This window comes from Strongylocentrotus purpuratus, unplaced genomic scaffold (genome assembly GCF_000002235.5).
Source record: "Strongylocentrotus purpuratus isolate Spur 01 unplaced genomic scaffold, Spur_5.0 spur5_scaffold_3, whole genome shotgun sequence".
Lineage (NCBI taxonomy): Eukaryota > Metazoa > Echinodermata > Echinoidea > Camarodonta > Strongylocentrotidae > Strongylocentrotus > Strongylocentrotus purpuratus.
The window spans coordinates 24,865,520-25,109,312 of NW_022145609.1; the positions used below are offsets into that span (position 1 = coordinate 24,865,520).

General features: G+C 37.9%; 8 protein-coding genes and 1 non-coding gene across 10 annotated transcripts in view; 5 read left to right on the top strand and 4 right to left on the bottom strand.

Annotated features, from left to right (window-relative positions):
• LOC105444528 (enteropeptidase-like) overlaps window positions 1-2,643 on the bottom strand; it is a 21,481-nt gene extending 18,838 nt beyond the window's left edge. The window contains exon 1 of the mRNA XM_030996868.1: window positions 2,269-2,643. Within this exon, the coding sequence (XP_030852728.1) occupies window positions 2,269-2,362 (94 nt within the window). The 5' untranslated portion in view covers window positions 2,363-2,643. The remainder of the gene's footprint in view (window positions 1-2,268) is intronic.
• Window positions 2,644-35,330: 32,687 nt separating this feature from the next.
• Window positions 35,331-71,506, bottom strand: LOC105442295. The gene is made up of 18 exons (XM_030995842.1): window positions 71,491-71,506; window positions 69,564-69,923; window positions 69,012-69,395; window positions 68,551-68,664; window positions 63,440-63,559; window positions 63,225-63,344; window positions 61,987-62,346; window positions 60,916-61,023; window positions 60,444-60,562; window positions 59,668-59,902; window positions 59,015-59,219; window positions 56,679-56,947; window positions 49,976-50,115; window positions 48,351-48,510; window positions 43,174-43,533; window positions 42,595-42,978; window positions 42,129-42,242; window positions 35,331-35,981 (listed from the first exon to the last, which is right to left on the bottom strand). The coding sequence occupies exons 1-18, from the start codon at window positions 71,504-71,506 to the stop codon at window positions 35,941-35,943; spliced, it is 3,609 nt and encodes a 1,202-aa protein (XP_030851702.1). The 3' UTR covers window positions 35,331-35,940.
• A 9,189-nt stretch (window positions 71,507-80,695) lies between these two features.
• Window positions 80,696-85,270, bottom strand: LOC115928542 (atrial natriuretic peptide-converting enzyme-like). Its single transcript, XM_030995843.1, has 6 exons — window positions 85,255-85,270; window positions 83,906-84,265; window positions 83,403-83,510; window positions 82,919-83,037; window positions 82,171-82,405; window positions 80,696-80,922 (listed from the first exon to the last, which is right to left on the bottom strand). The coding sequence occupies exons 1-6, from the start codon at window positions 85,268-85,270 to the stop codon at window positions 80,720-80,722; spliced, it is 1,041 nt and encodes a 346-aa protein (XP_030851703.1). The 3' UTR covers window positions 80,696-80,719.
• A 22,194-nt stretch (window positions 85,271-107,464) lies between these two features.
• LOC115918964 (KICSTOR complex protein SZT2-like) lies at window positions 107,465-136,623 on the top strand. Its single transcript, XM_030995844.1, has 23 exons — window positions 107,465-107,752; window positions 111,760-111,885; window positions 113,029-113,208; window positions 114,084-114,161; window positions 114,678-114,770; window positions 115,336-115,435; window positions 116,279-116,527; window positions 118,211-118,431; window positions 121,037-121,136; window positions 123,850-123,895; window positions 124,403-124,560; window positions 125,227-125,323; window positions 126,200-126,334; window positions 127,754-127,909; window positions 128,379-128,444; window positions 128,716-128,766; window positions 129,383-129,535; window positions 131,109-131,220; window positions 131,887-132,083; window positions 132,714-132,932; window positions 133,708-133,786; window positions 135,134-135,330; window positions 136,452-136,623. Exons 1-23 carry the CDS (start codon window positions 107,693-107,695, stop codon window positions 136,621-136,623), a joined length of 3,045 nt encoding a protein of 1,014 aa, XP_030851704.1. The 5' UTR covers window positions 107,465-107,692.
• Window positions 136,624-137,484: 861 nt separating this feature from the next.
• Window positions 137,485-141,601, top strand: LOC115928602 (KICSTOR complex protein SZT2-like). The gene is made up of 4 exons (XM_030996021.1): window positions 137,485-137,711; window positions 139,200-139,637; window positions 140,111-140,464; window positions 140,947-141,601. The coding sequence occupies exons 1-4, from the start codon at window positions 137,489-137,491 to the stop codon at window positions 141,222-141,224; spliced, it is 1,293 nt and encodes a 430-aa protein (XP_030851881.1). The 5' UTR covers window positions 137,485-137,488; the 3' UTR covers window positions 141,225-141,601.
• On the top strand, window positions 140,498-140,621 carry LOC115928920. The gene has a single exon (XR_004066291.1). It is a non-coding gene; the product is annotated as a U6atac minor spliceosomal RNA (small nuclear RNA).
• A 991-nt stretch (window positions 141,602-142,592) lies between the features above and the next one.
• LOC115928544 (KICSTOR complex protein SZT2-like) lies at window positions 142,593-168,597 on the top strand. Its single transcript, XM_030995845.1, has 22 exons — window positions 142,593-142,722; window positions 143,428-143,758; window positions 145,106-145,223; window positions 149,572-149,877; window positions 151,174-151,420; window positions 153,211-153,286; window positions 154,505-154,690; window positions 155,247-155,448; window positions 155,979-156,121; window positions 156,405-156,770; window positions 157,142-157,445; window positions 157,723-158,001; window positions 158,778-158,913; window positions 159,440-159,533; window positions 160,259-160,388; window positions 161,141-161,296; window positions 162,443-162,542; window positions 163,422-163,534; window positions 164,370-164,476; window positions 166,420-166,540; window positions 167,052-167,176; window positions 168,232-168,597. The coding sequence occupies exons 1-22, from the start codon at window positions 142,673-142,675 to the stop codon at window positions 168,562-168,564; spliced, it is 4,023 nt and encodes a 1,340-aa protein (XP_030851705.1). The 5' UTR covers window positions 142,593-142,672; the 3' UTR covers window positions 168,565-168,597.
• A 23-nt stretch (window positions 168,598-168,620) lies between these two features.
• LOC115928545 (KICSTOR complex protein SZT2-like) lies at window positions 168,621-194,584 on the top strand. Its single transcript, XM_030995846.1, has 21 exons — window positions 168,621-168,624; window positions 169,032-169,217; window positions 170,228-170,437; window positions 171,260-171,333; window positions 173,122-173,196; window positions 177,103-177,291; window positions 179,830-179,998; window positions 181,439-181,608; window positions 182,069-182,225; window positions 182,703-182,857; window positions 183,154-183,315; window positions 184,033-184,306; window positions 185,515-185,609; window positions 186,385-186,644; window positions 187,359-187,506; window positions 188,305-188,379; window positions 189,555-189,768; window positions 190,994-191,433; window positions 191,816-192,058; window positions 192,803-193,066; window positions 193,970-194,584. Exons 1-21 carry the CDS (start codon window positions 168,621-168,623, stop codon window positions 194,114-194,116), a joined length of 3,711 nt encoding a protein of 1,236 aa, XP_030851706.1. The 3' UTR covers window positions 194,117-194,584.
• A 7,576-nt stretch (window positions 194,585-202,160) lies between these two features.
• On the bottom strand, window positions 202,161-243,347 carry LOC577548 (serine-rich adhesin for platelets). Of its 2 annotated transcripts, XR_004066098.1 has the most exons (6): window positions 243,154-243,347; window positions 210,719-213,613; window positions 208,619-208,784; window positions 207,084-207,322; window positions 205,772-205,830; window positions 203,322-203,379 (listed from the first exon to the last, which is right to left on the bottom strand). XR_004066098.1 is itself a non-coding variant. In XM_794868.5 (5 exons), the coding sequence occupies exons 2-5, from the start codon at window positions 213,530-213,532 to the stop codon at window positions 203,305-203,307; spliced, it is 3,294 nt and encodes a 1,097-aa protein (XP_799961.4). In that variant the 5' UTR covers window positions 213,533-213,613; window positions 243,154-243,346; the 3' UTR covers window positions 202,161-203,304. The 2 variants fall into 2 exon arrangements, 1 of the variants encoding a protein (XP_799961.4); XM_794868.5 differs by lacking the exon at window positions 205,772-205,830 and having other exon boundaries at window positions 202,161-203,379; window positions 243,154-243,346.
• Window positions 243,348-243,793: the final 446 nt, after the last annotated feature.

The window sequence follows — 243,793 nt, forward strand, 5'->3', positions numbered from 1 at the left end:
TTATTATATAAGAAAGGGGATACACAGAGTTTGAACAACTGGAGAATAATATTATTACTGAACACTGAATAAAAGATCTTAGCGAAGGTGTTATGTAAAAGACGCTTTCTGCGTTACTATTCATCCTTGTTGTTGAAGTAATGACCTTAAAAATTATGCAAAATAATGAAATACATGGTATCACGGTCGTCTCTGCAAGGTTTGGACAATTTGCCGGGCCAAGCTTAAAGATAAAGACCAGTATTGGAAACGCCCCAATTTAAAAAAAAATGAAATGGAAGCTCTTATTACCAATCATGTGAAAGAATATGTTTTTAATAATACATGATGATAAAAATGTTGACGGGAAACCGCCAACTAATTGATATATTTGGTAAATTTGTGTATCTCTCGCCTGTTAAGAGATACAAATGCACGTGTCGCGCACATGTGTGTAGTCCCATATACATCTTTCTGTGTACAGTAATTCTAACTTCATGAAGACTTGGCCAAATTTCTCATCATTTTGATGATTCCAGAACCTTGCAGTACATCCAAGCTAGATGATCAACCTTTTCTGATCGATTTCACAATGTTTCTTTCACAATGCAATCGCAAGACCATAACTGGTCTTTAGCTTTAAATGTTATGAAAACAAATTGAAATTCAGATACCGTCCGCCAAATGACTTTTTGGTTTCCTTTCTTTAAATTCATTTTAATCACTCACGCGTGAAATATGCATTATATGAGTTGCATCAAATGGAAGAGGGGGATCTAAGATTTACAAATACGTGTCATTTATCAATTATATTTGTGATTAAGTTATGATAAATCATCGATGATTCTCGGTTTCGTTTTTTTGGGACGCACTGTCTCCAATTGTCCAGGTTCAATAACAACGACACCTCAAATAGAATTTATAAAATAATTAAGAAGGAATTATAATCCACTCAGGTATTTAGGTACATACCTAACTGAAAATTTAAAAAAGAATGTGATCGATTGAACTGGTCAGTGAAACTTCAAAAAAGTTAAATCGATCCTAAATATCTGGAAGATAAGAAATGTAACCATTTATGGTAAAGTTGTTATAATTAAATCACTTATAATTTCACAATTTGTGTATGTTGCTTCATTATTACCCATTTTCTCAAAAAAATATTGTTGACTTGAACAAATTGATTCATAATTTCCTTTGGAATTCAAAAGAGACAAGATAAAGAGATCAGTCTTCATAAATACAACTGAAAATGCAGGCGTAGGTATGAAAGACTTGGGTTCAAAGTTCCAATCCCTGCATTTACCATGGTTATCAATGTTCTTTGAAAATAACCAAAATACACCGTGGGAAATTATGTTTAAATTCTGGATTGAAAAATATGTCCGTTGTCATTGATTTTAAAATCAAACTGTTCTCGCAAAGATATTTTGATTTTATGTTCAAAACACAATCTACCTGAGTTTTATGTTAATTGCCTCGTATGCTGGAGTGAACTTAAATATATTGACATTTTGTATGTCTAGGATGTTAGAAATGAAATGGAAATAATAATAATAAACGAAAAATGCCTGATTGATGGTGCAGATTCTTATTGTTCAAACACTAAAGATATAAACGTAATTATTACATATGCACAATATAAAATGTACTACTTTCAGAAAAAAACTTACAACAGTCTTGCAATATGGCATGTTTTTTTAAATAAACTGTGTTTGGATAACATTTCAGATGTTATATCAAATTCCCTTCAATTTTATACTCCTTGATTTTATCTGATTGTAAAGATTTCAAGATTTGAGGTGTAAAGTAAATGTATATCTTTGTTTGAATTATTTGTTGTTAAATATATTTTATACCCGAATAAATGCCTCTGAAGAGGATTTTTATTTCTTTTTAAAGTATTAGAAGAAAGGTTTTTTAGATAAATCAACTGATTTGTTTATATTCACTTGTAAGTCAAAGACCAAGTTAAGTTAAGGAACCCACAAGAAAAAGCAAAGCTTGTTGGTTCACATGGCTTGAGGCTCCAAGGGCCCTATCCATATTTCAAATGTACATTAAACAGGTTTATTACTCATAATAAAAAATTAAAAAAAGTGGTAAAAAATTAAAAATCATTTTTTTTTTTCTATTTTTTTTTTTTACATCCTTTCAAATTTTTAGCACAAATAAGCCGAAGTTATGGATTTTAGAAAAAAGTGCAATTTTCCAACTTTACAGCCAAACTATACAAGCTTTAGCTTAAAGAAACCCAACTGTATGTCCAAACATGGCTTATTCACTTACCCATGACCAGAAAGGGGTCAGTACAGTCGAGCAAGAGCCTGCGAATACACGGATCTCGATGGGTGCACCAGCAACCGAGGTGGACATCCAACATGCAGAAGGAGAAACCGATCGAGTAAATCAGTTCTGCATAGCCACGACTGACTTCACACGGCTTGACAAACACGATTGGAAAGGACACACGCGCGCTCACACACGCACACACGCACACCACTCTAGTCTGCAAGCACAAACCCTGGTCAGTCGTAAAAGAGAGTCTGCACTATAAGACTACTATAGGCAATGTACTATAGCTGCTTCTAACACAACCAGTAGGTAGCGGGGCTAGGCTTCTCTCAAGGCACAATGATTTTTGATAAAGTGTCAAATTAGGGTCTGTGCTTGCAGACTAACACCACTCCCCCGGCCGCGAATTTTTTTTTCCCAAACAGGTTTACCTATGAGAGTAAAATCCTGCCTCCTGATTGGTTCAGAGGTATACGCGTCATGAATATTCACGAGCTGAGTTCAGCACTGTGGCTGAGCTGCAGTACCTAGTATGTGTATTACGCATGCGCGTGGACTTCAGTTTTGCTGGCCATTTAGGTGTACAAAATGTATGTGAGCTAGCTGTGGTGCGAGGGGATTTTTATTGGGGGAAGGGGGGGGTCTGTTTGTTTGTGAACATTTCTGGTTATTCTGGTGCTTGGTTTATATTGTTTTACACTGCGGATTTTTTTTCTCAAAGAGTTCACTTACAGTACACACACTAATATTCTAATTTCACACATAGGCTATACATACAAACACTATTTTTCTCTCTCTCTCTCTCTTTTCTCTCTCTCTTTCTCTCTCTCTCTCTCTCTCTCTCTCTCTCTATAAACACACACCCACCCACCCTCATGTATTTACAAACACATAAGCAACAAATACACACACTAGCTGTCAAGAAATAGAATACACAATAGACACACACAAGGGGTATGAATTATCTTATCAGGATGGTCCGACATGAGATGGTTGGATGTGGGTCAAAGCCACTGTGTTGCTCTGAGCATGATATCTTGACAAACATTTAATATTATCACCCGTAACTGACACCAACACACAATTAATATCACGGTATTAGTCTCTCTTTTTTTTTAGCTCATGTAAAAGTTATAACTCAGAGCCAATCACTGCGCATGCATATCCATGCATGCAGTGTATAGCCTACGTACTATAGCTGCGCTGCATCAACGAACTCAAACTTGGATTTATATGAGCTGCATGAGCAGCTTCACCTTGTGTCACGCGCATGCGTAATACTACTAGTATCTTTCAGCTCAGTCATGAATATTCATGATGCGTATACCTCTGAACCAATCAGGAGGCAGGATTTTACTCTCATAGGTAAACCTGTTTGGGAAAAAAAAATTCGCCCCCCGGCCCCCTCACACAAACGCACACACACACACACACACACACACGCTCTCTCTCTCTCTCTCTCTCTCTCTCTCACTAAGATTTGTTTCCCTCAATGGAATGAACTACATCAGAGGCAGACCTAGCTGTAAGAGTATATATATATATATATATATATATTTACGGGATTTTCCACGAAGCACGCTGAACAAGGAGCTGAGGTGTGCACTGGTTCCAGTGCTGCATGTCAATGCTTCAAGGCGAGGGGGTGGGGGGTAATTAGGAGCGCGAGCATGCATTTTGAGGGGGTAGGAAATATGAATTATACTCACTAGAAGAAGAAGAAGAAGAAGAAGAAGAAGAAGAAGAAGAAGAAAATAATAATAACGATAATAGTAATAACAGTAATAATATTAATAGTAATGATAATAATAATAATTATAATATTAACAATAATGATGATAATAACAATGATTATAATAATAAGAATACGAATTAGGTATTCCATAAGGAGGAGAAGAAGAAGAAAATATAGGTATGCCATTTCGACGGGGGGGGGGGGCTAATTTCCCCTAGCTGTGCATTGCCCTGAACTGTTTGAGGTTGCGGGGGGGGGGGGGCAATCGCCTATAGTTGGTAGGCCTTTATTGCATGGCGCCGTATACGTTATATCCATAACAAGGGTGGCTTAATTTCTGTCTCAAACATTTTTTCTGGCCCGCATATATTATGTTTTATTTTGTTAGGTGCATTATAATTAGGGTCAATGTCGCAATTCATAAGGACCGCTATTCATAAGGTCCGCTATTCACGAGGTCTGTCATTCATAATTTGTGAAAAGGCTCATTTTTCATAAGGACCGCTATTTATCATCAGACCAGAGGGTCTTTGCCGCTACTATGTGAGCTATTCATAATACTAAATCGGGGTCGTTATTCATAAGGGTTGATATTCATAATAGAGAAGAGGGTCGTTATTCATAAAACGAGATGAGGGTCGCTATTCATATTAGGAGTAGAGGGTCGCTATTCATGACACGAAATGAGGGTCCCTATTCATAATACGAAATGAGGGTCGCTATTCGTCATAGGAGTAGGAGTAGAGAGTCGCTATTCATGATACGAAATGAAGGTCGCTATTCATAATACGAGATGAGGGTCGCTATTCATATTAGCAGTAGAGGGTCGCTATTTATGACACGAAATGAGGGTCGCTATTCATAATGTAGAATCATGAGGGTCGCTATTCATAAGGGTCTTTATTCATAATACGAAATGAGGGTCGCTATTCATAATACGAAATGAGGGTCAAGTTCATATTGTTTTATTTCCATATCTCGTATAAAAATACATTTAACAATACATTATACATATAAGCAAATATATAAATATAAATAATACACATAAAATGGAGGAGCAAGCAGAGGCCATTGGTCTTTCAAAGGCTGGGCTCCAGTGTCCTCAGATAATAATACAAAGTACAGAGAAAAGAAACAATGGGTAGTAAATAAATAAACAAATGAGTACAGGCTAATTAAATTAAACTTACGATAGGAATTCCTTCATTAAATAGTTCTTGTATTTACGTCGCGATTCATATTAGAAGTAGAGGGTCGCTATTCATGACACGTAATGAGGGTCGCTGTTCATAATGTGGAATCGTAAGGGTCGCTATTCATAAGGGTCATTATTCATAATACGAAATGAGGGTCCCTATTCATAATACGAAATGAGGGTCGCTATTATAATACAAAATGAGGGTCGCTATTCAAAATAGGAGTAGGAGTAGGTGGTCGCTTTTCATAATACGAAATGAGGGTCGCTATTCATAATACGAGGTGAGGGTCGCTATTCATATAAGGAGTAGAGGGTCACTATTCATGAAACGAAATGAGGATCGCTATTCATAATGTGGAATCTTGAGGGTCGCTATTCATGAGGGTCATTATTCATAATACGAAATGAGGGTCCCTATTCATAATACGAAATGAGGGTCGCTATTAATAATACGAAATAAGGGTCGCTATTCATGATAGGAGTAGGGGGTCGCTATTCATAATACGAAATGAGGGTCGCTATTCATAATATGAGTAGAGGGTCGCTATTCATAATAGGAGTAGAGGGTCGTTATTCATAATACGATATGAGGGTCGCTATTCATAATAGGAGTAGAAGGTCGCTATTTATAACACGAATTGAGGGTCGCTATTCGTAATACGAAATGAGGGTCGATATTCATAATACAGAGTAAAGGTCTCAGTTCATAATACGGAGTGAGGGTCGCTATTCATAATACGAAATGAGGGCCGCTATTCATAATACCAGATAAGGGTCGTTATTCATAATGTGGAATCGTGAGGGTCGCTATTCATAAGGGTCATTATTCATAATATGAAATGAGGGTCCCTATTCATAATAGGGAATGAGGGTCGATATTAGTAATAGGAGTAGGAGTAGAGGGTCGCTATTCATGACACAAAATGAGGGTTGCCTTTCCTAATGTGGAATCGTAAGGGTCGCTATTCATGAGGGTCATTATTCATAATACGAAATGAGGGTCCCTATTCATAATACGAAATGAGGGTCGCTATTATAATAAGAAATGAGGGTCGCTTTTCAAAAAAGGAGTAGGAGTAGGTGGTCGCTTTTTATAATACGAAATGAGGGTCGCTATTCATAATACGAGATGAGGGTCGCTATTCATATTAGGAGTAGAGGGTCGCTATTCATGACACAAATTAAGGGTCGCTTTTCATAATGTGGAATCATGAGGGTCGTTATTCATAAGGATGATTATTCATAATATGAAATGAGGGTCCCAATTCATGACACGAAATGAGGGTCGCTATTCGTAATAGGAGTAGGAGTAGAGGGTCGCTATTCATGATACAAAATGAGGGTCGCTATTCATAATACGAGATGAGGGTTGCTATTCATATTAGGAGTAGAGGGTCGCTATTCATTACACGAAAGATGGTTTTTATTCATAATGTAGAATCATGCGATTCGATATTCATATTAGGAGTAGGGTCGCTATTCATGACACGAAATGAGGGTTGCCTTTCATAATGTGGAATCGTAAGGGTCGCTATTCATAAGGGTGATTATTCATAATATGAAATGAGGGTCCCAATTCATAATACGAAATGAGGGTCGCTATCATAATACGAAATGAGGGTCGCTATTCAAAAAAGGAGTAGGAGTAGGTGGTCGCTTTTCATAATACGAAATGAGGGTCGCTATTCATAAAACGAAATGAGGGTCGCCATTCATATTAGGAGTTGAGTGTCGCTATTCATGACACGAAATGAGGGTCGCTGTCCATAATTTGGAATCGTAAGGGTCGCTATTCATAAGGGTCATTATTCATAATACGGAATGAGGGTCCCTATTCATAATACGATATGAAGGTCGCTACTCATAATAAGAAATGAGGGTCGCTATTCATAATAGAAGTAGGGGTCGCTATTCATAATACGAAATGAGGGTCGCTATTAATAATGAAATGAGGGTCGCTATTCATAATAGGAGTAGAGGGTCGCTATTCATAACACGAATTGAGGGTTGTATTCGTAATACGAAATGAGGGTCGATATTCATATTATAGAGTTAGGGTCGCTATTCATTACACGGGATGAGGTTCGCTATTCATAATACGGGATTAGGGTTGCTATTTATAAAAAATGAACATGAAATAAGCAATAAACAAAATGTTAATAACAAAGCGAAAAATGGACAGGGGACACCCATGGCTGTGGCGTAGGCGTGAGGGGGGGGGGGAGGGGAAACATTGCCATGAATATTTGTAGATTACATTTATTGAAAAAATATTGAAAACATTTCTGAACCAGAAAAGAGACAGGCGTGTCCACCCCCATCAGTCCGACCATTCGGCCTACCCTCCCGGCACTATTCCCGTGGTGCATGTACATATTTCCGACAATTCACGTCCAAGTAGTTCATAGATGGCGTATCCTGTGTGTGTTTATATGAGGGTGCGGTTGGGGTGTAGCAGTGCCATCAAGGTGTTGATATAATTATCATGTCCCTTACCTTCAGCAAAGGAAGGAAGCGACAAAAAGGGGGGGGGGCTGTAGGGACTAATATACAATATTCAAGCTTTTGATAAATATACAATATTGCACGATATTATTTTCTCCATATAAGTAAAGGAAGTAAGATTTTCAAGATTTTAAATCAAATAAGATACGATTTTGCGACCATACGGCATTATGCAAACGGTGGCGTTTTTAAAAGTAGGCCTATATTTTCTTTTTAGCTTTGATAATTATACAAATACATCCCCATGATCTTGTTATTTTTTTAGTCCATCATCTGCATGTTTACAGAGCTCGCTAAATGTTTGTTCTCAGTTTGGTATAGAAAATTGTGTTAAATGTAATGCGAAAAAGAATCAAGTTATGATTGTGAATTGTAAACAACATTGTAATTTGGTATTTCCAGATTTTTATTTGTGCGGTGCTAAACTTGATGTTTCTAAAAAGGCTATTAAGTACCTAGGTCATTATTTAACGGAGGATCTGAGTGATGATAGAGATATATTTATTGACAGTTTCGTAAATATTAAGCACATGGTAACACATCGTGCAGAAAGTTTCATATGTGATATCTTAAAGTTAAGGTTGAATTAGTTTGAGCTAATTGTACACCGTTATATACTACACATCTTTTAAGTATGTATAAAGCTGGTATAAAAAGAGCAGTAGGCCTATAAAGAAGCTCACGGTAGCCTATAATGATGCTATGAGGATGCTCTTACGAATACCTATATGTGAATATACCTGTATGTCAAGCTGTTGTAAGAAATATAATTTTCAAGTTTATTCAGATAATTGACTGACACTTCAGAAAATATGATTGTTAAAATGTTGGTCAACCCATTGCAAAGCTGTACAAGTTCACCTCAGATTTGTGGAAGTTCAGGGCCCTGTTTCATGAACTTGATATCAATAACAAGTTACAAGCTACTGTTATAAGCTACTGAAATTATGGCCGCATCTGAATGGCTGAGACCAAATTTGTCATAGAAATTTAGCATTTGTTATAGATAACGAGTTGTATGAAACGGGCCCCTGCTGTGGTTCAGTAGCTTGTTGCCCAGGGGTCTCGGTCAAATATAAATACTGTAAGCATGCGTGACCAAGAAAACGCGAATAAAGGGGTGTTTTTATGAGATTGTTAATTGGTTAAAAAACGTCAATTTTCAAGAAAACGGGTAGTTTTCAAAATACTGCTGTACGCGATTAGCGGTATTTTTCTTAATCCCGACTCCGAATTTAAAGCTGGCCTGGAAGCTGGTTATATATAACCTTCGGTAAAGTAAGCTTGCCAATGTCAAGAAACCACTACAATTTCCGTACCCGCATGTGAATAATTGCTTGTTTACGACGACCCCGAATTAATCATTTTTTTTCGAAGCCAAGGAGATATGGTGGCTGTGCATTAAAATCCAATGCCATTTGGAAGTGGAAAGGTAGATGATATTGCTTCTATACTGGAATAGATGTTTACGCTGTGAATTCTACATCTGAAGCGCAATTGAATTTTGTATATTTTGTACATTGTCTACAACTTAAATGGTAATCCCTATCGCGCACTTCAAAATGCTCAAGGCCGGGGTTACACTTTTACAATACTTGTTTAGGAGTACACTTTTGTAAAATACCCGTTTAGGGTGTAAGTTCGGGGGGGGGGACACGTGAAATCCTCATTTAGGGTGTATTTTGGCTTCAGACGAAATCCTCGTATAGAGGGTGTCTGTAAAACATATTTCTATATGACTCAGACCCCCGCACAGTTAAAAATTTTGTGAACAAGTTGTTTAAAAGTTTAAACAACCTCAGATTAACGGGTGGCCTGAACTGAGAGTTGTTGAAACTGTTAAGTATCTCGAGTTGTTTAAAGTTTAAACACTTAGTTGATCAACATTTTGAACATCTTGTTTTAAATCACAATTTAAACAACATGTTGTTTAAAGACGGTTGTTTAAAAAGGAGCTGTTGTTCAGTGGAGGTTGTTTACACCAACTGGGTTGTTTAAAAAGGAGCTGTTATTCATTGGGGATTGTTTACAACAAAAGGGTTGCATAATGGGGTATACTTTTGGGTTTGATACTCTAAATAAGTGCACCGCTACTTCTGGGTCTCTATATAGGTATATGAAGATTATCAATATGGTAGGGTAATTCTGCAATTCATGAATTAGCGCCAAAACAGTGCCCATTTTGCATGAGCGCGCGTGCACGCACGTATAAACTGCATATATAGGGATGCATCCAATCTCTATGGCAAGGAATTAAGCACACGTTATAACCGAGTGCGCAATCAGTGCCGCACTGCATGACGCGACGATTTTATGTCTACCTATATTCTGACATTGTCGTACAATTACTGAAAATTTTAACTGTGAACTTACGCTATAAGTTAAAAACTTCAAATTGGTTATTAGAAAAGAGATTTCAATTAAGCCATTGAATCCCCAGAAACGCGCCGGTAGCTTGGTCGGCCATGATGTGAAATAAAGCTTTTAGCCAACGTGCACCTTACTGGCACGTGACACATGACGTAATATGTAAACAACACTGTCTAAGAGCTCTCGTATAGTAAATATAGCAGTTCTTTAAATTTTAAACAGCGAATGTTTAAAGAATTACTTTCGTTTCGAGCAACATTGTTTACAATTTGTTCAACTGTAGATTAAGATAGTGTATAACTGTAAGTGAATATCACTTTTTTTTAAGCAGCGTTTTCACTGTGTGTGGCTTGTTGTCACAGTCGGCAGAGGTTGTTTAAAGTAGTTTAGTTTTGTTTCTCTTGTATCTGTATGCATGTGTTTCCCTCTTATTTGTGTTCATTGTTTATATCCACACATTTCATTTCATTTCATTTCGTTTTTTCCGTTTCCAACAACATAAATAAAACACAATGGATTCCATTGTACATAGTAAAACAATGAAACTTTACTATATATTTGTAATTGGTCCACATTGTACAACAGACATATAAAACAGGTTGGTCATGAAGGGGACTGCTGAAAAGCTGGGCTTGTAGATTGCAGCCCCCTATAACTTATAGTTGCAAAAATAGTATATAAATATTAAAGGAACGCACAAATACATAAACCAAATAAACATAACAAAGAAGGAGTGAAAGGGACAGAGAAAGAAGAGAGGCAAGGAACGAGAGAGGGCAGTATTCTTACCTATAACACACACAACACAACACGATCCGACTGGAATACGGATGTCAAGTACAAAATGAATAAAAAATTAAAAAAAATTATTGAGTGAAATAAATTTAATAAGGGAGAGCTAACGCTTGATAATCACGCAAAAAGATTTTTTTAATTTGAATTTAAAAGAATTTAAGCTGGGGGCATTCTTGATGCTAACATCAAGAATGGTCCAAAGCTCCGGGCCTGCTTAAGTAAATATGGATTTAGCAAGTAAAGTTCTAGTTAATGGAAGATGGAATTCCTCAGATTGGCGCGTAGGGTATTTGTGTAAAGTTATAATATTGATGAATATTAAATTGAAGACTGAGGGTAGCGTATTATTACTGGTACATAAACTGACCGAGGCTATAACGACATAAATCTTTTTTTTTTCAACACATTATTTTCAACAAATAAAACATTAGTGTGGGATCTCCAGGAAGTGTTACAAATAACACTCGTAGCTTTTTTTTTTGTAGAAGTAGTATTCTATTAAGATAAGAATCGTTTGTATTACCCCCAAACAATAATACCATAATTTAAGTAGGGCAAAGTCAATGTCGAGTAAAGCATTAGCAGGGAGAAGGTTGGCAAAAAACTTAACCCTATTTACTATCACTTAACCTTATTTACAATCATATAGCTGCATTACTATCCTGGCTGTGTATTAATTAATGTGCTATTGATTCTCAACATTTCGAACACCACTGTACAAAACTCAACTGATTTCAATTAAAATCGGTATTTTAGTGACAATTGATGACACTTAAATAGCAGTAAAATACAATTTTTTTCAACTTACCGATGTTCAAAAGAATAATTAAAACATTTATATTGTTAGTCTACTGTCAAACTTGCCGATCAGCCACATCGGCATAATTGTGTGCATTTGTGTATTATAAGTGTATTGACTATTCATGTGTGCAAATGCTGAATATACAATGTGAGTCAAAAAAAAGTTTACACCTAGAAAATTGCGAATTATTTTAAAAATCATCTATGAACAGTAAATTATTATATATCTCATGAAAGAGTGTTCTATCCCAAATCATTAGATATAATTTTTGTGTAGTATGTGTTCACGCTTGGATGAACACATACTACACAAAAATGATATTGGCATTATTTGCGAGAGTGCAAAAATCGACTTGCGCCAAAGTTGCTTATGTGATGTTTAAATAAAACAGTTGGGGTTTGGGTTTCAAGTCGGTTTTTGCTGATCCAAATAAAATCACTTCCAAATGTAATCATGCCACACATATCAAATATCGAATATCAAATATCAACGAACCTGTGTGCGCGCTTGTGTGTGCGTGTGTGACTTTGCTTCTTCAAAAGCATTGGCAATGCATTTCATTTGATACATTCAATTCATTCTGTCACTCCGTTAATCCACACACAACACATGTTGTAGGCATCACTTTCATTGAACAATCCCTCTTGCAAACAAGTATCTATCATATATAGTCTTTCCATTTTACATATATTCCGATTATTAAAAATAATTGGATTAATATAACCCTTCAAATATCTTAAATTACTTATCTCTTGCCATGCTTGCAACATTTCCAAATAGTATGGTGGAATATCTCATTTAACATTTATTCATTATATTCATTTAACTTTGAAATATCATTAAAAAAGAAAGGGTCGTTTCGATTTATATCAGCCCTTAATGAATATTTTAATTTCTTTTTAAGATTTCCTCCTTATCTCTAGTAGTTTCCACATTTTCTTTATTTTCTTTATTTTCTTAATACACCTCCCTAATTACGCTGTTCCTTTCATTCGATATTTACAGCTGTTCAAAATATTGCGTATTATTTTCTCCATCTTCAAACCAAACTGCTCTTGATCTTATTTTGATGCCCTGTCGAGAAAATCGTGCAATTTCTTTAATTCATCCCTTTTATCCACAGTACAATTTACAATATATTTAGTGGGTCCCACTAACAGTTCGCCTTCTAAATCCTTAATTTTTTTCTCTAACACTTCTATTTCAACCCTCCTTACTTTTGCCTTTTTTCCGCGAGTATGTTAAAATGAATTCTCTCATTTTTCATCTTTAAAAAATCTCAAAATACTAATTTATTCAAAATCTGTAATGACCATTCATTTTTTAATTCCTGTATTTCCTTATTCATCCCTTCAACAAAGTCTTTATCCATACATAAACTACCATTACATTTTCAATATGGTTTCCCAAAAACAAACTTATCAACCAAATAATTATATTCTAGCCTAACACCAGAATGATCTGGCGTAATATATATGTCACAATCTCACACGTACCCACCAATTTTTCAACACTACAAGGTATAAACCAATAATCTAAACGACTTTGCATAAACGGCCACTTTTGTCGAAAAGTAAATGCTTTACATTCGGATTTATTTTTCTCCATATATCTTCTTAATCATATTTATTTAAAAATTCCTTAATTAAATCAATAACCCGAGATTTAACATGTGTTTTTGACCCCCCATAATCTAATTTCCATCCAATATACCATTGAAACCACCTCCTAATAAAACTAAATAGTCCCGATCACACTGATCAAAAATACTTTCATCTAACTTCTTCAAAAATTCAATTCGTAGAGTTTCTTTATCCCTAGTTGGAAAATAAACTTTACCCATTATCGTTTTAACCCTTTGTATTTCACCTTTAGAAATAATGTATAATAATAATAATAATAATATGACAAATTTATATAGCGCTTGTGACAAAAGTTTCAAAGCGCTGTACATGTACACAAATCAAAATTACTTAAAACAAAAATCAATATTACTAATGGAATTAACATTACTCAAATTACCAAGAAAACAAAATATTACTAACATAACTTAACAAATTATCATTACTTAAATTAACAAGAATATCAAATATTTCTAACATAACTTAACAACTTAACATTACTTAAATTACCAAGAAGATTAACCATTACTTCAATTTTTTCTTCTTCAAAATATTAATGATTAGAAATTAAAATAAGAACCCCTCTACTATGGTCTGACCCATGACTAAAAAACATTGGCCCTCCCCAATTTTGTTTCCACCGCTCTTTTATCTCTACTGTAATATATGTTTCTTGTAAGAAAATTATACTATTCTTTTTACTTTTGCACCATTCAAAAATATTCAACATTTTTAACCTATATCTTGTTCCTCTAACATTTAATGTCATGAAAGATAATTTCACTGCCATGTTATTGTATGTGTCATTCAGGGGCGTAAATCCGTACCGAGGAGTGGGGGGTGGGGATGATCGGCGATAGCCATCACATACTAGCTATACTCGCTATTCATATTAGGAGTAGAGGGTCGCTATTCATGACACGAAATGAGGGTCGCTATTCATAATGTAGAATCATGAGGGTCGCTATTCATAAGGGTCTTTATTCATAATACGAAATGAGGGTCAAGTTCATATTGTTTTATTTCCATATCTCGTATAAAAATACATTTAACAATACATTATACATATAAGCAAATATATAAATATAAATAATACACATAAAATGGAGGAGCCAGCAGAGGCCATTGGCCTTTCAAAGGCTGGGCTCCAGTGTCCTCAGATAATAATACAAAGTACAGAGAAAAGAAACAATGGGTAGTAAATAAATAAACAAATGCGTACAGGCTAATTAAATCAAATTTACGATAGGAATTCCTTCATTAAATAGTTCTTGTATTTACGTCGCGATTCATATTAGAAGTAGAGGGTCGCTATTCATGACACGTAATGAGGGTCGCTGTTCATAATGTGGAATCGTAAGGGTCGCTATTCATAAGGGTCATTATTCATAATACGAAATGAGGGTCCCTATTCATAATACGAAATGAGGGTCGCTATTATAATACAAAATGAGGGTCGCTATTCAAAATAGGAGTAGGAGTAGGTGGTCACTTTTCATAATACGAAATGAGGGTCGCTATTCATAATACGAGGTGAGGGTCGCTATTCATATAAGGAGTAGAGGGTCACTATTCATGAAACGAAATGAGGGTCGCTATTCATAATGTGGAATCTTGAGGGTCGCTATTCATGAGGGTCATTATTCATAATACGAAATGAGGGTCCCTATTCATAATACGAAATGAGGGTCGCTATTAATAATACGAAATAAGGGTCGCTATTCATGATAGGAGTAGGAGTAGGGGGTCGCTATTCATAATACGAAATGAGGGTCGCTATTCATAATATGAGTAGAGGGTCGCTATTCATAATAGGAGTAGAGGGTCGTTATTCATAATACGATATGAGGGTCGCTATTCATAATAGGAGTAGAAGGTCGCTATTCATAACACGAATTGAGGGTCGCTATTCGTATTACGAAATGAGGGTCGATATTCATAATACAGAGTAAAGGTCTCAGTTCATAATACGGAATGAGGGTCGCTATTCATAATACGAAATGAGGGCCGCTATTCATAATACCAGATAAGGGTCGTTATTCATAATGTGGAATCGTGAGGGTCGCTATTCATAGGGGTCATTATTCATAATATGAAATGAGGGTCCCTATTCATAATAGGGAATGAGGGTCGCTATTCGTAATAGGAGTAGGAGTAGAGGGTCGCTAATCATGACACAAAATGAGGGTTGCCTTTCCTAATGTGGAATCGTAAGGGTCGCTATTCATGAGGGTCATTATTCATAATACGAAATGAGGGTCCCTATTCATAACACGAAATGAGGGTCGCTATTATAATACGAAATGAGGGTCGCGATTCAAAAAAGGAGTAGGAGTAGGTGGTCGCTTTTCATAATACGAAATGAGGGTCGCTATTCATAATACGAGATGAGGGTCGCTATTCATATTAGGAGTAGAGGGTCGCTATTCATGACACAACTTAAGGGTCGCTTTTCATAATGTGGAATCATGAGGGTCGTTATTCATAAGGGTGATTATTCATAATATGAAATGAGGGTCCCAATTCATAACACGAAATGAGGGTCGCTATTCAAAAAAGGAGTAGGAGTAGGTGGTCGCTATTCATTACACGAATGATAGTTTTTATTCATAATGTAGAATCATGAGATTCGATATTCATATTAGGAGTAGGGTCGCTATTCATGACACGAAATGAGGGTTGCCTTTCCTAATGTGGAATCGTAAGGGTCGCTATTCATAAGGGTGATTATTCATAATATGAAATGAGGGTCCCAATTCATAACACGAAATGAGGGTCGCTTTTCGTAATAGGAGTAGGAGTAGAGGGTCGCTATTCATGATACAAAATGAGGGTCGCTATTCATAATACGAGATGAGGGTTGCTATTCATATTAGGAGTAGAGGGTCGCTATTCATTACACGAATAATGTTTTTTATTCATAATGTAGAATCATGAGATTCGATATTCATATTAGGAGTAGGGTCGCTATTCATGACACGAAATGAGGGTTGCCTTTCATAATGTGGAATCGTGAGGGTCGCTATTCATGAGGGTCATTATTCATAATACGAAATGAGGGTCCCTATTCATAATACGAAATGAGGGTCGCTATCATAATACGAAATGAGGGTCGCTATTCAAAAAAGGAGTAGGAGTAGGTGGTCGCTTTTCATAATACGAAATGAGGGTCGCTATTCATAAAACGAAATGAGGGTAGCCATTCATATTAGGAGTTGAGTGTCGCTATTCATGACACGAAATATGGGTCGCTGTCCATAATTTGGAATCGTAAGGGTCGCTATTCATAAGGGTCATTATTCATAATACGGAATGAGGGTCCCTATTCATAATACGATATGAAGGTCGCTACTCATAATAAGAAATGAGGGTCGCTATTCATAATAGAAGTAGGGGTCGCTATTCATAATACGAAATGAGGGTCGCTATTCATAATACGAGATGAGGGTTGCTATTCATATTAGGAGTAGAGGGTCGCTATTCATTACACAAATGATGGTTTTTATTCATAATGTAGAATCATGAGATTCGATATTCATATTAGGAGTAGGGTCGCTATTCATGACACGAAATGAGGGTTGCCTTTCATAATGTGGAATCGTAAGGGTCGCTATTCATGAGGGTCATTATTCATAATACGAAATGAGGGTCCCTATTCATAATACGAAATGAGGGTCGCTATCATAATACGAAATGAGGGTCGCTATTCAAAAAAGGAGTAGGAGTAGGTGGTCGCTTTTCATAATACGAAATGAGGGTCGCTATTCATAAAACGAAATGAGGGTCGCCATTCATATTAGGAGTTGAGTGTCGCTATTCATGACACGAAATGAGGGTCGCTGTCCATAATTTGGAATCGTAAGGGTCGCTATTCATAAGGGTCATTATTCATAATACGGAATGAGGGTCCCTATTCATAATACGATATGAAGGTTGCTACTCATAATAAGAAATGAGGGTCGCTATTCATAATAGAAGTAGGGGTCGCTATTCATAATACGAAATGAGGGTCGCTATTCATAATGAAATGAGGGTCGCTATTCATAATAGGAGTAGAGGGTCGCTATTCATAACACGAATTGAGGGTTGTATTCGTAATACGAAATGAGGGTCGATATTCATATTATAGAGTTAGGGTCGCTATTCATAACACGGAATGAGGTTCGCTATTCATAATACGGGATTAGGGTTGCTATTTATAAAAAATGAACATGAAATAAGCAATAAACAAAATGTTAATAACAAAGCGAAAAATGGACAGGGGACACCATGGCTGTGGCGTAGGCGTGAGGGGGGGGGGAGGGGAAACATTGCCATGAATATTTGTAGATTACATTTATTGAAAAAATATTGAAAACATTTTTGAACCAGAAAAGAGACAGGCGTGCCCACCCCCATCAGTCCGACCATTCGGCCTACCCTCCCGGCACTATTCCCGTGGTGCATGTCCATATTTCCGACAATTCACGTCCAAGTAGTTCATAGATGGCGTATCCTGTGTGTGTTTATATGAGGGTGCGGTTGGGGTGTAGCAGTGCCATCAAGGTGTTGATATAATTATCATGTCCCTTACCTTCAGCAAAGGAAGGAAGCGACAAAGGGGGGGGGGGGGGGCTGTAGGGACTTATATACAATATTCAAGCTTTTGATAAATATACAATATTGCACGATATTATTTTCTCCATATAAGTAAAGGAAGTAAGATTTTCAAGATTTTAAATCAAATAAGATACGATTTTGCGACCATACGGCATTATGCAAACGGTGGCGTTTTTAAAAGTAGGCCTATATTTTCTTTTTAGCTTTGATAATTATACAAATACATCCCCATGATCTTGTTATTTTTTTAGTCCATCATCTGCATGTTTACAGAGCTCGCTAAATGTTTGTTCTCAGTTTGGTATAGAAAATTGTGTTAAATGTAATGCGAAAAAGAATCAAGTTATGATTGTGAATTGTAAAGAACATTGTAAGTTGGTATTTCCAGATTTTTATTTGTGCGGTGCTAAACTTGATGTTTCTAAAAAGGCTATTAAGTACCTAGGTCATTATTTAACGGAGGATCTGAGTGATGATAGAGATATATTTATTGACAGTTTCGTAAATTTTAAGCACAGGGTAACACATCGTGCAGAAAGTTTCATATGTGATATCTTAAAGTTAAGGTTGAATTAGTTTGAGCTAATTGTACACCGTTATATACTACACATCTTTTAAGTAGGTATAAAGCTGGTATAAAAAGAGCAGTAGGCCTATAAAGAAGCTCACGGTAGCCTATAATGATGCTATGAGGATGCTCTTACGAATACCTATATGTGAATATACCTGTATGTCAAGCTGTTGTAAGAAATATAATTTTCAAGTTTATTCAGATAATTGACTGACACTTCAGAAAATATGATTGTTAAAATGTTGGTCAACCCATTGCAAAGCTGTACAAGGTTCACCTCAGATTTGTGGAAGTTCAGGGCCCTGTTTTATGAACTTGATATCAATAACAAGTTACAAGCTACTGTTATAAGCTACTGAAATCATGGCCGCATCTGAATGGCTGAGACCAAATTTGTCATAGAAATTTAGCATTTGTTATAGATAACAAGTTGTATGAAACGGGCCCCTGCTGTGGTTCAGTAGCTTGTTGCCCAGGGGTCTCGGTCAAATATAAATACTGTAAGCATGCGTGACCAAGAAAACGCGAATAAAGGGGTATTTTTATGAGATTGTTAATTGGTTAAAAAACGTCAATTTTCAAGAAAACGGGTAGTTTTCAAAATACTGCTGTACGCGATTAGCGGTATTTTTCTTAATCCCGACTCCGAATTTAAAGCTGGCCTGGAAGCTGGTTATATATAACCTTCGGTAAAGTAAGCTTGCCAATGTCAAGAAACCACTACAATTTCCGTACCCGCATGTGAATAATTGCTTGTTTACGACGACCCCGAATTAATCTTTTTTTTTCGAAGCCAAGGATATATTGTGGCTGTGCATTAAAATCCAATGCCATTTGGAAGTGGAAAGGTAGATGATATTGCTTCTATACTGGAATAGATGTTTACGCTGTGAATTCTACATCTGAAGCGCAATTGAATTTTGTATATTTTGTACATTGTCTACAACTTAAATGGTAATCCCTATCGCGCACTTCAAAATGCTCAAGGCCGGGGTTACACTTTTACAATACTTGTTTAGGAGTACACTTTTGTAAAATACCCGTTTAGGGTGTAAGTTCGGGGGGGGGGGACACGCGAAATCCTCATTTAGGGTGTATTTTGGCTTCAGACGAAATCCTCGTATAGAGGGTGTCTGTAAAACATATTTCTATATGACTCAGACCCCTGCACAGTTAAAAATTTTGTGAACAAGTTGTTTAAAAGTTTAAACAACCTCAGATTAACGGGTGGCCTGAACTGAGAGTTGTTAAAACTGTTAAGCATCTCGAGTTGTTTAAAGTTTAAACACTTAGTTGATCAACATTTTGAACATCTTGTTTAAAATCACAATTTAAACAACATGTTGTTTAAAGACGGTTGTTTAAAAAGGAGCTGTTGTTCAGTGGAGGTTGTTTACAACAACTGGGTTGTTTAAAAAGGAGCTGTTGTTCAGTGGGGATTGTTTACAACAAAAGGGTTGCATAATGGGGTATACTTTTGGGTTTGATACTCTAAATAAGTGCACCACTACTTCTGGGTCTCTATATAGGTATATGAAGACTATCAATATGGTAGGGTAATTCTGCAATTCATGAATTAGCGCCAAAACAGTGCCCATTTTGCATGAGCGCGCGTGCACGCACGTATAAACTGCATATATAGGGATGCATCCAATCTCTATGGCAAGGAATTAAGCACACGTTATAACCTAGTGCGCAATCAGTGCCGCACCGCATGACGCGACGATTTTATGTCTACCTATATTCTGACATTGGCGTACAATTACTGAAAATTTTAACTGTGAACTTACGCTATAAGTTAAAAACTTCAAATTGGTTATTAGAAAAGAGATTTCAATTAAGCCATTGAATCCCCAGAAACGCGCCGGTAGCTTGGTCGGCCATGATGTGAAATAAAGCTTTTAGCCAACGTGCACCTTACTGGCACGTGACACATGACGTAATATGTAAACAATACTGTCTAAAAGCTCTCGTATAGTAAATATAGCAGTTCTTTAAATTTTAAACAGCGAATGTTTAAAAAATTACTTTCGTTTCGAGCAACATTGTTTACAATTTGTTCAACTGTTGATTAAGATAGTGTACAACTGTAAGTGAGTATCACTTTTTTTTAAGCAGCGTTTTTACTGTGTGGGGCTTGTTGTCACAGTCGGCAGAGGTTATTTAAAGTAGTTTAGTTTTGTTTCTCTTGTATCTGTATGCATGTGTTTCCCTCTTATTTGTGTTCATTGTTTATATCCACAAATTTCATTTCATTTCATTTCGTTTTTTCCGTTTCCAACAACATAAATAAAGCACAATGGATTTCATTGTACATAGTAAAACAATGAAACTTTACTATATATTTGTAATTGGTCCACATTGTACAACAGACATATAAAACAGGTTGGTCATGAAGGGGACTGCTGAAAAGCTGGGCTTGTAGATTGCAGCCCCCTATAACTTATAGTTGCAAAAATAGTATCTCAATAATAAAGGAACGCACAAATACATAAACCAAATAAACATAACAAAGAAGGAGTGAAAGGGACATGGAAAGAAGAGAGACAAGGAACGAGAGAGGGCAGTATTCTTACCTATAACACACACAACACAACACGGGCCGACTGGAATACGGATGTCAAGTACAAAATGAATAAAAATTAAAAAAAAAATATTTTATTGAGTGAAATAAATTTAATAAGGGAGAGCTAACGCTTGATAATCACGCAAAAAGATTTTTTAAATTTGAATTTAAAAGAATTTAAGCTGGGGGCATTCTTGATGCTAACATCAAGAATGGTCCAAAGCTCCGGGCCTGCTTAAGTAAATATGGATTTAGCAAGTAAAGTTCTAGTTAATGGAAGATGGAATTCCTCAGATTGGCGCGTAGGGTATTTGTGTAAAGTTATAATATTGATGAATATTAAATTGAAGACTGAGGGTAGCGTATTATTACTGGTACATAAACTGACCGAGGCTATAACGACATAAATCTTTTTTTTTCAACACATTATTTTCAACAAATAAAACATCAGTGTGGGATCTCCAGGAAGTGTTACAAATAACACTCGTAGCTTTTTTTTTTGTAGAAGTAGTATTCTATTAAGATAAGAATCGTATGTATTACCCCCAAACAATAATACCATAATTTAAGTAGGGCAAAGTCAATGTCGAGTAAAGCATTAGCAGGGAGAAGGTTGGCAAAAAACTTAACCCTATTTACTATCACTTAACCTTATTTACAATCAAATAGCTGCATTACTATCCTGGCTGTGTATTAATTAATGTGCTATTGATTCTCAACATTTCGAACACCACTGTACAAAACTCAACTGATTTCAATTAAAATCGGTATTTTAGTGACAATTGATGACACTTAAATAGCAGTAAAATACAATTTTGTTTCAACTTACCGATGTTCAAAAGAATAATTAAAACATTTATATTGTTAGTCTACTGTCAAACTTGCCGATCAGCCACATCGGCATAATTGTGTGCATTTGTGTATTATAAGTGTATTGACTATTCATGTGTGCAAATGCTGAATATACAATGTGAGTCAAAAAAAAGTTTACACCTAGAAAATTGCGAATTATTTTAAAAATCATCTATGAACAGTAAATTATTATATATCTCATGAAAGAGTGTTCTATCCCAAATCATTAGATATCATTTTTGTGTAGTATGTGTTCACGCTTGGATGAACACATACTACACAAAAATGATATTGGCATTATTTGCGAGAGTGCAAAAATCGACTTGCGCCAAAGTTGCTTATGTGATGTTTAAATAAAACAGTTGGGGTTTAGGTTTCAAGTCGGTTTTTGCTGATCCAAATAAAATCACTTCCAAATGTAATCATGCCACACATATCAAATATCGAATATCAAATATCAACGAACCTGTGTGCGCGCTTGTGTGTGCGTGTGTGACTTTGCTTCTTCAAAAGCATTGGCAATGCATTTCATTTGATACATTCAATTCATTCTGTCACTCCGTTAATCCACACACAACACATGTTGTAGGCATCACTTTCATTGAACAATCCCTCTTGCAAACAAGTATCTATCATATATAGTCTTTCCATTTTTACATATATTCCGATTATTAAAAATAATTGGATTAATATAACCCTTCAAATATCTTAAATTACTTATCTCTTGCCATGCTTGCAACATTTCCAAATAGTATGGTGGAATATCTCATTTAACATTTATTCATTATATTCATTTAACTTTGAAATATCATTAAAAAAGAAAGGGTCGTTTTGATTTATATCAGCCCTTAATGAATATTGTAATTTCTTTTTAAGATTTCCTCCTTATCTCTAGTAGTTTCCACATTTTCTTTATTTTCTTTATTTTCTTAATACACCTTCCTAATTACGCTTTTCCTTTCATTCGATATTTACAGCTGTTCAAAATATTGCGTATTATTTTCTCCATCTTCAAACCAAACTGCTCTTGATCTTATTTTGATGCCCTGTCGAGAAAATCGTGCAATTTCTTTAATTCATCCCTTTTATCCACAGTACAATTTACAATATATTTAGTGGGTCCCACTAACAGTTCGCCTTCTAAATCCTTAATTTGTTTCTCTAACACTTCTATTTCAACCCTCCTTACTTTTGCCTTTTTTCCGCGAGTATGTTAAAATGAATTCTCTCATTTTTCATCTTTAAAAAATCTCAAAATACTAATTTATTCAAAATCTGTAATGACCATTCATTTTTTAATTCCTGTATTTCCTTATTCATCCCTTCAACAAAGTCTTTATCCATACATAAACTACCATTACATTTTCAATATGATTTCCCAAAAAAAAACGTATCAACCAAATAATTAAATTCTAGCCTAACACCAGAATGATCTGGCGTAATATATATGTCACAATCTCACACGTACCCACCAATTTTTCAACACTACAAGGTATAAACCAATAATCTAAACGACTTTGCATAAACGGCCACTTTTGTCGAAAAGTAAATGCTTTACATTCGGATTTATTTTCTCCATATATCTTCTTAATCGTATTTATTTAAAAATTCCTTAATTAAATCAATAACCCGAGATTTAACATGTGTTTTTGACCCCACATAATCTAATTTCCATCCAATATACCATTGAAACCACCTCCGAATAAAACTAAATAGTCCCGATCACACTGATCAAAAATACTTTCATCTAACTTCTTCAAAAATTCAATTTGTAGAGTTTCTTTATCCCTAGTTGGAAAATAAACTTTAGCCATTATCGTTTTAACCCTTTGTATTTCACCTTTAGAAATAATGAATCTCCCCTCTTCATCTACTTCAATTTTTTCTTCTTCAAAATATTAATGATTAGAAATTAAAATAAGAACCCCTCTACTATGGTCTGACCCATGACTAAAAAACATTGGCCCTCCCCAATTTTGTTTCCACCGCTCTTTTATCTCTACTGTAATATATGTTTCTTGTAAGAATTTTATTATACTATTCTTTTTACTTTTGCACCATTCAAAATTATTCAACATTTTTAACCTATCTCTTGTTCCTCTAACATTTAATGTCATGAAAGATAATTTCACTGCCATGTTATTGTATGTGTCATTCAGGGGCGTAAATCCGTACCGAGGAGTGGGGGGGGGGGGGGGTGATCGGCGATAGCCATCACATACTAGCAGGAGCACACGCCCACACTAATTTACGCAAGCGCGCGCGATCGCGCACGCACAAACACACAACACACACACACACACACGCACACACAACGCTCGCTCATTAGGGGTGTGTGGGTGATAGGCCTACCGCGCGAAGCTTAGACGTTTCCTTAAATTATTAGTAAAAGAAGACGATTTATTGTACCGTTCTCTACTGTTAACCCTTATCTGAATGAATCCACCCCCTCCCGCGCGAAGCGCGAAAGCTTTGGCGTTTCATTAAATTATTATAAAAAGGAGACGATTTGCTGTACCGTTCTCGACTGTAAATCCTTGTCTGAATTCAGTTCCCCCCTCCCCCTTCCCGCGCGGAAGTTTTGGCGTTTCATTAAATTATTAGAGAAAGCAGACGATTGGGTGTACTGTTCTTGACTCTTAATTCCCGTCTGAATTCTGTTTCCCTTTCCCGCGCGAAGCTTGAAACGCTTAGACGTTTGATTTAATTATTATAGGAAGAAGACGATTCGTTGCACCGTTTTCGACTCTTAATAAGCCCCATTTATCTGAATTCAGTTTCCCCCTCTCGCGCGAAGCACGGAAACCTTGACGTTTCCTTAAACTATTAGAGAAAGCAGACGATTGAGTGTACTGTTTTCGACTGTAAATCCTTGTCTGAATTCAGATCCCCCCCCCCCCCTCCGCCCCCCCCCCCCCTCCCCCCTCCCGCGCGGAAGTTTTGGCGTTTCATTAAATTATAAGAGAAAGTAGACGATTTGTTAAACCGTGCTCGACTCTTAATCTTTGTCTGAATTCGGTTTACCCCTCCCAGGCAAAGCGCGGAAGTTTTGACGTTTTATTAAATTATTAGAGAAAGCAGACGATCCGTTGTACCGTTTTCGACTCTTAATAAGCCCTATTTATCTGAATTCAGTTTCCCCCTCTCGCGCGAAACGCGGAAGCCTTGGCGTTTCCTTAAATTATTAGAGAAAGCAGACGATTGGGTGTACTGTTCTCGACTCTTAATTCTCGTCTGAATTCAGTTTCCCCTTCCCGCGCGAAGCGCGAAAAGCTTAGACGTTTGATTTAATTATTATAGAAAGAAGACGATTCGTTGCACCGTTTTCGACTCTTAATAAGCCATATTTATCTGAATTCAGTTTTCCCCTCTCGCGCGTAGCGCGGAAGCCTTGACGTTTCCTTATCGTGACATACTGTATACGTGTAGGCTATACATAAACAAAATAACTCATTTCTCATGCATTATGCTGCAATTGAAACAATCACATTTTTTTCTTCTTTTTCTTCTTCCTTTTTTTCCCTCTTTTTTTTTTGGTAATATCAGGGGGGGATGATTGTACAGGTCATCCCCCCCTACTTCAAACCAGGGGGATGCAGCCCCCCATCCCCCCGGGATTTACGCCCCTGGTGTCATTGTATCCATAACCTTACATCCATAAACTCTAAAGAAACTTCCACATAATATATTTCCCTCGTGAGATAATGTATAGAGAAAACTATCTGCAGCCAAATATACATGCATAATTATCGTCGAACGAAATTTTAAAAAATGTAAGCAGACTCCACCCCGTACCACACAACCCACCGCATTCATACACCCAAGCATATTCACTACACACACAACATCCCCACACAGAACAACCCAAATCTGCTCTTCGGTATGTAAAACCGAGAGTAAGAGCCTCCCCCTTTCCCTGCCAGTTAGCTAGACCAATGATAGAACTCCTTATCTTAATTCTAAACATTTCTTCTCGCACAAGTCGATGCGAAATAATTTGTATTGTTAAATAACCGTAATATACTTAAAGAAATATAATTACTTTATGCATCTGGCGAAAAGAAAAAAATAATAAGAAAAAAAGACAAACAAAGTTACTTTTTATCCCTTTAGAAATGCCTTAAATTGTGATACGGAACTCTCTGTTGTAACTAAGTTAAATGATTTGCTTAAAATGCATTGCAGTGAATTGACCGGCCCGCGCACCTGATCACAATAATATGCACCTTCTAATTAAAATAAACACACGATCCCAATAAACCAAATTCCCCTAAACACGACACCAGCTCGGCATCGCAATAAACTGTTCGTTCAAACCGAACCTCAAGCACTGTCAACCCCTCACTAAATAATACCCCGCCACCAGGCCTCAAAGACAAGTGTTTTGTTTGGGTGAGCAAAACGGTCAATACTCGAAAGATATTGATCTCATGAGAGAAAAGGCTGTCTCCACTTCATAAATAAATGTACAAATGTATGACAGAGCATGATGTACTTTACTAAGATAGAGTTTGTATAACAATGTTAACTATATGCATATACCTTTGAAAAGAGCTTTTTCGCTCCATATCTGATCTGATTTGAATTTGCATTTGATTCTGCAAAATCTAATTGACCTAAAATATATGGATTTACAACGGTCAAAGAAAAGACTACGTGAAAGAAAAGTCTCTTCTCTCTTCAAGGCGTGCCTTGACATTGTAATAACAATTTGCTATCATTTGCCAAGTTATAATATGCCTCAACAATGAATAAATAGACCGGCTCACGCACCTGATCATAATTTGTATGCACTCCCTACAAACTCCCAAGGGCGTTTCCGACAACTCGAAAGAACACCAAACATCAGTCTGACATAGAGATAGGCAAGCATGCATACTGGATCCCAACACGTTCCTCCCTCTCAAAATATCACACCACCACCTGGCTTTAAAAAAAGTTTTTGCTGGGTGAGCAGTTCGGACCATTATTTAGATACTTGAATTGTTTTCACTTTACAGAAAAAAAAAATTAAACATGTATCAGTAATTTACTAAGATATGTGAATTTTAGATTGCCTTATCGATAGCAATACATGAAAGTAGAGGGCCTTTTCAATTCTGACATGGCTTTGCATTTGCATTTGAATTTGTAATGCAATGTTTACCATGGTATTTCAATAGTACTTTGAAATAAAGCTCATTGTACTATAAATAGCCATCGTTACCCAAATACTATGACATTGTATAAAGGCGTTACAGTAGACATCGTAAAAGAAAGCGGACGTTCAAAATAGCATTCAAACATCTACCAACCTATTTGAATTTACATAGACTGTGTTTAAAAATAATGAAGTAGTCGATATACTGTATAAGCACCTCGTGAAGGAAATGTCTCTTCTCATTTAAGGCGTGCCTAGGATTGTAATACAATCCTGCTACCATATTCTACCATTATACCAAGTTATATAATTTGCATACCATGAGTTACGAGTGATGAACGAACAGGCCCTCTAACCAATCTTAATTGCATACCCTAAAAGAAAGGGCGTTTCCGACACCCGAATTAAAACCATTAACGCCAGTCCGAGAACCCTTTCAATTCAGACGTGGCCTTGCATTTAATTTTGTAATGCTATGTTAACAATGATTTATGAAAAGTACATTGCAATAAAGCTCATTGTAATACCAAGAGCCGTCGTCACCCAGATATTATGTTTTGCATAAATACGCGTTTAATACAACAAAGTACTTAAATATCGTGAAAGAGAACAGATCCCCAACAGACCATTCATACATTTACCCCTCTATCTGAATTTACATAGACTTGCGTTGCAAAATAATGAAATAGTCAATATACTGTATAAGCATGTTTTGAAGGAAATGTTTCTTCTCACTTCAGGCATGCATGCCTAGGGTTGTAACACACGCACGCACACGCACACAAACACAGACACACACGCACACACAAAAAAGCACTGTTTTAATTTTTTTTTTTTTATAGTAATTTGTTTTATTCCTCCAAATGTGTAAACGAAAACATACAATTGAATGAAATAAACGTTTTAATTTTGTTTGTTTATACATAAACATAAATTTTAAAAAATAATAATTTGCAGTATACTTTATATAATTTAGCGCCAGAGTAAACATAATTCATATGTCAATTGTAAATGTTATTCACTTATAATTTTTAAAAAATCTGGAGGTTATTTAAAGCCTACCTGTACTAGTCTCGACTTTGTTTATATAGACAGTGTGTATTTTTATACTGTACATTGTAAACCCAAGCCCGCCCCCGCCCCTCTCCACCTGTCACTTTCACAAATATTAGGGTTAGCGTTAGGGTGAAGAGTATGTCAGAGTACTCTTGATCGTTCTTTGCGTCTAAAACGATGGTATCATCGTTTTACGGGCAATGGCGTCAAGGTGATACTTATGATGTATTTCATCAAGGAGACCGCACAAAAAAAATGGTGTACGTTTACACATAAACAAGTGTTAATGTACTGACAGTATAATGACACACTAAATGAGTAAAATTTACTCATCCAATTTAGTTTTTGTTTTCCCTTGGTACTCACTAAATGAGACTTCATTAACTTATAGTAAACGGAGCAGTGTTAGAATAAGTGCTCACTTAACAATTAGAAGTACGTCTTTTTTCCCCTAAAAAAGCAAACATCAAACAAACTTACGGGTATTCAAATAAAAACGAAACAAACTCTTACTTACGTCTTCGCTCTTCCCACGTCAGCCATAGATTATATAGAGTCTATTCTTCTGTATTGCAGCATATTGCATGTATATTGCATTGCTTGGCGCTAGCATGCGCGAGCTCACGCACGTGGCCGGCGTACTCAGATTCGTGGATAATTTTCTCCGACTCTAGATCCTATACACATTAAATGAGTGAGATCACTCACTTGATAGTATTGGAATTTATCGAAGAACGAGTCAATGAGTAAATATCCCACAGTTTAACCCTATATAGCCCGGGCTATTTTGAAACTGCATAGCCCGGGGGGGGGGGGGCTTCTAAGCCCCCCCCCCCCCCCCCCCATGATCTCAGCCGTGAAACGACCGATCGCCGCGAAAATTTGCATACATGTCAAGTGAAGTGTATAGAATACTATGGTAATTTCAAGTTTTTGACAAATTTACTCATTTGCATATTTATGGCAATTTATGCAAATAAGGTCATCAAATTCACATGTTTGCTCATAAATCAGACACTATTCATACATGTATTTAAGCATTCTTTCTCACTACATATATTTGTTAGACCATTTGGAATAATAATACAACACAAAAAAATGAAAAATCAGGGTTAATCCTTATGTTATCTATTGTTTTGATAATTTCTTTGTTTTTTCAACTCATGTATTTTATTGTTTTTGGTGTTTTATTTAATTTCCAACTTTATTTCAACTATTTTGACCCCAAAATAAACACCTAAACTATAAACAAGACCAAATAACCAATGTTTTATCTCTTTATTTTGAAAAATGAGATTTCCATATGTTTTTTACACAAATCACAAAAATGAGCGATTTTCGGGCTGACATGCCAAGACAAAAGGACACGCGACTTTGTAATGATAGGTCTGATTTTCGAAAAATTTATTTCAAAAGATGCGCAAGACTCGAAAGAAAAAAGTCACAACATTTCAGTGCAAGATTTGCTTGCGTTAAAAAAAATTATCGCGAAAAAAATGTCGAGGGGGGTTCAAAAGCCCCCCCCCCCCCCCCGGGTTAAATAGGGTTAATGAAAACTCAGTGATGCGTTAATGACTTGGTTTACTGACTAGGCAGTAGATCTACTAATTTAACACAATTTTCATCGACAACTGAGAATGTTTACTCGTTTTTTTCTACACCAGTTGAGAATACTCGTTCAAGTGATTTTTGTTTATATATCATCGAGTAAAATTAAACATACCAAGGCGGCAAAAAATGTGATGCTTGGTCATGTAATCCAGTTCAGGTGTAAAAATCATATTTTCGAACTGCAATTCACCCGACTATATGAGTTTGTTAAGGGTTTTACTCGAAACAGGGAGTTCTTGTTTTTTGTGTGTATGGTGTGAAATATAATTTTTACTCTCGTGTTTTATTTGCACTTCTATGCCTCTGTAATATGTTTGTATTATTTCTTGACTTTAATTCCAACAGTGAACCCGTGTAATATATCTGGTCAACCACGCGGCCTTAAAAGTGGTGCTCTTCCCGATTCGGCTTTCTCCGAATCATCCTGCTACTCGGCGGCCTTCTGCAGCCGTTTTGGCCGCCTGAACGATGACACAGCCTGGATCGCATACTCGTCCGACCAAAACCCATTGATGCAGGTCCAATTTGAGTGCAGTTATATTGTAACAGCCGTAACTACTCAGGGTAGAAATAACGTTGGTCAGTGGGTGAAGTCATACACTTTTTCGTCTAGTTTTGACAACATGGCTTGGACTGATTATTTGAACGTTTACTCTGAATCAGTTGAGGTGAATGCAAAACTGCGGTTCCTCATTTAAATGTTTAAAAAAACTTAATCAAATGATAGCCATGTGACTCACACGCTTGCAAGGCCGATAGTTGGACGCTCTTTCCGGGTCCATCCAAAGACCAATCACGGTCTCCTTTCTTGAGGATGGTACTATATGGGTATGGACCTCTAACTGATGTCATATGTAATGCTATGGTCACATTACCCAAAAGTAGACTGCTCGGCGGCCGAGCGGCGAGTTTTTAACCAATTCTGCCCGGCGGCTGCCCAGCCACCGAGCGGCTGCCGTCTAGGCACCGCTCGTTTTTAGGGCATCGCTCGGTCGCCGCTGAAGTTTTAGCGCGGAGTTAAAATTTGGGCGGCGCCTGCTCACTTTTCACTCGCCGCCCAAAATACGCTCGGTGCCTGGGCGGTCGCCGCCCGGGCACCGACCTAATCGCTGGGCGATGCCTAATTCCAGCAGCGACCGAGCAGGCTACTGATCGGTCGGTCGCTGCTCTGATTTGTGACCATAGCTTTAGTGCAGAGTAGGACTGTTAATAAATGAGAAAGTTTACCACTGGTAAAAATAGCAAAAGTGACCTCTAATTGATGCCATAAAGTAGGTGGAACGTAGGACTACTAGTCAAAATCAAAATATACGATAATTGTTATTTCGTTCAGAGGTCTAGGTACCATTTTCAAAAGACAGGAATTAAGGTAAATACACATTTTTAGAGATTGTTTAAAATAATTTCTAACCCTGTTCAAATATCTGACCCCGCCCACTGTTCTCTAACCCACCCCTTCCTATATTCTGACCCTCTTTAATTCTACGATTCTGTTTTTTGGTCTCCGACACTTCTTTCTCTCTCCATGTCTGTGCTTTCCCGTCATGTCTGCAAATTAACACCCACCGCCGCCCTTCCTCTCACTCTTTCTTTCCCCCTCCCATCCCTTTCTATCTTTCAGCCTTTCTCTCTCTCATGCTCTCTCCATTTAACGCCCCCCCCCCTCTCTCTCTCTCTCTCTCTCTCTAACTCTCTGTCCCTCTTCCTCTATTTCAATTTCTCTCTCTCTCTGTCTCCGTCCCTTCTTCCATCTCAATCTCTCTCCATCCCTTTTCTCTCCCCCTATGTCATCCATTTCTACCTTTCCGCCTTTCTCTCCCTCATGCTCTCTCCAGTCAACGCCCCCTCTCTCTCTAACTCTCTGCCCCTCTTCTTCTATTTCAATTTCTCTCTCTCTCTCTCTCTGTCTCCGTCCCTAACTTCCATCTCAATGTGTCACTCTCCGTGCCTTTCCTCTATTTCAATATCTCTCTCTATCTCTCTCTTTCTATCCATCCTTCACCTCTCCCTCTCCCTATCTTCATTTCTCTCTGTGAAGCATACTTTCTCCTTGATTTTAAACGTATAATAAATCACCCATGTACAAATCAAATCTTGTTAAAGCCTCTCTAAAGTGTTGGGAGCCCCCAAAAATTGATGGCAAAAATTATCTTCAATCGTATAATGAAGAAAGTGAAAGAGGATGTCATTTAACACTGACTTCTGCAAGAATTTTCAGGAAATTATCAAAATAGTTCATTACGAGTGATACCCCACCCCTTAAAGCAAAACAAGGCCCTAAAACAGGTGGATTCTTGAAAGTATAAACTTGTGAAATATTGTTTCTCCCGAGGTCAAGGTCTGGACATGCGATCGATAGACAATCCATCTTTTTCTGAATAGTAATTGAATATAAATGCCACTCATTGTTTACTGTACAAAATCACAGTACTGAATAAAGGTGCAGCAACTTAATTTGGGCTAAGTCATAATTATAATAAAGATATCAACTGCCTGTTGCTACGATAAATATATGAGCTACATTTTATTTGTAATGCTGTGTTACAAAATAGATAAACTTATGCATCAAATGAAAAAGTGGGAATCGGACCCATCTTTACATCATCAGTCCAAGACGTATCATCTATTCACAGATCTCACATACATGTAGATCTCTATGTTTATATCAGGTGTCTCAATTTTAAAACAGAGAATTTGATGTAATAAATTTATTATTTGAAAGAAAAGACAAGACACTTTTAGAGCAGAAGTGAGATTTTCAGAAGAAAATAATGAAGAAAAGAAGAAGAAGAGGACGAAAAAAAAAGAAGAAGATGAGGAAGTAGACGAATAAGAAGAAGAAAAGATAGAAGTAAAAGAACAAGAAGAAGAAGAAAGAAAAAAAGTAGGAGGAAAAGAACAAAAACAAGAACAAGCAAGATCAACAATAAAAGCAAGTAGCAGCAACAGCAGCCGCATGTATTAGCAGTATAGTTTTAGTAATAACGCTGATGCAGATAATGCTGATAATGATTAAATGATAATTGCAATAATAATAGTAATAACAATGATACTAATAATAATGATGGTGATGATGATGATAATGATGATGATGATTGGCTTTAGTTTTACTTTAAGTCTTGAGGCTTACCTTAAGGATTTAGGTAGAACTGAGACTTATCGCCTGTAATGTAAACTGTACTTTTGAACGATTTGCATTTCCCCTATCCAACTAATATATTATAATTAAGCACACAAAGAATTATACATGAACATATCATATCGCCACTTCTTTACCCATTAAGTTGCCTCATTCAATATTATTTAAACTGTACAATATATCAAATCATTTCATACCAAAAATTGTGATATTGTAATCATAAAACAATGGACAAAACGCAATCAGCTGTTTATAATTGCTTTATTTTTTTCCCAGAAAAGAAAAACAAGTAGTATTCAACAAGTACAATTGAAAAGGCATAACTATGTGGAATATCAATACAAAGACAATACATTGTTACGTAGTAATAACAACAATGATACCATTCCGTTTTATATGGCGCATATCACATTACAATATTCCGTTTCTATGCGATTCCAAGTGCTAAGAAAATTACCTTGTAAAAGTATCCCGGCATTACCTACGCAACCGTTATAGGCTCACACTTATGTGTTCGAATAAAAGAATTTTACAAGTCAATACCCATTTATCATTTGACAAAATATAATAGAGTATAATCATAACAGTTAAATGTAAAATAACGAAAGACGAGGAGACCTTGGTTGAAGCACAGCTTGTTAATATGTTAAGGCCTCCTCATGTGATGTGACAAAGATAACTGATTCATGAATACAACAACAAATATGGAATATATAAAACTATTTACAAAACACTCTCAGAGAACAACTACCAACTTGCCATGGGTGTAGAGTGGCAAATGTAGACTTTATGTCCTGCCAAAGAGGACACAATGGAAGATACTCAAGTTCAACCACTTAAAAGAATCATGGTTTTCTATGGGGAGAGATGGCGCTCGATTTTCCGACGGCTCATTTTTCTGAAAGTTCGTAATTCCTAAGCTTCATAATTGGGAAATTAAACAAGGTTAATAATTCTGGAAATGAAAAATAAAGCGTTCATGATTCCAAATATTACATGTGGTTCTAAACTTCTATCGCCTTTCAGGAATTATGAACCAGTCCTCCGGAATTGTGTGCCCCCTTTCATTTTTCGGAATTACGAAACTTTGGAGCAACGAACCTTGGGAAAAACGAACCTTCGGAATGAATTTAAGGAATTATGAGAATTCTGAAATATGAACCTTCGTTACAAATATTTAAAAAACGACATGAAATCGTTTTTCTCATACATATACCATGTTCATAGTATCAAGTATCAAGTATCAAATTTATTTGTCTTCCAGAAAAACACATGTGAAAAAATATGATAGAGTATAATCATAACAGTACAATGTAGAATAAAGAAAGACGAGGAGGCCTTGGTTGAAGCACAGCTTGTTAATATGTTAAGGCCCCCTCATGTGATGTGACAAAGATAACTGATTCATGAATACAACAACAAATATGGTATATATAAAACCATTTACAAAATACTCTCAGAGAACAACTACCCAACGATGCATCGACCACAGCATGGATGACTACAACAAGCATACCCGAAGTTGCGCACATCCCCATCACACCGGGTGAGCTAACAAACTCAACGTATGTGCGAAAATATGTATCACTTGAGCAAAAATCAACCCGCCCATGAGAGGGTGATCTAATATGGACTAACCCAAGCTGACAACAAATCGAGACATCAATGAGTTATTGCTCTCTGAGTGCGGAGGTCAAGTAGGAATATATGGTATATGTACAGATTGGAAAGAAAAAGAAAAAAGGAAAAGGGATCAAGGGTATTATGTCAAAGTCAATAAACAACGAAAAATAGATCGAGAGTAGAGTTAAATATGCTACAGTACACACAAAATGAAGCTTGATAACACAATCATGTGTCATCGACATACTTGTGAATATGAGCCTTCGTTAAAAATAAAATAAAAAACGACATAATCGTTTTCCTTATACATGTACTATGTTCATAGTAACGTCGAGAGAGGCAAGTATTGATCAAATGCCTAGTCAAATGCCAGTGTACGCATCCGGCAAAGATTCGAACCCTCAACCTCCCGATTCAAAGTCAAGGACATGAACCATGAACCATACACATTAAAATTGTTAAAGGAGAAAGTGTACATTCACCACACTCTAATTTCAGATTACTCTCTATAAATAAGTTATACAAATCTAATTTTCCCAGTATTGATAAACATCACCTGACTTTAACATAAAAACAAAGCAACGAGTGCAGCACGAATGTATTAGACTACATATAGTAATTTTTTTTTTTTTTTTATATATGTTATAATTATTTTTCTATCACCACAAATATGAAACATTTAAGATATAATTTCTATATTAGAGAATACAAACAAAAAGGAAAGGGGGATTTGACGTGTTTGGAAACCAGCAGACCTACACACAAAAAAACAGTACAGGGGCGTTTAGTAGGCCCCGGAATACATCATTATTTCATCTGATTTATTTCATCTATAAAAATGCACATATACCTTGTAAGGGATATGTAAAAAAAAAAAAAAAAAAAAAACATTTGGACTTTGATAGAAAAAAAATCTGTATTATCTCGTATATTTCGGATTAAATTCCAGATGTTTTGACATATTTACGTACTGTTGAGAGGACCAAACCCCATTACCGTAATAGAAAAAGCAATACGTTGTAATAATGTCAGTATTGAAGGGAAAAACAAACCTGACCAAGTTTCATCATTGTAGCTCATGTGAATTGGGTAAACTAGTTTGATATGTTCTATTCAATGTCTATCGAACAGCGTGAAAAAAAATTATCATTCAAGTTATGGTTCGGTATTTTGAGCCAATTAGAGATCTGCCACATTTTCACGTGGTAAATAGAGAGGTTTAATATACACATGTATCCCGTTTCCCGTATTCAATATCTTTTTCATGACTTTGAAGAACAAATCTCTCCAATGAAGTAGATGCAAGGGGCACGATGTATACAACGAACAAAACGTGCCTCGTTCCCCCTCGTTGGTAGCCTCGACAATTTATACTTCATCCATCTAATAAAATTACTGACAATCCCAGTAATGCCAGAGGCCCCCGCTACACCACTGCCTTACTGAATGATTATATTCTTGTCTAGCTATCTCTTCGTGGTGCTATGTCTTGAGGGTATCGAGTCCATTTGTATTGTCCTGACCTGAACGTTGGAGAAGAGAACAAGATTACATAAATATATGTACAAAGTATAAAACGGTGCTTTCCACGCCTTGGAAATGAGTTGAGTGAATTAGTCATGCTTGCACAGTCGATTTGAGAAAAAATGGAACTTTGTGTAACATTTCTGTACAAAACAATGAGAGTGTAACTCGGAAAACAGCAAATCAAGACGGAAACATTTTTGCGCAGACCAATTTTCACGAGCTTTTCGAAATTAGGCAGTGCTCACTCAGGCATAAAATTGTAGCAATACTTTTAGTGCTATCCGTTTGAAAAGACCCTCACCCATAATTAAGCATACACATCGCACACAAAATCGTATAGTGCTCTTGCAAAAAAAAAGTTGGTCTTAATTTTGAAATAGGTACTTCTGCAAATGATTTATATATATATATATATATATATATATATATATATACATATATATGGGAGTGAATAAAATGGTCTAGGAACGTGAGACGTAGCTGTATTTTACGATTTTATTACGAGTTTTCGGCTTGTGAGGCCTTCTTCAGTACAGCTACGTCTCACGTTCCTAGACCATTTTCTTCACGCCTACATATTCCGGACCACCCGTTGTCATGTCAGAGTTGAGAATGGGAAGGCGTGTCTGTTTTTTTGTTATAAAGGTGAGAAACTCATGAGCCACTGAACACTGGCGTTCTGATGGGGGGGGGGGGGTGTATTTTTTATTTGATACAAGTGATTTACAAATGTTGCTGAAATGACATGATTTTCCGGTACGTTTTTTTTCTCTATTTTTTTGTAAGTCATACCTTTTTATGCGTTTGTAGGAAAATTATAATTCCCAAATTAACAGTCGGGCGAAAAATATGCTTATTTAGAAACCTTTATGTCAGGGTCTGCAAAACGGCCAGGCTCGGGGGCTCGAGCCCCTCTCACTTTTTGAAAAAGTTTGTTACAGAGAAAAAAAAAGAAAGAGAGAGAGAAAAAAATAAGTGACCTGCCAATGTTACAAATGAGGTATCGAAATATGCTCATCTGACCGTAATTAAATGCCTAAAACCCCAGAGCTTACGGGGGCTCCGCCCCGGACCCCACCAAGGGCCCTAAGGCAGTCCCCTGTATGCTCATCTGACCGTTATTAAATACTTATAAACCCCGAGCTTCCGGGGGCTCTGGACCCAACCAAGGGCCCTAAGACTGGACCCTGGATGCTCATCTGACAGTAATTAAATGCCTAAAACCCCAGAGCTTACGGAGGCTTGGCCCCCGGACCCAACAAAAGGCCCAAAGGCGGTCCCCTGTATGCTCATCTGACCGTTATTAAATACCTAAAACCCCTGAGCTTCCGGGGGCTGTGACCGCACCAAGGGCCCTAAGGCGGGGCTCTGGATGTTCATCTGACCGTAATTGAATGCCTAAAACCTCTGAGCTTCCGGGGGCTGTGCTCGCTGGACCACACCAAGGGCCCTAAGGCGGGGCTCTGGATGCTCATCTGACTGTAATTGAATGCCTAAAACCCCAGAGCTTTTAGGGGCTCCGCCCCCCGGACCCCACCAAGGGCCCCTGTATGCTCATCTATATGCCTAAAACCCCTGAGCTTCCGGGGGCTGTGCTCGCTGGACCACACCAAGGGCCCTAAGGCGGGGCTCTGGATGCTTATCTGACTGTAATTGAATGCCTAAAACCCCAGAGCTTATGGGGGCTCCGCCCCAGGACCCCACCAAGGGCCCAAAGGCTGTCCCCTGTATGCTCATCTGACCGTTATTAAATACCTAAATCTCCTGAGCTTCCGGGGCTCTGCCCCCTGGACCCCACCAAGGGCCCTAAGGCGGGGCTCTGGATGCTTATCTGACCGTTATTGAATACCTAAAAAAAAACGAACTTCTGGGGACTCTGTTCCCTGGATTCTTCGCCAATAAGCGGCCTGCCAGTGTCACAAATAAGGTATTTTAATATGCTTCTCTGACCATAATTTTAATGCCTAAAAACCCATGAGCTTCTGAGGGCTCAGCCCCTTGAACCCCTGCCGGGCCGCGACTTTGCGTTTTACACCCTGGCCTGGACCTTTTCCCAATAAATTTCAAGGAACCGACTGGGAAAAGTCTATCCATGACAAGATATTGCGCGCGCACGTAGCTCTTCTGCAATGCTCAACGTACGTCCTATATGTCCAGTGTCGCGGTACGCGGTACATGTACTTTTGTATTGAGACGTACGAGTGAGAGAAAAACAACGAATAACAACAGAAGGAAATAGAGAAAAACAATAAATAATTAAAGAACAGAGAGAAAACAAAGAATGTCATAAGCAGAGAGAGAAAACAAAAACTAACTTGAAAGAAAGAGAGAAATTAGAGAAGGAATTAATCAAAGTAAGGAAAGAGAGAAACCAAATAATATTATGGTTTTTGTGGTTTAATTCCGCCTTCTTCAGGGTTTCAATTTTTGACGTGTAGCCTACTTTCAAACCATTTGCTGATTCGGACCCCCCCCCCTAACACACGTGTACACATATCGACACATACACAGACTACACTCGACATAATATGTGTAATGGTAATGTAATACATAAACTGTGATTTAAATATTGCACTCGTACCATTTTCTATTATTGTGGGATCACGTCTTTCATTTTTTAAATTCATGTCATTTGTTTCTAAGACCTAATTTCTCTAATTCTCTTGACCCCTCTCCCTTCATATTTGTTTTCTAAGACCTCCCCCCCCCCCCCCCCATCTCTATTCATATTTGTTTTCTAAGACCTCTCTCTCTCGACCCACTCTCTCTCTCGTATGTATTTCTCAGACCCCTCTTTCTTTCTCTCTCATTAACCCCCTCTTCATATTTGTTTCTAAGGCCTCTCTCTCTCTCTCCATATTTGTTTCTAAGACCCCCCCCCCCCTCTCTTTCTCATTTCTTGATATTTGTTTCTAAGACCTCTCTCTCTCTAGCTCTCAATTCATGATATTTGTTTCTAAGACCCCCTCTCTTTCTCACTTCTTGAATTCATATTTGTTTCTAAGACCTCTGTCTCTCTCTCCCTTTCTCTCTTTCTCATTTTAAATTCATGATATTTGTTTATAAGACCTCTCTTTCTCTCTTTTTCCATTCATCACTTTGTCTAGTGTAATGTACAGACACATAACATATAAAGGAAATTATACACCAGTTTTACATGAATTCATTTGCACTTTATTTACTGCTTTACATTCATATACTTTTTTTTTCGTGAAGGTAATCTAATCCTTCAATGTCAGAGAAGTAATACAAAAGATACAGGAGTATGCGTATGCATAAATAGTTATATAAAGAAGAAATATGTAGTAAAAGTGAAAGCAAACAATAGTAGAAATTTGAACAGATAATTTGACAGTGTGTTAAGATTTAGATGCAAGAAATGACTATAAGAAATTTTTATTTGAAAATACATGCACATGTAGATAAAAAGAGATCTGAACATAGGCGGATTCATGGGCGCAGAGGCGTGCACCGCACTTTACTTTGGAGATAACGAACTGAATACACATAATAATGGATGATACGTGAAAATATTTTTCTTCAGCGAGTAACAATATTTCACGTATTTCGCGAAAATTGATCATCCAATATTATAATTATTATTTAGATACTCCACAGAGATATTGTGATTTATTCACCATTTTTTATAATATACTAGATCTAGGCCTAGTACATGTACTTGTAAACTGCATCTTGGCAATTGAAGCTTGAAACGAGTGCAAATATGAAATTTCCCAAGCATTTATGTGGTGCTGGTGCACAACTAACATGAAAAGTTAAAAATGTTTGAATTTCAAGAAAACAGTAGGCCTACCGTAACACTAATATAATCATTTACCTGTACAAAGTCGAACATCTAGAATTTACATATCCCAATCCAAGTTGTTACTTGAAGTTATTGTGACGTTACAATTATTGAAAACGAAGTAGTTACTTGGATGGTGCAATTTCATATGGTGACGTCACGTTTAATATTCATACCCGCAAACAAAGGCGTCTGCATTGCCACTCCGTCATCATCCTCGATGAATTCCATCGTGCAGCAAGCTTCTTAACTTGTTGTTCTGAACTTGAAATCCTATATCTTCTCCCTTAATCTTCAGTATTGCAGCTGCGTACGGTGTGTATAAATGCTGCATCGACGTACGTCTGTGCATGTACGATTCGATTTGGAACTGGCGCGCCCGATCGAGGAGCGTAGACTAGACTCATTCAAGCAGTTTCATTGCTATTTACCGGGAAAATGTCCAGGCCAGGGTGTAAAACGCAAAGTCGCTGCCGGGCCAGGCCATGAGCCCAACGCCATTTTACGCTCTACCTAATCGTGAATAATCCACTTTGAAATTCGTTCCGCGGGGCCTGCAGGTAACGTGTAAGAGTGGTGGTGATGCAGATTTTTCTTCTGCCCCTACCCCTTCCAAACGTTTTTGCTCGTTACGTCACTGCCCCTGGAAGGTGAGCCCCCTGGAATGTTTGCCCCCCCCCCCATCCCAAACTGTTTCCGGCGCGCCTGCCCATGCCTAATGGATTCTTCCAATGCCCATCTCAAAGATGCATAATCCACAAACACATAACAAACACTTCCAATTTCAGAAGCACAGTGACTAACCAAGACTACCCCATAACCTCACACATCACATGCAAATCCAGTTGGGTGATATATCTCATCAACTGCACTCAATGCAACAAACAATATGTTGACAAAACAGAAACTACACTATACACACGCTTCAACAACACACGATCCTAAATAAAGAACTCCCATTTGGAAACACAACAAAAAAATACTACCATACACAGTACAATTCTACCTTCCATCCCACTCACTAGACAATGTTCAAATCACCGGAATCGAATTAATCCACAACAAATCACGCCACACAATCCTCCACAGAGAATCTTTTTGGATATCAAAAATGAAAACCCTACACCCAGATGGGATCAATGTTGATCAATAAGTCAATTAACACACCGACATATCAGACGCACGTAAACTTTTGATCACATGATCAAAAAACTGCCTCAACACAGATTTTCGATCTTAATTTTAATTTTATTTTTAGTCTTTGATTCTCACGTTTTATCCTTGCATTTGTTATACAATGTAGAGTCAACATACTGCAACCCATCGGACTGCGTACACTCCAATACATTTGAATGATGCCTTCTATCCTCCTCCCTCTCCCCTCCCTAGACACAGATCATGACACCGGCTGTGTCATAGATCAGTAACATCCGTGTCACATATCAGTACACGTTCACATATATCACATCAACTGAATAAACACATCGACAGCCCAACACGCAAGGTAAACACTTTGAAATTGCATGATCATTTCTAAGTTTATTTCGTAAGTATTTCTCGTACTAATGTTTGCAATGTTCATGATGCTTGACTATGATTGAGTGATATTAAGTTTGTATGCCATGTATATTTGTTCATACAATGTATTTGTTTTTGTATGTGTTTCCACTTCAGAACCTGAAGAAGGCCTCACAAGCCGAAAGCTCGTAAAAAATTGTAAAGTACAGCTACGTCTTACGTTCCGAGACCATTTTATTCACGCCTACATAATTTCTGGAACACCCGCTGTCATGTCAGAGTTGAGAATTCTCGCACTTATATATATATATAGTTTTATCATAACTTAATCACAATTATAATTAATAAATGACACATATTTATAAAGCTTAGATCCTCTTCTTTCATTTCATGGAACATCTTTCACGCATGAGTGATTAAAATCAATTTGAAGAGAGGGAACCGAAAAGTAATTTGGCGGACAGTATCTGAATTTCAGGGAGAAAATCCCATTTTTAGAAAGTTCAATTGCTGCCATTTCATATGACACTTCAATCAGCAAAAATGAACAAGGAATAACAAAGTTCTGTTTGTTTAAAATGATGCTTGCATTTCCATAATTGTATTAAACAAATTCGTTTTCACTGGCTGCCTGCCGTAGCAACAAACGATATTGGCAAAAAACTTAACTCCGTTTCGTTGACGATCAGCCATAGACGAAAGAGGGGTGATAGTATCCAAAGAGTATCCCTTAAGAGCGCACAGGGAGGTTCTATTATTATGTGATACGCGATTTACAAGAACGGAAAATTAATATTGTAAGTATAAGAGGGACACAAACCTGTTTGACAGTAATCCCCTTTGAAGCCTTCGGGACAGAAGCACTGGAAACCTCCATCGATGTCTGAACACGTGCCTCCATTATGACAAGGGTTACTCAGGCACTCGTTGATATCTGGAAAGTAGCATCGTTCATTTAGAGAAAGTAATGAAAATATTGATATTCTTTCACCTCAAAATGGCTATAATATTGTTATTAGTTTTGGGGGATTTGGTGGAGAAAAGCAACAAATTTGCAAAATACCTCGTGGATTTTATAACTTTCATGAAGTGATAAAGATCAATTTTGTTTTAATTGCTTATTTCGTTTGTTAATGAATTAACTCTCGTGCTTTTTCGTCAGAAAACTTCCCTTTTAAAACTATTTCAACGTATTTCGAGGTTAAAAGAGTTTTCCATGTTTGTTTTTATAGATTAATGAATAAGTTTATTGATGTTTTAAAGTTAGAAAAAGATACATATCTCACCTTCAGTCCTTTCTACTGTTAGATTCACCAAGAATCCTCTTCCCATAAACGAACCGACCACTCTTCGTTTCCTTCTACTGGAGTCCCCAGTATCCGACACAAATCTAAACCACAATTTTCGATTGGGGGAAGTAATATCTTCAGGCAATTCACTTCCAGTCAACTCCACTAGGATTGTGGTTATTAAAGGACTCGAGCCGTAGCCCACGGTAAGCGAAGAACCGTTGGTGAGGTTAAAGAAGTCGAAACGCGCCCTCACGCTGTAATCCTGAGGAGCCATTATCCGCCAAATCTCGTGCACGCTGTCGCTTGCATCAAAAGGAAAGTCTGGTGAGCGGAGCTGTTGGACCGTAGACTCGTTCACCAAGATTAGAGGATTGTCATCTGTTACAACAACAAAAAAGGATAACACTAAATGTGGCAGAAATACAGGCTTGTCTTTTTCCTACAAAAAAAGACATACGAGAATATATTAGGAAATTGTTTGTTTGTTGTGAAATAATTTTAAGATCATCTGATCATTCTGAAGATTCTTAAATCCCTAGAATTTCACCATGACACAAAGTTGGTTCTTATTACCTCTCGGATCCACAGCGTTCAGTGTTGCCATGAACCCAACGTCTGTACGTTCGTAATTACTGGAGAATTTTAGCCACATATGGCGGCTATGTGACGTCACAATCGACCTTAACCCATAGCCCGTGAGCCTCGCAAGCTCTGTGTAACTCAGTGGCGTCAGTCCATCGCCCACGAACAAGCAGTCGATGTTCGATTCGATAGCGAAGTCGACGATGCCCAGCCTGACGCTGTGGTTGACAGGGGCTGATACCTTCCAGACGATGTTATCACCGACGTTGTAGTTGGAAGGGTAATTTGGAGAAGTGATGTTCACTGGGACGGCACGCTCAAGGGTGATTTCAGTAACACCCGGTGTTATTGCTGAAAGAAATATAAATGTAACCAGAATACTTGTGATTTTTGTTTTAATCCAATGAATAACGCCAAAACATATGTTTGAGACCACAATTTCAAGACGGAAAATTTAACCTTGAAGTATAACTACTGTGAACTTATAATCTGAAGAATTCAGACTCCTATCGAAGGGCAAGTTGATTTACTAGCCAGAGGGCCACTTCACTTCACAACTGCTGCTCCCAAACTGTCAATACATTCAAAAATTATCTCAAAACTCTTCTTTGCTGTTAGCAATATACGGCACGCTCAAGGGTGATTTCAGTAACACCCTGTGATTTTGCTGAAAGAAATATAAATGTAACCAGAATACTTATGATTTGTTTTTAATGCAATAAATAACGCCAAAACATATTTTTGAGACCACAATTTCAAGACGGAAAATGTAACCTTGAAGTATGTCTAATGTGAACTTTAATCGGAATAATTCAGACTCCTATCGAAGGGCAGGTTGATTTGCTGGCCAGAGGGCCACCTCACTTCACAACTGCTGCTCCTAATCTGTCAATACATTCACAAATTATCTGAAAACTCTCTTTTTCTGTTAGCAATATAACTGTAAAGCGCATTCGAACATGTATATGAAAAATGCGTTATATACTAAATTAATGCTAAATATATTACTCATTGCGGATGTAGTATCGAAAATAATATCGCTAGTGATATTCGTTTGTCTCGCAATGTGGTCAATAAGGAATCTAAAAGATCACGACGTTTCGTGCGCTATCTGCCACAATTCGTTAGGTGATAAAAACTAATGTAAGCAAGGGTCTTTTAGAGGCTGTTCACACCGCAATGAGATAGCGCGGTCTATCGTAGCACCCTTTTTTTCTAGCGCGCGCTAGACCGCGCTATCTCTCGTGGACCACCCCCAAGAGGTGCTCCAGTGGCACGCCGTTTTGGCTCGCCGTGGCTCGCTGTTGGGCGGACCGAAACGACGTTGTACCTTCCAAACCGCAGAGATAGCGCGGTGTAGCTCTGCCGGTGTGAACAGCCTCTTATACTTTAAGGGAGGACCGGCGGAGCGGTCTATAATTCGATCGATAATTGGATAATTTCAACAGAGACAACGGGATCGATATCCCCGAATTTTGGATGCGGACGATACGCCGCCATGACACTCACCGTCCTGCCGGCCAACACCGGTCGATTCCATTCAGCAGACGGGCCGAGCCAGCGGCCCGTTGATTGGTTGAACACCGTATGCGTCGGCCAATAGGCCTGGTGCATTAGCCGAACCAGTGGCCGAACCAGAGGCCTGGTGATTGGTCGATCACCGTGTGCGTCGACCAATAGGCATTGTGCGTTATTGTTCCAATTATCGATCGAATTATAGACCGCTCCGCCGGTCCTCCCGTAAAGTATAAAAGACCCTTGCTTACATTAGTTTTTATCACCTGACGAAGTGTTGCAGATAGCGCACGAAACGTCGTGATCTTTTAGATTCCTTATTGACCACATTGCGAGACAAACGAATATCACTAGCGATATTATTTTCGATATAAATACATTATTAGTATTATTATTATTGTTATTATTATTATTATTTGTATTATTAGTAGTAGTATTATTCACGGTCAAAGGGGCCAGCTGGTTGATCAAATACAATAATGGGAAACAGAAGGCTTCAGAAAGCTACAATTGGCCTGTCGCACATACATTCCTTGGTTTAACCTTTAGCCAAAGTCCTCTCCATACAATCCAAAAATATTTCGAAGAATCAACAATATCATGTAGAAAATCATTTGATTACGTATTAAGTCATTAAAAGGCAAGCACATTTCAGTAGGTGGTGGACAAGGCTTTTGAAATTGCGTGTAATGTTTTGTTTGTTGCAACGACCTTCGTCATTGCCTTGTTTTCGTTCACATTCTGCCCCATTAATTGCAACTATGGCTTGGCAGACCCATACCTTTTTTGGGGGGATTTAGATACTTGAAGATATGCCCTTTCCAGCCATATACAAAATTATATACCCTATCACTGGCCAAATTTGATAAAATTGCCCTCCAAATTCGCCATTTTCAAGAAAATTCTGAAATAACTTCAACACATATATCCATATACGTAACAGCTGTCTACTAAGTTTTTTAAATTTTAATGCCATCTTCGCAAAGTTATCGCCAAAAATGATGAATTTACTATGCATTACGTAATAGCACGTTTCATGCGTGCAATACATTGAACGCAGATGACAATGGTGTCAAACTGACCGCAATGACGTGCCCTTTTGGATGATACCAAGTATGGTATATGTTCACACAGGAAATTGTGAATAAATCGCATTTGAACGATGGTCAATATACCAATTCTGCCGAGTTTCCGCCCGATTATAGCACGTTTCGGCTATGACGCATTTTATTCAGACTGCTTTTGGCCCCCAGAACGTTCTTTATTGCAATAACGAACATGCACCAAATCCCATTGCTTTTTGCACGCAGTGCTTGGGAGCCCTTTCTAGGTTCTTTCCCCTATATCCCAATTTCTTTCAAACTTCGTAGGCGTAGTCTTCCTTCTTCTTCATGTCGTCCGGAATCCTATTCGTTTTGCACGTAGAGCTTGTTATTCCTAGTTAGGTGCTTTCCTCATGTCCCTTTCCTTTCAAATTTCATAGGCATATTACTGTTTTCACACTGGCAATATTTTGCTTAACCCCGTACTATAGGTGGTGGGGGTTAAGGGGGTCTTAGCCCCACCTATAGTACGGGGTTAAGCCTATTCCACTTTCTGTTCAGACTGACTTTTACCAAAGTGGGCTAAAGTTGGCTAACCCCACCTATAGTACGGGGTAAACTAACCCTGCAAAATAGCAGGGCTAACTCCGCAATTGTGGTGCTAACTCCTGCTAACCCCGCAATTGCGGTGCCAAGCAAATGAATGAGAACAGAAACGAAAAATAGTACGGTACTACGCAATGGAGCGTATCGCAGCTGGCCAGATGCGAAGTATGTCCAATCATAACATTCACGATATCCGGGGTTAACGAATAGCAGTGAGAACAGCGCGACTTTTACTATTCCGGATTAGGCGCTAGTACGGGATTAAAAACAGCGTGTGTGAAAAGCCAAAAAAATAGTCCGGGGTTAAGGATAGTACGGGGCTAAGCAAAGTACGGGGTTAAGCAAAACCAGTGTGAAAAGAGTAATAGTCTCTAACATCTCATCAAGTCACTACATTCTTCGATTTCCGAAATCACTCATGCATAACCGTCCAGGCGCCATTTTGTCCGTTTCTGGTCCATTTTAAGGTCTTTCTATCGTCCTTCCTATCTCCACTATCCTAGATCCTACAAGCTTCTAACAAATTTCTCTAGATAGTCTAAGATATGTTCTTTAATCTGCGACGCATAACCTGCCCTGTAAAATGCTATCTTTGTACTCAAAATTCAAATCTGAAACTGACTCCGTCAAAAATCTCTCAAATTCTTGAAAAATTGACCCCTAATTTATCTAAAACTGCCATAACTTTCTCATATAAATTCTGTTTTGTATTTACATCTCACAGTATCTTTATATCATGATTGCACATAGCCACGCCAAATTTCACGCTCCAATGACTTTGCAAAACATAAATAGCGCCCTCTAAAGTTCTGGGAATTGGCTTTATTTCTGTGGCCGTATCTCCATTATGGCTTGGCAGACCCGTACCCTTTTATGGATTTAGATACTTGAAGTTATGCCCTTTCCAGCCAAATGCAAAATTATATACCCTAGCTAACACTGACCGACTTTACGAAAAAAATGCCCTCCAAATATGCAGTTTTCAAGAAAATTGCGAAATAACTTCACCTTGCTCTAAAATTACGATCCTTAGACCTACGTCAATGAAACTTTGCAGATACATGTATCTGTCTGCCAAGTTTGGTAAATTTGAATAACGTCAGCGCAAAGTTATCGCCAAAATTGATGAATTTACTATGCATGACGTAATAGCGCGTTTAATGCGCGCAGATGACAATGGTGTCAAACTGACCGCAATGAAGTGCCTTTTCAAATGATACCAAGAATGGTACATGTTCACACAGAAAATTTTGAGTAAATCGCATTTGAACAAGGGTCGCTGTACGAATTCCGCCAAGTTTCCGCCCGATTATAACATGTATCGGCTATGACGTCATTTTTTTCAGACTGCTTTTCGCCCCCTAAATGTTCTCTGTTTTCCTTGAAATTTTGCAGTGACATTCCGAGTTGCAACACGCAGGACACCGCAAAGCCGGATTTTTAAATTGGTCAAGGGGGCCATTTAAGACGCCATTTTGTCCTATAAATCTATTTTACTTTATGTGTTTCGATAGGATTATCATAGAAAAAAGGGAGAGTGGTTTACTATAACAACCATGAAATTCTCTTTCCAATGATACCAAATACGGCCCATAAAGAGACATAAAGAGAGAGAGAAAAAAAATTATTCAAGTCCGGTCATAATAAAGATCCTTTACGTTTTCCGCCAATGAATTACACGCATTGTCTATAGGGCAAATCGGGTTCACGCTTTTGGCCCCCAGAAGGATCTTTATTTTTCTTGAAATTTTACAAGCACATTCAAAGTGGCCAAGTGCAGAGCATCTCGAAGCCGGATTTTTTTAAATCGGTCAAGCATGACATTAAATGCTATCTCATACTCTGCGTAACAAGTCCGAAAGATGCTCTTTCGTTTGACACGTAGAAACATGGCGTCATTGCACGTATATCGTTCTGACACGATTGCATTTTTAGTTTTATGTTGTTGTTGTTGTTCTTGTTGAAAGTCTTCCCATCATATTTTCCCTGCACAAGGGTACTCACCTCCTGAAACCACAGCTGTAATAAATGACTGGAACTGTGAGATTCGGGTGTAGACGCCGGGCGAGAGTGATTTTGCGCATTCTCCTCCAAAGATTGTTGTTCCGACTAGATGCCACCGACCATCATCACCCTCACAGGTCAAAGGCCCGCCGCTGTCTCCCTGATTTTTGTAATAATAAACACGAGACAGTGAATTTAATTGGATTACTTGCAAACTAAATCAAATATGCTACGTAGGACCACACACATATGCAATTTTCGAAAAATTACATATATTTGAAACCTGGAAGTTTGATATTTTAAAGGGGTAGTTAAAGTGTGCCCAACTTCTGAAACTAGGACAAAAACGTTAAAAAATTGAAAATCACTGAGTGAAAAAGAACACCATTGCAGTCAGTGTCACAGTAATGATGGAAACGGGAGTACAGCCCAAATAATCGTTCTAATGAAAATAAAATATGATGGGAGAGTAGAAAAGCAACTTGGGTAAAAGGTAATGACTCAATCCTATGCACTTATCTCCTTTCATGCTGTCGTAGTAAAGAGGTTTGAGCGCTATACTGGAAATTCAAAGGTCATGGGTTTGGCTCCCGGCACGGCACTGATGTCCTTTGACAAGGCCTTAAAGGAGCTACACAAAGAACATTCACTAACAACTCGTAATTAGAACAAATGACATATGGATGGAAAGATTTTCTCTTGAAAAACACGAACAATTTGCTGAGAAATCATATAGATATCATGGAAAGGCGTAAAATGCAATTTTTCAAGACCCTCCTTAGACCCCCGAACGCCCCTGCAACGTAAGTCAAAAACACACAAGCGTAGCGAGCTCTGAATTGTGACGTCACACAGGACGAACAGCTCAGTGCCGTGTAGCAGTATGCAGCTAGCCAGCCGTGTCCCGTATGTGACGTCACAAATATTGACACTCTACAAAGAACCGCTGAAGGCAGAAAATCTGGATCTCCAAACTAACATTTTTTGAGAGTTGATTACTGCGGGCCCCAAACATATTTTGAAGAGAAGAGTTGTTGTATTTGATCGGCAAGGCTTCCCCTTCGCAATGATATGAGTTTTGCATCAATTCAAAACACTTTTGATTCTTCGTGTGGCTACTTTAATCTACATTTGCCACTCCATACCCAGGATTGAATGGAGACACTGTAGGAGCACGGATCCTGTGTGATAGTTATTGCTTTATGCCCTCACGGTGACCATGTGGTAGGAATACTCACCAGAGAGTGGAGATGCTGCACATTTTGCGTATAGATGAATCCGGTGTCCGGGATAACAATATCTTTAAAGCGCTTAGACACGGTATTTTGTCTTAAACACTATACATGTATAAATCTAGATCTTTTATTATTATTAGTAGTAGTAGTATTAGAAGTGTACGTAGTAGCAGTAGTTGTAGTAGTAGAAGCAGTAGTACATGTAGTAGTAGTAGTAGTAGTAATAGTAGTAGTAGAAGTAGTAGTAGTAGTAGTAGTAGTAGTAGCATTCTCTTTAATTCAAACCTCATAACAGTTGCCTATTGTGTCCGATACCGCCGCCCCATGACACCTGTGCCCCCCCCCCCCCAAACATGGATAAACTCAGGCAACGCCATAGATATCACTTACCTTACAAGCATCAATTCCACCTGGCGCATATCCAGCACATATCATTTCTTCTGCCACAGCCCCGTCGTAGGAAAGATTAGAATTGCACCAGTTTCGATCAAGAAGGTTCACCACTGCTTTTTTCATGCTCACCGTCAACGCTGCGAAAGATTAAGGAAAATCATCGTTTACATCTTCTGTAAGCAAACGAATTTCAAGTCAAATTATCATGAAATGTTTGAAACCATTTAAAGAGTTATGGAAAGGTAGAGTGGTTTCAACACTGCTACATAGCTTGATTTTTCATTTTTAACCATCCAATAAATACAATATTTAATGATATTTGGGTGAATAGGGGTATCAAGTTAGGTGGTTAGGTAGATCTACGTGAAGAAGAACTACTGAAGGGCATCTTCAAAGCTTCCCTATTTGAAAGAGGCCTTGTGGATATCACATTCCTTTCAATCAGATAACCTAGAGAATTGATTGGCTTACCCCTGTAGGAATTGAGAAACCTATATCAGCAACTAAGTAGTGAAGCACAGTAGTGTTGTTGATTCAATTTCAATTCAATTCAATTCAATTCAATGGTTTCATTCATTGTAAGTTAACAAAAATATATATATATATATATTCACAAATAAATACATAAACATACATCATGATTTAACCTGGGTATACGAATAAATACCTTAGACTTAAAAAGAATGAAAAGAATGAATTCATTTTCAATAATGGTTTATTATGTAATTTCAAAATACATGCATCATAATTGTCATTTTACATGAAAAGCAGCAGAAGCTGAATTATTCATGTTTACATGTTGACATAATAAAGTGATAAATCGCATTTTTAAATATTGACACGTTTAAAAGATTGTTAAAATAGATTCAAAATAACATTACACGTTAAGAATGACAAAATAAAGATTTATGCTCTCGTTTAGAATGAATACATTGGATTTTAAGACTAAAGACGACTGAGGTGAAGACTATTACTGTGTTTGAAATTAAACATGTAGTTAAAAAAGCGTTTAATTATGGTTAATTAGATTGAACAAATATGGTAAAGGGCTGTTCTTGAAGGGATTGGTTTTGCATTTGAAATTATGATATGTAGGAACCTGACGTAATGATATTATAATTTTTTTTTTTTTTAAGGTAGCCAGTTCTGGCATGCTGGGTGAATTGCTAAAGATTTTGTAAATTTTCTACAAAGTACTAGTCTTCTTTCCTCAAGTGTACTTAAATTGCATACTTGACATGCATGTGAATATGACATAAATTTAGAGCCTTAAGTAATTTTGCAACCCTCCGTTGCATTCGTTCGAGACTGTTTTTCTGTTCAGATGTAAGACCACTATGAAACACTGGGGCGCAATATTCTAATACTGGTCGTATATAGCCTGTGTAGATTAATACTAAATCCTTTAAAGGTAAATTAATTTTTTTAAGTTTCCTCAATATATAAGTTTTTCGATAACATCTTTTCATTAGCTTATCAATATACAAATTCCACTTTAGATCAGACTGGATGATCACTCCAAGAATTTTAGCACTATGCCTATTACACAACTCGGTCTGGTGGATTTTTCATGAAACTAACTTGGAGGGTAAAACACTTTGAAGGATTTAGTGACATATTATTCACAATAGACCAAGATTGCACAGAAATAAGTACTGATTGTAATTGTGAGACATCTGTAGATTTCCGATATTGTACTAACGAGAGGTCGTCGACATATTTAAAATACGGTATATAAAGTTGCTCACATAAATCGGTCACCATAATGAAAAAGAGAATTGGCCCAAGACGTGTACCATGGGGAACACCTGCATGATTGATTTCAACATTTGATAAAACACCGTTATATTTTATATTTTGTTTACGAAATTCTAAAAAACTGGCAATCCAATCTATTATCCAAGGCCTTATATCCATATGAATCATTTTTCTAATAAGAATATTGTGATCTATGCGATCAAATGCTTTACTAAAATCTGTACAAATAACAGTTGACAGAGATTTACTGTTTTCTGCATTTTTATATGGACTATGTAAAAGACCAACAATATAATGTGTAGTAGACAGACCAGGTCTATTGCCAAATTGGTGAGTGTCAATTTGTTTATCAATATCTTCTAATAACCATTTTTCTATAAAGGATTCTGCTACTTTGGAAATATGAAGTCAATGCAATTGGGCGAAGATCATTAATATGAGGAGGTTGGGATTTTGGAATCGGACATATTTCTGCAGTTTTCCATTGGGTTGGAACTTTTCCTTGTCTAAAAGATTGGTTTAGAATCTTCGTAAATGGTACACTCAATTCACATGCAAATTCCCGTATAATTCGTACTGGTATATCATTACTAACAGATGTTTTTTTTCAATTGTAATTTACGTAATTTACAATACACTTCCCAGTAACTGATTTCTGGGCTATTGCACTTTGAAGGTAAAAAACATGGTAAAGTCTCCCTATCTAAGGGAGAAAGATCAGAGGCAATAGACTCAAACAAATTACCAATTGCATTAGCAGCTTTTTTATAGCATTGAGGTTTTTGTGATTCAATACCAAGAATAGTAATTGGAATGGGGTTACATTTACCGTTTGTAAGTATTTTAAAATGTTTGTACCAAGCTGACGGATTATTCAACTTTTCTCTTTTTATACGAGAATTGTAATAATTCTTTTTAGCAACAGATATAGCTTCAGCAACTTTATTGCGTAAATGTTTCCAAAGATAATTATTTCCTTTCTTAGAATATGGGAAAACTTAAAAGAAAATTCCTAGGTCCTTGTATTAGGCTAGCCCTCCACGAGCATAATTTTCACAAGCTGAATAAATATGAAGGCAAAGAAGATCAAAATAATTAAACATATCAGAATCAACTTGCATACAGGATATCAGTTTAAAACAAAAAAACATACACATCATGTTTGAAAAGAGTGGCCGACAGTTTGAATCTCTTCCCGCTGCTCATATTCTTAGACGAAGTATTTTATTTTCAGTCGCCTCGATCTCTTGGCCCAGGCGTAGTGAATGGGTACTGGTGTAATGGAGTAATATATACTCTGACATGCACTCAGGGGCGTCGCTAGACCTTTTTCAGAAGGGGGGGGGGGGGTGTAGAGGCCAACAATTACCGACAAAACTAGCCACCTATTACCGACAAAATTAAATGTCCAATATCTATAAATTCAACCCTATAAACCTGGGGCCGAAGGCTAAATTGTTTTTCCTATGGACTATCTATAGTACTTGCACATGCGCAAAATGGTCATTTTCCTCGACGACATAAATATACGAATTATTTCTTCAATATAGTCAGCATCATAGCTACATGTATATATTTTAATGCAGGCGCGGAGCTAGGATCTTATTTTAGGGAGGGGAGGTAGTGGGCAAGAGAATCACTTAAAAGCACGCTCATTAGGGGGATGTGGGTGATGGGCCTCCCGCCCGAAGCGCGGAAGCTTAGACGTTTCCTTAAATTATTATGAAAAGAAGACGATTAATTGTACCGTTTTCGACTGTTAATCCTTGGCTGAATTAAGTTTCCTCCCCCCCCCCCCCCTCCCGCGCGGAGCGCGAAAGCTATGACGTTTCATTAAATTATTACTAAAAAAAGACGATTTGCTGTACCGTTCTCGACTGTTTATCCTTGTCTGAATTCAGTTCCCCCCCCTCCCGCGCAAAGCGAGGAAGCTTTGACGTTTCATTAAATTATGAGAAAAAGCAGACGATTCGGTGTACTGTTCTTGACTCTTAATCCTTATCTATATGGAGCTTCCCCCTCCCGCGCGAAGCGCGGAAGTTTTATTAAGTTTCATTAAATTATTAGAGAAAGAAGACGATTCGTCGTACCGTTTTCGACTCTTAAAGAGAAGGTTGAGTTCTGAGAAGAGGTGAACAATAATTTGTGAGCGTTATCATTCTTATTATGCAAGTAAGGAAGAACATCAGGTAAGACCTGTTCCCTGAAAAGCATGGCTCCTCAAATGCCTTCATATGTCATGTAACATCGTAAAACTCGGGGCGTAGGTTTTTTACGCCACGTGTTCGTGTAGTCTCATATACATCTTTTTGTATACAGTGTTTGTAACTTTACCAAGACTTGACCAAATTTCTTATTATTTTGATGATTCCAAAACCTTGCAATACACACAAATTCTTAAGCCCCAGTCCCATATAAAGCCGGACCAGCACGGACGAGCACGGACCACTCCGGACCATCCCGGACCATGGTCTGGGGTGATCCGGGATGGTCCGGGATGTTTTGTTCAAAAAATCGCAACCGCCGACCGTCTCCCCGGACCCAACACGGTACCACTACGGACCGCCCCGGACCGTCCGGGCATAGCCCCGGCAGCAGTACAGATCATTCCAGACCCAGCACGGAGCCGCCACGGACCGTCCCGGACCACCCCGGTGCCAACACGGTGCCAACACGGATGACACCGGACCATCCCGGTGCCAACACGAATCATCCCGGAACGCCCCGGATGGGGTCCGGGATGGTCCGGGATCATCCGTAGGGGCGCCGGGGTGATCCGGGGTCAATAACTCATCCCCGGACTGCCACGGATCAACACGGACCGCCCCGGCGCCACTACGGATGACCCCGGACCCAGCACGGTGGCTACACGGATCACCCCGGATCAAACTATTGTCCCGGACCGTCCCGGACCACCCCGGCAGTTTTTGACCGTCAAAAACATCCGGGGTCGACTCCCGGACCGCCCAGGACCATCCAGGACCATCCAGGACCATCCAGGACCACCCCGGTGCCAACACGGTGTCAACACGGACCGAATCCCGGATCACCCCGGATGGGGTCCGGGATGGTCCGGGACGGTCCGGGACGTATATGGGACTGTAGCTTTATATGCTAGATGATCAACCTTTTCTGGTCGATTCCACACCGTTTCTTTCACAATGCAATCGCATGACCAGAACTCAACTTCATCTTTAATAATAAGCCCTATTCATCTGAATTCAGTTTCCCCCTCTCGCGCGAAGCGCGAAAGCTTTGACGTTTCTTCATATTATTAGAGAAACAACACGATTCGTTGTATCGTTTGCGACTCGAAATGAGCCCTATTAAAATTTGTCTGAATTTGGTTTTCCCCTCTCGCGCGAAGCGCGGAAGCTTTGACGTTTCCTTAAATTATTAGAGCAAGAAGACGATTCGTCGTTGTACCGTTCTCGACTCGTCTAAATGAAATTTCCCCCTTCCGCGCGAAGCGCGGAATTTTTGGCATTTCATTACAATATAGAGAAAGGAAGACGATTCATCGTACCGTTTTCGACTCTTATTAAGCCCTATTCATCTGAATTCAGTTTCCCCCTCTCACACGAAGCGCGAAAGCTTTGACGTTTCCTCAAATTATTAGAGAAAGAACACGATTCGTTGTACCGTTTTCGACTCTAAATAAGTCCTATTAATTTTGTCTGAATTCAGTTTCCCCCCTCGCGCGAAGCGCGGAAGCTTTGACGTTTCCTTTTATTATTAGAGAAGGAAGACGGTTCGTTGTACCGTTCTCGACTCGTCTAAATGAAGTTTCCCCTTCCGCGCGAAACGGGGAATTTTTGGCGTTTCATCACAATATAGAGAAAGGGAGACGATTCGTCGTGCCGTTGTTGACTCTTAATCCTTGTTTGAATTAGTTTCCCCGAAAATTGTAAACCTCTGATTTCTTTAGCTGATATTATAGGAAAGTGAAACTTCGAGAAAATACAAGTATTGTAGTTGTAGTCACTCTCGAAGTCGTCACAGTGGATCAGAAGTCACAGTTCGTAGGGTGAGATGTATATTGTCGGTCGACCGACAATAATCATCTCTGCATTGATATAGTACACGAGGATCGAGCAAGAATACCGACAAAGCTGACCCGACACAGCAACATATTTACCCGTGTCTTTCTTGCTCCCTCGACGAGACGACTCCACCCAACAACCCCCTTCTCTCTTTTACTCCCACTCCTCATCTCTCAGACTCTTACCCCCCCCCCCCTCTCTCTCTCTCTCTTCTCTCTTTCATCCCCCGTTTCTATTGTTTCCATTTCACTCTTTTTTCTTCTCTTTATCTTTTCTTTCTTTTCCTTTCTTTCCTCTCCTCCCTCTTTTTCTTTTTTCTCTTTCTTTCTTCACTTTTCTTTCCTTTCTTTTCCTTTCTTTCTTTCTTCACTTTTCTTTCCTTTTTTTCCTCTCTTTTTTCTCTCTCTTTTTTCCCCTCTTTTTTTCCCCTCTCTTTTTTTCCCTCCCCCTTTTCTCTTTTTCCCGACGGCAGCGCAATTTTACCGACAATATCCTGATAGGTGGAGGGGTGTCGCACCCCCCCTTACACACCCCCTCCCCCCCCCCCCTGCACTGTAAGTTGATACCGGCACCCGTATGAAACTGAAAAAATCGTATTGCATTTAAGGACACACACACCACACACACTTCGTTTCATTCGAGAAATTCGCTTTACAAAATGGGCAATGTTCTTTCCTTATCATTATTATTATCATTATCAAACCCTCATCTGTTTCTGTCTTCAAAGTTTTGTTGAAGATGCACTTGTTTTCAGAATTGAAATGTTTATTCATTATCGTTTGTCTGTATAGTAGCACTTTTAGGAGTTTTGATTTATTACAGAGCAGTAGAGTGGCTGTGCTATATAAATTAATCTAATTATTATCATCATTATCAAATATAAGTAAAACAGTACATACGTGGGCCTTCCAGTGTAGTTCCCCATCCAGCGACGAGGCAGCGACGATAGTCCTTGAGTTCATTCGAGGATTCCGACAGACACGCGGGTGTAACGTAGTCACTGAATGTCACCGGTTCAGCAAGTCGTATCAGAGCGATGTCGTTGATGAGCGTAGAGATGTAGTACTCGGGATGGACAAAAATATCAGCCACCTCAACCGCTACCTCGTTGTCGGAGTCATCCGTCAAATGTGCGTTCCCAAAAACTACACGATCGACGTAGTAATCACTATAAGTGATAGTGGATGTAAAATCAGTGATTTTTACAAGGGCGAAATTTAATCATGTATATCAAAAGGACATCTCAATGGAGCTGCATTTATTTGAGCATGATATATATTAAATATTAACTGTAGTTTCATACATGAACATCAAGATTTCATTATATATTCCAAACGTTGTATTTGCTATGTCTCTCAGGGGTTTCATGAATTAACTAGCTCCTAATACATCGGACGTTATACGGTCTTGTAAATGTAAGTCTCTAAATTAAACATAATTCTGTTACGACATTGAAATGAAAACCCGAAATCTGACAGTTATCCCCTCGCCGACGAAGTCGGAGGGGATATAGTAACGCTGCTGTCCGTCCTTCCATCCTTCCGTAACAAATCTGGTTTCCGATCGATAACATTAGTAATTTTTGACGTATTTTAATGAAATTTGATATGAAGGTACATAATATTAAAACATAGCCTAAGAGTTCGATTACGGAGTATGTAAGTCAAAGGTCATAGCTCATTGAATATGCGAATCTTGTTTCCTTTCGATAACTTTGGTGATGGCCCGGTCACACACATAGACAACGCACGGCCGGTGCATTGAAAATCGGAAAACAAGTTGTGAGCCCGACTTTTGTCACGATTTGGGAGAAGCTAGCAAGCTGACACCGAATGCGTAGCGTTTTGCTAGCGCACTGCGCGTATACAGGGCATGTGCTCCGCGTATTTCACGAAGTGACGGTAGTGAATGATAATCCCATACAATTTGCGTGCGGATTTTCCTCACTACCGTCACTTTGTGAAAACAGGAACGGTATGTCTGGCGTTGGTCTAGCGCGCTCCGTGCATGTCTGGCGTCTTTTGGCGTGTACATTCATGCATCGAGCTCCGCGCACACTTTTGAGCATGCTCAAAAATTCCCGACGCACACAGCAAATGACGACGAATGCATAGCGTTGGTCCAGCGTTGGTCCAGCGCGCTCGACGAACGAGTAACGAATGATGACATAAAACTAGCGAACGACAACGCACTGGCCAAAATTTCTAATTTCCAATGCGCTGGCCGTGCGTCCCCCAAGCGTCCCGTATGTGTGACCGGCCCTAATGTTTGACGGATTTTATCAAATTTGACGTGAATGTTCATGGTACCAAAACACAGCCGAAGAGTTCGATTTCGCAGTATGTAAGTCAAAGGTCATAGCTCATCAAATATGCGAATCAGGTTTCTGTTCGATAACTTTAGTAATGTTTGACGGATTTTAATCAAATTCGATATTCAATTAAATTCAATTTATTTATTCTTCTTCTTTCAATTTTTCATATTAACAATGATGGTACATTTTTACATATCCACATATTAATATACATATACATTTAGATCAATTTGCACAATGCAATACATTTATATTTTAAAAAAACATGAAATTGAAAGGGAAGGAAGGCCGACTAAAAAGCAGAGCTAGGCCTATATGACGGTAGGTGGTATCACAATACGGACTAAGATCGTTTTGGGAGTATGTAGGTCAAAGGTTATAATACTTTAAATATGCGAAAATACCTAATTATGTATGCGAAAATGTGGTTAACATCCTTGCCTAGTAATATAATAGTATAGTCTAATGGCGGTAACTTGTTCTGACGTATTAGGCCATTTATACCCTGCGAGGGAATATGCTACGCTTTAGCGTTGACTTGTTACATTTATTTCATACATACATACAATTGATTCTCATATAGCGCAAAGTTCAATAAAATATTGCTTAATGCCTTTTACATATTGTAATCGGATATATCCATTTAAAAGAACGGATATATAATTGGTTGTACAGATATTGACTACTAGCGATACTTTATATATATATATATATATATATATATATATATATATTCATGAATATGATTATTTAGACGAAAACTCAGTGCATAATTTGTTTAGTTATAGTACATGCAATCTAGAGGTAAACACGTTCGCTACCATATAAATTGGTCTAAGTAAATATCCCTGTGAAGGTAAGGTGTCAATTTGCTTTCATTTCCAAAGAGCATACGAGTCTGATTAGTGGCATCATACTTACACGCAGTGAGCTGCGGTAAGAACCCATTGAGAGTTGATCAGGGTAGACCCACACCAATGTCCTCCAAATCCAAAATCCAATCCTTCGAGGCGGAGTGAACCAATCCAAGGGAATTCCACGGGGCGTGCGTTGATACCACCAACAACCCTGGATTGGTCGGGGGCGTATGCAGGGCGTGTCCCGCATATGTTGGTATCCAAAAGATCTGGGGGAGGGATAAAGTCGCAAGTCAGTGGCACGACGGGAAGGGAAAGGTCATCCACCCAATTTGAAGAGCACCCCTTTGCCTCCCCCCCCCCCCCCAAAGCAAATGAAACAAAACAAAGCATAAATCGAAAATAAAATGAAAAGAGGAGGGAAAAGGATGCCCGAAGAAGATGATAAACCACCTTTGAATACGCTCGAATCCACCTCCTTTTTGGATACTGATTTTCATTTTTCTCTAAAAACCCACTTGGCAGTAAGATGAGCGCCGCCATCCCCATCTCATTAGTTGCACGCCACTGCCACATGTGATGAATTCAATAGAACATGCTGACATCTTTTCTTCGGTTTTATGAACTATCATTTATAAACACTTAGTGCATCTTATTAAGTCCAAGCATATTCTTAACTCAATATCATCTACATGAATATGGCTGCATGGTCTTTACCTCCCGCAGGGCCAAAACAGCTCCCATCTTCCTCCTGTTCATCGGTAAACATGGAACAGTTGACGGGCCAAGGGCGGTCGAGGAGTTGCTCAAAGGATGCCTTGCAGGCATCAGTGACTGCTAAACAGTCGGAGTAGCACACCCGATGGGTGGGGCCGTTATGGGTGCATTCCGGATAGTATACGGTGCACATGAAAGGGAACAGGTGATCATGGCACGATGATATAGTATCTGCCTATGGTAGGTCATTAGAAAGTATAAACTTTGAGGATTTCACGTCAGGATTTTAAAAGGAGGCAATTGCAACGTAGACGTGTATGGTACATCAACAACGTCAGTATAGCCAGCAGCTCTTGCAAGTGGTAGGGTGGGGGGGGGGGGACCACGTGCCGACAAATATAACATAAATAATGTATTTTCAGACAAACAATAAATATTACATCAAAACAGATCTCCAACATATTTTCAGTCGTTACGTCTCTGAAAAATACATCCTTCTGTGTGATTATCCTTACTACCATGCAAATCCCCTCGCAAAGAATCACTTTTACAAAAAAGAATTATTGAATGCGTATAAACAAATACCAAATTCATTGGTTGATATACAGGTCAATAATCGTAGTAAGACAATGTTCTACTAAGGTTAACACTAATTAATTAATCGTTCCTGGCATTATCTATGAAAATCACCAATAATCTGGACAAACCGATCAGTAATAAAGAATCAACTCAACATTCATTTATAAAGCAATTAAAAAGACATTCCGCTGCTTTACCATGTCTTTAAAGCCTCCCGCTGCAGCGTCTGCTGTCTCTGCGTTCCGATTCGGGAAAAAAGTCAAATTGTAGGCCAGGCTCTGTCTACATATATCTAAATGAACTTGTTCGCAGTACGCTGGGTAGTAGAAAAATCGATCAATGAAGGGTCAAAAACAGCGATAACATGTCAGAGAAATCAGGAAAGCAGACAACATATATGACACATTAACAGCAACAAAAAGGGCAATCAAAATAATTCAACCGCTGAAGGTCCTGAAAGGCTTAATGTGTTTGGGGAACTGGTAAACAAAAACTCAGGGGAAAAAAACCTCTCTCTAAAGTAAAAATCCAGAAGTATAGAAACTCCCTCAATATAATCATAGAGATAGATAGGTGTGTAATACAATTGAAGGAAATGTAAATTTTATGTAACATTTATAACGATAGAAATTAATTGAGAAGCGAATGTAAACGTCAATAAAAACTTACGACAGTATTCCTCATCTGAGAAATCGAGACAGTCGTTATTTCCGTCACACCTTGCCGATTCGCTGATACACAGTCCACTCGAACATTGCATTTGACCGCTGCTGCATTCTGTCATGAAGTATTTAAAGCATCGAATTATAGATAGTCTCAATTTTAGTAAACAATACGTTATCGTGTACTTTAACTGATATATTTTGAAAAGCAATATAAGGTCTGGGCCCCGTCTTATAAAGAGTTGATATTAATCGCAACTTAGACGCGATTGATATCAATCGCAAGAATGTACATAAGAGATAGGAGACTCCAAACTTGCGATTGATGCGGATCAATCCCAACTCTTTATAAGACGGAGCCCTTATGGAATATTTTAAGTATAATTGAAATAATCACTCTGGACAATAAATCAAATATTATGAGGCACGACCTCACTTTGATACAACATGCAGTTTTCGTCAGATGTCTTAGGAATATACGTTTAAGCATAACTGGCAAACAAATTATCGTAGGCCTACCTATCTTTAACAACCTCTGTCAGCAGTAGGTAAAAATATCATATGATTGACTTTTTGTGAGTGAGGGAAGTAAAATGTTGATGCGTTAATAATCAGTGATATGGTATTATGTATCCACTTACAGCAGTGGAGAATTTTCTTTCTTTTGACTTTTTAAAATGATGATGAGCCGAATTAAATCGTCTTGCGTGCCCCGTGTGGCCCATGGGATGCTAATATGAAACATAACTAAAAAATAATAAGCAGAGTAATAGCTACATTTATATTGCACACACATTCATCCGAGAGGAAGCTCAAGGCGCCTACAAAGTAATATTATTACCCTGGCTTTAGCCCAGTTGCCCTAAGGCGTTAAAAGGATTCAAGGAATAAATTCCTACCGGGTTGCCATTTACTATATCTGGAAGGATATTAACAAAGGTAGATTAATGTCTTGCCAAAGGAAATTAGTGCCTCGGCGGGACTTGAAACGCAAACCATATAATCCACAGTCCGCTGACGTATCCACAAGACCACGACACCTCTTAAGACGCAGAGCCTATGGCTAATATGATCTTACCAGGGTTTAGTATAGCTGTGGCACGAAGACTGAAGCCAATATCACCCCTTGAGACATCCGTGGTAAACCTGACCCACATAGAGTGACCGGGTGTAGCGAGTGCACTGGAATAGTTATACCCGGTCAGTTTCTGAAGCACCCAAGAACCAGGTTCATTGGGACCAGGCCCAGAACCAATGTACAAGTAATCGTAGTCCGTCTCTAGGGCCAGGTGTAGGATCTGTATCTGGAGGATGTGACCCTCTGGAGCCGTGAGTACCCAAGTAAGGTCGAGGTTCGAGTCGTAGTAGGATGGATAGCCGGGTGAAGATATGACAGTGATTTCGTTCCATTCACTTTCTATCACAGAGATGCTGGTATCTGTGCAATGAATTCATAATAATAATAATCATAATAATAATAATTATAATAACAATGAAAATAATAAAATACTAATGACATGATAATAAAAGTGATTTTTAAAAAAAGTAGTAAAAACTTTTAACCAAGGAAGCCAAGGCATTAACGATGTTCTTCCTGAGAGCCCTGCAATTATTCTTGAAGAAACAAGTTCAGACAAGGTTGTATGACACATGCTCTTGTCCCAACTGCTCCTTGGTAATTTCATTCACTAACCGAGTTCCTTATTTTAACCCTAGAGCAATCACTGTACCTATTAAACCCTGACCCAACACCTCAACGCTTTAGGAAAGAAGCTGATACATTAAGCGTTACGTTAACCTTGGCATAACAAGTCATATGATACCATATTGAATTTCACAGTTCATATAGGGAGCCAGGCGCGTACGCAGGGGGGGGGGGGGTTGACCCCCCCCCCTTTGGGTTTTTTATTATTATTTTTTAAATAAAAAATTGTGGTAATGGGTGACCCAAAAAAAAAATGAGCTCTTACCCCCCCCCCCCCCCCCCCCCCCCCCCCCCCCCCGCTTATTCAAGCGGCTGGCTGAGTCGTTGCGAAATTTTCGGGACCAAAGAAAAATGTCCTCTTACCCCCACCTGGCTGAGTCGTTGCGGAATTTTCAAATTTTAAACTCCCCCTCCCTCGAAAAAATCCTGCGTCCGCGCCTGTAGGGAGCTAGCATAGATTTTCATTCTGTTATATTCGGTGATCAAAGCAGAGAACACCCCCGCTCCCACCCCCCCCCCCCCCCCAAAAAAAAAAAAAAAAAAAAAAAAAATCTGTCGAAATTTAGTACTATCATGCTTACATAATGCATGGAATATGCAAACGTACTTACCTAAGATAGTCTCGCAATACAATCCAGTGAAACCATTGGGGCATCGGCAAGTAAAAGTGTTTATTCCATCTCCGCAGGAGGCATTGTTTTGGCACGGATTGCTCTGACACTCATTCTCCTCTGCAGAAAAGACCGGGAGAAGAGATTGATTAAAAACACGATCACATGAGTTGATTTCAAGAATTAAGTATTTGCGTTTTAACAAACGTACTTACCTAAGATAGTCTCGCAATACAATCCAGTGAAACCATTGGGGCATCGGCAAGTAAAAGTGTTTATTCCATCTTCGCAGGAGGCATTGTTTTGGCACGGATTGCTCTGACACTCATTCTCCTCTGCAGAAAAGACCGGGAGAAGAGATTGATTAAAAACACGATCACATGAGTTGATTTCAAGAATTTAGTATTTACGTTTTAACAAGAAAGTCTTTGTTTGTTTGTTTGTTTTATTTCCGTATAAAAGACATCATGCATTCAGTAATATAATAACAAATAGAATAATGAATAACAAGATAAAATAAACGGCTGGATAGCCCATATTCAGCGGTATCATTATGATACCGCTGGTCTTCCATGGGGACCAGAAATGATACAGTAAAACAATACAATAAATAACAATATACATTAACAAACGACAAAGAAAAACGACAAAGAAAAATGGCAAAACATAAATTCTCAAGCAAAATATAGTAAGAAATTAAATATCCAGGACAGACAGTATAGAGAAAAGAAACTGGTATTTATAGAAAGAGAATTGTGTGAAGTAAACTTATAAACAACTCAAAAGTCTCTTGAATGAAGACAATGTATTACAGTTGCGTAAGGCCAATGGTAATCCGTTATACAATACTGAGCCTCTATATACAAAGGTTCTTTTACAGTAATTTGTCCTAGGTTTAGGAAGGACAAGATTAAATTGACTACGAAGTGAGTATCTAGTAACTCTAAAAGAAACATTTTCATTTATATAATTAGGAGTCCGGCCATGCAGTATTTTAAACATCATAACGTGCATGTGTTTAGTACGCCGTAGGGACAAAGTATCCCATTTTAGGATATCATGCAATTGTTGATTGGATATATATGACTGCCGATTTATCTTCAAAATGATCCTCCCCGCTCTATTCTGTAGTTTCTGTAACCGATCAAGATATTTATCAGAAGATGACGACCACACATTGTCTGCATACTCAAAATGCGGGAGAATAACAGATTGATATATAATTTTCAAATTAGTTTCATTTACATAATGTCTCAATCGACCAAGAAATCCAACCATTTTTCCAATTTTCTTACACATGTTTTCAATATGAATGTTCCATTTCAATTCTGAGTCAATAATTACCCCTAGGTATTTTGTGTTATGCATTTGGATTATATCTCTCCCTCGAACTTTCAAAACTAATTTATCTTGTTTTTTCAGCAAATTTTTTGTTGCAATTAACATACCCACGGTCTTGCTGTAGTTAATCTTCAGTTTATTCCGAGATATCCATGTATCTAATCGAGCTAGTTCCTCGTTGAGAACTGACTGTACAACAGACGGATTCTTATGGGAGTAATATAACACAGTGTCATCAGCATATAGATGTATTTTACATTTTTCAAAAGAATGAGGCATATCATTAATAAATATGACAAACAATAAAGGGCCTAGTAGAGAGCCCTGCGGCACCCCACCAGTCAATGGTAATGCATCAGAAACTACATCATTAATACAAGTCACTATCTTTCGATCAACCAAATAGCTCCTGAACCATTGAAGCGATTCACATGTGACGCCTAATAGTAAGAGCTTTTGTAACAGTATATCAGTATCCACCAAATCAAATGCTTTTTGTAGATCAACAAAGACTGACCCTGTGTATTGTCCCTGGTCCATTGCGTTTAACCAGTCGTCGGTCACCTTGACAAGCGCAGTACACGTTGAATGTTTCTTTCTGAAACCAGATTGGTGAGCAGATATAATATCGTTTACATTTAAGTGTTGAATGAGTTGTTTCTGTATCATTCTTTCAAGAAGCTTTGAGATGCATGGCAATAACGAAATGGGCCTATAATTATCTGGGTTATACTTGTCACCCTTCTTATGCAACGGTATAATTTTTGCTATTTTCCATACGTCAGGCACAACCCCATCTCTGATTGATTTATTTATCAAATATGTTATTGGTTTAATAATTTCATCAGCAGCTAACTTAAGAATAAATTGAGAAATACCATCTACTCCAACCGATTTTTTATTTGGGAATTTCCTTAATTCGTTTAATACCTCATCTTCGGTAACAAAAGAAAGTTTAAAATCTTGTTTTAGATTGGGCGATACTGGATTGTCCAGTCTAGAATTTACATCTTGCTCTGACGAATCGTCATTCAAAGTGTCAACAGCGACATTTGCAAAATGGCTATTAAATTTGTTTGCTGTTTTCAAGACATCTCCTTCAATAATAGGAATAGACGATGAAGAGCGACTGTTAGGGACTATGGATGACAACAACGTCCAAGATTTACTACGATTTTGATTTCCAGTTAAATTTTCACAGTAATATTTACGTTTAGCTTTTCTAATTTCAGCTGTAACTTTATTCTTTAATTTCTTGTAATTTTTCCACAATTCGCCATCTTGTTTTGACTTTGCTTTGTCTTTCGTTTTGTCCCTTTCATCCATAAGACTAAATATAGGTTCATCTATCCATGGCGAATGTTTCTTCCTTACTCGCTTTGTCTTTAACGGCATGTGTTTATCCACAACTTCCAACAGCAGCTCTTCCCATTTACACACAGCTTCATTCAACTCATCAATACGTTCTATAACCTTCCAATTATTATTTTGTAAGTCAGACTTAAATAGTTCATTATCAATCCCTTTTGAAAACCAACAACTAGACCTATAAAACTACCTATAGAATTTTTCAGTTTATCTTTATAGTATGACTATCTTATTCCTAGATGGGTCTTTATTATCCTCTTTTACACCAGAATTCTCGACATGCCCTGAACTCATAAATAATTTAATAGTGTACGAATTAAGCATACACATCTTACAAAAAATCGTATAGTGCTCCTGCCAAAAAATGTTGGTCTCAATTTTGAAATAGGTAATTCTGCAAATTATTTATATATATATATATATATATATATATGGGAGTGAATAAAATGGTCTAGGAACGTGAGACGTAGCTGTATTTTACGATTTTATTACGAGTTTTCGGCTTGTGATGCCTTCTTCAGTACAGCTACGTCTCACGTTCCTAGACCTTTTACTTCACGCCTACATATTCCGGACCACCCGTTGTCATGTCAGAGTTGAGAATTCTCGCACTTTTATAAATATATATATATTGATTTTGTTTGCAGTGGAAAATGTGATTATTCGCCTGTATTTCATTAAAAAGAATCAGAAACTTAAATTTTGTATGAATCATAAGTACACGTGTAATGTCCTTTAACAATGGTATTCAGGGAAAAATTATGAGAGCCCGGAATAGCATAGGTGTTGTTTTGTACTACAATCACCCACCCTGGCAAACTCATGGAAACGGTACATAGACGACATCTTTTTTTTTTTGGACAGGCTCACCCAGAACATTATCCAAACTGCAAGAAAAAATGAACAATATACACCTATCAAATTCACATTCGAATCATCTAATGACAGGACTCACTTTCTCGACGTTTCACTCCAACAATCCAATAACCAAATAGAGACAGAACTATACATCAAACCTAAGGACTCACACACATACCTCCTGCCATCCTCCTGCCACCCTAGCCACTCCCTCAAAAGCATACCACACAGCCAAACACTACGAATTCGAAGAATATGCTCAAAACCTGATCGTGAAGATCACCACCTCAAACAGCTACAACAGAACTTTGAAGACCGAAATTACCGACCAGACATGGTTAGACAACAAATAGAAAGAGCTAAAGAAAAACCCAGAGAGGAACTACTTGAATACAAATCACGCTCTGAAAAACACAAGGACATAAAGAACTTCCATTCGCAACACAACAAAAAAAATACTACCATACACAGTACACTTCAACCTTTCATCTAGATCACTAGACAATGTTCAAATCACCGGAATCGAATTAATCCACAACAAATCACGCCACACAATCCTCCACGGAGAATCTTTTTGGATATGAAAACTTAAAACCCTACACCCAGATGGGATCAATGTTGATCAATAAGTCAATTAACACACCGACATATCAGACGCACGTAAACTTTTGATCACACGATCAAAAAAACTGCCTCAACACAGATTTTCGATCTTAATTTTAATTTTATTTTAAGTCTTTGATTCTCACGTTTTATCCTTGCAATCGTTATACAATGTAGAGTCAATATACCGCAACCAATCGGACTGCGTACACACCAATGCATTTGAATGATGCCTTCTATCCTCCTCCCTTCCCCCCCCCCCCCTAGACACAGGTCATGACACCGGCTGTGTCATAGATCAGTAACATCCGTGCCAAAGGTCAGTAATCCACAATTGACCGCACATCCCTAATTACACGTTCACATATATCACATCAACTGAATAAACACACCGCCAGCCCAAAACACAAGCAAGGTAAAACACTTTGAAATTACATAATCATTTCTAAGTTTATTCCGAAAGTATTTCTCGTACTAATTTTTGCTATGTTCATGATGCTTGACTATGATTGAGTGATATTAAGTTTCTATGACGTATACATTTGTTCATACAATGCATTTGTTTTTGTATGTGTTTGCACTTCAGAACCTGAAGAAGGCCTCACAAGCCGAAAGCTCGTAATAAAATTGTAAAGTACAGCTGCGTCTCACGTTCCTAGACCATTTTCTTTTCACGCCTACATTATTTTAGATCCTCTTTCATTTGATGTAACTCATATAATGCATATTTCACGCATGAGTGATTAAAATCAATTTGAAGAGAGGGAACCAAAAAGTAATTTGGGGGACAGTATCTGAATTTCAGGGAGAAAAATCACATTCCAAGAAAGTTCAATTTCTGCCCTTTCATATGACACTTCAATCAGCAAAAATGAACAAGGAATAACAAAGTTATGTTTGTTTAAAATGATGCTTGCATTTCCATAATTTTATTAAAAGAATTCGTTTTCACTGGCTGCCTGTCGTAGCAACAAAAAGAATTGAAAAAAGACTTAACTTCGTTTCGTTGACGATCAGCCATAGACGAAACACTTCAAAAGGGGTGATAGTATCCAAAGAGTATCCCTTGAGAGCGCACAGGGAGGTTCTATTATTATGTGATACGCTATTTACAAGAACGGAAAATTAAAATTGTAAGTATAAGGGGGAGACAAACCTGTTTGACAGTAATCCCCTTTAAAGCCTTCGAGACAAAAGCACTGGAAACCGCCATCGATGTCTGAACACGTGCCTCCATTATGACAAGGGTTACTCAGGCACTCGTTGATATCTGGAAAGTAGCATTGTTCATTTAGTGAAAGTAATCGAAATATTGATATTGTTTCACCTCAACATGGCTATAATATTGTCATTAGTTTTGGGTGATTTGGTGGAGAAAAGCAACAAATTTGCAAAATACCTCGTGGATTTTATAACTTTCATGAAGTGATTAAGATCAATCGTGTTTTAGTTGTTTATCTTATTTGTTAATCAATTAACTGTCGTGCTTTTTTCGTCAGAAAACTTCCCTTTTAAAACTATTTCAACGTATTTCGAGGTTAAAAGAGTTTTCCATGTTTGTTTTTATATATTAATGAATAAGTTTATTAATGTTTTATTGTTAGAAAAAGAACTCACCTTCAGTCCTGTCTGCTGTTAGATTCACTAAGAATCCACTTCCCATAAGCGAACCGACCGCTCTTCGTTTCCTTCTACTGAAGTCCCCAGTATCCGACACAAATCTAAACCACAATTTTCGAGTGGGTGAGGTAATATCTTCAGGCAATTCACTTCCAGTCAACTCCACTAGAATTGTGGGTACTAAAGGACTCCAGCCGTAGCCCACGGTAAGCGAAGAACCGTCGGTGATGTTAAAGAAGTCGAAACGCGCCCTCACGCTGTAATCCTGAGGAGCCATTATCCGCCAAATCTCGTACACGCTGTCGCTTGCATCATGAGGAAAGTCTGGTGAGCGGAGCTGTTGGAGCGTAGATCCGTTCACCAAGATTAGAGGATTGTCATCTGTTACAACAAAAATAGGATAACACTAAATGTGGCAGAAATACAGGTATGTTTTTTCCTACAAAAAAAGACATACGAGAATATTAAGACATTTTAAGATCATCTGATCATTCTGAAGATTCTTAAATCCCTAGAATTTCACCATGACACAAAATCGAATCTTATTACCTCTCAGATCCACAGCGTTCAGTGTTGCCATGAATCCAACGTTAGTAAGTTCGTAATTACTGGAGAATTTGAGCCACATATGGCGGCCATGTGACGTCACAGTCGACCTTAACCCATAGCCCGTCAGCCTCGCAAGTTCTGTGTAACTCAGTGGCGTCAGTCCATCGCCCACAAACAAGAAGTCGAAGTTCGATTCGGTAGCGAAGTCGACGATGTCCAGCCTGACGCTGTGGTTGACAGGGGCTGATACCTTCCAGACGATGTTATCACCGATGTTGTAGTCGGAAGGGTAATTTGGAGAAGTGATGTTCACTGGGACGGCACGCTCAAGGGTGATTTCAGTAACACCCGGTGTTATTGCTGAAAGAAATATTAATATAACCAGAATACTTATGATTTTTTTGTTTAATCCGATGAATAACACCAAAACATATTTTTGAGGGTCAATATCGCTATTCATAAGGACCGCTATTCATAAGGTTCGCTATTCATAAGGTCCATTATTCATAAGGACCGCTATTCATAAGGTCCGCTTTTCATAATTGGAGAAAAGGGTCATTATTCATAAGGGTCATTGTTCACAAGGACCGCTATTCATAATCAAAGAAGAGGGTCGGTATTCATAATATTAGAAGAGGGTTGCTATTCATAATACGAAATCGGGGTCGTTATTCATAAGGGTCCTTATTCATAATATTACAAAAGGGTCGGTATACATAACACAGAAAGAGGGTCACTATTCATAATAAGAAATGAAGGTCGCTATTCATAATACGAAATGAGGGTTGCTATTCATAATGCAAAATGAGGGTCGCTATTCATAATAGGACAAGAGGGTCGCTATTCATAATAGGAGTAGATGTTCACTATTCATGATACGAAAAAGGTTCACTATGCATAATAAATATAGAGGGTCGCTATTCATAATAAGAAATGAGAAGAGAAACGATTTATTGTATCACTCTCGACTCTTAATCCTTGTCTGAATTCAGTTCCCCCCCCCCCCTCGCTTTCACCTTTCATTAAGTATTAGAGAAAGAAGACGATCCGTTGTACCATTCTCGACCCTTTTTCCTTGTCTGAATTTGGTTCCCCCTCCCCCTCCGGCGCGAAGCGCGGAAGCTTTGATGTTTCATAAAATTATTAGAATAAGAAGAGGATTTGTTGTACCATTCTCGACTATTAATCCTTGTCTGAATTCTACCCCCCCCCCTTACGCAAAGCGCGTAAGCTTTGATCTTTCATTGTTTAATGCAATTATTAGAGAAATAAGATGATTTGTTGTTCCATTCTCGACTTTTAATCCTTGTCTGAATTCAGTTTCCCCACCCCGCGCCTTACGTGGAAGCTTTGGTGTTTCATTAAATTATTAGAGGAAGAAGACGATTCGTTGTTCCATTCTCGACTCTGGCTACGCGCCTGCTTTAAAGGGAAAATGAAACAATCATTATTGTGATAGCACACAATAATGTTAGAAGAAATGAAAAAGAACAACAATTATTGCAACAACCATGGATAAATCACGGCCGGGAGCGTGGGTCGAGTGTCATATCATAGTTTTGTGTTATTGGGCGAGGGGGCGTAACGACCAAGCGAGATTTTGCAATGTTGAATGCTGACATTATGCACTCTAGGAAATCCCTAAGCCCAACATGTACGTTCTTTCCGCTTTAATTATATCTTTCTAGCTATATTTCTAAATTTCCTGGGGGACGTGTCCTCATATCGGGCCCAGGATTGCCGCCCTGTCCATGATTACTACCAACATGAGCTCAAATACAAGCTCAAGCGAGTTTATATGAGCTGAAGCCAAACGAAGGGCAAAATAAGAGTTGTGAAGCGGCCCCCTACCGTTAATTACAAAATTGACTTTGCAGGGCAGGGGCTGTTTTAACGTTTAAATTTGATTCCGTGGCTCGAAAATTACTGTCACTAAGCGCCATTTCCTTGTCTTTCCACCTTTTTTCACCCGACTCCCCACCCCCCCCCCCCCCCCACTCATTGTTATCTAGGGTAAGCGTACGCATTTCCCTCTCTTTGAAAGCACCCCTCTATCTCCGGTGTGTAAAGTCAGTATACGGGCCGGATTTTCTCTTTTCTCTTTTCTTGTCTCTTCTCCTTTCTTTTGTCTTCTCCTTTTTTCTTCTCTTCTTTTTAACCTCTGTTTTTGCGCCGCCAATAAGGGGGGGCGGCCGTTTCGGCACCGAGTATGCCTGTGGTGTCCAGTGGCGTTTCTGGCGTTTGTTCTCGTTTGGGGGGGGGGGTAAGGGGGGCGCAAAAATGTATCTTTTACCCCTCTTTATTTTCTTTCTCTTCTCTTTTTTGCTGAGGGGAGGGGGAGGCAAGGGCATTTCGATCCAAACCTTGTTGGCGGAAAAATCGCAACTGACATCCCGTTTCTTTACTTTTCTTCTTTCTCTTTTTTCTTTCACCTTTTTCTCCTCTTTTTTATGGGGGAGGGGGTGGAGGCAAGCCCCCCCCCCCGATTAGCTTCTTTTCCCCCATTTCTTTTCTTCTTCCTCTTCTTTCTTTCCTTTCTCTCCTCTTTACCTTTGCCTTCTTTTCCTTCTCTCTCTTTCTCTCTCCTTTTTTTTGGGGGGGGGAGGGGGGGCGGGGGGCATTGCATTTGCCACCTCGCCCCCTGGATCCGCGCCTGGATATACGGACGGTAAACGGTACGAAAAATGGCCGGTATAGGCAGGGGCGTCGCTAAAGGGGGGAGGGTGAGGGGTGCGACACCCCCCCCCCCCCACCTGTCGGGATATTGTCGGTAAAATTGCGCTGCTGTCGGGGGAAATGAGAAAAGGGGGAGGGGGAAATGAGGGAAAGGAAAAGATAGAAAACAAGAAAAGGAAAAGATAGGAAAAAAAGGAAAGAGAAAAAAGGGAGAAACCGAGAAAGAGAAAATAAATAAAAGGACAAAAGGACAAAATGAGGAAAAGGAAAGGAAAGAAACGGGGGATGAAAAAGAGGAGAGAGAGAGGGGGGAAAGCCTGAGAGAAGAAGGGTGGGAGTAAGAGAGAGAGAGAGAGAGAGGGGGGCTTGGGGGTAGTTGCCCCCAGATTTGAAACGTGGTTTTTTTTTTAAATCGATACCAGTGATTTACAAATGTTGCTGAAATAAAACGATTTTCCAAGTTTCCGAGATTTTGTTCACTTTTTTGTAAATCATACTTTTATATGCGTTTGTTGAAAAGTGACTAATTCCAAAATTTATACTCGGGCTGATATGCTACTTTAGTAGCTAACGTGTCATGGTGTGAACCCCCCCCCCCCACACACACACACACACACATACACCTTTTTGTAAAGGTATGTTAATGTGGAAATATAAAGAAAGAAAGAAAGGTGACCTGCCGGTTTCACAAATGAGGTATCAAAATATGCTCATCTGACCGTAATTAAATGCCTAAAACCCCCGAGCTTCCGGGGGTATGCAGACCCCACCAAAAGCCCTTTGGCGGGCCCCTGGAACCTCATCTGACCTTATTTTAATGCTTAAAACACCAAAGCTTCCTTGACCCTCACCGGGGCTTTGCCCCCGGACCCCACGCCAATTTAAACAATATTGCCCTACTTTTTCGCAGTGTATATGCTAATGGTCCTGTCAAACTCCGTTTGTTTTCGATGTTAGGAAAGTTTCAGGAGATCAAGTTTTTGGATAAATCAAGTAAGGTTAATTAATATGATTATTAGTATCCTGAGGCATGATAATTCATGGAAAACTGAAATCTTGAAACTCTTCATTGGCTGAAATTGAAAAGCTTCTGTGTGCCTGGATCTGACTAAGGCTATATAATTTGTAGTTCCATAAGTCCTACTAAAAGTTACTTTTTACACAAATATTATTTTCGTATAAACAATTACTAGTTTCTTAAAATAGCAAATTAAGTCATTAAATGGCTATGATAATGAGCATGCTTGTTCTACTTAATGTGCCAGTGGCGTAGCCACGATAAGCTTAGTCGGGGGGCAGTGTGTTGGGGCAAGATTTCCCACGAGCGGGACAAATGACGATAGGATTATGTGTGTTTTCCTACTTGTTTTCACCGCTGTAGCGGGGGAAATATATTAGCTAGATTATGGGGATGTCTATAATTATCAAAGCTAAAAAGTAAAATAATTTTTAAAAATACATAATACAGGGGATGCAACCGTTCGCATAATGTCTTACGGTAAAAAAAAAATCGTATCTGATTCTGAATATCCAACTTCCTTACTTATATGGAAAATATGTCGTGCGACATTGTATATTTACGAAAAGCTTGAATATGGTATATAACTTAAGTCCCTACAACCCTCTCTCTGTCGCTCGAAGGCAACACTGATACAACCCCACGGCCCCCACCCTTAAACACACAGAGGCTACGCCATCTATGAACTACTTGGACGAGAATTGTCGCTAATATGTACATGTACCAAGGGAATACTGCCGGGAGGGTGGGCAGAATGGCGCAGCGGGGTCGGGCTTACTTGGGGGGGGGGGGGGGCTGGTGACCGGAATGTAAGACACGTTCATTATTGGGGCACGCCTTTTTTTCAGAAATGTGAGTTTTCAATAAATATTTTCTTCAAATGTTTGGGACCATGTGGCCTACCCCAACCCCGGCCTACGCCCCAGCCACTGCCTACGCTGTGGGGTGTCCTCTAACCAGCATGTCGCTTTCTTATTAACATTTAGTTTATTGCTTATGTCATGTTGACTTTTTCGGTATTATGAATAGAGACCCTCTCGTAGCATTATGAATAGCGCCCCTCTTCTCCTATGATGAATAGCGAACCTCATTTCGTATTATAAATAGCGACCATCTACTCCTATTATGAATAGCGACCCTCACTTCATATTATGAATAGCGATTCTCTACTTCTTTTATGAATTGCGACCCTCATTTCGTATTATGAATATCGACCTTCATTTCGTATTATGAATAGCAACCCTCTACTCCTTTTATGACTAGCGACCCTCATCTCGTATTATGAATAGCGACCCACATTTCTTATTATGAATAGCGACCCTCATTTCGTATTATGAATAGCAACCATCTACTCCTATTATGAATAGCGACCCTCATTTCTTTTTAGGAATATCGATCTTCATTTCGTATTATGGCAACCCTCTACTCCTATTATGAATAGCGACCCTCATTTCATATGATGAATAGCGACCCTCATTTCGTATTATGAATAGCGACCCTCTTCTCCTATTATGAATAGCGACTCTCTTCTCCTATTTTGAATAGCGACCCTCTTCTCCTATTATGAATAGAGACCCTCTTCTCCTTTTATATATAGCGACCCTCTTCTCCTATTATGAATAGACACCCTCATTTCGTATAATGAAAGCGACCCTCTTCTCCTTTTATGAAGAGCGAACCTCATTCCGTATTATGAATAGCGACCCTCTTCTCCTATTATGAATAGCGACCCTCTTCTCCTATTATGAATAGCGAACTTCATTTCGTATTATGAAGAGTGACCCTCTTCTCCTATTATGAATAGCGACCCTCATTTCTTTTTATGAATAGCGACCCTCTTCTCCTATTATGAATAGCGACCCTCTTCTCCTATTATGAATAGCGACCCTCTTCTCCTATTATGAACAGCGACCCTCTTATCCAATTATGAATAGCGACCCTCTTCTCCTATTATGAATAGCGACCCTCTACTCCTATTATGAATAGCGACCCTCTTTTCCTATTATGAATAGCGACCCTCTTCTCCTATCATGAATAGCGAACCTCTTCTCCTATTATAAATAGCGACCCTCATTTCGTATTATGAATAGCGACCCATATTTCTTATTATGAATAGCGACCCTCATTTTGTATTATGAATAGCAACCCTCTTCTCCTGGACTCCTATTGAAGGGCAGGTAGATGTGCTTGCCAGAGGGCCACCTCACTTCACAACTGCTGCTCACTTACTGTGGAATAATTTAACCCACCGATATCTCTTCGTAACCGCCAATCTGTCAATACCTTCAAAAATTATCTCAAAACTCTCCTTTTCTGTTAGCAATATAACTGTTAAGCGCATTCGAACATTTATATGAAAAATGCGCTATATAAATACATTATTTATATTATTATTATTATTATTATTATTGTTATTATTATTATTATTATTATTATTATTATTATTATTATTATTGTTAGATTTATTAATATTATAATTATTATTATTATTCACGGTCAAAGGGGCCAGCTAGTTGATTATATACAATAATGGGAAACAGAAGGCTTCAGAAAGCTACAATTGGTCGCACATACATTCCTTGTTTTAACCTTTAGACAAAGTCCTTTCCATACAATCCCAAAATATTTCGAAGAAGCAACTCCTCAGCAGTTTCAATAGCATGTAGAAAATCATTGGATTACGTAATAACGTGGTGGACAAGGCTTTTGAAATTGCGTGTAATGTTTTGTTATGTTGTTGCTGTTCTTGTTAAAAGTCTTCCCAACATATTTTCCCTGTACACGGGTACTCGCCTCCTGAAACCACAGCTGTAATAAATGACTGAAACTGTGAGATTCGAGTGAAGACGCCGGGCAAGAGTGATCCTGCGCATCCTCCTTCAAATATTGTTGTTCCGACCAGATGCCATCGACCATCATCACCCTCACAGGTCAAAGGACCGCCCCTGTCTCCCTGATGTTTGTAATGATAAACACGAGACAGTGAATTTAATTGGATGACTTTCAAACTAAATCAAGTATTCTACGTAGGACCACACACATGTGCAGTTTTCGAAAAGGTACATGTATTTGGAACTTAGAAGTTTGATATATAAAGGGGTAGTTAAAGTATGCCCAATTTCTGAAACAAAGACAAAAAAGTTAAAAAATTGAAAATTACTGAGTGAAAAAGAACACCCTTGCAGTCAGTGTCACAGTTATAAGGGAAACGGGAGTAAAGCCCAAATAATAGTTCTAATGAAAATAAAATATGATGGGAGAGCAGAAAAGCAACTTGGGTAAAAGGTAATGACTCAATCCTATGCCCTTATTTCCTTCCATGCCGTCGAGTAGAGAGGTTTGACCGCTATACTGGGAATTCGAAGGTCATGGGTTTGACTCCCGGTACAGTACTGATGTCCTTTGATAAGGCCTTAATCTACATTTGCCACTCCATACCCAGGATTGAATGTGGACACTGTAGAGCACGAAGCCTGTGTGATAGTTAATGTTTAATACCCTCACGGTGACCATGCGGTAGAAATACTCCCCAGAGACTGGAGATGCTGCACATTTTACGTATGAATGAATCCGGTGTCCGGGATAATAATATCTTTAAAGCGCTTAGAAACGGTATTTTGTCTTTAGCACTATACATGTATAAATCTAGATTTGTCATTATTATTAGTAATAGTATTAGAAGTATAAGAAGTAGCAGTAGTTGTAGTAGTAGAAGCAGTAGTACATGTAGTAGTAGTAGTAGTAGAAGTAGAAGTAGTAGTAGCATTCTCTTTAATTAAAACCTCATAACAGTTGCCTTTTGTGTCCGATACCGCCGCCCCACGACACCTGTGCCCCCCCCCCCACATACCCATAGATAGCAGTTACCTGACAAGTATCAATTCCACCTGGTGCATATACAGCACATATCATTTCTTCTGCCAGAACCCCTTTGTAGGAAAGATTAGAATTGCACCAGTTCTGATCAGGAAGGTTCACCACTGCTTTTTTCATACTCAACGTCAACGCTGCGAAAGATTAAAGTAAATCATCGTTTACATCTTCTGTAAGAAAACGAATTTCAAGTAAAATTATCATCAAATTTTTGAAACCATTTAAAGAGTTATGGAAAGGTAGAGTGGTTTCAACACTGCTATTTAGCATGATTTTTCATTTTTTAACCATCCAATAAATACAGTATTTAATGATATTTGGGTAAATAGGGGTATCAAGTTAGGTGGATGAAATCATATTTGTTATGAATTTTGAGATCTACGTGAAGACGAACTACTGAAGGGCATCTTCAAAGCTTCCCTGTTTGAAAGAGGCCTTGTGGATATCACATTCCTTTCAATCAGATAACTTAGAGAATTTATTGGCTTACCCCTGTAGGAATTGAGCAACCTATATCAGCAACTAAATAGCGAAGCACAGTAGTGTTGTTGATTCAATTTCATTTCAATTCAATTGTTTCATTCATTGTAAGTATAAAATATATATATATATATATTCACAAATAAATACATAAAATACATCATGACTTAACCGGAGTAATGATATGAATAATACCTTAGTCTTAAACAGAATGAAAAGAAATGAATATGGGAAAACTTCCTAGGTCCTTGTATTAGGCAAGCCCTCCACGAGCATAATTTTCACAAGACTCGATAAATATGAAGGCAAAGAAGATCAAAATAATTAAACATATCAGAATCAACTTGCATACAGGAATCCAGTTTAAAACCAATAACATACACATCATGTTTGAAAAGACAGTCCGACAGTTTGAATTTCTTCCCGCTGCTCGTATTCTTAGACGAAGTATTTTATTTTCAGTCGCCTCTCTTGACCCAGGCGTGGTGAATGGGTACTGGTGTAATAGAGTAATATATACTCTGACTGACATGTACTGTAAGGTGATACCGGCACCCGTATAAAGCTGAAGAAATCGTATTGCATTTAAGGACACACACACGCACACACACACACTTCCTTTCTTTTGAAAGATTCGCTTTACAAAATGGGCAATGTTCTTTCCTTATCATTATTATAATCATTATCAAAGCCTCATCTGTTTCTGTCTTCAAAGTTTTTTTGAAGATGCACTTGTTTTCAGGATTAAAATGTTTATTTAATATTGTTTGTCTGTATAGTAGCACTGTTGGGAGTTTTGAATTCATTACAGAGCAGTCGAGTGGCTGCACTTTATAAATTAATCTAATTATTATCATCATTATCAAATATAAGTAAAACAGTACATACGTGGGCCTTGCAGTGTAGTTCCCCATCCAGCGACGAGGCAGCGACGATAGTCCTCGAGTTCATCCGGGGATTCCGACAGACACGCGGGTCTGACGTAGTCACTGAATGGCACCGGTTCAGCAAGTCGTATCAGAGCGATGTCGTTGATATACAAATAGGTGTCGTACTCAGGATGTTCGAAAATATCAGCCACCTCAACCGCTACCTCGTTGTCGGAGTCATCCGTCAAATGTGCGTTCCCAAAAACTACACGATCGACGTAGTAAGGACTTTAAATGATAGTAGATGTAAAATCAGTGATTTTCCAAGGGCGAAATATAATCATGTATATCAAAAGGACATCTCAATGGAGCTGCATTATTTGAGCATGATATATATTATATATTAACTGTAGTTTCATACATGTACATCAAGATTTCATTATATATAACAAACGTTGTATTTGCTATGTCTCTCAGGGGTTTCATGAATTAACTAGCTCTAATACATCGGACGTTATACGGTCATGTAAATGTAATTCTCTAAATTAAACATAATTCTGTAAGGACATTGAAATGAAATCCCGTCATCTGACAGTTATTTATTATCCTCTCGCCGACGAAGTCAGAGGGGATATAGTAACGCTGCAGTCCGTCTTTCCATCCTTCCGTAACAAATCTAGTTTACGATCGATAACTTTAGTAACTTTTGACGTATTTTAATGTAATTTGATATGAAGGTACATGGTATCAAAATACAGCCTCAAATCGACTCGGAGTATGTAGGTCAAAGGTCATAGCTCATTAAATATGCGAATCTGGTCTCCGTTCGATAACATTAGTAATGTTTGACGGATTTTAATCAAATTCGATATTCAATTAACTTAAATTCATTTATTTTTCCTCTTTCCATTTTTCATATTTTCAATGATGTTACATTTTTACATATCTACATATTAATATACATCATATAGCTCCGTTTAGTCTCTTTTCACAACGCCCCTATCGTCAGAGTCAGCAGCCTTAGATGTTAGACTATGGAATTTTACCCCCAAAAATCGTTAACAATTCTTTTTTTTTTTTTAAACGAAAAGCACATCCACCCCGACGTACGCTATCACTCGCTCTTTCATTGGAACCTTCATGTCCCATTGATTTTTGAAAGTTCATCCACCGTAATTTGATCAAAATAAGTTGCAAGCTCGTCATTGCCTATAATACACATGTGAAACAAGTCGAACTTTGGACTCAGTTTGCCAAGCGATTTTAAGATTATAGGTCAAGCACACGAATGATAGGAAGCATAAATTATCATAGATCACTTCTACTTGGTTCATTATGTCCATTTCATCCAACCCCTCACCGTCATTTTTTCCAATTTTATTAGTAAAAGCGAACATTTTGCCCAGTTAAGCAAAAACATGAATATTCATGAACGGTCAGACAATACAGCCTTTTAGTACGTAACATATAGTGAATGGGAATGGGCGATGATCCGTCCAGGAGTTAGAGGTCAGTGGTTTGTGCTGGCAATGTTCCAGTGAGCAAAAATGAGACAACCGAAGCAATATGATACATTAAGATCAATTTGCACAATACAATACATTTATTTTAAAAAAACATGATATTGAAAGGGAAGGAGGGCCGACTAAAAAGCAGAGCTAGGCCTATATGAAGGTACGTGATATCAAAATACGGCCTGAGATCGTTTTTGGAGTATTCAGGTAAAAAGTGAAAGGTCATAACTCATAAAATATGCGAAAATGCCTAATTATATATGCGAAAATGTGGTTAACTTCCTTGCCCAGTAATATAATAATATAGTCTAATGGAGGTAACTTGTTCTGACGTATTAGGCCATTTATACCCTGCGAGGGGATATGCTACGTTTTGCGTTGACTCGTTCTACCTATTTCATACATACATACAATTGCTTCTCATATAGCGCAAAGTTCAATAAAATATTGCTTAATGCCTTTTACATGATATTGTAATTGGGTTGATCTGTTCAAAGGAACGGATATATAATTGGGTGTACAGATATTGACTACTAGTGATACTTTATATGTATAATTTCATGACTACGATTATTTAGACGAAAACTCAGTGCATTATTTGTTTAGTTATAGTACATGCAATCTAGAGGTAAACACGTTCGCTTCTATATAAATTGTGAAGGTAAGTTGTCAATTTGCTTTCATTTCCACAGAGCAAACGAGTCTGATTTTATAGTGGCATCATACTTACACGCAGTGAGCGGCGGTAAGAACCCATTGAGAGTTGATCAGGGTAGACCCACACCAATGTCCTCCAAAATCCAATCCTTCGAGGCGGAGTGAACCAATCCAAGGGAATTCCCCTTGGCGTGCGTTGGTACCACCAAGAACCCTGTTTTGGTCTGATGCGTATGCAGGGCGTGTCCCGCATATGTTGGTACCAAAAATATCTGGGGGAGGGATAAAGTTGCAAGTCAGTGGCACAACGACAGGAAGGGAAGGGACATCCACCCAATTCGAATAGCACCCCTTTGCCTCCCCCAAAGCAAATGAAACAAAACAAAGCATAAATCAAAATAAAATGAAAAGAGGAGGGAAAAGGATGCCCGAAGAAGATGATAGACCACCTTTGAATACGCTCGAATCCACCTCCTTTTTGGATGCTGATTTTCATTTTTCTCTAAAAACCCACTTGGCAGTAAGATCAGTGCCGCCATCCCCATCTCATTAGTTGCACGCCACTGCCACATGTGATGAATTCAATAGAACATGCTGACATATTTTCTTCGGTTTTATGAACTATCATTTATAAACACTTAGTGCATCTAACACTGGATTCCAACATGTCAATGGAACCCCAAATCTCTAGCTGCATCCGATCAGCATGTTATCACATCAGGCACATTCGTCAAATCCGGGATTATCTGACTCCACATGCCACGAAGCAGGCAGTCCATGCACTCGTCACGTCACGATTGGACATGTACAATAGTACCCTGAATGGAGTGCCCGACACTCTCATCAAACGACTGCAGAAGGTCCAAAATTCTGCGGCTCGGCTTGTCACCCGATCAAAGTTATCTGATCATATAACCCCCGTTAACGAATATCTGCACTGGCTGCCTGTGAGGCAAAGACTCAAGTACAAGGTACTTTCCCTGGTTTTTAAAACCAAAACCAACCAGACATTACTATACTTGTCAGATCTACTGGAGGAGAAGAGATCCTCTAGACTTGGTCTACGTTCAGGAAATGTCCACCAGTTTCAGGAAGCTCGAACAAGGCGGTCTTGGGGCGACAGGTCCTTCTCTGTAGCAGCCCCGCGTTTGTGGAATGCACTCCCTTCATACATTAAACTAAGTAAAACAATTGAACTATTCCACAAGCATCTAAAGACCTACCTTATGAAGGAAAAATATGATTAACTCACATGGACATTTCAATGTCTTACTGAATCTGTAATTTGCATATTTTTTTTATTTGTTGATTTATTATTAGTTTGTTAATTTCAATTTGTTTATTGTTTGTATTTGAAATGTTAATAGTGAATCTTTTTTGTGCGCCTTGAGTGCCATTATAAGCAGATATGTGCGCTATACAAATCTTAAATTATTGTTATTATATATTATTATCTTATTAAGTCCAAGCATATTCTTAACTCAATATCATCTACATGAATATGGCTGCATGGTCTTTACCTCCCGCAGGGCCAAAACAGCTCCCATCTTCCTCCTGTTCATCGGTAAACATGGAACAGTTGACGGGCCAAGGGCGGTCGAGGAGTTGCTCAAAGGATGCCTTGCAGGCATCAGTGACTGCTAAACAGTCGGAGTAGCACACCCGATGGGTTGGGCCGTTATGGGTGCATTCCGGATAGTATATGGTGCACATGAAGGGGATCAGGTGATCATGGCACGATGATATAGTATCTGCCTATGGTAGGTCATTAGAAAGTATAAACTTTGAGGATTTCACGTCAGGATTTTAAAAGGAGGCAATTGCAACGTAGATGTGTATGGTACATCAACAACGTCAGTATAGCCAGCAGCTCTTGCAAGTGGTAGGGGGGGACCACGTGCCGACAAATATAACATAAATAATGTATTTTCAGACAAACAATAAATATTACATCAAAACAGATCTCCAACATATTTTCAGTCGTTACGTCTCTGAAAAATACATCCTTCTGTGTGATATCCCCTCGCAAAGAATCACTTTTACAAAAAAGAATTATTGAATGCGAATAAACAAATACCAAATTCATTGGTTGATATACAGGTCAATAATCGTAGTAAGACAATGTTCTACTAATGTTAACACTAATTAATTAACCGTTCCTGGCATTATCTATGAAAATCACCAATAATCTGGACAAACCGATCAGTAATAAAGAATCAACTCAACATTCCTTTATAAAGCAATTAAAAAGACATTCCGCTGCTTTACCATGTCTGTAAAGCCTCCCACTGCAGCGTCTGATGTCTCGGCGTTCCGATTCGGGAAAAAAGTCAAATTGTAGGCCAGGCTCTGTCTACATATATCTAAATGAACTTGTTCGCAGTACGCTGGGTAGTAGAAAAATCGATCAATGAAGGGTTAAAAACAGCGATAACATGTCAGAGAAATCAGGAAAGCAGACAACATATATGACACATTAACAGCAACAAAAAGGGCAATCAAAATAATTCAACCGCTGAAGGTCATGAAAGGCTTAATGTGTTTGGGGAACTGCTTAACAAAAACTCAGGGAAAAAAACTCTCTCTAAAGTAAAATCCGGAAGTATAGAAACTCCCTCAATATATAGAAATAACATAGAAATTCATAGACAGGTGTGCAATACAATTCAAGGAAATGTAAATTTCATGTAACTACATGTATAACGATGGGAATTAATTGAGAAGCAAATGTAAACGTTAAATCAAAACTTACGACAGTATTCCTCATCTGAGAAATCGAGACAGTCGTTATTTCCGTCACACCTTGCCGATTCGCTGATACACAGTCCACTAGAACATTGCATTTGACCGCTGCTGCATTCTGTCATGAAGTATTTAAAGCATCGAATTATAGATAATCTCAATTCTAGTAAAACAATTTGTTATAATTTGTTATAATAACAATGTAAGAAGAATAATAGCTACATTTATATTGCACACACATTCATCCCAGAGGAAGCTCAAGGCGCCTACAAAGTAATATTATAACCCTGGCTTTAGCCCAGTTGCCCTATTCAAAGGCGTTCAAAGTATTCAAGGAATAAATTTCTACAGGGATGCCATTTACTATGTCTGGGAGGATATTAACAAATGTATATTAATGTCTTGCCAAAGGACATTAGTGCCTTGCTGAGACTCGAAACGCAAACCCAGTGACGTATCCACAATACCACGACACCTCTTAAGAAGCAGAACCTATGGCTAATATTATCTTACCAGGGTTAAGTATAGCTGTGACACGAAGACTGAAGCCAATATCATCCCTTGAGACATCCGTGGTAAACCTGGCCCACATAGAGTGACCGGGTGTAGCGGGTTCACTGGAATAGTTATACCCAGTCAGTTTCTGAAGCTCCCAAGAACCAGGTTCATTGGGACCAGGCCCAGAACCAATGTACAAGTAGTCATTGTCCGTCTCTAGGGCCAGGTCCAGGATCTGTATCTGGAGGATGTGACCCACTGGAGCCGTGAGTACCCAAGTAAGGTCGAGGTTCGAGTCGTAGTAGAATGGATAGCCGGGTGAAGATATGACAGTGATTTCGCTCCATTCAAGTTCTATTACAGTGATGCTGGTATCTGTGCAATGAATTCATAATAATAATAATAATAATAATAATAATGATAATAATAATAATAATAATAATAATAATAATAACTAGAAATTTAATTCGTCATTAGGTGGTCTGTCTTCAAGTCTAATGATCAAGCTCATCTTCAATTCAATTGTCCAATATAATGATGTCAATGTTAAATGATGTATTAAGATATGAATTGATGAATGAAGTACTGATGAAAGGATGAACTGATAGATTGAACTGATGTGAAATGAACTGAATTGATGAGCTAAACTGATGAACTGATGAACTGATAGATTGAACTGTGACATGAACTGAAGTGATCACTTAACTGATGAACAAAATATCGAGAAATGATTATGATCATTGTGAAATTTAATGAAATAAGAAATGATGTACATATGAAACAAAGTAATGGGAAATTAACTCCTTGATGATCATGATGATGAATGAATGATGATGATGATGATGTGATGATCATACTGATAATGATCATGATCATGATAATGTTGATGATAATGATGATCATGATGACGATGGTCATGATGATGATGATGATGGTAATGATGATAACGATGATAATGACGATCATGATGATAATGATGATCATGAGCGTGATCCTGACATCTTAATGAAAAAATGAGGGGTGATTTAGATAGCATATAGTCTCAGCTACAACATACTCAAAAAGCAACAAAATCCAAGCAGAAAGAACGGGTATATTGCTCGCAAAAGATATGAATGTAGAATCCAGATTTGAGAAAAAGTCATCTCCCATAGGGATTACACGCAAAAAGTAATGAATCAAGTGGTAATAGGGTAATAATGAAGTAAATATGGTTGTTAATTCCATTATTTGCGATTCTACGTGTTTAAATATTCAAAGGAGATGGTACAGTGAAAGGTCAAAAGAAAAAAATGAAGAAAAAAATTGCTGGAGAAGCCCGGACTCGAACCAGGGGTGTCGAGGTCGGAAGTCAAGTGCGTTACCGATATACCAAAACATTTTCCATAGCGATTACATGTGAGCGGAAAATGGAATTATCAAATCACACATTGCAAGTAAAATATGAGCATGATCCCGGCATCTGAACGAAGAATTAAGGGCACACTTGTGATAGCTTTTTGTCTCAGCTACAAGATACCCGAAGCTCAGCGAAAACAAAGATAAAACGACGGAGATATTGCTCGTGAAAGACGGGAATGTAGAATCCAGTTTTGAGAAAAAGTCATGACCCTTAGAGAATACACGCAAAATGAGAAAAATTGACATATCTCCTTTAATCGCAAAAATACGCCATGATGCCTTTGTCAAAATGAAATATCGTGACAAAAATATTTGTAGAAAATATTCTCAGGTAGAACATATCAAAATTTGAAAGAAAATTGATCAATATTAAGAGAGATACTATCAATTTTCCAAAAATATGATGACGACATAATATGCAAATTGATATTTTGAGTTCGGAGGTCATTATGATGACGTCATGAGTTAATTGAGGGTCAAATGAGACATTAAATCATATTTCTGATTCATACTCAATCAAAATATGAAAAAAAATTGGGGTCACCTTGCATCCTAAAGAGCTACAATGGATTTTGCATAGGCATGTTTTTGCCCATATATGCTATGTATTACAAGAGCTCGCGCGCACGGAAATTTATGTTTAACGGTCGATCATTCCGTCATTAATAGTCATAAAGAGATAAACATGCTATCAATTTGTTTGTAAAAATATGTGGAATATTATAAAAGAAAAAAAATGGCGATTCTATGTTGTGCAATAGTTTTACGCGCGAAAACGCGCACGCTTTCGCGTGTGCGCGATTTTTTATAAAATGCTTAGAATGGCCTTAAACGTATGCAAAATGATTTTGAGACGATTTTGAGCATTTCAAAATTTTGCGCGCGCATTGACGCGCGGACGTACGCGCACGTGCGCGTTATTTGACCTGCCATTGACCGGACGGATATTGACCTTGATCATGATAAATATGAATGAGAAATAGCTTTTGGTTATGAAGATATGATCATGAGTTGTGTTTTGTAAAATTTTGCAAAATGGCGCCTAGATGACGTCATCAGTAAAGGTCAATGTTGAAAACATTATTGTGCTTTGTACATATGCCTATACATATGTGTGCCAAATTTGAAGGCATTTGATTGAGCCATTTTCAAGTAATCGTGCTTACAAAAAAGTGGTTCGAAATAAGAAAAATAAAGAACTAGATTTGTAATACTTGTTTGAAACAAGTATAGGTGGGCTAATCCAACAAAAAATTGAGGCAAAATGAAGGGTACATTTGAGATAGCTTTTTGTCTCAGCTACAACATACTCGAAGTTCAGCGTAAATGAAGCTAAAACGACGTAGAGATTGCTCGCGAAAGACGGGAATGTAGAATCAAGTTTTGAGAAAAAGTCATGTCCCATGGAGAATACACGCAAAATGTGAAAAATTGACATGCCTCCTTTAATCGCAAAAATACGCCATGATGCCTTTGTCAAAATGAAAAATTGTGGCAAATGGATTTGTAGAAAATTGTCTCAGCTAGAACATATCAAAATTTTGAAGAAAATCGATCAATTTTTACAAAGATACAATCAACTTTCCAAAAATATGCTGACGTCATAATAGTCAAATTGAAATTTTGAGTTCGGAGGCCATTATGATGACGTCATGACCTAATTGAGGGTCAAATGAGACATGAAATCATATCTCTGATTCATACTCAATCAAAATATGAAAAAAAATTGGGGTCACCTTGCATCCTAAAGAGCGACAATGGATTTGCATGTTTTTGCCCATATATGCTATGTATTACAAGAGCTCGCGCGCACGGAAATTTGTGTTTAACGGTCGATCATTCCGATATAAATAGTCATAAAGAGACAAACATGGTATCAATTTCTTTGTAAAATTATGTGGAATATTATGAAAGAAAAAAAATGGCGATTCTATGTTGTGAAAAAGTTTAACGCGCGCGCATGCGCGTGTGTGCGATTTTTTATAAAATGCTTAGAATGGCCTAAAACGTATACAAAATGATTTTGAGACGATTTTGAGCATTTCAAAATTTTACGCGCGCATTGACGCGCGGACGTACGCGCACGCGCGCGTTATTTGACCTGAAATTGACCGGAAGGATATTGACCTTGATCATGATAAATATAAATGAGAAATACTTTTTGGTTATGAAGATATGATCATGAATTGATTTTCGTAAAATTTTACAAAATGGCACCTAGATGACGTCATCAGTCAAGGTCAAGGTTGAAAAAAATTCTGTGCTTTGTACATATGCCTATACATATGTCTGCCAAATTTCAAGGCATTTCATCGAGCCATTTTTAAGTTATCTTGCTAACAAAAAAGTGGTTAGAAATAAGAAAAATATTTAATAACTAGACATATAATACTTGTTTGGAACAAGTATAGGTGGGCTGGTCAACTAAAATTTGAGACAAAATAGAGCAAAAATAAGCGACATACTGCTTACAAATTCTTAAAAAACAATATCATGTAGATTCATAACGTGAACTAAATTCACCTTCTATAGGCCTAACACGCAAATTATGAAGTTTTTGACATGAGGCCTTTAATCAAAATTTTTACTACGATGACGTCATCAAAATGAAAAATGATTATTACTGCGCTTGTAGAGAATTGTCTTAGCTACAACATATCGAAATTTTGAAGAAAATTGATCAATATTTACAGATATACAATCAATTTTACATAAATATGCTGACGTCATAATATGCAAGTTCGTATTTTGAGTTCCAAGGCCATTGTGATGATGTCACGATACACTTAATGGCCAAATGAGACATAGAATCATATTTTCGACTCATACTCTATCTAAATATGATGAAAAAATGAGGATCCCGGTGCATTCCAAAGAGCTATAATGGATTTTGTATAGGCATGTTTTTGCCCATATATGCTATGTATTAAAAGAGCTCGCGCGCACTGACATTTATCTTCAATTTACGCTCATCTTGTTAATAATGGTCATAAAGAGATAAACATGGTATCAAATTCCTTGAAAAAATATGAGAAATATCATGAAAGAAAAAAAAATGGCGATTCTATGTTTTGTAATGGTGTTACGCGCGAAAACGCGCGCGCATGCTCGTACGCGCGATTTTTTATAAAATGCTTAAAATGACCTGAAACGTATGCAAAATAAATTTGAGATGATTTCGAGCATTTAAAATTTTTGCGCGCGCACTGACGCGCGGACGTACGCGCACGCGCGCGTTTTTTGACCTGAAATTGACTGGACTGATATTGACCTTAATCATAATAAATATGAATGAGAAATACCTTTTGGTTATGAAGATATGATCATGAGTTTATTTTCAGAAAATTTCACAAAATGGCGCCTAGATGACGTCATCAGTCAAGGTCAAGGTTGAAAACCTTACTGTGTTTTTTCCATATGCCTATACATATGTGTGCCAAATTTCAAGTTATTTGATTTAGACAATTTCAAGTTATCTTGCTAACAAAAAAGTGGCGAGAATTAAGAAAAATAAATAAAGGCAATTTTAACAAAAATATAAGGTGGTCTGTATTAGATACAGCCCACCTGATAAATAATAAATAAATAAAGGCAATTCTAACGAAATTATAAGGTGGTCTGTACGTTATACAGCCCACCTGATAATAAATAAATAAAGGCAATTCTAACGAAATTATAAGGTGGTCTGTACGTTATACAGCCCACCTGATAATAAATAAAAGGCAATTCTAACGAAATTATAAGGTGCTATGTACGTTATACAGCCCACCTGATAAATAAATAAAGGCAATTCTAACGAAATTATAAGGTGGTCTGTACGTTATACAGCCCACCTTACTAGATTTGTAATACTTGTTTTGAACAAGTATAGGTGGGCTGTTTCAATTAAAATTTAAAGGGCACATTTGTGATAGCTTATTGTCTCAGCTTCAACATACTCGAAGCTCAGCAAAAACGAAGCTAAAACGACAGATATATTGCTCGCGAAAGACGGGAATAAAGAATCCAGTTTTGAGAAAAAGTCATGTCCCATAGAGAATACACGCAAAATGTGAAAAATTGACATGCCTCCTTTAATCGCAAAAATACGCCATGATGCCTTTGTCAAAATGAAGGATAATAGTGACTGCATTTGTAGAAATTGTCTCAGCTAGAACATATCAAAATTCGGAAGAAAATCTATCAATATTTACAGAGATACAATCAATTTTCCATAAATATGCTGACGTCATAATATGCAAATTGGAATTTTGAGTTCGGAGGCCATTTTGATGACGTCAGAAGTTAATTGAGGGTCAAATGAGACATGAAAAAATATCTCCGAATTTTACTCTATTAAAATATGAAACAAATTGGGGTCACCTTGCATCCTAAAGAGCTACAATGGATTTTGTATAGGCATGTTTTTGCCCATATATGCTATGTATTACAAGAGCTCGCGCGCACGGAAATTTTTGTTCAACGGTCGATCAATCCGTTATTTATAGTCATAAAGATACAAACGTGGTATCAATTTGTTGGTAAATGTATGTGAAATATTATGAAAGAAAAAAAAAGGCAATTCTATGTTGTGCAATATTTTTACGCGCGAAAACGCGCGCGCATGCGCGTGTGCGCGATTTTTTATAAAATGCTTAGAATGGCCTAAACGTATGAAAAATGATTTTGGGACGATTTTGAGCATTTCAAAATTTTGCGCGCGCATTGACGCGCGGACGTTTGCGTATCCGCGCGTTATTTGACCTGAAATTGACTGGACGGATATTGATCTTGATCATGATAAATATGAATGAGAAATAGCTTTTGGTTATGAAGATATGATCATGAGTTGATTTTCGTAAAATTTTACAAAATGGCACCTAGATGACGTCATCAGTGAAGGTCAATGTTGAAAACATTATTGTGCTTTGTACATATGCCTATACACATGTGTGCCAAATTTCAATGCATTTGATTGAGCCATTTTTAAGTTATCTTCCTAACAAAAAAGTGGTTAGAAATAAGAAAAATATTTAATAATAAACTAGAATTTAATTCGTCACGAAGACGAATAAGGTGATCTGTCTTCAAGTCTTATGATAGATTAAAATAGTTACTGTATTGAGAAAGGGAGAAGTTATAAAGACATGTAAACAATGATCATCATCATGATGATGATGATGATCTTGATAGTAATGGTGATGACGATAATGATGATGATGATGATCATGATGATGTTGATGATTATCATCAACAGACCATGATGACATCAGACTGAACAAAATGAGAGAACATTTAGATAGTATATAGTCTCAGCTACAACATACTCAAAAATCAACAAAAATCAAGCTGAAATAACGGCGATATTGCTCGCAAAAGACAAGAATGTAGAATCCAGATTTGAGAAAAAGTCATCTCCCATAAGGATTACACGCAAAAAGTAATGGATCAAGTGATAATAGGGTAATAATAAAGTAAATATGGTTGTTTATTACATTATTTGCGATTGTACGTGTTTTAATATTCAAAGGAGATGGTACAGTGAAAGGTCAAAAAGAAAAAAAAAGTGAAGAAAAAAAATTGTTGGAGACGCCCGGACTCGAACCAGGGACCTCGAGGTCGGAAGTCAAGTGCGTTACCGATATACCAAAACATTTCCCATAGAGATTACACGTAAACGGAAAATGGAATTATCAAATCGCACTTTGTAAGTGAAATATGAGCATGATCCCGGCATCTGATCGAGAAAAAAAAGACGTCATAATATGCAAATTAAAATTTTGAGTTCGGAGGCCATTATGCTGACGTCATGAGTTAATTGAGGGTCAAATGACACATGAAATCATATTTCATGCTTCTTCCAACCATGATATAAAAAATGGGATCAATTGATTATCTGAAGAGCTATTTTGATTTTTAAAATGTCATGTTTTTGATCAAATTTGCATTATATTGCCCGTAGCAGCACGCGCGGATTTTGAACTTTGACGCGCGCTCACGGCCTTTTGAAAGGTCAAGGGTGACTGAAATAAATGAAAATTGTCATTTACGGTAAGAGGAATCTAAATCATGTAAAAAAAAATGAATTTGACCTTTTCCGCGCGTTGTGAGCGCGCGCAACGCGCGCGGGGACACGTACGGACGGAAAATTTTGAAATGCTTAAAATGACCTGATTCGTACTCTCGTTTAATAGTTAAGTGATTTTGAGCATTTTTCAATTTTGACGCGCGCGTACGTGCGCGTCATGACCTTTATGTGACTTTTGATGACAGGACTTGTTGACCCTTGACCTGAAGTATATGTGATATGAATATGAATGACCTTTGCTTATGCATCATGAAGATATGATGGATAATGTGATTTCACAAAATGGCGCCTGGATGACGTCACGATGACCTGAAGACCTTGAAAATGTTCCTGTCACGTCTTATGGGAATGACCTATAACTGTGCCAAAATTGAATGAAATTGATTAAACTGATCTTGAGTTATCTTGTCCACAAAAAAGTGAAGAAATAAATAAAGAAAGAAAATTCTGACGAAAACAATAGGTGATCTGTCGTTGACAGACCACCTAATAATAAAGGCAATTCTAACGAAATTATAAGGTGGTCTGTACGATATACAGCCCACCTGATAAAGAATAAATAAAGGCGATTTTAACAAAAATATAAGGTGGTCTGTATTAGATACAGCCCACCTGACTAGAAAGTGAACATTGCGACATGGTGTGCAATGACAATGTGAGAGTAAACCAAGATAGCAGAGAAAAAATAAAAGCATATCTAAAGGAAATGAAACGGAGAGAGACATCTCTAAAACGTATTTAAAGAGGGTGGACCTAATTCGCAGATTCAAGAAGCATGAAAGTCTTCCCAGTTCCATGTTGACCTACAGATACGAAAAAGGTTTCTGTAGCTCTGTAACTTAAGTGAAACGCCTAATATTCTGTTTGCAATCCCGCTTTTTAGGCAAAATTATCTCATGCATAAAGAACAGGAATCTAAGGAATGACTAGATTCAATCGAATTCCTGCCCCCCCCCCCATGACAAACAACTGTAATAATATTTGTATTAAAGCCCCACTGCACTACTTGTAGCTACTTACTCCCTCTATATAGAAAAAATGCCTAAGCGGTGCCCGTTGGTCCCCCATGATCCCCTTTTTTAAATGTTAATAGGCCGGTTTCGTAATATATTCACAGACCTTTAATTCGCATTACGTACTCGGAGGGTCGGACAAACAATGAACTCGCAGTGCGTAGCAGCCTACACTTTGTGTTCGTTCAATACATGACTGTGTTCGCTAGGTGTGATTGCATCGTTTATTTTCGCTATTTTGAGAGAGAGAGAGAGAGAAGAAAAAGGAGGCAGATTCAAACTTGAATAATAAATAGCTTTGAGATGTGAATTTGTTCTTCATACATTCGATCTTTAGAATCGCTGAGTCTTAGGCAAGAATAATGGGAAAGCATTGCTGTTACAGAACTAGCGATTCCCATCTTGTTCGGTCAAGTCCCCGGTACAGGCAGCACACGACACCCCCTCAAAAAGAAGAAAAATGCGGTCGATGATACATGCGATATTGGCTCGAAAGCCAGTGATGAAACAGAAAGCAAGGAACCAAAATATCAGTTAGCCGATATCGGTAATTTCCATTCAATTTTGCATTTACCTTAGCTTGAAACTGAGCAAGGGTGTCGATTTGTATCCGTGGTTGGGGGATGATAGGTGCCAAAATATGTTCGGCAATGAATCAAAGCAACACACAGGTATAAGACCCCCTCCCCAAGCACGTAGCTAGCATTTCATTTTAGGGGGGGGCGGTAGTGAGAACGCAAAACGTGCGAATCACTTACAGAGCGCGCAAAGCGCGCTCCCTAGGGGGTTGGGTGCAGGGAGGGGGGGGGAGTTTCATTAAATTATTAGAAAAAGGAGACGATTCGTGGCTCGACTCTTAATCCTTGTTTGAATCAAGTTTCCCTTCCTCGGCGCGTAGCGCGGAAGCTCTGAGGTTTCATTAGATTATTAAAGAAAGAAAACGATTCGTTGTACCATTCTCGACTCTTAATCCTTGTCCGAATTCTGTTTCCCCCCCCCCCCTCCCGCGCGAAGCGCGGATGCTTTGACGTTTCATTACATTATTAGAGAAAGAAGACGATCTGTTGTACCGTTCTCGACTCTAAATCCTTGTCTGAATTCAGTTTCCCCACTCCCGCGCGAAGTGCGGAAGCTTTGACGTTTCATTAGATTATTAAAGAAAGAAAACGATTCGTTGTACCATTCTCGACTCTTAATCCTTGTCTGAATTCTGTTTCCCCCCCCCCCCTCCCGCGCAAAGCGCGGAAGCTTTGAAGTTTCATTAAATTATTAGAGAAAGAAGACGATCTGTTGTACCGTTCTCGACTCTAAATCCTTGTCTGAATTCAGTTTCCCCGCTCCCGCGCGAAGCGCGGAAGCTTTGACGTTTCATTTAATTATTAGATAAAGAAGACGATTCGTTGTACCGTTCTCGACTCTTAATCCTTTTTCTTCCTACGTCCTCTTTCTTTATTCTTTCTCTTTTTTCTTCTTTTTGGCCGGCGTTTTTTTTGGGGGGCGACCGCCCCCACCGCCCTACCTGGCTATGCGCCTGCCCCTCCCTTCCAAGTTATCAACTTTTTCAAGTCGCCCTCAATAAAGATAACATTTCAGAGAATATAAGAGTGAAAAAAAAATAATAACATGCTAAATGTTAGTCCTGACTCTTGCCTGCGGTGTAGGCCTACCAGACTGATATTATCTATTTTTAAATGAAATGTAGACATTACCACACAAAAAATCCAATGGTGATGGATATCAAGTTCTGAAAGTATTATGGTACCAGTTGGCAAATGCATCAATAAGTAACCGGGAAAGGTTCATGTAGACAAAAAAAAAATTATTTCCTGGTGATAGAAACATACATTTTATGAATATTGAATAGACTCATCAATTCCTGATGAAGCCGTATTAGCGAGAATTCAATTTATTCTTGTCTCATATACGGTTGTCTCATATACGGTTGTCTCATTTACTTCGTTTTCTATTTATATATGTATGTATTATGAAAATGAGATAGCAAAATGTGTATATTGATGGTCATCTTGCGATAAATAACCATTAACTACTCTCATCATTAATCTCTTCATTTTTTCATTTTTTTGATGGTGAATTATTGGGGGGGGGTGATTGTACAGGCCACCCCCCCCCCCTCCCGACCTGAAATATTTCCCCCCCCCCCCCCATCCCCCCGGGATCGACACCCATGAAACTGAGTAAAAAAAACTATTTTCCACTCGTTCGCACACACAATCACCTATGCTCGCAGAAGAACGTGCGTGTGCGCGTACCACGTGTTCATGTTCGTGTAGGCGCGATTCACATTTTCATAATGAAAACAAATTTACGGATTAAAAAATGTTTGTGAAACGCCTCGATACGAATTATAATAATAACAGTAATAATAAAAAAAAACACTTATGATGGCAAGGAAGAATCAGGATGATGAATAATTTTATTGTTTAAAATAAGATTAGGAATTAAGTTTGATTATCATTAAAAAATTAATAGTATTATAATTATGCCGGACCTTATTCAAGAAGCAATTATTATTATTTTAAAGAAACATTTTAAAAATAAATTTGTTATTACATTTCTATTACTTTTTGTTTGTTTAATATTTATATATTTTTTTTTTGTTCAAGTTGGTATGTTCTGTCTTTTTTCCGGGCTTGGTTACAGTAACCGCGCATTACGTAACCGCCGAAACTGGCCTGAGAGCTTAGTTGATGAGATAACCACCTGTCAGTGACCAAGTGGGAGCTATAATCCCTCCTGTCCAAACTAGTGCAGGTGCGATTTAAACGCCGTTTCATATCCTCATCCATGTACAAAACAATCAGAAATTAAAGAGTCTACCGAAATAAAGGACGGGGTATAAATAATTTTTTCTTCCTGAATAACTTTCAATTGTTTTGTTTTAACTGAATGCTTAGAAAGTATGTGTATGCTTGTAAGTAGGGAACCAGGGAAACGCCGACTTTATATCCTCTCCGAGGGACTTGCTAATGAGCATTAATACCGTTTTCCTTGGTCAGTTGAATTGGAATAATACTAGTATAAGAATTATCTTACCTGTTTTTTCTGCAGATGTATACGGCAGAACAGAGACAGCCAATAACCCAAACACGATGAACATTATCCCCATTTCTCTTCGTGAAACTTCTCCACCTATGAAAATAAAAGAATGTTTGATTATCGTGTAAATTTTCTATTGATTCATAGTACAGTGCGTCTCAGAAAAAACAAAAGCGAGCATTATCGATGATTTATCAGAACTAAGTCACATTTATAATTGATAAATGACACATATTTGGAAAGCTTAGATACTCCTCTTCAATTTGATGCAACTCATATGATGCATATTTCACGCATGAGTGATTAAAATCAATTTGAAGAGAGGAAACCAAACAATCATTTGGCGGACGGTATCTGAATTTCAAAGAGAAAATGACATTTCTAGAAAGTTGAGTTTCTGTCCTTTCAAATGACACCTCAATCAGGAAAAATGAGCAAATAATGACAAATTATGTTTGTTTAGAGTAGTGCGAAGTAGTGTAGTGTATCAAACGAATTCGTTTTCACTGGCTGCCTGCCGTAGCAACAAGCAACATGTACAAAAGACTTAACTACATTTCGTTGACAATCAGCCATGCATGCATTCTTTCGTCTACGGCTGATCCGTTTGTTGATACGGCAGGCAGCCAGTGCAAACGAATTCGTTTAATAAACTTATGGAAATGCAAGCACTACTTTAAACAAACAGAATTATGTTATTACTAGCTCATTTTTCCTGATTGAGGTGTCATATGAAAGGGCAGAAACCCAACTCTCTAGAAATGTGATTTTCTCTTCGAAATTCAGATATCGTCCACAAAATGGCTTCTTTTTTTTTATCACTCATGCGTGAAATGTGCATTATATGAGCTGCATTAAACGAAAGAGGAGGATCTCAGATTTGAAAATATAAGTCATTTATCAATTATAAATGTGATTAAGTTATGATAAATCATCGATAGAGCAAGGGCAGGCTGTAAAATGTTTATCGTATCAATGGAGAAGGTACTAATAATGTCATTAAATAAGTTGCCATAGAGGATAGTTCAGGAAAATCCAACTTTCGATTCATGTTCTCCACGATTGGAAAAGTGCCCTTCTTGGAGTTGCCCCCAAATGGAGACCAACAAAAACTGACGACAACGAAAAAAATATAAAAGATAACGCTGCTTACCGCTAAATTACATCCTAACTTTATTTTATAAGAAAGGGGATAAACAGAGTTGGAACAACTGGAGACTAATATTATTACTGAACATTGACTAAAAGATCTTAGCGAAGGTGTTGTGTAAAAGACGCTTTCTGCGTTACTATTCGTCCTTGTTGTTGAAGTAATGGCCTTAAAAATTATGCAAAATAATGAAATACATGGTATCACGGTCGTCTCTGCTAGGTTTGGACAATTTGCCGGGCCAAGCTTAAATGTTATGAAAACAAATTGAAATTATACTGATTATACCGATTAAACAGATACCGTCCGCCAAATGACTTTTTGGTTTTTGCATCAAAATGGAAGAGGGGGATCCAAGATTTACAAATACGTGTCATTTATCAATTATATTTGTGATTAAGTTATGATAAATCGTCGATAATTCTCGGTTTCGTTTTTTCTGGGACGCACTGTCTCCAGTTGTCCACATTCAATAACAAAGGCACCTCAAATAGCATTTATAAAAGAATTATGAAGGAATTATAATCCACTCAGGTATTTAGGTATATACCTAACTAGAAATTAAAAAAAGAATTTGATCGATTGAACTGGTCAGTGAAACTCGGAAAGGTTAAATCGATCCCAAATATCTGGAAGATAAGAAATGTAACCATTTATGGTAAAGTTGTTATAATTGAATCACTTATAATTTCACAATTTGTGTATGTTGCTTCAGTATTACCCATTTTCTCAAAAAATAATTGTTGACTTGAACAAATTGATTTATAATTTCCTTTGGAATTCAAAAAGAGACAAGATAAAGAGATCAGTCTTAATAAATACAACTGAAAATGCAGGCCTAGGTATGAAAGACTTGGGTTCCAAGTTCCAATCCCTGCATTTAGCATGGTTATCAATGTTCTTTGAAAATAACCAAGATACACCGTGGAAATTTATGTTTAAATTCTGGATTGAAAAGATATGTCCGTTGTCATTGATTTTAAAATCAAACTGTTCTCGCAAAGATATTTTGATTTTATGTTCAAAACACAATCTACCTGAGTTTTATGTTAATTGTCTCGTATACTGGAGTGAACTTAAATATATTGACATTTTGTATGTCGAAGATGTTAGAAATGAAATAAAAATGAAGATAATAAACGAAAAATACCTGATTGATGGTGCAGATTCTAATTGTTCAAACACTAAAGATATAAACGTAATTATTACATATGCACAATATAAAATGTACTACTTTCAGAAAAAAACTTACAACAGTCTTGCAATATGGCATTTTTTAAAAAATAAACTGTGTTTGGATAATATTTCAGATGTTATATCAAATTCCCTTCAACATTATACTCCTTGATTTTATCTGATTGTAAAGATTTCAAGATTTGAGGTGTAAGGTAAATGTATATCTTTGTTTGAATTATTTGTTGTTAAATATATTTTATACCCGAATAAATGCCTCTGAAGAGGATTTTTTTTTTTAAGTATTAGAAGAAAGGTTTTTTTAGATAAACTCAAGTATATAAAATATATTCAATCAACTGATTTGTTTATATTCACTTGTAAATCAAAGACCAAGTTAAGTTAAGGAACCCACAAGAAAAAGCAAAGCTTGTTGGTTCACATGGCTTGAGGCTCCAAGGACCCTATCCAAATTTCAAATGTACATTAAACGGGTTTATTACTCATAATAAAAATAAATAAAAAGTGGTAAAAAAAAAAATGATTTTTTTTTTTTTTTTTTTTTTTTTTTTTTTTGTTTTGTTTTGTTTTGTTTTGTTTTTTTTTTTTTGTTTTTGTTTTTTTTTTTTTTACATCCTTTCAAATTTTTAGTACAAAAAATGTGCCATAGTTGTTGATTTTAGAAAAAAGTGCAATTTTCCAACTTAACCGCCAAACTATACAAGCTTTAGCTTAAAGAAACCCAACTGTATGTCCAACCATGGCTTATTCACTTACCCATAACCAGAAAGGGGTCAGTACAGTCGAGCAAGAGCCTGCAAATACACGAATCTCGATGGGTGCACCAGCAACCGAGGTGGACATCCAACATGTAGAAGGAGAAACAGATCGAGTAAATCCGTTCTGCATAGCCACGACTGACTTCACACGGCTGGGCAAACACGATTGGAAAGGACACACACACACACGCGCGCGCGCGCTCACACACGCACACACACACACACACACACACCACTCAAGCACAAACCCTGGTCAGTCGTAAAAGAGAGTCTGCACTATAAGACTACCATAGGCCATGTACTATAGCTGCTCCTGACACAACCAGTAGGTAGCTGGGCTAGGCTTCTCTCAAGGCACAACGATTTTTGATAAAGTGTCAAATTAGGGTCTGTGCTTGCAGACTAATACCACTCCCCCGCCCCCCTCACACAAACGCACACACTCTCTCTCTCTCTCACTAAGATTTGTTTCCCTCATGGGAATGAACTACATCAGAGGCGGACCTAGCTGTAGTAGAGTCTATAATTACGGGATTTTCCACGAAGCGCCCTGAACAAGGAGCTGAGGTGTGCACTGGTTTCAATGCTGCATGTCAATTCTTCAAGGGGAGGGGGTGGCGGGGGGTTAATTAGGAGCGCGAGCATGCATTTTGAGGGGGTAGGAAATATGAATTAAACTCAATAGACGAAGAAGAATAAAAAATAAAACGATAATAGTAATAACAGTAATAATAGTAATAATATTAATAGTAATGATAATAATAATAATAATAATAATAATATTAACAATAATGATGATAATAACAATGATAATAATGAGAAGAATAAGAATTAAGAATTCCATAAGGAGGAGAAGAAGAAGAAAATAAAGGTATGCCATTTCGACTGGGGGGGGGGGGGCTAATTGCCCCTAGCTGATGCATTGCCCTGAACAGTTTGAGGCTTGCGGGGGGGGGGCAATCGCCTATAGTTGGTAGGCCTTTATTGCATGGCGCCGTATACGTTTTATCCATAACAAGGGTGGCTTAATTTCTGTCTCAAACATTTTTTCTGGCCTGCATATATTATGTTTTATTATGTTAGGTGCATTATAATTAGGGTCAATGTCACTATTCGTAAGGACCGCTATTCATAAGGTCCGCTATTCATGAGGTCCGTTATTCATAATTTGCGAAAAGGGTCATTATTCATAAGGTTCATTATTCATAAGGACTGCTATTTATAATCAGACAAGAGGGTCTTTGCCGCTACTATGTGAGCTATTCATAATACTAAATCGGGGTCGTTATTCATAAGGGTCGCTATTCATAATAGAGAAGAGGGTCGCTATTCATAATACGAGATGAGGGTCGCTATTCATGACACGAAATGAGGGTCGCTATTCATAACGTAGAATCATGAGGGTCACTATTCATGTTAGGAGTAGAGGGTCGCTGTTCATAATGTGGAATCGTGAGGGTCGCTATTCATAAGGGTCATTATTAATAATATAAAATGAGGGTCGCTATTATAATACAAAATGAGGGTCGCTATTCAAAATAGGAGCATGAGTAGGTGGTCGCTTTTCATAATACGAAATGAGGGTTGCTATTCATAATACGAAATGGGGGTCGCTATTCATAATACGAAATGAGGGTCGCTATTTAAATTAGGAGTAGAGGGTCGCTATTCATGACACGAAATGAGGGTCTCTATTCATAATGTGGAATCATGAGGGTCGAAATTCATAAGGGTCCTTATTCATAATACGAAATGAGGGTCCCTATTCATAATACGAAATGAGGGTCGCTATTAATAATACGAAATGAGGGTCGCTATTCATAATAGGAGTAGGAGTAGGGGGTCGCTATTCATTATACGAAATGAGTGTCGCTATTCATAACAGGAGTAGAGGGTCGCTATTCATAATACGAGAAGAGGTACGCTGTTCATAATACGATATGAGGGTCGTTATTCATAATAAGAAATGAGGGTCACTATTCATAATATGAGTGGGGGTCGCTATTCATAATACGGAATGAGGGTCGCTATTCATAATACGAAATGAGGACCGCTATTCATGACACGAAATGAGGGTCGCTGTTCATAATGTGGAATTGTGAGGGTTGCTATTCATAAGGGTCATTATTCATAATATGAAATGAGGGTCCCTATTCAAAATAGGAGTATGAGTAGAGGGTCTCTATTCATAATACGAGAAGAGGTACGCTGTTCACGATATGATATGAGGGTCGTTATTCATAATAAGAAATGAGGGTCACTATTCATAATATGAGTAGGGGTCGCTATTCATAATACGAAATGAGGGTTGCTATTCATGTTAGGAGTAGAGGGTCGCTGTTCATAATGTGGAATCGTGAGGGTCGCTATTCATAAGGGTTATTATTCATAACATGAAATGAGGGTCCCTATTCGTAATACGAAATGAGGGTCACTATTCACAATAGGAGTATGAGTAGGTGGTCGCTTTTCATAATGCGAAATGACGGTCGCTAGCATAATACAAAATGAGGGTCGCTATTATAATACGAAATGAGGGTCGCTATTCAAAATGAGAGTATGAGAAGGTGGTCGCTTTTCATAACACGAAATGAGGGTCGCTATTATAATACGAAATGAGGGTCGCTATTCAAAATAGGAGTATGAGTAGAGGGTCTCTATTCATAATACGAGAAGAGGTACGCTGTTCATAACACGATATGAGGGTCGTTATTCATAATAAGAAATGAGGGTCGCTATTCATAATAGGAGTAGGGGTCGCTATTCATAATACGGAATGAGGGTCGCTATTCATAATATGAAATGAGGGCCACTATTCATGATACGAAATTAGGGTTGCTATTCATAAAATAGAGTTAGGGTCACTATTCATAACACGGAATGAGGTTCGCTATTCATAATACGGGATAAGGGTTGCTATTTATAAAAAATGAATATGAAATAAGCAATAAACAAAATGTTAATAAGAAAGCGAAAAATGGACAGGAGACACCCCACGGCTGTGGCGTAGGCGGGAGGGGGGGGGCTACATTGCCCCGAATATTTGTAGAAAACATTTATTGAAAAAATATTGAAAACATTTCTGAACCAAAAAAGAGAAAGGCGTGCCCACCCCCATCAGTCCGACCATTTGGCCTATCCTTCCTGCAGTATTTCCGTGGTACAAGTACATATTACCGACAATTCACGTCCAAGTAGTTCATAGATGGCGTTTCCTGTGTGTGTTTCTCGGGGGTGCGGTTGGGGTGTAGCAGTGCCATCAAGGGGTTGATATAATTATCATGTCCCTTACCTTCAGCAAAGGAAGGAATCGACAAAAAGGGGGCTGTAGGGACTTAAGTTATATACAAAATTCAAGTTTTTGGTAAATATACAATATTGCACGATTTTGTTTTCTCCATATAAGTAAAGGAAGTAAGATTTTCAAGATTTTAAGTCAAATAAGATACGATTTTGCGACCATACGGCATTATGCAAACGGTGGCGTTTTTAAAAGTAGGCCTATATTTTCTTTTAGCTTTGATAATTATATAAATACATCCCCATAATCTAGTTAATATATTTCCCCCGCTCCAGTGGTGACCAAAAAAAGGAAAACATAACACACACATAAGCCTATCGTAATGTGTCCCTCTTTTAGGAAATCTTGCCACCCCTCAACTTGGGGGGGGGGGGGGCTGGAGGATGTAATGATTCAAAATGTATTGATTTAAATTCTCAATTTTGTTTATAACATTGGAAAACAAATTTCAAAATTATAGTGTAACATAGATTGGCTGACATGACGATAAGACAATTTATATATTGTCTTACTGTCATGTCGTGTGCCTTTTTCTCCTTTTCCGTAGCAACAAGCTGAATCGACGAAAGACTTAACTCCGTTCCGTTGACAATCAGCTATGCATGAAGTCTTTCGTCTACGGCTGATTGTCAATGAAACGGAGTTAACCCTAATAAGGCCGGGGGGCATTATTTCCCCCCCCCCCCCTCCGCGATTTTCCGATTGTTCGGGAACGCATATGGATGGCGCCCCGCCGCTCGCTGACTTTTTTGTCGAGTCTTGCGCAACTTTTAAAAGAATTTATTTGAAAATCGGACCTGCGGTTACAAGGTCACGTGACCTTTTGTCTTTGCATGTTAGCCCGAAAATCGCTCATTTTCGTGATTTGTGTACAAAACATATGGAAAAGTCATTTTTCCTAAAAACAGATCAAACATGGGTTATTGGGTCTTGTTTAAAGTTTAGGTGGTTGTTTTGGGAGTCAAAAAAGTTGAATTGTAGTAAGAAATGAAATAAAACAACATAAACAATGAAATACATAAGTTAAACAAACAATGAAATAGGCCTACATGAGAAATTATCGAAACAAGGGATAACATTAAGAATATTATTATTCAGAATGGTCTAATAAATATGCAAATGAGTGAATTTTTCAAAAAACTGAAATTATCATATTATTCTATACACTTCACTTGACATGCGTGCAAATTTTCGCGGCGATCGGCCGCTTTGCGGCCGAGATCTTAAAGGGCCATAATGCCCCCCCCCCCCCGGCCGTACTAATACCTCAAATAGTCTGGCCTTTTTAGGGTTAAGTCTTTTGTTAATTATGTTTGTTGCTACGGTAGGTAGCCAGTGAAAACGAATTCGTTTAATAACTTTTTGGAAATGCAAGCACTACTTCAAACCAACAGAACTTTGTCATTCCTTGCTCATTCTTCCTGACTGAGGTGTCATATGAAAGGGCAGAAACTCAACTTTCTAGAAATGTGATTTTCTCTTTGAAATTCAGATACCGTCCGCCAAATGACTTTTTGGTTACTTCTCTTCAACATCATTGTAATCACTCATGCGTGAAACATACACTATACGAGTTGCATCAAATGAAAGAGGATGATCTAAGCTTTCCAAATATGTGTCATTTATCAATTATAATTGTGATCAAGTTATGATAAAACATCGATAATTCTCGGTTTCGTTTCTTCTGGGACGCACTGTATAATTTGTAGGTCCAAAAGTCCTACTAAAAGCTACTTTCTACAAAAACATATTATGAACAGCGACCCTCATTTCGTATTATGAATAGCGAACCTCTACTCATATTATGAATAGCAATCCTCATTTCTTATTACGAATAGCGAACCCCTACCCCTATTATGAATAGCGACACTCTACTCCTATTACGAATAGCGACCCTCATTTCGTGTTATGAATAGTGACCCTATTATGAATAGTGACCCTCTATTCCTACTATGAATAGTGACCCTCATTTCCTATTATGAATAGCGACCCTCTACTCCCATTATCAATAGCGACCCTTACTCTATATTATGAATAGCGACCCTCATTTCGTATAATAATAATAATAATAATAATAATCTTTTAGTCCATTCCAAATTTTATTAAACCGAAAATGGAAATTCTTTTAACCCAATTGATCGTGAGCCCGGCAGCCACTGAGTACAAGTAGCGACCCTCATTTAGTATTATGAATAGCAGTCCTTATGAGTAGTGACCCCTAATGTAAATTATGAATAGCGACCCTCTACTCGTATTATAAATAGCGACCCCAATTTCGTATTATGAATAGCGGTCCTTACGACACTCAATATGAATTATGAATAGCGACCCTCATCTCACGTTATGAATAGCGGTCCTTATGATTAACGGTCCTTACGAATACCGAATAGCAAATAGACCCCGGTGAGATGGGGGTAACTGTCTCTCTGGCACATTTCATGTTGGTAATGGTGTTTTGCAAGGAGGTATAATTGTCTCCATACTTATTTAATTTGTATTTGGATGATTTATCTGTAAAATTGAATAACTGTGGTACTGGCTGTTCTGTTGGTAGTACCAAAGTTAATCATTTTGATGATCTTGTTATTTTTAATCCATCATCTGCATGTTTACAGAGCTCGCTAAATGTTTGTTCTCAGTTTGGTATAGAAAATTGTGTTAAATGTAATGCGAAAAGAATCACGTTATGATTGTGAATTGTAAAGAACATTGTAAGTTGATATTTCAAGATTTTTATTTGTGTGGGGCTAAACTTAATTGTAAAGAGGCCAAGTACGTAGGTCATTATTCAACTGAGGATCTTTGTGATGATAGAGATATTTATAGACAGTTTCGTAAACATTATGCACAGGGTAACACAAGGTGCAGAGAGTTTCATAATTATGTACTATCGTAAAGTCAAGGTTGAATTAGTTCGAGCTTATTGTACACCGTTATATACTACACATCTTTTGAGTAGGTACAAAGCTGGTATAAAATGAGCAGTAGGCCTATAAAGAAGCTCACGGTAGACTATAATGATGCTATGAGGATGCTCTTACGAATACATATATGTGAATATACCTGTATGTCAAGCTGTTGTAAGAAATTTGATTTTCAAGTTTATTCAGAGAATTGACTGACACTTCAGAAAATATGATTGTTAAAATGTTGGTTAACCCATTGCAAAGCAGTACAAGGTTCACCTCAGATTTGTGGAAGTTCAGGGCCCTGTTTCATCAAACTTGATATCAATAACAAGTTACAAGCTACTGTTATAAGCTACTGAAATCATGACCGCATCTGAATGGCTGAGACCAAATTTGTCATAGAAATTTAGCATTTTAATTATAGATCCCAAGTTTTATGAAACGGGCCCCTGCAGCGCAGTGGTTCAGTAGCTTCTTGCCCAGGGGTCTCAGTCAAATATAAATACTGTAAGCATGCATGACCAAGAAAATGCGTGTTTATTCAAGAAAAAGGGTAGTTTTCAAAATACTGCTGTACGCGTTTAGGGGTATTTTTCTAGAGCCCGATTCCGAATTTAAAGCTGCATGGTCTGGAAGCTGGTTATCTACAACCTACGGTAACGTAAGCTTGCCAAGGTAAAGAAACCACTATAATTTCCGTACCAGCATGTGAATTGCTTGTTTACGACCGGGGTTTTACGACGACCCCGAAATATAATCATTTTTTTCGAAGCCAAGGACATTATGGTGGCTGTGCATTGAATCGAATGCCATGGAAGTTGAAGGTAGATGATATTGCTTCTAAACTGGAGTAGATGTTTACATTGTGAATTTTACATCTGAAGCGAAATTTGATTTTTTTTGGGGGTATATTTTATACATTGTCTACAACTAAAATGGTAATCCCTATCGCGCACTTCAAAATGCTCAAGGCCGGGGTTACACTTTTACAATACTTGTTTAGGAGTACACTTTTGTGAAATACCCGTTTAGGGTGTAAGTTCGTGGGGGGGGGGGGGGGGGAACGAGAAATCCTCTTTTAGGGTGTATTTTGGCTTCTGAGGTATAGAGGGTGTTGAAAACATATTTCTATATGACTGAGACTGGGGCTTGTTGTCACAGTCGGCAGAGGTTGTTTAAAGTAGTTTAGTTTAGTTTCTCTTGTATCTATGTATGTGTTCCCCTCTTATTTTTGTTCATTGTTTATATCCACACATAGCTGCATTACTATCCTGGCTGTGTATTAATTATTGTGCTATTACTTCTCAACATTTCAAACACTACTGTACAAAACTCAACTGATTTCACTCAAAATCGGTACTTTAGTGACATTGATGACACCTAAATAGCAGTAAAATACATTTAAAAAAATTCAACTTACCGATATTAGAAAGAATAATTAAAAAATGTAAATTGTAAGTCTACTGTCAAACTTGCCTATCAACCACATCGGCATGACTTTTTTTTTTGGTCTCGAAATTTGAAAATGTGACATTTTGTCCGATGGGGGGGGGGGGGTAAGGTCACCTTTTTTAGGTCAGCCATTGGTACAATTTTTTATTTTTTATTTTTTATAACAAAAAATTAAAAAATTAAAAAAAATTAAAAAAAAGGGGGTGGGGGGGGGGGGGGTTCGCAAAAAACATACACAAAACATACACATAAAAAAAAACCTCAAGGGGGGGGGTGGGGAGAGGGGGTTATGGGGTTAACCCCCCCCCCCCCCCCCTGCGTACCCTATAATTGTAACATGATCAGACAAATAATCTATTGGTCATTAATTGCCAAAAGGAAATAAAAATCACAAAATTGATGTGCATTATAAGTTGCTTAACAAATTATGATAAAAGTATTTTTCTGTGAACACGTTTAGAGTATATGCACGAGATAGATTTAGCTTTTGGTTTCTATTGGACCTATTGGTTTCTCTGTTTCTTAATTCTATTGGTCCTATTGGTTTCTATTGGTCTTATTGGTTTCTATTGGTCCTATACTATTGGTTTCTATTTCTATTGGTTTCTATGGGTGCTATTGGTTTCTATTGGTTTCTGATGGTTTGAATGGTCTCTATTGGATTCAATTCTATGGGTCCAACAGAAACCAATAGACTCCAACAGAAACCATTAGAGACCAATAGAATTTTTCTAATGGTCTCTATTGGTCTCTATGGGATTTTCGACCTGGGCTTGAATCAATTTAGTTCCCTTTTCAGGAACTGTACCGCATAGAATAGAGCTGTATATAACAACTCTATATGCTTTACCCTCATGTGGATGCAGGCGTACGTTGATGATTACCATAGAAGTAGAAGTAAACAGATGCATACTCGAGGTTTGATTTAGCGATATCGTCATGACGTCTCCCAAATTTACAGTTAGGCAAACAAATATGCAAGAAGCCTTCATGTCAGGGCCTGCGAAACGGTAGGGCTCGAGCCCCCCCCCCCCCCCCCTCACTTTTTTGAAAAAGTATGTTAAAGAGAAAAAGAAAGAAAGAGAGAAAGAAAGAAAGAGTGACCAGCCAGTGTCACAAATGAGGTATAAAAATATGCTCTTCTGACCGTAATTTAATACCTAAAACCCCTGAGCTTCCGGGGTCTCCGCACCCTGGACCTCACCAAGGGCCCTAAGACGGGTCCCTGAATGATCATCTGACCATAATTAAATGCCTTAAAAGCTGAGTTACATGGGACACAGCCCCCTGGACCCTACTTCAATTAGTGACCTGCCAGGTTTTGAGGTTTGATTTAGCGATATCGTCATGACGTCATCATAGTGTGTAAACCCTGGATCGACATCGCCATCGAGCTCACTTCGCCGAGGTGGAAGAAGAACTTTTAAGAACGCTGATGCCTGTCCATATTGAGTTTAATTATGCTATTGTGATATTCAATGAAGGAATTGCGACGACGTGATGGCTTCCATAGGGAATCATGATCAAGATAAGGGAAATGGTGGTGACGTCGAGCAAGTGGTAAGTGCGTGTAAAATAGTACTAGTAGTCCCATGCATGGAAAAGCACGTTGCACTTGGAGGTTACTTTAGTGTTTGTGCAAAAATAGTGCAAGTTCAAGTTGCAATAACACATAGCTGCATATCCTGGCCATGTATTAAAAGCTGTTCTATTGATTCTCAACATTTCAAACACCACTGTACAAAACTCAACTGATTTCACTCGAAATCGGTACTTCAATGACAATTGATGACACCTAAATAGGAAGGCCAATGCCCAAATTTAACTTTTTAATTACTAGAGTAAAGGAGCCGGTAATTGGCCAGTTCCAGTTTTCGGCCGATTGGTTGGATGCAAGGTAAAATCCTTCTAAAATATATTGCATAATAGCATAACACATATCCCACACATACCATACCATGCCAGTGTCACTGAAGAACCACATTTGCAATGAAAAATATATCCTAAAATATCACATTTTAGCGATGTAATCGGCGGTCCCGCTACCCGATTCTGAAAAATTGAGTATCTTACGCGTGTCTGTAAGAAATATGGGTACCATAAAATGAGCTTTATTTCAAGTATTTTTCAGATTTAGAGCCCGATTTTGTGCTAGTCGCAAGCTCAAAAGTATCTCGTCGCATGTATTAAATCAATGCAGCCGCACACCGCAACGCACACACGATATCTCTGTCTAATTCAGATTCCAATATCTGATCACCGCAGTACTAGTTTTCGGCCTGGCGAGCTCCAGGGAGCTCCGGCGTGGGATATCTGCTCCGCCCGCTAGTGCTATAGATCAGCGCGGAAACGCACGGCGCGTGCGCGCGCTTCCTATTGACTTTGTACATGCGGCCGAAAACTGGTACGCTATGCCGAAAATTGACTCCGAAACAGTGAAAATTGAAATGAATATTGTCATGGCAATTCGTGATTTTTTTCTGGGATTCTTGTTTTGTTTAAATAATAATAATATTTGCTTCATGATTTGAACAAAAAATGATAATAAATAGGAAGTAAAGGGTCCAAAAAATAGGATTTTGTCTTAAGTGGCCGAAAACCGGCTCCTTTACTCTAATTTGTTTATAATAAAACAAAGATTAAAAGAAAGTATTTTCTTTCACTAAGAAAATTCACCTATCTGCCGACTCCAGAAGTTCCATCAAATAGGAGATATTCAGCTCTTTTTATCCAGCTTCCTTCTACGCCTATCCATACGTAAGAGCCTTGAAACAATTATATTTCATGTCGCAAAATTACGTTCATAATTATACAGGCCCGAGGGGATTGGGCATGTCATTGCCAGGACAACAAGTTTAAAACTTCGCGCGAAATTCCATTCATCATCAGTGGCCAGCCTTGAATCAGTCACACACACCGACACAGCTAGGTAATTGCATGGCAAGCCGCAGTCCTGAAATCGAGCCATGGAGGGACAAAACATGAACTGACAGAAAAAATAATTTTAGAAAAGAATTAAAATTAATAAGTAGGCCTACCTTAAGGTGATATTCCAAATCCAATAGTATTTCCTCATGAGTAAAGATCAATCTGATACTGCATTATCAACGATCGAGAAGTTACGAGGTCCAATTAACATCCATCTTGCAGCGAACACAATACGGAGTACAATAGGACAGCAGCATGCATAGCGCATATCCATGCAACGTACGTGTACTAATATTTCTCTCTCTCTCTCCATTTCGCTATACGTAACATGCTTTCATTTCAATTCTCAATTGGAGTATAGACTGCTCACATAGACTTTTTTTTACTGAAATATCTTTTTTTAACACTTCTCATACATTAATGCACGACACTCGTATCAAGTGCTGTGAGAATAAGGTAATAGGGTCTATAAATAAGACGATCTGACCGGAGCTCAGACATACATGTATGTCGCAATACCCTTTATTTTTGGCGCGAACAATGACGTCACTGTTCACAGTTTTCCTTCTCATGTTGAGATGGATGTAGCTATCGGGCTCAATCCAACGCAAGATTGACAGAAACATCGTACTCTATCTACTTTTGAATGTTCAGTTTGTAAAAATCTGTATTTAAAAAGATCTAATCTTTTCTCTTTATATTTTCTAGTTGTTAGAAGTGGCAATTGTGAACATCTGAAATGTTGATCTCTATCAAAAGTTCTTTACTCAAAACGGATCCCATATTTTTAGGGTCTACCTTCTGCCAATGAGAAGGTTTTTAGTGAGCAAACCTCTACGCCCTCTAAAATTTTCTTAGTCGGTTGTGCGCGCCCGTCAATGTCTTCTGCTAGAACAATTATTGGATTAAAATACGTCAAAATCTGCAAGATCGTCAACAAATGGTGAAAGACTGTTACAGATCCGTGATTATAGGTATGTTGTGAAATGTATAATTGTATTTTCTTTTCTTATTTTCATCAATTTTTATTTTTACATAATTTATTTCCCTCTGCTAATTTTTTGAAGTGGGCGACGAGCGCACAAATCGTAGGTGTAGAAGCCTTACGCCCGGGCATTGGCCTCCCTAACCTAAATAGATCTAGATCTAGCAGTAGAGTAAGACCACTCCAGCAAAGCATAGAGAGTCAATGCTAATTCGTATTGAGTAAGACCGCCAAACTTCTGACACAGTGACACTTAAGACGAAATGGGGGAAAACATTAAATTCTTTTTTTAATTACTGAAAGATCAAATATACTATTATTGTGTCATGTAAAGAAAATTAGTAAAAGGAAATGGAAAACTAGAATTATTTACTTACCCGCCGAACCTGTTTTCATGCCAAGCTTCGGATGCATTTGCCAAGCTTTGGACGTTCATGTGTAACGCACGAATAGCGCACATATCTAGCACGTATAGCGCACGTAAGTGTGCATTCATCGGAGGTTTGGAAACAGGATCAAAATCGTATGACGGGGGTAAGTTTGACTGCGTTGATTTCATGAAAAAAGTATTATTTTCTCGTTTTGGGTAGATTTAAGTTAGGTAGAACTATCAGAAAGGTGTTTTTCACAACACTCATACAATATTTTGGTGCTAAAATCTTACGAAAGCGCTATTTTTTCGTAGTCAAAATGACACTCAATGTTGCCTGTCCGAAGCTTGGAAGAGCGCCATCTTCTGGTAGGGGAATCTATCTAGTACCCCTAGGTCCATGGTAACGGCCGCCATTAGAAAATTTTCGCGATAGAGTGGAAAAGTATCTCGTAAGCTCCCATAATTTTGGCAGAAACCACCTGAAATATGCTAAGGATTTGTTTATAATCGATATATTGGAGGCTCTAAACCTTAACTCCCCTGTTAAGGGACTGTAGAAATCTAGGTAACCTGAAATGTGTCTCTGAATTCGATGTTTTTTGTGAGTTTTGCAGACGGCAACCTGCCCTAACTTTCTGTACTAACAATATAGGTTAGTAGAAGTATCAAATGCATGCAAGTTAACCGCCCGAGCTAGGCTCATATTTTGCGTTGGAGCCGTTAAAGTAATTTTTGTCCGAAGCTTGGCAACATCCGAAGTTTGGCGGTCTTGCTCTAAAATACAATTTTTTCAACTTATTGACATTATTGTTAGAAAGAATAATTTAAAAATTCAAATTGTAGACTAATTCTACTGTCAAACTTGCCGATCAGCCACATCGGCATGATTGTTTGCATTTGTGTATTATAAGTGTATTGAGTATTCATGTGTGCAAATGCTGACTATAACACGTAGCGCAGCGCTATAAGCATTGACTCTCTATGCTTTGCTGGAGTGGTTTATTCTACAAGTAAATTTGTCAGTTTTTTATGTTTATGAAGAAATCATGCATAGTCAACCAATGGTCCATACAAAATTGTCTTCCTGTATGTAGGAACTTATGCAAATTGGCAACCCCCGCCCACCCCCCCCCCCCACAACAACAAAAAATAAAAAATACGCAGTTTCGCAGTGAGAAAGTACTATAATTAAATTCGCGATCAATGAGTTATCCCCAATAAATTTATGAAAATAAATGCTTATACGGTTTTCTTGTTTTCATTTTCTTTTATGTGTGACAGGTGCTCGATGCAGCACAAGTGTACCTTCTCATGAAGGAAGAGTATCGCATCTCAAGGAATATCAGAGCATCATGGTTTCTCAAGAACATCAACAATATCATTTCAGTCAAGGAAGAACAGGAATTGGTAAAGTTTCATGAGTGTTCGTACTTCACAATCAGTCTCCTAATATCTCTGATGCAACCTCTTACAAGCGTAGAGTAGTTTGCAGGCACAAACCCTTGCAAGTCGTAATGCATAACAGAGGGTCTGCACTAGAAGACTATGCAGAGACCACACTCAAAGGCCCGAATTCACAAAGCAAGGTTTGAGCTCAAACCTCCCTTTGTTTCGCCAAACCTCCTTTTGTTCTTTACAAACCAGGTTTGTAAAAAACGCGTAAAACGCGTCATATGACGTACGAAAACCAAGGTTTGTCGACAAACTTCCTTTGTGAATTCGGGCCAATAAGTCCAAGCTAAAGTCGATCTTAGTCTTTGTGAAACACTCCCCTGTACTGTAGGTGCAATGACACAGCCAGAGACTTAGAGTCTGTGCCTGCAGACTAAGAGTGGAGCATGCTAGGCTTCATGTTTCAGTAATCCCCATAATCAACATCTGGACACAGTTGACAAGGATAACTGTGTTTGCAATTATATATATATGTACTTGTAGCGGAAGGCGACGATAGAGTTTGTGTGGTAGTACCAATTTCTAAAAAAGAAAGAAATGTGATAAAAAACATGATTTGACGAAGAGGTTCAACATTATGTTGATTTTTAGCTTTGTTTCATGCAGGAGACTGACATCTGTTGACCTTTAGTTACAATTGGTTTTCACATAGTCCTCAGAAATGGCAACAACCTATCATTTTACAATTCTTTGAAGCTCCCCCCCCCCCCCAATTTGACTATACATGTATGTTAACAACATTTGCTTGTGTGACTTTCTTTACTAACTTTCAAGCGATGCTGTCAAGGGGAATTAGAAATCCTGTTTGTCATACCCTAAGATCAAACATTGAGTCAGAAGATGACAGGGAAACAGAGAGTACTGAAGTTTGAACTACTGATAATAATAGCCCTCAGAAATTGCAACAAGTAATTTTAAAACTCTTTGAAGCTCTCCCACAATTTTTACAATTTATAGCTCTTATTTTGGTGGAAAGCGCTTTATAAGCACCTATCATTTTACCATTCTTTGAAGCTCCCCCCTCCCCCCCCCCTACAATTTTTATTATTCATGTAAGCTTACAACATTTGTTTGTGACTGTCTTTACTAATTTTCCAGCGATGTTCCCAAGAGGAACTAGAAATCCTGTCCATCATACCAAAAGATCCGCCATCGAGTCAGAAGACAACGGAAAAACAGACCCAGTACCGTCTCTTGCCGACGTGCCATGTGACCTTCTTTGCCCGTCGCTACAGGCTGGTTGTTGTGCTAGATCTCAGCCCTTCCATGACTGCTGTGGTTTGTATTAAATCAGGGCCCTGTTTCATAAAGCTTGATATCAAGAACATGTTACAAGCTACTGTTATAAGCTACTGAAATTATAGCATCTGATTGGCTGAGAGCAAATTTGTCATAGAAATTTAGCATTTGTTATAGATATCAAGTTTTATAAAACGGGCCCCAGTTTGATAGATCCATCTGCCTGACCATGTTGTGAAACATCAAGTATCAAGTTAGGAGATGACCACCCTTTCCTTCACCGTGCTTTTCCCCCATGGATTTTATTCTGAATTATTGGGTATAGTATTCAACAGATGTAAAATGAACAGCAACCTCTTACCCCTGGTTTCAAATAGTTATATAGTTGACATAAATTAAATGAAATTTTTCATCAGGCAGATGATCCAATTTGAATAAAACTAGTTTCTAGCTTGATACAAAATACACAGATAGATTGTTATACAGTCAAACCTGCTTTAGTGACCACCTGTCTACAAAGACCACCTGTCTACAAAGGCCACATTTGTTGTTTCCCTTGAAAATGGTTTCTCATTGAATCATGTAATAAAGGAACCTGTTTACAAAGACCACCTGTCTACAAAGGCCACTTTTTGTGTTTCCCTTGGGTGATTGCTATAGACAGGTTTGACTGTAGTTCAGACTGCAAAGTTAAGATTTAATTTAATATGAAAAGTGATCATATTAGCATTTGATTTGACTATGTTAATGATCCTAATGCCACTGTAAACGCTCTTTCAGATATTCCGCATGTAAATAAAGGGCAACAGTGCCCAACAGAAGTCCTATGCTTATTTACTATGCTCCGTGTTATAAGATATTGAATTGTGAAGCGTATTGTGCATTTGGCTTTCTCTTTTACTCTTGAAATGCAGGATATTCAGTCAGGGAGCATCCACATTGCAGAGATTCACACTGCGTTGACAAACTTTCTGAAGGGAATCACAAAGCCTGTGAGTATATGCACATTTGACTTATTCATGTGCTCCATCAAAAAACCTACCGGTAGTTGTTTTTTTCACACTCATCACCGGGTTTGATTTGTGGTGCAGGAGGCATTACTTGTTTGGGTTGTCTGTCTGTCACGCTTTTCATGATCGCGATAACTTGAGAACCATCAAAAGGATCTTAACCACACTTCGATAGAGTATGTATGAACATACAAAAATGAACTGATTCGATTTGGGGTGGAAGAGGTCAAAGGTCACATGGTCATTAAAGTGTTTAATAGTATTAGAAGATCTTAAAGCTATGTGCCATGTCTCTGAAAACAATATTAACAGGTAGCAATTTTATTGAAAATTTGCAAAAAATTAGCCAACTTGGAAAGAAAAAGAGTGATTTTGATGCATCGATCTGGTATAGTTCTTAGGGCTCTGAAACATTAGTGACCGAGCCAGACCACAAACAAATTGAGGAATGCTTGTACCGAAAGTGTTTTTAATTACTGTATGACTTTTCTGTTTCAGTTCTGTGTTCCAGGAAGTAGCATCCTGCTTGCCCCCAGTTTGTATGTGACAGTCATTGCCTACACACCACTAGCTCACCTCACAACACAGCAGGTAAGAATGAGCAGACAGTGAGAATTGCACTTTCAAGGTATTCAAAATAAGTGGGGGTGGATTGGTTTGTGGTAGATAGACAAGAAAATACAATATGTTTTCAGGGATTTATTTTTTGCCCTCGATTCGTTTCAGTCTTCGAAGAGGACTTGAAACCGCCGGTCCCCTGGTTGCTTACTTACAAGCATACACATGCTTTCTTAGCAGTCAGGTAAAACAAACAAACAAACAAGATGCTTGCTGCTAAGACAATGCCAACAGTGGAAGTGAAGAGAGGTGCACAATCTAAATCACTTTTGTACAGGTTTTAACTTGCAATTTTTTTTTGTTACATTGCCCGCTTATACATGTATAACAAAAACATGTGGAATAACAGGATATGTGAAAGTCTCCACATATGCACACACTATCAGCGCATGTATCTTCATCACCTTGAAGCAGCACTTCAAGGTGGAAAAAGAAGAACAACAACAAATTGTTGAGTGTCACGTGACACCCTTTTATCCAATGGGATACTCGCTATAAACAAATATCATGATTTGTTCTTTTGCTGTTGTGTATACAGGTGCTGGTTCAGGGATGCTTGCTGACCCCAGAGAATTTGGATGTTTTCTTGCAGAGCATTCTTACACAACTTGAAGACTTTGAGAACAAGATATATAACAGTAAGTAAAAGAAACCTTTACTCTTCACCCTTTACTCTATGGACTAAGGAGTATGAAAAAATTATAGAACAACATAACATAGCATGCACCGAACCCAAGTTTGACTTGCATTCTGTGTGTTCCCTTTTTTATGCGAGCCTGTATGGGTGCTTTGAGAAGTCTACTCACAAGTGGGTTTTATGTTAATTGAGAGTGTTTTTCAACTTGGAAATTCTCTTCCCGACAAATATGAAACTTAAAGCTCACATTTTGAATATAGTATTACAACGTGGAACTACTACGCACCAAACAAAATATTTGTAGGTGATTGGTACACTTTAAGTAGCAGAACTGATATGAATCCATTAGCAGCAATGCTTATCTAAGAAGATTTTCATATCATAATGAAACATGTACATGTATTCAAAAGACAAAGTAGGATACCTATCATGTGATCACATTGTTAAAGGAACTGTCTGGAAGCAATTTTGAATGGTTGATTATGTAGCATATAAGAATTAGTGTATACTGTGATATTTTGGAGTGATCAAAATGGAAAAATAAGAAGATTTTATCTTGGTGAAAGTCACATGCACTGCACACAGATATGTGTATATGGGACCACACGCACACATGGCATAAAAAATTGTCCAAAAATTTAAGTTTTGGGTTGTTTTTTTTTTGGGGGGGGGGGAGGGGGGAGGGGTCATATTTCAAATATGAGGGTTATTGAAGAGCAATTATTTAAGGAACAATTCTCATTCAGATATTCTTCCAAACTGACATGAAAAGGATGCGAGAGCTCGCGAATGATTTTTTCCTTTTCACCGGAACTCTCGACCTTCTTTTTTAAAACTTGTCCAGGTACCATGCGCTCTCAGAACCCATCAGCCTCGGGTCTCGACGGCGTGGACGGCTGGTTGACCAACGGCCTGGATATTGTGGTCGGGGGTGACTGGAGGGACAGCCAGGGGGGCCCTACCAGCCCCACCACCAACAGCTACCATCAGCCCCCTACCAAGGTAGAGATGGCCAACCCTGAGGCAACGTTTGTCAACATGCTGTGGTGTGGAGTACTTGCCCTGCAGCTGCTACCGGAGAATACAAGTGCAGGTATGTAAAATGAATCATGTAGAGGTGTCATAGTCGAGTGGTTTAAGCGCTTGGCTTGAGATCCAATGGTCGCGGGTTCGATCCCCGTCATTGCAAGGTATTTATCTACATTGCCACTCCATACCCAGGAGAGAAATGGGACCTGGGGGGTGTTTCACAAAGATCCTAAGTAGAACTTAACACTAAGTTGGACTTAAAAATTATGGACAGCCATTGGAGCCTTAAAATGAAATATATTCAAAAGCAGAAATTCAAGTATTTTAGACTTTTTATAAATTCCACATCAAGAACATAGAATCTCCCATGATAATAGAAAATATGAATGATTTGAATCAACATTTTATGTCTTTTAAAATAACTTTTACAAAATGTTTTCAAGGATACTAATGGCTTTCCATAATTTGTAAGTCCCACTTAGAGATAAGTTCAACTTAGGATCTTTGTGAAACACCCCCCTGGTAAGATGACAAAAGCCTTTGTGTTAGTAATTGCCATACTATCATTCTTTCCATAAGCAAGGTAAAGGAGATGATGTGAGTTGGTTCAGTAGTCAGCCCTCTGTCTATAAACTGACTCTTGACTGTGAAGGGCCCTGGTTCAACACCAAGTCAAGTATTTTGTATGGCAACATTTACTAAGGGCCGTTCCTCGGACATAATAATCGTAAACCATAATAGTTAATTTGGATTCCAGATATTTTTAACATCTGTTGTTGACTACTGCACCAACTTCAGCTGCAGAAGAAGATGTAATTGAGAGTATCTCTGAAGATGTACAGCAGACCATAGACAATATTCCTAGACAAGATATTTTGATATTATCAGGAGACGTCAATGCCAAAGTCTGTAACCACAGCACAAACAAACAGGTAATAGAATTCTGCCAAGACAATGAATGTGTGATTTTCAACACCTTGTTTAAACAACATCCAAGACATCTGTACACCTGGATTAGGGGGGCGTTTCACAAAACTTGTTAACAGTGAAAAATGATCAGTTTATGTTATAAGCTACTGAAAACCTTGCTTCTGGATGGTGAAACGGGCCCCTGGATGGAGAGGTCTCATCACATGGGTCACAACGGGTCAGCCATGACCTATAGGTCAACAACGACGACGTTTCATAACAAAGATTGAGGAAGGTGTTCCTCAATTTATGCAGGCTAGCTAGTTGACTAATGAGTGTTGACTATAGGGGATAAACAAACCTTGCCACATTTGTTTCAGGGTTAGGTCTGATAATAGGTAGTGGATTGGTAATGTTATACCAACAAAAAAAAATCTTAGTGGTACTGGTTAATGTGTAATTTGTCTCGAAAATAAGTTAGCATTTTTATGGTTCGTTTTTCCAGTTTTATAGAAGGCATTATGGATTATTAATTTTGTGGAGGTTCGGCAGCATCATGATATCAAATATGCTAGTTAAAGAACATCGGCTAAAATGTGCTAAAAAAAACACCTAGTCATCATCCAAGTTGAATTCTGTCCATCAAAGGCACTTTGGTTGTGGGAGATTAGAATCCAGGTGGCATATTCATGAAACCGTCATAAGTACAAGATTGCAGACATTTCATTGAAACCCTTGTATTAAATTTAACACACGTTCAATGGAATGTCGGTTTTATTGAAACGATGCCCTGATTGTTTTCCTAAAACATTGTGTCTGGTTTGGACTACTCTTGCAGGCATCGTAGTGATCAGTGATGGAGTTGGTGCAGTCCCAGATGCCCTGACCCTAAGTAACCTCCTAGGGAACCTACGAACCAGCACCACGGCCTGCTCCTTCATCCAGCTGGGCAAAGGGTTCTATCCCCACGCAGGCTTCGGTTACGTCCCCCACACAGAGATCATGCAGTTCATCGCCACGGCAACCTTTGGGGCCTTCCTCTCCAGATGCCCCAGTTTGGTAATTAACCTTTTTAATTCATTGTTTCTGCTGGTTATCAAGATTTAAATTGACATGAAAGTATCAGTGTTTCCTAATTGACAGAAGTGTATAGTGTTTCCTTTTTTTCCTTTTTTCCCCAACTTATTTTTATCATGATTTTTTTTTCTTTAAAAAATAGACAGTCCCTGAGATTGATGTAAATCCGGTTAAAAATGGGGGGGGGGGGGGGTGAGGGGTGAGGTCTCGTTTTTTCATGACTTGCTTGAATGCCTTACGCAAGCACGGGTTTATAAAACTTTTTTTTTTTAAACTCAACTTTCACTAAAACCTTTTTTTTTTTGCGCTATAAGAGAGTTAAGAACACATTCCGGTGTTCTTAACAGAGGAGAGGAGCTAATAGGTGACGCAGTTAACTTTAGAAAAACTCTCATAACCCTATGACGAGAACATGACAAGGCGGGTTGGGTCGCCTTCAATTAAACCTCGTCCTGCACCGGGCAGCAGTGATGCAGTACCTGTAGTTGGCGGAGGATCCAAATCTTGGACAACGGTGGCTATGGGGAGCAGAGGGAAGTTTGGCAGCAATGCTTCTGGCTTCTGTACTGCGATGGAAGGAACTGGCCGCCCACCATTATTAATTGGTCACGTTTGTCATCATGAGAGTACAAAATCAACAAATCAAGTGGGTAGCGGAAGGTGGAACCCGCAGGCCGGAAGATACGTCAAGAGCTACTGCGGAAGAGAGAGGTAATGCTCGTAGTACGCTTGCGGGTGATGACGGATCAGGATCAAAGCCTCTTGCAGGAAGTTCTTTTCTTGAAGGTCTAATGATGGAAAGGAACAGCACCCCTCGAAGGAAACCAATCAATGTAGCCACGTGGAATGTGCGTGGTATGTCAGATGGGAGAAGCAAATGCTGCAAGGAGCAGTCAAAGGAAAACGGGGTAGAGGTCGTCCACCAATATCTTGGACTGATGATATCAAGAAAGTGTCTGGACAAGGAATGAAGGGTGCAACACAAATGGCAGGTGAAAGAGTTGCATGGCGTACTCTCGTGAAGGCCACAGCAGCGCTTTACAGATGCCACCTGAAGTTGATGATGATGATGAAGAGAGTTGACATCAAATTAAATTCACAATTCTTATTTTTTAAATTTATTATTTATTAATTTATTTATTTCGTTTTATTTCAACAGGGTAGCCCCATCAGTAGTTAAAATACTGTTATACTTGGGGGCCCTGCATAACATAAAATACATATAAAGACATACATATACATGAAAACATCATTACATGGTCAAATGTAAATTTAAACTCAGCAAGTAAACAAAAAATCCCCCAAATCAAGTCCTCAAGAAAATCATACATAAACAAATTTTGAAGAAGAAAAAATATTATATTGTAGTGACAGTGTGTCTAAACATAATTATTTGTAATTAAAGAATTACAGTGATCTGCATTTGGTAATTACTAAATATTCAAGTTTGTGATAGAGGCTACATATTTGCGTGTACTATGTTTTGGGTTATATTTACATATTTCTCAAATAACTTATGCAAAAGGACTGCTTGGTTTAGGCATTTCGTACCTCACTTGGGAGGTTGTTCCAGATCATTGCACCTTCAAAAGAAAAGGCCCTTCTACCATTTTCAGTTTTAACTTTGGTGATGACTAATCCATGAGTATCGGCGATTCTAGTGCTATAACGATGTGTTGCTGCAGACTGAGTAAACATATTTTGAAGATATGAGGGGGAAATACCTTTTACGATATCAAACATAAGTTTACATATCTGGAATTGCCAACGTTTTTCCTTGTTCATCCACTTGAGTCTTGAGAACATTTCTGAACTCGGTGTAAGTACATTCATTTGGAGAACAATCCTAGCCATCTGTTTATGCAACTTAATCAGTGTATCCCGAGGACCTTGATTACAATTTGACCATGAGGTGCAACAATAATAAAAATATGGTAATACCAGTGCATTTGATAATAACTTGGCACTGTCTATCGTTAGATATTTTCTGACACGTCTCAACAGTGCCAACCTTGAAGCAATTTTGCTGGAAGTATGCTTCATGTGTTCATTCCAGTTAAGGTGCTGGTCCAACCACACCCCAAGATATTTCACATTTTCTACATGTCTAATTTGCAGACCATCTATCTTTATGTCGATTGGTGCCTCGATATGTCGTAGTTTTTTGGGCGTCCCTACAAATAAGAAGTTGATCTTGTCCGTATTAAAGGATAGTTTATTATGGTAAAGCCATGATTTAACCCTGTCTAGATCACTATTCAATGTACTCTCTATGTCCTTTGGGTTTAAGGCACTGAACATAATCGCTGTATCATCGGCATACAATATCACCTTACTATGTTCAGTGCTATTCGGCAGATCATTCATAAAGAGGGTGAACAGCAGGGGTCCGAGTATAGAACCTTGAGGTACTCCTGACTGGAGAACCTGTAAATCAGATCTTGCCCTTTGCACCAGTGTACACTGATAACGACCTAAAGTACAATGACTGTTCAATATTTGTACCTCCTGTAGAAATATATTGAAGATATTAAGGTATTGAACTCATAAGTTTTAACGTGACTTCAATATTTGTTTAATTTCGTAGGAATCTCATGAAGACCATCTGATGAATCAGTACCATAGAGCTTTCCTGTCATGGAGCTTCCAGAAAGGATTGGATGGCATCAAGATTGACCTTATCAAAGGTAAATTGAGGACTACATTTTTATCTTACTGAATTGCTATCTCCATATAAACCAAATAGAACGCTAGGTTCCAGTTCCAAGTCTCTGGTTTGTCTTCCACAAACCCTGACAACGTCTTACGGCAAAGGTGTTTTTCATATGCAGCCGCTTTTTTGTGGAACAAGTTGCCCGAAGAACTGAAAAGCATAGGATCCTATAAAACCTTATCAATTTTCTGAAGACATATCTCTTCACCAGTTCATAAATAATCAGAATCATGAACCCAGTGCAATGTTTTTTTCTTTTTTCTTAAATTGATAGAGACATAGATAGAGCAATTTGCCTGTGTGTTATGCGCTATATTAAAAAGTTTTATTATTATTATTATTATTACATATCCTGCATAGCTCCCAACCATTCCTATTTTGGAGGAATGATTCCTTATTTTCTACCTTCAAACTCGTGTTATGAACCTGACCTTCCTCTTTGTTTTATGAAAACATCAGGGGGGGGGGGGTGTTTCACAAAGATTCTAAGTTGAACTTATCTTTAAGTTGGACTAAACAATTATGGAAAGCTGTTAGCATCTATGAAATTATTTTTTTTTAGTTATTTTAAAAGGCATAACATTTTGTTTCAAATCATTCATATTTTCTATTATCAAGGAGATTTCATGTTCTTGATGTGGCAATTATAAAAAGTCTTAACTACTTCAAATTTTCGCTTTTGAATATATTTTTTTTAGGCTACAAATGGCTCTCCATAATGTTAAAGTCCAACTTAGAGTTAAGTTCGCCTTAGGATCTTTGTGAAACGCCCCCCCCCCCCCTCCCCCTGTATAAAAGCATGTCAAATGCACTGTTTTCCTACTTTGGGCTCAGGAGATTCCTCTTTTTTCTTTTGCTGTGGATGTTGGCAGGTATACATACATACCTGCCAACCACCCCGATTTAGGCGGAGTTCCTCCGCTTTTTACATACCAACTCCGAATTCCGAGTGCATGCCTCAAAACTCCGATTTTTTTTAATTTTTTAATTTTTTTTTTTTTTTTTTTTTTTTTTTTTTTTTTTTTTTTTTTTAATAATTTTTTTTTTAGAGTGTAATGCACTTGGAGAGTATATAACTATTATGTTTGTATTTTGAAATGTAAAGCGCCTTGAGCATGTTCATGTAAAGGTGCTCAATAAATTCCAATATGTATGTATGTATGTATAAGACTAAAGCATAACACAGCACTGATAACCAGATCACGCCGACATCCGCGCTCGCGCTCATAGAAGATGTACACAGCGCAGCCCGAACGTGATCGTTAGTTCCGCAGTCACCCCCTGTGTACCCCCCCCCCCCCCAATCTACGGGCTACTACCCCAATCCTTCGGTGGTTCGCGACCTCGTAGTCCATCCAGAAAAATTTACTCCTAATTTCTCTTGTCTCAGGTTGGCAGGTATGTACATAGGATCTGGAAAATCACTAATGATTTGAAGCTGTCTTCCACAGAAGCGAGTGAAACTTAAATGTGCAATGAATCAATTTGTCAGAAAGATTTTTGGTAGTACAGTTTATGAAAATTGTGCTAGTTCCTCCAAAAATATGCAGTGTGTGCGCACAATATAAATTATGTATTCAGTAAATACGATTTCCATTAAAGGGGAAGTCCACCCTGAAATTAAGTTAGTTTTAATAGGAGTAGAAAAATGAGAGAAACAATGAAGTCAGTGAAAGTTTGAGCAAATTCCGATTAAAAATAAGGAAGTTAGGATTTTTGAAGTTGTGATCAATCAAACACAAATTGGCAACTCTATGACGTACATGTATCATGCGAGCTCAACTTCCATTTGCTCAGTACTAAAAAAATCTAAAATTTTCATTTTCCCTCAAGAAAAATTTCAACCATACATGCACCCTAAATATAATAATTGCAAATATGTTTCTATACTCCCCCTGCAAGGAACAAATATATATTCCGTCATCAATAACGAAGAAAGCATGATTTTATGGAATATTATGCACAAAGCAAATGAAGGAGAGCTCGTATAATAAGTCACAGAGTTGCCAATTTGTATTTGATTGATCACAACTTCAATAATTCATAACTTTCTTATTTTCATTCAGAATTTGCTCAAACTTTCACTCACCTGATTTTCTTATTATTCTGCCTCTATCGAAACAAACTTATTTTGGGGGTGGACTTTCCCTTTAAGTTGTCGTTATCTATCAATGTTTTTTAATCTATTCAACCTATGTACTACATGAAAAGATATTCAGAATCACTCTATTCCTGTTTCTCTCAAAATGGAATTCCTTTTTTGTCAAAGAAGCCTCATGAATATATTAAAATTGCCTAAATATTATGTCACTGAAATGTAGTTGTAATTATAATTGCCCCTCTTGTAGTTGCCTGTTCCTCATTTTGACTGTGTTGTACAGTAAAACATGCATATATATATGTAAAGACCACTCAAGGGAGACCAGAATAGTTGTATTTCTAGGCAGTTGGTCTCTTTGTCTCTGTTGTGAATATATCACTGAGAGATATATTCCAGGGGAACGGAAAAAGCTGTCTCTATAGACAGGTGGTTGCTTAAGGATTTTCTACAGTCACACCTGCTTTAGCAACCACCTGTATAGAAAAAAAAATCACCTGTCTATAAAGACCACTTTTCATGTTTACCTTGAGCAGTCTTTATATAAAGGTTTCACTGTACATGTATATCTCTCTCTTGTCGCTATCAGGTCGTCAGCATCAAGTCATCTCATCAGAATCAGGATGGCCTGAAAGGTACATATAACAATATTTTTTTAAATCTTTCCGAGAACCACAATCGATAATATTGTATCGAGAAACTTTTAAAATGGATGCTATTTTAATATTGTCCAGTGGATCATTTATATTCACATGTACATGTAGTTATTTTATTTTTTTCATGTTTTTTCATCGTACTTTTATCTCAATAAAATGCCTATTGATAAACAACAGTGTCCACCGGTTACAGTTTATTTTCAACCCTTCCTGCCATCATTTCCCCTAATCAGGAAAAGCCATACAGCTACACACTACACACAGAGTGTGGCAGATGAGGCTTCTGAAACGTGTAATGTTACCCTGTCTCACCCCTTCCCTATAGCATCCTGCCATCATTTGCAGTCAACAAGCAGGGTTGTGCACCATTCCCCTTATCAGGAAAAACCATACAAACTGCAGACTACGCACAGTGTATGGCAATGCGTTTTATGTCTCTCTAATTGTTTTAATTTGAATGTTATCCTTTCTCAACTTTTCTCACAGCATCTTGCCATCATTTGCAGTCAACAAGCAGGGATTATGCACCATTCCTCTGATCAGGAAGAAGCATACTAACTACAGACTTCACACAGAGCTTGGCAATGTGCTTTCTATTCGTCTCAGGGAAGGGTACACCATCAAGGATGCCTGCATAACCAAGAGTAAGTCTTGTTCTTATGTCTTTCTTTAAATTTTTTTTTTTTTTTTTTTTTTTTTGGGGGGGGGGGGGGGGGGAGGTCAACACTCTTCTTGCACATAACATGTGTACCTTCATGTTTGCTCACGAGCGAATAAAGCTCTACATGCATTCTGTTTTGAATTGTTCAAAAGGCGATTATCACTCTTGTCATCACATTCATCAACCCTTATGTGCACACTGAGTAACAGGAATGTTACCAGCATTAATCCCCCTTGCATCCCATCTCAGAGAAAGAAATCTAAGTGCAAAATATCTCCTAAATGGCTTGTAAAGAATGACCATTTTGTTGTCTAGAACATTCTCATACATTCAGCAATCTCAATTTTCACCCATTTTTCTTTAACTATCCTTTTATATCAAATTGTCTAAATTGCCCTTTTGAAATTAGTCTTTGTCACACAATGCAGATGAATTCAGCTCAATAAAATCCTTTTGTTTCAGTGTACAGTCAAACCTGTCTAAAGCAACTGCCCAAGGGAAACACAAAAAGTGGCCTTTGTAGACAGGTTCCTTTAGTACATGTTTCAATGGGAAACCTGTTTCAAGGAAAACCACAAATGTGGTCTTTGCAGACAGGTGGTCACTAAAGCAGGTTGACTGTATTATCAATCGATATGATTACCTATAGATGGTTCCTGTATTGAGGTGCGTCTAGCGCTGCCCTGGAAGTACAATGCGAGGATAGAGTATATAGCTACAGCTCCATGGCCCCTTGAGTCCAGCAGGTATGTACCCGTTTGTTAGTTTTAGAGCCTAAATAAATCCCATTGTTAAAACAATGATTTATATAGGCATGCTTACAATTGTGAGGTTTATAGGGTACAATTTATCTCTGTATACCATGTATTTTCCATTAATCCTGTAAAAAAATATAGTGATCTAAGGTTATGGATGATGCATTAAAGTACCTTAACATGTTTCCAAAGGTTTCTATAATGTGGCAATGCTTATTAATGAACATAAGTATCAAAACATGGATTAAAAACCTGTACCAGCTGATTGGTAATGTATCTGGCTATCTGCCCCCTTTCCACTGCCCCTCCCCCCCCCCCCCTCCCACTAAGGCTCCTGACTAATACCTCTGAACTGCTACCCTACAAACAACTACCCCCTTGGACAATTACCCCACCTCAGACATGTATCATATGGTAGACTAGTATACATTGGGTTTATCTCTTTAGGGGATATATTTCTGAAGTGGTGTATTTGTCTGGGGGTGGCGTGGGTGGGGGGCTGTTTTCGTAGAAGACTGCAACGCCCTTTTGGATATCGCTTTTCTATTTGGTTATTTTTCCTATTCTGGTCTTATCAATCAACCTAGTCTTATTAATCAATTTTAATTTTTATAGGTATTCAATTTATTGATAATAATTGTATATAACTTTTCCAGATTTCTAACAATGTATTTTATCTTCATAATTTTATTGATGATTGTAGTAAAGAAACAAAATTATCAATTGTACATGTTGCCTTGTTGTTTGAATTTTAACGTTCATTTTCATTTTGTATATACTGTATACATGTGCAATTCAGCTTATTGCTGCAAACCGTGTTGTTTGTTTAATAAACCATTTTTTAATTGAAATCAAATTGAATTCCAGACATGTGACAGACATAGAGATCATCATGGAGGGTAGCTACGAGTTCCTCCATGACATCACGTGCCCCATGAAGAAGGGACCTCAGAACCATTACAGGACAAAGGTGGTCAAGAACTTCTGGCAAACATTGCAGAGGTGAGTGTTAAATGTAGGATGGGAAAGGGGTTTATCGCCCTTTGGTTTACAATCGATTCGTCTATTTCCCAATTGATCTATTCCCTTTATGGCCTACACCCAGCCTGTCTGCTATTCACATGGTCTAATAATAATTATCTATGATTGAATAATTATTAGACGATGTGTATAGTAGACAAACTGAGATTTAGACTAAGTAACAGACCTGATAAAAACCTGATTAAAGGTAATACAAAGTTTTGGTATGGGGTCATGAATTTGGTTCAAATGGACATATTGGAAGCATATGCGATCCTACAATATTCAGTGATCGTTGTCGCGGTTGAAATAGAGTCTAAAGTTATGAAATTGTAAAAAATAAGCTCTTTATGTTGTATAGCTCCCTCTCAAGGTCAAGATATTAATTAAGCTATAAAACAATGTTTCTTGACTAAAATCGATCGATTAGCTATTCGCGTTGGGAAATTATATATCACAACTACATATTCTGAAATTTTCATGGTCACAGCTACTATTGTATGGCCGGAGGCGCTATTTGAAATTTATCAAAATTTACCGGGAGCACCGGTAAATTCTTATATTCAATTTTTCTCAAAAGCAGAAGTGTTGTAGAGGCTAAATTTTCTAGTGCTTATAACACATCCACAGGGGCATCCAAATATATCAAAAATGTAAAGAATCACTATCCACCCAATTTTCAAAATTTCCCAAAACTTTGTATTACCTTTAAATCGGTTTCCCAATTATTTTTTTTCCTGATTTTTTTTTTTCCTGATTTTTTTTTTTTTTTACCAGATTTTTTTCTTCTTTTCCCCCGATTTCCCCCTGGATGCCATTTTCCCCCTGAATGCTCTTCTTCTTTTTTTTGTTACTCAAGGGGGGCGTGGTAGGGGGGGGGGGAAACTATTTTTTTTTAGTGCTCACTATCACCCCTGAAGTAAGCAATAGACCAAATGGTTTATAGACTAATTGTTTTTTAGACCATATGGAAATTAGACCAAATGACTATTAGCTAAAAGCTAAAAGTAGACAAAGTTATTATTACATGTATACCAGGTGGATAGTAGATGGGCTTGTAATGTTTTTGGATTCCACAGTGCCATCAGAATTTCACCGTGGAGCCATGCAAGAAAACGCTAGCGGTTTTAATCATGTCATCATCGTTATTACGATGGACCGGCAATGAATGTACATCTCTCTCTCTAAGTACCATATTGTTTGACTGTGGGGATCATGCTGTTCCACAACCCTCGGCTCCTAGCCTTCTGTATTAATACCACTCCCAGTTCTTTCACTCCTCTCTCTTCTAACAATTTATGCAGAATGTCAATCCAAAGTATCCTCCTTCTTCCCTACTCCTTCTTCCCACAATGAATGTATAAATAAGTGAGTTGATTTGACGTCTTCTTCTCCCCCTAGTTTGAGAGAGACTGACCTGCTGCTAGTACACCTGCAGTCCTTTGCAGCTAACCCCATCTACTACACACTGCCTGAAGGTACGAAGGGAGGGATGCCCCTCTTCTACATGCCCCCCAACTCCACCTCGCCTGTCCTCGCTCAACAGTCGCATCTTAAGTGAGTCATTATTTCAATAATTTTTAAATTGAAAATCATTATTACAACAGTCTCATCTAAAAGCGAGTCATAATTTCAGCAATTTTTTAAAGTAAAAAATTCATTATCTCAATAGTTGCTTTCAAAGTAAGTCATTATTTCAACATTTTTTAAACAATTTTTTTTTTTACAAAATCATATTTTTTAACTACAACATCAGATAATAATTGCATCTTTATACAATTTACCATATAAAAACATAATGGGAAAAGTCACTCAAAAGATTGGCAGCAAACTATAATCAGAAATAGAGAAATATGTATCATTACTTTCATTGTTTCAATACTAGTACTTTATCCTACATACACTGGAAAATACGTTAGTTCCACGCTGAGAAATCGAACGCTCATTCCTTTGATTGAGAATGAATGAACCACTATACCAGGGCAGCTCCACTTTAGATATCTTTTTCATTTGATTTCTTCTGCAGGCATTCAGGATTGGACCAGTTTGCTGATTTCTGGAAACGTATTGCTCTCATGGACTCCAAGAGATGGTAGGGCTTTTAAACCAAGTCCAATGTCCTTGACCATGTACCCTATATTGTGATATCTCTCTGTTACTATTTGTACCAATGTCTATTTTGACATAAATGCTGCTATTATTAATATCTTCCATAAGTTTGTATAGTAGTGATTATTAGTACAGTTGCATTGAAAGAAAAGTATGATTTTGTAAGGGCCAGCATTAAAGTTTGGTTTGAGTGTGCAAGCCAGGGGGACATGATAGTTTGATGGTAATATGTTTTGATTGTTTTCATTCTACAGGCAGAGATGGCTCCACACCCACCGCATTGCATTGCTCCTGCTACCAGACTTGTGAGTATATTGAATGAAATCTTGTATTTTTATTCCTATGGAGTTGACATTGTTATGTTACGATTATTAAATGTTTTTCGAATTGGTTATACCTGTAAATACAACAATATACTGTACATGTACCTATAAGAAACGAATTTCTCATCCCCTCTTTCAACCTCTTTTTCGTTCATTTGCTCCCTCTTTCTTTCCTACCTCTTCCTCCTCCCCTCATGATAACAAAACCTTTTCACTTCATCTTTTGTTCTTGGATACATGTTCCATCACCTCTGCCGGTAAAGCTAAAGCATATGCATTAATAATAATAGTATTATTGAATATCTTCATAATGCACATATCCACCACACCTGGTGCGCAAGGCTAGGCTACCGATTTCGGTGCTCACAGTATTCAAGGCATTCCTTCCAACCGGTACCCATTTTACTCCCGGGTGAAGAATGGCAAATGTAGATTAAAGGCTTGCTTACTGACATTAGTGCCACGGGGGGGGGGGGGGGGGACTCTAACCGCAAACTATGTGATCCCTAGTCTGGTGACGTATCTACTAGACCACGTTGACACCTCTACAGTATATTCATAGGATTCTTTTCTTATATTTTACGTATCTTTCTCTTAGGCCGCTACCGAAGCATCTGCACCTACCCAACTCGAGCGGGCGCTACGCCACCATCCAGTATCGGGTTGCCCTCAAAGAGGTCAACAACCTTCTTAAGAAGAGGAGTACATTCATCATGTTAGACAACCATAGCTACATCAATCTCAACTTCACGTGAGTTATTGAATTTAGTTTGAATTTAATTCAGACTTTCATGTTAGACAACCATAGCTACACCAATCTCAACGTCACATGAGTTATTGAATTAAGTTTGAATTTAATTCAGACTTTCATGTAAGACAACCATAGCTACATCAATCTTAACTTCACGTGAATTATTGAATTTATTTTGAATGAATTGAGACTGTTCTGTTCTTTTTAACTGCACATAGATTAGATCTTCCACAGCACTGTACACATATCTGCACAACTTTAAAAGTATGAAGATACACCAACAAAATGGTGGCCTGTACTTCAAGCGAAGAAGAAGGAGATTTTACTATTTGTTTAGAATCCACTTGCATGGTATTATATCAAATTGTTTCTAGTGAAATTAGTTTACCAGTTTAGTTTAGATCATTTATGACCCTTTAGATTGACTGCTGAGATTTGAGATATTTTCTTGTTTCTTTTTTCTATTTATAACAGCATTTAGGATAATTTATTTCCAATTTAAAAATACTGAAAGAACAACTACAACAAACAAACAAACGAAAGCATACAAAGGCGTATCACATTATAATGACATTTAACATCTTATAATGCATAGAAAGAAAATACAGTGCTGTGCCACATGAATAAAGTAAGATACGTGTTATAGTGAGCTACAAGAGATGCGGCTAACAGAAGTGGTTATTACAGGTCCATTTTGTGAAGTATACCGTCTGAACTGTGTCTGTATTCCATAGTATGGCATGTGTTTGAGAAGTCACGTTGTGTGCCTTTAAATATGTCTAAAAAGATGCATTTACAGACTAGAGTGTTTTCGTTCTATCTACATGTACAATGTATCTATCTATCAGGCTATAATAAAAATTATAATAATACATTATATTTCTATAGCACTAATTTCAATGTTTCTAAGCGCTTTACAAAGTTGGCAAAACTTAGGTAATAATACATTCAATATCATATTTACAAACTATAATTAATATATACTAATCAACCTACAATTAATTCAAAATACATAAGCACAGATACATCTAGTCAATACATATAAAAACAATAGAATACATTTAATTTTAGGGCAAAACATTACAAATTCAAATTAAGGCAATTACATTACATCTACCATGAATAACACATTAAAGCTACATACTAACAGAGGATTAACAGGGAGAATTAAAAAGGAATGTCTTTAGGAAGGATTTTAAAGAATCTAACGGAGGAGCATCCCGAATCTCAAGAGGAAGTCTGTTCCAAAGCCTCCGAGCAGCTACGCTGAAGGCACGGTCTCCATATAGTTCATCCAGACGTTGGACAAAGCCCTCCCCATAACATTTCCATTCTCTTCTGTCTCTAGCTATCCTAATCCAAGCGGCCGTTCCCATGTATGATGTTAGGTCATCTCTCCATCTTCTCTTCTGGCTTCCTCTTCTTCTCTTTCCCATTCTTGGTTGCCATTCTGTTAAACGATTTGTCCATCTATTGTCCTGAAGTCTTGCTACATGCCCAGCCCATCTCCACTTTGATTCTCTGACTTTCTAGAGTGTTTTATTCTTATTCAAATATGTTTGCTATCTTACAGTGAGTCCGGAGGGCCACCTACGTCGTTCTACGTCATCAGGGTTTCCCTCAAGACACCCATCGTCCTCAGACTGGCTTTCCTGGGAGGAACACCGGGCCATGAGAGGAACAAGGTCAGTAATTCTCAATAATGTTTGTTTAGAAAGAGAAAGAGAGAAATGGGTACATAAGTAGTGTATCAGATTGGTAGAGAGAGAGAGAGAGAGAGAGAGACAAATGGATACATTTGTATGTTTCTGTGAGTCCAGAGGGCCATCCACCTCGGTCATCAAGGTTCCCACCAAGGCACCCATAATACTTCCATGGTTATTGTTTGTTTAGAGAGAGAAATAGGTACATGAGTAGTGTATCAGTTTGGTAGTTGTAGAGAGAGAGAGAGAGAGAAATAGATGTTTCTGTCAGTCCAGAGGGCCATCCACCCTGTGCTATGTCGTCAAGGTATCCACCAAGACACCCATAATCCAGAGCTGCCAACAAGTACAATTTTATCGTATTTTGTATGTTTTTTAGAAGTAAATACGACACTGTGTTTTTTGTCAATGAAATATGATTTTTTTTTTTAATAATAAATTTTTTAAAAATGCAATTTTGGGATGTTCCAAAAAATAACAAAGCATGTTCACGGTGAGAAAGTGTACTTATCGATAAGAAATGGGATTTTTATTTTTAAAATAGGATTTGTTTTGGGGAAAAGAATAGGATTTTGTTCATTTGGGGTTGGCAGCTCTGCAATACTTCAAGAGAAAACCACTCAGAAACATGTGTGTTAATCCTTGCAGGTTGTGAGAGGGTTAAAGAATGACCTGCTAGCCTTGAGGATGCCCAGGAAAAAGACTGCCCAGTATGGCTATGACAAGGAGCACGGCACCAAGGCCATGGCTCCCCTCAAGGACACTGACTCAGACGGGCCTCCTGGACATGGCGATGATTCCTGCGTCGTTCTGCTCTCTAGACCCATCGAGATGATCCTCATGAGGTAAAGCTCTATTGCGTGTGTGTGTGTGTGTTTGGGTTTTTACAGACGTGTATCAATCAGATATGATCATTTACGTCTGGGGACCGACATTTAACGTCACCATCCGAAAGACGTGACTCAGTTTCGAAACCTGCATCCTCGGCTAAATCAGTTTGTAACTTCCACTGTTAGCTGGATTACAGGCGCACGCCACAATGCCGAGGTAAAGCTCTATTGACAAGACTGATCGTCTTGTTTGGAGGTAGAAAGGCTGTGACTTTGTGTGAAACCTCAACCCATGACATATCTTTTATAAATAAGTTGCTCTGAGAGAGATTGATTGTATTCTTGCCCTTTAATCTACAAGATTAAGAGAGGTATATTGCAAGATTTTCTAAGCATAAGGTACTGTCTCTTAGCACAATATTGGCATCTCAGAATTCTCCATTTCTCGATAACATGACATACTATGCAAATTCGTTTATCAATTAAATTTGTTCAAATTGAAAGTCACATCTTTCAACATTCCCACACTAATTCTTTGAGCTGAGGTTTCCTTCAACGACCTATATGTAAGTACTGCTAGTACAGGTTTGTAGACGTTATAATGTTTACCAAGCTTCATATTCGCACCATCACTCTGTATCCTAGATATGAGAAAATGCCATCGGACTTCACTGACCTGAAGACATCCATCGAGGTGACGTCCACGTCTGTGCCTGTCTACATGAACAGCAAAGCTCCCTGTAGCAACCTGAACCGACTTGCATGCTATCTCCACCATCGACGCTGGATCTGGGAAGCTCAGAGTGACAGTGGGATCCAGATCGCTACCAAGGCTGTGGCCAACATCCTGGACGTCCTTACCAAGTGAGTGAAGGTCTTGTAGTGTTTGAGAGTCCTGGATGATTCTAAGGTTTTGAAGAGTCCTGAGACTCTTGGGTGGTTGTAAGGTTTGACGCTGGACCTGGGAAGCTCAGAGTGACAGTGGGATCCAGATCGCTGCCAAGGCTGTGGCCAACATCCTGGACGTCCTTACCAAGTGAGTGAAGGTCTTGTAATGTTTGAGAGTCCTTAAAGTCCTGGATGATTCTAAGGTTTTGGAGAGTCCAGAGATTCTTGGATGGTTGTAACAGAGATGCCAACTGTTCCGTATTTGCCGTATTTGTTTTGTTTTTTGCTTTGAATATGGCAGTACGTTTTTTGAATGTTTAGTTACCTTTAACAACAACAAAAATTATTGATGTTTTTCTTAATTACCCATCATGGGCTTTGTGTCGTATGTGCATTATGCACCTATTTCCTCAAACGATGCACGTTTTACTGCTGCCGCCTATTTCTTTGAAGCTGCTCGATTGGGTGATTTTTTCCAAAAATACCGTTTTTTCCTTTTAAGAATATTTGTTGTTGTTGATGAAGGTTGGCATCTCTGTTGTAAGGTTTGTAGTCATTGAGAGTCTAGGGACTCATGAATAATTGTATTATCATTTACCAATACTTATAGTATGTGCTACATGATCAACCTTTCCGATGGCTTCTGCACACTTTTTTTTACAATGCAATCGCCCAACCAGAACTCCAATTTATCTCTAAATATCTCAATTCAAAAGACATCTACAATGTCTCCTTTGTTCATCCTTGGTAGATTGCGGTTGCAGCAGGGATTCCATGTGGCTTACTCAACCAGTGGAATACTCAGCTTCATCATGGAGCTCAAGATGAAGGTAAGGCTGCTTTGACCAGCCATCTTTAGTTGATTATTAAACTGAATATATGCTCACCATCATTCACTCGTTGACTCGGATTTCATGTAGGTGTGATAAGATATTAACCTTTCAATGATAATAATATTAACGGTGCTTATAAAGCGCTTACCACCAAAGTCTCTTAGTGCTATTATAATAAACAAAATACAAGGATAAATAATTACATATTAAACAAAACAAAAAGAAAATGCAAATACACCTACAAATTACAATACATATGAAATATACATCAATAAGAACAGAGTAAGTTAATCATCAAAAGCAGTTATGAATAAATGTGTCTTAAGACGAGTCTCGAATCGTTTAACAGTCTGACAGTTTCGGACATTTAAAGGTAGTTTGTTCCAAAGTTAAGCAGGAGCTTGCAGAAAGAGCAATGGCCGTAAGAAAAAGTTACACCGAAGGAGACACGAGGTTTAATTGTGAAGATGACTGTAAATTGATAATGATGGAACAATTCTTTTACTGATTAACTGTATATGCATGATGATGATGATCCAGGTATGCATTCAGGGTACATCATGGATTTTGGTTAAATCTAGGATGAGGAATGCAAGTCGTTGGGTCAAAGGTCAGAGGAAGGTATTTAACCAGTGTTCAATGAAAATCGTCTATGGAGCAATTGTTGACTTTAAAGGGACTAGGTAACATTTTTTAGATGAGAGATAGTGGTGCTAAGGTAGTGATTTCAATGCTAGATGTACAATCAAAGATAATCTGAAAATTTGAGTGAAAACGGACCATTATTCATCGTACAAATTGGGAAAAACTGATCTGATCGATTCCTTAATTCTCCCAACTATATTATTGCAATTCTCACAAAGCAATAAAATGGCTCTACATTCCATTCCGGACATTTAAGTGTTGACAGATTTTTTATAGCCTGTTTTATGTCTTTTCTTCATGGAAAAACGGTTGGGAAAATTCGAAAATGGTTGGGAGAATTTACTGTTAATCACTGTTAGAGGGTGTCGTACATCAACGCCTTCAAAGAAAACCATAGATATCTTTGTGGTTTGAGAATTTTTTCAGGATTTTTTGCATGTCAGAGGGTTAGTACAGTACAAGGAATATAGTAAGTAATTTTTTTCATCAACCTTCAACAATGTTCAAAGACCATGTCATCTTCAGCGTTTAAAGTCCATTTGTCCCATTTTGTGGGGTTGGACATTTCATTTCCTTAATGGCTGCTTTCCAAGCTTTCCTGTCAGGGGGATACATATGACTGATAAATGAAATAATTTGTGTTTATTATTAAACATCTCATATTTTGACTGATTTTTTTTTCTTTACTACGGTATTCAGAATCCTCTGGGCAGCATCGTGGAGACAATGGGGCCTTCCAAACCCTCGGACCAAGAAGGCACGGATGAAGCCACTGAGAGCGACCAGGGCACGGAGCAGAAGTTATCCTCCAATGGTCAAGAGGTCTTCCCATGTCTGCTCCAGTACATCGTCTTCCCTCCGCACTCAGCCACAGCCAAGAGGGATCGGACTACATCGTGAGTACCGTCTGTTGTGAACTTTATATCGTATGATAATGATGGTTATTTTCTCAAGTCAAAGAAGCAATCAGGATCAAGTCTTCATGACTGATAATTCAATCATCAAACAGCAGATTCTGGTGCAGTTTTCTCAAGTAAAAAAAATGCACAAGGCTGCATAAAAACAGCAGTCACATATAAAGTGACAAAATCAAAGTCGGGAATTTTGTCAATATTAGAGACTTGTAATCACTGCAGTCAGGTAAAGGTGTATTTCTTATGTAAACCCTCTACATACCCCCAAATTGATTTTGTGTTTTTGTATCCCTCCCCCTCTCATTTCAAATATATCACAACTTGGCCATTAGGAATGTTGTTATTTTCATGCACCGGATATTGAACTTGTGTTGGTTACTTTATTATGATATTAATGTTTGTATTATTACAATTGAGTAGGTCATTCACATTGTGTAGCCAGATAATTCCTTTTTACCTAGTCATCCAATTTCAGCAAAACCTTGATTTGAATTATGAATTGGTGTGCAGAAATGCTTTTGATATACAAAATTGCTTTTGATGATTAACTTACTCTGTTCACGTTGATGTGAATTTCATATGTATTGTAATTTGTAGTAGAGGTGTCGTGGACGAGTGGATATGTCACCGGACTGTGGATCACAAGGTTCGCGGTTCAAGTCCCACTGCGGCACCAATGTCCTTTGGCAAGACATTGATCTACATTTGCCACTCTCCACCCAGGTGTTAAATGGGTACCCGGTAGGATGCGAAAGCTAATGTGGTTAGATTAGCAAGTGTGCGCTCATAAAAAAGACGCCTGGCTGGAATGCTCCCCAGGGAGTGGAGAATGTGCATACATTGTGTGCGGGTAAGCCTGAATCCTATGACCGGGGTAATAATATATATATCTGTAAAGCGCTTTGAGAGGGCCTTCGGTCTTGAAAAGCGCTATATAAGAACTAGCTATTATTATTATTATTATTTTATTTTTTGCACTTTTTTGTTTTGTTTAATATGCAATTGTTTATCAGTCTATTTTGTTTATTATAGCGCTTAGAGACTTTGGTGGTAAGCGCTTTATAAGCAACGTTTTTATTATTATTATTTTGATTTTGATGCAGAGTTGGAGACGAGGAGGATGGTGACGATCAGGACACATCTGAAGCTGATGGAAGACTGCAGCTTGTGACTGAGTGCTGGATAGAGCCTCAGAGTGGTACCATCATCGATCCTCCAAAGCAGTGTCAATTCTTGGACGGCCTCACCTACCAAACCATCCCAAGAGTGGTATGACTATGCAATTCAGTTTAATTCAATTCCATCAAGGTTGATTATAACATAACTTGCTGTCACGGACTGAATTACCGCATTTTTTACAGTGCAAGTACGTACCTGCCAACCCTCCCGATTAACTGGAATATCCTGTTTTTCTGGATTTTTAGGACCCCAAAATCCGGAATCTCCCGGATTTTCACAATTTCAATTTTTTTTTTTTTTTTTTTTTTTTGTGGGGGGGGGGGGGTGTTGCTTAAGCCAAATTAAGCTTGTTTTATCATATGCCGCGATGTGAGATTTCACGTATTGCGTGCGTTGAAGGGCTGCATGATTGAGCAGCGAATTTGTATTTGCTTTTTTGCACAGATTTACCACGTATTGCCAGTTACACTGCCGCTGCATGTGCGAACGCCTGTTAAGGGTACAGATTTCTTATTTTTGAAGACATACCGTGCTAAAAATTCTTAATTCTCATTTTCAAATGTTGGCAGGTATGCAAGTAAAATTATATATACAAATTGCAACAAGAAGAAAACATGTAGAACTGAATGTTTAAGATACATGTACATAAATTAGATTAAAATGCTTAGAAGTTTAACAAATGTAGATAAATGTTCCAGGAGAATAGAAGGGCCAATTGATGAATACAGTCAAACCTGTCTTAGTGGGCCACCTCTCCTTAAAGGCCACATGTCTATAGGGGTTGCATTTTGATTCCCTCAAGAGAGAAATGTGTTTTGTAGAAACCTGTCTAAGATGGCCACATGTGAACAGTGGCCTTTTTGTCTGTTTTCCTTGGGTTGCCTTAATAGACAGGTTTGACTACAACAGTTTACTATTAATAGATTAACGCTTTTTATGGACCCCCATGTAGATGTTTCCGATGGACCAGCGGATCATCTCCGTCCTCCTCAACTTTGAGCACCTGCACGTCATGTGCTCTTCCGCCATCGACGGAGACATGGCCACCATGTCCAAGGAGGAGCTTTCCTTTGAAGGGGTTGCGCTCGGCGAGACCATTCAGCGGTTGCCCTATGCGCTGGACGTGATGACGCTCCTACCCATGTGTCAGCAGGCTCATGTACTGTGCTCAACCTTCATCACAGGTGAGCTTAAAGGCAGTGGTTCGACGGTCAGTTTCCATGTGCAGAAGGTCATAATTCGCTGACACCAGACTTGGGAAATACCATTGATGGGTGTACAAGACTGTACACAGCAAACCTATAGCCCATTCAACCATGTAAAAATGTAAATGATCAAAGTTCTGAATAGTCGTACATGTATCATTGATAAATTCAAAATTTGGGGATGGCAAGCTTCCTTGTCGGAGGAAAAGCTTAAAACAACTCCAAATCACAGTGAGTCGGACCAGTCTTGCGATTGTCTACGATTCTACCTTTTTATTCCGAATGAAAGGCTTGAAATGCAATAAAATGTTGATCACTAGTATTCTAATCAATATTCATAACCCCAGTCCAGAAGATTACGTCTGATGGAGTTTCAACATTTCAATGCAACTGCAATTTTTTTTTGAAAATCGTATCGGAGTGTGCTTTGGCTTTTAAGTTCTTGAGTCCTGGTGACGATCAAAAAAAGAATATATTCTAAAGAAATGCAGTACAATAATCAAAAAATATTTAGGTGTGTCTGCTAAGGCGAGGCGTCAAAAATAAATATACCAGCCAGCAGCAGCTAACTGCACTTGTGCGTCCTGGCTGCATTTTTTAAATTAGCTCAGCCGGCTACCGCTGGCGGTAGGAAATGGCATTCAAAAGCATGCGCCGGCTGCCGCCTTTCGAATGGAAACCGAGCCTCAGATCCCAGCCTGGCGCAAGCCGGCTGGGCTAATAAAAGAAAAATAATTGCCCCAGCCAGGCTTTGGCCGTAATTGCAGCCTCGATGCGCCAATACGTGAGGCGGCAGCCTGCTGGTATCGATATTTTTGACGCCTCGCCTAAATCGTTCTGAAAAAAAATGTGTGATTGCTGAGGAATAAGTAAAATGCAGGAAGAGTACAACTATTGGAAACAACATGTGATACAGTAAGACATGAAAGATGGCAGAAAAAACAGTTTTGTCTGGTGCATCTCATTTAGATAATATATCTATTCCAAGGATTCTTCATCTCAACAGATATGTTTTCTTATGTGCACATCATTTGTCTCATAGAATAAATGTCAATTGTATCTAAAAATTTACTGTGCAGTATGAATGTAAACAAGTCTCTATAACTTGCAGGTGAGGTACAAGAATAGGTAATTGCTGAAAGAAATTCCTAGCATGTTACAGTACCTTAACCAGGCAGCAAGGCTTTAAAGTCTAGAAGCACAAAGAGAAAATATTGCGAATGTGGTATTTGCTGTACAAGAATGGAGTGTTATCATGTTACAGTCAAATCTGCTCTAGTGACCACCTGTATAGAAAAACCACCTGTCTGAATAGACCACATTTTTTGCTTCCCTTGAATATGGTTTCTCATCGAAACCTGTCCTAAAGGAAACTGTACATAAAGACCACCTGCCTTTTCATGTAACCCTTGAGTGTTCATTATATTCAGGCTTCACCATACAAATATCTACTGTTTGATGTTTTAGGTGCAGATGGGACAGAGAACACCAGGTCCAGGCCCCGCCTCGGGTACCCCAAACCCAATGACACCCTCTTCACCCTCCTCACTGACTCTATGAAATCCATGACGGACTTCAAGCTGGACCTCTCTGACAAGGAGAGTCTGCTCTTTGCCCAGTCTGTCCTTGATCGAAGCAAAGACGACGATGCGCCTCGTCCCTTCGGACTCGCCTCCTCGGACATCTCCAGTCTCTTGTCAGAACTCGCAGACAGCGCTGCGGAAGGCTTAGAGAAGACGCCTGTTCCGCAGAACAGGACGAGTACTCCGTTGATGGAGGAGAACCGGGAGAAGAAGGTGCCGCAGTGGACGCTGTACGTGAAAAGTGTCGGGAAGGATCATCTGATCTTGGTCTTCATGCCAGCTTCCTATCAGGACTTAGGGCTGCTCAGTGCAACCAAGGATGGTGAGTGCTCTTGATACTTGGCCACTGATTCATACATGTATCGTATCTGGTGAATAAGATTGTCTTGGGGGAGGGGGGGGGGGGGGGGAATGGTTCAGGGTAGAATTGTCCACTATTTATATTTGGGTATCCTCAGATTTGATTGGCATTGATATTCTAATGTTTTCTTCTTGCTGGCACTTTTCTACATGCAAATACTGACTCCTGTACATTTCACTTTAACTTTGGCTCTGTGATTCATTTCTTTTGATCAAATTGAATTGTTTAGGCTCTCGTTGTATTCTTGTGGTTTTATTAATTATGAAGGGCATTTTCTTTAAATATTCAATTAATTTGTAATGTACACATATTTCGTTTGACAAAGGTGTAGTTGTACATGTAGGTTGAATATACTAGTAAATGTTTCGCATTTCAAGAACAGATATCTAAAGTGCCCTCCAAGTTTATAATGCAAACCCCAAATTTTCATCTAGATCCTGAAGCGGATTTATCCATGGCACCTGAATCGGATCAAGCGAAACCATCCCGTGAGTCCCATCGCAGCAAGAATCTGGATGAGACAGACAGCGAGGATGAGTGTCCGGCTAGAAAAACAGTGCCACCTGGAGTTGAGAAGAAAACAAATACGAGCCTCCCCCTTCCCATCTTCGTCTACGATTGTTCCCTGGCGGCCCTGACCAATTTTGTGCTGGGTCGCCTGGATGAGAGTTCAGTGACGAATGTCTTCAAGGATCTGACCTTTGCGTCAATGGATGCGGGTGCCCAGGTCCCAACCACGCCAAGGAACATCCCTAGACACAGGACAAGAGGATTCAGTGAGCAGAATGGTGAGAGATTAGGCATATAATCGATTATTATAATTAACTGTAGAAAGGAGAGAAAGTTTACACTCCCCTTGATGAAGACGGAATTCACCTTCGGGTGACAACACACAATTGGTTATGGCATTGCCACTTACTTTGTGGCATCTAACCACCTTTTTATCCCAATAAAGTAAGATATTGATCTTTCTTTCCAAAAAATAAAAAATAAAAAATTTGATGGAAAATGAAAAAAATTTACCCAAGGCACAGCACCTAGCATAGCAATGAATAACTGAATCATGAATTATGAAATGTCATCATCAAAGAAATGAAAAGAGGCCTGGGAAAATGCAATATACAACCACCATTGCAAAATTCTCTGTATGGACCCTTTGAGCACAGCTTCTGTTACATCATACAGGTGTGCATGTACATGTACATGCTCCTGTGTGCAGGATGTGATGTCCCTAATCTTTCTTCAAACATATTTTATTTTATCTCTGAAGACTCGTTCTCTCCGCCCTTTGCTGATCGGAGAGGGAGCAAGGCCATGGAGTGGTTCTGCGGTAGTCTTGCCAACAAGGTCCACCAGGCCTTTGTCATCGGCCTCTTCAAGAGCCTTCAGTACGGTAAATGGGTTGACTGTCATGATGTCCAGTCGGCCATCGAACAGGTGTGCGAGGAGTCACTCTATGAAATTGACATCACTGAATTTGTTCAAGTAGTCTGCGGTCATGTCTACGGCGTGCGAGCCAAAGTAAGTGATAGGATATTAATGATCTAGAGTTGTAGCACAAGAAAATCTTGATAGAGCTTGATGCCGTAATGTGTCGTCAGCCATTGGGGTTGTGTGAGGGGAGTGTCTCTCATTTTATCAAGTTTGTTCAGGTGATTTTGTTATCATATAAATGGCTTGTGAGCAAACATGAAAAATAAGATATGATTCTTGATAGAGCTTATCAGTTTATTCAAGAGCCTTTAGTATGCTCAGTGGATGTTTTGTTGTTGTTGTTATAATATACTTTATAAAGAATCTTTAAAAGATATTCAGAATTCATACGAAGATTGGGTATGCATTGTGCATTCTAATTTAACCATTGATATGTACATAACATTTCAACAACAATTGTACAGCAACATAAAAAATAAAAAACTCTTGTTTACCCCGTCTAACCTCATTAGTATTAATACTGTTTTCCCTGAGGGCCCTGCAATCATAGTATTCTTATTTTATTCTTATTTTATTCTTATTATGATCAACATTTTTACTTACTCGTTCTCTTCTTCCTTCCTTTCCTCCTCTTCCTTCCACCCCCCCCCCCCCTCTTTCTTTCCCCTCCTCCTCCTCCTCCTTCCCTCTTCCTCTTCGTTCCCCCTCCTCCTCTTCCTTCTCCCTCCTCTTCCTTCCCTCTTCCTCTTCCTCCCCCTCCTCCTCTTCCTTCCCTCCTCCTCTTCCTTCCCTCCTCCTCTTCCTTCCCTCCTCCTCTTCCTTCCCTCCTCTTCTTCCTTCCCTCCTCCTCTTCTTCCTTCCCTCCTCTTTTTCTTCCCTCCTCTTCCTTCCCTCCTCCTCTTCCTTTCCTCCTCCTCCTCTTCCTTCCCTCCTCCTCTTCTTCCTTCCCTCCTCTTTTTCTTCCCTCCTCTTCCTTCCCTCCTCCTCTTCCTTTCCTCCTCTTTCTCTTCCTTCCCTCTTCCTCTTCCTTCCCTCCTCCTCTTCCTTCCCACCTCCTCTTCCTTCCCTCCTCCTCCTCTTCCTTCCCTCCTCCTCTTCCTTTCCTCCTCCTCTTCCTTCCCTCCTCCTCTTCTTCCTTCCCTCCTCTTTTTCTTCCCTCCTCTTCCTTCCCTCCTCCTCTTCCTTTCCTCCTCTTTCTCTTCCTTCCCTCTTCCTCTTCCTTCCCTCTTCCTCTTCCTTCCCTCCTCCTCTTCCTTCCCACCTCCTCTTCCTTCCCTCCTCCTCCTCTTCCTTCCCTCCTCTTTTTCTTCCCTCCTCCTCCTCTTCCTTTCCTCCTCCTCCTCCTCTTCCTTCCCTCTTCCTCTTCCTTCCTCCTCCTCTTCCTTCCCTCCTCCTCTTCCTTCCCTCCTCCTCTTCCTTCCCTCTTCCTCCTCCTTCTTTCCCTCCTCCTCCTCTTCCTTCCCCTTCTCCTCTTCCATCTGTCTTTCTCTGGTCTCTGTACCTAGGTTGATGCCGAGCAACAGGTCGCTGATAAGCTCCAGAAGAGAATCAAGTTTGCCGACATGGATGAGGAGGACACGGCTGAGAAACCTGCTCCGGAGAAAACTCCAAAGTAAGATTTTGTCTGGTTTGAAAGTTCCTGCATCACATCCAAAAGGAAAAATTACCTGTAACAGTTTTGATTTCTAGAGTTCAGACATCTTCCGTAGACTGAAGTAAGCCGCCTATTTCCCTTTTGGATGTCATGCAAGAACTTTCACACCATTATGACGACCATCCTGATAAAACTCTTTCACAAGATTTTGTCTGTTTTAGAGTTACCAGGATGTTAATGCTCTTTTGGCTTTCGGCAGAGCTTGCATTTTATCCAAGTGACCAGTGTTCTTAGTAAAATGTTCCTCAATAGATCTGGTAGGTATTGATTGAATTAGCCTACCATTCTCCAAGGGGTGAGGAATTTGGGATTAACTAAAGCATTTTTTTTTGCAGTTGAAGAGCCTAGTGTTGAAAAATCTATTCCCCCTGTTAAGGAGAATTTACCTTTGGTGCAGTGTGTTGCTTTCTTTGCTAGCCATAGGTGAGACCACTGCATGTGTGACATTTTTATAGTGTTCAGCATGATTTTTTAGAGAATTGTTTCTCCCCCGCTTATCAACACATCTCATGTCTGAAGAAATTTTTCAGGGGATTGGATTTTAATTATCAATTTTATTCAAGGATATGTGTAGTTCCTCTTTTTATTAACCTTTTCAAATTTGGAAGAATTGATTTACATGTATAGTCTTATTTGCTTGATTTCTGTCTCTTCTTTCATCAGCCAAGAGATCAAGTCCAGCATCGCCGGCCGCAAGAAACCTCCCGGCGTCATGGTCCCTCTTGAGCTCCTGACCTCCTCACCCAACCGGCAGTGTGAGGTCAGCAAGGGCCTCCATGCCATGGTCAGGGAGCGCTTCACCCAGGTCATGGGGAACCACTTCAAACCGGTTCCATCCAACCGTGACATCTGGTTCTACCGTCTGGGAGGAGAGGAGGAAGAGGAGGAGGAGAAGGATGAGGAGAAGGAGGGAGAAGGGATAGGGGATGATGATGGTGGGAACGAGCATGGAGATGATGAAGATGATGATCAGGTAACTGAAAGGAACTACATCGTGTTAACCCTATTTAGCCCGGGGGGGGGCTTGAGAAGCCCCCCCCTCGACATTTTTCGCGATAATTTTTTAACGCAAGAAAATCTTGCACTGAAATTTTGTGACTTTTTTCTTTCGAGTCTTGCGCAACTTTTGAAAGAAATTTTTCGAAAATCGGACCTACCATTACAAAGTCACGTGTCCTTTTGTCTTCGCATGTCAGCCCGAAAATCGCTCATTTTTGTGATTTGTGTACAAAACATATGGAAATCTCATTTTTCAAATAAAGAGGTAAAACATTGGTTATTTGGTCTTGTTTAGATTTTAGGTGTTTATTTTGGGGTCAAAATAGTTGAATTATAGTTGGAAATGAAATAAAACAACAAAAACAATAAAATACATAAGTTAAAAAAACAAAGAAATACATAAGAAATTATCAAAACAATAGATAACATAAGGAATAACCCTGGTTTTTCAAATTTTTGTGTTGTATTATTATTCCAAATGGTCTAACAAATATATGTAGTGAGAAAGAATGCTTAAATATGAATAATGACTGATTTATGGGCAAAAATGTGAATTTAATGACCTTATTTGCATAAATTACCATAAATATGCAAATGAGTGAATTTTTCAAAAAAATTGAAATTACCATAGTATTCTATACACTTCACTTGACATGTATGCAAATTTTCGCGGCGATCGGGCGTTTCACGGCCGAGATCACAGGGGGGGGCCTGAGAAGCCCCCCCCTGGGCTATGCAGTTTCAAAATAGCCCGGGCTAAATAGGGTTAAACCTCATGCCCACGGGAACAGAGTATAAAGCCAGTGGGAATAATAGCAAGGAATACTGACATACTGCTGGACTTTTTCCAAAAAACATCTTCAACATACCTCTACAATCCTTAATTTGTTCTAAGCCTTGTTTCCTTTAGAAAAGGTGCTGTATGAATCCAGCTATTATTATCATGATTATTACTACTCAAACTTTTCGTCTTTCTCTCATCTGAGTTAATCACAAAAAGAATAGAAAGCAATCAAACAATATAAACGGGAAAAAAGTAAGCAGCTGTGATTGGCTGCCAGAAAGTAGCTGTCATGTGAGGCATTTAATTGAAACTGGCTGTTGCCTATTTGACTAAGAGAATTCATTAGTTAACGTGTTAATGACGTTGAGACTCTTCAGTCTTTGGTGACAATAATCCTAAAACTGATATAAAACCAGATTGCTACCCTAACCCTGACGTCTAATAGGCATTTAAGAACCAATCTTGAAATTGGCTACCAAATGGATAAGTGTGCCTGAATCTCAAAGCTAATAAAATAACCAAACCAAATCCATGTAATATTCGGCTTACCTTACGTAGGTGTTTGCGGAAGGAGTGTACCGTGGGAGTGATGACATTGAGTCGGAAGGTTTGAAGCCGAGTCCTCGATTCTCTGGATCTCAGACACCAGAAGTCTTTTCATCAGAGAACCCCAGTGGTAAGTCTTTAAAGGCCGTCTATACTAGTTTGGCTAGGAGGGATTATACCACCCAGGGTGGTCACTGACAGGTGGCTATCTCATCAACTTAGCTCTCAATTAACATTATAAAAAGACGATCATGGGGGACCAATGGTCACTGATTAGGCATTGTTTTCTATATAGAGGGAGCAAGTAGTACAGTGGGGCTTTAACATGTGCTTTCAGGGACTGAGATAGACAAAGAGATAGATAGTTAGACTGATATAGATCAATAGATATGATAGAGACAGATAGGGTGTATATAAACAATTCATTGTAAAGGTTTGAAGCCAAGTCCTATGGATCTCGTACACCAGAAGTCTTTTCTTCAGCCAACCCTAGTGGCAAGTCATTGACTGCTGCTTTCGTTGACTGGTAAAGATCAGGGATAGGGATGTGGAAGATGCTCTTAGATAGATACATACATAGGGAGAAAGAGAGACGGATGTAGATAAATAGTCGAATGGAATAGATAGATGGAGAGTTAATTTCATGTACATGTAGATGGATGGATATATACATGTATATAGATGGGTTGGTGCTTAATAATGGCATGATAGTTATAAAAGCAGATCAATAGAAGGTGATTATATTCAACAGGTGTGTCTGCATTTAGTGGAGGGTTTCAGGGGGTTCTGTCATTCAGTTGGTTTAATTCTTTGCTTGGGGAAAATGTCCATATTTGGTGATTAATTTTATCTTCCTTGGGCTGCATCTATTGTAATTTGGGTTGTGACTGGGAGCATGTTCTTCAAAAGAGAGAGGACAGAGACGGGCTTTTGCAAAGCTGCCAACTAGTACGGATTTCACGTAATTGGTACGAAAATTAACGATCATTACGGCAGTACGGAATGCTGTCTAAAGTTAGGGATTACAAATCCCGCCCCCCCCCCCCCCCCATTTGATGACCTGAAATCAATATTTATCAACTTTGTGTGAGTACAATCGCCAAAAATTTCAGATAATCATTCGAACACGCGTCCGCACAGTGTAGGCGTGCAGTTTTTTTAAGATTCATAGCGCCACATAGAAAATTACTGATTTATACCCTAAATTACTGATTTTGAGCCTTGTGATTACTGATTTTCTGTTCTGGAGGTTGGCACCTCTGCTTTTGTGTTTCTGCTCTGAGAAATTGTTCAGATTGAGTTGAATGTGATTTTGATATGTATGGGCTTGTTCAGATACAGCGTGGTAAACCGCCGCAAGATAGCTGCTGCGTTTTTTTTTTTGTACACATGTAGATGGAAGGTGATTATATTCAACAGATTATCTGCATTTCTGGATGGATGGTTTTATAGGGTCCTTCCGTTGGGTTGTTTGCTTGCTTTGGGAAAATGTCTATATTTGGTCATTTATGTAATTAATAAATTGTGAGATTGAATGCCAACTGCCCTCAACAAAGGACTTGGGCTTATTTACTGAGCGCTGTGTTTAAGATACAGAAACGTGAAGCGTATTTTACTTACGATGCCACGGGTTTGCTGTGTCATATCCGAACTTGCCTTCAGGTTTTAAGGTTTTCATAGGAATACAGAAGTGCTCTCAGATACGAGTTGCTCTTTTGCTGTTTCAGTTTTATTTCATTTTTTTATTTATTATTGTTAGGATGTTCCGCAGTAATTTATGTGCCTTTCTTACCTGTGCAGGGCCAGCTAAAATTAAAATTAGAAATTAAAATTAGAATTCAAATTGTATTCAACCTGTACAACGCCCGGAGTGTCTAGTATTGTGCATAGTAAATACAAGATCAGACTAGACTGGACAGCTAAGATGCGCACAAACATTATTGCGGAACGTCTTGAACATGGTGTTCATACAAGGTGATCTGTAAGATTGTAGGATTAATCTACTAACTTTTCCTTTAGGTTTACTATGTCAAAAGAAATTTGTTTCAGTATCAAAGGTTTAAACAATTTTTTTTTTAAAGGACTGTGTGCAGTATTCATCACATTAATCTAATCAAAGAAATAAAAATTGTTTATAGTGATAACAGATAATAGAAAGGGCAAAACTTTGAATTATTTTATGCTTGAATATTTGGTGTACATTAAAGTTTTTCAAGAATACAAAGTTGGCTTTGTGCTTTCAAAAATACAATCACTTTTCTTTTTTACTCTGAAATGTATGACACCATTTCTTCTTTCTGATATGTTATCTGTTGTTTTCTTTATTCTTTCTTATAATCCTAATGTCTTGTAGCTCAGCAGGTGTCGAAACCAACTAAACCTAACAACGAAACTGTTTCTACTCCTCGAAAGAGTAAATTTGACTGTTTTAATCCCAAAATCACATGCCTGCAACCCTGTATTGATTGCCAGCCCTTATGCACTGTACATGTCATTTACATATCAGATATCCAACATACATTTTTTTGTGGCTTGTTTCATTATATTTACTCAAACCTGTGAGTTGGTACCAAAGTACACATGTGAGCAAGTTAAACTAGTGGCCAGCACTGTGCCTTTGCCTACTAAACCACTCTGATACACCCTTATTTGAAAAATACTGTTTTGTTAAAGGTTGGTCCCCAGATGTAATAGGATGATAATAAAATAGTCATATTTGTATAGCACTTAATACTACATTTCTAAGCATTTTACATTGAAATTATTATTACCCCAGTCATTGGATTCAATTGCTACAATGTATCTGCAGCATGATAGTGCACACGCTCTGCTTCCTGCGAAACAGATGAGATTTGATTGAAACATTTTCTTTATAACCAAATTACACATGCATTACAAAATGTACTGTCTGGTACATTGTACATGTATTAGATACAATGTGCAGTGATTGTGAATCTGATGTCATTAAAAAAAATGAGATTTAAAAATAAAATGAAAGCAATAATGTAAGCAATTTCAGATGTGGTATACTACCCTCAGGTTTGAAACTTGATTTTCTGCATTCCTCATGAATATTCCTATTATACTACTACTCATCTACTCATCACAACACACAGGCATGCATCATAGAATATTAAAGTGTGAATTCATTACATCATGAATATATTAAGAATGAATATATTAAAACTTACTCCTAACATCAACATGAGTTAAAATTAGCAACATTTCATCTTTCAAGAAAAAAAAGAAGATAACAAAAAGAGGAGAGAAGATGGTGGACATCAATTAGTTTATCCCTGAGTTGTACTTAAATATGTCAGTGAACATGTACACAGAACGGAATACTATTAACTGAATTATTGTATCTGTGAATTTTACCCATGGAGTATGTGGAAAAATATTGACCTCATATGGAATATGATTATAGTCAAAAGATTTTTATCCAAGTGTTTGTAACTAACACTCATATCCATGTAACTGATAGTATGTTTCTTTATGATTTCTAAGTTGTGCATGAAGCATGCAGTGTTGAGGAATGCCAAATTTGTATTTTCCCTTTTGTTTTCTTCAAATTCTATTTCCTCATTGAATATTTAATCTTATAGACATTGAAACGCTTGATCAATTGTGTCATGTTTTCTTACTGCTGATTCACTTTTACCTTGCTTTCAATGTTAATCAGTGAGACACATTAGTCTCAATCATATATATATCCTATCATTTGTGTGTAGGAACACTGTTACTCTCCTTTCATAGGCCTTCATAAGGATTTGCCCAAATGGAAAGAGCTTAAAAATGCAGAAAGCGTTTATTAGTATTATCATTTTATTTTATTTATTTATTTATCTATTTCTTTTTTCTTTTTTTTCCTTTTTTATGTTACTTATTTTTTATTTATTTATTTATTTATTTATTTATTTTTATTTATTTTTTTTTTTTTTGGGGGGGGGGGGGAGGGGTTAATCTAAATCTAAATCTAACTGTTAATGATCATGTTGTTGTTTTGGCTATCCACCCCCATACATTCAGTGTATTATTTGCCACTGTTTATCCTTAAATATCTACAATTTTTTTGTGGATTGTCATCTGTTAAAATGATAAGATAGAGGATGTACTCGTACATGTATGATTCATTTCTTACATTTTTAGAAGAGTAAAACCAGGAAGATACAAGTTAAATGTGTATTCACTTTAAATGAGGGGTCCGGTCACTCCGGTGAAGCCTTGCAAGATTAGACTGTTAACAGAATGTAAGTACAGTCAAACCTGTCTATAGCGACCGCCCAAGGGAAACACAAAAAGTGGTCTTTGTAGATAAGTTACTTTAGTTCATGTTTCAATGAGAAATCATTTTCAAGGATAACAAAGTAATGTGGTCTTTGTAGACAGGTGGTCACTACAGCAGGTTTGACTGTAATTTAAATGATTATTATGTATTCTACTGTTATTTACTTTTCATCTCGCCTTTGGCATTGCAGAGGTCAACTCGTTGGCAGACGGGACCGAAGACGACGACAACTTGGACGACTACGGGGACGAGATGGACCATGACCGTGATCGCCTTGACAGCAACAGCCTCATCAACTCCATCAGCTATGTGTACCAGAAGGAGAGGAGCTACGATCCCGTGCCCGATGCCAACAGTCGGAGGGGCAGCTCGGAGGAATCGGTAATGGGCAGCGAGGAGGAGGAGCTGTCACCCCTCTTTGTCATATTGGTATGCTCCGTCAAGCTCAAGTCTAATGTGGGCCACCGCAACGTCAGGACCATACCAACTTGTTTAGGTGAGTCCATGTGCCATTAATTTTTGTCACCCCTCTTTGTCTTATATGTATGCTCTGTCGAGCTCAAGACTAATGTGGGCCACCGCAAAGTCAGGACCATACCAACTTGTTTTGGTGAGTCCATGTGGCCATTAATTTTTGTCACACCTCTTTGTCATATTGGTAAGCTCCATCAAGCTCAAGACTTATGTGGGCCACCGCAAAGTCAGGACCATACCAACTTGTTTTGGTGAGTCCATGTGGCCATTAATTTTTGTCACACCTCTTTGTCATATTGGTAAGCTCCATCAAGCTCAAGACTTATGTGGGCCACTGCAATGTCAGGACCATACCAACTTGTTTAGGTGATTCCATTATTTTTTTGAGAGAGAAAATTACCCCTCTTCTTCATATTGGTATGCTTCGTCAAGCTCAAGACTAATGTGGACCATACCAACTTGTTTAGGTGAGTCCGTCGGTGTGGCCATTTTTTTTTTGAGAGAGAAAATTGTTGGACACTGCACAGAAGCATAATTTCGGTGTCCATCTTTGGACACCTTTTGCCCCAAAATGCTGTTGATTTACAGATGTTATGCATACACAGTCAAACATGTCTACAGCGTCCGCCCAAGGGAAACACAAAAAGTGGTCTTTGTAGACAGGTTCCTTTAGTACATGTTTCAAAGAGAAATTATTTCAAGGGAGACAACAAATGTGCTTGTTGTAGACAGGTGGTCACTAAAGCAGGTTTGACTGTATGTTGATTGTAGGATTTTCTGAAGGGAGTGCATACAAACTAGGAGTCCTATGTGTATCTGTTAGCTTGAATCCAAAAGTGTTTTTTTAACCCTTTCATCAGAAATTACTTTTTAAAGGATGTACCATGCATTCACTCTACATGTACCTCTGAAACAGATTTATCCTAAGTTCACCTTATCATACATGTATATGTATATGTATATATATATATATATATATATACACGTTATTATGCAGAGATGACCCGAAGACTGCATACCAGTACCTTCAGTTCAAGACTCACTAAGTTGTCATATCAATACTGAACATTGTACATTGTTGATAGTACATGTATGTACATCAATTGTGCTCATGGACAGATTAATTTGGCAAAGTTTCATTGCGTCTCACGTATATTTCAATGAGGATTTACCTTGGCAAAAATGAAATATTAAATATGGTCAAAATTTAAAAAATTTCAGAACATTGATACGTTTAGCATCAAGTACCTGCTAATTTTTAAAGATACAAGGTTACGACAACTACTGCAATAAAACTGTTCTTGATCTATACATGTAGGTAACCTTATCAGCTGCCTTGAATCCCAACCCGCCGAGGAGATCAACCTCAATGACCTCTCCGTGACCCTTGACCTCATGTGCCTGTCGCTGCCCTCCGACCTGGACGATCAACCGGCTATCGGGGACATGGACGACGAGGACACGTACCGAGGAGTCTCGTTCACGGAGCACTCCCCTCCGGCGTCGCCACACCCTGACCATCGGCTCCTCAGGGCCAATACGCTCTCCACTTCGGATGCAGGAGAGTGAGTGAAACCGTCCCCAGAAACTACGTGTATAGATATACAGGGGGGTGTTTCACAAAGATCCTACGTTGAACTTACTGTATCTCTAAGTTGGACTCAACAATTATGGAAAGCCGTTAGCATCTGTGAAAATATTTTGTAAGAGTTATTTCAAAAGGCAAAAAATGTTGATTCAAATCATTCATACTTTCTATTATTATGCAATATTTTATGTTCTTGATGTGGAATTTATGAAAAGTCTAAAATACTTGAATTTTTGCATTTGAATATATATTATTTTAAGGCTACAAATGGCTCTCCATAATTTTTAAGTCCAACCTAAAGTTAAGTTTGACTTAGAATCTTTGTGAAACACCTCCCTGTTTATTCATTTTTTCTCAAAGCATAAAACGATATAAGCAAATGTACAATATGATGGATACATACATTTGAAAAACAAAGGTACACAATAAAAAGCAAGATAAAATAGTACTGGTTTTTTAATAAATTGAATGTGCGTCCATCTATCAAAAGAAATAAAATTAACCTTTCTTGTTCCGTATAGATTGTTTGTTCAACTTCATAATGATATTTTAATTTCATTTGTAAAGACTGAAATTATATAGATCCCTTTAAAGTAGATATTCATTGATTTTAAAAACTAACTTTATTTTCATTATTGCAAAATTGAAACTTTGATTCGACAAGGTTATCAAAATTCAATGCTTGGAAACATTCGAAGTAATGATTATTATAAACTACAAAACGCTGAAATACAGCCCCGGCAAAGCACCTGAAGAGCTCTCCAAACGCTGCTGAAATGTGTGAGATCACAGTATGGACATGATTTGCACAAGCAGACAATGTCCCATGACATCTCACACATTTTCAGTGCCTGTGTTTCATCTTCTCTTTAGTTCTCTCTCTTACTTCAATACCGTCAGGCTAAATGTATAATCTATTGCTTCACTCTAAACCCCACGCATGGTTTTATTTGGATGACAAATGCAGCGATACATAAATAAAGGAATCTGTCCCTTGTAAACAAAATAAGACGCCATTGTATATTCAGCTGCACACACTGCGGTATGTTCGGCGTTTCAAGAGGGAACAAATGCCGTCCTTAATATCATTCCGGGGGGGGGGGGGGGGGGGGTTTCAATTTGAAAGTCTGGTTTCTTTGATTGTTAATTAACCCCTATCCTGTGTATTTACAAGCAAAAGATTTTAGTTATCAGAAACAGGTCATATCCCCTTTTGAATGGTTTGATATGCCATTACATTTATATACACTAAACTCATTATAATTTGACAAATAATAGCTTTGCAATTATGTTCATTCTTTGTGGGATGTCGCCTGCTTGGGCAGTATTGGTCCATATAGTGACGTCATTAAAACATTGTTATTTTTCTGGCGAATCTCTCGTATATCCCAGCTGCTATGGAGGTGGTTGTATATGTATTTTTATAAATCACCCGATATGTAGTTGACCTGAAACTTGTACGATGGCCATCTGTTAGCTTATTAGTTTCTAGTGATACATTAATTGACATACTTGTGATTTTCTTTGAATTTCACCTTTAAACATCTATTTTAAAATATACAATATTTTGCATGTCACATACCAAAATCAAAAGAGGAACACTTTTTTTGTTATTTCTCTCTGTTCTAATATTTGTACCATACCTTTCATTTTTGTTCAATTTCTTCATACCTTTATTACATTTCTATGTTTATTGGTTGTTTATTTATGTTCTTGTCATTTTTGTCCAATTGTGGAAAGAATAAATTGATATTTTTTCTCTTGCAGGCTAAACAGTGACATGATGAACAATGACATGATACCTGTTGGCCAAAGGAAGGCCATTGATGAAACAGAAAAAGAGGTGAAGTACATGTATATTCAGTGGTTGATTGCTGAAAAGTTATGCACTTTGAGTCATTTCGCCAATGGATAACGTGAGGAAGAAGGAATGATCTCTTTTCTATTCAATTCTGGTTTATTGTAAATAAAGACATCCTGAATAAAAAGTCTGGAGACTCGTACAATTCAGTTATAAAATTACATGTACATACAAGAATATAAGAAATCAATACAGTAAGCAATCTTCATATTAATTACTGATTCTAATTAACTGAACAACCAGTATCAAATAATTGAAAATATTATGTGTTGTAATTATTCAGCTATAAAATTTAACTAGTTAACGATGTTCTCACCATTTTTCGAATTGTTATATTCATACACTTGCATATTAATAAGTAATCACTTTTTGAACCTAGTTAACATTTCTTTTAGGAAAATAATTATATATGGATGATTATCACAAGAAATATAATGAATCAAAATATTACAATTATGATTACTTACAAAGTAGTCCTGTCAGTATACTGTGAAATCTAATTTAATCTGGTTAATTGGCATGACAATAAACTGATCACATCTCGATCCAGACACCTGAACATAATATGGTCATAATATGGGGTAAACATATCCAATTGAACTCCATTTGAGGCTGCCTTCATTATGAGCCTTGCCTTATCTTTTGATGATATTTTTTCATTTCAATACTAAAATTGTCATCCACTCTCACTTCTACACAGCACACTTACATGTACAGTTAGCAACTAAATTATTCATACCCCTTAACATGTTTTGTTATTTTCTTAAGTGAGTGAAAATCAATTTTGTCCCGATTTATGTTTTTTGAGAATGTGACATAATAAAGTCTACATCTAACAGTATTAAACAAATGCCCTGATTCACCCAGACCACCTTTCATTTTTGAGCAGCGAAAAACATTTAAAAAAGATCAAATTTACAAGGGGTATATATAATTTAGTTATTAACTTAACTGTATGCAATGCCATATAATTCAAAATGTAAACCAGTTCATGAAGAGGAAGGGTCATGGTCTAAGATGGGGAACTCTAAAGATGCATGTCAAGAACAGCCATACCCTATTGATGGTAGGATTAATTGCTACATGAGCAGCAACGAGGGATTGGTACATGCATGGAAAGGCTGAATTTGACTTCACCTAAAAAATAACTCTGTAGCAAGATGGTCGATCTTTTCTCACAAGTCTCTCTTCTACTCACAGGTGAAGTGGCTGTTGAGGGACGAGATTGTGTCGGCCATGTTGCACATCAAGCGTGTAACCGTGGCAACCCTTGAGATGGTTGCACAGCACGTCGAAGACTCTCGGGACAAGCCCAACTGCAAAGCGGAGGAGCTGGCCCTCCAATTTGTGTTTGGACCAGAGCACAGCCTGGCAAAGTTCACCAGTGTAAGTTTTTTTTGTGTGTGTTTCATGAAAGTTGGAATGACAGAGGATAATATTGACTTCTTTTTAGCCTTCTAGTCTCCTTCTTCTCTTAGTTTTGAACTTTTTGTATACTGTTGTAAAAATATTATTTTGAAAAGATTACAGCAAAGATTCACCACTAGATTTTTTATTCAAGACATCCATTCCTTAAAAACAGTACATTGGCTACGCTGTATAAGGAAATAACAAATATTAAGTACCTGGTAAGGATTTACTCAAGCAAGAATGTAGCACACCAAATATATTCATCATGTACCCTTTGTGAAGACCTGAAGGATATGAAGGTGCAGTTAAATATTGCATAAATGACCTTTGAGGAAGGTTGGTTCAAGGTCATGGTTGAGTTCAGTCAAAGTTACAGTAGGGACAGTAATCAAGCTGATAGTTTTTTTTCAATTGGTCCAGTCTGTGTAGATTCACACAACAAGTAAATGTTTGATATGTCAAAATAGAGTAAAGACATACATTGCATTGTCTTTCGCAAATCTTTCTCACGTTTATGTCCCTTATGATACAGGAGTTTGAGAGGCTGAGTATCCCCAGGCATCAGTTCTGCAAGGTCCAAGACTACTGGTACCTGGCCCTGGACCAGCTTCATGCAGAGACCCTTAGGAAAGGCCAGGCCCTGAAGACAGCCCTGGAGTCCTATAACAACCAGCTTCAGCAGCAAGGCCAGGACCAGACGGGAAAGGGGGATGGGTCCATCAAGGATGACCAAGGTAAGATCTGGATAGTTTATTGAATTGATTAGGAAAAGATAATGTAGATCCAAGGGAGTTGCAAGTTTGTTATGTAGTTGAATTGATTTGGTTATACTTGAAAATTTGTACTACATTCAATAAATACTTAACTTTGACTTGGGAATAGATAGTAGAGAGGTAAGAAATTGCCTGTCTTACATTGAGCTAGGATTAACTTACCTCTCAAATCATTATTCACTCCTTCATCTTTTAAACCGTCAGTTACAGAGAAATATGTGTATGTCATGTGACAAATTATACTCTTTTTAGCGATCTTATTTGAAGACATGATCTTCTTTTGAAAAGATATAATTTGATGATGTGTTGTTTTGTGAGCTTTGTGTCTTTACTGCTTCTTGTCCTACTGCACAGCTGCCAACCATTCCTTTTTTGGAGGAATGATTCCTACTTATTGGCCCTTGTTATGCATCTTAGATGCCTCTCTTTTTTGGGAAAACTTTTGTGTAAAAAGTGAACAAAATGAATGTATTCCTAATTTTTCCATGCAGGTCTGATCATACCAATGACCACCATCATCTACACCCCGCCATCCCCTGAGAAGCATGCGGTCAAGAGGACCGGTAGTAAAGAGGGTCAGGGAGAGGTCAAAGGTGAAGGATTGCCCACGGTAGAGGCTAGTGATGACCCTCAGGTACACAGACTAGAGCGTTCTTGTCTTTATTGACAGAATTTTGTAATGAAGCCATAGTAGTTGAGAGGCTAGTGATTGTACATGTATTAGTCATTTATATAGGCCTCACGTTGTGCTACTGACTTTGTAGACACTTTTATGACCTATTGTTCATGCAGGGCTACATGGATAAAGTAATCACTTACCTATTGCCAATGTTTTCTTTTGCAAAGAAACATGAACTTTTAGTATTTTTCTTTCATTACCAGTAATGAATTGTAATATTTCTCCTTTTAATTTTAAGGTCAAAGCTCCCCAAAACGCGGATGAAGGCTCAAAATCGGGCACCCTAGCCGACATCGAAGTGGGTGTCGATGTCACACAGGAGATCGAAGACGTGGAGGACGAAGCGACGCTGGAAGGCACGACAATCATCGAGGACGACACCGAAATCCACACCAAGGCTGAGAAGGAAGAGGAGGCGAACGCAACCGGTGCAACGGTCGAGGATGTTGCTAAGCAACGAGATGGAGAGGCTGCTGAGGAAGAGAGAGGGGATGAGGGAGGGATGGAGAAAGAGTCCAAGGAAGAGGAAGAAGAAGAGGAGTCAGAGGTCAGAGCTAGACACGCTGAGGACAACGTCTCAAGAAGCAGCGGCAGCTCTATACAGGTGATTATGTCAAAGACCCCCGATGGCTCCCCGCACATAAATCTCACCGCTTCGCTCAGAGACAGAGGGCATGTGTGTAGACGTTAGCGTATAAACACAGGCCTCATAGGTTTACTCACGTGTAGTGCAGGTTGCCGTTGTTAGAATTTACTTCCCATGGTGGTATCTACATTTTTTTCCAACTCTCATTCGTTTAATATTTCACTTTAGGAGGAAAAAACTTCACAGTGCTTAGTGTAATATTTTTAGTATCTTCCTACCTATCAACTAGAATCCAAGAAAAATGACAAAAACTTTTGCGGGCCTACCACTGTACATGACCTTTAATAATTCTGAAATGATAATCACAATTTCTGTTATTCCATTTTCAGGTCCTTTCAGAAGAGACTTTACAAGAAGATGCCACCAACCTGCTCATCAGTGAAGCCTCCATCCAGCTGGGCATGGATGAAACCGATAACGTGGGCTTCCAGCGTTACCATGGTAACGACAGGGAAGGCATCAATAGCGAGGAAGAGGAGGAGGCGGGGGTGTACAGCGGGGAGGGGTCTGAAGGAGAGAGCACCCTACGGAGGGCGAGTACCAGCTTCGAGGTGCTGACGAGGATAGGGGACGATGATTCCGTCATCGGAGAGACTGAGATTGAATTGGATACCCCTACCTGTACATTACCAGGTGAGACATTAATCTGCAAATGCCACTCTCCACCCAGGTGAAGTAAATGGGTACCTGGTAGGAAGAATTTCCTTGAATTACCAAAATGAGCACTTAAGGGAACCACAGAGCAATCATCGCACACAGGCTTTATGTGCAGTGAAAGTAATTTGGAAATTATCAAAATCCATTCTTAAGGAGTATGTTTTATTAGTGTACAATTAACAGTCATGCCCCCACTTTTTATTTGTACTGCAGTCTTTAGACAACAATTTTCTTTTTCTTTTAATATGAACAGCTACTCCCGAGCACCAGCTAGATTCTGCCTCGACTGCCACAGCTTCAGGCCCGGAGGACCCCTCATCTCCGGTGACACACCTCCCGAACCCCTCCTCCCCGCCCCACACCTCCTCCGCCCCCAGCTCTCCTCCCAGGGCTAGGGTGGGGTCAGGGGCGGGGCACAGTAAGCGCCCTACCCATAGCAGACAGGGGAGCGGGGGCGTGTCCAGTGGACCCTCAAGTCTCTTCCAGAGCTATGTGAGTCATAGCGGCAGCGCTGGGGACAACGATGAAGAAGGTATTGAAATGAATTGAATTAGAATTTATTAACAAAATAACACAATGTTACAAATGTACTCAAGTGGGAAACAGAATATCAAGACTTAATTTCTTAAATACATTGATGAACTAATTCTTCCTCTGATGTTCATTATCTTTCTTTTGAAAGAAAGTATCAGTGACTTTTTACTCATGAGACATTTTCAAGGTGGTTCAGTATGCTATATAAAATAGAAAGGTAATGTCTTTACTTGTAGAACAATCAGAGATCAGTGATTATTTTTATCCTAACATTAATTTTATCTCACTGCTATAAAGCAAGTCTATGATTTGGCCAGACATAAGCGCTATACAAGAACCCGCTATTATTATTATTGCTCTCGTTCTCATCATCATCATCATGGTCATCATTGTCATCATCATCATCATCATCATTGTCATCATCATCATCATCATCACCACCATCATCATCATCACTATCATCATCACCACCATCATCATCATCATCATCACCATCATCATCATCATCACCATCATCACCATCACCATCATCACCATCATCACCATCACCAACATTACCATCATCCTCATCACCATCATCATCACCATCCCACCACCATCATCATCATCATAATCACCATCATCACCATCATCATCATCATCACCATCATCACCATCATCATCATCATCATCACCATCATCACCATCATCATCATCATCACCATCACCACCATCACCATCATCATCATCATCATCATCATTAAAACCTTATTCTGTCCTTTCCCATTCTCTTAGGTTATGATGCCAGTTCAAGTGACATAGACCATGAGGAATCTCACTTGTTTGTAGACGTCTTCAACCATTCCATGCCAGGATTCTGGCTCATTCTCAAGCTCTGTCGGGACAAAGTCAATCTCTTCTTCCACACAAGGTAATGTCTCAAATCTTTGTGAGTTGCATATTAGGCAACCTCGTGAAGATCCGTAATTACTATTTGTTATTGATTGGTAATTTTATAAGTATGTGAAACCTGATTTGACCCAATTTATGGTTCTTGAGAATGCTGCATATTAAAACTTACATCTAAAAGCATTCAACCAGTCTACCTTTCATTAAGTGCATTAAACACTAAAAACATTGTATTTACAAGGATTGTGGGTTTGAATCCCTTGCACAGCACAAATATTATTAGCCCTAAGAGTACCAAAGGCTTGATTGGCTACTAATTGTAGTGACATCGTACCCGTAGCAAGAGTGGCCATAGACAATTTGTTTTTTTTCTATTTCATGAAATCTTACTTCTAAGACCTACATGTACATGTATTAGCTACTGTCCTTGCAAATCTGATTAAATGACAGCCAACAAAACCAAGTATTGGGTAAGAAAAGACATTTTAAGAGTGTTAGTCAGACAGGAGTATCATTATTTGGAGATTTTGTTATTCTTTTTTTTTTAGAGAGAGGAATGAGAGCGGGAAGCTGATAGAACAGAAGGATATCTATCTGCAGGTTTCAGAGGCCATCAGGAACACCTGTCGTCTAGTCAACCAGGTATTACATTGTGCAACCTTTCTGCAGAATGATTTGATACAATATCTGTCTTTTTTCCCTGGCATCCAATATGTTTCCTTACCATAGTTTCTGATTTCCTTTTGAATTATGCATATCTAACCCCCTCCCCCCCCCCCCAAAAAAAAAAGGAATAGTTAAAATTGATTACAACTTTTTGAAGATAAATATCCCATTACAATAGAGAAAATCCAAGCTATTCTATTGGGTATGTTACTGACCACATCACAGATTTTAGGTTACCTCATCATTTTATTAAGGTAATAGCTCTACCAGGGCTTAGGTTAGACCCAATATGAAATGAAGAAGACAAAAGTTATGTCAATTTATGGTATAAAATCTTCAACAATTTGTTTACATACACATGTACATGTACTGGACATCAGTACCTTAGATCTGCTCTCTTGTAAAAGTAGGTGTATACTTGTGAATAACTGTGAAAGTTAATCACAGATGTTTGTGTCAGTTTTGATGTTTACTGATTTATACTGTAATAATCTGAGGTATTTATTTGTCCATTGTAGGTTTATCCTGGGGTTTTTCTGTACATGAATAATTATATGTATATATAACTTTTCCGTCTTCTACTATCGTGTGTATTCAGGCAGTAGCCTAGGCTTGAATGCTCCTTTTCACATGCTTTCTCTTGTTATTTTAAATAAATAAAGTATGGGATTTTTTATTTATTTTTAATTCCCTTATTACAGAGGTTACTCCTTCAGGAGCTTGATAACAATAAGACGTGTAGTACTCTGTTGGTTGCCGAGAGCGATGAAGACATCTGGAAGCAGGAAGACAGCGAGCCTCCGTCAGCCAGAAGAAATTCTTCAGACGAAGGTAAAGAAAGGATGAAAATGTTGATTATGGAGATGGTTCTGAGAAACTGATGATGGTAATATCGATGGAGGAGAAAATGATTTTGCTTTTGCCAGACCTGATAATTACCTGATTTAAATCGGTTTAGGTTTCCAGATTTTCCTGATTTTACCCCTATTTTCCTGATTTTACCCCTATTTTCCCTAGTTTTTCCCAATTTTCTTACTCAAAAGGGGGAATGTTAAATCCTGACTTTTGATGATGATGATGATGATGATAATGATAGATGATGATGATAATGATTGATGATGATTGATGATGACGATGATGGTGGTGATGATGATGACGACAATGAAGATGATTATATTGATGATGTTGATGATGGGGATAATGATATTTGATGCTGGTAATGATTATGCTTACCATGATGATGGTTAAGTTGATAAAGAGTCTGATGGTAGCGGTGGTGGTAATGATAAGATGTTGATGGTGATGGGTGATGATGGCCATGACAGTGATGATGGCGATGATTACAATGATGCTACTGATGATGGTCATGATGATTCTGAATATGGTGGTTGTGATAGTGCTAATGATGATGATATAGATGACAATGTTGATAGTGGTAATGAAAATGAAAATTATTTTATATTGGATGTGTTTATGGTGGTAATGCTAATGATGAAATGATGCCAAGAGATTTAAAACAAAGACAGTTAACAATCATGTATACGTCATTGAGTTCAATCAAAATGTGATTGCATTCATTTCAGATGAAGATGACAATCGTCAAGGAGGCAAGGGGGACTACCTGGCAGCGCAGCTATGGTTCAACCAAGGCCACTTTGCATGTGACCTCGTCTTGAGTCAGGATCTCCCTGTACATTCAAGACTCAAACCCTCCCATAGACCTAACGTACCATCTAGGGGTAAGATCACCCACATCTATAGGCCTGCCCTCATCAGCTCGAGTTTGCAAAATAACCCGCTATTTTAACTATTCCGATCACAAATTAGTTACAATTAGCTGGATATTTGGACGAGAAAATATCCCAAGAAATCTTGTTCTTGTTTCCAAAATATCCCGCTATTTTCCAAATAGCGGGCAAATGTGCGCTCGTCCGAGCTAGTTTGTGATGAGCGAATCAGTCTGGTGAAGAAGGATAGTATCTCGAGTCTGAAAATAGCGGATTTATTTGGCAAACTCGAGCTGATGAGGACAGGCCTTATGTAACCTAATAAGAAAAGCAATTCCTACAGGAGTGATGGGTCCCATTTTACTTTTCAAATCAGGAAAACAGCTGTATTTCATTATAGGTATATATTTGTGATAAAACCTGGTGATGGGTTCGATCACTGGCATGGTATTTAGGTCCTAAATCAAGGCATTTTGATTACATTACTTCTCTCCGCCCAGGTGTCATATGGGTACCTGTTAGGATGTGAAAGTCATTGTAGTTTGCTCAGCATTGTCAGCGTCTGTAAAAATGACGCCTGGCTGGAATGCTCCCCAGGGAGTGGAGAATGAACATACAATGTATTCTGGCAAGCCAGGATCAGTGACTGGGGTAATGATATGTTATGCGTTTGGAGACATCATCCATGTATGGAGCTTATAAAAACAGACTATTGTTATTTGAAAACGAATAAATTCAAGAAAAAACGCCAGTTTTGCGAAAAATTGTTTTGCATTGTCAACATACTGTCAATATTAAGAATGATTGTAATGCTTCCACAGTGCAAATTATATTCAGATACCAAAGTTTTTCTTTGGCCCAGGTGAGGTAAATGGGTACCTGGTAGAAATTAATTCCTTGAAATGCTAGAACGCTTTAATAGCAGCTAGGCTAAAGCCCAGGTAATAATAAATAATAAATAAAAATAGAATTTCTAGATAGACAGCGCTATAGAAATGCCTATTATTATTATTATTATTATTTGTTCGTTTGTATGAGGGGGGAAATCTAAAATTCAGGCTAAATGTAGGATCATTGCATTGAATTTCCATTAATTTGAACACAAATTTTTTTTTTTACATTTATGTACTGAGAGAAAGTTTCTTTTTTATATGTTAGGTTTACAGGCACTCAAGACAGCCCTGGCTGCCTTTGCTGTCCACGACCGTAAGAACTTGTTTGTCTATCGAGAGAGTTCAGGGGAGGTCTTCTATCTCAGGTAACCAAACATATTGAAGCAGTTGTAATTTTGACAAACCTGTGCTGTTAAGATTTGAAATGTTTTCATGCCTCCGTTACGATGTATCTGGAGGCATTATGTTTTCGGGTTGTCCGTCCGTCCGTCCCGTTCTCGTGATCGCGTTATCTGAAGAACCTATTGATGGATTCCTGCCAAACTTTGTTCATGAGGAGCTGATGAATTGATTAGATTTTGGGGTCATGAGGTCAAAAGTCAAAGGTCACAGGGCTCATTATGTATGCAAAAACAGCTTGTGATCACATTATCATTAGAACAGATGGACAGATTACCATGAAACTCAGGACATGTATGTATCTTACTGAGGCAATGAACTGATTAGATTTTTGGGTCATGAGGTCAAGGTCAAAGGTCATGGGGCTCATTATGTATGCAAAAGTAGCTTGTGATCGCATTATCATTAGAACTGATGGATGGATTACCATCAAACTCAAGACATGTACATGTATGTACATATCTTGCAGAGCCAATGAACTGAGTAGATTTTGGGGTCATGAGGTCAAATATCAAAGGGTCATACATACATGTATATATGAGAAATAGCTTGTAATCTCGATATTCTGAGAACCTGTTGATGGATTACTATCGAACTTGAATTTGAAAAATTTCTTCTGTTTTGGTTTCTAAAATTGCTCTATGCCGGAGGCATCATTTTCGACTGCGCGCAGTCAAAGTTCCATCTAGTTTTGTTTTAAAAACAGGGCCCCCCAGATTACAACAATTACACATGGATGTGTGGTAGAATTTACAGTTAATGTTAAAAGGTCCTAAAGATCTGTGCTGTAGCATGAAATTATAATCCTTAATCTAACACTGGTTTTTCATTTGATAATCTTCCAGGTTATACGAGTCTACCGTGGTGAGTGGTCACCAGCACACATCTCGACTGTGTTCTATCGCCGAGTCTAACCACACGTCTTCCCAACCCAACTCACTGCCTGCCTCTCAGTCAGGTTGGTAGAAATAATAATAATGAGGGTTTCTCGAAGTTATGATTCATCTATTAAAGCCCCACTGTACTACTTGAAGCTACTCTATATAGAAAAATTCCCTAATCGGTGCCTGTTGGTTCCCCACGATCCTCTTTTTCTTATGTTAATTGAGAGCTGAGTTAATGAGATAGCCACCTGTCAGTGACCTCGCTGTGTGGTCTAATCCCTTCTGGCCAAACTAGTACAGATGGCCTTTAAACAATGAATATTGACCACATATTGATCAACTATTAGGCACAAAACATTAGCCCTTTATTAACAAACAGCTAGTACATTTCTTACAACTCTTTTCCATCTTATCTTTTGAGAAACATGTTGGTAACTGATCCACTTGTGAAGGACATCTAGAGAAATTGCAATGAAGTGAACATTATTGCTTCTATTTGTCATTCTTATTAGTCACTTCTGTTATTAATTCAGCATGAAATTTGAAACTCATGAGAACTGAAAAGCCTCATGAAGAGATAGAAGGGAATTTCACTTGAGTTGACATCTGATGTTTTGCCACAATTTTATCTTGCGTTTCTCTAAAGATGGAGGAGAGTTCTAAGAAATATACAAGCTGTTTATTAATGACGAAGGGCTAACGTCCCCACCCCCCCCCCCCCCAAGATTTGGTTAATATGTGGTGAATATTCATTGTTTCCTAGATGAATCAGAACTGCATACAAACCCTCTGTGGTGTTTCTGTTGTTCTATTACCATGCACTAGGAACTGCTACTAATTATCTTATCTTTCATTATTTTGAGTTTGACATGATATCTATATTTGACCCATTTCTCTCCCCATCTTTAGTCTCGAGAGCAACCTCCAACCAGTCTCTGAATACCATCGGCGGTCCTATCAACCTAGAGGAGGATGCGGTTTCTATGGCAACAACATCAACAGGTGCTCCATCTATGGTAAGATATCAGTCATTGTTTTCTTGTGTTCATGAACAATTGAATGTGTGAATTATGGTTGTGTATATAAGTATATGTTGTATAGGGTTTGTAGGATAGAGTAAACATTAAAGTGATTCAGTAACATTGCCTCAGATTCTGAAACAAAACCGGTCACTCAAAGATATTTTCTTTTTTGAGGCACTTCATGATCATTTTGAAGCACATTTTTTTTTAGGGCTTCAATATTATACCATATAACAGACACTGATAACACATACATGCATCTCCATGCATCTCAGATTTAACATTTTCAAACGATGCCTTTAAGAGAGAATACACATATTTATTTTATTAATTCTAACATGTACAAGTACGTATGTTTGATTTTTTTTTCTTTCTTTAATTTCTTTCGACTTTTTATTCAGATACTTTCTGAACAAAATCTTTATATGTAACACTCTATTACCCTACATACTCCTATAACAGCGCCATGTACCCCCCCCCCCCCCCCCCCCCCCACCTTCCCGGCTGCTATCGGCTCAAGCATTCTTGTTTATTATAGTTGGCCTCTGCATTTATCTTGATTATTTTTACTTACCTCCATACTTTCAAGCTTTCAATTATGCATTTATATTTGTGTGTATTTAAGTTGTCACTCTTTATGTAAATCAATTGTATTATATACTTCACCCTTTATTATTGTTATTTGAATGTTTTATATTTGATTTATCAATAAATGCAGAAACATCTGCTAATAAAACAAATTAAAAAAAGGAACTGTATTTGGCAGAATGATATTACAGCTAAACCTGCTTTTGCAACAACCTGTATGGAAAGACCACCTGTCTGTAAAGGCAACACTTTTTATTTCCCTTGAATATGGTTTGTAATTAAAACCTGTACTAAAAGACCCTGTACATGAAGACCACCTGTCTATAAAGACCACATTTTTCATTGTCCTTGAATATGGTTTCTCTTTGCAACCTGTACTGAACGAACCTGTAGATAGAGACCACCTGCCTTTAAGGACCGCTTTTCTTGTTTCCCTTAAGCGGTCTTTGTATGCAGGTTTCACTGTACTATTAATATTGGATTCTTTTAACATGCACTTGAGGCTTCACTATTAACCTGGCCCTAGATACATGTACATGTGGGCTATTGAATTTCTTTCACCCTTCTTCCTCTATTAGTCTTCATAAAGGGCTATGCAGCCTCTCACGAAGATCGTTATTTAGATTACCAGTCATGGACACAGGCACACTAGATTTTAGTGCTCCCAGGATTTGAGGAACTTGATCCGAACATGTTCCCATTTAAAACCTGGGTGGAGAGTGGCAAATGTAGATTAGATGTCTCGGCATTGAATCAAATTGGGAAGGTTGTCTAATTCTGGTTCATTGCGCACATTATTACATGTTTTTTAATAGCATACACACACTAGTACATGTATCTAATGCATACATGTTGAAAATTGTTCCTTGTTTTAGATTCAATTACAGTCAAACCTGTTTATCAAGGCCACTCAAGGGAAACAGAAAAAGTGGCCACTGTAGGCAAGTGGTCTTTCTAAACAGGTTCTACAACACACATTTCTTTCTCAAGGGAGACCACATACATGACCACCATAGACAGGTGGCCTTTATAGAGAGGTTGCCACTAAGGCAGATTTTACTGTACCGGGTAGTTGTTTTTATAGGCTTTGGAATAGATAATACTTTTACATAAAAAACTTGAAAATGCCACAATACAAATGTTTAAAATCATTATTATCATTACTACCAAGGAATCAGCGAAAAAAATATGTGGGGGCTCAGGGCAAAATAGCCCCCGAAATTCCCCAAAAAGCTCCCCAAAATCAGAAAAGAGCCCCCTTAAATTTGCATAGAGTTCAATGTTATTTTCATGCAGGCAAGGTTGAAAAGTAGCCCCCGAAAAATAAATATTATTTTTTTCCCTGCAAGGACTCCCTCCGTGATTCTGGAGTTGACGTTCAGTCTATTACATCGGCAGCCTCTAAAGCATCCACCATACAGGGAGCTCAACACATCATCAGCATCCAAGTGCATGGCGTTACGAAAGCAGGTACAGTCCTCATCCTTATCTTACAGATGAAAGTCAGTTGAATCATACAGCTACGTTCTCAAAACTCTGGCTTACTTGTTACTCTTAGGGTTAAAAGAAAGTGGGGGGAGCTGGGCCTTCATTATGGAATACTCTACCTCAATGGATTAAACATAGCAGTTCTGCTGAAGTGTTAGAAAACAATCTTAAGAAATATCTGTTTAATTTCACTTATAATTCATTACCATTACCTTTCATGTCTGTACAATGTACCTTTCCTAATACACTCTTGTATATATTTATCATGTATTTCATCTTTTGCACAAGCTGCGCCTTGAGCATTTGACTGTCAAGTGGATTTGGCGCCTTATAAATCTTATGTATTATTATTATTATTAATATTATAATCAAGTCCATTCATTTACGTGCAGTTGTCCAAAAGAAGTCGTAGATGGCGTTAACCAGTATTTGCCATGCTGGCTACACCCCCTTTAATTATCAATGATTATCTGCATGTACCCTGTCACTTCAGGCCCCGAGATTCAGCATGATCTAGTGGATCTACTCAACAAGAAGTTAGAGTCGGCTACTCTAGATGTGATCGCCGATATGCTGGCTAGGAACCCACTCTGTAAACTCACTCCTAATGATGTACAGGTATGTTCGTAGTTCGGTCTTACAATGCAGTGTTGTTTACTTTCTTTCATATTCATTGATTGTATTCATCAATACCTATTCCAGATTGCTTACAATTAGTCACTGCTTTTTCGGCTTTCCCAGTTAGAATCATGAACAGACAAATTTCGGTAGTTTTTCAGTCTCATCAGCACCTCTGATTAGGCAACTAGATATTGGCACTTTATAAACCCCTGGGTTGGATTGGATTGGATTGGGTTATAGATTATAGATTTTATTCTTTCCTCACAAGAATTGTTTATGCGTACTGATTGTCTACATTTGTATCAGAATCCAGCCCCGTATTCTGTCATTTGAGTTCATCTTCCGTTCAGAAGCAGTCGGGAGGTGGAGGTCTACATGTAGGATCAAAGGAAATAAAGAAGAAATGAAAGAAAGAAAGAAAAAGAGAAGGGGGGTAGAGAAAATTAAGAGAACCAATAACGTGAGAAGAACACTAAAAATTACTCCCTATGAAGACACTGATGGAGTATTGCTGGCTCTGATGTCTTTTCCAGACACACTTTAGTTTCTTTCTTTCTTCCACTGCTTTTTCTTCTGCAGTACACCCTGTACATCCAACCGATGCAAGGCATCAACCAAATCCTTCTCGTTCACAGTCCCTGTTTGGGCCCGTTCAGTACCTCTACTTGTTAATCTGTTGACTACTAACTTCATTCATTTTCGAAGGCTTGATACAAGCAATGAAGTAAATGAAATAATTTAAAACAATGCAAAATCCTCCTTTCAGTCCACAACCATTAGGCCTTTGCGACCGCCCTAAAAATCTTGAAATCTATGGTAAGCTTTTTAAAAGAGTTTTTTTTTTACCGTGTTTTTTTAGAAAAATGTGTATTAAACCATTCAAAACTGAAAATCATCAGCCCAAAGAGGGAGTAAAAAAAAAAAGAAGATTTCTAAACAATCAACCCATGTTTTGACACCTAAAGGGCAATACAATATCTTTTTTTTTTTTAGGCCTTATAGTGCTTGTATGTGTGATAAGTAACGTTGTAATGGTTCCTTTTAAACTGCAGTTCATTCAACCGAAGAGCAAGCCTCCGACCGAGTCCTTCCAGTTCACGGTGCCCATGTGGGCTGTTCAATACCTCTACTCTGTCCGCTACTACCTGCGCCAGAATCTCCTCCAGAACCCCTTCCTCCACCCTCCCAAGTACATCGACTCCAAGCCGGACCACCACTTCCAGGACTGTAACTCCTGGAAGGCCGGCAGGGCAGGATCAGGACCTGGACCCGGACCAGTAGCTGTCCTGGAACCGTCAGAGATGGATGTCTTCCTATACAACAGACCTCACAAGGCTGAAGGAGGCACAGGCAAGTTAGGCAGGGTTCCCACTATTAGACGTTAACAAAAAGCACTTTTAGTTCACAAACATTGCTAACTGTTGTGTGTTTTGCCTTCCAAATGCGTCTGTTGGTGCCACTTCGTTTAGCTAAGCTTTGTCAGTTTCCTACTTGTAGACTACCGGTAGTTGTTGTGGATGTGCACTTAGGATCCTTATGAAGAAAACATTGGACATTTACGAATGCTATAATTGCTTAAAGTGTGCATGAACATATCTCTGAATTATTGAGAGAAAAAATGTTTGGAGCAAAATGACTTTGTTATAAGAGTGAATTCCTTAATCTTTATTTTCTTGTTGTTGTATGAAGCACACATTAAAATGAGGCCATAATGGTATTGAATACTTGATTTTTTCTATTATCAGAAGTATTACACACAGTATTTGCTGTTCATGATTATTTTGGCATTTGTATCACCTTGGATTATTGTTATGTCACAGCCCAATTAAAATGAAAAAATTCAACCTTTAAGAAACATATGACCCCTCTCATGTTGCAGGTACTGCCTGTGTGGCTACCAGCTTGGTGGATGGGTGTGGCAACCCAGTGGTACTGGTAGACTGCCCCACCCCTTCCACATCCTCACAACTCTCCCAGGCTGACTTTGAGAACCTCATCACCACGCAGATCTACCAACCAGTGCAGACCAAGAAACCAGGTAATGATGATGATGATAATAATAATAATAATAATAATTGTTTCTTATTTAGTGCTTTTACAAAATACTGATCAGACCCTGATACAACAAATAAAATAAAAAAATTGTTTGGAACGATTCGGGCTTCATTCAGACTAGCAGGATTATGTGGATCAAAACTACAGTAAAATGGTGTGTCATCTGCATGCAGATGATTTCGAAGACCATGGCGTTTGATGATATCTCCAACAGTTCTGATGTACATTGTGAAGAGTTGAGGCTAGATTACCGAGCCCTGAGGAACACCATATCTCAGAATATGAGAATCAGATGATGATGATGATGATGATTATGATGATGGGGATGATGATGAGGAGGAGGATGATGATGATGAGGATGATGATGATGGTGGTGGTGGTGGTCGTGGTGTTGATGCCTGTGATAATGATTAGGAGGAGGAGGAAGACTGATAGGATGATAAGGAGGAGGATGGGTGCGGCAATCCATTCAAACTGGTAGACTGGCATAAACCTTCTTCATCCTCTCAGCTTTCCTAGGCAAATTTCAAGAATGTTATCAACCTCCGGATTAATCTGATGGTGATGATGATTACTAATCTTGACATTTAAAAGAAAACTCCTCATTTTACATCTACAACCATAACTTTCTTATCCCATGTGTTTATTGCATTTGACTCTTTCTTTTTTGCAGAAAAAAAGAGTTCTGGAATGGATAGATATTACAAATACAGTGTCCAACTTTTAAAGTACTCCATTGTTATCAACAAGTCCTAACATGACTTCCACAAATATTTATTATTATTATTATTATGAATATTCAGTATTGTGCCTGGGACCCCTCCCAAGGGAACTGAATCACTGTAACCCTTGGATCTCTCCTCCCGGTATGAGTGATTGGGGATGTGCACGTGGGCCACTACACAGGGGTTCCCCTATACTTGTACCAATAATGTAGTGGGTTCTTAACGTGCATTTGTGAATTTATACTCTGAATTGGACTCTTTTTTATAGGACCAACAGCTCTGATCCAGTTCTTCATCTGGAGGCGTGGCAGTGTGGACCTCGCCCAGCAGCTCCAGCAGGCAGTGGAACACGCCCTCTGTGACACGCTGACAGAGTACTGTGTCCTGACCGCACCCATGGGACACATCCCCGGCGATCAGCTTAGGCCCAGAAGGGAACATCAGATGACATCTCCGCCTTTGTCCCCAACTCTGATTGGTGAGTAATGATGATGGGTGGTTAATATGATAAAGACGATAATGATGATAGTGAAATTTATGATGAGGATGAATATTAGGATCGTGATTATTACAATGATGAAGGATGTGGTAATGATCATGATGATGGTGTTTGGTAATGATAATGCTAAGGATGATTTTGGTGACAGTATTGATGATTTACATAATTTGAAACATGATGATGATAATGGTGGCGATACATCTTCAGCGATCCGCATAGAAAGGTTCAAGGGAAAGTCAGATGAATCACCACCTTTGTCGCCTACCCTGATAGGTGATTGATGATTAGGATGATGGTGATCATAATCGTTGAGGATAAACTAATGATGGTTATACAGTCAAACCTGCTTAAGTAACCACCTGTCTACAAAGACCACTTTTTTTTTCCTAGAAAATCGTTTCCCATTGAAACATGTTAGAAATGAACCTGTCTACAAAGACCACCTGTCTACAAAGACCACTTTTTGTGTTTCCCTTAGTCGCTCGCTATACAAGTTTGACTGTAATTTTAAATGATGAGGATTGTTATGATGATGTTGATCTTAGTATTGTTTCTGCTGATGATGTTGATGTTTATGGTGATATTTTTATGTTGATAATGATCATGCCTACATTTAGCCTGACCTGTCATGATACATAGGTTTGCTGTTGATCACAATTTTTCACAACTCTGTTCATCAAAATAATGATTTGAATTCATCACCAATTCACTTTAGTCATACATGTATATGTATGTGTTTCCCAGCACCAATGTTAACAATTCAGTGCTAATTCATCTGGTATGGTGTTCTGTGTTATATAGTTCGCCCTGATCCAAACCGACACATGTCCAGCGAGTCAAGGAAGAAGCCTATGAGCTCACCAGTCAACATGAAGGTAAGAACACCAATCATTATTACACCAGGGGGATTCAGTGCTTGTGTCAAATGATGGTGTAGAGTGCTATGAATTCACCAATGCCCGTAACACAAATTTTCATTGATTAATCATTATTACACCAGGATAATTCAGTGCTTGTGTCAAATGATGGTGTAGAATGCTATGAATTCACCAATGCCTGTAACACAAATGATGGTGTAGAGTTAACTGATGCCTGTAACACAAACTTTCATTGATTTTAACACCAGTAAGAAAACCTTGACTTTGCACAAGCTCTACATTGAGCAACACTAATGTACAGGTAACTCATAAGCATAACGCATAAGTCGAATATGTTGGGACCCCCCAAAAAATAGTTTGACTTAAGCACAAGTTTTGCATAGTTTTGTCAACAAAATTAATTTGACTTTTGGAAGATTTGACTTGGGCGGGTTTGCAGAGTTAACAGTATTTGATGTTGTTGATGATGTTGAGTGTATTGGATGATCTTGGTTTCAAGTTATCACAAACACCAGATGCAAACACCCACTTACATTGCAGAAATTATTCATCACACTTTTCACATCAAATTTAGTTAAAGAGTTAAAGGATAAATCCAACCTTATTAGACAGTTATTCTACAAAGAAAGCAGAAAGATCAGAGCAGCATAGATTTAGTGATCTCATTTTTAGACATTTCTAAATCTCTTACTATTGGTCCGATTTTTCAAACTTTGCCATTCTGTTTCTCTTAATTTCTGGTTTTGTATAAATAAACTTGTTAGTTAGGTTGGATTGCCCTTTGGGGGTTACACCATATGGATGTCTATATTTCATAAGCACTTCAATGTTCATTTCAACACTTTGTGAGATTGGTAAGGAACTGAAATTAATATCCATTTTGACAAAAGAAGACAACTATTATAGAATTGTATGGTTAGTTTGGGGTTTAATTTATTAATTCATTTGAATTATGAAGTGATAACCTTTATTTGGCTTCATATTGCCTTCTTTCCAAACTTTTAGCATAGGTCAATTCAAAGCGTACATAATTTCAATATTGAAAAAGAAAATATAACAGATATTTTAATGAGAATGTACAAATTAATGGTACAATATCTAAACTAATAAAACTTTCACACCAGTTAAGTTATCCATCAATTACTCATCAAATTTATAATACATTTTAGTTTGAATAGCTTCGTTACAGCATGACCAATAATTGACCTTATATGTCATTCCATAACAAAGTGCATACAATCCAATATTTCATAAATTTGATAAATGAAACATGAATGGTGTGAAAGTATCTCATATTAATTAGTTGATATATCATTATTTGTAGATTTTTATTACGATTTCTATGATATTCTGTATTATTATTGCGGCTTAGTTGCAACTTCTCTCTTCTTTCCTATGCATGGAATATATAGAGTAGTATCTGTATTCTGCAAACATGAATAATGCAGTACTTAGTGCATCATGAATGACTGCTGCTTTGAAAATCATTGGATTTACAATTACACAATTATTTTATTGCAAACATGTATATTCTTAATACATGTATGTTTGTAATTTGTTATGTATTATGCATCGACCATAAGACCCAGCTAGTTACATTTTTCTTATCCTTAATAGTTCACAGATTTGATATGGAATACTATACATGTAGTTCATTCTTGATTGGTGATGCATTTATTACTCTCTTCATCTCCAGATACAGTTGATATGATAATCTTTCCCTATGTGTACTGTATGAATATATGTTAGAATGATCTGATATGAGTTGATGGATTTGATTTTCAGCGATCTATGTCGGTTGGGGAGAGTCCCCAGTTCTTTGGAACCGATATAAAACTCCTTCTCAAGAGAATGCAAAAGGTACAAGGAATGTAATTCTTTTATCAGCATTTCAGCAAGTTTTCTTAAACATTATTCTTTTTTTGTTGTTGACAGGTGGTATTATCGTGGTACAGGGTATATTGGACAAAAATGTGATGTGATAAGAAACAAAAGGAAAATGAATTTTATCGATGAGAACTAGTAGATCGCAGTATTCATAAGAAGTCCTTTGCTTATAATTTCTACTCATTAATCAATGATTGAGAATCATGAGATATCGTTTGAATTGATTGGCTTTACCTCATGCCTTGTGAATATGGAAATTAACATTTATTATACAATGAATGTGAATAATACCCCTCCCCCTTGAAAATGATATTAGTTGCCACATTGACTAATATTTCAATCGTAGATTCCTAATGTCCAGAGCTTTGCTAAAAAATAGTTTGTTTAAACCTCAGCCAGTGCACATATTTTACTGGTAGAAAAAAAAAGCAATACAAAACTAAAGTGCAACTTATGGATAACACATTTTTGCCTAGTACTAATGATAATACCACTTTGTTACAAATTTGAGAATTGCTGCTAGTCTCATTAACAGCTTGCATGTATCACTATTAACACATACTGCAGGAAATGTTATACTAAACCAGTTTCAATGTAGTTTCTGGTGACTGGCAAATGAGTCTATCACTTGCAAGCACATAAGCTACAGCTAGCTGTGTATAATTCGCCTATTGCTTTGGAGCTGAGTATTGTATACACATATTGATAATATTGACAACACGCTGTTGATATGTCATTTTTGAAAAATTCTGCTTCTACATTATGAATTTCAAATCATTTGCAATTTGCAGAGCAGCATTCATTGCAAAATATGTTCAGATTTTTCATCAATTTTTTTTATCATTGTTTTATAGTTTGCCACATATGTGAGATAGTTACATGTACAATATGCTGATGAAAATGTCACTACTATTGTCTAGCAGACTTCTGAGAGGGTTTTCATCGTTTTTCGAAGGATTTTTTTACTTTCTCTTTTTTTATAGATTTCAGAAGGATTACTGTTGAAAACTCTTCAATAATTCCATGATAAAGCAAATGAAAGTTGTAAAGACAAAAGAAAATTTAGACTTTTTAAAAAAAGTTTTTGCCGTTTAACTTAGTTTAACCTTTATCGGTCCATTTAAAATTGTAGCTTCACATGTACAATGTACATGTATTGTATACACTTTTCAAATACAATCGTTTCAACAGCATTTGATATAAAGATGTGTGTAAAAAGGAAATCTAGTATTGTTATTTTTGTAAAGATTTTAATTCGTAGTTAATGATTTTTGTCCTACTTTGTTTCTGTAGGGGTATTTAATCTAATATTTATCATTTATTTTACGCTATCATTTATTATTTATAATTATTACCGTTGTAAATAAAAGTTGGGTTGTAAATTTTAGATTTTTTTTTACACATTGATGATCATAGGTTAGAAACATGTATCTTACGTTAATTGATAATATTGGTTGATACGAATATGAGTGATTGATTAAATGAAATTATTGATTATTTTTAACAGGTTTTTCCTTTTAAATTTACTATAAATCAAATAATTGTATTTCAGGTGCTTCAGTATAATTCACTTCATGTTCTGTAAAATGTCTAATATTCATGCACTTTGCCAGCAGCTTTTTGATCACCAACATATATGTGTTTTTTTTCCTTCTTATTTAAGATGAGAGATTCAACAATTTTGGGCTCTATCTTATAAAAATTCGCAATCAAGCTGTATTGATCATAATTCATCTAGTCAATGCAATGACCCAATCACCTAATTCTGTGTATGAGTTGTGACTTAAGTTGAAATTCAAGTTGAAACTAAGTCACCTTTTTACTTGAAATTCATCTGCATTTCATCGTCAAATCACACTTTAAAGTTAAAGATAAACTCCAGTACTGGTAAAAAAAAAAAAATAATTCTCACAGAATCAAACGAAACTTACACTGAATGTTCAAGATTACAAATAAATGACATGTGCCAAACAATTTTGGAAGAAAATGTATACTGGCTGAGTAATGAGCATAGAAAGACAAGGAAATCAAGGTAGAACCAGCCCCGACACCATGTGTGTTGTCCCATATATAGCTTTCTATGTGAGTGCTTGTTACTTTACCAAGATTCGGTCAAATTTATTATGATTTTGATGACTCCAGAACCTTGCAGTGCACACCAATACTTACATGCTACATGATCAACTGTTTCTGATCCTTTCCACACCTTTTCTTTCACAATGCAATCGCATTACCAGTACTAAAGTTTATCTTTAACTTATGATTTTGTCAATGCTGTTTTTTATAGAATTTGTCACTTTTTTGCACGTGATAATTTTTTTGAGTAACACCTGCATGAAAAAGTTTTCACTGTTTTTATTTCAAGAAATTGTCATGAATTTTATTTCAAGTCCCATGCTCTTGCATATCATCATTTATCTCTTCTTGTTACATGTACAGTTACATGTAACAACTGAATAATTGATACCCCTTGTAAAAAAAAAAATAATTTGAATCTTTTATTTTTTATTCCGGAACTCAAGAATGACTGGTTGAGTTCGGGTCTTTTTTTTTAAATACTTAAAATGTGAGCTTGGTCATGTTGCATTAATAAGAAACATAAATCAGGATAAATTAGTTTTTCACAAACTTAAAAAATTACAAAACTTGATATTCAAAGGGTATGAATAATTTAGTTGTTAACTGTACTTTGTGTATTGTATATTTGCCACCATGGCACTCATTATGGATGTGCATGCAGTGTCATCATAAAAAAATAAAAAATAAAATTGTATCGTACCATGCTTGAAAGTTCAACTTACTTCCCATGCGATTGTTTATCATGCTTATTATTTGAACTATTAAATACATGTAGGTAGCCAATTACGAAATAAAGGTTGGCCTGTTTAATCAATGATTTTGGCAGCAAATCTTAGAATGCTACTTTTAATTTGATAATTAATTTTTTAAACATTAAAAAAGACGGCATAAAATCACATTCATTAGCATCTTTATTTGTTGTATCTCAGATTACTTGATCCATGTCATGAAACTGAATTATTTTGCAAATTAAGAATGTATTGTAAATGTGTATCATGATATTTTAGTCATGCATGAAATTGTTAACATGCTTCCCATCCAATTTGTTTTGATTTGAATGCCAGTTTTACATGGTAGTTGTTTGATCAAGTAAAACGAATGGTTCTTATTGTAGAGGAACGATACATCAGAAATATTTCTGGGCAACGTCACTTGTGCGATTAAAAGATTCCATGTACCCGCAGTTTGAAAAGAGAATCATAGCTATCCTTCATCCTTCATTTGCTGGAAAACAAAATTAAACAGAAAAACAGCATTACTTCAGAAAATGTTATTATTTTGTTCAAAAAGTGTGCTTAATTGCCAAACTATTTTTTATTACATCCTTGTGCATGGACATGTTTGCAATTTTTGAAATAGAGAATTATACCGTTTTCATTACCATGTAAAATTTGATTTAACAAGTTATTACTTCCCCACCCCACCCACCTGGAAAAAAGAAAATAATGATTTTATTATTATCCCTGGTAGCAGCCGGATCTGGAACCCATTTCACAAAGCCTATTTTCATTGACAAATGACACTTATCAGTGACAAATCTGCTGGTAACCAATCAGAAGCAAGGATTTCAGTAGCTTATAACAGCAACTGTCATTTTTCACTGGTAACAACTTTTGTGAAACGCCCCCAGGTTTAATACTGCTTTTCTTGAGGACCCTGCAAATGCATGCAGCTGATTTTTTTGTTGATATTTTGTAGTTGTTGTGAACCACGCCCCCCAACAAAGAAAGAAAATGAGAAAAGCAGGAAACACGTTATGGAATTAGTAGTTATTGTTAGTAATGGATCTGCTATTTACAGCGGTCTCAGTCAGTGACTCCTGGTCTGATCGCCAGCGGAAACGCTCCATCTGCAGAGTGCTCCCCTTCCACTGGCCCCCTGGGGCGGGCAAGGCGTCTTGCAGAGGGGACGTCGCCCCAGCATTCTCCGGCCTCCTCTCGACCTCACACGCCCACCAAACACAAGTTTATCAGAGAGTTTAGTCCAAAGGTATACCGCAAGTGAACCTCATTACCAAAAAGGCCTTTTCAATTTTTTTTTCATGTTCATGAATTTGTACTGAGATAGTGGTTTCATACCTGTAGTAGATGAAAATTATTATTTTTTATTTTTTAATCAAAAGGCTTTTATTATTTTTATGTCTTTACTGCTTTATATACGTAAATAAACATGTAGCCAGTGAATTCATACCTGTAGTTTGATTACATATTATGAGTTTAACTTCAATCTAGGCCGTCGATAAGCCCCCTCAGAGATAGTATCTGCGCATTGCCAGATATCGGTCATTTGTACGAAACTGTAAAACCCATTGAGACGACTGCTGGATACATGCTCATGAAAGTTATACAATCAATATTCATTGATGCACCGGCGGGACAATGTACATGAATGATACACAGGTGGACGTATTCTTTTCAAGAGGGCAAACAAAACAAAAGCACCTCCATCACTTTGGCAGTGATGATTCTAAAGTGCACAAAGTGGGACGTCTCCATGTGTAAAAGATCCGTGGATATCTTGGGGTCATTTGCGCAAGTGCCATCTCTGAAGTGGGCTATTGTATATTTATCTATTCCTCATGTACTCAGCAAGTGCCTTCATATATTGGTTAGATGTAATGTAAATTATGAGTCTAGTCCTCAAATGACCCTTATTCCTTTACATGTACATGTACATGTATGTGGCTTCATGTATATCATTTTGATTAGATGTAAATTGTGAGTTCAGTACCAAAGGCCTTTAATTATATTTGTGTGAAATTCCACAGTAACTAAGCTCCACAGTAGAACCTAACTAAATAGGGATAACTGTAAATAGTAGAGGTGTTATCGTCTAGTGGATACCTGTTCGAATAATGGTTCACATGGATGCGGTTTTGAGTCCCGCTGCAGAACTAATGTCCTTTGGCAAGACATTAATCTACATTTGCCACTCTCCACCTAGATGTTAAATATGTACTGGTAGGAATTAATGCCTAAAATGTTTTTAGCACCGAAGTTGGTTGATATCAAGTCTGTATTGGTTAGATACATGTACTTGTTTTAAAAAATTCCTTTTTTTGTTAATATAGAATTATTATAGAATAGAATTATATCTTTTCTTTGACGATTTTTATCGTACATTGTATATATATATATATATGTTTTGTATATATATATATATATATATATATATGTGTGTGTGTGTAATTATGATGACACAGCAGGCACATTCATACATTCATGTACACGTATATCATACCCAATGTGTACATGTATAATTTACTACGGGGAATGTTTAGAATTCTTTGCATTTGTTTCCTTTTTTTTGGTTTTTTCTAATTTCCCTTTTTCCCCCCATTTTTTCTTTATTTTTTTCTTTGGTTATTTATTTGAAAGTTGTCATAATAGTTTCTCCCTTTTTCTTGAGATATTATACTGCACTTAGTTGGTGATGGCCTTGACTTACATGTAGTTTAGTTCCAGTTCTTCTGGCTTTTTTGCTTGATGCATACTTGTACTTTAAAATATAGTAGCATTTATGTATAGGCAATAACTATAGGGGATACTTTCACTAATATGCTTGGGTAGTTGCATACTTGTACTTTAAAATATAGTAGCATTTATGTATAGGCAATAACTATAGGGGATACTTTCACTAATATGCTTTGGTAGTTGTTATCGCCTGGTTGTTTATGCTTTTTTGCCCAAGCGAGTTGTGGGACTAATTGCGTATCCCAGAATGTGTTCTCCCTGCATTTATATTTTCATTTATATTTTCATTTACGTACATGTTTTTTAACATGTACATGTATTGGCTTTATCTTGTACACTGTTATTGCTTATGTTATTTCCTGTTCATACCAGTTTCATTTTAAAACTCCCTTTTGATTTTGTGGTAAAGTTTTACTTTTTAAGGATTTTTTTTTTAATTCATGGAATTAAAATTGATTTGATTTTAATTTAACTTAAATAAGAATTTGTTGAAGGGTCATTCGCGATTTGCTTTTTATTGCATCATATTTACATGTCCGAACAACGTTAAATGTTCTTTTGGTCAATTCTGTGTATTTCATTGTAATGTGCACACATTCTTAGTATTGGAATCAAAATTACATACAGAAATTACTGATTTGCTGATACAATCCTGAATTTTGTTAGCAGCAATAATAGATAGGGCTCAAAACTAACAGATGCCCAAGACACATGGGTGCCCAAAATATAACTCAGGAACCCCCAAAATGTCAAGAATTTATATAGGGCTCATGAGTACAGAATTTGAAAGTGTTGAATCCGGACCCCCTTTCAAAAAAACTAGTCTGGAGCCCTGACTATTATTATTATTTCTTTATTGCAACCAAAAATTGAGGTTGGATTTCAGATAAAAATATAGAAATAATGTCCAATATATATTGAAAAGGTGGACTACCGGTAGTTGAATTAGACTACCAGGTAGATCAATGTGTTGCTTATACATGAATACACATGAAAAAAACTGTTTAAATCCATAAAAAGATGACTAAATTACAAATCCCTGAAATTAATCTAGGAGACCACCGTGGAAGGCAAGACAAGCTGGCAGATCATCGAGATGGAGCGGAGACAGGAGGAGGAGGCAAGGGAGCGTAGCCGGGAGGCCGAGGAGGGGAAGAGAGGCATCCTACATCCCATGTACTCTGGTCTCGCTCTCCGGTGGTTCCCGTTCATGGAGGAATTGGGTAAGATCTCCTTTTTCTTTACTTTTCATTTCATAAATTTTGTGCGCATTTGTCACGTTGGTACCTGACACAGAATGGCAACCAAGGATGGGAAGGAGAAGAAGAGGAAGGCAGAAGAGAGATGACCTAACATCATACATGGGAACGGCCGCTTGGACTAGGAAAGCTAGAGACCGAAGAGAATGAAAATGTTATGAGGAGGGCTTTTTCCAACGTCTGGATGAAATTTAGCCTGATAGATACCCGCTCTGAGTAACCTACTTGGTTTTGCATACGGTATTTCATTGTTTTTTTATTGTTTTCGTGATTTGTTTCTATTTCTATATTTTGTTTTATTATTCTGTGTGTATATCATAATGTGTATAATATAATTTCTGCTTTTTAAAATGAATTGGAAATTGAATTGAATTGCATATAGAGGGCAATGATAGCATTAGAAATAAGTATAAATCAATTTTATTCAGCCAATCGTGAAAAACAATTTACAATCACATTGGTACTGGTACAATTATAACATGATGACAGGCTATGGACCCCTGAGAAGCAAAGCTTGTAAATGGGTACCGGTATGTGGAGGTGTTAGCACAAAAAACAATTTCAAGTTTATGACAAAGTGAAATCGAAAATTTGCAGAACTACATGTAGATCGTTGATATACCGTATTTGTCGGCGTAAAGGCCGCACCCCCGCATAGGCCGCACCCCCGATTTTGACCAAAAACAAAACAAAAAAAAAAAAAATTGTTTTGTTGTTGTTGTTTTGCTGCCGAAAACCCACGTGTGGAAGGACCTTCATTTAACATCGAGGTGCAGTTAAAGGCGCTGATTTGTGCTTGTAAACTTGTCACAAATAATAGTAACAATGTCGTTTTTAGAAGAATGTGTAAGATCATTAATGTGAATTAAAAACAATAAAGTACCTATGGTACCAGTGGTGTACCTTGTGGTACACCATTTGTTATAGAAAAAAAATTGAGGAACTATTATTATAAACTACATATTGAGATCTATTAGAAAGATTACTTTCAAACCAAGATGACAGTCAAATTTTAGTGTTGTTGTTGTTTCCGAGTGGTGAGTCAACACACTGATTACTGAGCTGGGAGACATTGCCAGGCATAGCGCCATAAATCGAAACTAAAAAAAAAATTAAAAAAAAAACTTTTTTACTCTTTCGCCGCATAGGCCGCACCCCGACTTTTTGATATTTTCTCTTCCAAAAATACTGCGGCCTATACGCCGGCAAATACGGTACTGCATTTTACCTCAAAATTAAAAAGATAATGGCATTCTTGTGAAATAAGAAGGGATTTACACTGGTGAGATCCCCTGCCCTCTGAAATTCATTTGGGCACGCTACCCCCCCCCCCCCCCCCCCCCCCCTTTGAAGTAAAAAATCCCAGATTTTGTTATTCTGGATATCCCTCCATCCTTTTTGTAGATGCGCCCTCTGTCAAGGTTCTGAGCGCCAGACTATCCTGTCGCTTCAGTCTGGGGACATTCCTGCAGGAGTTCCTTGACAAACTTGGTAAGGTGTGTACAGACTGCACCCACAAGCTCTACCAAGCCAGCGGCCAGGAGTTCAAGTCTTATGACCCTCCACCCAGTAAGGTGAGAAATAAAACCCTGTTTACTTATGATAAAATTTGATATTTTGAGGTTTTACATATTTATATTTAATTTACGGTCATAAAACAATAATCAAGGGTTTCTAGCAGAAAAAACAAATATTTCAGTTATATTGCACCAATATTTATTGAATAGCAAAATATTGTTTGATGTCATGAAATTAAAAAATAATAGAAGCAGTAACATCATCAAAATGGCAATACTTACAAATTCTGTACACAGTTTTTATTTGAAACTAGCAATATAATATTATTTCTACCTGTGTATTTTCATTTGTGAAGGAATTCTTTTTTTTTTTTTTTTCAAGAACGATACTGAAATAAATTAAACTGTAAATATCAGGGAGAAGAATAAAAGTGAGGAAATGATGTTATACTCTTTTACAACTGTTCCTAGAGTGTTCCCTCTTTATTATTTCCTGACATGTTTCTTCAACACACAGATCCAGGAGTCTGATGTGCTCAACTACGGGCAGTCGTTACCAGGAGGTGAAGAGACGTTCATTCTGATTGGACGTAATGTCCACCAATGGCGTTACAGCTTAGACTCCAGCTCGCTTGATGAACCTCTTCAACCGCCGAACCTCACCAACCCTAAGAGTGAGTATTTCTTTGATTTGTAAACTTCCTTCTTAGTTATGCTTTATTATATCCAAGTATTTTATGTGTGGAAAAATAGAGGCAGTATCAGAGTAAAATGTTTACTTCTAAAATGACAGCAATGCTCCCTTTTCCATGCTTAGGAAGAAAAAATCCAGTGAAAATGATTGAGAAATGTTGAGAATGGGTGATGGAGAGATATATATGTCTTAATAAACACTCCATTCAGAAATCTAGGGTAATATCATTTAATAATTAAAGATAAAATGTATTCTGTAAACGAGTGATGATATTAGATTTAAATACAGTATATACTTTCAAGTATTAAACATTCACATGATCTATATTGCAAGTTTGTTTTAATTACACATAGATAAACTACAACAAGTGCAAAATATTGATTTCCGAATACTTATGACAACCATCTGACTAAACTTGGTGGTCAGTATAATCATTTTCGATTATCTTTGCTTACAGGTCAAAAGAGTTTCCAGCAGTTTGACCCCCTGGATATATTGTCCTTGGGCAGCAGTGAGCGCAGTGGACTACCTGGTCTGAAGCACCCTCCTCAGTCCATGAGACTAGTCGTACCCAGACAGAGGCTTCTTCTCTTGCATGCCACTAACAAACAGGTCAGTAAGTCTTCAGGTCTTCATCAAATGTAATAGGGTTTATTCACGCACAATGTGCATCATCTCCACTCCCTGGAAGTTTCCCTACCATATGGTCAGCATGAGGGCACATAGGCTTTCATCATCCTATTGTGTATGAAGTGTAAAATCTAGATTAATGCCTTGCCAAAGGACATTAATGCCGTGTCGGGTATCAAACCCATGACCTTTGAATTTCAAGTCAAATGCTTGAACCACTCGAAAACAACACCTCCAACAAAATACATATAATGTTCTCATCTTTTTAATCATCACAGTTGAAGGTGTTCATCTACAACTGGTCCAACGACAAGCTGAGCTCCGTGGACAAGCTCTTCCAACGCCTGGTCATGTGGCACAACACGAGGGCGCACTTCCTCGACTGCTTGGTCAGTCAGAAGATGGGACTCTACCATCACTGTCACTTTGGCTCTAATCAGGTGAGATTCAGCATCCAGTTATGGTCATGCGATTGCATTGTGAAAGAAACGTTGTGGAATCGATCAGAAAAGGTTGATCATCTAGCATCTAGCATCTGCAAGGTTCTGGAATCTTAAAAATGATAAGAAATTTGGCCCATTCTTCGTAAAGTTACAAGCACTATACACAGAAAGATGTATATGGGACTACCCTATATCTCTCACAGACCATGAGAGAAACAAATTTACCAAATATATGAATTAGTAGGCGGTTTCCCGGCAAATTTTTTATCGTCATGTATTAGTCAAAACATATTCTTTCTCATGATTGGTAATGAGAGCTTCCATTTCATTTTTTGAAATTGGGGCGTTTCCAATACTGGTCTTTACCTTTAAAGTCATTGATAATGGATAAAATCATAGCAGTTTGAGATCGAGATTGGCTGTTAATTTTGGGGAAAACTTTATCAAATTTTAGATTTGTTTTGTTTTTTTGGGGGAGAGAAGGAACAGGGGTGTCATGTCATTGTTAAAGAAAGTACTTGTAAATCTCATCTGTGACTATACATCTGATGTAGCGAAGAAGAAGAAGAGTCCAATTCTCAAGCATTGAAGGAGAACAATAATCAACAATCAACAATCATCATCAGTTTATAGAGATCAATAAACATTGATAAGCATCATAATAACGTCAGTAAATCATTTGAACAAACATGTATGTTCTTGTACTCTTTACAGGGTGATAACCCTTTCTCCCGTTCTTTGGAGCCCATCGAGTCGCTCGTGAAGCAGCCCACCCTGCCCTCCAGGGACTTCTCCACCCGCTCCCTCCCTGCCACCACGCGCCCCTCCCACCTGCGCAGGCTGCACCCTGCTCTGCCCCCGTTTGACCAGACGCTCCAGAACACCAGGATCAAGCGCCCTCTCCAGGGCTCGCCGCACAAACTGCTCCACGATCCGGTGTCGAGGAACGCGGCTCAGTTTGGAGAGATGTGCAGGAATACACGCAAGGGTAAGCATACCTGCCAACCTTTACGGTAATCTGGAATATTCTGATTTTCTGGATTTTAGGACCTGAAAATTGGGAATATTCTTATTTTTCAAAATTTGTGTGTTTGCTAAAGCCAAATTATGCTTGTTTTATCATGTGCCGCTTTTTGAGATTTCACGTATTTGGTTGCATTGAATGGCTGCATGATCGAGTAGCGAATTTGTCAGTTACGGCAGGTACAAACGTATGAGTGAGCCCTTCAAGCACCTTTCCTTTCTTTGCGTCATAGCGAATTTGTCAGTGCTAAGTCATAGGTTCTATAAATCTATGCTAAAGAAACATAGTTGTGTATCGTACACAATTATGAACGATAGGCTACAAGGACAACAGGGCCCTGGTACATAAAACATGTAATTAATAACAAATGCTAAATTTCTATGACAAATTTGCCCCTCGGTCAATCAAATAACAGTTATAGAGTACCGAAGCTGTGACGTCATAAAAATCTATTTTTAGAATTTCTCAATTTTTTCTTCATTTTCCGAAAGAACATCAAAAATAATGTCCAAATGTCGAAAACCAATTGAATATGTTAAATATTGGCTGAGATATGACCATCTAAATAAAGATACTCCCCATAGGAACTCAGTGTTATATGCTCTGGCTCCTAATGGTTAGGAGCCAGAGCATATAACACTGAGTTCCCATAGGACATATATTCATTCGGATGGTCATAACTCAGCCAATATTTAACATATTCAATTGGTTTTCTACATTTGGACATTATTTTTGGTGTTCTTTCGGAATATGATGAAAAAATTGAGAAATTCTAAAAATAGATTTTTGATGACGTAACACTTCACCACTCTATTGTGACTCCTTATTAATGACAAGTTTTATGAAACAGGGCCCAGTTCAGTGCCCTGTCCAGGTTGATCAGGAGGGTTTGTGTATTCTTTTGGTCCAAATTCAGTGAAATCTGGTCTTTCACTACCCTGGGTGATTTTGTTTTATGTTTGGGGGGGGGGGGCAAGTGTGCCCATACTTCAAATGCTTCTCATTTGTTTAAGTTGACAAGAAAATACACAATACTGGAATACATATATAATATTAAAAGCTTGATGAGACCGTACATTTTTGCATCTAACTGTTGTGAATTGTATGACAAACATGTACAGCACCTTGTTTATTGATTGTAATAATATGATTTTTTTCTTCTTTTTTTACAGAACTGGAGGTGCAGAAGGACTTAGAGACCCTGTACAAGACATGGGAGATCCTTAAGAGAGGCCCTCGGTCGAGACAGCCGGTCTGTAAGATCAGTGTAAGTTTGTTGAAGATGAGCATACATGTATCTTTAATATCACACCTTCAAATTGGCATTGATTACGCAGTAGTGTAGAAAGCTTTAATCTGTGAGGTAATGTAGTGTGCTCATTCACAATAACGTCATTAGTCATAGAACAACATTACAACATTTGTTTTCTCCTATTTTCAACGCTATAATGATGCTTTTGTAAGAAATTTGGGCAATTGAATAGCACGGTAGGACTTGAAATAAAAAAGAAGCATGGGGAATTTGTATAATTTCCCTACTGACAGAGTGTTGGCTCAGTCAGAAGAGCGTCCGCCTCACAACCGGGAGGTCGTGGGTTCGAACCCCGGCCGCGTCATACCAAAAGACGTTAAAGGATGGGAATTGTTGCTACCTTGTTTGGCGTTCAACAATAAGGGATAGAGCAACGTCGATCTGGCGCTGCTCAGTGGCTGCCGGGCTCACGATCAATTGGGCAAAAAGAATTTCCGTTTCAGCTTAATAAAATTTGGAGTGGACTATTAGGCTATTATTATTATTATTATTATTAATAGACTAATATATTTGTGAATACGTAACCGACTAAAGCGCTTACAGTACGGTACAGTACCTTTACTTGGTCACGAGATTCATTTATGATACTGCACTTTAGGGTGCACACTCTCCACTCCTCTTGGAACACTCCAATCAATTGCAACTTTCTTGCAACGCCCCATATGAAAACTTCTATGTAAATAACAAAAACTCCAAATGTACAATGTAACATTCATCCAAATCTGTTCAGGACTTGATGCTGGACCTGCTCAAACAGCGGTCAAGGCTCGTCCACTACTGTGCCACGCCCCTCCTGCTTGACCCCCACTGGAGGGACCACATGAAGTGCAACATGAGGGGCGGGGCCCAGGAAGACCACCCGGACAAACCTACCAATGAAGCTCCCTGGCACAACGACCTCAAGAACAACATGGTGTCCCAGTATAAGGACTTCCTCAAGTGGCAAGGCTTCATCAGTGTGCATACTTCACCAACGCATAGTCGACAAGTGTGAGTTGGGATGTTTAGAAAGATGGTTTTGTTGAATCACATGAATGTCTCTGGTTGGTTGCTGAAATGTATGCAACAAATCTTGAACAAGAACACCATGGTGTCCTAATATAGGAAATGTTTGAAGTGGCAAGGGTTCATGACTGTACTAACCTCATCCATGCATGCTAGACAAGGGTGAGTTGGGCTTGTAATTGGAAAGATAGTTTGGTATAATAAGTCAATTGCCCCTATACTCAGACATGTACTTGGAAGAAAAATGGGGTCCCATTGCAAAGACTTCTTTTAATGAAAAGGGTTGTGGAGGTGTTGTGGTCCTGTGGATAAGTCACTGGACTGCGGATTGCATGGGTCTTGGTTTGTGTATTATAGCCAACACAAAAAAGCCAACAAAAAGCCAATATTGGTATTGGCTAGAATAAAATGTATAAGACGCTGTCTCGTTTTTCAACGGTTCAAAATAACCGAATATTTGTGGGGCACCACAAATATTAGAAATGGTTATATTTATGGATGATTTTATCATTTAAATTGTCTATTCTTTCAAAATTGACACTCAGTTTTTCATTATCTCACAAAAAAAAATTATTTGCGCAGCGCCCTCTGCAACAAAACTCAACTACCCCTTTAAGTATGTTAGGGGGCTTATTATGTGATGAATTCAGATTACATCATTTTTGCTTTGTACTCTTTTTCAATTTTTGTTCTCGATAGACCCAAGCTTCTGCATAGTCGAGGTAGCTCTGAACAGCAGCACGCCAGACGTCTCAGCGGCCTGAAACGCCCCAGTGAGACCGGAGTAGAAGGTCACCTTCAGATCACCTCGCCAGGGGGTGTCATTCTCATTGAGCTCTCCTTCAAGGTGTGTTAACCTTGACCTTGACTCAAGGTCATGTCAGGATAGTGTAAACACATCTACAGTGAAGAAGAAAAAAAAAATTACTATGAAAAAAACAAAAACCATGTTGAAAAGTAAGACATTTGATTGAATTGTTGGTTTTACCTGACTGCTTAGAAAACATGTGTATGCTTGTAAGCAAGCAATCAGAGGACCAACGGTTTGAAGTCCTCTCCGAGGGACCTGGTAATGAGGATCAATGCCTTACCAAAGGGCACTAGCGCATCGACTTGGTTTCAAACCCGGGATCTCCTGTTTATGAGACCACTGCTCTACCACTGAGCCATCGTGCCTCCAATATGAATGTGATTTACATGTAGATGCATATATTTGTCACAATAATCATGTGTACAATTTATTTGTGATTATGTACCGTATTTGCTGGCGTAAAGGTAAAATCAACGAAATCAACAATCATTTTTGCGGTAAATACAACTATAAACTTTCCGGTAGTTATTTCCTTCAAAATTTTATCAGAATATTCATGAATTTAGAATCAGTTCGTAGAAAAAATAGTTTTCTGCCAGAAAATAACAATGATTTTGTTTGGTCGTGTAGCGTTGCACTTACATGTATTCCCTTGTTTTGTTTCCTTCCATTTTTGTTTTGTCTACGAAATGTCAAATCTAGGGTGTGGCCTTAATGCCGGCAAATTATGGTACTTGTATATTGCTGTAGTCAGCTATCCAGAGTTTTTGAGAAAATATTGTCATGTTCATACACATATGACTGATGCGTTGCTCCTTTTTTGTTGTCTCTTAGCACATCTATTTCTGTGTGAAGCTGTATGCCTTTGAGAGCTCCAGACTACCAGCAGGAAAGACCATCAACAAAGAGGTAGGTCAAAGGTGAAGTAGATAGATCCCAGGGGAGTGTTTCACAAAGACTAAGATCGACTTTAAATTTAAGTTGGACTTGACTATGGCAGGCCATTCGAGCCTCTGGTTGCTCTCACCATTATGATCTTTAGATAATATTTTTTCCTTCAATAATGTAAATTCTGTAGATTTGTGACCATGACTTTTACGTCTATTGAGAGACCGATGCCAGTAAATGGTGAGAGCAAACAGTGGCATGAACGGCCTGCCATAGTTAAGTCAAACTTAAAGTCGATCTTAGGCTTTGTGAAACACCCCCCATGTGGCGTAAGACTTGTTGAAAATCAATTTTCCGACAGGCAGTGGAATGCAGTGATGTTGGAAGCTTCAATATGTCAATTATTGTTACTAGATTTGTGTTGTGGGAGACTGCCTAATTTTTTATCTCGATAATAACTACCCTCACACTTTTTAGTTATTAGGGGGGGGTAAGGTCACCTTTCTTAGGTCCGCCATGGGGGTAATTTTTTTTTTTTTTTAATAATTAAAAAAAAAAAAAAAAAAAAAAAAAAAAAATCCAAAGGGGGGGGGGGGGGGGGGGGGGGGGGGGGGGGGGGGGGGGTTAGGTATTTTTTAGGGGGGTTTACACACATAAAAATACCAAAGGGGGGGGTTTAACCCCCCAAACACCCCCCCCCCCCCCCTGCGTACGCGCCTGATTCCATCTAACAGATACTTTTATGTCAATGCTATTATCGTCATGCCTCCCCCACCAAAAATGCTATCCCCTAGAAATTTATCTCATTGATTGATTTTATTTTATTTCTGCATTTTTCCAAATATAAGAACAGAATAACAAAAAACATATAAACGTAAGGTACATGTCTAATACAAAATATACAAACAATAATAACTTCATGTCAAAATGTTTTTTTTTACAAAACTTAATATTTCTATAACATATTATTATAAATTTAAAGTATTATCCAAACTATCAGTTGAAAAAGTGCAGGAGACAGCAATCATAAGCGAAGCTTGACTAGGATGGCGGCCTCAAAAAAAAAAAATCTTCAGGTAAAACTTAAAATGAAATATTGAATTGTCTGTGGGTCTGTTGTTCTCTCTGTCTCCCTTTGATACCAGAATAACTGTTGAACGGATATCAATTGAATTTGTTTAATCGTGTCCTTTCAGTTGGCGACCCTCTTCACCGACGACTGCGACAAGTACAAGGATCTGATCCACCTACACTCGTCGGCCTACGACTTCCACCTGCGCACCATCCAGTCCTATCTCTTCAATCCCGACATGGGATTCCAGTCCCATTATCACGTCTCCAGCTTCCTGGGGAGTTTCATGAAGTACTACTCGATGCCCCCACACTTCAGACAGAACTACATCAAAAAAGGTACAGTGGTGGCAAGATATCACTTTCTTTTAAAGCCTGTCTGTACCAGTTTGGCCAGGGGGATTAGACCTCCCTGCAAGGTCACTGACAGGTGGTTACATGTATCTCATCAAATCAGCTCTCAATAAACATAAGAAAAAGGGGATCATGGGGGACCAACAGGCACCGATCAGGCATTGTTTGCTATATAGAGGGCGCAAGTAGCTATAAGTAGTCAGTGAGGCTTTAACAGGATGTGTCACCTGACCTGTACATTGTTAGTTTTTGAAGGTTTACATTTCGATCTAGACATAGGAATTCAGTGCCATGATCATTACATGCATGTTTATAGCTTCCTGGGGAGTGTTACAAAGTACTACTCCATGCCCCCACACTCCAGGCAGAACTACATCAAGAAAGGTAAGGCGATAGCAGTGGTGGCAAGATACATGTATTGCTTCCTTTTAAAGCCTCACTGACTACTTATAGCTACTTGCGCCCTCTATAGAGCAAACTATGCCTAATCAGTGACCCGGCATTGGTCCCCCATGGTCCCCTTTTTATGATGTTAATTGAGAGCTGATTGAATGAGATAACCACCTGTCAGTGACCTTGTAGGGAGGTCTAATCCCCCATGGCCAAACTAGTACAGACAGGCTTTAATAGGATGTGTCACTTGTACGTTGTTGAAGGTGTACATTTCGATCAAGACATAGGAATTTAGTGCCATGATCATTACATGTACACCTGGGGAGTTTTACAAAGTACTTCTCCACTCCCTTGCACTCCAGGCAGAACTACATGAAGAAAGGTGAGATGATAACAGTGGTGGAAAGATCATATTTGCCTGAAGAGGGTGTGTCCCTTCTTTGGCCTTGAAGCATTACATGTGAGATAGAAAATAAGAGTGCTGCAGTTTGCAACTGACTTAGAGTGTTTTTAATGATGACAGCTAAATTTGAGTTCTAGTAATAGAATTTGATTTTCTAGAGTTATTCTGATGTGTTTATCAGGCCATGTAGTTCAAGTACCAGTCATGGCACTAATGTTCTTTGGTATGCATGACATTTATCTACATTTGTCACTATCTACTCAGGTGTTGTTAACTCCTTTCATGCTTGAGGCACCACACAGCAACTTAAAGTACCAGAAGCAGGACTCTTTAGGCATCTAGAGCATGTCCCGGGATGGAAATGCACATTATAAAAGTACATGTAGTATTAAATTTTTGTTTTTTTCTTCAAAGACACCATCCAGTTCCTGAGCCTGAACACACCAGCCCCTCAGCTGTATGAATACCTTGTCAACCACCCACCCGCCAGCTGGCGGAAGCTAGTCATGGTCCACCCCTCCTCCACCGCCACGCCCGAGTGTGCAGGAGGACCACCCAGCGACAGACAGGAGCTGCACCACGCCCTGTGCCGCATCCACGGCACCGTCCATCCCCTCTTTCAGGATCGCCAGAGCAACCGCTTCCCAGATGACATCAGCGTGGTGGTGGCGTGGGACGAGGCCGAGTACCGCTGCCAGACGAGGCCCAACTCACCGGCCGTGGGAGGAGCCACAGGGTCGCTGTCGTCGGGCGAGGGTATGGCTGTTTACCACAAGAACATGCTGCAGCTAGAGTTCTACGTCATCGTGACCAATCGCAAGGATATCTATCCACAGAAGACCGTGAAGCCTGTAGTAAGGACCAATGTTCAATTTTTTGTGCTTTTACAGTATTTATAAAGGTGCATAGGGAGAAAGGGAATGTAAGACAACATTTCTGGAAAGAAAAAAAAAAGCTTGAATGCTGTAGGACAGTGTAATACATAAATATACCTCTTGTGAGAAATCCTTTGTTACTGTAACTTTCACTTTATTTTAGCTTTATACTTTGGAAAAGAAATCTCTTTTTTTTTTCTTCATTTTTGTCATGTTGTCATGATGCTGATGGTTGATAAAAAATAATTTCAATAATTGTTGTTATTGTCATTTAATTGAAATATCGTCTGTTCCAATGCTATCATAAATTCCCCTAAATTACCCCCTCTCATTGATATCATCCCGGCCTCCTATCCGACAGAGAACAGACGACCCCTTCCTGCCCAAATCGGCGTTCCTCCAGCGCTGCAGGCTGGGGGAGACGGAGGCCTTTGCGGAGCGGGAGCGCATCTTGGCCATGCTGACCAGTGCTGATATCAACTGCAGGAGGGACTCTCTCTGGGACCAGCTCATGATGTGGGACATGGAAGACATGGACGCCGTGGCAACCACCTCCACCAAGAAGGGCAAGAAGAGGGACAGTGCAGAGGAGGACGATTCACAGGTGAGGAGGATCGACGGACTATACAAAGTGTTGTGTTTCTTCTTGTGGAAATTACTGCATAGCATTTTAGCGATGAAATGTAGCAAGAGATGTTTTACGAAAAACATTGAAATAGGCCCCATTAAAAATTGTAGATTTTTACATGTAGAACTATCAAACCCTTTGTTGTTTCTGTCATGAATTGTTTTTTTTTCACAATTTTATGAAATTTGCCTTTTTCGACAAGCTGGGGTAAAGTTTATTCTAATATGAAAAATACCTGAAAATAGGCCCAATTGAAATTGTTTTGGATTCTTACTCAAAAGATGAACCCCTTGCAGTTTTCTTTAAAGAAGTTTTTTTTCTCTTCTCAAAATGAACTATCCCTCACAGTTTGTGTAAAATTGTGTTTTTCAAATTTTCTTGAAATTTGCCAAGGTTCCCTTTTTCTACAAGCTGGGGTCACATTTACACTAAATGCTGGTTTGATGAAGAAGAAAGAAAACATAAAACTTGCCCCATTAGAAATTTGCTCTGATAAAAGAAAACTTGGACAAGCTTCAGTCCGTTTATTCCTAGTTTGATTGAGAAAAAAATATTAAATTGATCCGATTGAATTTTGTTGTTCTTTGGCTTAAAAATAATGAACTACACGTAACTTCTTCCAGTCTTTTCTAAGACATATTGTATGGGCAAGACTCTTGAAAACACCATTGATGTGTAAAATAAAGTAAAAATCTGTTCTTCATAACCCTTTGCGACCAGACCGCCATGTCCTATCCAGAGTTCAAGGTCCTCCTAGGGTGCGTCCACCACACCCCTCTCACCAACCTGGACCCCTCCCTCAAGCCCCTCCTCACCAACAGCTCGAGCTGGTACACGGAGCTGTTCCGCGCCCTGAGGGCCAGTCGGTACCCCATCATCACCCGGTACGTCACCAGTGAGGACGGCAGGGTCAAGCATCTGGTGCTCCTCCTGGCCGACTCCTGTAACCAGGTGGTTCTCTTCACCATCGACGAGAACACAGCGGTGAGAATTATCTATTGTCGTAGCAATGAATCAAAGATGAAGTCGAGATCTAGGGGGTGTTTCACAAAATTTGTTATCAGTGACAAATGACGGTTTTTGTTATAAGCTACTAAAATCCTATCTTCGGATTGCTTATCAGCAGATCTGTCACTGAGTTTTGTCATTTGTCATTGAAAAAAGGCTTTGTGAAACGGGTCCCTGGTCGTTGGATTGCATTGTGAAAGAAACTGTGGAACCGATTGGAAAAGATTGATCATATGGTGTATACTGTGAGGTTTTGGAATCATCAAAATGATAAGAAATTGGCCCAGTCTTGCCAAAATAAACAACCATGCTCTGTACACAGAAATGTGCATGTAGGACTACACAAACATGTGGCATGAAAGTGTGCTCCATCCTTTTCAGGGGGCACATTTTTTATGATACTCTTCCACACTAACATACAAAAAGGAAATGAAATAGCTCACAAATAATTCCTTGTCTTTTCCAGAACTCAACATTTTCTTTAATTATTTTTATTTGCATCATTGCATACAAATTTATTTTTCTCAGTAATTGCAAGATGCTGTCAAATTAATCTGAAGCTTGTTTGTATTTGTGAATAAGAATGATTTGGATGAAACTTGTAAATCCTGTATTCAGTTGGCATTTCCTTGACAAGGCAACGAGTCATTCTTCCATACCAGTACTCATTCGATGTTCTCTCTTGCTCGTTATTTGGCTTTCTTTTCTCTGTCTCTTTTCATTCTACTACTATTATCTTTTTCTCTCAACATATTTTCTGCCATCTGTTTCTGCCTCCCTGTCTCTCTTTCACTCTCTGTTCCCTCTCTTACTTTCTCCTCGTTTTACTTCCTTCTTTGTACCTTTTCACTTTTGTTTTCTCTGTATATATTTCATTAGGAGTTGGAGATGATCAGCAAGGAACGTCCTGCCATGGTACCCGACGGTGACGGCAACATGACGATCATCTTGGACATTGAGATTCAGAAGTGCATTGAGAACATCATCAACGCCATTGGCTTTCATCTGTGGACAACAGTCTTCTGAGTGAGTTGGTGATGGTGATGGCAACATGACGATCATCTTGGACATTGAGAACATTACCAACGCCATTGGCTTTCATCTTTGGATAATGGTCTTCTGAGGAGCAAGGAGCGTCCTACCGTTGTACCAGATGATGATGGCCACTTGACGATCATCTTGGACATTGAGACTCAGAAGTACATTGAGAACATCATCAATGCCATTGGCGTCAGTTTCATCTTTGGACAACAGTCTTCTGAGTGAGTCGGTTCTTGGGCATTGAGCGTCAGAAGCATAATAGAGGCTATTATCAGCAACATCCGTCGCTGGAAGAGACCTTGTCCATCATCCGTGGACAACTTCCTTCTGAGCTGGATGGATGCTGGACACCAAGGCTTTGAAGCATACAGAGAATGTCATCGGTGGGTTCAACCTCTGGACAAAAGAGTTAAGGTGGCAATAGGACAATCATCCTCTCTGCCGAGACTCGGAAACTACAGTACCAAAGAACATCTTCACTGTCTTGTGAGGTATTGTCAGATTGCTACACGACAATCACCTTTGGACAAAGAGTCTCAGGAGCTCAGAGAGCATCGTCAGTGCAATATTTTGCTTTCTTCTCTGGATAAAATTCTTCTGAGCAAGTCAAGAGGCCTGATACTGGGTCCAGAGGCATAAAGAGGGTGTAATCAACCCTGTTCTGTTTCATGTGGTAATGCATTTCTAAAGCTCCTATCAAGGTCTTTCAGTATATCCTTGCACATTAACAAATAGTCGTAGCCAGGGCACATTGGTGTATTAAAGGGCAGTTATTTTCTTGCCAAAGGGAAGCAAGGGCCTAGCCCGACAAATTATTGAATTTGATCAAGCCTATGAGAACATTTGCCTCTAAGGTTCTTTTTCTTCCCTCTTTATTGTGGCATAGATTTTTCTTTCTTGTTGAAGGAATTTAATTTGCAGTTTCTGATAAGAAAAGGCATTGAAATTATACAGCATTAAAATGTTGATGATAATATAAGCTAGATATATTGCTCCCATATCTATCCCAGAGGATGCTCAAGGCACCTACTAAGTGGTCAATGGTGCTTTGACTGATAAATATATTTAAGTTCTTGCCTATTTGCTTTATAAACATCTCTATTAGCCATTTTTTATCTTCTGAATTGGCAAATAGGTAGATCATTCTATTGATTAAATCTAGAATAACCAAAATATTAAGATCTGCAGGTCTTTCAGATCTTCGCGATGAAATTTGTATTTTTTGTAATTGAAAAATTCTGTTTTGTATCAATGATACATGTATGTTGTTTTATATTGTAAGTACAGTATATGTACAGTGTATTTTGTTGCAATAAGTCTAAGCGATGAAATGATTGAAATTGGTTATTAAGTTTGTGTGTGAAAACTGCCAGATGAGACGTTAAAATTTGAGTACTTGTGTGCATATTGATGATACCATTTTGCCATATTTCATGTCTTCCTGTACTTCAAAGAAGGTTTTCAGATTTTTTTTTTTTTTATGCCGCCCTCCGCCAACAAAGTTGGAACTGAGGCATTATGTTTTCAGCTTGTCCGCCTTGGCTTTTTGTTACCCGATAACAAAACAGATTTTAATCAAACTTAGATCAAGTGCATGTATGTACAGTGTATGAGCATGCAAGGATGAACTTAAAGGTTTTGATTTTAAGAGGTCAAAAGTCAGAACCATTAAAATGTTGATATATACCAGATATAGTGTCACAATAAATTGTATAAACTGAAATTGAGTAATTGAAATCAAACTTGGCTGAAGTGAGTATAAACATTAAAAGGCGATTTCATTGATCGACTCTTGGGACGAGATGTACTGGTATTGTTACTGTGATAATGTAAAATTAAAACCATTGAAGTAATTTTAACAAAACAGGTCATGAAATCATTAAGAATTCCAGAAAATATCCTATCACTATGATGACTTTGCAAGAGTAAAAAGATTAAATGAAAAGAGGTCAGATGTTAAAGGTCACAACAATTGTTGCAGGTGGCGGCGTAAAGGAATGTTTTAGAGTTGTCTTGGCTGTCCAGACTTTTGTTACCATGACAACTAAAGAACCATCGAACAGATTCTAACCGAACCTGCATGAAAGTAGGTCCACAAGGGCTTAGACGTGTAACAGCGACAGGTGTGAATTATTGTTGTACAGGTTAGGTAATCATAAAATTTGTTATGCATTCTCAACCTAAATTATTAATAAATTAAGTCATTAAATGTATTTAAGAGTGCTTCAAAATGCGGCTCAGATTGCACCAGAGTGGATCTTAGAGCCGTTCGCATACATCAGTTCATACTTCTTCCATGCTCCAATTTTACATGTTTGCATTTTAGTTTGCGGACCGACCAGGGGGGTGTTTCACAAAGATATCTCTTGAAGTTATCTCTAAGTTGTACTGAACAATTATGGAAAGCCGTTAGCATCTTTGAAAATATTTTTCAAACGTTATTTTAAGAGCAGGGCGCGACAAACCCGCTTGCCCGACGTCCCGGGGCAACCAAATTGAACCGTCGGGCAAGTAAATCAAATTATCACTTGCCCGATTCGGGCAAGTGATACTTTTACAGTAATTTCCTAGTGTCCAAGAACTCTACCATTCACCCGTCAACTTCTTACCCGTCGTCAAAATCCAGAAGCAAAAAAGCGATCGTTCCGATTTCGAAAAAACTTCACAGACAGCTAGCCAGCTCAGCTAGCTCAGCGCGCATGCAACAGTGACACTTCAAGCCATGAATGCCGCTCCGCCTCCACGCACGGCCGGCCGTGAGCTAGCTAGAGACAGCTAGCGCGATCGTACCAGCTGCGAGCTTATTCGCGCTCTCTCTCTCTAGCTCTGCAGGCCGCACCGACAGGCCTTTGCTATTCTCTGATTGCCGATTGGTTGAATCACGCCAAATATGACGTCATTATTCTAGGGAAATGAACACGTGCGAATCGGAATGGAATAAACAACAGGGATTTTCTAGTAAGTACAAAAAGTCAAATGTTTGATATTTATTCATAATGACTGTTAATGATTGTGAACATATTATTTAAAACTCGCTGCTCATATAAATCAGATGAATGTTTTTGTCTCGTTTTCAATTTATGGAGAATCAATAAAATGCGTTTTTTAAACCTTCAACCATCCTTTGTTGACCATTTTCTTTGACATATTAGGTTATTATTCAGTACAGTTACACTGTACATGTATGTGCATTAATTTGCTATCTAAAACACTAACTTATCATTACGAGATAATAAATGCTTTAACCTCGAGTCCTTTTTCGCTTTAAAGTTTTGGGCAAGTGGAAATATTGTTTGGGCAAGTAAATTGAAAACCCACTTGCCCGACAGGGCAAGTGGTGAAAAAAATTCTTGTAGCACCCTGAAGAGGCATAAATTGTTGATCCAAGTCATTCATATTTTCTATTATTAAGGACTTTGCATGTTCTTGATGTGGAATATATGAAAAGTCTAAAATAATTGAACTTTTGCTTTTGAATATATTTTATTGTAAGGCTACAAATGGCTCTCCATAATGTGTAAGTTCAACTTAGAGATAAGTTTGACTGAGGATCTTTGTGAAACACCCCCTTGATATGAGCATACATGAGGTTAAAGGTCAAATATCTCATGACTGCAATAAACTGGAAGATCATTGAAGCAACTTGGGTAGTTTAGCAAATTGAAGTGACACAAAAAGACACATCCACAACGCAAAAAGCATAATTGTTGGAAATCATAATCATTTATCACCTAGAGGTAAAAGCACATCGTTAGGATATGGAGCTAGTAAATATATGGATGATTAGGCTTACTGTTTACCTAAACTTTCATTCAGATATTTCAGAGAAGGAACTTTTAATTTACAAACATCACCAACTATTTTGCCTTTCGCGTTGTAGACAGGTTCTTTTCATGTCACTACATTTCACTATTAAGGCTACCTTAGATTTAATTTGCCTGGTATATTTTAGGGGTGAGATATGAAAGGTTTTATGTCACGAGAGAGACGTAGTTGTGTATTATATATCCCATACTGTGTTATTTAAGTTGGTTTAAGTATAAGAAAACTTCCTTTTTTAATTGGATTTTGCTCAAATTGTCACAGTTCTGCTATTTTCTGCTTCTTTTAAAGTTAATATCAGACTGGATTTGCATTTTATGTTCCCTCAATGCATTCTGTTACTTGTATTTAACTTTGGAAATGAACCTATTCATATATTTGATATGAATAGATTATGGTTTATACATTATGAACAAGCTTCTGATTATATAGGACAATTGGGGAAACCATTTCCGAAGCATATTTTTTTAACTGAAAGTGTTTTTTGCTATAAAATTATTGGAAATGATGAAATAAAATGAAATATATTCTGAACTGATTTTTGTTACGATGTTAACTGTTACAGTAAAATTGTATGTTTACGCATATCATTTGCATAATGTTCAAAGAAAATCACAAGTATGGCCAATAATGCATTACTAGAAACCAGGGGGGTATTTCACAAATATTCTTAAGTCGAACTTATCTCTCAGTTGGACTTGAATATTATGGAGAGCCATTTGTAGCCTTATAATGAAATTCATTCAAAACAAAATTCAAAATTCAAATATTTTAGACTTTTCATAAATTCCACATCAAGAACATGAAATCTCCAAAGTCCAACTTAGAGATAAGTTCAACTTGGGATCTTTGTGAAACACACCACCCCCCCCCCCCCCAGGAAGCTTACAGATGACAATCATACAAATTTTAGGTCAAATGAACACAAATAATAGCACCTCTTGGGATCTGGGATATGTAAGCTCGTCGCCAGAAAAATTTAGCGATGTTTTGATGACGTCACAAGGACCAATCCTGCATGACCAGACTACATCCTGTCATTCTATAAACGAATGAACATATTTTCAGTGCAATTATTTCTCAATAATAAAGAGTCTATTGATTTGAAACGAACTTATTTCACACCATTTTAAAAGGGAAGTGATGCTGAATGACAAGCCATGGTATAGTGAAAAGATAAAACCATGTCCAAAATTTAGAACGAGGCAGCAGATCAAACAGTGAGAATGATGCTGGTGAAGTTAGAGAAATAAGATGATGAAACGGGCACTGAAAATGTGTGCATTGTTATGGGACATTGTCTGCTTAAAGATAAAGACCAGTTATGGTCATGCGATTGCATTTTGAAAGAAACGTGAAATTGATCAGAAAAGGTTGATCATAGAGCATAGATGTACTGCAAGGTTCTGGAATCATCAAAATGATAAGAAATTTGGCCCAGTCTTCATAAAGTTACAAGCACTGTACACAGAAAGATGTATATGGGACAACGGACACGTGCGCGACACGTGCGTTTTTATCTCTCACAGGCCAATAGATAAACTAATTTACCAAATATATCAATAAGTAGGCTGTTTCCCAGCAAAAATTTTATCATCATGCATGTAGACTTCTATTATTCAAAACATATTCTTTCACATGATTGTTAATAAGAGCTTCCATTTCATTTTTTGAAATTGGGGCGTTTCCAATACTGGTCTTTACCTTTAAGCTTATTTGGTTCCTTACATGACATCACAAACCTCGGCAGTGTTTCTGAGAGCTCTTCAAGTGCAAAAGTGGGGCTGTAAATTATAGAACCAACAGTGCGATAGGGAAGCAGCGAGTTACGGACCAGATGGGATTTTGTGGAAGTGCTTCTTGTACACTTTTTCTAAATAAAAACACAGGTACAACAAGTATATCTTATTTCTCTGTGACAATATATATTTTGTGAGAACTCACATTTGATACAATAACCAAGCAGGATATAAATTTAATGCAAACAACAAAAAAACAAACGTTGTACAGGAAAGAATTTTCATCACATCACATCAAAACACAAATTTTCACGACTACAATGGAATACAAACAGATAATGGTTTTTTCTATACAATCCCTTCTAATTACAAGTGATTTGTTTCAAATAGAATTTTTTCAAATTGCAGTCACTGGGATTACAAAATAATTTGTTTTTTACGATAATATAATTTTTGATATAAACATTCTTTTGAGTAATTTAATTAAATTGGCAATCACTGTGACAGGTCATTTGATCTGTAAATGTTATATATGTTCTTCTTGTTTTTTTAAAGAAACGCATCATTACAATAAAGATTTAAGATTCAAAGACAATTTTTTAATAGAAATTCATTGCATGAAAAAGAGTTACTGGCAAGCGTCCTTGGGTATTTTTGTGTTTGTGACTTTCATAATAAATTCATATCATTAAAAAAGAAAATAATTGATTTCACAGCTCTCATAACCCTTCATCATCAAAGAAAGGGTTTAGTGAGAGAGGAAAAACACCTTGATACCATGCATATACATGTACATGTCAAAGCATGAAAGTTTAGTCATTAAATTGACATAATTATGATTTCCAACGAAAAAAGAAAAAAGAATGGCATTTAGTCTCAACCGCACTCTTTATATGAATGAAATGAGAAATTAAAATTGGCAATCTCAAGCTATATAAGTCTTCAACGCATGTAACATCATTCATTTGAAATAGAAGAGGAGATTCTTCAATTTCATTTACATTTGCAGTGATTTTTCTACAGTGGAATTACACGTTTGTACATATTTGTGCAGCCATGCAAATACTGTTTTTCTACAAGTAGCACAGTGTACAAAAATATACAAGTATTTCTTGGGATTTTGAACGCATCATTAAGAATTCAATAATGGCTGAAACTTACATGTACTTCACACTTATCGTATAACAACTGTACGAATGCACACATTTGAAATTAAACACATCAGATACATGTACATCTGTCAAACATCTCTATTTCTATTAACTTCAGAAAGAAAATTATCAAAACAAGATCGCTTTTTATACATCAAACACATATAGAATGTTCACTTTTTAACATATTACAAAAGCAACATGCACACAATATATCCATAATCTTTTCAGCAACCAAAAGGTTGAAATAATAATTTTAAAATTAAATATTTAGAAAATATTGTTTCAATATTCCATACAATCTAACATGATTCAAAATCAATCTTGCAAATCTGTCTCCTTATATTATCATATATCTCATTCATGATAATATACATCCCTTTTGATACAAGTACATACAGTATAGACTAAATTACAAACATTGGCATATCTACAAAAGTATTATACAGATATTTCTTTGGAAAATATACAATTGTAGCATTACAAGATATTTATTTACAAATATGAATCAAATGTTAGATTCGAAACCCCCAAAATACATTTCCTACTGGACCTTATTTAGAAACCATCCCATCTTGCATTCAATTGGATAATAAAACATTTCAACTATGCAGATTAAATATTTTTTTCAAGGAAATCCCACAAATGTCCCATTTTTGTCCACACTCCATGGACTTCAGTCTCATTTGTGTACATAAATTGTATCACAGGAGTTTAGGCTCAGGGCCCATGTAAATTTGATTAATGCTAGTCTTTCTTCATAGCACTTCTACATGTAGAATAGAATGCCATTGTGTACATTGTTCATATATAACGTTGTTTATTACGTTGTTTTGTCCGTTGAGAGCCAGAAGACCACATTTCTATGCAGACAAAAAAAATAAAGCATACCTTAAAAATAACTTAAAGGTAAAGACCAGTATTGGAAACGCCCCAATTTCAAAAAATGAAATGGAAGCTCTCATTACCAATCATGTGGAAGAATATGTTTTGACTAATACATGATGATAAAAAATTTGCCGGGAAACCACCTACTAATTCATATATTTGGTAAATTTGTTTCTCTCATGGTCTGTGAGAGATATAGGGTAGTCCCATATACATCTTTCTGTGTATAGTGCTTGTAACTTTACGAAGAATGGGCCAAATTTCTTATCATTTTTAAGATTCCAGAACCTTGCAGATGCTAGATGCTAGATGATCAACCTTTTCTGATCGATTCCACAACGTTTCTTTCACAATGCAATCGCATGACCATAACTGGTCATTACCTTTCAAAATATGCCATACATGTAACGCCTTCTGGCTCTCAACAGACTAGCTTAGGAAAATATACACATCAAAAGTCTTAGAGCCAGAAAGACAATGAAGTCATTTCAAACTTCCACCTTTCTGTCTGTGGATGAGTTACGCAATCGATTAGCCACAGAGATGCATTTCAGCTTGGAAAAAAAAGCTTTCACATCTAAAGAGTTTAAATCATGGCATGATTTTTAATGATAAAACTGACAATGTGAAGATACATGCATATATCACAGTATATGTACAGTATCTGTTGCCTTTTGTTTTAAAGCTCTTTGAGATTTGTTTCGATTTTTTTTTATTTGAAATACTGCTCAATAAAACTTGTTGGCATTCAACTCAAAGAAATATATACACAGAAACAAGCAAGATAAACAACATTCTTTGATTAAACTGTACAGCTGCAGGTGCTGAGTGATCTTTCTGTACAAACGGACGCACACCAATACTGATGATGATACAATACAACAGTTACAGATGATGACATGAGCACACTGCATGCTCCGGTAGAGAAATAATTTGGTCCTGAGTTTCGATGAATCGGGATTGAGATGTCGGAAAATGAAATATACTGCAGCAGTTCTAGCTCTATGATGGGTGCACTGAGGAAGCACATGCTAAACAGGTTTGACGGTTTGGACTTTTGGAGGAGAAATGTCGGCGGAAATTAAGTCACGGAGCAGCTGCTGCAACATCGCTCAATGTGCTATGATATCATGCAATCAATGTGAAGCAGGCGATAATGTTCTCTTTTAGCAGCACATTAAGGAGACGTCAGACGCTATCTCCTGCAGGCCTCTGTCGATACATAACTCAATATTCATCTCCTGCGGGGAGTGCCTCTATCAGTCCCACGCATTCATTTCTCTGTCAGCTCTGCTCCATGTGCATGGTGAGACTCTTAACGCGCGATTAGCGTATACTGTACATGGGGGGAAGGGCGCACGCCTACCCCACATCGCCACCACCAACTCCTTTATCTTGTCATTGCATCTATCCTCAGTCCCACCTGTATTATAATAATGTCTTCTTTTTTTTTTTTTAAAGGATAGCTAATGCCTCTCACAAGCGGGTGGAGCACACATTTGAAGTGATATAGCACGAATAGCCCCCTCGTGTAGCGTTACTGTTACAGTGACATAACGATGCGCAGAATAATTCACTTCCACTTGTGTTCCCAATGCCCAGCGAGGGCCAGCTTCTTCTTGTTCGTGTGGGGAGCGTAATTCAGATCCTGCGTAGATACAACACGGAAGAAAAGAAAGAAGTACAAAATTAAGAACTATTCATATCTTCATGGATGAAAAGATAACAAATAATGATATACTTTAAATGAATGATATCAGTGTATATTAATCTGAGCTTGCACTGAGCTTGCACTGAGCTTTGATTCCTTGAACAATGGAATTGACATTGAACAAAAATAAAAAAATAAATGGATAAATAAATCTGTCAGTAATTTTGCTAAACCTATAAAAAAAAAAAGGATGTATTTACAAATTTTGGTTGCATTAGAAGTATTTTTTGCAGCAACAATATATTTCTTTTTTTAAATCTCCTCTCGCAAGGTGGCACTTACTATAACGAGTCATAGCATATTAAGAGGAATAGTTGTGACACACGCACTCATGTCAAATCATGGAGTTCCGAATAGTTCACTCGCATATAGATATTGTATGTCTTTTACGCATGTGACAACTATCTCCCTCAAAACACTATTCGTAACAAGTATCATTAAATTGATGAAGATAAACTGCCAGTTGAGGTTTGCAATGGTAATACTGATTACAGTACAACATAAAATGTAACTGGGTCACAATGTATTAATACACAATAATAGCAAATTGAATGTTATGTAATGATTGACAACACTATACATTTATGAATAAATAAATAAATAAATTGAAAAAAATAAACAGTATTATGGCATGCATCACAAACAGACAACTTTATCATATGACACATTTTATTGTATACAATTGGATTTATATCCTTAATTTGACTATGTTTTTCATGCATCTAGTAAACAGTGGGACAATTTTCATAGGCTTGCGGGTGCACCATGAGAGAGAGGGAGGATTGAGGAGTCCTGAAAAGGACTCTCTGTAATCTTTCTTGAGGGTGTGTAGTCCTGGAAAGGACTGTTGGTGTAGTCTTGAAAAAGACCGTTGGTTATCATTCTTAGATTATAGTTCTAAGGAGAACTATAGCGCTTGGAGAGGATGGGTGGCGGGAGTGGCTCAACGTTTCATATTGTAATGATTGTTTAAAAGCATGACCGCAGCTTCATGTAGTTTATCAAATTGATGAGTTTACTATCTTCAGGCAGTTGGTTCACAATTCCTGTTGAACAGTCTAAACAGTATAAAATCTACAGATAAAAATCTGTTCCATTACGTAATGCATATATTCATTCATTATTTAAGGTTACCATATATTAATTCATTATTCAAGGTTACCATGGTTACTGAACAACCCCTACTTTACAGTTATAAGGAAAAATAAAACATGAATATACACAGAATGGCATGCATGTATAGGCGGCAACATCGAAACACAGTATCACACAAGTTGAAACAAAAAGGCAAATAAAAGAGATTCTTGGGAGGGATACAAAGACTTATCAATGGCGACAAATAATGAATTATTTCTGCATGCAGACCACAACAAAAAGGAAAGGTAGAAATAATAAACACATATACCGTTACACCGATGTTCATCAAATGTCTGGTGAGTGTACATATATATGGATGTATTGATATGTTAAATACATGTAATATAATGTAATTTCTTCACTTTGGAAAGAACAAGATCAATATTCATTTCAAACATTCTTATTTCTATTCGATGCTGATGGTTCGAACCAATACTGTTAATCGTTTGGAAACTGAGAGAAAATCTATCCCATTAATACTTAGAATTCTGAAGTTAAAATGTATCCCCAACTCAATTCTTACCACTTCGCATTTGAAAACGTACCTCTATTCAATAGATATTTATAAATCTGGAGATATATGGACAGCTTGCGCAATGTAAAATGGATACAGAATGTCCTCAATGACATCACAAATAAATATTCTAGTGAAAATGTATGCTTTATATGCATACAGATACATGTAGGTTCCCCCTTTTATAATAATTTATGTCCAGTTAAAAATGTTCAGATTTTCAGGAATTGTTATGACAAATCATGTTAAGATGTTGGATGAGGTGAATGTTAATATTGATCGTCACATATAAAGCTACATGTACATGAATGGCACAATGATCGTCCCCCACGGACCTATAACACAGTCACTAGAATGCTCACTATACTGTATTTCCCTCCATTGAAGCCAAGATGGCAGCCATTTTGAATAACTGATATATCACCAACAAAAATTGTCATTTCTATGACATGAGTGTAAAAACAGAAATAGGATGTGCACAAAGTGAAATTCATATATGGTTTGCAAATTTGATCTTTTTAGGATGATATTGACTTGCGTAAAATATTTGCAATTAACATGTATTATTCCAAATGGCTGCCTCAAAGGCAGTTCTCATCACTACTTTTAAAAATACAAATGAGCCTTCTAGTCATGCTATATATCTGTGGGTTACGTGAGCACGATTGATGTACGTGCCTTGGTCCTTGCTTGGAACTAATGCTGTTCATTGTAAAATCCTTCATCTGTTTGCTTTACTGCAGGGATAAAAGAATGTGCATAATACTTTCAAAGGTCATGTCCAAGTTATCGTGGAACGTAATTCTTCATGCAGCAAGAAAAAACAAACTTGAAATATATGGTGTCCCTCAGGGATGTTTCTAATCACTTTAGGTACCATCATATTCTTTATTTTCAAAGGTGTGTGTATATCCTGGACGTTCTTGTACAAAAAGTTGTATTTACACACAATTAAAATAAATACAAATGCTAGTCCCAAACATGCGATCTTGATTGATTGAAGATCTAATTGCATGGAATGTATTTAAAAGTTGCATTTAATCGCAAGTGTTTATGCAAGAAGCCCAAGATACGTGTATGTCACTTGAAACTGTACCTGTCCTAGAGTGGATCTTAGGGTATAAAACGTAGAGTTGTGCAATCCAGTCCAAGACCACAAATCTAATTCTTGACAAAATGTATCACTAATGAGCCAATGTTTAATGCAATGACTTTGATGATTTTACTTCTACTAAATGTATTTTAGGATTTTGCTGCTAAATGGTTTTTCCCCGAGTGCAAATGCAATTCTTATGTAATGCATGAATTTATTTTAAAAAATATAATGAACAAAAAAGAAATACACCAGTCAGCTATCTGAATTCATCACAAAAAGTAAATTTTAAGTCCTTCTACAAAATGTAGTTCATGCCATAGCTGACGTAGCCTCGACTTCTACATAATCAAGATCAGTTGATAACTCAACTATTCATACCGGCCATTACCAAGTTTTGTGATTTTTCAAGAATGTAAAGAATGGATTTGTCCCAAATTTATGTTTCTTATGAATGTTACATATTAAAGCTTGCATCTAAAAGTATTCAACCAGTCCACCTTTCATTCTTGGGTTACGAAGGGAGGGGGGGGCATCAAATTTACATGGGGGGGGGGGGGAATAATTAAGTTGTTAACTGTACATGTCAATCAAGAGACCCATTATGGGATGTCGGTGTCCATTCTGATAGAGAAAAGCCTATTCCCTTTTGGGTCTTCAAGCAAAATCCTTGTCAATGATAGGCCGACAGATTTTCTTTGCAAGCCTCCAGCCAAATGACTCGGACCAAAGCATCTGTTTTAAACTCTCTAATTTATTCCAGATCAAAACCCCAGACTGCCACTTTATTTGAGTATATGTATGCAATATGTGTGTTGTAACAATAGTTGACTGTGACAATCGGCTGTTTGTTCCACTCGTCAACTAAGGATAGCAGAGAGTTAAAGATGCACCCACCTTATAAACCTGCTTGGCTGAGGAACCTGATACTGATGTTGAAGTTTTCCTGGGCGACGAATTGGGCGAAGAGGTGGTCGATGACGCGGGGGAGGAGTCGGGCTGGGCCTCGTCGCCGACGGACTTGGAAGTGCTCATCTTCCGGGTTTTTTGCTCTTTGCGGAACGCCTCCTCCTTCTCACGCTGAGCTGCAATCTCCAGCTCCATCAACGAGCGTCTTGGTTTCTTCTCTAGTTTTACTGCAAGGGGGAGGGGGAGGGGGGATCAATTTGACAAAAAAAGCATTTTAACCCAATGACTACTTGAACAACATGGCTCTTGCATAAAAGCCTAAGGGTATGAGAGAATAACAGTTGATGGATTAACAATGTACAGACGTAAAGCTGGAAAAGATTCAATTTGAAAGTCATCCAGGACTTGAGACTATAATTGTGTTCATCGTACTGTGTACATCTACAAGACAAGAAGGTCAATCAAGTCATTCTTTTTAAACGGATGTGGTTGTAAAAAGATTAACATCAATAATACTACTGGAAACTTGTATAGCACTCATGTCGAACAAGAAAGATACTCAGGGAGCTCTCATATTACCTTGACTGATTTTGGTGCTCAAAGAAATTTAATATATACAATTTTTTTTAAAGTTAGGTCATCGTAACTTTAAACTTTATTTACATGAACATGTGCTTGAAGGAGTAAAAGGCCTTTTTTGTTCTGACTCAATATGCAGAGTAATGACTTGGACTGACATGTAAGCATGTAGTATTCCTCAAAGTTGAAAATTTGTGGAATAAACTTTGGAAAGATAAACAAAATACTGACAAATATGATTTTAAAAATGGGACTCCCCAATTTTCAGATATGAACGGAATATGATATGGTTCAACCTGAGGATTCTAGAAAATTCAAGAGCCTGAAAATATCAAACTGTTGAAAAGCCGACTTATACACATTTCTGAGATCAGAATTGACCAAAAGATGATCATATAAGGAATAAATGATCATATAAGGAATAAATGATCATATAAGGAATAAATGATCATATAAGGAAAAAGTGATCATATAAGGAATAAATGATCATATAAGGAAGAAATGATCATATAAGGAAGAAATGATCATATAAGGAAAAAATGATCATGTAAGAAATAAATGATCATGTGAGGAATAAATGATCATGTAAGGAATAAATGATCATATAAGGAAAAAATGATCATGTAAGAAATAAATGATCATGTGAGGAATAAATGATCATGTAAGGAATAAATGATTATATAAGGAAAAAATTATCATATAAGGATAAAATTGATCATATAAGGAATAAATGGTCATATAAGGAATAAATGGTCATATAAGGAAAAGATGATCACGTAAGGAATAAATGATCATATAAGGAATAAATGATCATATAAGGAAGAAATGATCAGAATTGACAAAAAATGATCATATAAGGAAAAAATGATCATGTAAGGAATAAATGATCATATAAGGAATAAAGGTTCATATAAGGAATAAATAAGCAGAAAATAAAAACTAACCAATCTTCTTCTTCTCCAGATTCTGTGAGAGTTTGATTCCCTGCTGGACGATGCTGGCCTTCCTGGGTTTGTCTCCCGTTGGTGAGGTCGTCTTGTTACCGTCCACCATGATCACGTCAGGGACGTCTCCTACGCTGTTTGTCGGCGAGACACCTGAAGATTCGGCCTGTAGAAAGTTCATATTGATCGAATGATGTTAAAGGCATCGTTAAATAATGTTAAATCTAAGATGCACGACCCTATGTGTTATCAGTGCCTGTGATATGGTGTTAAATTGAAGCCCTAAAAAAGGGCGCTTCAAAATGATCAAGAAGTGCCTCAAAAAAGTGAAAATCTTTGAGTGACCGGTTTTACCATACTCGTTTTCCCCAATAGACTGTAAAATTTGTAATTCCAATCATAAATATCTTTATAATCAGACAGGCGATGAGCTTGTAAAAGTCATGGGGTTCCTGACTGATTTATAATTAGCATTGCAGCATAAGCTAAATCCAGGGTTGTTAAAGAATCTGAGACAAAGTTACCGGATCCCTTTAAGTACATTGCACTTGAGAAAAGACAACTTCACTTCACAATGCCTAAGTTTTATACTCTAAAGCTATAACACTAAATGGTCAAAAACTGTTCATGTTGTCTTTGTTCATTGCAAGAGATTTTCCAGAAAGGCAAAAATCATCATGAAGCTGTGATTAAATCACCTTGCAATCTGGACCACATTCAAATATTTTTTTATTAATGAACCTCGTCCAGTGATCTGCATCTATCTGTAAATTAAACCACAAGCTCTAATAAATGTAAAAACATTGCTCCCTTGGAATGTATCAAGTAACTTGTATTGATACAATTCATTTTTTGCACCCAAAAAGCTCTCTTGACAGCCGACCAGGGTAGCCTTTTCAAGTCATTTCATTCACGAACATTTATGTTCCCTGCTTTTTAAGGAATGTAAATATATTTTACAAAAAGTAAAATGTATTCAAAGAAAGCCCCATTTTCAAAGAAGATTTAAATAACTTTGAACAAAATGGCAGCAATTGGCATGCGAGGGGAAAGGAGATGGGGGATGTGCGGTCGGATATGGGGGCAGGATGAGATGGGGGGTAGCGTTGCGTAGTTTTGTAGGATAGGAGATAAATTGGGGATTCAGTTTTCATTTCCCGTTCCCACTTGTGATACGATCCCAAGCTTGAGAGGCCCTTCATCTGGCCACCTGTCTGTCGGTAAGCAGCTTTAAATAGCGAGATAAAATAGATTCATGACACAACATGCTCTTGCTACAATTGCTTTGTGGTCTGTTTAATAATTCTTTAAGCTACCTAAATTCCTTACTTTTAACCCTGAACTCAACTCTGTAAAGGCTGCTAACAGTAACCCATTGATGATCAAGTATACATTATGATAGCAAAACCATTACCCATGCATTATTAAAGGAAGTATGGAAACTTTAAAATAAACTAATAATATATTTTGTTTGCCCACATATTTGTGGAAAAATCGATCGGCACCACCAATTTTGATCATGCAGAATTTCTGAAAACTTTTGAAAAAAGAAAGAAGAAAAATTACAAAGGGAACCTCAAAGAGAAAGGTGACTAAGATAGCACTGAATCACTTTGTCAACCCAATATTTGACACAAAGACCTTAAAGGGAAAGACTTTTGGATTGAGAAATAAAAACAAAGGATAATCAACCGGAAAGAAAATGCAATTATGTTCTCACCTCACTTTTCGTTGGAAATATACTTTTTAATTTGACATTCTTCCATTCTGGTATGTTTGTGAGTGGCTAATCGGGTCAATGGATGTAATACATACAATACAAGCATGAAAAATTAACAACAGAGTGCAGAGTACAAGTATATGTTTGTTAGTGATTAATGACAATGTGATTGTTTTGAAAATCCCATTTATATCATTACATTTATGCTGAAAAGTATCAAGGGATAAACAATGCTAACAAATTGAACACTCAAATGAAAACATGCAGCATATATGAACATCAATATTTTTCACAGGCATGGATAAAGGACATTATGTTCAAGTATATAGAGAAATACAGGCAAGAAACACAAATTACAAAGACAGGAGATTGTACTGTACCTGTTTGTCATAGTTTTCCATTCTTCTTGGGAAGGTAGCACTTTTGGAGAACTTCCCATCAGCCTTGGATCCCTTGAGTGCCTTCTGGTACTCCTTGTAGTTGATCGAGCTGGCCTCTGGGTCAGTGGGTGACAGCGACATCTTCAGCTCAGGTGTCTTTCCCAAGGACTTTCCAGTCTTGACCTTCAGGATGTCATCCCCAGCGGGGGTCGACGGTGTGGAACGACCCGACGTATACCCACTGCTCTGACTCGGTGACGATCTCCCGTCGTCCGAGTCTCTTCTCAGCTCGGTATCGCGGACAATGTCCACAAGCTGGTCATCCTGACTCTCTGACGTCTCCGACTGCTGACTCTCATCTCTTGAGGAGGTGGATTCCGATCGCAGACGATCCCTTTCTTTTGAAATCTCCAGGGTACGTTCTTTCTGTAGGCGAATGTCCCTCTCGATCAAACTTTCCCTCTTGGTAGAACCATCATCGGATGTTCCATCGTAGGAGTAAGTTGTGCTGCCTTCAATGCTGTCATCTAAGTTGTCTAGGCCATCAACAGACTTGTTGATACCCTTTGAGTGGGATGGTCTAGCCCTCTCTCCTTGGGACACTGGCCGACTCTTGGTCTGTAGGGAACGTCTGCGTTGCTCTACTTCAGCAGCCTTCTGCTCCCAGAGAGAGCGAACAGATTTCATGTTCAGCTTGGGCGCAACTATTTCTGAATCTGGATGGGCATGACTAGAGACCTTTCCTCCCGACTGGACAACATCTGGCATTTTGGGTCCACTCTGCGATGACTGGCTTCCTTCAGATTCAGCCTCTGACGTAGAGTCCTCACGAGCTCTGTACTTTCCTGAAAAAGTATCAAATCTATTCTTCTTTCGTTCCTCATATCTCTTTAAGCTGGCAGCCTGCGACTGATCAAGGACAACGGAAGACTTGTCCACTGACTTCTGGAACTCAACTTGGCCCTTCCATGTTTGTCTGGAGACCTTCCTTACTCGTGTTGATGCCAGGACATCATCCTTCCCCATGCTCTTCTTTTTGGGCTCCTCCTCCTCTGGGTCTTTGGCAAACATGGATTCGATTTCTTCAGGAGTTGTGCCATCCAAGATGATAGGATCTTTTCCGACACCTTTGTGAGCATAGACAGGTGCCATGGGACCAGACTCTACCTTGGTCTCCTCCGATGGGACAACATAGTCATGATCTACCATGTCTATTGACGCAGTTGCTGCTTTCGGCGATGATGGTTTGGACAGTGTTTCAATAAGAGGAAGCTCAATGGTACCCAGTTCATTGATGACTGGACTGTCGTCCTTACTCAAATCTGGTCCAGCCACTGTAGGAAGCTCTTCTGCACCCTTGTTAAAGCTGGAGTAATCTCCAGATAGAGACATGGGTGATGTTGGTGACTTGCGCTGGTATGATGTGCTGATCTTTGGAAGGACACTCACCCTAGGTAGGGTATTGGACATGAAGGGCTTTGGACCTGAAGTGTTGGAGCCAAAGAAGCTTGGACGGGCTTGTGAGAGGTCTTTCCTGACATCCCTTGGTCTGGGAACAGACATCTTGCGTTGTCGACCCTCGCTCGACTCCATGCTCTTGGTGACATCGACCTCTGGTTTGCTCTCTACAGAAATATTGTAGTCGGGCGTTTTCCTGGGCTCTTCAGTCTTATCAAATGTTGCTGATGCCTCTACAGCAGGACTGTACTTAAAATCTGCACCTTGAGTGTCCTTAAAACTTGCAGCTGGACTGTCCGTATTATCTGTTGCTTGACTGTCTTTAACGACATCCTCCACTTCCGCTGCTACCTCCACTACACCCACAGGAACAGCAGTGTGGATTCCTACTTCTCTATCATCACCATTATGATCTTTTGCAAGTCCATTGATGTCAGCATGTTCACTGGCCGGAGCTTTGATGCTGACTGAGTAGTCCTCTTTTTCAGCTGGCTCATCGACAACATCAACATCAACCTTCTCCGGCCCCATCTCCAGGGACAGAACATTGTCTGACTCAACTGTTGTCTCAGGGGCTTCGAATGCGGGCTCACTCACTTGAACCTCCACAACATTTTCAATTTGACTTTCACTTTCCTGCTCCTCCGCTTGGCTAGACACTTCATTCATTGAACTGATCAAGATCTTCTCTACGAATTTGGCCACTTCACCCTCGTCTATTTCTTCTTCCTGCCCTGCAGCAAGGGAAGAAGGGGCATCAATGTCTGTGGGTGGTGGGGTGGGAGCTGAGTCCTGCTTCTTCTTCTGCTCCTCCTCCACTACTTCCTCCCAGTTGAGGGAAATATCACTTTTCCTGGGCATATCAGGAAAGGGTAAATCATGCTCAGACGTATCTGCCTCATTGTCCAAAGTCCCCTCAGGTTCCAAGGTGACCTCAGGATTTGACCTCTCTGCATCTACATCTGTGATTTTTATGACGGTTTCTTCTTCTCTTGCGTCTGCCGTAAATATAGGTTCATAATCGTGCTCCTCCTCCTCCTCCTCCTCCTCTTCAACGTGGAGGTCATCTCCAAAAATATCTTCCACTTCTTCTTTCGCTTTGCTCACCTTTTCATTTTCAATAACATTGGTGTCAATCACATGATTGTCGTTCTGAAAAATATCTTCCACCTCGGCAAATTCTTTCTTTGTAATTGCATCCTCTTCTTCCATCATCCGCTCGTTGTTCTCAAACTCGTCATCCGTCTGCGTGATCTCCGCGCTCCCATTTACATCGAAGATGTCGTCGTGATCCGCGACGTCCAGGGTGTCGGTCCCGTTGGTGTATACTTCTGGCTCTGCAGCGGCTCCCTCCATGATTGCAGATGTGCTGGCGCCCTCTTGGTTGCTACCTGGAGATGCTGCTTTGTCCTCCTCAAATTTGGGGATGATTGGTAACTGAATACAAGGATTTAAAAAAAAAAGAAAATAGTTGATTACATGATTCAATTTACTTTTTCACTATTGTGTTTAATGAGCAAAATAATCCAATAAAATCCCTGCATTTACAATTATAAAATATACTGTCTATATATCAAGAATTAAAATACAATCATGGGACCATTCCTTTTTTTAGTGTCTTTCAATAAAAGAAACAAATCATAATGCATTCCGTTTTATATCTGATAACATTTATGATCATTACTGACACTAATCTCACATGAAGACCGTTCCTGACCTTCACCGACCTTCTATGACCTCAAAACTAGAGTATGCCACCAAGGAAGAAAGACCAGGCACAGGTTACCAAGACGATGCCAACAAACACAGGGTACATTTTATAGGAAACAGCATCCCCACGAGGAATGATTCATGATGAAACAAGATGCTAGGTATGTGACGAACTGCAACATACAAGGGAACCATTTCCAGGCCTAGCTGCTTCTATTTGCCCCCATCTTCATATAAGCCTAAGTTTTCAAAACAACCCACTGATTATGATGCAGGTAAATTGGCCAAAACACAACTAGCTTCAGATACTTTTGCAGACAGAAGACACAAGTAGATGACTATTGCATGGTTGTACTCGAGCTATTATCCCGAGCAAACTAGGCCTTGCTCATGAAATAGAAAACATTTGCCTGTGAAGACACAATTAAACTGTGACATGCTCTGCAGCTCAAGCTAATTCCTTGAGTGATTGCAAATCACTTGACTTGATTTAATGGAGACAGGGAACTTAAAACTCAGGCTATTATTTCAAGAAGCGCTGATGAGCTGTCTAATATCTAAAGCTCGAGCTTACTGGGCTAATGAGGAGGTACCCTTTGTGAAGTTCCTGTTAACTCATTCTTTTTAGAGTAAAATGTTAGAACTTCAAAAGCCCCTCCTTATTAAAGTAGAAGAAACTAGAAAACAGAGACTGGAGTCATCTAGGCCAGGGTGAAGAGGATGTATGAAATCCTAGGAGGACCTGGGACAGGAACTCCGAGATGAAAACCTGAAAACCACAAATATCGAGGGAAGCTCGCTCCATTCTGCCTAGCAAACAGACATTTTTTATGAATTTAAAATCTGGAAGCATCTCTACTCAATAAAGTCATCCTCCCTCGGGCTACCTGCCCCTGGGGTTTCTTGCTCAAAAACTTATTTCCTCCTTCCAGAAAAGCCTAGAGGGTGACAACTTTCGAAAAACCAGGCCTCAGGACATTACAACATGAAAGACGTCAAGAGAGTCCAGGGAATCGGTACAAGTTCCTGGACTTGAGGGCAGACTGGCACCATGCAGGAGACTGGACCTACAGGGAAACATCATTAGCAATTAAGGGGGAAGTTCACCCTGATATTAGTAGTAGAAGCTGAATAACGAGAGGAACAGGTCAGTGAAAGGTTGAGCCAATTCCAATTAAAAATAAGAAAGTTATGAATTTCCAAGTTGAGATCAATGAAACACAAATTGGCAACTCCATGACGTTTCTTGCAAGCTCCCCTAGCTCCCATTTGTTCTGTTAACAAAAAGTAAAAATGTTTATTTCCCCTCAAGAATAGATATAATTATTGCAAATATGTTTCTATTCAAACCCTGTATGGAAAAGAAATCTATTTCATCATCAATAATGAAGAAACTGAAAGTTTATGAAATTGTACAGCTACAAAGCAAATTGGAGAGGAGCCCGCAAGATACGTCACAGTGTTGCCAGTTTGTGTTTGATTGATAAAAACTGCAGAAATGGGTAACTTTCTTAATTTCAATCGAACTTTGCTCAAACTTTTACTCACATGCTCCTATAATTCTAAGAAAAGCTTGTAAGTTTAATACATTCACTTTTGATATCTGTGACCCCTTTTTTTTATTTTAGAGGACACCTACAGATGTGTCAATATTTAGGTATTTATAACTTTAAATGAACAAGAACTCCTTATTTTCAACCAGACCAAAGTCATTACTAAATCTATTCTTAGTCAGTCATGATCTTATTTATTCACAAACCCACATGCTATGTCAATATTCTCACAAACTTCACCCATTTGATAAAAGATGTGAATTGTCAGTGATTCACAGGCTATTCCATTTATACCGACGGAAATTGACCGGACATTCGGAAATAGATCCAAGCAGCTTGCTTTTTCCCTTCTCATTGTATTAATGTAATCAAGTACTATTGCAGAAAAAAGGCCAGCTACTCTAGTTCACATAACCCTGTGCCAAGAAAATAGTAATGACATTGTCAAAAATAGCCATAATTTTGCAAGTGATTAGGAAGTGAACTTGTTAATGCAAGTGACGATATGTAGGGTGAGGTTAACTGATTATTGTCTCGAAGTACTATGAGCATTTAGACTAAGAGGCTTAATATTAATTCTCCATCATTTGTGCAATTCATGTTTACAATGTTTAAAAACCTTGTTTTATATTTTTACTAATTCTGGTTATATCTAATCTAGAATGCAATTAAGTATGTTAGAAAGTTTAATGGCAACTGATTATCATAGTATGGTCAAGATTCATCTAAGTTGGATTCATCTAAGTTGGGCTTGTCAGTTAAACCTTGATTCAATGTTTAATTTTGGAAATGGTTGTTAAAAAGTCATCACAGCAATTATCTACAAAGTAAAGCATCTAATTCCTTTTTCCCCACATAATTCCACCACAAACTCTGCTGACTGAAATCAATCACATCATGTCATTTTGAATCTTAAAATGGTGCATTTCTTCAAGAATATAGGAGGTTTCTAAACCACAACATGGCACAAGGAAATGAAGCAGGAACCTAGCTAACATTCATCACCATATTGGAGAAACCCACAAGTAATGTTTTCAAAGACACTTTGCTATATATATATATATACAGCCTGACCTGGATGGAACCATGATTCAAACATCTAAAACTGGATGTTGTAACCATGGCAACATGATTAAGTGCAAAAATTATGTTTATATTTATAAAGAAGTTACTAAATAGACATCTCCTTGCTTTATATATCAAACTATATTGTAGAAATGAATCTTATTCTCCTGCTGGCTATTAAACTTGGTCAATCCCTACAGCTATCTCATAATAACTGACCAACAAACGTGTCTGCCGATAGTGCTTTGGTTATTACGACAAGAGTCAACAAAAATTATTGTATTTTCCTTAATAGTAGTCACTTAGTTCACATCAGATTAAGATGATAATATACTTTTTAACAAACTGATAAAGACATAGAAACCAACTTAAAGAGTAGTGGAATGCAAATTAAAAAATTATGAAATAAATAATGTTTCATTCAAGAAAACTTTTTTCAACAGATATGAGCATTGCATTCTTTTGCTAAATGGATTTAAGATAAAAATGATCGTTCTATTTGATCAAATTAAATTCAATAATTATTTTTGATTAATTCACAAAATATTTTAAACATATTGTCAGATAGAATGAGTTAGATTTTGTCAAACTGCCTCCATGCATTGCTTGTCCCAAGTACATTTCTATCACAATGTGAGGATGATTAAGATGGGAGAAAGAGATTGATCTCATTACATGCATCAGGTTTAATCTTCATGTGTCATTTATCCATATGATCTAGGGGGTTATGCACAGTAACTTTGGCTGTGTTCACATGGGACCATTGTGATTTAAACTTTGAGTTGGACAAACCTCAAAGTCAGAAACAACGAACCACAAGCATGCACCCTTAACTTGAGTGAGGACGCCCTTAGCTGCTGCGCTAACCTTAAAGCCCCTCTGCACTAGTTTGGCCAGGAGTGATTAGACCTCCCTGCATGGTCACTGCATGACAGGTGGTTATCTCATCAAATGAGCTCTCAATTAACATTAAGAAAAGGAGGATCATGGGGGACCAATGGGTACCGTTTAGGCATGGTTGGCTGTATAGAGGCCGCAAGTAGCTATAAGTAGTGCAGTGGGGCTTTAAGATTTGTTGTGGTTTGTAACTTTGAGTTAACCTAAAGTTTAGTAACCATGACTGCGTGTGTCCCCACGGTCCCCAACTACAAGATAACCACGACCTTAATTGACTGCTGTGTGAACCTTGCCTTTCTTGCACTCATACCGTACATGATTAATCATGGAGTCAGGTGTGAATTGCAATCATGTTGTCAACTTTGATTTGATTTGTTCAAATGGAGTGACAAAAAGCAGGAAAACATCTCCACATTCGACGGGTTTTAAGCCACGGATTACAGGTTCATCATAGCTTTTGAAAAAAAATTCAATCAGACACGATACAGACAGTGATTGCATTGTAATTTTTTTTTTTTGGCGATGTTTTAATCATACATAAAGTGATGTGAAAATGGATTACTTTGATTAGTAATCATTCTTTCAAGTGAGTAAATTTTCCCTCTCTTTTCAGGCAAATGTTTATGACTCTAACACTTATGCAGTAAGCCACAGTGACACTCATAAACTCAAAAGATCTATCTGCAAATCTGCATTAACAGTTTAACTCATCCCTATGAAAGAGCAATACATGTAATACAGGGTCTTATGTGTGTGATGAGGATAACACTAAAATACTGTCATCTGCTCGCAAGAAGGCCCTTACTGCCACTGACATATAGCTCTTACAGCCTTCTTCACGCACCAGGGGGGCGTTTCACAAAGCACTTTTTTCAATGACAAATCACAAAAATCAGTAACAAATCTGCTGATAACCAATCAGAAGCAAGGATTTCAGTAGCTTATAACACAAATTGTTATTTGTCACTGATGACAAGTTTTGTGAAACGCCCCCCACATGAATTTACTCTGTACTATCTCGGAGCAACAGGCTGCAAGACTGAGGTATGTTGCCCAGAGTGGGATTGGAAAAAAGGATTGGAAATATATCCCTGCGTTCAGGCTATCAGCATTCAACGTATAAAGAAACGTTGTATAGCAAAATGCCTGCCTGAGCATCGTTTTGACTGATCGAAAGCTCAATAAAGAATCAACTGACCACGTCAAAATTGGTTTTATATGATGTTGATTTCTCGTCTGTATGCTCTTTTTGTAAAATATACAATGATTCTTTGTACGTCATTTTTTAATACGAGTTTTGTATAAATTTCTTCAAGTCTGGACAGGTTATATATGTCTACACTTGACTGAGAAGGGTTAAATTTGGGAAGGAGTTAAAGATCTTCATTAATTCTTACAGGGAGTGGTACCAAATAAGTTAGTACCAATTAGTAATCAAAGTTTGTGTAATCAGGATTGGAGCAAGTCATGGCATGGTGTTTATATAATCCAAGGTGTTTTACGGGCAGACATAATCGTTTCTTTACTTCTTAGTTTTCCAAAGCTCTTTCCCAACTTTCCAGAGGTAAACTGCTTAGTCTTTCTACCATCTATGTAGTTTTATCAGCATTTGACAGTATAAAAAAAAAAAGGTTGCTGACAAGCCACTGCTGCATAACATCTCTATATCGATGATATGCAACTTGGCAACAATAAAAGTCAAAAAGAAAAAAGCTGAAAGAAAGCCCTCTAGGGATGAGTCAATACCTGGATTTCTGGGTTACCACTCATAATCTGAGGTAAACCAATGTGGTTTCCATGCTTGCTGTCAGAGCTCTGTCATTGTGAGGGGTGCCAATGACTAAGATATATATATACTGACTTTTGCTTCACCTAAAATCCCAGTCCTCTTGTAGAGCCCTGCCCTTATACAATCCTTTACCTCACCGTAATCCGCAGTTAAACATTTCATAAGTTTTTGAACTTCTTTTGAAATCCCAATTTCAAAATGAATTCAAGGACCAGTGCCACACCCCCATCCATGTCTTCCTATCATTCCACCCCCCCCCCCCCCCTCCACCCTCCCCCTCCCGAAGCACCCCTAGATAGGTCAAAGACCTGATGACTTGTAGGTGCACCTCCCTACCTTCTCATCCCCTCCATGGAACCACTCTGCACCCCCCACGTAGGTCACGGACCTTCTGCAACTCCCCCTACTTCCAGGCCAGACACCCTTGACATTGCCCTAATATTAATGAGGATCAGTACGTACCCCCTGTGTTCCTTTTATGGTGGTGTCTAGATCAGATAAGAAACTGATAGTCTTTTACACCTTGCCAGACAGTAGGATATGGCCAAAAATATATATCCCACCTTCCCCCAACCCCCAACCCTCTACGGAAGTATACAAGTTGCAGTCTACTGCAAAATAAATCAAACATTATGATGATATGATACATATGACTAATAGTAATAGTAATACCTTTCATAAAATAAAACTTAAACAGGTGCTGTGGGCCCCAGGGAGTATTCATTGGGTGGAAAGACCTATAAAACAAGAAGGGTTAAATCCATAAATGACTTGCACTAAGTGCGGTTTTTTACTTTTATCCTTTGTAATAAATTGATTTATAAAGGTATTGGTGATCATGTTACTGGTGTATTTTTGTTAGATGAGATGAAAAGAATTAAATAGATTGAAATATTCATAGGAAGACAAATTAGCATGACGATAGACAGGGAGAAAAGAAAGAAGAAAGACAAACTTGTGGTTGAGCTGGGATAGAATAAGGAATTAAGAAAAGAAGGTGGGGAGAAAGAAAAGGGAAAATAAAATCAGATAGAGAGTGAGATAGAGAGTGAGACAGAGAGAGAAAGAGAGAGAGAGAGAGATAAAGAGAGAGAGAGAAAGAGAAAGAAAGAGAAAGAGAGAGAGAAAAAGAGAAAGGTAGAGAGAGAGAAAAAAATAGAAAGAGAGAAAAAGGGAAAGAGAGAAAAAGGGAAAGAGAAAGGGAGAGAAAGAGAGAGAGAGAGAGGGAAAGGAAGAGAAAGAGAGATTAAGTCCTCTGAGAGCCAGAAAGGCTCTCATATCAATCATTTCAGCCCTTTATGTTACTTCAGATCACAAGAGTTAATGCCCTTCTGGCTCTCAAAGGGCAATGACGTGTGCAAGAACAATAAGGAGATTAGACGTTTAACACAAATGCTTCATTTTCATGTGACCAACAAAAAAATCTTCACAGGTTTTTTTTCATACGAGGATGTGGTTACTTTCATAAAGTTTGAGACAACAGCAATAAAACCGTGGCTGATGGGGATGAAATATTATTAGAAAATTACCACCTTCCTTCTAAAAATAGCATAAAGTGTTTACTTTCAAACCATAATTCAAACACCTTGCTAACGAGGACCTAGTTTTAATTACACCCGCCAATAAAACTCCAGTTTATTACACAACTATGCCATTTTAATTGATCCTATTATACATACTTTCTCAAATACCAACTCCAAGTCCATAACAGTGGCACGAATGATAAACCACTATTATGAATAATTCAGATGGCCCAACATTAATTACAGTGCCAAGACTCAAATGTGAAGTATGCCACTTCTTTTCAGTTACATGAACACCTCCACCTATTAAATAGTTATCACACACAATACCCCCCTTTTCATTTCATTTACACCTAGACCGCATACCCATTCAAATGCCAAATCATTCATTTCTATCCCAGACCAAGAACAAAATAGTTTCTGCTATAACAAAACAAAAAAAAGAAAACCTCAAACCAAATATTATAAAGCAAACCACATCAATTTGTTCGTACTCCAATGCCACTGACGGATTGATCTAATTGTCCATTTAGCCTAGAAATCAAATACCGTGTCACAATTGCAGAAAATCAAACACTTCCGATTTCCACCTCCACATCTCCTCATAACGTCCATTGCATTATCCCCATTCCGATGGTTCGCTTGTTCAAATAGGGGTTTGCCAATTTCGAAAGCTCGGCAATTGCCAAGGACGTCACAAGGATATGGCGTCAACGAACACCCAACGGCCAAACCACAATTTTGTTCTTAACAGTGGCAGGAGGAAGCAACGCCACATCCCTGAGTCCCGGTAAGAGGCGATTCCATGGAAACTAAAGATACATTGACGGAGTTTGCTAGAAGTTAGGGAAGTGTTCAATGCCTCCACTCTCGGATGAAAAACAAAGAAAATATTTTCATCAGAGATGATAATTTTAAGGGAAACAGATTTAGAAAAGTTCATACATTAAAAAATTTAAAAAGGATAATACCGGTACATTACAAAAAGAAGAATTGAATGATAAATGCTGGAAATCTCATCTTAACTTTTTTCTTCTTCTATTTGTTTATCTTAATTTCAATTTTTTTTTTTAATTTGGGGGGGGGGGGGGTAAAAAGTAAGGTGATAGATTTACAAAATTTCTGGTTCATAAAATCTTGTAATTCAGTTTAGGTACAACACAAAGAATTGGTGATGCTGTGAGAAGAAGGAACCTTCAATTATCTTTTTGAGCACATAGCTTTAGAAATGGATGAACTAGGGCCAAATATATACAATGATCAAGGAGGTTTTTACGTATTTAAAGAGAGGAGAACATTGTGCATCAACAGGAAGGAAGGAACCCATGATCTATGTAATAAAGTCAGATCAAAATAGAGTGAGATACATTTTTTTTGTAAATACCTGACAAATGTCAAATAAGCTTTAAAGGGTGAAAAGCTGCAAGATTGTAGGTAGTCAACATGCATTATCATGGTGATTATAGCATCGGAGTGATACAATGCAGTGTCAGACTCTGTGTCTCCAGGAAATATTACGAAAAATAGTACATGTATGGATAAATATTCACCCCCCCCCCCCCCTCTCCTCCCCACCTCCATGTTAGTATGATCGGTGTCTGTATGTTTCCCTCTCTCTCTCTCTCTAATTCCATATAACTCATTATTTAAAAATTAAACAAAAGAGCAAAGAGCATGCTGTCCCACAGGTGTATTTCTTTAAAATTTTAGTAAGGCACATATTTGAAGTTAGAATTAAGAGATCAGTGCTCTTTAGTATTCTTGGATACACGAAATAGAGTTAATACTACTATCAAACATTTCTGCCCCCGGGTAACCCCACAGCTCTATCACACTCACCGACAGCAACAGTCATTACTAATACTCCAGAAGAATAATATTGGTCCTAGATGGCCCCTCATTGCTGACCAACTGTGGTCAGAGGATATATAGTCCAAACATGACGCCTACATCATCAGTTATTCAGTTGTGATATGTCGCACCTGAATCATATTATATGGATAGCTATGTCACAGGAAATGACCAATATTACTTACAGGAAATCACCAAATTTATGAAATTTCTGGCACAAATTTCTGAATTTGGTCCCCTTGGACTTGAACTCCTTCCAAGTGACCTCTAGCTTTGACCAATCTTTGAGTTCATAACAAGTAATATGATACATATTTTAGAACTAATATTTTATGACTATTTTATGACTAATAGGGTATTAGGTATTTTGAATTATACTATAATAGCTTAATGATATCATCCCTTTATATTAAATAATATTTGAAACAAACGTTGCTTTTGATGATGTAAATCAAAGACAAGTGCCAGTATATGACGTGGAAAGCCAGAAGGGTGTTAACGCTATGTACAAGTATTTAGGTTTAAATGTACCAATGACCTTAAAAAATGATCTGTGTATAGGTAGAATGTATAATATCAAACTCTTAAAAAATGTACCAGGCATTCTATAAACAGTTTAATAAGAAGTATGAAAAAATAAAGGACGACATAAAATCCTGCATGTAGGACGTGCACAGAACCCAAGTCTGACATCGGTTCTGTGCGCTCCCTTTTCTATGCGAGTGCATACAGGTGCGTTATTCTGGTCTACTCAACAAGATGTCTTACAGCTTGCTGGGAGTGTATTAACAATTATATATCTCTTTGTAAAAGAAATATTTAAAACTCCTAGTTAGACTACAGTATATAGCAACATGGAACCCCTTTCATGAAGAGGAAAGCATGTTTTGGTGATTGGTGATATACTTTACATTGAGTTAACACTCCTCTAGCCCCTCAGCAATCGGCCCTAGGTAAAGTTTCTCAATGAAAAACAAAACAAATATCTCACGACAACGGGAGGAATATATATGCTTGTAAAAATGAAAACAAACAAATCCTATTTCTTAATGACAGATTGGATCGGCCAAACACTAATCCCAGGATTAAGGAGGAAAATGCTTCAGTTAATCCCTGCCTTACCCATTGACAGATAACTATCATGGCACGATATGCAGTTAGAGTTGAAGTGCTCTCTTAAAACGGAATCAAATCCGAAAAGGGAAGACATGAAAAAGAATCTTGAAGGAAACACATCTGCCTTAGATTTCATCACCTCCAACGAGGCCAAACATAATCACCCGTTACTGACGGACCCCTACGCTTTGTGTCTCCGCCACCGCGAGTTCTCAGATTTTACCGCCTAAGCCATAAGATCCGCATATCGAGATCCACATTTCTAGATCCTACGCCCCTATGCAGTTTTTTGTGAGTAAGGATGACTTTGGATAAAGCTTCAACTAAAAATAACAAAATGGATTTAAAGTGAGGGAGGATATCGATAATTAACGAGAGAAGGGTATCTTTTTGAGAAATCATGTTGTGTTCGAGGTTACATGAATGTGCTCAGGAGAGGCAAAGTCAGCGGCTTAATGTGTCTACTGAACGTGTACCCATGTCTCCTAGCTAATATCTTTATACCGCAGTGCTGTAACATCACGGATATCTCCAATTCCGTTTAACCGCCAGTCAAAACCGGACGGTTTTCGGTTAAACGATTTAAAAAAAAAAAATTAAAAAAAAAAAAAAAAAAAAAAAAAAAAAAAAATTGTTTTTTTTTTTTTTTTTTGCTGACTCTGTCGGCAGCAAGCCAGGTCCGTGTGAAAAAGCGGGAAGGCGCCGATTTGTGCTTTCGAACTTGTCACAAATAATAGTAACATTGTCATTTTTAGAAGAATGTGTAAGATCATTAATGTAAATTAAAAACAGTAGAGGAGCTAGGATAGAACCTTGTGGTACGCCTTGTGTAAAAATTGGATGAATATTATTATAAACTACACATTGAGATCTATTACAAAGATACTTTCAAACCAAGATGACAGACAAATTGGAGTGTTGTTATAGTTTCAGAGTGGTGAGTCAACACACAGATTACTGAGCTGGGAGACATTGCCAGGCATAGTGCCAGGTGGAGGGGCATAAATCTAAACTTTAAAAAAAAAAAAAAAAAAAAAAAAATTATAAAAAAAAAAAAAAAAAAAAAAAAATTATTAAAAAAAAAAAAAAAAAAAAAAAAAAAAACGGGAAAACGAAACCGTCCAATTGAAAACGGAATCCGCCATGGGCGGTCGGATACCGGACGGTTAAACGTTTGACTACAGCACTAGTAAAGAGAGTCTTTTTTAATTTCCTTCTTTATTTCCACTGGTATTAACTGAAGGTGAGGCACTCCTGATGTTGGCTGAGAATAGAAAATAGAACAAGAAAAAGGACAAATGAAAATAGGGAATGAGAAATCAATTTCTCTATCCCACAATGCTATCTTTACATGATCTTGAAAGATATTACTCTTTAAACTCTGCAGATGCTGTAAAGTCTGAAATGCATTTCTGGTTTTAGGAAGGAGGCATTCATCATTGTCTCTGATTATGGATACTGTCTGCTGAGAATGGATGCTAAACTATAAAAAAATAAAAAATTCCAAGAATAATCACTTTTAGTAAGTAAGCACTTGATACCGCTGCAATGAATTCACAGACACATATCTTCAGTTATATACTTTCTACAAACAAATCAATGAACTCCAAAGTGTAAACAATTTGCAGTCTATAGTTCAATAGACCATTTTCATAATGTAATGAAATTTAATGCATAAGTCTTTGTGAAGTGTCTCAATACCTGGTAAGAATAATAGTATTTCAATAGACATAATCCAAACTGCATACATTAGTTATTGCCAGGTTGGACAAACATTATGGCTTGACCTACCTAGCAACACTTGATATATGCAGTTTGCATTCTGACTATTGACTTACTATTATTCTTATCAGGTGAATGAAATAAGTTGTATTGAGGCACTTCACAAAGAGTTGTGCATTATGAAAATGGTCTATTAATGGAGGCGAGGCAAGGGGTTAAAGGCCCCCCCCCCCCTACCCTACCCTGTAGCCATCTGTACTGTCTCAATAGAGACACTTTGAATGTCAAGGTCTGAGTCGAAGTCAGACAACTTGTTTCTAAATCCGTTGTGGGCCCACTCTTCCTCATTAACAAAAGCATTAGTCAAGCTTTAAACAGTGAATCATTAACTGTCATTCCATATTACACAACTCATAGACGACAGTGTGAAAAGAAAGTACACGCACCCTTTACAGTTGTACTATGAAAGTTCATAAACAGCAATTAAAAAATAGATAGCACTCAAGGACCTATAAAGAAATCTCAAAATGTTAAATAAAATTAGAATAGTTTTTGCCACTTAGTTAAAGTTTTTCAGTTTATAAAAAAAGTACCTTTAATTTAACAGTTAGTGATTTTAATGTATCAACATTAAATGTTTTATATATACATATATACAGCAACAGATGCAAGTAGAAAGAAATGGCTTTTTTTATACTACAAAAACAAAAGGGAAATTAGGCAGGGAGAGGCAGCAAAAGAGAAAAAAAAGGTTGGGCAAAATGTTTGGAACACTCACTAAAAACGTGAAACGGGATGCTTGGAAACCATGATTAAGAGCCCAAACAAGGATCCACATTGTTTATTGACAAAGTAAAATTAAGCTCATCTCAAAAATAGCTTTAGCAACTTCCGCAGCACCTAATTGAGACAATTTCCTTTGTCATCGAACAGTCAGTTATGCCGAATATCATAACCAGACACATACAATGCTCGGTATGCCAACAATTTGTGCAGGGGCGTCCGTTTCGTAATTCAATCCCTGATGGTAAAATAACTCAATAATTACTTTGCTGGAATGCAAATAATTTTAATCCATTTGCAGCTAATTATTGTGCACTGCGGTAAACGATCACACCTTGCAATGCCATGCATGGATATTGGAATCCTCTTTCACTTTTTACGATCTGCACTTTTATTTCCTCTTATTTGAAGTGCTCATTTATGTTGTTTACACATACTTCAGGCATAAATAAGGTATGGTGTACCTGTTGAAATGTGGACAATGTTGAGGTTGAAATTATTTCTCTTTTTTGTGGGAAGAAAAATATAAAGGGTGTTCCCAGAATTTTTTCATTGATCCTGTTCAACTTTTGAAATTTAACCAAAGAAATGCCTGATTTTAGCGTGAATTTACTTCCATTAACAAAATGAAAATGATTAAATTCTAAGATTCATTCATTATTCTACTTGGCAGCTGCCCATAGGAAAGTGAAAAGTATGCCGCAGACCTGCCGCAGACCTGCCGCAGACCTGCCGCAGACCTGCCGCAGACTTTTAGTCTGCGGCAAAGAGTATGCCGAAGTATGCGGCAGAAAGAAATTTTGCTGCAGACTTGCCGCATACCAGTATGCCACAGGAACAGTCTGCGGCAGGATGAAATTTTGCTGCAGACTTGCCGCATACTAGTATGCCACAGGAGCAGTCTGCGGCAGATCTGCGGCAGGATGAAATTTTGCTGCAGACTTGCCGCATACTAGTATGCCACAGGAACAGTCTGCGGCAGATCTGCGGCAGGATGAAATTTTGCTGCAGACTTGCCGCATACTAGTATGCCACAGGAACAGTCTGCGGCAGATCTGCGGCAGGATGAAATTTTGCTGCAGACTTGCCGCATACTAGTATGCCACAGGAACAGTCTGCGGCAGATCTGCGGCAGGATGAAACTTTGCTCCAGACTTGCCGCATACTAGTATGCCACAGGAACAGTCTGCGGCAGATCTGCGGCAGGATGAAATTTTGCTGCAGACTTGCCGCATACTAGTATGCCACAGGAACAGTCTGCGGCAGATCTGCGGCAGGATGAAACTTTGCTCCAGACTTGCCGCATACTAGTATGCCACAGGAACAGTCTGCGGCAGATCTGCGGCAGGGCGAAACTTTGCTCCAGACTTGCCGCATACCAGTACGCCACAGGAACAGTCTGCGGCAGGTCTGCCACAGGAAATCCCATTAAAGTCTAATAGGGCCAATTGAAACCAATCATCTCATGCATATTCATTATTACTTTACACGTGTGACAGAAAAATACATTTATCATGATTTGTTAAGCAAATTAAGACAATGCACATCATTTTTGTGATTTCTATTTTCCTTTTGCCATTATTAACCAATAGATTATTTTGTCTGATCATGTTACAATTACATTCACGTTTAAGCAATAGATATATTGATTATTAACCAAGAAACTATGATTACTAACCAAGAAACAATATACATATTTAGTATATATATGTGTACGAGCCTGTGTCACTTTAAATGTTACTCTTGAATACACTTCAAATGATCAATGTGATGAAGTTAATACAATTGAGAATAGAATATACCTAATTGGTAATATATATATATATATTGGTATTACCTAATTGGTAATATCGATATTGCCAATATCGATTATGAAGTATCAATCAGTTTATCACTGGTTCTTCTACATGTATACTTTATTGCCACGTACTGGATATGAAAGAGTATGCGGCAGGTCTGCAGCAGGTCTATATGAGATATGAATATTCATGATGAAGAGTCTGCGGCAGGTCTGCAGCAAGTCTGCGGCAGACCTGCCGCAGACTCTTCATCATACTGAAAGAGTATGCGGCAAGTCTGCAGCAAGTCTGCGGCAGACCTGCCGCAGACTCTTCATCATACTGAAAGAGTATGCGGCAGGTCTGCAGCAAGTCTGCGGCAAAACTAATTTGCATGTGAAAAAGATGACTGTCTGCGGCAGGTCTGCTGCAGATCTGCGGCAAGTCTGCCGCAGGAGTATGCGGCAGGCTCATTTCTTTCCTATGGGTGGTTCTCTAAAGCCAAGAGGTAGACCAAAGCATGTCAACGTTTCTCTTTGCACGCTCAAGGCAATTTAAACTGCCCAAATATTGAAATTGATCTACAATAAGTTTGGGCAAGCATTTCTTTTGACACAAGCATATGATGGTTGATACCAAGGAAAAGCTATATTACTATTAGCGAAGATAAACAATTGAAAATATGAAGAGTGGTAAATCTTTGTAAACTTAGTGGCACCCTAATATGGGTTAAAATATACTTGTTTGCTATATTAATGAATAAATAACCAATCGCAACAGAAAATGCATTGTAACAAGAAGAAAATGAAAGAGATAGAAAAAAAAAATGTCCTCCAATGGCATGTAATCTTTATAACACATGTCTGTACGCTCTTCATGCTTGCATCCATTCGGCCGATCGTTATCTTCATGATCGCTGGCGTCATCAGACACGACGCTCATTCATCAAGCGAACCGGCGCAGGAAACGCGCTAGATGAAAAGAGCATGCGTTCACCTTGACTTTTAATAATTCGCCCCAAAACCTTTCCTTACAAGCAAACTTGTGGGATTGTTTTCAAGCTTCATAAAAGCGGCCGAGCAGAGTGCCTATTACAAAGGTAAAAAACAAAGAAGAAATTCTAAAAGACGCACACCCAACTCTTTCCATTATTGCTTTTTAGCATTCATATAAAATGTTTTAACTTAAATTATTGAGAGGGGATGATTAAATATGTTGAAAGGACAACATTTACATGTTCTATTAGAGGAGTAAATCATTTAAGTACCAGCTCTCCAAGTAATTCTTAACATAACACAACATTAAAGTAAATATATTCAATTTGTGACACTGACTTTGACAATGATTTTGACCAATTAGAAGCCAGCCCATGCAAGGATAACAAAATATCTATATTTCTCACTGCCTCAACTCTTTTCTAATTTCTTACACTTTTCTGCCTATATCTCTTCTCTCCTCCTCTATTTTTCTACCTCTATAAATATTGAAGCCAACAATAAATCTAAAGCTTAAACTTCATTTCTCTCTCTCTCTCTCTCTCTCTCTCTCTCTCTCTCTTTCTCTTTCTCCCTCTCTCTAACTCACTCATTCTCACTTACATTGAAATAATTTCCTTTGTTGTTATGTTAATAGATATCTCTCTCTCTCTCTCTGACTCTCTCTCTCTCTCTCTCTCTCTTTACTCCTTCCCCTCGTGGTACCGGTCTCCTTCCTTCTATATATCCCTTTCTCTATTATCACTTTCTCTCCCTATAGCTCCGTTGCTCTCTTCCCAACCCTGCATGCAGTCATTGCTCCATGCCATGTGTTGATGCACACCACCAGACAGATGCATCTTTTTCTTATCATTTCATTGTCTGGGCTTAATTAGAGTTCGAGGTAATATTGTTGTAAGAAGGATTGCACTCAATACAGTCACCTACACAGTATACAAATATATTTTTGTGCAGGAGCGTTACTATGGAGAGCACACTAAATGCTAGTTATAATAATTTAATTTTTTAAAAAGTACATTGTTTATTTCTCCTTCTTCTTTCGCGTCTTTGAATAATTGTGCAGACTGTTTTCAACCTCAATATTTGAAACTGAGCAATCTACTAGTTTAAACAATTTCTTGGAGGATATATCCTGAAATGTTCTTGCTTGACCTTGTGACCTTTACAAAATCTTACAGCAGGCTAACTACCATTTGAAGTGTGAAATTAAGAATGTCTTGGAAGTTTTTGTCCAACTCTTTCCTCAACTTTTTCAAACTTCCAACGTTTCCTTGAAATGACACCCCCCCCCCCCCCCCCCCAACATTTGGGCTGACCAAATCCGAAGGATTAAAGTCAAAATCCTTTTTAATCTTTCCTTCCTAAAGCTTACGATTAAGATGGTATTTAAGATTTTAAAAACTATGATTTGATTTCAGCCCTTTTCAAGACCTGACTTGCTCATATTAAATTCACTGATTCTTTGAAGCATAATTTGCACCTAATTTTCATTCGCACAAACCCAGTCTCGAAAAGCCTTTTTGTTTCTGCAAGAATTACACACTCCTTGAATGAATGTACACAGTGATACTATTCACCTCTGTCACCAAATGTAGTTCAAAATTATGCAACTCAATGACATTAATGAATAAATTACGTTGATAAACAAAGAGTAATTCCAAATAAGAACCCTTATTATTTCCTTCACTTCACAATTTTCTTTCCCGAATCTGTTTCAAATCTTTTCACCGACCTCAAAGTTAGCCTCATCCCTCAAAAATTAAATCAATTCAATTAATATGTGATTCACTTTTACTTAAATTGAAACAAACTGTAAAATCTCCTAAATTGAATATGTCCAAAATTCCAAAACTGATGCCCTAAATTTTTTTAATCTAACACTGTATGATTCATACAAAATCGAGTAGTGGTTGCTTACGTGTATGTATATATGTGGGACCTTGGACGCCCCTTGGGATTTGTGGAGTTGTAAAGTAGGAACATACAAGTTAATTATGAATCATTTGTAGCAACAATCTCCTTTTAGACTTGGCCTCCGGTAGATTTGGCAGCTGTACACCCAGCTCCTTACCCTAAAAACAACCACCGAGAGTCGGAAGGATTTCAGGATTGTGAAAATGAAACTTTACATGCACAGACCCTCGTCAGTCGTAGTGCATAATAGGGTCTAAACTGCAAGACTATGAAGATGTTAGTCTACGTCTACTGCATGCCATAGGGCCCTGTAGTGTAGGAACTCCGCTGAGTTTTTTCCTGGGGACCTAAAGACAAGGTATTCCATTAACCTACTATTAATGAATGAACTATAATACTTGGAATCCAGCCTGCATATTTGTTGCTTTGAAGGGCAAGCCTCAGGCAAGCTTACAGTTTGTCAAGAAAAACATTTCTTTAAACAGTAGGCCTACCTACACTGTATGCGTAAAATTTGTAAATTGGTCTATTTGACACAGTCAGACACTGACAGAATTAGGCTAAGCTCAAGGCTTCATGGCATTGTGTTGAAGTGTCAAAATAGAGTATGTTCCTGCACAGCGCAGACTAGAAATAAGAAACAAGTTTTAAAAGCCCTTCTTGCTGTAAATAGACTATTTCGATAATCTTCTTCTTTCCATATGAAGGTTGTTTGATTCCAAACATTACATTTAACATGTTGCTCAGAGAATTAAAGGGGTTATATAAAGCGGAACAGGAAGCAATGAAATTCCCCCCTCCTCTGTTGACATTCGGATGGTCAACATCGGTGCCCCAGAGAGACTGGACACTACTGGAACCGACCGATGGTTCCAATAACCAAGCCTATACTCCCCTGCCCTCAAAAAGGAAGTGTCCTGTGTTTGAGATCAATACTGGGCTCCAGAGGGGATAGAAAATATTAAAGTTTGAAGGGCTGTTGTTAAGCCAAGGGCGCGTTCATGCTTTATTTTGACGGCCAGAATCAGGCATCTGTTACGCGTTTAGTTTAAAACACGATTGCGTTCATGCTCACTTTTGTAGAATCACCGAAAAACGGCGATCACGATCGCCGATCGTAAACTCACAAAAAGATGCGTTTACAATTTGTAAACGCGTTTAAATGGGGTCAACGCACTGACCTCTAGTGGGTCTACGTAGCATGCGCACACAGGTTTGCGAATCCAGCTGAAGGCCACCCAAGGAGAATTGCCTGGAGAAGTGAGCATGGACAGTGCACCGTGGAACTGTGATTACGATGAGCATTTACGATGAGCGTTACAAATCGCTCATTCTGCCTTCAAAATCAAGCATGAACGCGCCCCAAATTGGACCTGCAATTTGGTTGATGCATTCAGGAAAATGGGGAAAATTGCATATTCAAGGGCTTCATGCGTATTTCAGAATGCAGATTTAGTATTAAAATGGACCTCAAACTGTTTTTAAAGTAGAAAGGAAAACTGAGAAAAAGGGTACTGATAATAATCAAATACAGACGGGATTGAGAGATATATTATAAAATAAAAGGGAAATAATAAGAAAGAAGCCCATATGGCTATATTTATATTATATTCACTTGGGACAAAGAAGAAAAGAGAGAAAGAGAGAAAGAGAGAAAGAGGGAGAGACAGACAGATAGAGAGGAGGAGGCAGAAAACAGTCAAGAGTAAGAGAATTGCATTTTAGGAGAACTGCATTTTAGGAGAAAATAAAAAAAAATTATTGAAAAACAGTAATGAAAAGTAAACAAATAACGAGACAAAGAGAGGGGGAGTGAGGGGAGAGAGAGGAAAAAAGAATATATAAAGAACGGGAATACAATGGGAAGAGGAAGACCATAAAAAGACAGTGCTCCATTAGAACTTGAACTTGTCCTTACCAGTACCCTGTACACCCAACAGGAAAGAAATATCTCGAGCTGAGATACAGGGTATTGTATTTCATCTTTATGGTGAGAAAATCTCTCTCTAAGGGGGATCGGATTTAAGGGTGTCGACATCTAGAAGGGTGCTGCGATAGCACTCCAGATGGGATAAGTGATTTGCAAACAGAGTAATACATCATGTCAGGGTATCACACCCTCCCCTAGCAAGCAAGTCAAGCTAGAGAACGATAGAGAACGAGAGAGAAAGAGAGAGAGAGCTTAAACAAATATGAAATTCCAGTATAATATGTCCAACAGCTTGAGAAACTCCCAGCAAGAATTGAAAATAAGTTCTAGTCATGCAAATCAATTATGGAAGAAACTGTCATGAAAAAAAAAGGAAAAGGGTGATTATATCTCCTCCATAAAAAATTGGTGTGTACTATTTGGTTTTGGAATCACCAAAATGGTAAGAAATGGACCTGGTCTTGTTGAAAGTCACAAGAACAGCACACACAAAATGGTCGTATGGGACTATTTACACAATTTTGTCGTATTTTGGACTGGCATTTTAAGAGCAACTTTTTTTTAAATAATAGAGTAGACTACAATATTCTTCCAGACTGATCTGCGAAAGATTGAGAAAGTTTCGAAATAACTTGTTAATATTTACCAAAACTCAGCTTTCCCTTTAAGCATTATGGACCACTAAGAACTAAAAAAACTTTTAACATATTTTTTCTTGATTATAACAGACGAATGCCCTTCTGGGTCTCAGCAAAGTATTCCACACTGAGCTTCTCAATCTTTGGATTAGGCTTTGTGTTCATATCAGCTAATGCTAACAGTCACATTTTTTCAGAGGATTAAATGATTACAAAAAAGAAAAATTACCCCCCTATCTGATCAAATTTTAGTGCAAATACAAATCTGGGGATGCAAGATATCCGAGTAAATATATGAAGGTTCAACTGAGAGAAATTGAGCTTTAGTTATTCCCAAAGTATTATACAAAATGCTAGCCTTTTCAGTTTATCTAGATATAAGGTCTGTTTTGTTGATCCTCCATGCGCTATGTCAGCATCTACTGTAGATCACTATCAGAATATGACTAAATAAAAGTTCTTTAGAAGATTTCGTTAAATACTATAATACAAAGATATCACATAGATGCTAATTTATCTGCAAGTAGACGTTATATTCCCATGCAAACATGTGTAATGACCATGTAATGATTAATGAGGAATTGGGGATAATTGAATTACGATCTCGTTTAATTTGAAATCCAGACCAGTTTTCCGTTCAATCATGCTGTGACATATGCTACAACGTAGCAATCCATCTATTCCTGGCAAAACAGAGAGAGCAAGAATTTATGTTTTCTAATGATGAGCAAACCATCTGGGTATGGTAACATCAGTGACAACCTCCATTAGTCTCATGGAGAGAGAGAGCTAGAGACAGAGAGAGACAGAGTAAGAGGTTAAGAAGAACATTCTTTTTACATGACAGGAAAAGAGAGGAACAGATAGAATTTGAAGGGAGAATTAGCCACATGTTCATTCGATTGACTCACAAGACTATTCTTATCCAGTAGCGAAGGCTACATGACTTTACACTGCAACAGTCTGGCCTACTTTTCTCAGTCTTTTAAACTTAACAAGATGAAGAAAGCAATGTCATTAATAAACTGTAAGATAAAACAATATAAAGATTCCTAGAAGTAAGCTAAAAAGTTTATAAAAGCAAAAATTATAGCAGTGAAAGTACTCTGTGAAAAATATCTAGATATTATAGTCAAAATGGATTACTTAATACTTTATCAATTGGTTATCACTCAAAAGCAGGTAAAAACAAATAAAAACCAAATGCAAAACTATAACTGTGCCTACATCATTATTGAACAACAGACTTCTTTTTTTAACAAAATTACTGAAACCTGTTTATGCTGATAAAATAACATTGGATTTAATCCCCAAGAACTCGGAAATATTGAAAAAGCCAAACTACATTGCTAGTGCAGTACCTGGGGTATTTTTGCAATACATTATGATGCATAACAATGGCTGAAGTGCTGACTCTAATGCAAGCAGATTGATGGTGTTTTCATTTTGGATTTTCTTGAAAGGCTTTCACAAAAATTTCACAAAAAGAAGTGACACCTGAGGATGAAAAGGGGTAATTCATCAAATTCTTCTCCAGAGGTTAGATTAAGATCACATAATCCCTGATCATTCATTTTACTACATAATTTACTGTATACAGAATGAAATACTCAAACCTCAGAGCTTCAGCTTCATAATGGATGAGCAAGAATTTACAATCAAGGGAAAAATACCCCAAAAGAAAATATATTATTCCCCTATTCTTTGTCATATTTAGAATATGAAGGCATTTGAAGAGCCATGCTTTTCAGGGACGTTTTTTCTCTGATGTTCTTCAACACTTGCAAAATAACAATAAAAACGCTCACAAATCATTTTTCACCTCTCTTCCCAGAACTCAACCTTCTCTATAAACTGAAAGAGAAGGTTAAGTTTTGGTAAAGTTGAGCTCTCTCATTCTTTTTCTTTAATGTCACTTTGGAAGAGAGCCATTATAGAAAGGTCCTCTGAGAAACCTCTCTCCTCCAAAGACCATCACGTTCAAACTACAGCGATAAATAACAAACATGTTTGGACCAAACAGTCATGTCACATAATCTGTGTGGTCCGATACAACCATTTCTGTGTACAGTGCATGTGCTTTTCATCAAGACTATTACTGTGTCGTACATAGTCACCCTTTCTAAATTGCTACCATGTCCTTTTACAATCTATTTGTATATGACCAGGGGAGTGTTTCACAATGACTAAGATTGACTTTAAGTTGAACTTAACTATGGCAGGCCATTCATACCACTGGTTGCATACTCTCACCATTATGATCTTTAGATAATATTTTTTCCTTCAATAATGAACTATAAACAAATGTAAATTCTGTAGATTTCTGACCATGATTATGCAAGTCCCTCAAGCCTTTTTTCAAGGAATATTTACCATCTTTATGATATAAACAAACCATTATCAGAGAAGCTGTAGGTCGTTAGGCCTACATAAACATTAAACAAAAAATACAAAGTCCTTCTGACATTTAAACGAGGATAAATCATACAGAAGAAAGATACAACTTTAAAAGCAAGGTTATACCTAGCTAACATTCCTCTACAGATAATTGGTATGAAGGCTCTGATATTGAGGTTAGCTATCGTGATTCCAACTCGGATTAGGATTATAATCAAAATGGTAAATATTTGAAGGACCAGACAATTATGCCAACAAAAGTATCAATATCCGTGTCCATGCATTAAAAAAGAACACCAGTCAACCATCAAAACAAGTTGCAACATTAACCTGCTAAGTGTCAAATGCTATCCTGGGAGTGAAGAATTGAAGGTTAGGACAAGAATTACAGCTAGTACAATATACATATAGTAAACAACTGGTGGCAAAATTCTGTGGTAGAACACTAGAATTTTAAGCCAATGATTGGTCCGTTCAGAGCCAGAAGGATGTAGGTCTAAATGTAAGTTAGATGCCGATAGTTATTGACCTTCTTGCTCTCAGCAGACTATATTGTACTTTTTTAATATTCACCGACAAATTTAGAAGGTTTTACAGGAACTACTTTCACATGTTCAAGCTAAATTTGAATTTAAGTTGAAATTAATTTTGAATTGTGAACATGTCTATCTTAATATACTTGCATCAAAATAAATGCATGGTGACCAAAATAGATGTTATTCTCAAAATGTCATTTTGCCATTCACAAAATCTTTCTTTCTTTTTTTTTTACTACAACCTGAAACAGTTCCTGTAAAATTGAGGGTTACATACAACTTTGAAACTGTAAAGAAAGAGAAGAAGCACTGGCAACAAATTCAAAATTTCCTAAAATAGGTTTTTGGCTGTCATCCATGACATTTAATCAGCACTCCTGCCAAGAAACTAATTATGCAGACATGTTTTCAAAAGATCACCATACTAATTTAACCCAGAGTATTTCTGACTATATCACTGAGATGATCTGGATATATGTTTAAAAATATGAGGGAGGGTTGAACGGCCTTGATGAACGAGACTGATGGACGTAGCGAACAGCAGGTTACAAATAAGAACTGTATGTTTCTTTCTTAATTGAGATTCGAAACGTAAATAGTATTTTGGATGTTTATTCAATTAGACATGTTGCTATTCATAATGCTCAGCTAAATAGCATATAGTGCAACACTAAAATAATTTCAGTACGAAACATCAAGAGCATATTCACTTTGATTCAGAAATGCAACTATTACACTTCTACATTTCTATGACAAACACTTATTTTTGTCAGTCTACTTTTTCAAGGGTTGTTTACAAATTATATTATCTATTTATTTTTGTACGTTATTATTTGTATACATTACGATTGTCACTTTCGCTCCTTAATATATATCTAAAACTAATAAACATTCACAATTAGTCAAAGGCATTTGTGATTTGTACGTAAAATAATTGTTTGTCACAGAAAAATCATTGAATGTAAAGGTATAACATGACTAGTACCATTATGGCATTTTTCTATAGCATGTATACCCTGGCTCTGGATTTGTATTTGTTTTCTTGAAAGAAAGAGCTGTTTGAATCATGCAAGACAGGTCATGATTATTTTTCCAATTCCTCAAATAGTCTCTCGAAGGAGAAGAGATAACAAACCCAATTAAATGCAATGAGTTACAGATCCAGATTTTGCCACATATGCTTCAAAAGAAGCAGTAACTCGAGCGATCTTTCATCACTTTCTTTAATAACTTTTGGAAATGTATGATATGCCAAACGGAGCAGAAGGAAAAGGGTGTTTTAAAATATGACATGACACATCAAAAACCTTCAGACCTTAAGCCCTTCACACCATCCCAACCATGGTGATATAGCAAAAGAAGGGGAAACCCCTCGCAACAGTAATGAAGGGATTAATCGAGGGCCGACAAGGTCGCGAACCGATACCACGGCTCTGATCTTGGGAACGCGCAGGGTGGAAATGATTTTTAAAAACTTCCAGATGCCTGAAGCTTTGGAGAGTTTTTAAAGAATCACTATGTTATTCCTTGTGTCGTATCTGTCAGCGGCCTCGAGAGAGAGGTTAGGATGTCTTGTAAACATTCGTCACTTCCACTCTGAAGTTTAACATCTCTCCTACCTACACCGAAAGTTCAGGGTGTAGTCATCGACATCTTTGAGGAAAAATTGTTTATTTTTAATATGTTACAAAACGATCATACATGTACTACGCCTTGTACGGAAATGTACCTCAACAAGTACAATGTATATTGACTGCCTTTGCATGTATCTATTATGCATGTAAACACAGCAAATTCCCTTGATATGGGCAATTAAGATGTTGAGTTTAAATTTAAGTCTTCAAAAATGAAACCGATATGACGGAATCTCCATTTAAGTGAAGAAGGGCTCATATATTCAAACAAAAGAATGAAAGTAAAATGTGAACTGAGGAACCCCAACTGAAATTTAGAAAGAAAGAATTTACACTAAATAAAGAGTTCTTTTAAACTCCCAAGTATAAAGGCCTCTGGATGGTATGAGAAAGCATGCCCAAAGTAATACCTGACTAGAGACAAACCCTTAAACCTAACCATTTATTGTTGATGAAATAAAAACCCAGAGCAAATGTCAGTTCTCCTTTTAATAAAAAAGGAAAGATAACATCATTAATATTTTTACCTTGTGGAAAGCAGTCAATTCTTCATTCAGGCTTACAAAGTAAATATTCCTCAGCTGTTCACAGCGCCTCCTACACCAGCAGGTGGGTATGCCCCTCCTAAGAGCAGGCATCTTGGAACCGTAGCCTTTGGCAATGTCGACAAGAAGAAAGATTCAGTTCTTGCAGCAATTAATGACAAGCTAAAAGAAGCTTCTCTATCTGAGGCAACCGCTTCAAAGTGGCAACAAGAATAACCAAGTCCGTGCGAGGACAATAATACAGTTTGACCGCCAGTCCACCCGTAGAGTATAAAACACGCTTGCTTAAAATATATTTTATCACCTGACGAAGTGTTGCAGTGGCGCATGAAACTTTGTGATCTTTAGATCCCTTGTTGACCATACATTACAAGACAAACGAATGCCACTAGCGATATTATTTTCGATAATAAGACAGTTAGTTCTAGTTGAGGAAATCAACATCAGCAGCAGCAGAAGCAACAGGTCCAGAACTATGGGTCTTTTTTAAAAACAAGCCTTCAGGAAAAGCTATAAAACTTGATGGAACGATTGCCGCTGATATTTTCCCTCAGGAGTCAGTAGCCATCCCCTTGCCAAGTAAGTGCCCCAGAAGTGGATACTCTATTCAATCTTATCCATCCTCATCATCAGATGCAGGCCTACGGTTAGCGGAGATGACAGGCGAGAGGCGGTTGCCTGGAGGAGTTGGGGGCACCAGGACAGGATGCCATACTGGCAGAGTGTCCAAGGACATCCAAGGGTGTCCAAGGGTGTCTAAGAGTGTCCGAGAAAGCCTACATCTTCACTTCAGAAAATACCTACAAGATTTCCTCACAGCTCATGCCTCTCAGATCAAGGATCTCAGAATGTACGCGAGGCGATAAGCGTACGAGCGCCCATCTTCCACAGAACTGACCCGTTCCTTGATGTTCTTGATCAACGATGTAACCGCAATTATCGCAATCATGTTGAATACTAGTCATGTCACCGCCCAGCTGAGCATTTAAATAATGCAATAAGTAGTGGTCTGATCTAATTGCTGCGATCACTTCCAGACTAGCAGCTGCTGCCACTTAAAATGGGAAACAAACCAGAAACTAATTTTCTTTTATAGACATACTAGGCAATATTTTTGTTGGAAACTATACGCAGAAAAAGTTCCATGTCTCAAAACATTTCGTATTCGATTACAGTCTCATCGAGGAAACCCCAATTTAGGGTTCATTTAATTACATGCCAAGGAAATGCAAGTGTATGCATGCCAAACGTAGGAGAAATTGGATAGCTGTATTGGAACCTGTTAAGTCTTGTAACTTGCAAAATGGAACGTCATCCAATTACTAAAATATACTCAGAGCAAGAGAGACATTAATTAATTTACTCTTACATGTACATAAATTTAATGCCCTTCTAGACCTAAGATGATGATTAATCAGATTTGATCGAGAGGAAAGGAGTTGAACGAAGATCATTGAAGGTGGGAATCTGCAGTCCAATCAATTCTTCTTATTGCCCCGATGTTTCAAAGATGTACATGAAGTCATGTGCCCTTACATGGAAATGAATGGGTGGGTGTGAGGAGGATAATTTTACAAGAAGATATCAAATTCAAGCACCCTACCCATATCATATGAATCTCCTGCACTCCTCCATAATTAGTATCTATAAAAGGGATATTTTGTGGGGCTTCCTCTTAAAATGTTTATCAGTTCTAAAAATACAGCAGCAACACCCTTCAAATTCTTGTTTTCCTTCAATTTTTTTCAAATACTGCCTAACATATTTTTCGACCTTGTATAGACATAATATGGCTTCAGAATTAACAAAGTTTTTCATTAAAATAATCAAGATATGTTTTATAAAATAGAAACAGACTGACCATTTAATTTATATCCTCAGCAGTCAGAGGCCATCAAGTTAAAGAGTCGTTGGGGTAATTATTCTTGAATGTATTCCATTCCTCTATTTTAAGAACTTTGGAAGGTAAAGATAAAATCGTGCAAGTTCTGTACAACGCAATAAACATGACAACCCTGTATAAATCAGTTTCTATAAATTGGCTCATTTGCTCATAAATTGTGACCATCTTAAATCAAAATAGATTCCAGCAGAAAAAAAAGCCACCAACTGAATTATATCAATTATTTATATTACTATATAATAACTATAGTCCCCTCCAGATTGTTTTTCATTAATGTTTTGTGTTGAACATACGATTCATTTAGGTCAAAGGAAAACAATTTATAACTACAAAGTGAAAATATAATTTTTTTTTTTTTTAATGAAACAAAAATCATAAGTCATGTTCAAATGTAGAGGAGTAAATATGAAATATACTGAAATGAAATTAAAAAACCATGATAAGCCTTTTTAATCAGTATCGACAGACCCCCTGCAAGCCCCCAAATTGAAACTGTCACTCGCTGGCGTTGATAGGGGGAAGCTCTCCCTCGTTGATCAAGGAAGGAAATGTTCAAAGAGCAGGGGAAGTGTAGAGGGGGCAACAAGGAGATCGGAAAATGAGCCAAGGGGAGGCAAGAAGCAAGGTCGAGTTTTCAATATTCATTTTTTTGATATATGATATCAAAAAGAAAAATATCAAAGGTAGATATCAAAGATATGCACAGGCATATTTATTGCCAAACAGCAATCTTTCACTTCAGTTTAATAATATTAGGAGACAAAACTGAGGAATTTCAATATTTAAAATTGTTGATCTCAATATATTTTAAATATGAGGGCAAATCTGTAAACCTTTCCCTTATTTCTTTTTCTCGAGTATTTGGTGTGGTATGCAAATTGGCAATATAGGAAAATAATGATAGCTATTGTGGAATTATGGGGGGGGGGGAAGCAAGTTTCAATTAGAAAACAAAAACTGGAAAAAAGTTTTTCTGAAGTAAACATGAAGAGCAATAACCAACATTCATGATGACATTATGTGAGGAATGCAGTTTCAATTAAATCTACATTTGACCTTCACTTAATTGTACACCTACTTAACACATTGTTATCTAAATCAATCTTAAAGCAAAGAAATACTCCCTTGTCAACCAGCCCCCCCCCCCCCTTCTCTCTCTCTCTCTCTCTCTCTCTCTCTCTTTCTCTCCCTTTTATTTCCATCTCATTTCCTTGTTTTGTCCTTACTAGATTCCTTTCTCTATCTCTCTCTCTTATTCTCTCTGTATCTTCCATAGTCTTTTGAAAGCTATAAGGGTATTAACTACATGTAATATACCTTTACACAAAGTTTACTCCCTTCTGGCTTTAAAAAGACAAATTTGTTTCCCTCCTCTCTCTCTCTCTCTCTCTTTTCCCCTCTCTCCCATTTATTTCCTTGTAATTTACTCTACTAAGTGGCCTTTTTCCTATCATGATTTGGACATAATACTTCAATGTAATCCATATACCTTCCTTATCCTGCGGACTTTTTAATAGCAAGGCTTCTTATATTATCCTTCCACCGAGGCCTTTCCAGGCTCGCTATAATCCCTCAAATCCTCTCGTTTCCCAGTAGGGAGCTAATCGGCTTCAGGTCCAAAACTTAGGACTCTAGTCTAGATGGTCCAGGTCTAAAACATTGAGCTCAAACATTTCCTAAATGACTATGTATTAACAAACATGTACATATCTTATCAGGTCCACAATCTAGGACCAGATCGGGGCTGGCCTAAGTCCAATGAATGGAGCTTAGACTTCCCCCTGAATGACACACATATCTCACAATATCAATAATCAAATGGTTAAAAGATCAGTAATTTAGACCATTCTCAATCTGAGTTTTTGAATCAGTTATTACATATCTCTATGTCAAATCAAAGGGCTCATATGAATGAAGTTTGCCTGTGTTTTGATTATCCAACGGGCTACAGAGCAGGATGAAAGGGGGTCCTACTAAGTAAATAGGCCTATTCAAAAGGCACTAAATGCATTTCAAATAATGCACACGATTCTGCGGTCTGCTAAATTATATAGGGCATTTTAAAAGTGATAAATATTGGTTTGTAGGACCTTCAAGGCCTTTTATGGAGTACAAAACAAGTTTAAAAGCTTCTAATAGTGGTCATCCATTGTGATCTAGCCAGGCTTGAAGTCCCGTTTCACACTGATAAGAATGTACATCTTTTGTGGTTCATAAATTCACCTTGAGACTGTTAAGGAATATTTCGTCACTAATATTAGGAATCAACATCTATCCTGCATCTACGTCCGTCCACAAAAAGCAACGATTCTTGACCGCCTTTCAATACAATTTACATGTTTCTTTGATTGTCCAAGGAAGAAGAGTAAAACAATAATGAATCTGAAATGTAAGTCACATTTTGTGTAATTACCTGCACTGTCAATATTGCAATTAAAATCAAGCTTCTTACTCTTCCTGAAATTAAGATAGATGGAATTAAAGCAGTTGTGTGCGTCAAAAACTGAATAGAAGTATTAAAAAAACAATGGTTAAAACCGATTAATAGACAGGTTTAATTCTCAGTAATAAAACTGATCCTGACATGAAATTAGTATTGCTTCCACTATTTTCGGCCTCTATCAAATGGTTTTAGGAAGAGTCGTCAAATTACCTGTACAGATGGAAAGTTAGTAACAAAACAAGCAAGCCTTCTTACCTACAAAAATTATAGCAATATATCCACAGTAAAAGGTCTATGATGATAGATATATTCCAGATTTAAAAACCTCCTGTGAACGCTGATCGAGCACAGACCTTTGTGTATCATGAGAGTCCCTGCCTGAGAGAGAGAAGCACTAACTTCACGCTTTGGAACCACATGTACAAATCAACAAGCACTGTACTCTAAAAAAGCCTTTATAGCCCTAATGCTAGTATTATTACCGTGTTTACTACTCTTTGGGACTTTGTATGCTTTTGGCCGCTTCAACGGACACGCACAAAACTTCTCCAACAGAATCCATAGAAAACAGACACAATGGGGAGAAGCATCGCATTCCTGGAGACAGTTTGATATCTAGCCCCCCCCCCCCCCCCCACAGCTTTTCTTTTCAACTTTATCTGCTCAGCTCTTTCTTTCTATTTTGCTAAATGACAGCTTCAGAGATTTCTCACGCTTGTGTTCAATGGTTTCAAATATTGAAAATATGCACAAACTTTTCAAATCTTTTCATAATGCTCAGTCTTTTTTAAGAATACTTAAAGCAGAAAGTTTAGGCCCACTTCCATATTCTAGCTGTTGTAACAATATTTTTCTTTCTATTTGTCAAACAGACTTTTATACAACTCTATTTTCT

Bases quoted from the DNA above. Each gene is read 5' to 3' on its own strand.
- LOC105442295 (XM_030995842.1), bottom strand. The intron at 69,396-69,563 runs GTAATAAGATTC...TTGTTGTAACAG, and splicing joins GAACGCTGTGGATCTGAGAG to ATGACAATCCTCTAATCTTG. The intron at 68,665-69,011 runs GTGAGTTCTTTT...GCTACTTTCCAG, and splicing joins AACAGCAGACAGGACTGAAG to ATATCAACGAGTGCCTGAGT.
- LOC115928542 (XM_030995843.1), bottom strand. The intron at 82,406-82,918 runs GTAAAGCAGCGG...GACCTACCATAG, and splicing joins TGGGAGGCTTTACAGACATG to GCAGATACTATATCATCGTG. The intron at 80,923-82,170 runs GTAAAGACCATG...TCCCTCCCCCAG, and splicing joins CTGTTTTGGCCCTGCGGGAG to ATATTTTTGGTACCAACATA.
- LOC115918964 (XM_030995844.1), top strand. From the start codon at position 107,693: ATGGCTTCCATAGGGAATCATGATCAAGATAAGGGAAATGGTGGTGAC. The intron at 126,335-127,753 runs GTGAGTGTTAAA...TTCTCCCCCTAG, and splicing joins TTCTGGCAAACATTGCAGAG to TTTGAGAGAGACTGACCTGC. The intron at 131,221-131,886 runs GTCAGTAATTCT...TAATCCTTGCAG, and splicing joins CGGGCCATGAGAGGAACAAG to GTTGTGAGAGGGTTAAAGAA.
- LOC115928602 (XM_030996021.1), top strand. From the start codon at position 137,489: ATGGACCAGCGGATCATCTCCGTCCTCCTCAACTTTGAGCACCTGCAC. The intron at 137,712-139,199 runs GTGAGCTTAAAG...TTGATGTTTTAG, and splicing joins GTGCTCAACCTTCATCACAG to GTGCAGATGGGACAGAGAAC. The intron at 140,465-140,946 runs GTGAGAGATTAG...TTATCTCTGAAG, and splicing joins AGGATTCAGTGAGCAGAATG to ACTCGTTCTCTCCGCCCTTT.
- LOC115928544 (XM_030995845.1), top strand. From the start codon at position 142,673: ATGGATGAGGAGGACACGGCTGAGAAACCTGCTCCGGAGAAAACTCCA. The intron at 143,759-145,105 runs GTGTTAACCCTA...TACCTTACGTAG, and splicing joins TAACTGAAAGGAACTACATC to GTGTTTGCGGAAGGAGTGTA. The intron at 158,002-158,777 runs GTATTGAAATGA...CCATTCTCTTAG, and splicing joins TGGGGACAACGATGAAGAAG to GTTATGATGCCAGTTCAAGT.
- LOC115928545 (XM_030995846.1), top strand. The intron at 182,858-183,153 runs GTCAGTAAGTCT...TAATCATCACAG, and splicing joins TGCATGCCACTAACAAACAG to TTGAAGGTGTTCATCTACAA. The intron at 183,316-184,032 runs GTGAGATTCAGC...TACTCTTTACAG, and splicing joins GTCACTTTGGCTCTAATCAG to GGTGATAACCCTTTCTCCCG.
- LOC577548 (XM_794868.5), bottom strand. From the start codon at position 213,532: ATGGAGGGAGCCGCTGCAGAGCCAGAAGTATACACCAACGGGACCGAC. The intron at 208,785-210,718 runs GTACAGTACAAT...AACTTTCTACAG, and splicing joins TGGAAAACTATGACAAACAG to GCCGAATCTTCAGGTGTCTC. The intron at 207,323-208,618 runs GTTAGTTTTTAT...TCCCCCTTGCAG, and splicing joins TCTGGAGAAGAAGAAGATTG to TAAAACTAGAGAAGAAACCA.